The 288358-nt window shown below is 44.6% G+C and overlaps 7 protein-coding genes and 1 pseudogene across 34 annotated transcripts in view; 3 read left to right on the top strand and 5 right to left on the bottom strand.

Moving 5' to 3' along the window:
* Positions 1 to 7034, bottom strand: part of FGF23 (fibroblast growth factor 23) — a 9488-nt gene extending 2454 nt beyond the window's left edge. Inside the window, exon 1 of the mRNA XM_001926525.4 lies at positions 6654 to 7034. Within this exon, the coding sequence (XP_001926560.1) occupies positions 6654 to 6849 (196 nt within the window). The 5' untranslated portion in view covers positions 6850 to 7034. The remainder of the gene's footprint in view (positions 1 to 6653) is intronic.
* Positions 45590 to 59818, bottom strand: FGF6 (fibroblast growth factor 6). The gene is made up of 3 exons (XM_001928806.4): positions 59197 to 59818; positions 58122 to 58225; positions 45590 to 50225 (listed from the first exon to the last, which is right to left on the bottom strand). The coding sequence occupies exons 1-3, from the start codon at positions 59540 to 59542 to the stop codon at positions 50049 to 50051; spliced, it is 627 nt and encodes a 208-aa protein (XP_001928841.1). The 5' UTR covers positions 59543 to 59818; the 3' UTR covers positions 45590 to 50048.
* Positions 91442 to 138875, bottom strand: C5H12orf4 (chromosome 5 open reading frame, human C12orf4). 12 transcript variants are annotated; one of them, XR_002343791.1, is made up of 15 exons: positions 137174 to 138099; positions 134361 to 134563; positions 132612 to 132757; positions 127789 to 127970; positions 123757 to 123856; positions 123539 to 123660; positions 119433 to 119539; positions 118599 to 118796; positions 117362 to 117490; positions 113460 to 113534; positions 108899 to 109101; positions 98102 to 98159; positions 97202 to 97269; positions 95435 to 96600; positions 91442 to 94670 (listed from the first exon to the last, which is right to left on the bottom strand). XR_002343791.1 is itself a non-coding variant. In XM_013988431.2 (15 exons), exons 2-15 carry the CDS (start codon positions 137188 to 137190, stop codon positions 96508 to 96510), a joined length of 1701 nt encoding a protein of 566 aa, XP_013843885.1. In that variant the 5' UTR covers positions 137191 to 137221; positions 138035 to 138086; the 3' UTR covers positions 91442 to 96507. The 12 variants fall into 12 exon arrangements, 10 of the variants coding, with proteins under 10 accessions (XP_013843885.1, XP_020946580.1, XP_005655757.1 ...); XR_002343792.1 differs by having other exon boundaries at positions 95746 to 96600; XM_013988431.2 differs by having other exon boundaries at positions 91442 to 96600; positions 137174 to 137221; positions 138035 to 138086.
* Positions 101332 to 107859, bottom strand: LOC102166265 (annotated as a pseudogene).
* RAD51AP1 (RAD51 associated protein 1) lies at positions 138415 to 163348 on the top strand. Its single transcript, XM_001926380.4, has 9 exons — positions 138415 to 138585; positions 142684 to 142733; positions 144381 to 144522; positions 147684 to 147793; positions 149500 to 149586; positions 150083 to 150238; positions 154153 to 154314; positions 157806 to 157955; positions 162273 to 163348. The coding sequence occupies exons 1-9, from the start codon at positions 138569 to 138571 to the stop codon at positions 162410 to 162412; spliced, it is 1014 nt and encodes a 337-aa protein (XP_001926415.2). The 5' UTR covers positions 138415 to 138568; the 3' UTR covers positions 162413 to 163348.
* Positions 157821 to 220562, top strand: DYRK4 (dual specificity tyrosine phosphorylation regulated kinase 4). The gene is made up of 15 exons (XM_021092445.1): positions 157821 to 157955; positions 169073 to 169166; positions 194100 to 194180; positions 195136 to 195252; positions 195936 to 196080; positions 197639 to 197802; positions 199307 to 199443; positions 199735 to 199875; positions 201721 to 201859; positions 203434 to 203515; positions 208429 to 208601; positions 211600 to 211660; positions 215014 to 215143; positions 218104 to 218279; positions 218964 to 220562. Exons 2-15 carry the CDS (start codon positions 169080 to 169082, stop codon positions 219206 to 219208), a joined length of 1878 nt encoding a protein of 625 aa, XP_020948104.1. The 5' UTR covers positions 157821 to 157955; positions 169073 to 169079; the 3' UTR covers positions 219209 to 220562.
* AKAP3 (A-kinase anchoring protein 3) lies at positions 219594 to 246881 on the bottom strand. Of its 17 annotated transcripts, XR_002343802.1 has the most exons (7): positions 246252 to 246827; positions 245828 to 245871; positions 240738 to 240845; positions 238154 to 238249; positions 228602 to 230914; positions 222509 to 222638; positions 219594 to 221217 (listed from the first exon to the last, which is right to left on the bottom strand). XR_002343802.1 is itself a non-coding variant. In XM_021090980.1 (6 exons), the coding sequence occupies exons 4-6, from the start codon at positions 238247 to 238249 to the stop codon at positions 221062 to 221064; spliced, it is 2565 nt and encodes an 854-aa protein (XP_020946639.1). In that variant the 5' UTR covers positions 240738 to 240845; positions 245828 to 245871; positions 246342 to 246881; the 3' UTR covers positions 219594 to 221061. The 17 variants fall into 17 exon arrangements, 15 of the variants coding, with proteins under 15 accessions (XP_020946639.1, XP_020946640.1, XP_013843887.1 ...); XM_021090980.1 differs by lacking the exon at positions 222509 to 222638 and having other exon boundaries at positions 246342 to 246881; XM_021090981.1 differs by lacking the exon at positions 222509 to 222638 and having other exon boundaries at positions 246252 to 246795.
* Positions 246922 to 275547, top strand: NDUFA9 (NADH:ubiquinone oxidoreductase subunit A9). The gene is made up of 11 exons (XM_003126560.5): positions 246922 to 247057; positions 252998 to 253168; positions 253493 to 253590; positions 258170 to 258261; positions 259866 to 260007; positions 260796 to 260898; positions 265040 to 265107; positions 266378 to 266454; positions 269455 to 269550; positions 272136 to 272202; positions 275254 to 275547. The coding sequence occupies exons 1-11, from the start codon at positions 247009 to 247011 to the stop codon at positions 275422 to 275424; spliced, it is 1134 nt and encodes a 377-aa protein (XP_003126608.2). The 5' UTR covers positions 246922 to 247008; the 3' UTR covers positions 275425 to 275547.

The raw sequence follows: 288358 nt of genomic DNA, 5'->3' as shown, positions 1-288358 counted from the left end.
CCCCATCTAGCTTCCTGCTCCTCCTTCTGCCTTTAAGGAGCACCCCGAACTCCACCTGTGCCCACATGTTTCCCTCTCTGCCTGGGCTGTCTTTATGTTCCCCTTTGGCTGGCTCATGCTTCTTCATGTTTATGGTGGTGGTCATTTTCTCCCAAGCCTTCTGCTTTTGTGATTTTTAAATCTCTGCCCAGATGTCTTTCACATGGAGTGTGCTTCTCCACCCAGGTAGCTGGGCAGGAGTCAGTGATACAGCGGTCAGCACCTTTTATGTGTCAAGAACGGTGCTGGAATGGATCCTCTCCTCCCTCCCCTGCTTATCAAGGACACTTGAGGTTCAAGGCCAGGCTCAGGTGTCGCGATTTCTTTTCTTTTTTTTTTTTTTCTTTATCTTTTGAGGGCTGCACCCGCGGCATTTGGAGGTTCCCAGGCTAGGGGCAGAATTGGAGCTGTAGCCTCTGGCCTACACCACAGCCACAGCCATGCCAGATCCGAGCTGTGCCTGCAACCTGCTCCAAAGCTCATGATAGCACCAGATCCTTAACCCACTGAAGGGGGCCAGGGATTGAACCTGCATCCTCGTGGATGCTAGTCAGATTCGTTTCATTTCTGCTGAGCCATAGGAACTCCAGTCATCACAATTTCTAGGGAGACTTTCCTAATCTCTCCCTAATCAGAATGAACTATTCTTTTTTTCTCAGGCCCCTCTGCACAACTCATGTATCAGAGTGTGTGCCCCCTGCTATAATAAGTTCACAGATCTTATCAGATCACAGCTCCCTCCCCACTGCCAGAGTGGCTTGCTTGGAAGCAGAGGGTTTAGCTTTCCTTGTTAAAAAGATACATGTACCCCAGTGTTCATTGCAGCATTTTATACCATAGCCAAGACATAGAAGCAACCTAAATGTCCCATCAGCAGAGGAATGGATAAAGAAGATGTGTTATATATATATACACACAATGGAATATTACTCAGCCATAAAAAAGAATGAAATAAGGGCATTTGCGGCAACACAGGTGGACCTAGAAACTATCACATTAAGTGAAGTTAGACAGTGAGAGACAAACATCATATGATATTACTTATATATGGAATCTTAAAAAGGATACAAATGAACTTATTTACAGGACGGAAAAAGACTCATGGACTTTGAAAAACTAACGGTTACCAAACAGGATAGGTAGTGAGGAGAGAGGGGTAGACTTGGGGTTTGGGAGGGGAATGTTCTAAAATTAGGTTGTGATGATGGTGGCACAACAATAAATATAATACAATTCATTGAATTAAAGAAACAAAAGAAAAGATCTCAGGATGCAGGGAATTTCTTCCGGCTTTGTCATTGCTGTTCTCTGTCATTTTCTCACTTGGTGATGTGTCTACTCACCTCCTCCGCCCTGCCCCACACAGCCCCACACGATCTTTCAATGACCCTCTTGAAAACTAGCCCTGGACAAGGGACTGAAACCCATTCATAGGACCTGCTCCCTAAGTAATGGATAACAACTTTAAGTGTGACCACCCCCCTCGCCCCTCCCATGGGGATTTGCAATTTTAACTAGTACCAATGACTAGTTAAAGTCAGAAGTTCCTGCTTTGTAGCAACGGCACAACTGGACCCTAAAAGATGAGATATGAGTGATAATTCAGCAAGACTTCCTCCCCAAACACTGTTTATTTATCTGACATTTTCTTTTTTTTTTTTTTTTTGCCTTTTTCTAGGGCCACACCTGCAGCATATGGAGGTTCCCAGGCTAGGGGTCTAATCGGAGCTTTAGCCGCCGGCCTACACCAGAGCCACAGCAACGTGGGATCCGAGCCGCGTCTGCAACCTACACCACAGCTCACAGCAACGCTGGATCCTTTACCCACTGAGCAAGGCCAGGGATCGAACCCGCAACCTCATGATTCCTGGTCCGATTCGTTACCCACTGAGCCATGACGGGAAGTCCTATCTGACATTTTCTATTAGAATCATTTCTTTAAGTCTCAGGGCCCCTTGCCTGTGCTGCCGCATTAATTCCCCAGGCATCTTTTTTGGCCTCACAGTCCCCAAGGTGAGGGGGAGCCCAGGCAGCGGTTCAAGTCTTCTAGAAACTCAGCCTGGAGAGGGTATAAATGCCGGGGATCTGTGCCCACTAAGTGCTGGCGCCACATGGGGTGACTTATAGCCCAAATCTACCCCACTGTAGGCTCTGTACAAAGCCCTCTGGGGAGAGAACAGGCAAACTCTAGCTGAGTGCAGAGCCTGACATGGGCTGAAATCAGAATGACAGAACAACGGGCTAAGGGAAGTGCGGGTGAGAGGAAGCAGAGAAAGAGGGCTGAAGAGGTCATTTGTTTCCAAATAGTAAAATCTCCATCTCGGGGGTGGGGGGGGGAGGGGTCTACTCGTGCATCCCAGATCTAGGGTTTATCTAAGGCCTGAGAGAAATGGAAGGAGCGTGGAAGAAGTTGTTTCTAACCTGATGAATTTTCAGCCTAGTTGGGAAAAAAAAAAATCACATTTTGTAACTGGTTGCACTCTAAGTTCGCAGCACATCTTAAATTCTCAACCAACTGCTGTTTTCGTCTGTGTTACCAGTATCAGTATCGGGAGTGGCAGCATCCCAATTAACTGATGAGGAGGCAGGATAAGCAATGAGGTCCTGCCACGTAGCACAGAGAAGTAAATCTAGTCCCTTGCGATGCAACATGATGGAGGATCATGTGTGAAAACGAATATATGTATATGTATGACTGGTCACTTTGCTGAACAGCAGTAATTGACAGAAGATTGTAAATCAACTATAATAAAAAAATAAGAATTAAGTTAAATTTTTAAAAAAGTGATGAGGAGACAAAGGCAAGATTTAAACTCAGGTCAGACCCTCACATCCTCTTCCCACCACTCAGGAGCAGTCTCCAACCGAAATCACAGCGAGCCTGAGGAGACACGGTCAAGGGCCAAAGTCCCTGCTGCAGCCACAGGCCCCCAGGTCAGGGAGAGGTGCTGAGCCAGGAGCCTGGAGGCCAAGGCACTAGGATTCTGTCCCCCATTGCACCTTGCACTGACTTTGTAGCCTCAGGTAAGTCATCGCTCCAGCCTCAGAATCCTCAGCTGGGAAGAGAGCGGAGTCACAGCGGGTCCGCCTTCTTCCCAGGGCTACAGAGTTAGGATCAAGTTGGGGGGGTGGCAGGGGGGCTGCTGTAAAAGGGCCCTGAAAGTGGTGAGCAGACGGAAGCCGTGTTAGGATGGCTGGCCCGCCCTTGATGCCAAGCCTGCACTCTGGCAGTCACCAGCTGATACCTGGGTGTAGGTGGGCAGTGTGCGTGGTCTCCAGAGCCAGTGCCACCAGAAGAGAGCCTGCAGGTGCACCGGCAGCCACTGCTGTGAGGACACCCAGGCTCGAATCAAACCCACAGGAGCCGAAGCCGATGTTCAGCAGATGGAAGAGCCGATTCCCCTCCTTGTACAGATGTGCAAGGCAGGTCTGCACAGACCCAAGGGCAGATGTGGCAGAAGGAAGGCACATCTCTTGCAGCCAGGCGGGCATCAAGGACATGTCCTCCAGTGACGTGGACCCCAGAAGACGCAGGGGACCGGGACCCCCATGTCCCCTGGGTCATTTACTGCCTCTGTGACCTGCAGCCACTTATTTGAGTTCTTGGACCTCTGTTGTTTTTATACAACACATTGGTCATCTTCGGGATGTAAGGAGATAATGTTTTATCCATTGTAAACACACTTTCTAAATGCCAGTAAATTGTTACTATTACCACTTTGTGCAACCTCCACTATAAATGTAGAAAATTGTCTTTTTTTTTTTTTTCATCTCTTAGCCAGTAAACGATACATAGGAGGACAGATGTCAAGTGCTTCAAACTCCCCAAAAGAAAGATAATATCGTGAGAGACTAAAGAGCCCAAGGATAGTTCAGCTTCAAGTAAAGAAAGTAACACTGGGGAAGGTGGAAGAAGTAAAGAGATCAGGTTCTAGGGAGTGGAATTAACTGGGGGGTAATGAGCATCGCTTTGCTGCCGTTTCCACAAAGTGGGATCAAGGGGAGCAGAGGGGGGCTTGTTCATGGGAGGAAGGACACACAGACCCCGGGGAGGCTCCCAGCATCCATGCAAGTCTCAGGGCTATAGAATCTTGCAGGCAGATAATTGCACGACGGCCAAAAAACCAAAGATGGGTTGGGCACACAACTATTCCTCAAGAATTTAGAAAAGCACAATAATCAAATGAAACACATTTCACTGGAAATGTATAATTAATTAGGAGAGGGAAAAAAGCACCTCACACCTTAACGTCTATGGAAGAGCATTGCTTTGCACGCTTTACAGAGGTCATTACAAATCCTTCTCCAGCCTGTTACTTAGTTGTGCCACCTAGCTGCACACGTCAGTGTTTCTTCCTTCCTTTATAAGTGGTAACTTTTAATCTTAATGTATAAGTAATATATATATACATCTATAATATATATATAATGTGGAATTATATAATATATAATTACATATAATGTATAATTATATATTATGTAATATATAATTATATATATTCCTTTTTTAGTAACTTTTAATCTTATATATATAATTATATATTCCTTTTTGGGTAAGTTTTAATCTCAATGTACATATATTATATAATAATATATAATTATATATATTATAGCTATATAATGCTTATGATAACCGTTTTGAATAGTATAAAAGGTTATATAAACTAGAAAACGTGTCTTCCTTCCACCCATCCCCACCCAGTCCCCACCCACGTTTGTTAATTGTCAGAGACACAACGCTTTAGTGAGGGTCTATATTGGACAGAACAAAAGCACATTTCTGTGAAGAAAAGAAATCCAAAGTCAGTTCAAGTCCCTTGGCGTCCTCTCAGTCTTTTTAATTCATTCCAACTAGTGCTCTGTGCCTCCTGGGGGCTGAGGTCGGTGGATACAGGAGGGCAAGTTCCGGGAGTGGTGCCGTAAGCTCAGTCGTCTGAGCCCATCCCCCTCCTGGCACCACTCACAACCCCCACCCAGGACGTGTCTTGGGAGTCTCCTTTCATCAAAGGGATTCTATGATTCTAGATAAGTTTTACAAGCATTCTCTACTTGTCTGCAGCCTTTTCCATCTGTGGGAATCAAAATACCATAATCTACTATCCTGCATTTTAAATCACCTCTTATCTTGAAGTAAAGGGGGCCCTCCAGGAGAGGTGCAAATTTGCTTTTTCTTAAAAATCGGATAATGAGCTGAGAGACCCGAAGTGATGAAAGTCTAGAGGTGTTGGAAAGGCCAGGGCTTCTTTTGAAGTCACACGGCTTTGCATAATATCGGACACACTGGAGGTTGTGCTAAATAGCCATTGAATAAAACGAGCGATAATTTGGATAGGTCAACTGTATCCAGATTTCTTTCAGATTCTCGCCATGGGACTCAAACTTGGCTTCCAAGATGTTGACTCCCGAGTCCTACTGTCCTCCCCTGAGTTCGGGAGCCTGTTTGGTATTTGGGAGACCCTCCTCCTTCCCTTCATCTCCTGTCATCACCCGTGGAGAATTTGAAGAGGTTCTGAACTAAGCATGTGCTTCTATCTTGCTACCAGGTTTACGGACCTTTGACTCTTGGCCGAATGAATGTCTTGCATACAGCACGGCTGCGGCAGGATGACTGAATAATTTAGTACAACAACAAAGGGCAAGCCATTATTCTATAAGAAATTGGCTTTGATTAAAGCGACTATGATTACTCTCTCATTCCTTTACTCAGACCTATTTGGAATCAGTTGGCATTTTTTCTACATCCTTAGAGTAATTTTTACAAGTTCTCCTAAAACAGAAGACCTTGTCTTTTTCAATTTGTCTTGCCATCACCCCATTGTCCCTTCTGGAGATATCTGAAGCACAGCTATAACTGGCTGACTGTTGTGATCCAACTTTCCACAGACCTAATCTTTAAAGGCATTCTGGTTGTGTTCATGTTTTCAGTGAGTTCTCAGCCAGTTTCATTTGCTGCTGAGTGGACCCTTCAGCTCCACAGAGAAGACTCACTAGCTCATACGATACTGGGTACCGCTGAAGCCCCGAGTAAACCTGCGGGATGCATGAGCCCAGGGATGGCTGTGTGGATGCACTGGGGCAGGTGCATCAAACCCTCCTTCCTAGACAGTCTGTCTTTCATGCATTTTCCTGAGATCTTTTATAAGGCTGGAAGCTCGGGGTTGGAAAGAGCCCCCTGGGTTCATCCATTCCAAACCTTGGGAATCTTCTTCACAACCTCCACGGCTAACCGAGTCGTGAGCCAAAACTCAGTGTCTACGGACTGATCTGGCTTCTTTCCCTCCCAGCCTCCGTGCCTATGTTTTGGACATTTTTTAATTCTTTGGACAGGGCAACGAGAAACTGGCTGCTATCGTGCGCAGACAGATTTTAATTGAGATGGGAATTATTCTTGTTGGGAGAAACCGGTATATTAGGGAGTTTGAGGAGGTGGCAGAATTTTCTCCCAAGGTTTAAATACACAGACACACACACACACACACACTCACACGAATCCTGGACAAGAAGCCAGGAGGCTGGATTAGCCCTCTGGTCCAGCCAGAGTCTTCCCAAGTCCCTGCAAGTGGGTGCGCAGAGGAGCCCCCCTTCTTCCCAGCCCAGACGGCACCCCCACTCACTGTAGATGGTCTGTTGGGGTGAGCCATCCACGTGGCCATCCTTGTGGATCTGCAGGTGGTAGCTGTTCCTGGCCGTGGCCGTGTACAGGTGGGTCAGGCCGCCCCAGCCAGAGCTCAGCAGCGGGGAGGTGTCGGGATAGGCTCTGGCCGCACAGCACAGGGTGCAGACCCAGAGCCCGAGGCGGGCCCCCAGCATCGCCGCTCTCTGACTGGCTGGCGCGGAATTTGAAATCTGACCCTGCCTCCCCAGCTCCTTGGAGACCTTGCAGACCTATTTCTCTTCCTCACCGGTTTCTGGCCTGAGGCTCCCAGGCTGCATTCCCTCCTTTTTTCCCTCGGACTTTTAAAGGGTAGCACTGTGACATCAAACAGGAAAAACTCCGCTGTCCACATCCTCTGTGTTGTAATCAGCCCATTTGAAGAGAATACAGGGACCTTTGAGGCTCACGGAAGGCACTTCGGTTCCACACACACACACACACACACACACACACACACACACACGTTTCAAGCCAATGCTCCAAAAAGTGAATGATGTGTGGGCAAAAGTTATCTACGACTCTGGGTTGTCCGCTGACCCGCCTCACTTCCACCAGGAAATGTGAAGGCAGCCCACGGTTCTGAAAAAAATCCAGCTTCGGTCATGTAGTCGACAGACGCCTGTGTAATTAATCTCCCATCAAGTCACTCATTTTGGTTTTCTCAGTCTGTTTAATTCCAATCAAGATCTGTGCATCCAGAGCTTTCTCTGTACACAGCACTGGGTGGGTGTGGGGGGTTTTTTTTGTTTGATTTTTGTTTTTTTAATTTTTTCCCTCCTTTTTTTTTTTTGGCTTTTTAGGCCGCACCTGCGGCATATGGAGGTTCCCAGGCTAGGGGTCAAATCAGAACTACAGCTGCTGGTCTATGCCACAGCCACAGCAATGCCGGATCCAAGCCAAGACTGTGACCTACATACACCACAGCTCATGGCCACGCTGGATTCTTAACCCACTGGGTGAGGCCAGGAGTCAAACCCGCAACCTCATAGTTCCTCGTTGGATTCGTTTCCATTGCACCACAACAGATACTCCTGTTTTTTTATTTTTATGGCCAAACCTGTGGCATACGGAGGTTCCCAGGTCAGCGACAGAATCTGAGCCACAGCTGAAACATACACCACAGCTGCAGCAATGACAGATCATTTAACCTACTGCACTGGGCTGGGGATTGAACCTATGCCTCTACAGAGACCGGAGGCGCTGCAGTTGGGTTCTCAATCCACTGCACCACAGCAGGAACTCCACTAGGTGAGTGTTTCAAGGGATACTGCCATAACCCAGGACAGCATCAGGCAATGGTGTCCTCCGAGGCCTCCTCCTCTGAAGATATGGGAGACCCCCCCAAGGCACCAAAGTCGCCACCTTGGGAAGATTTCAAGATGGGAGTAAAGAAGAAAGGCCTCGAAGTCACGGCTGCTTTATGACAATCTTTGGCTTGATGGCGTGCTTCACCTAATTTGTACTGCCTAGCACCACTCAATTCAGAGACCTCATGAAAATGGGAAGTCTGCTGACTGAGCACAGAGAGCAGAGCCTGGGAAGGTAGGTCCCAGCAGCACAGCTGCAGTCCAGGGGTCCCCATAATCAGTGTCTATAGGATGCCTAGCTCCTGGGACTGGATGTGCCCTCTTACGTGGTGGGGGTGGGGGCACAGTCCTACCATGTGCCATCCCCTGGGGAGCAAGCCACTGGGACATCTTCTGGAAGGATACACATGGGAGGGGTCTGCTGTTCTTCCAACTCCCCACCTGCTGATACAGACCATGCGCAGATGGCAGGCTAGACAGCGCAGCTGGTGGAAGAGGAAAGAGATGTGATTGCTGCCTCAAGGAGCCCCCAGTGAAAGGAGGAGGCAGATATAAGTCAGGAACCACCTTGCAAGGCATCGTGGGGGGTGTGGTCACACAGAGGCAGGCACAGTGGGTGGGGGATGGGCAGGAGGTGATTGTTACCCTGCAAGTGTCCGTGTCTTTATAGTTCATTACTCATTTTCACTAGGATTTACTCCTTTGAATCTCCCTGCAACTCTGTGAGGTAAACACATAGGCATTATCAATATTTTAATTTTATACACAAAGAAACGCAGCTCTTGCAGTTTAGTCACAAAGCTGGGACCAGGTCATGTGGTTTCCTAGGCTGCTTCTCTGATATCAACCATGGTGACATCTGACACTTATTAAGAGCTTACGATGTCCTTTACTTGTAGTAACTTCTTTACTCTTCGTACTAATCCTTTAAGAGGCGCTGTTACTGCCTCTGTCTAGATGAGGAAGCTGTTGCAGACAGTCTAATGCACCCAAAGATGGGGAGCGCGTAGACGGGAGAGACCAGATTCGAATATGGGTGTCCTGAGCCCACAATGCGGGGGCTGCAGCCACAGAGTAGGAGAGAAAGGTCCCCATTGCTGCTTGTCTGGATCCAGGATGTGTCTCTAGGATACAGGGTGCTTCCTCCCACCCCCTGGGCGTAGGGAGAAGATTTAAAACAGTTCAATGCCATGTGTGAGACAGACTTCCTTAATGACACTCACAGAATTGTCCATAAAGAGAGCACCACACCTTGGCTAATCGAAGAAACAGCTTTCAGAATGATGCACAAATCCCTGAGGGGCTCCTGCCCTGGGTAACCCTGCATCTCCTCCTCTGGTTGCCAATGGCAACAAGGCAGCAGTACCACGAAGCAGGCAGCATGTGCTGAGAGCCCTCTCTGCCAGAGAGGAGGGCGTGGGGAGTCAAAGAATACAAAGCAGAGCAAACTTGTCCCCTTGGTCCCCATGATGTGACTGAGTGGAGAAAACACTGACCCATGGGAGGCTGCCTCCAGGGGAAGGAGAGACCTCAGTGGGTAGATGCTGAGGTCAAGGACAACTTGGGTGCAGAGGGAACGGAGGGAGGCTTACATGATGGATAGGGAGGGGTTTCCCAGCATCCTCGAGGTGCGGTAGGAGGCATGGCAGGTGTCTTAGGAGCAGAACAGGCTCGTGGGCTCTGGTCCTGGACTGGATGGCGGAGGAACCTCCCTGGGCGTTTCTGCTTGTCCTATTAGGAAAGAGTATTGCTGTGCCAGCTACTCCTCTTTCAAAGACTTCCCACTGAGATGGAGCCTGAATGCCTGGCAGCTGGATCTGAAGGCAGAGGGCAGCCCAGGGGAGTGGGCTGATTTCTGGGAGAAGAAGCATTGCTCACTTGGTGAGGGCCAAGGAAGGCACAAGCATCTCAGGAATAATTCTTTCCGCCCGAGGTATGGAAAAATTGAACTCAGAGGCAAGGATTTGCCTAAGAGCAGGAATGGCAGAACGTCAGCTCCTGGTCAGACTCCCTGCCAGCAGGCTCCCAACCTGGCTGCCTATTAGAAACATCATCTCTACTCCAGGACCATTCTTAGCTCCTGAATGAAGGTGTGACTCTTTGCACTTGTTTCCCAAACCTCCCTGGGACATTCAAATCCCAGAGCTGGAGGTTAGTGACTCTTTGGTTCTTATCCAGGAATAGACCTCGTGCCCCAAGCGTGCACTGAGGTAAGTACGCAGAGACCATTCCTTCTAGGATTCCAGCCTAGGATGTACATGCACCTTTCTGGGGCATCTCACTACCAAGTGCGAACTCTGTACTGTGTCCTGAGCAGCCTTTCCCTCTACCTGTGGCTGTGGCCTCTCCACAGCAGCTTCCATAGGTGAGGACAGCAGAGCCCAGAGTAAGGGGCCTCCTGTTCTTGGCACCGGGAGGGCACTCAGTTGTCGCCACCCAGGTTGGAGGATCTGGGAGCGTGTGAACTTAGGAGCCAGGTGTGAGACACTGGTACCAGATGGGAGCAGCAAGCTCAGGGATGAAGCCAGTGGCTTGTGGGTTTTGGACATCATGGTCTGTGGACCCCAGGTAGCAGCAGGTGGGGACCCCTGCTCTGGTGTCAAGAGAATCTGGACCAGGAGGACTTCCGTTCCTGTCCTGCATGTATGGTTGTAGCATCCAGGCTCTGAATATGGCCCAATCTGTTCCCACATGCTTGTTTCTCCCCCTCCTCCCCTGACTTTTTCTCAGAATCCTCTCTGAGAAGATGCTAAGGAGAATCCTCTCCCCAGCTCCTAGTCTTTCCATGTGAAGACTTTCAGCAGTTTTCAAAAAATAACGCTGTTTTGACTATTATCAGACGCTGATGGAAATTCAAGGAATCCTGGAGAAATCCCGGTGGAAGAAAGTCCAGGGGTGGAGGTGGTCTCAGGGTGGCTCACAGTGTCCTTTGCCTTGTGGGACCCTGTGTGACAGCTCCGTCTGCATAGGGAGGGCTCTGCTTGCTCTTCCCACCTCTTCATGATTCTGGCTCCATCCTCTCAGCAACAGTTTCCCTGTCATCTTGTCCATCCAGTCCCAGAGTCTAAGCCTCCAGGACGGGGAGGAGCCCCAGCCGTTCCGAAAATGTCATCCCGTGTCCTGTTCTCCTGATGGGTAAAGTGCGCTTCCTAATATCCAATCAGATTCTCTCTTCCTCTGCGGATCCACTCAACCCATGCATGGCTATGGGAAGCCTATCTTATGGCTGGTGCTTTGTAGAAAATCTTTAGGGAAACCTAAGAAGGAAAAGGGCCTGTCCTGCTCCCCTGGGCAGAAAATGGTTTGCTTCTGTCCAGCTCTTCGTGACCTGTGATGAAGATCCACACCCAGCGTCTCACCAACGCTCTGACCTGACGCTCAGCAGGTCACATCAAGAACTTCACCACCTCTTAGCCAATAAGATGGTGAGAGAACCAATACCTCCCAATCGGATCACTCACCTCCTCTTCCCTTCTTTCCCTCCAAAAGAGATGCTTTGATTTCTCCTTCCTAAGTTAAAAATTCCAACTTTGGGGGGTCATGGTAGCCTTCCTCAAATAAAGGCCCTGGGAAAGGGAGCCTGGAATCCAGGCAGAGTGTCTGGATCCTCAAGGCCTGGAAAGAAGTTCAAATCCATTATCAAATGTTTGTTGAGATGAGAGTGGCTTTCACTCCTGATGCCCCTGCCAGTGAGCCCCAAGCTTCCAGTGACCTTGTACAACTGTAAATACTGACACTGACGTGCCAGTCACGACTGTGGATGAGAACGGTAGGCGTCTGGGTGGTATTTTCTCAACTCTTTTGAAAATAAGCTTCCATTTTCAAATGTGTACCGTTAAACTTCACCACCTATTTTCATCTCACTACAGTGCTTAAAAGCTTTTTTTTTTTTTTTTTTTTTTTTGAGTAAGAATAGCAAATGTTTGAGAGCACTCAGTGAAAACAATCTACGTCTGGGTTAATGTAGAGGTTTAAAGTTTTTCAAAATTGGAAAACAGCCCTGCTGAGAGTAGGAATTCTGGAGAGTATTGGAGGGGGAACCTTCTAGACTGTGACCAAGAGGAAGCTGTCGTGACAACGTGGGCGGAGGAGAAGCAGGAGATGGAGGATCTCCTGGAACATCAGCAGCCCTCGGGAGCAAATGTCTCTGGGTGGGTGCTGCTCTGCAAGTGCATGGTCACCGCATTGTGCTCTGTCCTCTGTGGCTGGGGTCACGTGGCCACCATCTGAGACAGTGAGGGGAGCTGAGCGCTGGGAGGACACCCAGAACCAAGAGCTCAGCGCAGCGGGGTTTAGGGCTGTGAAACTCTTCCCTAGGAGACTATAACAGCGGACACACGACATGGGGACTTTGTCAAAATCCACTGAGCTCACACCCCAGAGAGTGGTCCTGAATGGAAACTCTGGACCTCGTTAATAATCACCTGTCAATATTAGTTCATCAATTGTGATGAAATCCACTACTTAATGCAAGATGCTGGTAATAGAGGAAATTGCGTGTAGGGTGGGGGAAGAGCATATATGAGAACTCTACTGTCGGCTCAATTTTTTTTTTGTTGTTAACTTATAACTGCTCTAGAAAATAAAACAGGAGTTCCTGTTGTGGCTCAGTGGGTTAGGAACCCCAACCAGTATCCGTAAGGATGTGGATTGGATCCCTGGCCTTGTTCAGTGGTTAAGAATCCGGCATTACTGTGAGCTGCGTGTAGGCTGCAGATTTAGCTTGGATCCCATGTTGCTGTAGCTGTGGTGTAGGCCAGCAGCTGCAGCTCCTAGCCTGGGAATTTCCATATGCCGCAGGTGTAGCCTTAAAAAAAAAAAAAAAGGTATATTCAGGAGTTCCCTGGTGGCCTAGCAGTTAAGGACCCAGTGTTGTCACTGCTGTGGCTTGGGTCCCTGCTGTGGTGCAAGTTAAATCTCTGGCTCGGGAACTTCCACATGCCTTGGCGGGGCAGGGGTGGGGGGCAAAATAAATAAATAAAGTACATTCAAGAGCACGAGAACAAAACTCAGCAATGGGGGAGTTCCCGTTGTGGCTCAGTGGTTAATGAACCCAACTAGTAACCATGAGGTTGTGGATTCGATCCCTGGCCTTGCTCAGTGGGTTAAGGATCTGGCGTTACTGTGGCTGTGGTGCAGGCCGGCAGCTGTAGCTCTAATTAGACCCCTAGCCTGGGAACCTCCATATGCCTCAGATGCAGCCTTAAAAAACAAAAGACGAAAAAAAAGAAAACAACTCAGCAATGGTGTTTGCCTGAACCAATGTCAAAATGTAATCACCACATGGAAGTTTCCAGGTCAGGTAAACAAAAGGTGCTGGTCCCTTGCTTACATGAGTTACCTTTTGTCCCTGTAGATAAGACACAGGCAAATCTCTCACCCGCTCCATCCTGGGTATCAGCAACCCAGTGGGGACCCATTTGTTCCTAAATCCGTGCACGCAAGCTGAGAGTCCATGTCCTTCCCCGGACCTGGGGCCTTGGAATGTGGATGAAATAATCTCTGAGGTCCCTTCCAGACAGCCCAGTGTGGGATTTTCTCTGGCGGAAGGACCCTGTCTTGTCTTCCAGCCCTGACCCCCTTTGGCTTTATCCCCTGCTGTACTTGACCTGGTGGCCTGTGAACGGTGACTGGAAGGGTTTACATTCTCTGCTGATGCCCTTGTTTCTCCCCTGCTGCCTTGCTTGTAATGTCCACACTGGACTAGGGATGAACTCAAGCAATTAGTTGAGGTGCCTTTAATCTAATATTCAATATTATGCATATATTTCTATAATTTTGGGGGGGCTGCACCTGCAGTGTGCAGAAGTTCCAGGGCCAGGGATTGAACCTGTGCCACAGCTGCGATCGGATCCCCAACAGTGACAACACTGGATCCTTAATCCACTGTACCACCAGGGAACTCCAGCTTAATATTATAGATCTCTACAATATCAATCTCAGCCCAAAGCTGTACCCAAAAGGAAATCTAAATATATACATAGAACCTTTGTTATACATCCCCAAATGAAATTCAAATGGCTTCTATAATATTACAGAATCCACGCCACTGCTGTCTCATGCCAGAACGAAGCTTCCTTTGCAGGACAAAGAGGGGTTAAACACTGTAGATGACTTCGCTGGGGACCCTGGTCAAGTGAAGGTCACAGAAGAGCTTGAGAACAGAGGACAGAGCCATCCAAGCGACTGGCCAGGAGCTGCGGCCGCGAGTCCCCTTTCCTGTACTAACTCCTCCTCCGCCCCTTTTCCGCTCACACCCTTCTTACTGGAAACTGCCTCCTGGCCTCCACCTCTACAGCGGCTCTCGGGAAAGATAAGACGCCAATGGCAACGTGTGTCCCAGGCTGTGGGAGGCCAGGCCTGCGTGTGGGATGTCACAAAGGGTTCACTTTGGGTGAAAAGAGCAGGGCAAGGCTGGTTCCACTCAGCACAGCCAGAGACATAGACCAGACTTGGGGAGGCATGGGGGACACAGCTTTGGCATAGGGAGCCTCCATGCAAAGTCTGTCAATTCTTTCCTGACCCACCAACCCATCTCACTTTGCACAAAGAGTTTATAATTCTAGGTAAGTTCCCAGAGATAGCAGGTGTACAAGACCATTGACTCTCCTGGCCCACAGTGGCTGGACCCTGTGGGGTGAGGGGTGGTCAGTGGGTACAAATATCGCTTTCCATGTGAGCCACGATGTGCAGAAGGCTGGGAAGCCCTGTTCTAAGGTCATCTCGGTCACTCCAGGCATAGTGACAACCCCAGTGACAGTGCTTTCTCAGAGCTACTCAGGGCTGTGTAGGAGGAGGAGGAGGAGGCCAGGGTGGGCTGATAACAGCAGACATTTCAAGGGCCCAAGAGGATCCGAACTGAAGTCAGGACTGGACCCCACACCCTAAGTCTCACTTCATAACAGAAACCATCTCTGGGAGCTCCTGTCTTGGCTCAGCAGTAATAAACCCAACTAGTATCCACAAAGACTCAAGTTCAATCCCTAGCCTCACTCAGTGGGTTAAGGATCCAGCGATGCTGTGAGCTGTGGTGTAGGTTGCAAATGTGGCTTGGATCCGGCATTGCTGTGACTGTGATGTAGGCTGGTGGCTACTGCTTGGATTCAGCCTCTAGCCTGGGAACTTCCATATGCCGTGGGTGCGGCCCTAAAAAAGGACCCCAAAAAGCCAAAAAAAAACCTTAAAACACCAAACCCAAAACAATCCAGACGCCATCCCTGACTTTGCAAAGAACTTTCCTGACTGAATACTCTTTACAGGACATCCTCAGGACATTCTTGTGTCATCTCCCAACAGCCCTGGGCGAGGTGGGGGAAGAATCCCATCTTACATATGAAGAAAGTGAGGCTCACTCAGTCAGGGACGGGTGCGAGGTTCTACGCCTCATCTGCGGCAGAGTTGGAAGTCAGGCCCAGGGGTTGGGGAGCTGGCTCTGAATTCAGAGCTCTGCCAACTCCACCCCTGTCCTGGGAACATCCCTGTTTCCAGGGGCTGCGTCGCCGGGATGGGAACGTGGCCTGGAGCGAGCTGCCAGCTTGGCCAGAAATCTCTTCAGGGGTCACCTTGGGAGGTGCGCCCTCTGCTGGGTGGGGAAGAGGGAACAAAGCCTGGAGCCCGGGGTTATTCTGCCTGGGCGCTTTCTCCTCCGCATTCCCCCTCTGCTCCTTTGACCAAAACCACAGGGAGGACAAGGATGCTGGTCTAGCTGGGATTCTGCCCAGGGAAGAAGCAATGGCAGCTGCGGACTGCAGAGTTGCTGTGTGTGTCTGTGTGTATGGTGTCTGTGTCTGTGGGTGAAGGAACAATGGGAGCTGTGGACTGAAGAGTTGCTCTGTGTGTGTGTCTGTGAGTGCGAGTCTGTGTGTCTGTCCCTGGGTGTGCTGTGTCTGTGTCTGGGAGTGTGTGTCTCTGCATCTGTGTCTCTGCATCTGTGTGTGTGTCTCTGTGTGTGTGTCTCTGTGTATTTGTGACTGTGTCTCTATATTTGTGTGTGTCTGTGTGTGTGTGTCTGTGAGAACGCGTGTCTGTGTGTGTGAGTGTGTGTGAGACCATGTGCCTGTGACTGTGTGCGTGAGAGCGTGTGTCTGAGTGTGTGTGTGTGACGGTGTGTGTGTGTGAGAGAGAGCGTGGGTCTGTCTGTGTGTGCCTGCGTGTGTGAGAGCGTGGGTCTGTGTGTGTGTGTGTGTCTGCGTGTGTGAGAGCGTGGGTCTGTGTGTGTGCGTGTGTGTGTGCGTGTGTGAGAGCATGTGTCTCTGTGTGTGTCTGTGTGTGTGCGCGCATGCGCACGCACACGCGAGCGCGGTCTGCCTGAGCGACTGGAGCTCGAAGGCTGCCGGTGCGAAGCCAGCCCGCCCTCGCAGGATGCCTGGGGCTTGTCACGCAGCCCACGTCGACAGCAGACATCCTGGGGCCCACTCACCTCCTCGGAGCCTGTGACCCCGGCCAGCCCACCGGGTCGGGGACGCTGCACATCCGGACGCGCCTTATCTGGGATCCCGGGACTCCGCAGCCCCCCGCCCTGCCTCCTCCCCCCACGCCCGTGGACACGTAGCCCCCGCGCACTTCTCGGAGGGCTATTTCCAGCTGAGGGCCGGGCCATTCCGCCCCAGCCTGGCGGGTCAGGCCGGCCGTGTGCGGCAGCGGACACGCTGTGGGTTCAGCAGAAGGCAGGATGCCGGGGCTTCCGGAGGCAGACCTCCCCTCAGCCTGCTGGAGGTCACGGCTGCTGAGACGTGGGGGTGGGGGGCGGGCAGGATGCTCCTGCCGCATGACTGGGAGGGGCTGGGCGTCCACGGGGAGAGGCGACACCTCGGCTGGGCGCTCTGACCCCTGTGCCCCCTCCCTCCCGCATCAATCACTCATCTGCAGTGTGGCTTGGATTGGGCAGAGCCCTGCGGTTGAAGGCAGGCCCTGGGCTTGGACGGTGCTGGCCAGACACCGAGCTCAGGCCGGCCCGTACCTTCCTGCCTGAGCCTTGGTTTCCTCGTCTGCGAAAACGGAGCTCAGAACTGCACTCGCTCTCCGGCGGGTGCGATTGCCGGTGACCTTCAGAACCGTTGACATCTCAGAGTTATTTCTGAGGCCTGGCACAGGTTAGGTGCTTAGTAATGATTCACTGAGTGAAGGGGTGAGTTCCTCATCCTGATGTGGTGGAAAGTCTCTCAACTTGGGGTTTAAGTCTTAGCTGCCCACATGGCGAGTGCTGTCCCCTAATCATGTCCCCAAGGACAGCACACCCCAGCACCCTCCACCCTCTTGTCCACCCTCTTGTCAGTGGGACCGAGTTCCTGCCCAGGCTTCTCCCCAAAGTGCGGAGACTAGGGGCAAAGGGCATGGCGCTGCTTTGAAAGCAGCTTCAGGCAGATGATTTTTTTTTTTTTTTTTTGGAGGGTATTTTTAGGGCTGCACCCGCCGGGGCACATGGAGGTTCCCAGGCAAGGGGTCGAATCAGAGCTGTAGCCGCCAGCCCACACCACAGCCACAGCCACACAGGATCCGAGCTGCGTCTGTGACCTACACCACAGCTCACGGCAACGCCTGGATCCTTAACCCACTGAGCAAGGCCAGGGATCAAACCTGCAACCTCATGCTTCCTGGAGGGATTAGTTTCTGCTGTGCCACCGTTGGGAACTCCGGGTGACAGATCTAAATTTGGCACTTTTGATTGCTTAATGCTATGAGAAATAAGGTAATCAACCTCTCTCACACGTACGGGCTCTACTCACCACTCCTTAATTTTGCTAATTATATTATTAATCTTACATTGTCAAAATTTATGCTAAAATCGTTTTGTCTTTGGTCAGGATCTAATGGTTTTAGGGCTTACCACCTGTATTTTTCCAGCTCTTTCTATTTTCCTGAATTGTTATTTGAATTCATATCTTAATATATAACATTTTATTAAAATAGCCACCCCCTCCATCCCAAGTAGAATTCCTGGTGCTGTCTTCCTAAGTTCTTTCCGGTTTGACACATTTTGTTTTTTGGCCTTTGTGCTAAATGACTTCTGGTGGTTGTAATTTGGGGTACCGTGCTGTTTTTCCTCAAGACTTTATGCATATTGCTTCAATTAAATAATGCTTTTGGAAGCCAGGAGTCAGCTGAGCTTTTATTCCTTGTAGGTGAATTGCTTTTTATGGTAGTTTTTTTTTTTTTTTTTTTTTTGTCTTTTTTTAGGGCCACACTTGAGGCACATGGAGGTTCCCAGGCTAGGGGTGGACTCGGAGCTGTAGCCACCAGCCTATGCCAGAGCCACAGAAATGTAGGATCTGAGCTGCATCTGCAACCTCCACCACAGCTCAAGGAAACACCAGATCCTTAACCCGCTGAGCAAGGCCAGGGATTGAACCCATGTCCTCATGGATGCTAGTCGGGTTTGCTAACTGCTGAGCCACGGTGGGAATTCCTATCAGTGTTTTTTTAAAATCAAAGTATAGTTTATGTACAATGTTATATAAGTTGTATGTTTAACCATTTTCATGCTTGAGTTGTATCATTTCATATCATCTTCAGGATGCATGAAGAATCCTTAGGGTTTAATAAGTTAATGGGATATATCTTGATATTGAAGCTTCAGCTTTTCATGAAACCAGTGTGTTCTTTCTGTCTGCAGATTTGCTCCTTCTTGTATTTTATCTTTAATATTTCTATTTTATTTTGTGGCTTCTCAGAGACACCACATTTATTGAGTTAGTTGTTTTCACTATCCTTCATATCATCTTTTCTCTCTAATTACCTTTTTTTTTTTTTTGGTCTTTTGTCTTTTGAGGGCCCCACCTGCGTCATATGGAGGTTCCCTGGCTAGGGGTCTAATCGGAGCCACAGCCACCGACCTACACCACAGCCACAGCAATGCCAGATCCAAGCCTCGTCTGCAACCCACACCACAGCTCACGGCAACGCTGGATCCTCGACCCACTGAGCAAGGCCAGGGATCGAACCTGCAACCTCATGGTTCCTAGTCAGATTTGTTAACCACTGCGCCATGGTGGAAACGCCTCTATTCTGTTTCTTATCTCTTATTAATTCTATAATGATCTTGTTTGCTTCTCTGTTTCCTTAGCTCTGCAATCTCTCTCCCCAACTTCCTCACCCACTTCCTTTTTTTCTTCCTCTTCTTCCTTTCTTCCTCCTCCTCCTTCTTGTCTTGTTATGTTGTTTTGTCATCTCATCTTTGAGTTCTTGTTTTTTTATTGAATTCATGTTCCTTTTAGATTATTGCATAGTGTGAAACACTTGTGAAGATTCTTTCTTTCCCTTGGCTTTTGTTTTCTTCTAAACTGGGTCAGTTGTCTTCTGTCTGCTATGATTCTTTCTTTCCGTTTACTTTGCTTTTTCTTTTCCTCCTTCTTTTCTCTTTCTTTCAACTTCTGTAGTATGTCTGCATAATTTCTATGCCCTTTGTTTTTATTACTCATACCTGAGCAACAAAGTCTGTTTGCTCTGGGTTTGGGATGAGGCTGAGGATAGCTCTGAAAAATCTATATAGGTCTTTGTTATATTAGCTATCTTCCCCTCTGAGATTTGGTTAAAGGTTTTGCACCAGGGCTATTCTAGCTTCTGGTCTTTTTTTTTTTTTAGCCCACACAAATATATATATTTTTTAAATTTGCATAATGCTGTTGTGGTGGATTAAATATGGCTCAAATTCTTTGCCATTCCTTGCATTGAGAGGCTTGGCTCTATGACTTATTCTGATCACTAGATTATGGGTGAAGTGATATTGCATACCTTCCAAGGCTTAGCCTCAAGAGGCACACAGGCTTCTGCTTTTGTATGCTTGAAACTCTCCCTCTTGGAAGCCATTCGTCTTGTACAGGGTCCGAGTGCCATGAGATAGCCATTCTGGGAGGGAATCAAAGTCTAAGCCACATGGCAAGAGGGAGAAGCCACAGTGTCAAGCATGTGAGTGAAACCTTCTTGGACCTTCTGGTCCAGCACAGCCACAAGCTAAATGCAATCAAATGCATGCCCCATCTGGCGATGCGTGGAACAGAAGAACCCCCCAGCTAACCCCTATTCACATTCTTGATTTACAGGATTGTGAGCAGTAGACAATAATTGTTGTGTAAGAATGGTTTGTTATGTAGAAATAGATAATGAAAACAACTCTATAAATAGTTTCGTGTTCAGTTTTTTTAAAAAAACCACTTGATAAATTCTGCCACTTCTTCCAATTAGTATTTTCCTTTTTCTTTCCCTTCCTCTCTTTTTCTTTCCTTCCTTTCTTTTTTGTTCTTCCTTCTTCTTTCAACTTCTGTAGTAAGTCTGCGTATTTGCCGTGTTATTTCTTTTTATTTACTCATGGCTGAGCAACTCTGCTTGTTCTGAGAGGTTCAGGGATAGGGCTGAGGGTAAATGAAAAATCTATATAGGTCTTCGCTAGATTAATTCTCAGAAAATAAATGTTTACCACTGAAAAGGAGCATTTACTGCTACAGTTGACGGAGAACCCAACTCACAAGAGCTCAAACACTGAGAGGGGTGTTTTTCTCACGTGATAAGAAAGCATTGCTGGGTATTTGCTGGTGATGGTTCAGTGGCTCAACATCGAGGCTGACATTATTGTGATTCTTCAGTGTTTATCCTTGGGTTGAAAGCTGGCTACTCCAGCTCTGGGCACCACATACGTTTTTAAGGCAGGGATAAAAGGGAAACAAGAAAGAGTAGCTTCCCAGAGCTATGGGTAGAATTCTGCTCGTGTCTCATTGGCCAGAAGTACATCATGTGGCCACCTCTGGATACGGGGAGGCTGAGCATGTATTCTACCTGGAGCTGGGCATGTTGCCTTGCCAGCCCAAGCAAAGCTGGGTGCTATAGCAAAGCAACCAACCGTGCCAGCCAGAGGCTCCCACCTGCTTGCCTGATGAGCCAGGATGTTTGGCTTTGCTTCATTTTCTCCCCTTCCTACACCAATCTATTTGTATAATAACCTTCATTTCTTCCATGATCACAAAAGAAAAAAATGCTCATTCTAGAGCCTTGGAAAATTCAGGAAAAAAATAGCAAAATCATCAGTAGACGATGACAAGTGTGAACATTTGGAATGTTTTCTTCCTGAAAATTCCCCCCACATATGTAAATGAGTGTATGCTGCTATGCACTTAGTAGGGCGCCATGCCTTTTGCTCAATATTGTATTTTCCCATACCATTAACGTTTTGCAAAATCATAATTATTTTTTATTATTTTTTGTCTTTTTTTTTTCTGAATCACCAAAGTAACCAGGCTTCTTGTAAATCATTCACGTTTATGAATATTACCGAGAGTCTCACCTCAAGAGAGAACCACTTTAGGACGTTCCCGTCCTGGTGCAGCGGAAATGAATCCGACTAGGAACCATGAGGTTACAGGTTCGATCCCTGGCTTCGCTCAGTGGGTTAAGGATCTGGCATTGCTGTGAGCTGCGGTGTAGGTCACAGACGCGGCTTGGATCCTGCATTGCTATGGCTGTGGCTGTGGCCGGCAGCAACAGCTCCAATTGGACCCCTAGCCTGGGAACCTCCATACCTCCATATGCCAAGGCTGTGGCCCTAAAAAGCCAAAAAAAAAAAAAAAAAAAAGAGAGAGAGAGAAAACCACTCTAAGCAGCCAGCAGCTTTATCAGAATTTAGTGAACTATGCCATGCTGTTGGACATTCCGGTTGTTTCCATCATTGCAGATAACCTTTTGATGAATATCCCTGGACATCGATTCTTTCACTTTCTGATTATTTCCTTTGTGTAGATTCCTAGAAGTGGAATTACTGGGTTAAAGGGTAAAAACATTGTCAAAGCGCTTCATGCATATTGCCAAATTGCTTTCTGGAAGGACTGAACCATTTATTTCTTTATTTCTTTTTTCTTTTTTTCTTTTTAGGGCCACACCTGCAGCATAGGGAAGTTCCCAGGCTAGAGGGTCAAACTGGAGCTGCAGCTGGCGGCCTACACCACAGCCACAGCAATGTGGGATCCAAGCCTTGTCCGTGACCTACAACACAGCTGACAGCAATGCTGGATCCTTAACCCACTGAATGAGACCAGGGATTGAACTCACATCCTCATGGATACTAGTTGGGTTCTTAACCAACTGAGTCACAACGGGAACTCCTGAACTGAACCATTTATACTCTGACTAGCATTTTATGAGGATGGCCCATTACTCCAAATTTGCTGAGATTTCTGAACCCCTTTGAGACCTTTTGCCAGAAAACAGTGGGGCTTAGCAGAAAGCATAGCGATTAGAGGTCTGAATAATTCTAATCGGTAGTCAGAAGTCCTGGTTTTAAGTTCTGACTCCACCTGAGCTGTGTGACCTTGGGCAAGTCAATGCACTTCTTGGTTTGGTTAAAAAATATGGCATGCTCTGTGGACATTGTTGGCTACCTGCTCAATAATTAATTGCCCTTGACTCTTTTTCAACAGATCCTGATTAGTTCAGACATGCACCCTTCCTCTGTGTGAACCTTCTGGGGATGCTGCCCCCAACCCCAGCTTCAGTAGATGGAGACTGATTAACCTAAGCAATGGTTGGTTCTCAAACGTTTTGGTCTCAGACACTTTTACAGTCTTAACAATTCTTGAGGAACTTGAAGAGTTTTGGTTTAGTGTCAATATTTGACACTAAAACTGAGGAATTAAAAAACCCTTTGAATGAAAGATAACCATCAGCCCATTCTATGTTATCCCAATTAACATAGTTTAATTACAATCACTCTTATTTTCCCAAACACCAAAAAATGTAGTAAGAAGAATAGTGGGGTTTTTTGTTTTTTTTTTTTTTGTTTTTTTGGGGGGGGGTTATTTTTATTTTTTTTGCTTTTTAGGGCCACACCCATCGCATATGGAGGTTCCCAAGCTAGGGGTCAAATTGGAATTGAGCCGCCATAGGCCTATGCCACAGCTACAGCAATGAGGGATCCAAGTCCAGTCTGCAACCTACACCACAGCTCACAGCAACGCTGGATCCTTAACCCACTGCTGGAGGCCAGGGATTGAACCTGCAACCTCATAGTTACTAGTCAGATTTGTTTCCACTGCACCACAACAGGAACTCCAGAAGGGTGTTGCTTTATATCTGTGCCCCTCTCTTTTTAGGGCCTGGCTTAATAGAAGACAGCTGGTTCCATATCCGCTTCTGCATTCCCTCTGCCGTGATATTGCCCAGCATGTTGTCTCTGTAAAAATCCATGGTAAGAGAATGAGCAGGAAAGGCAATAATGTTATGAAATAGTTTGGGCTTCCTGGACCTCCTGAAAGGATCTCAGGGCCCCCAGGGGCCCCCAAACACACTCTGGAAGCTACCACGGTGATCCTGTTGCCCTCACCAGTGGTGGGTCAGGGAATGGGCCCACAGCCTGGTCTGATGGAGGAGCCATTTTGGAGAGGTTGCCATGGAGGTAAGGGTGGGGGAGCTGCAGGGAAATTCTTCCTCCCAAAGAGGAACACAGGGAAGATGTGATTGTGCCGGCACGTGGTGTTGGGAAATACTACAACTATTTTCCTACCAGCGTGAGGATGAAGTGAGTGCATGTAGGAGGGCAGAGCCAGAGGATGGCCTGTGAGAAGACTTGGAGGAGCCCTCAGATGAGGAGTGGGTGGGTGGAGTTGGTGGGGAAACTGCCAGCCAGAATCAAGATTCCTGCTATTCCAGGATGGGAAGCAGGAGACAAAGCTACGTGGCTGTGAATTAACAGATGCAACTGTTTGCAGTAGACCCTTGGGATGGTAAGTCAGTAAGAGTCCATTGAGGGCACAGAAGTATGGGAATTGATGGAGAATTCAGGATATTGGAGTAGCGACTCTTTTTGGTAGTCTTTAGTAGAGTCTTCAAAGAAAGTGACAAGATTATGCTCCCCTGAAAGCAGAGAAGGAGACAGGAATCTTATGTCCAGGAGATACTGAGGCCCAGAAAAACCTCACTCAGCCAGGATTCTCCCCCAAACACCGTGCTTAGGCTTCTTCACTGGACTCTCTGGACAGGGTGCTGGCAAGATCAGCTCTGTGGAAGACTCCCTATATGAGGGTACGATTTGGAATCCCTCTGGGCAGATGTCTTTAAACTAGGTCCAGGGGGATAAGCAGAGCACAAAGGCCATGTATCAGAAGATTCAGAGGCTCTGTCCAGATAAAGTCTTTGGTTGATGGTTAAGAAGCCATAGAAGTGACCACAAGCAAATTGGTGGAAGCCCACTCAAAGTTTAGGAAACTTTATTTTCAGAGGAACGTTAGGGTTTCTTGGCCAAGAAAAGTATAATTTTTTTAAATCCTGAAGGCATTCTCTGCATCCCTGAGCCCATGGATTCTAAAGCCATGTATCTTCTACAGCGGCTATCTCCGAGGTGACCATGATAAATTAACTTTTTCATACCGAGCTCTCTCCAGTAGATGTCAATGAAACTGCAAATATGAATCTAAAATTTGGCTCAAATGACCCTATCTATAGAATAGAAACAGACTCATAGACATGGAGAACACACTTGTGGTTGCCAAGGGGGAGGGGGAAGGGAGTGGGATGGACTGGGAATTTGAGGTTAGTAGATGCAAACTATTACATTAGAATTAATAAGCAATGAGGTCCTGCTGTACAGCGCAGGAACTATAACAATCCCTTGTGATAGAACGTGATGGACGATAGTATGAGAAAAAGAATGCATATATAAGACTGGGTCAGAATTCCTGTCATGGCTCCACAGTTAACGACTAGCATCCATGAGGATGCAGGTTTGATCCCTGGCCTCAATCAGCGGGTTAAAGATCTGGTGTTACCGAGAGCTGGGATGTAGGTCGCAGACATGGCTTGGATCTGGCATTGCTGTGGCTGTGTAGTCCAGCAGCTACAGCTCCGATTCGACCCCTAGCCTGGGAACCTCCATATGCCATGGGTGTGGCCCTGAAAAGCAAAAAAAAAAAAAAAAAAAAAAAGAAAAAAGAAAAAAGAAAAAGACTGGGTCACTTTACAGCAGAAATTGGCATAACATTGTAAATCAACTATAATTTTTTTAAAAAGGAAAATGCAAATACCTGTCAACATACAGTAATAATAATAATAGCTGCTTTCTTTTTTTCTCTTTTTTCTGTCGGATTCGTTTCCCCTGCGCCACGACAGGAACTCCAGATAGCTGCTTTCTCTGTATCAGATATTTTACGTGCATTGTGATATTTGACCCTCCCAATAATCCTACAAAAAGTGAATTATGATTCCTGCTTTGCAGATGAGGAAACTGAAGTTTAGTTTAAGAAACTTACTGACTTCTTAAACTCACTGATTATTTCCAACTTGGAACCTAGTTCTGCAGCTGTTACCTGCTAGCACCTTTGTCCCGTATTTGCTCATGATACATTTCCAGGGATACACACGGCCCTGCAAGGGTTCTCTGGACAACGAAGTCGTCAGCTCCCAGAGAACCTGAAAGTGAGCTTGCCCAGTGAGAGGGAGGTTCAATACATAGTGATGCAAAATGCTGTTTCAGGTTTTCTTAAAAACAGAAATTATATGGAATTCCTGTTGTGGCTCAGTGGTTAACAAACCCGGCTAGGAACCATGAGGCTGTGGGTTCAATCCTTGGCCTCAATCAGTGGGTTAAGGATCTGGTGTTGCTGTGAGCTGTGGTGTAGGTTGCAGATGTGACTCGGATCCGGCGTGGCTGTGGCTGTAGTGTAGGCTGGCAGCTGCAGCTCCGATTGGACCCCTAGCCTGGGAACCTCCATATACTATGAATGTGGCCCTAAAAAGCAAAAAAAAAAAAAAAAAAAAAAAGCAAAAAAAAAAAGAAAGAAAAGAAAAAAGAAAAAAGAAAGAGAGAAAGAAAGAGAGAAAGAAAGAAATTATAATCTCCTAACAGAAAATCCATAGGTAGGGCAGTTTTCAGGCAAGTTGGCAGGAGGGATGTTTTCGTTTGGAGGAAGGCAGCCCAGAGGATTTTCTGACCCCCCTTGAACCACATCAGGTAAGTTGCTGCCCAGGCCGGCTGTTGTCACTCAGTGGCTCCAGCCGGTGTCCCTTCTGGCTGCTGGGCACATGGTCTTCATCCCAGTTTCCATCGCCTGGTTTGCTCTCCAAAACCTCTGATTAACCTGGGCCCCTCTGATCGTTCGTGGGCTGTGTCACCTCTCTGTGCTTATACGCGTAAAAGAAATTGTGACTGAGCCTATAGAAGCCCCGAAACAGATAATAGGTGAATCTGTTACAAAATAAGTCAGCATAGGTCCATTTTCAGAATTACCCTGTTACATCCGACTGGACATTCAGCCCTGTATCCTGTTTTCTCCCGCTGCTCCAAAAGGTGGTTTCTCAGAACAGAGAAGAAGGAAGGGACTTGGAGATCATCCAGCCCAACCCCTCATTTTTCGGATGAGACCAGAGAAGGGAAATGCCTTGTCTGGGTTTTCACAGCCGATTAGCATCACGGCACTGACGCCAGGACATGTTATGTCAGGAACGCCAAACAGGCCCAATAATGATAATCCATCCGCTGACGTCCCTCATTTTCCCCCCAACCCTAACCGTGTTGTCCACCTAGATTAACTTTTGGCAAGAATGAGTTCTAGAACCCTGCATAGAAATTGATAGCACTTAGGCACTTAAAATTTTCCCAAAACTTTTGCAAGTTTGGACAAGGAAGCTGACGTTTTAATATTTGAGATTTGCTATAAAAAGTCACAGTTCACCTAATGGTACTTGACTATTTTGCAGACTTGGATCATATTATATCCCTGCCCCTTTTTAGCATTCGTTTTTTTTAAGTTTTTTTTTTTTTTTTCTTTTTACACCCACACCTTCAGCATATGGAAGCTCCCTGGCCAGGGGTCGCTTTGGAGCTGCAGCTGCAGCTTATGCCACAGCCATGGCAACACCAGATCTGAGATGGATCTGTGACCTCTGCTGTAGCTCTCTGCCATGCCAGATCCTTAACTCACTGAGTGAGGCCAGGGCTGGAACCCACATCCTCACAGAAACCATGTCAGGTTCTTAACCCACTGAGCCACAACGGGAATGCCCATTTTGAAAAGTCTTTTAAAACCTAGAGCAAGATCTGGCTTGATTGCAAAGAATCGTGGAATTTTAAAGTCAGGAAGGACCTTTGGAACTAATACTATTCTCCACTATTGGCTGAGTGTCCTTCCTCACAAGCTTTACAAGAGAAACTTTAATTAGGGCATTTATAATACAATTTTTGGTACAAAAAAAATTGTTTTGGATGCAGTTCTTGCAAAGATAGCTACTACGCAATGTAACATTAGTCTGGGCTAAGTTTTCTTCTGGAGACGGTACTCTTGTTTCTCTCCGTATGTGTAGTCTTCCTGGGGAGACCGATCACGGTTAAAGGATGGGACAATACCACTCAGCCGGAAAAAAAAGACGTCCTAATGCCATTCACAGCCACATGGAGGCCACTAGAGATTCTCATGCTGAGTGAAGTGAGCCAGAAAGGGAAAGAGAAATACCATATGCCATCGCGAATAGGTTGAGTCTAAAATATGGCACAAATAAACCTATCTTTGAAACAGAAACAGACTCACAGGCATAGAGAACAGACTGGTGGTTGCCAAGGCGGGGGTGGGGGGGGAGTTCCGGGGAGGGGTGCTATGAGAGGTTGGAGGTAGCAGATGTCAGCTCTTATACACAGAGGGGAGAAATAGCAAGGTCTTACTGTACAGCACAAAACCTCTATTCAGTGTCCTATGGTAACCCATCAGGGAAAAGACTATTAAAAAAGAACGTATGTATATATATAACTGAATCACTTTGCTGTACAGTAAAAATCAATACAACATTGTAAATCAACTCCACTTCAATTTTTAAAAAAGGATGGGGGCACATTTCTCATCATTCTAATTCTATAGGTAACTGTATCTGCATCCACGGCTAACATTGGCTGAGCACACAGAAGGCGCCTATTGAATGTTTACTGAAGACACGGACTAAAGGAATAAGTGCAGCCCAATGCATGAGACTCATCTTTCTTTAGGGTAAGAAGGGTGCATACGTAAGAGGCATAAATAACATGCTAATTCCAGAAACAGCAGCAAGGATAACATTCCAGTAAAGAGTAGAAAAGACTTGCTTCCGGCTAGCATCTGCCAAAGTTGGTCCAGGAAGGAGGGCAGCAATGATGATCATTTCTCAGAAAATGTGTCCAGGCACGGATGCGCTGGCCCTGGGAAACGAAACCACGCAAAGATGCAGAGGCCAAGGGTCCCGCTGACTACCCCCTCCCTTAGCCCCAATTTCCCTTCTTCCCACCCCTGCTTGTCAGCAGTGTACCCCAGAGAATGGTTCCGGTTCCAAGAATCTTTGGAACTTGGGAAGGGCCTGAATCATTAGGACGAAAGGAAAGACAGGTTCTGTCTGGGGGCCTTGAGTGCTGTGCTGTGGATGAGCTCGGCTGGTTATAGCCTCTCCGCGTTCTTGTTAATGCCAAGAGGCAGACATGGGTCGTATGGACAAGCAGAAACTTCAGAAATCATGAGTACAGAACCTCAGGGGCCCTTTAAGAAAATCTTGGCAGGTATTTTTCGGGGGGACACCCATCAGCTGATGCGAAGAAGTTATCAATAGGAGCTCCCGTTGTGGCTCAGTGGGTTAAGAACCTGACTAGTATCCATAATGATGTTGGTGGGTTCAATCCCCGGCCTCACTGGTTAAGAATATGACGTTGCCTCAAGCTGCAATGGAGGTTGCAAATGTGGCTCGGATCCGGCATTGCCATGGATGTGGTGAAGTCCGGCAGCTGCAGCTTCAATTCAACCCCTAGCCTGGAACTTCCATGAGCCGCAGGTTCCACCCCCACCCCCCAAAAAAAGTTATCAGCAGAAATAAATGTGATGGAGGCTGCAGACAAGGAAAACCAGCAAAGAGAACTAGCTTATTCAATTTAGCGGAATCCGAGTCAATGAACCAGTCCCTTGTTGATGTTTGATTAGCATAGAATGGTTGATTTAGTTTTGATTGTGCCATAAATTTCCTTCTGGCTCGTAAGCCATCAATGTGACCATTTTCTGAGAGATTTGGTCACTCTGATTATCTAAGAGGGCAAGCAAGCATAAAAGTCATGCAACAATCTGCAATGACTACTAAGGAAGCCTCGAATGTTGAACTAACCTATTGCAGACCATACTTGGCTGCAAATCTTGCTGCTTGGGATGGAGTTTTTTGTATTGATTAAGATGGGAAAGGTTGAACTCTTCCAGTGCATTTGTACTTGAGAATTTACGACTGGGGCTAATTCTTTTCTCTCCTCCGCTTGCAGAGACCTTGAGGAAATTAGGGGTAACATTTAGCTTGAGGCTATGGAGGGGGAAGAGCGAAAGGGAAGGACAGGGCCAGCACCCCTTGAGGGCAAAGAGCAAGTCTGAGCTCATTATGATATAATTATAGGGAACACCAGGGGCAGCGCCAACACCCTGCCCTAGAGGCTCTCACGTGGGAACCAGATGTACTTCTGCCGAGATCTGAAAAGCAGTTTTGTCCCCATAAGAGTTCATTCCTCATGACCTCAAGTTAGTGACCCCCACTGGGCCTCAGGTCCATCATCTGCAAAACGAGGGGGGCAGTGAGGTTATTCATTCTCTGGCTGGGCTGACCTGTCACCTGGGGGAGCTGTAAAAGATGCCTGCCCGGGCTGCACCCCAGATGAATGATTCAGAAATGCTTCTGGGTTCAGCATGCAGGGATGAGTCAGTGGAACCTGGGCATCAGCATTCTGAAAAAGCCCCAGGAGTGATTCTCCTAAGCAGACCCCAAGGATCTCTGTGTCACACAGCGATAACTTTCCGAAGCTGGTGTTTGATCAGCGGAGATGATTGTACATGCACTGTGATGATTCTTTTCTAGTTTCTTGAGCACCTTGGAAGGAACACACGTAGAAATGTGCTCATCGTATAACTGAGGATAGACAAGAATGCTCTTTTTGAAAAATTTGGAGAGTCAATTTTTTTTCTTTTGTTGGCTGCACCTTCAGGGTCTGGAAGTTCCCGGGCTAGGGATCGAATCGGAGCTGCAGCTGCCAGCCTGCGTCACAGCCACAGCAACACCAGGCCCAAGTTGCATCTGTGACCTATGCCACAGCTTAGGGCAACACTGGATCCTTGACCCACTGAGTGAGGCCAGGGGTTGAACCTGCATCCTCACAGAGACATCAGATCCTTAGCCTGCTGAGCCACAGTGGGAACTCCTGGAAGCCTCAGTTTAAACCTGGGCCATCTAGCTATGTCAGTTCTTTTGTCCAAAGGTGATGCTCACATGAATAAGTTTTGTCTGAATTTGGAGAGTGAGTGGTATGGCAGAAAAGCATAATTGTTTTCAGAAAGGTCTGCTGACTCACAAATAAGGAACCCTCAGCAATATTTCCCCCATCCACCTACCTAACCATCCATGCGCTGTACGGTGTTGACTGAATGCCTGTTGCACAAGTCCCAGTGCCAGCTCAGTCTTCTGAGATCGTTCTGAACATTGGTGCTGGTTGGGGAGATTTTACGGAACGGAGTAAGCCAGGCTGCACGTGGCCTTTCTCCTGCTCTGATATGGTGAGTGTGGCCTCAGTGACGATCTCATGGGTCCACCTTCGGCACCCATATGGGCATTTCTGCCCCCAGGGCTTCAAAATTACACCAGCTAAAGCCAGCAACGTGCTTCCTGTGCGCCTGGCTTTGTGTTTCCCATAGGTGATCTCATTCGCTCCTCCCAAAGCTAGAAAACAGGCCCTTTTATTACTCTCAAAAGTGAAGAACTACAGCCTAGAGAGGTGATTATCTTGTCCCAGGCCATGTAGTTACAAAAGGGGAGCTGGGGAGTCCCCTGGTGGTGCAGCAGGTTAAGGACTGCATCGTCATTGCTGTGGCTCAGGTTCAATCCCTGGCCCAGGAACTTCCACATACCTTTGGTGAAACAACAACAACAAAGAAAGAAAGAAAGAGGAGCTTGGATGCCCACCTGACCCCTTTGCCTCCCGAACTATTCTTGGGCCATTTCCAGCATCCTAGAATGACTTCCTGACTCCTCTGCTCTGCTTCCATCCCAGCCCTATTCCTGTTTCAGGATCCAGGTCAAGACTCACATACGTGCTCCCTCCAGCTCTCAGACTCCCAGATGTGTCCCTCAGCATTTGATCAGATGCAGCACGGGTCGCTGTCCCTCAGTGTCACTCAAGTGTCCTTGTGGAGGCCAACTGCTCATGTCACAGGCCTGTTCCCTACATGCTTATAGACCCCTGAGGGTCTGGACTCAGCTTTCTACCCCCCTCCACTGTGAAGGCCCAGCACATGCTTTAGGGCTGGTGAAAAAGTTAATAGAGTCATACATATTTGAGGTTCCTGCTTTTGGAAAAAGAGTCTACAAGACCCCCAAATGCACCCTGGCTGTGGATTAATTTGCTGCATTGGTTGAGCACTTATGCCCTGATGAGAGCTCTCTATGCATTCTCTCGAAGCATTGCATCTTCACCAGTTTTTTCCAGAGAGTTAATTTGAGCCAAAATGGATTTGAACAGGGAAGCATCAAACCAGCAGGGGTGAGGAAGACTCCTCAGCAGTGGGTTTCAAGTGGCACCCAAGGGTACTCCCTCCCCATTAAAGATGCAGTTATTGCAGCCCTCGTTTTCTGCAAGTTGTGGTTTTTATCACTCATGAGATGGCAGTAGCTCCGAATAGACAAATGGGGAAACGGAGGCCCAGGGAAGTGAGACAAATCACTCCAGCCACACAGGCTGGAGTTCAGGCCTCCTTTGCAGAGTATAAGCCTTTTTTCTCTGGACATTGAAGGTCGACAGAAAACTGTCTCCATGCTGGGTGAGTGGAATCAGCAGACCAGGGCTTTCGACTGTGGACTTGGCTAGGTTTTCAGCCTAACTTATCTTCCTGGCGCTGGACCACAGGGGGCACCCCATCAAGGAAAGGACAAGAGACCCATCCACCCACTGGGGTTCCTTCATCTTTCAGCTCTGCTGTGGTCTTGTGTGTGCTGATGACGTGGGGGCATAGACATTCTGTGGGGAAGTTAAGAGACCGAGGATCTGGTCCCAACTTTTTGCTGTTACTGAGATACGTATGTAGCATAGGCACGTGACTTCCATCTCATTTTTCTTCTCTGCAAAAGGCTGGATCTAGATTAGACTGAGTGTAAGGTTATACTCAGTCCATACATTTAATTCTAACAGCTAATAATTATCTTTCTCTCCTCGCCTTCTTTTATGGAAAGAGATAAAGTATAAAAATGCACTATAATACAGAATGCATATGAAAAGACATCATTTTTTGGCCACACCTGCAGTATGTAGGAGTTCCTGGGCCAAGGACTGAACGTGAGCCACAGCAGTGACCTGCGCCACAGAAGTGACAATGCCAGATCCTTCATCGCTAGGCCACCGGGGAACTTAAAGACATCATTAAGCTGTGTCTCTTGGTCCTGTCTGAGCTGTATGTCTTTTATTTGTATGTCGAATCCTCAGAAAGGTTTTAACACAGCTGACATGTACTGCCGCTTCGCTATGTGCCAGGCGCTGCACTGCACTCAGCTTTTTAGGTGCGTTTACTAATTTAATTCACAGAACAGCCCTGAGAGGAAGGGCGAGTGTGAGGCCAAGGGCCATACCCATTTTGCGGCTTGAGAAACTGAGTCTGAGGCGGTTATGTGAGCTCTCCAGGATCATGGATTGGAAAGGGGTGCAGCAGCCCTTGGCGCCGGGGGCTCTGTCTCTGGAGGCTCTGCCCTTGGTCCCTGCACCCCTGCTTCTCCGCGGGCAGGGGGTGGTAGCATACTTCTCAGTGTCCTGCCTTGATGCCGGACAGTGCTGTCAGGATAGCAGAGCCAGACGACAACGGCACGGAAAAGATGCTGGTTATGGGTAAACTCCCTTGTTCGAGGAACTTCCAGAACAGGCTCCCAAGACAGCTGTGGCTCGGGTCCTGAAGACAGCTCAGAACCGAGCCCATGCTTTAGGTGTGCTCCGTCTCCAGGGCTGATGGAAGCTCACTGGCCCCGCTGATTCTTCCAGCCCAACGATTCAGTGTTCCTCTGATTCCTAGAACTCTTGGCTGAAAGAGAAAAGCTTACGATAAACCACAGCGTGGGATGCAAGGTGACAGGAACCGTGCGTTTGGCCTGATGTTTATCTTGTGGGCCAGCCAGCCCCTGGCAACCAATCGCTAGCCTTTCAGCTGCAGAATAGGGCTTTCCCCATCAGCTTCCTTCCCAATTACTCGCAACCACTGCACGGGGAGAGGAGGAAATGAGGGCACATGGGGGAAGGGATATCTCCCTGGCTGGAGGCTAGAGGGGTCTTAGAACCACTGGCCTGCTTGCCGGCTGGACTGGGAGCCAGGCGGCCCGTGTGCCCGTGGTCCAGGGCCTGGAGCTTGGAGAGTGACCCATCCTTCACTCACCTCCCTCATTGATGGTTTACTCTCCCAGCAAACAAAACAGGGCTCACTCTGCATCCTCATGACAGGGACCAGGAGCTCACGGCCAGCGGTGACGAGGCTTAAATTCACCCTGGACCAGGGCTCAGGGAGCCCCCATCTCCCAGCCTCCTATGTGGGGTCGGTCCCCCTGCCTTAAAGGGAGAGGAAAAGAAGAGCATCCTGGTCCCTGTCTCCTCCCTCCACCCCCGCCGTGATGAGCTGATGTCCTAAAGGAGCTGCAGCTCTTCTCAGCATCTTCCCACTAATGGAGACTCCAGATCACCCGTCGGGGGGGAGAGGGATCAGATGGGGAGGGGCCCTGGGGGACTTAAATGTAGCCCTGTCAACTCAGCTCAGGTCCCCAGCTATGAGAGCCCTCTGCGTTACCCCCAGGAGGAGCCATCAGGACAATACTGTTCATCCCTTGTAGCTGGAGGGCTTCCCCTGCCCCTAGTCACAGCCTGGGCAGGTAGTGGATGAACGCGGGGCTCGGGATACAGGGTGCGAATTATCATGAACAACCGTAGGACATTGTCCCTTGTCCTTACCGCAGGGAGCCTGGGCCCAGCTAAATTCAGAGCAGGGGAATTTGTTCGGACAGACCTCACAAGGAAGCCACCAGGCCAGGGAGGTGATGACGGTTCTCAGTGTACCCCAGTGATGGTGCCCAGCGGTTCCGAGGGCTCTGGCTGCTCCTTCTCTAGTGAACTGAACTAACACGGCAGTCCTCAGCCCTAGTACACAAGACAGCTCCTTCAACAACAAATGTTTTATAACACCAAAATTACGGTCTTAACGTGAAAATCGTAGTTAATATAACCTACACACGTCATTAAAAAAAAATCAACACACTGCCATAACCGTAGGAGAAGTGAAAGGAAAGCAACTTAAAATACTATTTCAGTCTCTAGATACTCAGCGCAGCTACATTAACAGATATACTGGGGTACTGAGATGTCCCTACCTACTTATCACGAGTATATTTGGATTTAAGAGCAGCAAGATGATGTTTAACTAAAAACCATGTGCTGGAGTTCCCGTTGTGGCGCAGTGGGAACTAATCTGACTTGTAACCATGAGGTGTCAGGTTTGCTCCCTGGCCTCGCTCAGTGGGTTAAGGATCCGGCGTTGCCGTGAGCTGTGGTGTAAGTCGCAGATGTGGCTCGGGTCTGGCATTGTGTGGCTGTGGTGTAGACCAGCAGTTAAAGCTCTGATTGGACCCTTAGCCTGGGAACCTCCATGTGCCTCAGATACAGGCCTAAAAAGCAAATATATATGTGTGTGTGTGTGTGTGTGTGTGTGTGTATAAATAAAATAAAAAGCTTGTGCCTTTTTGACAACTGAAGTTAGGGTTAAATACGCATATTGGTAGAAATACATATACAGAGAGAGAACTGCTGTGAACATGGCAGCTACTGACAGAGCTGAAGAGATGAATTCTGTACCAAGGGTGGCGTGGTCAGAAGACAATTTTCCAAAATGGTGCGAGCTGCTCTTGAAAAGTTCCAAACAAGGCAGAGTCCAGCCCTCCCTGGACTCACACCCTCGTCAGAGAATTCAAGGTGTATGATGAGAAAAACACGCTGTGCTTTATGTAAAGCACACTTTGATTCCGGGGCTGAGAGTCATTCGCAGGAGGTTCACTTACATGATGTTTTAAAGTGGGACGATCAGAGAAGTCCCCTGCGAGGGGGCCTTGGGACAAAGCCCTCAAAGCTTCATCAGAGCCCAGGATGAACCAGGAAAGGACTCGCATGTCACTCTCACGTTGTCAGTGATCCACACTTTACGATCCCTGCACGCCATATCCTTGGCTCTTTTAATTTTAAATCGTTTTTTTGTCTTTTTAGGGCCGCACCCACAGCGTATGGAAGTTCCCAGGCTAAGGCTTGCATTTTTTTTTTTTTTTAGAATAAATGGAGTTTATCTTATACACAAGTCCTGTTCGACCACTGAGAAAATGCTATTTACACAAAATGTCATAGATTAAAAATACATAGTAGTTGTATTTTAATACAGTATCAGGGTCCCAGGATATGAACAGGGAAGTCTGATTCCAAGTTTGCATTATAAAGTTATTTACTCTGCTACAAAGAAGGATAGTGGAGGTAAACTTTGGCAGTGTCTTTCTCAAAAGTCAGGTATTAGTGAATTTCGTATAGGTGGTTTTGCATCTGTAGAGGAAGAGACTTCTTCAGCATATGTATGGATTTCTGAGTCTTCTACTTCAGAATCCTCACCAGTTTCCTCTTCAGAATCAAATTCTTTGTGTGTGTGTGTGTGTGTGTGTGTGTGTGTGTGTGTTTTGCCATTTCTTGGGCTGCTCCCTCGGCATATGGAGGTTCCCAGGCTAGGGATCTAATCGGAGCTGTAGCCACCAGCCTACGCCAGAGCCACAGCAACTCGGGATCTGAGCTGCATCTGCAACCTACACCACAGCTCACAGCAACGCCCGATCTTTAACCCACTAAGCAAGGCCAGAGGTGGAACCTGCGTCCTCATGGATACTAGTCAGGTTTGTTACTGCTGAGCCACAATAGGAACTCCCATTTTTTTAATTTATTAAAACAATTTTAAAATTATAGTTGCTTTACAATGTTGTGCCAGTTTCTGCTGTACCGCTAAGTGACTCCGTCATATATATATTCTTTCTTATAATCTTTTCCATCATGTTTTATCCCAAGAGATCGGCTATACTGTGCTGTACAGTAGGACCTCATTGTTTATTCATTCTAAATGTAATAGTTTGCATCTACCAACCCCAACTCCCAGTCCATCCCACTCCCTCCCCCTCCCCTTAGCAACCACAAGTCCGCTCTCCATGTTTGTCAGTCTGTTTGTGTTCTGTAGTTAGGTTCCTTTGGGCCATATTTTAGATTCCACATATAAGTGATAGCATATGGTATTTGTCTTTCTCTTTGTGGCTTATTTCACTTTATATGATAATCTCTAGTTGCATCCATATTGCTGCAAATGGTATTATTTCATTCTTTTTACGGCAGAGTAGCATTCCATTGTGTATATATACCACAACTTCTTAATCCACTCATCTGTTGATGGGTATTTAGGTTGTTCCATGTCTTGGCTATTGTGAATAGTGCTGCTATTGGAGTTCCCGTCGTGGCACAGTGGTTAACGAATCTGACTAGGAACCATGAGGTTTTGGGTTCGGTCCCTGCCCTTGCTCAGTGGGTTAACTATCCGGCGTTGCTGTGAGCTGTGGTGTAGGTTGCAGATGCGGCTCGGATCCCGCGTTGCTGTGGCTCTGGCACAGGCTAGTGGTTACAGCTCCGATTCGACCCCTAGCCTGGGAACCTCCACATGCCGCGGGAGTGGCCCAAAGAAATAGCAAAAAGACCAAAAAAAAAAAAATAGTGCTGCTATGATCATAAGGGTGCATGTACCTTTTTGAATTACAATTTTCCAGATATATTCCAGGCGTGGGATTGCTAGATCATATGGTTTGCTTGTTTGTTTGTTTTCTTCTTTTTAGGGCCACATCCAAGACATATGGAGGTTCCCAGGGGAGGGGTAAAAGGAGCCGCCACTGCCGGCCTATATCACAGCCACAGCAAGGTGGGATCCAAGCTGTGTCTGCAACCTATACCAGAGATGAAAGCAATGCTGGATTCTTAACCTGCGGAGCAAGGCCAGGGATCAAACCTGCATCTTCATGGATACTAGTTGGATTCGTTAGCACTGAGCAGCAACAGAAACTCCTTTTGTTTTAAAATTTTTAAATGAAGTATATTTGATCTATAGTGTTGCATTAGTTTTTGGTGTACAGCTAAGTGATTCAGTTAGATATATATACATGTACATATATACCTATGTTTATGACTGTGTATACACACACACACATATATATTCTTTCCCATTATGGTTTATTATAGAATACTGACTATAGTTCCTTGTGCTATAGTGGGTCCTTGTTGTTTGTCTGTTTTATGTACGTGGTGTGTATGTGATAATCTCCAACTCCTAACACATCCTCTCTTGAATCTTCATACTAATTCTTCCCTGTAAGCACAGGAACCTGAAAGGACCTGCTTCCCTGGGGTTATTCTCTGTTCTATCCCTGTGTTTGTGCTGCCCTCCCCTCAATGTGTGATGACAGTATATCATGTGGTGACTTCGTGGCCGTCTCGTCTTTGTTGGAACAAAGGCTCCCCATAGCAGGAGCCCGCTCTCTCCAGTTTGCTGACCTTTGCTTCCTCGAGTACAGGAGTGTGGTTGCTTAAAGCTGGTAGGCTGTAGGAGTTCCTGTCGTGGCTCAGTGGTTAACGAATCTGACTAGGAACCATGAGATTGCGGGTTCGATCCCTGGCCTTGCTCGGTGGGTTAAGGATCCAGCGTTGCCGGGAGCTGTGGTGTAGGTTGTTGCTGTGGCTGTGGTGTAGGCCAGCGGCAACAGCTCCAATTGGACCCCTAGCCTGGGAACCTCCATATGCCACAGGAGTGGCCCAAGAAATGGCAAAAAGATCAAAAAAAAGAAAAAAAAAAAAAAAAAGCTGGTAGGCTGTAAACAAATATTTGTTTAATAAATGAATTAGTAGCTTCTGAGCTTTCCGTAAGTTGTCCTCCTCACAGAATTCTCCTCTTAAAGCAAGATCTCATCAGGCCACTTCCTAGCAAGCCCTGCAGTGGTTCCTGTCTACGGATAGTTTTTGCCCCTGGGCTTGGCATTCAAAGTGTGGCTCCAGCTTCCATTACCCCCCACACCCACCCATGCACCCCCACTCTAGGACACTGTGAACTGCTTGCCCTTAGCAGCTGTCATCTACTGAACAGTTACGTATGTCCAGTACTATGCGAGGCACTTTATGTATGTTATTCCATTTAATCTTCTCAAGGGCTCTGTGAGACGGGCCCCAGGGTTATCCCCAGTTTTCACGATCCCCATTTTTAAGGAAGAGGAAACTGAGGCTCAAAGAACTCACCTAAGATGGAGCAGCTCCTGAATGGCACATCCGAGGCCTGACCCCTCCCCCACCTGTCTGCCCCTCGAGTCCACACCCTAACTCCCACTAAACTGAAGGTACCTTGCGTCCTCGTATTCTGACTGTGACCCTTGCTCAGGCTCTTCTCCGAGCCTAGAAGATCCCTTCCTCTTTTCCATGTGTCTTTCATGCCTGCCGTCCCAGTCCCAGGGGCCTTTCCTCTGAGTATCTTTCCATCCCATTCACTCTGGTGAGTCACTTTTTCCTCTACAACTTCAAATGTGTCCTGATTTAAAGCAGCATCAGCTGGGCAGGTGTCTGTGAGCTCTTTCTAGGCAAGGGCTACAATCTGTTCATTTCTATAATTAGCACCCAAGTCCCAACTCCCCGCTTGGCATTCAGTGGATCTTAATCATGATTATTAAGGAAGTGACCACAAGGGGGCAGTACCAAAGGGTCTGAGGATGGATGGTCCTGACTTCATCTGGAAGACCCTGCAGGACAGAGGAACCAAGGTCTAAAACAAATGAAAGGTGCTCAACCAAAAGAGTAAACAATGTGAAGTGTGGCAGGAAAATTGGGTGAAAGTTACCAAAAAATGTATTTGGAAGTTTTTGAAAACTTTTGGAGTTTCTCGAAAAAATTGGGAAAACATGAGGAAATTGTTTTTTCTGCTGAGTATTCTTTGTCTTCTTTATAAAATACTTATGTCATTTCCCAAACACAATTTTATTAGCCAATCAATAATGTGGGGGGTGGGAGATGTGGGGGGGGGTCTTAGACCTTGTCCAATACAGCCCTCTGGAGAAGTACTGGGACATGGCAGAAAGGGGCTGCGGTGGACTGCTGGCTTTCAAGGGGGCAAGCGCCCCCCCACCAGAGATGCACTCACTGGGCCCTGGATGTTAGAGGCAAAAGGTCTCCAGAGACAGAGGGTCTCTGAAAAATCGAAAGCAGCTCCTAATGAGAGAGGGAGAGACAGAGACACATAGAGACAGAGAGAGATGGAGAGTTTGAGAAACTCGGTGTTAGGCACTTACTAGGCCCCCGGAGAGCGCAAAGCCAACTCACAACAGGGCTACTCAGGAAATAACAACCTCCCTCCCAGCTCACCTTCCCCTCCTCCCCGCTTTCGTCCTGCACCCAGAGTCAGAAACAATGGTGGCCAGTCAGGCAGGAAGTGCCGAGGAGAAGAGATGAGCCCAACCACCCGTTCCCGCCTCTGAGGGCCCCTGATGCTCCAATTTCTGAATTGTGCCTATGTTTTTGCAACTTGAAATGGAAACAAACAAACAAAAACCTTGAAAAAATTGCTTCTGCAACTTGCAATGACCCCCTGGCTTTGACGCAGCCGAGAGTGACCAGGAGAGTCTTGGGAGAGCCCCATGTCCTCCAGGGACATTAGCTCCAGGGAGCAACGGCAGTGGGGTCGAGAGAGGCGGAGAGAGAACCACTGTGCAGCAGCGCCCATTGGCTGTGCTGGTTCCCCACACTCGCTGGGGCTTGGTCTCACCCTTGGGAGCCCGGAAGGAACACGACAGAATCCCAACAGCCGTGGCCTCCGGGCGGTGAGATTATGAGGGCTGAGGTGATTTTTTTCATTTCCCGAGTTTTTAAAATTTTCTGCTGTGAATTGGTGATTTTTTCATTTCCTGAGTTTTCTAAATTTTTTTAACCAGGTTTCAGATGAAAATAAATAGTATTTTTTGAACACAGAGTGAAGAAGTTAAGATGAGATAGGTAAGAACACAGTATGGGTGAAGTTCCGAAGAAGAGTCACGCTGGCTGGGATGAGGCTGGGGCGGGTGGGGGCTGGTGGAAGGGAGGGGGACCCTGCCCTGAGTGTGAGAGGTGACAGAGATGACCTGAGAGAGAAGAGGAAGGGCACGTGGGGTGTCTTCACATCATCTCCCTTCTGTCCCGGTCACCTGTCGCTCAGGCTCCTCCTTCCGCCCAGAAACTCTTACCTGACTCCCAGGTGTGACTTCCTCTGAGTGTAGCCCAGCCCCCGGCTTTGGACACGTCTCACTAACCCATTGCCTTATCCCATCCCCATCCCCACCGGAACTTCTTGGGGACCAGGATGCGGCGTGAGGGGGTTAACGCTGTCCGATGCTCCTCTCACAGCCTTTCTGCCTCACCTGGGTCTCCAGTGGGAATCAATTAAGAAGTTCGGACCAAGTGAGCCTTTCTCCACTGCAGTGCCAATAGCCTTTGGGACAGACTGTTCTAGGTGGTCGTGGCTGCGCTGTGCCTCGTAGGATGTCTAGCAGCACCCCCTGGCCTCCATACCCTGGATGTTTGAGCTCCACGCACTCTGCACCCCAATTTGGTTTGGGGGGCATTGGTTTTTGGGGTTTTTTTTGCTTTTGAGGGCCTCACCCACAGCATATGGAAGTTCCCAGGCTAGGGGTTGAATCAGAGCGATAGCTGCTGGCCTACGCCACAGCCATGGCAACACCAGATCCGAACCTCATCTGTGACCTATACCACAGCTCATGGCAATACTGGATCTTTAACCCACTGAGGGAAGCCAGGGATCGAACCCGCATCCTCATGGGTACTAGTTGGATTCATTTCCCTGCACCACAGAGGGAACCCCCTGCACCCAGATTTGTGATGATCAAAAATGTCTTTGGCTACTGACACATGTCCAGGTCACCCCCAGCTGAGCCTGTGTCCTTAGAGGCGACTGTCTATTTTAGCCACTCAAAAGAACTGGGCGCCAAATGAGGGCTGGTTGTGATCAGGGCAGACCCCTTGGGGGTCTGGCTAATGGGCTGACTGATGATCGTCCCCCTGGGATGTTGTTAGGATGAGGTCATTCTGAGGTCAGATCTCACCAGTCGGCAGTGGGCACTGGGATGGACGGAGTCCCCTCTCCCATATTCGTACACTGAAGCCCTAACCCCCAGTGTGACTGTATTCGGAGATGGGGCCTTTAGGGAGGTAATTAAGGTTAAATGAGGTCACAAGGGCATGACCCTAATCCCATGGGACTCGTGTCCTTTTAAGGAGAGAAAGAGACAGCAGAGAGCTCTCTCTCTTTTTCTTTCTTTCTCTCTCTCCCCACATCTGCACAAAGAGGGTTGTGAGAACACAGTGAGAAGGACAGTCGGCCACAAGCCAGCAAGAGAGGTCTCACCAGACGCAGAGTCTGCTGGGTTTGCTCGTGGACTCCTAGCCTCTAGAGCGGTGAGAAAGTCAGTGTTCAAGCCATCAGTCTGTAGCATCCCGTGAAGACAGCCAGAGCCGACCCAGCTGGGCAGTCTGGATGACCCCAAGTAGCCTTGCCCCGTGCTGACACATGCCAGCCTATTGGATGGAGGACATCCTGGCAAAGCCAGATGGCAGGGCTCTAGGGTTCCTTGTAAGAGTAATGGTTCACAGTGGATATTTACACCTAACAGGGCAAACGGCTGGCTGAGTGACACTTCAGCCTCCCAACGGGCCAGTCAGCAGCCTTCCTTCTCTCTTTCGGGGCAGCAAAGGAGGGATGCTCAAGAAATGGAATGTTTGGAGTTCCCGTTGCGGCGCAGCAGAAACGAATCTGACTAGTACCCATGAGGATGTGGGTTCGATCCCTGGCCTTGTTCAGTGAGTTGGGGATCCAGCATTGCTGTGAACTGTGGGGTAGGTCACAGACCCAGCTCGGATCCCATGTTGCTGTGGCTGTGGTGTAGGCTGGCAGCTGTAGCTCCAATTCAACCCCTAGCCTGGGAACTTCCATATGACACAGTGTGGCCCTAAAAAGCAAAAAATAAAGAAAGAGATGGAATGTTTGGTTTTATGTATAAGTTCATTTGTATCATTTTTTTAGATTCCACATAAGAATCTGAAAAAGAACAGCTATATATGTATGTCTAACTGAATCACTTTGCTATACACCTGAAACTAAGATAGCTCTGTCAATCCACTATATACAAAACAACACAAAAAATTAAAACATTTTAAAAAAGAAGTAGAATGTTTGGGTGGTTTGATTTTTTAACTGAGCATTTAAATTCTTTGGGGGGAATGTCCAAAGTTTTGTGTTGTAAATCTTTACAAAAATATGTGTTTATTCCTCCACAAGCATCTTTGTCAGGGAGGATTTTGCAGGTCTCAGCATTTCCACCTTGAGCATCACTTCTTATGTACAGACGGCAGGAGGACACAGTACAGAGTGTGGACAGAGCCTGCACTATCCCTCGCATATTATTTTCATGTCAAAAGAAGCTCAGCATCTGTTCTCAGCCTGTCATCCTGGCTCCCCCGCTCTTTCTTTTCACACCTGGGGGAAGGAGGAGACGTGGACATGCTGGTTGAGCACATGATACTCGATGAGGTCGCAGTGTCCCCTTGCCTGTGTCAGAACCATCACACTGGCTTTGGGTCCCCAATGATATACACAGATGCCTCCTGGTTTGCCCATCGAGGGATGTGATTGGTCAGAAAGGGTAGGAAATCTCTAGATATTCACTTCTGAAGATGCCAAGGGCTCATCCTCACATTTTAGAGGAAACACGTTCAGTCTATGGAGAGGTTCTGGGGGGCCAGGACAGTGAGAAGTGACAGCCCTCTTTCCATCCACCTGTCACCGCCCTGTGCAGCCACGGTCCCCTCCAGCCTGGGACCCTCCAACCACCTCCAGACTGTTCCCTCTGCACATTCGTTTGACACAAGATGGCTCCACTCATCTTTCTAAAACCCCGTCTCAGAGAAAGACAAACATCATATGCTACCACTTATATGTGGAATCTAAAAAAAAAAAAAAAATGATATAGGGAACTTATTTACAAAGCAGAAACAGGAGTTCATGTCAAGGCACAGCAGAAACAAATTCGACCAGGAACCATGAGGTTGTGGGTTCAATCCCTGCCCTCGCTCAGTGCGTTAAAGATCGGGCAATGCCGTGAGCTGTGGTGTAGGTTGCAGACGTGGCTCGGATCTAGCATTGCTGTGGCTGTGGTGTAGGCTGGCAGCTGTAGCTCCCATTAGACTCCTAGCCTGGGAACCTCCAAATGCCGCAGGTGTGGCCCTCAAAAGACAAAAAAAAGAATTTTTTTTATTTTTTAAAAATTAATTAATTAATTAATTTTTTTTTTTTTTTAAAGCAGAAACAGACCCTCAGGCTTGGACAACAAACTGATGGTTACCAAACGGAACAGGTGAGGGGAGGGATGGACTGGGGGGTTAGGACTGGCATATGCACAGTATTGTATGTGAAATGACTGGCCAAGGAGAACCTGCTGTATATAGCACAGAGAATTCTAACCAATGTTCTTGCCCATATGGGAAAAGAATCTGAAAAGAACGGATGTGTGTACACCTATAACTGCACCACCTTGTCATACAGAAGAAATTAACACAAACTTATAAATCAACTCTACATCAATAAAATTGAAAAATAAGCCACAACGCTATCTCATCCTATTCCTTCTTAAACTCAGCAAGGAGCCCTGGTTTTTAGATGAAAATTCAAGCTCCCTTATTTAAAAAAAAAAAAAAAAAGTCAAATTCAAGAATCCAGGAGTTCCCGTCGTGGCGCAGTGGTTAACGAATCCGACTAGGAACCATGAGGTTGCGGGTTCGGTCCCTGCCCTTGCTCAGTGGGTTAACAATCCAGCGTTGCCATGAGCTGTGGTGTAGGTTGCAGACATGGCTCGGATCCCGCGTTGCTGTGGCTCTGGCGTAGGCCGGCGGCTACAGCTCTGATTCGACCCCTAGCCTGGGAACCTCCATATGCCGCGGGAGCGGCCCAAGAAATGGCAAAAAGACAAAAAAAAAAAAAAAAATTCAAGAAACCACATATTTGATGATTGCTTTGCATGAAACGCCTAGAAAAGGCAAAACTGTGGCAGCAGAAAGCAGATTAGTGGTCTCCTGAAGTAGGGAGGTGGGGATTCAGAGTCAACACACAGTCTTAAAACTAGTTTACGGCGATGGTTGCACAACTGGGTAAATTTACTTAAGAATCATTAAATTGCGTATTTGAAAAGGGTGAGTTACACCATATGCAAAACTGAAAATGATTCAAGCAGCTCAGTGTAGGCAACAGGTGCTCCATGCTGGCGCTCTTGCCAGCCTGTTTGCCCACCTCCCCTCACTCTTTGTGCCTGCGCTGCTCGCCGAGGATCAGAGACTCGAAGGGGCCACCTTCTCCCTCCTCAAGTCCCCACCTGTACCTTCAAACACCCGCTATGGCCTCCCTCTCTGCAAACATCCTTCTCCAACCCCCCTACCGCCACCTGTGCACCCCCCCAACGCACCCACCAGAAACCTGGCTGATGCCCCTCCCCACTGCTTGCTCTCTGGGATGGGTGCCGTTATCTGCAGCGATGAGGTCAGGACCTGTTCTATGCCTCTGTCATGCCCCTTATCAACGATTTGCTGCATTGTTTCTTTAGTATCTTCCTTGCTAGTATATAAGCCCACATATAATTTGCCACAGCCACACTGCAAGGCTGAGCATGGTTTTCTGGCAGAGTGGGGCTTGGGAGATGTTAACTGCATGAGTCAACACGGGAGTGAGGTGCCGAGGGCCTGGGGCAGCTCTTCTGGGAGCACAATCAGAATCCCGTGCTGCTCCATCCATGGCCATTGTAATCGCCACCCAAGGCTGGGGGTCGGGGGAGAGTCCAGGGCTGATGAAGGGTGGCAGAAGAAATTTAACTCCCTGGCCTTCTTCTTTCACCCTCTAAAAAGATTTTTTGCATCATCTATAGTCTCTCTTAGCTCAGACGTTCTATGCGGCCAGTCGCCCCACTACACCAGGGCTTTGCAATGTCAGGGTGGCCCAGAGTGTGTCACCGGGGTAGATGCTGGGGTCCACCCCAGTCTCTGGGTCCGACTGCGAGAGTGGCTTGAGGATCCACACTTTACCACACTTGCAGGTGATTTTAATTTGGGGGAGGCAGGTTCATGAGAGGCTGGGGGACCGTCTCTGCCTTGTTCCTTTCCATACACCCAAACTAGCTCAACACAGCAGAGAGGTGGGTGCTCAAGAGTTAGTTCTTGACAGGTAAATAAGTGAATGAGTGAATGTGACAGTCACAAAAGAGGGGACAACCCGCCCTGACAAGGCAGAGAGAGCAGGGCTGCTGCCACACTTCTCCCCTCGGGGCCAAACTCCCCTTTTATAAAATATGGGGGCTGGCTTAAGTGACCCCTGTAACTTCCTCCTGCCCTGATGGTCCACAGGACCAGGCAGCCATGCGTTCTGTTTCCAGTGGCCCTGCCTCCTTGAGAGGTGGAAAAGAATGGAGACGAAAATCGACCACAACCCAGAGGTTCGTTGTCGGTTTTAATAGGAGGGGTGGAGTCAGTTTAGAGGAACGTATAAAAAGACCTTTTCCTTTTTGCTGGAACAGGATATGGTTTGTGCATAGCACATACATATTTAAAAAAAATAGAAGCATCACATTTTTACAAGCACATGACTGAACGAATTCTGAGTTTTCCTACCCGCTAGGCCCCCCGCTTGAGGACAGCTCTGCGCTGGGACCCAGCCTGAGGTACTTCTTGATTTACAGGGAAACCATGGGGGCCACAGCTGTCTGGATGTTGGAATTTCACGAGTTCAGTGAGGTATACAAACACGGTTCCGGGTCGGCTCGCTGCAGTCTGGACCAGATTGCAGGATCTGTTCTGGGAAGAGGAAGCTCTGGCTCAGGGGCAGGCATGGGCTACAGGGTTTCTATCCACTCGTTCGGCCTTGACCCCAATATCCCTGCCTTTGGCGATTTCCTAGGAGGCAGCAGAATCCATGGCCGGGTTCTTGCTGGGGGTGAGGGGTGCAAATACTAGACACCCACGTCGCAGGCACAGGAGTGGCAAGTGACAGAGAACACCTCCTGGGTGGTGACGGACCCAGATGGACCTCTGGGGGAAAGCACTGGGCTAGAAAGATACAGGAGTTTTCTGGCTGTGTCCACACGAGAAGAGGCAAAAGGGGCAGGAGGGCAGAGAGGACGCCTGGTGTCTTGGGGGCCAGCGACTGCAGGTGATTTGCACCAGTGACTGTGGCCCAAAGTGGCCCAACCCTGGGAGGAAGGGGACCGACAGCTCATGGCCTTTTGTGTCTCCCTTCTCACTGGGGACTCGCATAGGAAAAGAATGTGAAAAAGCTGAGGTCCAGAACAAGAAAGGGCCGGAGCCAGCCAGGGAAGGAGGGTCCCAGCGGCCCCAGATAGGACCGGGCTGGGAGGGAATTTTAGGCTGGGGCAAATGGCCTGGGGAGAAGGAGCTGTGTCTAAAGGAGAGAGGTTTGTAGCCTGGATCAGAGGCCAGGAGAAAATCCCAGCTTGGAGTTCCTGTTGTGGCTCAGAGGTAATGCACCCGTCTAGTATCCATAACGATGAGGGTTCAATCCTTGTCCTCGCTCCATGGGTTAAGGATCCGGCGTTGCCATGAGCTGTGGTGTAGGTTGCGGATGTGGCTCGGATCTGGAATTGCAGTGTCTATGGCGTAGGCCGGCAGCTACAGCTCTGATTTGACCCCTAGCCCAGGAATTCCGAAATGCCATGGGTGTGGCCCTAAAAAGACAAAAAAAAAAAAAAAAAAAAAAGGAAAGAGAGAGAGAGAACCCTCTTTCTTAAGCCAAAGAACAGCCCTGACCTGGGGCTTGGAGTACGGTGTTGGAGGTGGAGGGTGGACATGGTGGCAGAGGGGAGGTTATGAGGATAAGGACAGGGTATTAATTACAAAATCATGTGCTGCTTCCAGGAAAGTTCAATCCCGTCTGGGCTGTGGGGTGGGATGGGGGTTAGAAGGCGGTGAATGATGAACACTGTCAACGGCAGGAGCAAGCAGGGAGTTCCCGGGCTTCCTCTGAGGTCTCTCTGTGGCCCCAGAGGGTATAGACTCTCCGTGGGCCTGGGGACCTCTCTGTTCTGGGCCAACCTCATCCCAGCTGAGAAGCCACCTTCCAGGGGTGCACATGTGCTGCTCTCCTCTTCATCGTTTGCTCTAGAAGAGGGAATAGGGCAGCCTCTGGGCTTCTGGAGCCCCACCTTTGCTCGAAAAGGTTCGGGTTGGAAGAGAGGCCAGTTAGCTACAAAACTCTATAAACCAGGATCAAAGCTCAGATTGTGGGTGAGGAAGGGAGGACTCAAGTCATTCTCAGTCCATTCTCAGCGAGAAGGTGGGGTTCACTCTTGTTCCCCTGCTTCTGCAAGCTCTTCTGCAGCCCTGTGGGTCCCACGAGGCTGAGAGCTGAGCTCAGGACTCAGATGGTGGTCAGACCGGAGAGGACTCCTTGCAGTTGCACACAGACGCGGCCTTGGGAGAGAGGGGCTTGGGGGGCGCCTTGCTGATCCCGCTCTGCTCCTGCCCGGTAAGGTGACCCACTTCTGCAGATGGGGACTGACTTTTCCTAAGCCTGTCACTCACAGGTCAAAGTGAAAGCCCTTCGGAGAATTCCTTTGAATGCGGAGGATTTTAAAGCACCAGTGAGACATCCCAGATAACCATCGGTTCAGATGGGCCCTCGTGCCTAGAAGAACAGACGCCCAGGTGCTAGAGCGCTGCCAGCCGTGGGTAACCAATGTGCTTGAGTGACTGGGTGCCAAGCCTGCCTGGTCCTGGGCATTTCAGAGCTTCTCATTCTCACTCTCAGCAAGAAAAGATGGGAGTGGACATTTGGGGGAACTTCTGGTCAGGATCTGGGCATTCTGATGAGCCTTGAGGGAGTTGCAGGAAACACCTAGCCGTCCGTGGCCTCGTGACTCTCTTAGAGCCGCCTCATACCAAGGTGGCCCAAGACCTGGGAAGAAGGGAATGGATGGATGCTCTGGAACCTGCAACTTCCTTCTTCTCTCTGGGTCCCTGTCCGTGCATCCACCCAGCCCTCCTACCCGCCCACTATGTCCCATCAGGAACTGACACGTAGCTCAGGTTCTGGGTGCATCTGCTGCTGATGTACCCTGTTTTAAAAGAGATCACTTACTCAGGACAAGACCTCCTCAAAAGCTATGAGCTGTTCCCTGCTTCCAACAGACCCACACCTGAAACATTCTGAACAGTCAAGATGGGCCGATTTTCTCCCCTCCCACTTGACCAAGGCTCCAGCTCCATCCAGTTTCTAGCCAAGGCTTGACCACATCCGCTCTCATCCTGACCTCTGACCGTCTCTTCCACTTTTGCTCGCCTTGATGGGGCCTTTCCCTCATCCCCCAGCATGTGCCTCACCTGATTTTGGCCGGGCAGAGGAGGTGGCCAGCAGGGTGGCTCTCCCGGGGATGGCCAACCTCTGTCTTCAGCTCATCTCAAATCTATATATAGATGGACGCATCTGCAGCTCGAGAGGTATGTCAGAGACGAAGGTATGTGCAGCAGATGAGGGCCTGTCTTGCAGGCGGGGGCCCCTGGGAGTTGCAGAGGGCGTCCGCTCATCCGGTAACTCGTCGGTTCACGTACGCTGAAAATATGTGCCCTCTGATACAGCTCTCTCTGGTTTCAGATTTAGGAACGTTCCAATGGTTCAGGAATCTGAAGGCTCCAGGCAGCAACATTTATAGTCACTTGGGGAACCTCTGCTTTAAGTACTCTCCGAGGACAGGAGGCAGGAAGTCATCGTACGGCTAGGAGCCGCTTGGGCTTGGCTGCTGGATTTCACGGGATTATCACTCTTCTCCTACTGTAGGGGGTCAGAGGGGGCAAACTCTGGAGATCACCGTGCTCATTCTGCTGCATCCAGCCCCCAGCGTGTGTGCAAGAAGAGGACGCCGAGAAGGAAGTGAGGGTATCAGATGAGAACTTGGGTGAGTTTCCTGGACGTGGCTGGAGAGGAATTAGCATCTGCCGTCCAAAGCCTCTCTACTTCCTTCGTGCCCTATTTTGTACCCCCTCACCCTTCGCCAAAGAGGTTGCCATTATTAGGATCCTTGTCATCTGAGGTTAAAATAAGACCCGGTTCAACGTGAGGAAAAGTCATGGGCAGGCAGCCCGGCCCCAGCTTGTTCCTGGAGCCATGCGCAGTCCTGAATCGTCCGGGCAGAGCAGCTCTCCATGGAACCCCCAGCGCCTCCCTCCACTGCCCTGGAAGCTGCTCGACTCCTCGCCTCCAGGAGGCGGTCCCTCCTCCCCCAGCTTCCCTGACCATGCATTCCAGGGTCCCCAGAGCCCTCACAGGCAGGATGCCTGGAGTGCCCCTCACTTTCTGCCTTGCAGCTAAACCTTACTCCCTGTCACCTGCCCGCTTTGCACTTAGAGGACAGCTGCTCCCCACCACCCCCCCTCCCCCATGCAACCCACACAGTCAGTGGCCACCGAATGGAAAGGGGATTGGAAAGAGGCAGAATGGGGGTACGTGTCAATCCTGCTGGTTTGACAGGTGACATTCTTGCAGGCAGATTCCTGCAGCAATGACGCCGGGAGGAAGAAACCTGATGTTCCAAATGCCTTGGCGCTGAGGATTCACCCTGAGACTATGGCTATACATCGACGCACACACGCTTCCTCCCCCTGCCTGTCCTGGGCCCAAGGTCCCCTTGCACGAGTGTCACCTGTACCTTCTTTCCTCAGGTGAGGCCAGAGCGTGGACCCACTGTTCTAGGATGCCGGCTGCCACCCCCCACTTGATTGGCTCACATGCCATGGGGTCTGGTGGCCGAAGAAACTGGCTCAGCCCTCCCCACGCAAAAGAGGAGCCCGACTCAGGAGTCATGGGGGGAGGGGAAACTGTTCAACTTGTGCAAAATTCCAACAGAAAAGACGTTGCTTGCCACCTGTGAGCCTTCCTCCAGGGTCCTTATATCCTGGGGAGGAAGTGGGTGACGGTCATGATGGGGGACACTTTGCTGCCCCGCTTCACCCGTCCATATTTGCTCAAAGCGATGTAGGTCCCTCGGTACAGGTCTGACTCGTAGGCGTTGTAGTTGTTGGGCAGGAGGGTCTCTCTGAACTTGCATTCCTCTTGGAAACTGGGCTGCAAAGAAACGGACAAAGGGCAGAGTCTCAGGGATAAATGAGGCACAGCAGGCCCCCCAGCCACACGCCCCTCCCCTTCCTGTGCAGGACGACTGATGGGAGCTCTAGACCATCCTGGCTGAGCAGAAGTGTGGAGGCTGAGAACAGAGAGGCTTCGGGATGCTCATGGCCCCCTTACCTCCCCTCCTTTGTGATGAGGAAACCCCGGCCCAGGGATGCAGGGGACCATCTGTGTCACAGGGTAGGAGGGGGGGTCTCCTGACTGTGGGTCCTGAGCACTTGCCACTAAGCACCAGGGTGAAAATTTATTCCATCCAGAGACAGGATCAGGGAGGATAAAGAAGCTGTTCCTCAAGTCCCTGGCGGGGGGAGTCTTAGTGGAGCAGGACTGAGAGCCCAGGGTGTGACCTGGGACAGCCTCTCTGCAAACCTCGTGGTGGGGGAGCAGCGGGTGGGGGGGCAGTTAGTGGAGGACGAGACCCACAGCTTCCGAAGTTCTTCCCAGCAGGTCTGTTTACCACGGTAACCCTCTCTCCACTTGGGCTCCCTCGCTCTGCCTCTCCCAGGCTATCCCGGTTTATCCCGGTTTACGCCCAAGAGTGGGTCCCTAAAGAGGCCCATTCTCAGTTCTGACTTCAAGCCCAGATGGTACCTGGTGCCCCCCAGGCACCCACAGTTTTAGAGGGAAGGGCAGGAGCAGAGATGAGGAGAAGCAGCGACGTTTATGGGGAAAAGAGCCTGGTTTCATCCCAGCCGCGCGGAGCCATGGAGACCCGGGCCTGTGCTGAGCCGCCCCCTCCAGGGCGTGCTCGGAACAGAACCACCTGTTCTGACAACGAAGGCCAGGCTTCCTGTCCCACATCAACAAGTTCCTCCCCATAAATCACCCAAGTCCTCCTTTCTTCTAAAAAGAGACGCTGTCCTACGCAAAGCCCACCCAGGTCATTGCCCCAAGGGTGGCTGGGGGGATTTCTGGGCTCCGGAGTGGGCATGGTCTATGGGAACCCAGAGGCCTGGGATCTAGTCTTTAAAGAAATGAAGAATAAAAGAGGGAGACACAGGAATTCCCGTCATGGCTCAGTGGTTAACGAATCTGACTAGGAACCATGAGGTTGCGGGTTTGATCCCTGGCCTTGCTCAGTGGGTTAAGGATCCGGCGTTACCGGGAGCTGTGGTGTAGGGTCGAAGACGTGGTTCGGATCCCGAGTTGCTGTGGCTGTGGTGTAGGCCGGCAGCTACAGCTCCGATTAGACCCCTAGCCTGGGAACCTCCTTAGGCTGCGGGAGCGGCCCTAGAAATGGCAAAAAGACAGAAAAAAAAAAAAAAAAAAAGAGAGAGAGAGAGAGAAGGAGACACAGCTGAGCCTAACACCCACCTCCTTCCTGCCGACTGAGGCCATGGGCTATAAAAACCCTCCAATGGCTGAGCGACTCTGCCAGGGGTGTCAGCTGACCTTCTCAAAAGAAGCTACTATGAGCACATGGCCTTGCAGCCGTGGGGTGAACGGGAGCCTCCTTCTCTTATGAATGGAGGGCGAGGGGCTGGCTGCTCGGCTCTGACTCCCAGGGCCCTTCTTGTGGACCAGGCCGGCAGCACTGAAAACACTCTACCATCCCAGTGGGCTCCCGGCTCGAGACAAGGACGGTGTCCTGCTGGGCAGGTGACGCCAAGTGAATGCTGCTCTAACAGGGACGGGACTGACACACATGGTGTCCCCACGCGGGTGGCTTTGGATGCAGTGAGAGCCAGGGGGCCTGTCCCTTCACCGCTGCTGAATGAATGCACCCGTTTCCCCCTCATGCCCTGGGTTATGGTTTACTTCAACTTGCTTGAGATAACTGTGAAAGCTTCCCCTGGCCATCTTGACTGGCCTCTGATCGCTGCACTGGGGGTTCTGTCCCCACAAGCTGTCGTCTCCTTTGTTATGGGTGCTCAAAAACATCTGCAGAGTGACCAAGTGAGTGTCTCTCAGGAGGGCAGTGCTTAGCTCTGTAATAGGGGGTCCACACGACGGGACACCCTAAGCCATGGAAACATAAGAACCTCCTTGGGCCCTGACTCGGAAGGTTCTCCAAGGCATATTGTCAAGTGAAGTCGCAAGATTTGGGAGTTCCCCTTGTGGCTCAGCTGCTTACAAATCTGACTAGTACCCATGAGGATGCAGGTTCAATCCCTGGCCTCACTCAGTGGGTTAAAGATCCAGCATTGCCGTTGCTGTGGCGCAGGCCTGCAGCTGAAGCTCTGATTCAACCCCTAGCCTGGGAACTTCCATATGCCATGAGTGCCACCCTAAAAAGACCAAAAAAAAAAAAAGAAGAAGAAGAAGATACGCAAGGGGCTGGCAATAGTAGCTGCTCTGGGGAAGGCCTGGTGGCTTCAAGTCAACCGTGAGAATGCGACAATTTCCATGGCATATTCTTCTGCACCTTTCCTCCCTTAAACCATGTCCATGGATCACCTACTCGTGTTAGTAGATTATTACAAATAGGAAGGGAATTCAGGACAGAAGATGGGCTAGGAAATGGAGTGAGAGAACACTGGTATCAGAAAAGGGTCCTCCCCCTGCCCCCCATCCTGTCCCAGCCCCCTCCGCCTCCTCTGCTCTAACTCATGTCCCTGGAGAGCACCCAGTCTGCCAATTTCCAGGAGAATGCACTTCTGATCTGGACCCAGCACTTTCACCACTGCAGCCTGGGTTCAATCCCTGGTCTGGGAACTGAGGTGCTACATCAAGCCCGCTGCATGCCCTAGCTAAGGGAAAAATAATAATTAAAAAAAAAAAATGAATCCAGCCTAAAACACATTTGTTTAAATGTGCATGACAGTAGTTGTATGTACACTGTGCTTTGTTCTCTGCTCATCAGATTTTGATGATTCAAACCCCCTCCCATCTTTGAAAAAATTTCTAGGAGTTCCCATCGTGGCTCAGTGGAAACGAATCTGACTAGCATCCATGAGGACGAAGGTTCGATCCCTGGTCTCGCTCAGTGGGTTAAGGATCTGGCCTTGCCATGAGCTCGGATCTGATGTTGCTGTGGCTGTGGCGTAGGTCAGCAGCTATAGCTCTGACTCGACCCCTAGCCTGGAACCTCCATATGCCTCAGGTGCAGTCCTTAAAAAGACAAAAAAAAAAAAAAAAAAAAAAAAAGATTCCCACACTACTACGTAAAAATAGAATAAGGAACTACAATACGACACAAAAGATTATACTTGATATTTTGCAATAACCTATAAAAGAAAAGAATGTGAAAAAGCATAGACAAACGTATGACTGAATCAGTGTGCCGTGCACCTGAAACTAACACGATATTATAAATCAGCTATACTTCAATCAATCAATGCTTCAAAAAAATGAAGTTTCCGACTTTGGTGTCTTTCCTCGAGCCTACCTCCTGTTCCTAGCCTTTCCCAGAATTCTGTACTAAAGTGAGAAAAGAGAGATGGATGACGTTTGCTTCAGAAGCCTCTCTGTCCCTCTCTTGCCTGTCCCTCTCCACCCCATCCTTGGTGTTCAGGTGGCCACGAGGCTGGTGGCAGGAGGCCAAGGCCCCGTCCCTGAACTCAGCCTGCTGCTGCGGGCTGATAGGATTTCCCTGCTGCCCACAAGGATGCTCAAGCTGGTATCAGGACCCCGCCCCTCGTTGCATCTCCACTGTTTGTGGCCTCCAGCTCGGAGCCTCATGGCTCAGGAATGTTGGCTCCTCAGCTCTGGTGAGAAAAGCACTCCCGCCAAGTGAACGCCGTGTTAATAAAAGCAGCTACCGTATATGATTACTTGAACAAATGAAAATCATTCCACCAGATCACATTTCCTGGGCCTGCCGGGCCCCAAGCCCCAGCGTGACAATGTCTTAAATTCCGTGTAGGTCTAATCAGACTTATGAGGACCCAAGCTCGAAAGTGTTTAGCTCTCACTGTGGAGAAGGGCAGTTTGCAGGGGGTGGGGGTGGGGGGTCCACACTCTCTGTGTGAGTTGCCTCTGGCAGAAACACCCCTTAGGGTCTAGGGGGGACCAGCCATCCATCCCAGCCTCTTTATTCAGCTGGTCCCCTGGATCAATGGAGGTGACTTCTTGTCTTTAAAGTTCTTTCTCCTAGGGCTGCTCTGGGGTGGTGTGTGCATGGGAGTTGGGGAAGAGGACTGGGGCGGGGGGAGTAGTGAGAAAAAATCAGAAAGCTCCTTTCCTCCTGCAGCCCCTGCCTGCTGTGTGGCTGCTGTGTTTTTTGTCCTCCTGGCTCTGAAGAGTCCGTATGTCCTAACCCCTGTTCCTAAGCCACTATGGCATTGGCAGGTGAGAAACGTTTGAAGATGTCTCCACCAGGCCCATCATGTCCTTAGTAGCGGGCACGTGGCACACAAAGCCGTTTGTGAGGTCATCTAGGCCCTCGCTGCAGCCAGAGCCTCTCCCTGCATTGGGGTCCCATCCCCTAGCCCTGCCTCATAGTGTAACACCAAGGGTCCCTTGGCCCATACCCTCAGAGGCCCGATCTCTGCTGGGGCAGAGGGGGAGCTAACCCAGTAAGGGAAAGACTGGGTCCTCACCTCCCTGAACCTCACGCCCCAGGTAAGAATCCTAGGCTGCTACGGATAAAACAAATGCTATGCTTTGCACGCTGCCATAGTGCTACGGATTAGCAGGATGGAGATGCTATTATAATTAGAAAACCAAAATCACTGCATCACTGAATTCCTGGTTGCTTTTTGTCACTATGTATTTTTCTCAGTCAAAGGATTCTAACGGAGCCACTATCAGATAGAGATCTTCAAACGTCTTCTTTTAAATGTTAAAAAGATGAAAAAGCTTGGAACTCACTGACCCCTGCCACAGTCCACATCGGAGAGGGCACAGGTCTGGCCTGGAGGAAATCAGAGATTTCGCCTGAAGTGAGACAATACGGTAGCTGAAGGGTGGCTGGGCTGAGCCTGGAACCCGGGTCCCAGTCTGCACACCAGATGAGCTTCTGCTGCAGGCCTGCCTACGCATAGGGCCTTACCTGCCAAGCCCTGACTCACCTGAGACCTTGGAAACCCAGGGTCCCTTCTGCAAAGTGAGGATAAAGATCAGATGGGGCTCAACAAGGCATCTGACAAAGAGTGGGTGCTCAATACGGGGCGGGGAGCTACTTATGCTGCCTAAACAGGGCAAGGCGCCCCACGACAGGCTCTCCCTGCCTCTTTCCTAGAGATGGGTCTTGTGGGAGGCTACCCTTCCTAGGTGGATTTCCTAGGCTGGTTCTTATTCTCCCACCTTGCCCCCTGTCTCCGTCCCCCTGCCCCCCCAACCCCCAGCCCTGTTCCCCTCCCCCCCAAGGAGAACCACACTTGGTGGCAGCCAAGGGAGGAGAGGCAGCTCTGGGGGCTTAAAGGGAAATAGTGTGAATGAAATCATTACCCAGCAAGAGTCTTCCTGGCTCCAGGGATCAGTTGGCAATTGTTTTTTTAGACTGTGATAACAGCCCCCGCCCCCACCCCCCGGCAGCGGAGGAGGGGGGAGCATTACAGGCTGGGTGGGGGGAGAAGAAGGGGGGGTGGTTCAGGAGCATCTGGTTCCCAGGCTTGGGGCACCACAGGCCTGCATGGCCCTGGGCTCCAGGGAGGACCATCTTCCCCCACAAGAAGATGCCTTTGGGCTGGATGCTGCTGGGGGGGGGATGGGGATGGGGTGGGGGGAAGGTGGAGAGTGGGCTGGGCTTTCCCCAGGGAAGTCTCCCTTTTTCTAACTCTGCTCCTTTATGGACCCCTGTGGACTCCCTCTAAAGCCATCTGCTCAAGAGGGAGGGGTCCAGCTGTCTCTGACATCAGGGGTCAGCCCGCTTCCTGGCGCCCCTCGAATATTCTCCCTACCTGCAGCGCCCTCTCTGTGAAATCCCTTATTCTCAGCCTCCCTGGCTTCTTTCCTGGGCAGGGGGCAGGGGGGGCGGGGGGGGGGAACCTCGGTTTTTAACTGGGAAGTAGATACATTTGCCTTCTATTTCCTTGCCTCTCAGTTGAAATTCTTTGAGGACAGGGAGAAAGAAATACCAAACAGCTTGTCAATAAAGGCAGCAGAGATAAGGGCTGGTATAATATGTGCTTCCTTCCTAAAGACTCACCTTGTACAGAGTCTCATAGCCAAGAGCCCCGATTCCTAGCTTTGCAACCAGTGGGATCTAGGCCTTAAGCAGACTGCTGAGAAGGGGCTTTTGGGGATGGGACAGCCCCCTGCCCAGAGCAAGCATTGGCCCCACTGAAGCCTCCGTGGTCCCAGCTGTCTCCTGTCCTCTCCATCACCTTTGCAGAAAGAGGTGAAAATGAGAATCCCCATCTCATGCCCTTTCACCTCCCGGCAGCCCTCAGGGCTAGTGGAACCTTTGGGCCACCAGCACGGTGGTCCCTACGTCTGCTTGCCCCTCAGAAATACCTGGGCAGCTTAAAAAATAAAGACAAACTGATGTGCAGGCCCTCTTGCCAGTCCTCCTGAAATAAGCATCTCTGAGGCAGGTCCCTGGATGTTTAGTTTAACAAGTTACTGAGGTGATGTGGACACAAGTGGTCGTCCCATAAGACTCATCTCTAGGAAAAAGGGGTGCAGAGCCTGTGGCGGGGCTCCTAAGCCTGTTTAGACAATATAAATAGCTCCCTAGTACTGGGTGCCGGCTGTTTGTCTGTCGAACGCCCTGTGGAGGCTTTCTGAGCATTAGCCCCCAGCACCCTGGGAGGTGCCTTTGATCTTCGTCCTCACTTTGCAGAAGGGACCCTGGGTCTCCAAAGTCTCAGGTGCCTCAGGGCTTGGCAGGTAAAGCCTGTAGGCCTGCAGCAGAAGCTCATCTGGTACTCAGACTGGGACCAGATGAGCTTCTGTCTGCCTGCCCTCCAGCTACTCCTCTTCAGAGGCCCGCTAATTTTAATGCACGCCTTGTCTCCATGTCAACCAACCCAGATGGAGAGATGTTGGCGCTGAAGGTCACAGGCTAAGGCCACCTGGGCACCCCACTCGGGTGTTTCACAGCCCTTGTCTGTTGGGAGAGCCTCCCTAGGACCCGGCTCTGATCCCAGACCTTCCTGTTCACTTCCTGATGCTGCCTGTCTCCCCGCAGAGGTAGAACGGCCCTCCACAGCCACCCCGTAAATAACTCTGCTATTCCTTGATGATGGCTCAGAGGTCTTCCTTTTTTAGCCTTCTTATTTCTGTCAGAAGAACTCCCAGTGTCTTCCCCTTTGTAGGGATGTTCTCCCAGCCCATATTTTACACCAAATCCTGGGCTGAGGGACCTGGGAATGAGACGGTCAGACACAGCAGAGATTTTGGTAAATGTGGAAGTTGGCAAGGTTAACCAAAGTCTCAGCACTGGCCCTCCCAGCGGTGTGTGTGATGGGGAGAAGGCAGCAGGTATGGGTGGGGGCGGGGGCTGGTACCAGCCAAGGGGGTGTAACAGGAAGGATGCTTCTGCAGCTCACAGGGGTCAGAGATCAAAGGACTTAAAACCTTGAAGTAAAACGTCCATGCCTGGGTGGAGGTGAGGCACAAAGCTTCATCTCTCCTCCTGCTGTGCTCCCCGGCCGGGGCCTCGGGAGATGGGCCAGGGGGACAGCATCTCCAGGCTGAGGGACAGCCTGCTTCCTCGGGCCTCTGCAGCTCAGGAATTGAACCTGACCACAAGATGGATGACAGCTTTATGCCAGAACTCAGGGGTTTCCCTTGGACCCGAGAGCCCTCTGGGCTACAATTCCTACAGGGCAGGTGGGATCAGGAAAAGCACCCTCCCGCGCAAAGGCCATTCACTGTGCAGCTAACAAGGTGTCAGGCCCTCAAACACAGCCCCCCATTCTAGATAAACGTTCACATCTCTGCTCAAGATTTTGCATTATTTTCTTCAGTTGCATGAGCTGCAGGCCTCAGGCCCAAGGAACTCACCGTCGTGTATAATCTTCCTTTACTGTTCATGGCAATGAAGAGGGCGCTTTTCACCCCAAAGAGACTCACCACGCCTCGCTCCACCGTGGAAATCTCCAGCAGGCCTGACAAAGAGATGGGGACCACGTTACCCAGGCTTATGCAAATCCAGGTGGGATGGCAACCTAAAGATCACCCTCCAAGGGCATCTGGGCCCATCCCCCTGCTTCTAGAAAGTCAGACCCTCCATCTTCTCCATCCCCAATCTCGCTTTAAGAGATCAGCTGCCAGACTTGGCCAGTCCTACCAAACTGCTAAAAACCCACTTCTGCAAGGCAAAGTTCTGACAGCAGCGTTAGAGATCACAGTGGCTGCTTAAGCATCTTCCTAAGGTTAGCTCTGAATCTGGCGTTTCACTGACTTCATCACACAGGGTCCTCAGAGCAGATTAAAACAAAGTGAATTCCGATTAGCTCTGTTAAAAATGTCTACTCCTCGTGTTTCAACAAGTCTCAGCCCATCCAATCTTGCAAACACTGCAGCCACAGCAAGGCCGAGGGCTTGCCTGGACCCTGCCGCCCCCTCCCCTCCCCTTAGGGAGAGACCATCTGGGCAGCAACCCATCAACCTGGAGGACAGAAGGGACCAAGGTGAAACAAAAAGAAGGATGTGCTTCAGCTGAAAATTTTGCAAATGCCTTGCCTTTCAAAGAGGGAAACTAAATAAAAAGCAGCTCGTGTCTAATTTGGTCCAAGCATCCTCACTGGGTTCTCCCCACCCTTGCTTCACGGCTCCCCGGGCTGGGGGTTCCCGGTGGTCTCACAAGGCCACAGCTGGACCCGCAAAGCTGAAGGAATTAGTGCCTCAGGGTCTCTGCGGGGTGATGGCAGAGGATGCCAGGATGCTCGGACCTCAGCACATGGAGACTGCACCGAGGCAGGGTCAAAGGGAGCCTGGAGGACATGGCCAAGCTTGCAGGCATCCGAGTGGAGAACAATTCCTCCCCGTTCACAGCAGGCCCCCAGGCCCCTCCACCCGTTAGCCCTGCCTGAGCCCCAGCCCCCTGGCTTCCCATCTGGCTGCAGCCAGCACTCACTGTAGGGGTTCTCCTCGTGGGTCCCGCTGATCCGACCGTCTGGTGGCACCTGGAGGTGGAAGCCAATGCCCACGTTGCAATAGAGTCTCCGCTGCCGCTTGAGCCCCACCAAGTAGCCACTTTCCCAGTTCACGCCGGCGATCTCTCCAGCCAGCCCAGCGCGGGACCTGGACAGCAAGGCGCCCCAGCCCCTCGAGGCCAGCAGCGTGCCGTTGGCGCGGGTGCCCGCTGGGGAGGGCGCCACCATGCCCACTAGGACGCTGAGGAAGACGAGAGCCTGCGGCGTGCCCTGCAGACGTCCTGCTCCCCGGGACATAGTGATGAAGAGCCTCTGTCCCAGGGCCATCCACCTTGCCTCTCAGGCACGTGGTCAGAATTAATGGCCCTAAAAATACCGCCCTTCTTGTTTTTCTCCCCTCGGCATGGCGGCAGGGGCTTATTTTTGGAAGGCAGTTGAAGGCTGCTGACATGAAACCAAAGCCTGCTTTGGGCACTCGGGTCTGGAGCAGAGGGACCCAGGCTGAGCCGCGGCCGGTAGGGACCATGGCTTGGGGACGCTGTCTAGCTCGCCCGCTTGCTCCGACCCGAGTTGATTATATTTGATTTGACCTATCCTTATAGTTCAGCAGCCCAGCCCGGCCCTCCACCCATCATCACCCTGACGTCAACCAGCCCAGCTCACTTATCCAGGGCTGTAACATTAACCTGCTCCTGGGCCTGGCTGCCTCCCCAGACCCCCATCACCCTCCCCACACCCCAGGGATTCTGGGAGCCACTGCCATTCCAACTATGAGGCAGGAATGAAGTGAGCAGGGCGCATCTCTGGGGGTGGGGGTGGGGGGGAGTTGGCTGGGGGCCCGGGGGAAGAGGGAGGCGAGAGGCCACCCAAGACCCAAATTGGGCACAAGTTCTTGGCCTGGCAGCGCCGGCTTCCTTATTTAGAGGGTAAAGGGTAAAGACAGGGATGGGGACGGTGATGACTGGCGCCCAGAGTCACCCCATTCATGGAAAGAGCTCTCGGTTGAGGGCAGCAGAGGCTGGGGGAACACTGAAGGGCTGTGGCAAGAAAAGACACCGATGAGGGGTGGGTATCCCAGGGCCTGGAGAATTGTGCATGGAGGGAGGGGCAGGCTTCTGCTCTCCATTTTGGCCACAGCATTCACCCAGCCAACAGGAAGAAGTTGTGTCTGGCCCTTGACATAGAACTTGGCCATTTTCCTACCAAGGAGCAAACCCTTGGCATCTGATTGTCACCATTCCCATTTTACAGATGAGGAAGCTGAGGTGCAGAGAGCTTAAGGGACTTGCCTGAGCAACCGTAGCTAGTAAGTGGCACCGCCAGAACTTACAATGTTGGCCTGAGTGCAAATCCTGTGCTTTAACCACTGCATGATTGCCTGCCATGAAAGTCAGATTTCTGTGGACTCCACTGAGCTCATTATATACCAAGAGGACATCATAGGATGATTTTAATAGCACAAAATGATTCATCCGAGCACCCACACTGGAGGCTGCAGACAGCCTGGGGAAAGCTCCCGAGGGGATGCCCACTGCTCAGGGATTTTGCTGAGACCCCACTGCATCCAAGCTCCTGCCCTGGCCTGGGTCCCAGCTCCAGTATGTGGCATCTACCTGCCTCCTGCCCACTGCCTAATTCATTGGGATGGTGCCTTGGTGAGGATTTGGTCAAACCTTGAAGGTCAGGAACTGGGATTAACATTACCCATGAATCTATATAATCTAGATACGTAACGAGGACTTACTCTACATCACAGGGAAGTCTGCTCAACACTCTGTACTAAGCTAGATGGGAAAAGAATCTGAAACAGGATGGACCTACGTATAACTGAATCGTTGTGCTGTACACCCCACACTAACACAATTCTGTGAATCAGCTCTATTTCAATAAGATTTTTAAAAATAACAATTAATAAATGCAAATACAACTGGCCCTCTGAAACAAAAACAAATGTTGCATGTCTGTTTTGCCTTAGGCATGTTCTCCCAGATCCCTGGCAGCCCAATGGTCTTCTGCCATCACCTTCAGCTGGTAAAATGTGGGGAGGGGGTGGGGGTATATGTACATCCGCTTAGAATCACCCTCACTATTAGGGCCCCCGGCTTCCCGACCATCTTTCCGCTCCCTGTCACCTCCACTGCCTCATGCCCAGCCTTGTCATCCCCATCTTTCCCACAGCAAGGGAAGACTGGCGCCTTGTGAGCACAGATCAGGTCTACTACTTTGGCCGTTGGTAGAAAATTAGTAAAAAAACAAAACAAAACAAAACAAAACCCATAATTAAAGAAAGCATCTCTTTGCAGAGTAGGAGGATCTTGAATAATCCAAAGACAAAACTTTGTTTTGTCCCAGAAAAGGATCTACACTTTGGAGTTCAGCTAGATTTCATACCTGTACGCTTCCGGGCAGGCAAGAGCAGTGGAGACGCTATTACGGTGTTCATGCTGAAATCCTGGGCTCCTGATGCTGCTGTTCTGACTTAAGGAAGAGGTGGCCCAGAGGCCAGAAATTATTGTGCAATGAGCACTTGCCTTGGATAATTGGAGAGGCACCCATGAGAAGGGGTTGAAAACTCTGTGGATTTCTTCTTGGAACCCATCCACTTTGGGATCACTTTGGAGGAGAGACTGAACCGTGACAAGGTCTGTGCTAAAAAATATATATATATATATATATATATATATATATATATATATATATATGTATAGTGGATCTCTTTAGATTCACTGCATCCCAGATTCTTTGTGCAGAGACCGTGCTTGGTGTCTTATAACACAAAGGGCTCTGGGATGGGGGATGCTTGGGTTTGGAACCCAACTCCACCACTTGTTAGCTGTGTGACCTTGGCAAAGTTTTGAACCTCTCTGAGCCTCATTTGTTCATCTGCAAAATGAGACCATTACTACATAGGGTTCTTACATATTAGTGATAACACGTGCAAAGGGCCGAGTGTAGAGCACTTGGCAGTCCTTTTTCAGACACACGCTGAAAATTAAAGGAGGACAAACCCAAAGTGAGAAGGACCAACTCTCATCTCAAGGATGGGAGACACCCGCGGGCTTCCAGTTCCTAACTGCCCGCCGCCACCAGAGCCTATACTGTGATGGGTGCTAACATCTGCACAGGCAGGCAGCTCGGATTCCTAAAATATTCTGAAAACCAGTTATAGCCTTGGTATTGTCCCCTGTTAAATATAAAACTTAAGTAATTCATTCTATTAAAAAGCCTGGGTCTTATTTTTATCGGGTGATGTGATGAGGCCCTGTTCTAAATGCGCCTCCTGGGCCTGTCTCCATAGCAACTCCACTCTGCTCATATATCCATAGATTTTTCCTGAAGGCTAATTAAGTTGACAACTGCTAGGGCTTCTTGGTTTACCAGATTTGCACTTGACCCTTCTCCTGGGGCTTAGGGACCCCTATGGATGTGAAGTGATAGAGAAAAGAGTAACAGGTGGAGGAGGCCTCTCTGTGGACCCCTCTTTCAAATAGTTGCCCAGCAGCCTTTGGGGCTGTCAATCACTCTCCCCAATGAGTCAAGAGTTGGTGGAGGTAAGCGGGTGGTGGAAAAAATGTTAATGTCCATCTCCTCCCTTGATAGGGCCCTTGGCCCTGAGGGAGGCACTACGCAGTAGATACTGGGTCAAGTTCCACCTGCAGGGCGGAACCACCTCTGTCACAGCCAGGCAGGTTGCAGTCCACACGTCCTGGTGATTATTACATAATCAACTTCAAACACCTTCGGAGCGAGCATAAGGGAAAGCACAGAAGTCTCACGTAGATTGTGAAACAGGCTGTTTACCTGTGTCTTATACACGGGATTTTGAGAGAGTAACATGTGCTTTTTTCCACGGATAATTTGGAAAACAAGATTTTTCAGGCGGAAAATGAAATAGCTGTGTTTAGCGTCTTCCTATCTTTTGTCTTGGTCTTTCTGAGCTACCTGGGCTCAGGGGCTTGCCGGCTCCCTCGCTCTTCCCCGGCCCCCGCCTCAGCCACCAGATGCCCCGCGCTCAGAGGTAGCGTTTGCTCAGGTGGCTTGATGGGTACACGAAGGGCATGCGCAGAGGGGAGGGGCTAGGACGCACCCTGCCCGAAGCTGAGCCTTTAGGGCCCGTGACACTTGTTGCAAGATTCTAGAGAAAATGTTTCCAGAACAAAGGTGTCCTGGTGGGACTTCCATGGGAGGGGCCAGGTCTTATCCTGCTGGCTGGTCTGCGGAGGAACCCGTATTTTGCACTTTCCTAGAGGAGCTCAGTTCTCCCCTGGTCTAGTTGGCTAAGCCAAGTTTCCCTACTCTTGGCCCCTGCCAGCTCGGGTGGGGCTTCACGGAGCTCGAAGTGGCCCCCAGAGTAATTTCCGGAAGTCAGGGCATTCCTCACACACGTGGAGAGCACGTGACTGCTCGTGGCGGGACCACCGCAGGGCAGTGCAGGGACCCAGCCACCAGCCACCTACCTCCTGCCAGGGTTACTCCGCCCTGCCCCCTCGGCCGAGGACCCAAACCCTCGAGGAGCCAGCCCTGCTTTCTGATCCATTTCAAAGCCAGGACCGGTAACTTCGTCCCCTCCCACAGTCAGGCTTGTCACAGGAATGTGTGACCAGTACGGCTTGTGCCTTGGGGATTTACTCTTTGGGATTTTATCTTCAAACTCTTTGCAGGGGACTAATCTTCATTCTGGGTCAAGTTCGTCAGGTTGGGTTGCCTTTTCCTCCAGGATGGAGTCTTTCTTGGGAGCCTCCTCAACAATCAGGCAAACAGACTTGCGAGGGCCAGCCCTCCCGTGCTGTAGATGTGTGTGGATCCGGCATAAGATCAGCTAGAGAGCCAGCTCCTCTTCCGCTGTCCTCCCCGGAGGGGGAGGAGGCTGGATACCCAGCTTGGTGGCCTGGTTATCCAAAGATTGGCAGAGTCTGCAAGGAGGAGCCGTGTCCTCCCCGCCACCCCAGAAGTCAGCATCTTGGGTTGAAGTGCTTCCTGATCTACGCCTTCAGTCTGAGCCCCATCCTGCTGTGTCTCCCTGCGGGACTTCCTGTCTCCCAGCCTCCTTCTCTCTGCCTTTCATCTCTCTCTGTCTCACTGGCTCTCTCCCCACCCCACCCTGTCCCCTGTCCCCCTGACCATGCTCCAGCCACATCCGCTAGCCTAGAGGGTTAGCCAGCTGCCAAGGAGGCAGCACCTCAGGGTTGGCTGCCCACCATGGCCACACATCTCAGCTGAATTAGCAAAGGGGCAGAGGAGTCAGATAACTTTCTGGAGCCTCAGAACGTAAGGGAGTTTGGCTCTGCTCAGAGTTTTGTGGTTTCTCAGATTCGCCCTCCATGATCATCATCTAATAATACCTACTGCGTGCTGAGGCGGGCATGTACCCTGCCAGCCCCTGTGCCGAGTTACGTAAAAGACTCAGCCCTCGGTGGCAGGCTCCCCAGTGTGGCACGACAGGCCCTCCATGTCCTGACCTCTGCTGGCCTCTCTGGTTCCATCCCCTGACTCTCCTTCTTTGGAAATTTTTGCTGAAAAGGCCTGTGGTTCTTGGGCATACATATTTTGTGCTGCTTCTGCCTCCATGTCTTTGCTCACACTGTCCTCCCTTTGCCTGGCAAGTTGCTTCCCATCTTTAAAGACTCAGCTTAAATGTCACCTCCGGAAGCAATCCCTGACAACGTTCCACCTGTCCCTGAGCTGGATTTGGTGACCCTGCCTCCCTTCCCCCATCCTTGCCTCATTAATGTTTTGCATGTTTTTCTATCACTTCCATTACCAGGTTGTAGTATAATCATCAGATTAGATAATCACTCTGAGAAGAAGTCTTTGAGGCAGCAGTGAAACTTTCTTCCTCTCTGTATGTTCAGAACCCAGCACAGTGGCTGTCACATAATTATGTCTATGAACTGTTTGAATAAATGGGGTTGACTTAAAGGCTTTGAAGGTAGTGGGTTTCACTAGATGAATGATTCTCAAACAAGGGCCAAGCCCTCTGTGGAGGGGCAATCGGAATTTTGGTGGGGCATGTTAATTTGAAAACCCACTGTATTTTTTTTTTTTTTTTTTTGTCTTTTTGCCATTTTCTTGGGCTGCTCCCATGGCATATGGAGGTTCCCAGGCTAGGGGTCAAATTGGAGCTGTAGCCGCTGGCCTATGCCAGAGCCACAGCAACAAGGGATCTGAGCAGCGTCTGTGACCTACACCACAGCTCACAGCAACACCTGATCCTTAACCCACTGGGCAAGGCCAGGGATCGAACCCACAACCTCATGGTTCCTAGTCGGATTCGTTAACCACTGCGCCATGACAGGAACTCCAAAACCCACTTTCAATATTATGATTTGCCTGTTGTCATACAACAATAGTTACACTGGGGACTTCTGCTTCTGTCACAGTAGAGAAACTTGCACCGACCTTGCACAGCTGGACAAATAGATGAAATGACTTCATCTATTTGAGACCGAGTAACAGGCAGCCCGGGACCATGAGCCCTGAAAGGAAAGAAACACATGAGCTGGATGATCGCTTTTTCTTTCTTTCTGGAAGCACCTTCCAGGGCACAGAGCAGGAAAGGAGCACCCAAGCAGAGCCCACAGGTCACCGCGCTGAGGATACAGAGACCGGAATTTGGGGAGGCTGAGGCCACCAGTATTTGCAGGATAGAGGACCCAAGAAGAGAAAGTAGAGAGAGAAAGAGCTCCCCAGAAATCTGTTTACATTTGTCCTTCAGTCTATTGCTATACCAAGCCCCACAATTATAGGGTGAAACTCCATGAGATGAGGAAAAGCACAGCCAGAGAGCCAAAAGTAGAACAAGTTCCAGTACTCACACGGAGATGTTTGGGCTCAGACCAGCCTGAGGGGAGAGAACTAGATTTTCTCCATAGAGAACGTTCTGTAGAGACCCCAGAAAAGTCACATCTTAGTAGGAGTGGGGATAAACAGAGCTTGGAGTAAGGCTCTGGACTCTTTCTCTAGTCTATTTTCAAGACTTCCATTCTGGCTGAGAGGTAATAACAGGAACTGGATTTACCCTCCTGCTCAAAACAACTGAGAAACTGGAAAAGATAAGTCAAACAGTTTTGCAGACGTCGGGCAACGAAGGACAGTGATTCCCAAGGAATGAGAAATTAACAAGGTGAACCCTAGGACTCCCCACGCTTACGGAGAGTTTTCAGACATCGCACAGAGAGGAGAAACCCAGGAGGAACCTGGTAGTCGCCTTGAATTGAGGAGGTGGAACTGAGTGAGGGAGACCAAGGCAAAGACAGAGCAGAGTTCCCGAGAAGAGAGCATGCAGAGGACCCAGAGATGGGCAGAGGGCAACCCCCTCAAGTGGTCAGCAGAGTGCTGGTCAGCACACCTGTGAGCTACCTGAGGCTGGAGAAAGAAGGATTAGAGAATTCAGTGCCTGGAGCTCACACAGGATGGGAGGCGGTGCCTGCTCCCACCAGATAGATGGAAAAATATAATCATGAGACATTGGTTTGAGTGCTCATAAGGGCTCACCTTAACAGTGAGAGATAATTATCCTCCGACCAAATGCTGCTCTAACACCTAACATAGTAGAGGAAAACCCCAAAAAGATCAATCTGTTTCCAAGTAACTTAAATTCCCTCTGGGAAAAGGCTGAAGAATATTCATAAAAATACAGGAACATCCAGATCCCAATAGGACAAATTTCAAATGTCTGGCATATGATTTAAAAAGAAAAAAAGCAGTTAAAGAAGCAGGGTAATATGAGTCATAACAAGGAGAAAAAATTTACAAGTAGAAACTAACCCAGATCTGACACAGATGTTAGCATTATCAAAGATATTAAAATTGTTATAATAATTTATTTTACATCTTCACAATGCTAGAGGAAAAAATAAAAATATTAAGTAGAGACACAGATGATATAAAAAAGATCCAAACTGAACTTCTAGAGATGAAAATGACAATGCCCAAGAGGAAAAATGCACTGAATTGGATCAATAACAGATTAGACATGGCAGAAAAAAAGATTAGTCAAATCAAAGACATAACAATAGGAACTATCCAAATCATGGAGAGAAAAAAAATTTAATTACAGAACATCTTTCAAGCAACCTAATATATGTGGAACTGGATTCTTTGATGAAGGGCAGGGGAAAAATATTTGAGGAAATAACAGCTGAAATTTTTCCAAATTTGAGGGAAAGGAAGTCACAGATCCAAGAAGCTCAATAAACCCCAAGCACAAGAAATACAAAGAAAATTATAAGGCAATCATAATCAAATTACTGAAAACCAGTGACAGACAGGAAATCTTAAAAGCAGCTTAAAAAAACCCCACATATTATGTACAAAGAAACAAAAGTAAGGATAGCAGATTTTTTTTGGTAGGTAGTATGGCAAATGAGAAGACAGTGGAACAACCTCTCTCAAATACTGAAATAAAACACAGCCAATCTAGAATTCTATAGTCCACAAAGTATTTTAAAGGAAAAATAACATAATTTTCAGCCAACAAAAGCTGAAAGAAGTTATAATTCGCAGACCCACACTGCAAGAAATGTTAGAGGAAGTCCTTCTGGGAGAAGAGAAATGGTACTAGATGGAAACGTGGATCCACGTAAAGGAATGAAGAGCTCTAGAAATAGTAAATAGACTGGCAAATATGCAAGATTTTTAAAACTGTTATTTCAATCTCTTTAAAAGACAGTTGATGGATTAAACACAAATAATAACAATATAGTGTAGAGTTTATAATATATGTAGAATGTACATTACATAAAATGTGTGCCCACAATAGCAGAAAGTCCAGGAGGAGAGAAAGCCTGGACAGTTCTTACTGTATGTGAAATATTGTAACATCACTTGAAGGTAGAGTGTGTGAGGTCAAAAATGTGCCCTATAAACCCTAAAGCCACCACAAAAAAGCAACAAAGAATTACAGCTAATATGCTAACAAATGAGTTAAAATGGATTCCTGAAAAATACTCAGTTAATTCAAAAGAAGGAAGAAAAAAGAGTAAAAGAGCAAAGAAAGCAAATAGCAATATGCTAGATTTAAACCTAGCTGTATCATAATCACATTAAGTGCAAACAGTTTAAGTACATCAATTAGCAGGTAGAGGCTGTCACACAGGATAAAAAAGGTGTGGCTTAAAGTATGGCTGCCTAAGAAAAACCCATCATAAATACAAAATACAAACACAAAAGGAAAGCTGGAAAATACACACAAAATACATCAAAGTAAAGCTGGAAAGTCTATATTAATGAGTCAAAATAGATTTTCTATCAAAGAATAGCAGAAACATAAGAAGGTCATTTCATAATGGAAAAGGGACGATTAATTAAGAGGGCATAGTAATCATAAATCATTGTGTACCTAACATTAGAATTTCAGGGAACATGAAGCAAAACTGATATAACTACAGAGAGAAATAGGCACATTCACAATTATAGCCAGTGATTTCAATACCCTCTCACAATAAGTCATAGAACAAGGAGTCTGAAAATAAGAGAAGACCGGAAGAGCACTACCAACCAACCTGACCGAGTTGACATGTATGAAACTTTCCACCTCCACATAGCAGAATACCCACTGTCAAGGGCATAGGGTACATTTACAAAGATAGATTATATTATGGGCCAGAAAAAAAAAAGGTCGGTAGGATCAAGTCATACAGAATGCGTTCTCTGACAAGGCTAAAATTATAAATCAACAACAGAAAATATGTGGGAAATCCCCAAATGTTCAAAAACTAAATAACACAATGCTAAACAATGCATGGGTAAAAGAAGAAATCTGAAGGGAAATTTAAAAGTGTTTTGAATGAAATGTTAATGATAGTACAATCTGTCAAAAGGTGTGGCATTCCACTAAAGGAGTATTGAGGGGAAAAGTTATAGCACTAAATGCCTATATTAGCAAAGAAGAAATAAATCAATGACATCAGCTTCGATTTCAAGAATCTAGAAAAAAGAGTACATTAAACCCAAAATAAGCAGAAGAAGGGAAATAATAGAGATCAGCAAGATTAATAACAGAAAAACAGGAAGGAAAAAAGAAAATCAATGAAACTAAAAGCTGATTTTTTAGAAGATCAATAAATTAATAACCTGTAGCAGACTCATCAGGAAAAAAAAGGGAATATGCGCATTACCAGTATCAGGAATGAGAGAGGTTATATCACTACAGATTTTACAGGTACTAAAAGGATAATAAGGGAGTATTATGAACGATGTTATGACAATAAATTTGGCAACTTCACGGAAATGGACATACTCCTTGGAAGCTTCAGGCTACCAAAGCTCACTCAAGTAGAAATAGATAATCTGAATAGCCCTATGTCTATTAAAGAAATTTATAGCTAAAAACTTTCCCAAGAAAAAGACTTCAGGCCCAGATAGCTTCACTGGTAAATTTTATTAAACATTTAAAAAAGGTATGATATCCATTCTGCCCAAATCCTTGCAGAGAACTGATGAAGAGGAAAACTTCCCAATTCATTCCATGATACCAGCATTGCCACTTACCAAAACCAGGTAAAGACGCTACAATAGGAAAAAAACCCCACTATAGACCAATATCCCTCATGAACATAAATGTAAAAATTCTTAAGGAAATTTTAGCAAATCAATTACAATAAAATATAAAAACAATAACCATCATGACAGTGTGGGATTTATCCCAATCATGCAATCTTGGAATTCAAAAATCAATTAATTATAATTCATTGATTTATTGATTCATTTAACAATGTAAGGGAGTTCCCTTAGTGGCTCAGCAGTTAACGAACTCGGCTGGAATCTATGAGGGCTGGGGTTCGATCCCTGGCCTCAATTAATGTGTTAAGGATCCAGCGTTGCCATGAGCTATGGTATAGGTCGAAGACCTGGCTCAGATCTGGCGTTGCTGTGGCTGTGACTGTGGCTGGCAGCTGTAGCTCTGATTGGACCCCTAGCCTGGGAACTTCCATGTGCCGAGGGTGAGGCCCTAAGAAGCAAAAAAAAAAAAAAAAAAAAAAAAGTAATTCATTTAACAAACTAAAAAAGATTACGATCATCTCAATATAAGCAGAAACATATTCATCAAAATCAGTATTCATTTCTGATTAAATCTCAGAAAAATCAAGGATAAATTGGAACTTCTTCAGCTTGATAGAGGGCATTGATGAAAAACCTGTGCTAACCATATACTTAATGTTGAAAGATTGAGTGCTTTCACCCTAATATTAGAAACAAGGCGAATATGTTTTCTCTCTCCCTTCCCTTCAATATTGCACTGGAAGTTCTAAACCAGTGCAATCAGGCAAGAAAAAGTAAAAGGCAACCAGATTGAAAAGGAAGAAGTAAAATTTTCCCTTAGTTGCAGACAACATTATATTGTAGGTAGAAAATCCCAAGAAGTAAAATAAAAATAAAAACAACAAAACCCATTAAAACCAATGTGTGAGTTTCATAAGACTATAGGACACAACATCAGTGTACTAGAATCAATTGTATTTCTATGTACTAGCAATGAACAGTTTGCAAATGAAACTAAGAAAATAATTCCACTCACAAAATGCCAAAAAGATACAATATTTGGGAACTGGAATTTAACTAATGACATTTAAAACTTGTATGCTGAAAATGACAAATCACTGTAAAATAAAGATCTACATAAATGGATAAACATTCCATGACCATGGATTCCAAGATTCCATATGGTTAAAATGGCAATTCTGGAGTTCCTGTTGTGGCTCAGTGGTTAATGAATCTGACTAGCATCCATGTGGACACAGGTTCGATCCCTGGCCTTGTTCAGTGGGTTAAGGATCCGGCATTGCCCTGAGCTGTGGTGTGGGTTGCAGATGCGGCTCAGAATCGACTCCTAGCCTGGGAACCTCAATGTGCTGTGGGTATGGCCCTAAAAAGAAAAAAGAAAAAAAGGCAATTCTTCCCAAATTGATAGATTCAATGTGATCTCTCAAAATCTTAATTTTCAGAAATGGACAATCCAGGAGTTCCCTTCGTGGGGCAGCGGAAACGAATCTGACTAGGAACTATGAGGTTGCAGGTTGGATCCCTGGCCTCGCTCAGTGGGTTAAGGACCTGGCATTTCTGTGAGCTGTGGTGTAGGTCACAGATGCTACTCAGATCCTGTGTTGCTCTGGCTGTGGCGTAGGCTGACAGCTGTAGCTCCAATTGGACTTCTAGCCTGGGAACCTCCACATCCCGCAGATGCCAGAGACTTTAGTAGATGAGTTATCAAAGAAGATATATGAATAGCCAAAAAGCAAATGAAAACATGCTCAAGATCAGTAGTCATTAAAGAAATGCAAATTAAAACCCAACAGGACTTTACAACAATAACAAGAGTTTGAGACTCTGGAAAAAATGGAACCCTCGTACACTGCTGGAGGGAATGTACAAAGATGCAGCCTTGAATAATAATTTGGCATATCCTCAAAGTTAAACATAAAGAGAAATTAAAATATATGTCCAGGGAAAGACTTGTATATGAGTGTTCACAGCAATATCATTCCCAGTTATATCAAAGCGGAAACCATCAAATGTCCATCAGCTAGTGAATGTATGTCTGTTCTTACCATGGAATATATTTGGCAATAAACTGTTACAACGTAGTGATACATGCTCCAAAACAGAACCTCAAAAATATTATGCTAAATGAAAGGAGCCAGACCCCCCCAAAAAAAGATCACATGTTATATGATTCTATTTACCTGAGATGTTCCTAAAAAGCAAATCTATGGACACAGAAGTAGATTAGCAGCTGCCTGGTGTTGGGAGTGGGAGAGGGGAGTTACAGCTCATGGACATGAGAGATCTTCTAGGGATGGTGCAAATGTTTTAATATTGAATAGTGGTGATGGTTGCGTGACTCTGTAAAATACTCATGCTCTTTGAGTTTTACCCTTAAAATGAACAAATTTTAATCATCTAAATAAAGCTGTTTTAAAAAAGAGGTGCTTCTCATACATGTTGATGCGATGTCTCTAAAATTTATAGGAAAAATAAAGATCCTAGAATAGCCATTTTCTTTGAAAGAGAAGAATGAAATTGGAACACTTACACCAGGCTGATTTCAAGGCTTCTTTAAAGCCACAGAAATCAAGAGGATGTGATATTGGCATGAGACAGATACATATAGATCAATGGACCTGAATAGAGTCCAGGAATAGATTCACACATATAAAAACAACTGCTTTCCTCCCTACAGTCATATCAGCTCCAAAATTCCATGACGTCTTGAAAGAGGTTGAAAGCTCAACAAAAGAGGTTTAGGCTTGACATGGGGAAGAAATTCCTAGCTGTAAATAAAGAAGAATAATTGATTCTGGAGTTAGAAGGGCAATTGGAGTTTATTCTACGCAACTTTGCATCCTATATAAGAATCCCCATGAGAGACTCTTCTATAGTTTATCAGAGAGACTTTGCTTGCAGATACTAACCTGCAGAACTAATACATTGTTGGACTATTCTAATTGTTAAAAAAAAAATCCTTGGAGTTCCCATTGTGGCTCAGCAGATTAAGAACCTGACTAGTATCCATGAGCATGCAGGTTCCATCCCTGGCCTTACTCAGTGGGTTAAGTATCTCATGTTGCTGTGAGCTATGGTGTAGGTCACAGACATGGCTCAGATCTGGCGTTGCCGTGGCTGTTGCGTAGGCTGGCAGCTGCAGCTCCAATATGACCCCTAGCCTGGGAACTTCCATATACCACACTTGTGCCCCCCCAGAAAAAAACCCTTGCAAGTATTAAGTGTGAAATCTCTATCATGGTGAATTTTATTCCTGGGTCTTGGTTATCTACTTTTGGGGTTTACTATTATGAGCAAAAGTCATTTAGGGGAATGGACCTCTCCTAAAATTCACTGTCAGGGCAGAGAGATACCCAAGTCCCTGGTGGTCAGAGAGTGCTGAGGCCATCCATAATAAAAGACTCCATCTGTGCTTACAAAGTTCCTGCTACCAGCCAGGGGCTCAGGGATTGTCCCTCATATAGCTTGGCATCAATTTTTTACATTTCTTGCAATTCTGCACTTTGACCCAAAGGCTCTGTCCTGTATTTATGCTGCCCAAGCTAATTTATAATGGGAGAGGAAATCTTGGTATACAGCTGTGTTCCCTGGATTTGATAGAAAGAGATGAAGACATCAAACAGGAGCTGGATTTAGTGAATTCTGAGATCTTGTGGTTCTAGGAGAGTTACAAGTACACTGTTCAAATTACTCAGTTCAGAATGTCACACGTGTCCAAATAGATTAGGCTTCTGCAGCAAGTAAGTTAGCTGCCTACCCAACAGATTTCCTTTCTGCTTTCACATGTTGCTGTGTAAGCATGTAGTGTGGACTGTGGCAACCATACTGTGACCATGAAGTTGTTGGGAAGCCAAGAAAACTGCAGGAGGCTGAGCAAGAGCTAGACATCGTTGAGCTGCTGAATGAAGTAGATGCAAAAGCTCCCATATCTAGACTCTCCCACGGTTTAAGAAGCTTAAGTTGGGTGCTATATTTTGCTCTCTTTCACTAGACAGATACATTCTAGGCTGTCCTACTATGCAAATCCTAGGCTGGGATAAGAAATATATCTTTTAACTCTCTTTGTCCTCAGTGGTAGGCAGCCAGCCTCTAACATGGGCTCCATTGATCCCTGCCTCCTGGTGTTTACACCCTGGGTTGGCCTCTCCCTACACGGAATCAGGGCAGGTCCCTGAGACCAACAGAATATGGTAGATATGAAGGTGTGTGATGCTGGGTCATGAAAAGATTGCAGCTTCCATCTGGGCCTGTTGGTTGGCTTACTCTGGAGGAATGCTTGGCTGCCATGTTGTGAGGACACCCAAGCAGCCTTGTGGAGAGACCCACATGGAGAAGAGCTGAGGCCTCCAGCCAACAGCCACGCCAGCTGGTCAGGTGTGTGAGTAGAGCAGGTCCTCCAGTTGTGGTCAAGTCTTCGGATGACCAGCTCTGGCTGAACTCTGACTTCACCTTGTGAGCAACCATGAGCCAGAGCACCTGGCAAGGTCACTCTAGACCTCCTGCCACCCAAAACTATGAGAGATGATCAATATTTATTTTTAAGTCATTAAGTCTTGGGATATTAACAGAAATAGATAACTATTTCTGTTATGCAGAAATAGATAGCTACAGGGAGAAAGTCTTTTTACATTATGACCCAAATTCTACTCCTCAGTACTTGGTCACCAAGTACTTGGTCATGCTTTCCTTGAAAGTACTCAAAGCTCCATTTGATTCCCTAAATCCTATAGAAGACTTGAACTGGGATTTTTCCTTCCCTTTGCACCCAACCCACATGTCCAGACACTTCAAGTGTCCCTGTTCTAAAAATAATTATTGCCCAATCTTCACCTCTTCCTTTTCTTCTCCATCCTTTCTAAGTCTGTTGCTTAGTCCTTAAAAGTACCAAGGTTTTTCAAATTAAAAACTCATTGAATCACTTGGGGCAGGAGTCGGTGAACTGCGTACATCCTGATGGCCAAATCCGACTTCCACTTGTTTCTGTAATAAAGTTCGGTTGGAACAGAATCCTGCCCATTTGTCTCCCTATTGTCTGTGCCTCCTCTTGCACTATGGAGTTGAGTAGTTGTGGTAGAAAACATATGGCACACAAAGCCTAAAATATTTACTATTTATTTGGCCCTTGACAGAAAAAGCTTGCAACCTCAGACTTCTTATATTTTACCTGTGTTGCAAAACTCCAGGGGAGAACGAGTCACAACTCTCTTCAGTGGCAGCGTTTGCCTTCACTATCTGGGGAGTCTCTTCTTCTCTGCTTCTCACCTCCTGTACTGCACACATCAGTACATCACAGCCAACGAACTCAGCTTTCCCACTCTGTTGATACTGGAATTTTCAATCCACACGTGAGGGTGTGAGATGGGGGATGGTTCCTTCTAGCTCTTCCCCTCCCCTCCCCTTTCTTCCTTCCTCCCTCCCTCCCACCCTCCCTCTCTTCCTTCCTTCCCTCCTTCTCTCCAGTAAGGATGGGTGAAATGGCAACAATATTTTAATCCATTCCTCATGAATTGAAAAAACATGCAAGGAGATGGGAAAATTTTATTCTGGAAGTACACACACACACACACACACACTCGCACCCCAAACCAGGCTGAGTAAGTTTGGCATGGAGATGTCATACCCTGACCCATAATCATAGAGCACTTCTCAGCTCTGGCCCGTCAAAGAGGAAGAGGAACAAGGGTAATTCCAGCTATTACAGGCTCCTAGGCTGACAAATGAAACGCTCTGCTGTAAATTGTATATAATCAGGGAGGAAGACTTTTATTTGTCCATGGTTAGGAATGGAACCTTTCCTTCCTCTTGTCTAGGAGGAAAGGAACAGGTTTAGGTCAGTCTGGAGGAGTTTCATGTGGCTAGGGTGACCAGAACACTCTCTGGATACTAGCAGGGCCCCTGGCCTATATTCAGGAACTGTGCATACAGAGAATCTCATGTCTCTTTTCTGATAGCAAGATTTCCCTTCATACCACACAACTTCTGTCCTTAGGATGAAGCACATTAGCTGCAAGGTGGTGGACATTTTCAGATGTTTAGACATGATGGATACAGAATAGAAGCCCCTGTGTTTATCCTGTAACATTTTCCAACTTTATCCACATAGTCTCTGGAGCTCACAATTTTGTAGGGGAGACCAAATATTTATATAATGCGGAGTTACAGAGGTCTGAACCCTTGAGAAGCAGGAGTGACCGTCACATACTGCATACGTGTTTCTGTGGCACAGAAGGCTGAACAATTACCCCTGGGTTAAACGTTTAGCAATGAACCATCGGGGGTGATTGTTGATGTCCTCCAGGGTGGTGATGGAAGCAGGTGGAGACGGGAGTGCCCTTACCTTTCCTGCTTCTACCCCAGGACTTTCCTGCATCACATCTTCTCTCAGCCCCACACTGGGTAGGATGCCAAGACAGTGGAGTGAGAGGCAGACCTACTCCCACTGGGAACATAGTCTTCTGGAGACCAGAGTTGCATACACAAAGCAATGAAAAACCAGACAAGGAAGTTCTTGTCATGGCTCAGAGGAAACGAATCTGATTAGGAACCATGAGGTTGTGGGTTCGATCCCTGGCCTCCTTTGGTGGGTTAAAGATCTGGTGTTGCCATGAGCTGTGGTGTAGGTCGCAGGTGCAGCTTGGATGCCACGTTGCTGTGGCTGTGGCTGAGGCATAGGCCTACGGCTATAGCTCCTATTTGACCCATAGCCTGGGAATATCCATATGCCACGGGTGTGACTCTAAAAAGCGAAAATAAAAAAAGAAAGAAAAAACGCCATACAGAACAGAAAACAGGGAGTTCACAAGTGGAGAAGCATAGTTTGGAAATCAGAGAATACCGAGCTTAGCTCTGAGGGAGTGGGGTAGGTGGGAGGAGAGGGCAGGGCCAGGCGGGGGGACAGCGGTGCCTTCCACCCACAGACAAAGGCATTCAATCCCTTCCGACCTGGTCCTCACCACCCCCCCCTTGTGTTTTCCCTTTGTGCCTTTTTCCCCTTTAGCATCCGATGCTATTTTTGATATTCTATTTTGAGTTTATCATCTATCTTAGTTGGTCTTTCTCACTTATATCATTTTTATCAGTTACTTTTTGCCACCACTTTTTAAACTTTCACTATGGGATCTACTTATTTCTCAATCTCTTTTCATTTCCTATCTATCCAAATATCTAACCCTCTATCTATTTCTCTATTCTATCTTCATGTGTTTTTATTTTCTTGTCCTTCCTCCTTCATATCTTTTTAAAAATGATTTTTATTTTTTCCATTATAGTTGGTTTACAGTGTTCTGTCAATTTCTACTGTACAGCGAAGTGATCTGGTCACACATACATATACATTCTTTTTCTCACATTATCCTCCATCATGTTCCATCGTGACTAGATATAGCTCCCTGTGCTATACAGCAGGTCCTTCATATCTAAATGCTGTATCTACTTGAAGTTTTTTCATCCTTACTATGCCTCCTATTTTTCTTCTTTGTTCCCTCTACTCTTTCTCCCACCCTCTTTCCACCCAATAGCTATCTTCCTTTATAGGGAGACACTCCTCCCTCTGCCCAACTATTTGTTTTCCTCTCATTCATTAAGTAACTAAGAGAGGAAGCAAACCCCTGTTATGGTCTTTTTAATATGCCCAGTAGTGTTATAACTGTTTTACTTACGTTCATTCATTTAATCCTCATAACAACGATACAGAGTAGTTGAGGCTCATCATCCCCATCTTGGGGAAACCAAGGTCAAGACTTTTACTAACACGCCCAAGCTCTACAGCTCATGGACAGCAGAGCTGAGACTCAGTCCAGACACTCAGTCTTCAGTATCTGTGCTGTTAATCACCATGAGAGGCCAGTTCTCAAGAAGGTCCACAAACCTCAATTTCTCTAATGGTGACACTGGGCTTCGTCCCACCCCACTGGGTTAACGCCATTCCCATCATCATTGAGATGCCTCGTTCCTCAGGACAGGACAAAACTCCAGGAGATTTATGCAGACTAGAATGCTTAGGAGAGAGGGCCTTCTGGTCTTTGGCCCACTTAGTTCAGTTGATATGCTCGCTGCTCAATTTTCAAAAATAAGGCTGTTATCATCTTCACCCTCCGAGTTAAATACTCAATCTTCACGGTTTCCACAAAACATTCTTCCTTGTCTCTCCAGCCTTGTTTCCCTCTGCTCCCCTCTCTCCTCCACTCCTCACCTCATTCTCTCTACCTCTGGTCATGCCACCTCCTGTACCTGAAACCCTCTTCCTTTTCATTCATAAACCTCTATCCCATACTTTCCTCAAGACCAGTTCAAGTCCCACCTCCTGAGGAACCTTCTCTGACAACATTAGCCTTCGTTAATATCTTCTACTTACCCCCCCCCTTTGATGATGTAATCCTACGTCAGCATAAACTTTAGTAGACTGTTTCCTGAGTGGGAGGACTCTTCTTTTTTATCTTTGTGACTTAGGATCCCACAGTGCCTGGCATCGAATCACCACCTTAAAAAGTGATTGAGTGAATGAATAGATGAATTTTCCTAATCTTTAAATGCTTCACATGTGCCTGTCTTTTATTTTTTCAACTGGATTTTCAGGTCCTGCAGGAAGGATCCAGATCTTTTGTTTGGGGTGGGTTTTTTTTGTTTGTTTGTTTTGTTTTGTTGTTGTTGTTGTGGTTTTTTTTTTTTTTTTTTTTTTTTTTTTTTTTACTATTTTAGGGCTGCACCCTCAGCATTGGGAGGTTTCCAGGCTAGGGGTCGAATCAGAGCTGTAGCTGCCAGCCTACACCACAGCCACAACAACACAGGATCTGAGACTTGTCTGTGACCTACACCACAGCTTACAGCAATGCCAGATCCTTAACCCACTGAGCGAGGCCAGGGATTGAACCTGCGTTCTCATGGATCCTAGTTGGTTTTGTTAACCACTGAACCATGAAGGGAATTCTGGGTCCAAATCTTTACCTGAGATTTGAGCACTGGTTCAGAACAGGATACCTGGTTGAGCCTTCAGCTACTTACTTACCTGATGGCTTAGCAAAGAAAGCTGCCCTTTCCCATTTTATTGGTGATGGGCTGAAAAGGGAGGACACTCAACAAGGGGGAGAGAGTCCCCAGGATGCCTGGTTGAATGGTGGTTGCTCCACCCTTAACCACAAATGGTTCATTGTCCACCGCCTCTGGCATCTACAATAGTCTTTGGAAAGAGATGTAGCAATTTCCCCCTCGGGGCTTATTTTTAAAATCAGTGGCTGCGAACGCTTGCCAGAAGTCAGAGAGCTCTGGGCTGCCTGGTGGATGGGATGGGTGCTGAGAGGAGACACAGCGGTTGGTCCTTAATTTCAGACCTCTCTTCCCTGGAAGAAGAGGCCAGGCCAAAGGGAAGGGATGGCTTACCCAAAACAGACCACAGCTTCCATGGAGATAAACCACCTAGCCAGGCAGTGTTTTCCTGGTTCTAAAGTCTGAAGACTGGGGCTGGGCCAGCCATAGGGCTACTGGCCTTCCATTCACTCAATGGAAAAAATTAAAGTTGTATTGAATGCTTACATTTGCCAAGTCCTCTTTTAGGCACTAGAGGTTAAAGTATGAGCTTGATATAGTTTCTGCCCTCAGATAAGTGGGAGAAGGCAGACACAAATGTGTAAATATACTAATAGGTAAATATATATATTAGTGTGGTAAGTGCAATAATGGAGATGGAGGGATAGGGGATCCAAGGATTCCTTGAAGACGTGGCATCCAGGTTGAGACCTGGCAATGAACTGATGGTAGCCAGACAAAGGAGAAAGGCATGCCAAACAGACAGCATATTATGCAGAACTCAAGAGATGGAAAAAATGCCATGTCCACCACAGATTTGCTGGTAGTTCAGTTGTCTAAAACAGGGGTCACCACAGAATGGCTCATGAGCCAAATTCAGCCAGCCACTTGTTTTTGTAATTAAAGTTTTATTTTCACCTAGTTCCACCCATTTATTTACATATTGCCTGTGGCTGCTTTTGTGCTACAACTACAGAGTTGAGTAGTTGCAGCAGAGAATGTATGGCCCTGAAAGCCTAAAATATTTACTGTGATGCTCAAGAGAGTATGCTTCCCAGGGAGAGATTGGAGAGTGGCAAGAAATGAGGCTGAAGAGGTAATCCGGAGGCAGACTATGAAAGGCCTTGTAATCAGGCCAAGACATTTGCTCTTTATTTTAAAAGCTAGGAGGAGCAACTGATGTGTCTTAAGCAGGAGTACAACATGACGATATTTGGTATTAGATATCAGATAACTGATATTTGATATTAGATAATTGGTTGGAATGAAGAGACAAGGCAAAACTGGTGTTGGGGAAATCAGGTGCAGGGATGATATATGGGTAAGAAACTATGACGGCACCAACAGGATGGAAAGAAATCGACAGATCTGAAAGAAATAAAGAAGGATTTGGTGATTGATTAGATATAAGTGGTGTGAGAGGGACGGTGCCTGAGGCAAAGCTTCTATTTGGAATTTTTCTAAGATGAGAAAGAAGCAGTTATGACCCAAGAGACCTTTGGGAAAATTTGACTTCTTTCATTTACTTGAATGCATCAGAAAATTCCTTGACCTGGGATTTATTTGTTTTTACAGTCTACTTAGACTCAATATTACCACTTTGGTGGGATGTAGAAACCTTATCCCCATAGAGGTCCCTTCACATTGTAGGCTTTTATGCAGTCCATCTACATACATTGAAAACCTCATTAGACAATATTATAATTTTTGCTGATGACTGTCAAGTATATTTTAAATAATCTCAAGAGGAAAATAGCCTATTACCTTTACTCAGACATTTACCATTTCTGCTACTATGCTTTCTTTCCTGATGTTGGTCCTGAACCTCTAATGTCTGAAGAACTTCCTTTAGCAGTACTTAAAGTAGGTCTTCTGGGAGCAAATTCTCTGTCTTTCTTCATCAGAGGATTCGTTGTTTTTTTTTTTCTTTTTCTAGGGCCGTACTTGCAGCATATGGAGGTTCCCAGGCTAGGGGTCTAATCAGAGCTGTAGCTGCTGGCCTACACCACAGCCGCAGCAACACAGAATCCGACCCGCATCTGCCACCTACACCACAGCTCATGGCAACTCCCGATCCTTAACCCACTAAGTGAGGCCAGGGATCGAACCCCCAACCTCATGGTTCTTAGTTGGATTCGTTAACCACTGTGAATTCTTTATTTCACCTTCACTGTGAATTCTTTATTTCACCTTCATTTCTGAAGATATTTTCATTGTGTATAGAATTCTGGCTTGACAGTCTTCCTCAACACTTAAAAAATACTTTCACTTCCCCCTGCTTCCATGGTTGCTAATGAGAAATCCGTTCACACTCATATTGGTGTTCCCCTGTAGGGAATACTTTGTTTTTTCAAGATTTTTCTTTGTCTTTAGTTTTCAGCAGTTTGATTATGATGTGTCTGGGTGTGGATTACACTGAATTTATCTTTTTTAGTATTTACTAAATTTCTTGATCTATAAATTCATTCACTAAATTGAGATGGTTTCAGCCATTATTTCTTCAAATATTGTTTCAGCACCACATTCTTTCTTATCTTTGGACTCTTAAGGACATCAGTGCCAGACATTTTGCTATTTTCCCTCAGTCCTCTGACACTCAGCTCATTTTTTTCCTTTTTTCTGTTGTTTAGAATGAAGAATTTCCATTGATCTATCTTCAAGTTCACTGACCCTTCTCCTTGTCATCTCTATTCTGCTTATGAGCCTATCCAGTGATTTCTTCCTTTACTTTGGAGATTTAATTTTTCAGCTCTAAAATTTCCATGTGGTTCTTCTTACTATTTTTGGGGTAAGAATTCTATTCATTTCAAGAGAGTTGTACTTATTTCATGAAACATTTTTAAGAATAGCTGTTTTGTTTGTTTGTTTTGTCATTTTTGAGTGCCTTGCAGCACATGGAGCTCCCAGGGCAAGGATCAGAGCCACAGTTGCAACCTAAGCTCAGCTGTGGCAATGCTGGGTCCCTAACCCATTGTGCCAGGCCAGGGATCGAACCTGCATCCCAGTGCCTTCCAAGACGCCGCTGATCCCATTGCACCACAGTGGGAGCCCATTTTAACATTTTTATGGTATAATCCCAATATTTATATCTCTTAGGTTGTCTTTTAGGAGTTAATGTTTTTCTTATTCTTTGTATGGTAAGTATTCTTAGGTTGTATCCAGGGCATTTTAAATATTATATTGAGAGTGTAGGTTTAGTTTAAATCCTATGGAGAATATTAATATTTTTCTCCTAACAGGCAATCAGCCCAGTTTGTTTCAGGCCACAAGTTTAAACAAACATTTGTGGGTTTGGCTTGAATGGCAGTTCCATTTTCAAAGTTTTTGCAGTGCTATTTGAATTTTTCTCACATGTATGCTGCTTGATGGACAGCTTGGAATCTTGGTGGTGATATATCTCATAGTTCAATTCTCAAAATTTTTAGCACAATGTTTAGGATCATATACATGTAGATACATCTCTGGAGTAAGCCCAGAAATTCATTAACAATTTTATGGTGTATGTTTCAATTTTCCCCTTTCTATGATTTCCCCATATCTTCCATGTTTGGTTCTCTAACCAGAAATCTGGGAATTTAGTTTCCCTACTTAGTTGTGTTCTTAAAGCAAGTATTGTTTGTTACAATTTTGGGGTTTTTTTGTTTGTTTGTTTTTTCTCAGCCTTGGAAAGCATCTTCCTCTATTCTGTCTGGCTAATCAATATTAATTTTTCAGGACTTAGCGTAAACGTCATTTTATCCTAAAAGCCTTCTTTTATTTTCATATGAATTATATTCCCTTCATTATTTTCCCATAGGCCCCAATACAGCTTATAATTACATACAGATTTATTTATTAATCTAATGTAACTTTCCTACTAGACAGGGGATGAGATCATGTGTCTTGTTCATGTTTATGTAATATTTGTATATTTAAAACAGTATGTGACACAAAACACATACTCAATGTGTATTTATTTATTTAATTTCCTTCCATTTACCCACCCACCCGGCCATGTCCTGCCTTATCACCCAAATGATACGAAGAACCTCATATTCAAATATGGCCTTGGCTCTAAAGAATCAAGTTAAATCTTATTTTTCAATAGCTTTATAATTTGTAAAGCATTCTCATATTTCCTTTTTTTGAGCCTGATTTTATAAAGTTGAGAGGGAAAAAGGTACTACTCATACTTTAGAGACAAGTAAACTGAGAGTCAAAGAGAGTAAAAGAAACATTTATCTAGGATCATATCTAGTTAGTAATGGAAATGATAGTTAGGAATGGCAGTCGGGTGAGGCAAGTGAGATGGCTAGGGAGCAAAAGTAAAGAAGCACTTACCCTCGGGGTTGTGAATGCTTGCGTATCCCTGAGAGTGAGTGCTTTCTTATATGTTTCTCTCTTCTTAGGCTTGGCTCTGCTGGTGGTTCAATTCAGATCTGTTTGACTGTAAAGTCTCCTTCAATATTTTGACAGAGATCTCTAAGCAACTGTAGTCAGCCATGCATTCAGATCTGATCTTCCACAGCGCCTTGAGGAATTCCGTTATCATAGAGGTCTGGCTTTGAGTCCAAACTTCTCTCTGCTAACCGTATTACCTTGGGCAAGTTACTTTTCCTTAGAAACAAAACACATACAATATCTATTTAATAGTATTGCTTAAAGATTAAAGTGATATAATGTAGGCATGGCAATCTGCTGGTTGCCCTTAATATTTGTTTTCTTCTTCTTCTGTAGACATATGAACACCAGTTTTTAGCTGGGAGATAGCACCCAAAAAAGTGACTCTGTTTTCCAGCTCTATTGCAGGTAGGTACGTACATGTCACTATGTTCTAGCCAATGGGGTATGAGTGGCCATGATGTGCACACAATTTCTGGATTCTGTCCTATTCCCACTTTCCCTTTCTTGCTGAATGGAATGCAGACATAGTGGCAGGATATCTTGGGCCATGAAATAAGAGCAATACCCTAGTGATTATTGAACCAAAGATAGAATCCTGGAACCCTGATACCTTTCTAGAGTAGAGCTGGCATTCTATCTTGGACTTGAATATAAAAGTTAAGTAAAATTTTATCTTGCTTTCACCAATTCACCATTGGTGAATTCTCAATTTCACCATTTGAGACTTGGTCACAGAATTTGAATTTGTATCTTAAACTTATGCAGTAGGTAAAGGAGCATAGGACTTAGAAGAGAATGTTTAATAATCGGTAAGATATTGGTATCAATCTGCATGATTCTGTTAAACCTCATTCATTATCATGGACATAGCCTGAGTTCAATGTGGGGAAGAAGTCCGTGTCATAAGTAGGTTTGGAATTCAAACTTACACTATCCATTTGTTTTGGGAAAACAAGTTTTTTTTTTTTTTTTTTTTAGGGCCACACCTGTGACATATGGAGATTCGCAGGCTAGGGGTCCAACTGGAGCTACAGCTGCTGGCCTACACCACAGCCACAGCAACGCAGGATCCAAGCCACATCTGCAACCTATACCACAGCTCGCAGCAATGCCGGATTCTTAACCCACTGAGCAAGGCCAGGGATCAAACCTGCAACCTCATCATTCCTAGTCGGATTCATTTCCGCTGTGCCATGGTGGGAACTCTGAAAACAAGTTTTTAATAAATTAACAAAGTTTGATTCTAGGCCAAGAATACCCTTGGGTAGCCTAAAAAAAAAAAAATCAAACCTTTCTGGAAGGATATACTCTTAACCCAGGTTATATAGACTTATTATAAAGATTTGATGAAGGTAACTAACAAAAAATTACAGAGCAAGCAATGATACAATACACTGTTTGAGAATATGCAGACTCCATAAACAGAAAAGATTCCCCAGAGTTTGAGATAACTGAATGGTCTTAAATGCATACATTAAGAAAAAAAAGAAAGAGCTTAAATAACTAATTGAACCTTACATCTCAAGGAACTATAAAGAGAAGAACTAAGCCCAAACTTATACTGAGAAAGAAAATTACAAAAATCAGAGTACAAATAAAATAGAGTATAAAAACAGTAGAAAAGACCAATGAAACTAAGAGCTATCTTTTAAAAGTTAAGCAGAATAGATGAACTTTTAGTTAGACTTAGCAAGAATAAGAGAGCACATACATAAAATTAGAAATGAAAGAGGAGATATTGCAACTAATATTACACAAATACAAAGAATCATAAGAGACTACTGTAAATAATTATATGCAAAAATATCAAAAAACCTAGAAGAAATGGTAAATTCCTGGAAGCATTCACTCTACCAAGACTGAATCATAAAAAAATAGAAAACTTGGATAGATCAATTACTAGTAAGGAGATTGAAGCAGTAATGAGAAATCTCCCAACAAAGAGAAGTCCAGGGCCAGAGAGCTTCACCAGTGAATTCTATCAAACATTTAAAGAAGAACTACCACCAATCCTCTTCAATGTCTTTCCACCTCCCACCCTCCCCCCCAAAAAAAGAAGAAAAGAGAACCTTTCCAAACTTGTTTTATGAGGCCAACACTACCCTGATATCAAAGGGTAGTGGAGAAAAGTATACTACAAGAAAAGAAAATTAAAGACCAATATCTTTGATGAACACAGGTGCAAAAATCCTCAACGAAGTATTAGCAAACTAAATCAGCAATACATTAAAGGGATCACACAACACAATCAAGTGGGATTTGTTCCAGGAATGCAAGGATGGTTTGACATCCACAAATCAACCAACATGATAGAAAACATTAATAAAATGAAATATAAAAAGCATGTGATCATCTCAGTAGATCCAAAAAAAAAAAAAACCTGACAAAATTCAACATTCATTCATGATAAAAGCTCTTAACAAATTGGGTATAGAGGAAACATCTCTCAACATAACACAATAAAGGCTATACATGACAAATCTACAAAGTCAATGGTGAAAAACTGAACGCTTTGCCTCTAAGATCAGGAATAAGACAAGGAGAGCTGCCTTGCCACTTTTATTCAATATAGTACTGGAAATCTTGGCCAGAGTAATTAAGCAGGAAAAAAAAATAGGCTGTCCAAATAAGAAAGGAAAAAGTAAAATTGTCTCTATTTTCAGATGACACAAATTATATATACAAAACAAAACTGTAAAGACTCTACCAAAAAAGTTAGAAATAACACATGAATTTGGTAAAGATGCAGAGTACAAAATAAATACACAAAAATCATTTGTGTTTCTATACACTAACAACAAACTATCAGAAAGAGAAATTAAGGAAATAATCCTACTACAATTACATTAAAAAAAAAAACACCTAGAAATAAATTTAACCAAGAACATGAAGGATCTCTACACTGAAAACTATAAGTTTTTTTTTTTTTTTTTTTTTTTTTGTCTTTTTGCTATTTCTTGGGCTGCTCCCTCGGCACATGGAGGTTCCCAGGCTAGGGGTCGAATCGGAGCTGTAGCCACCGGCCTACGCCAGAGCCACAGCAATGCAGGATCCGAGCCACGTCTACAACCTACACAACAGCTCACGGCAACGCCAGATCATTAACCCACTGAGCAAGGGCAGGGACCGAACCCGCAACCTCATGGTTCCTAGTCGGATTCGTTAACCACTGCGCCACGACGGGAACTCCTGAAAACTATAAGATTTGATGCAAGAAATTGAAGAAGATACAAATAAATGGAAAAATATTCTGTGCTCAAGGACTGGAAGAATAAATATTGTTAAAAGGTTCATATTCCCCCAAATAATCTACAGATTCAATGCAGTCTCTATCAAAATTCCAATACCATTTTTCACAGAAATAGAAAAAATAATCTTAAAATTTGTATGGAATCAAAATGCCTCAGAAAAGCAAAAGGAATATTGAGAAAGAACAAAACCGGAGGCATCACAGTTCTTGATTTCAAACTATTACAAAGCTATGTACTTAGAAGAGTATATTATTGGCATAAATGATGAAACAGAATAGAGAGCCCAGAAATAGATCCACATATAAATGGTAAATTAATGTATGACAAGGAGCCAAGAATATACAATGAGGAAAGGATAGTCTCTTCAGTATTACGGTGTTGGGAAAACTGGGCAGCCACAACCAAAAGAATAAACCTGGACCCCTACCTTAAACCACTCACGAAATTCAAATCAAAATGGATGAAAGAGTTGAACATAAGACTTGAAACCATAAAACTCCTAGAAGGAAACATAAGGCATAAGCTCCTTGACATTGGTCTTGGCAATGATTTATTTATTTATTTATTTTGATTTGACACCAAAAGAAAGGCAACAAAAGCAAAAATAAACAAGTGGGCCTAGACCAAAGTCAAAAGCTTCTGCATAGCAAAGGAAACCATCAACAAAATGAAAAGGTAACCTATGGAATGGGAGAAAATATTTGCAAATCATGTATCTGATAAGGGGTTAATAACTAAAATATATAAGAAACTCATACAACTCAATAACAAAAACAAAAGACCAAAGAAACAACTCAATTAAAAAATCGGCAGAGAAACTGAATAGACATGTCTATTTCCTAAGAAACATCTCTATGTCTTTTTCCTAAGAGACATACAGATGGCCAACAGGCACATGAAAAGATGCTCAACATCACTAATCATCAGGGAAATGCACATCAAAAGTGCAGTGAGCTATCACCTCATACTTATTAGGATGGCTGTTATCAAAAAGACAAGAGACAAGTGTTGGTGAGGATGTGCAGAAAAGGGAACCCTTGGGCTGTCTTGGTGGGAATGTAAAGCTGGTGCATTCACTGTGGAAAAAGCATGGAGGTTCCTCAAAAATGATTCAAATAGTTCACGACAAGGGAAATCGAAACTGCCAACAAACATATGCTGCACTACCCAACATCACCATTCAATAGAAATGCAAAACCAGATGGCACTGAGATACAATTTAATACTTATCAAAAGGGAAAAAATGAAAATTCCTGAAAGTTCTCACCTCCTTTATATGAGGACCTTGGGAAGAAGGCGTGTTCACATACTGTGCAGCAGAAGGGGATTTGGGTACAACCACTGTGGAGTTCAGTTCGGAACTATCACATTGAAAGCTATTACTCCTCCATCATCCAGCAATTCCCTTCACAGAGATAACACTCTAGAGAAACTCGAACACAGGTGCACAATGGTACATGTACACAATGTAGTTGTTGCAGCAAAGTACCTCACTCTCCATCAGGAGGGAAATAAACTGGCCTGTAAGCATATAATTCAGATTACTGAAAAATAATATACCTCAGCTAAAATTAATGAACTGGCTCTATCTGTAGCAACATCTGAATCTCAGAAGCATGACATTGGATTTAAAGAAAATGGAGTTCCCTTATGGTGCAGCAGGTTAAGGATTTGGTGTTGCTGTGGCTGTGGCATGGGTTTGATCCCTGGCCTGGAAACATCCACATGCTTTGGGTATTGCCAGAAAGAGGGGGAAAAAGGCAAGCTGCTGAATGACATACAGAAGATAATGCTTTCAGTATGACACCCTTGGCACATTTCAACATGATCCACTTTACAGCTACACTATATAGACATGGATATACACTGTACAGATATGCACTGAAACTATTAAATAAGCCCACAAGAATGAGGGACTGCAAGATCAAGACAGCGATGACTGCTGAGGAGAGACAGACCATTGGTAGCAGAAATATTCCTCATTCCCCCACCCCCCATCCGGGTCCATGCTTTTTGCTATGTGATTTTAGTAGTATTTCTCATCAAAACATCAAAAAGCCTATTGCCTCATTCCTTGAACATGTTATGGCTTTGTGACTCGCTTTAATTGGCAGAAAGTGGCAGAAGTGATGTGCACTGATTCTGAGTTGATGCTTCGAGGGGTGGTGCATGATTCCACTCTTTTCTCACCTGCTGTCACGAGAGCCAGTCTAGGCTAACCTTGGAGGGGGAGATCCTGGAAAGCCACTCCAGGTATCCCAGCTGAGGTCATCCTATTCCAACCTCCAACCAGCCAATCTCCAAATCAGCAAGGGAGACCAACCAAGGTCATCAGAGCTGCCCACCTGACCTACTGAAGCAGGTCTGAAGACTCACAAGCGAGCCCAGGAAAGACCAGGACAGCTCAGGTGACCAAGGAGTTGAACCACGCCATCACTCCTTACTGTTTCAGCCACTAAGTCTCGGGGTGTTTGTTACTCAGAAATAGCTGACCATAGGAGGGAGCACGGAATGGGGGAGGGGCAAAGGGGACAAGGGTCCAACTGTACCTTTGCTGTTTTATGTCTTAAAAAGAGAAAGACCTGGAGCAGAGCAAAATGTTGAGATTTAACAAATACAGGTAGTGGAGAAATAAGGATTTGTTATACAGGTCTAACTTTTCTGTATATTTGAAGTCTTTCACAATAAGAGGAAATGTGAACAGAAGAGTAAATGTCCAATGTGCCACACCAGACAAGGTGGCCAAGGTGATTTTTTAAAAGAACAGCAAAAGCAAAACGGACTTGCCCTAATCACCCCTCCACCCTCCTGCCAATTGTCGCACGCACACACACAGAACAAAGTGAGAGGACCAGGGATTTCTAAGTTCTCATCCTTGTCTCTCATCCCGGGATGTCTTCCCTAACCTTCCGAGCCCTGCATCCTTTGCCCGCATTGGGTCCCCTGACCTCAGTGAGTCATCTGGAAGACAGTGCCATCTGATCAGATCTCGGCAGGGGAGCCTCAGAGATGAGCCAGGGAGGCATCACAGGGCAAATTCTGCACAGCTGCATCGGGGCAGGAGGCTTTAGTTTCCTAACGACTTCACACTATTGTTATGTCCAAAATCCAGGTTCACCTGATAAAAATGCGATAGCCCTTCCTGCTCCTCTGAAATACAGGGTTAGTCACCCACCCTGTGACTTCCTGACACTCTAACCCGCCCCTTCCTTTGTATCTGAAGCTGTTGTTGCTGCTGGCACTGGTGGCATTGCGTCTGCCAGGAGGACCTGTGCTTGCTGTCATCAGGGGGGTAAGCACTCCCTGCCAGAGAGAAGCGGGGCCAGGCAGTCCGCTTTCAAGGGGCTCACTCCCTTCACAGCCCAATGCATCACTCGTGTTTCTGTTTTGCCTTCCACGGCCCTCTTTGTGCACTGTAATTTTGCACTGACTGTATACCCTGACTGTGTGTGGGCTGGTCCTCAGTTACCACAAGTTCTTGACCCAACTCAATTAGGCTGCAAGCTGCTTGAGGTCATGGCATGCTAAGTGACTCAGTGTCCCTAAGATCGAGTGAAAGGAAAGAAGGAAAAAAGGAGAAAGGTCAGGCAGGAAGGAGGAAAGGAAGGAAGGAAGGAGAATAGCAGTAAATATTTATAGAATGACTATATGCCAGGTCGTGTGCACTTTCTTATTTAATCCCTCCACTACGCAGTGAGGTGGATACTATTATTAATTTTTCCTAGCTTACAGAGGAGAAACATGCTTCCGAGGGTTAGGTAACACACCCAGTGGAACCAGCCACAGTGAGGGAAGCAGGGGGGCAGCCCCGGAAACAGATTTGTTTAACTGGGTTCCCATTGGGATGCCAGACTGTCGCGTTGAGCAGTTTGAGCACAAGTGAGCAGACAATAAGAAAGCAGGCATTCACTAAAAAGAGAGAGGACAGGAAGCAGAAGAGAGCAAAGGAGGGAGAGACCCACAGATACAGATGTCATACCCAACCTGCAACAGCATGGTTTCTGCACAATTCCTAAACATCTCCAGGAAGGCTCTGTGTGCTTTCTGCGTAATGTGTTCCGGGTTTCGCGCTCTACGTGCCAAAGACATCCACACAGGGGCTTGTCATGGGATCCTGCCTGTGGGAGAAGATGTGCCTCTGCTTGATGCTGGGTCTGTGGACCCTGAGTCAGCAAATCCTGAACCACAGCTCGGGGGGAGGCACAGGCCAGGCTCCTGCAACCTCTCCTCAAAACATGTCCATCAGCCATTCGACACAGAACCTTTCCTTAAGAGTGTTTCTGTTTTACGACACCTTTTTTTTTTTTATTTTTAAAATCACATTTTTATTTTGGAGTTATTTTAGAAAAGTTGCGAGGAAATACAGAGAGTTTATACCCGTTACCAAGATCCCCTTATTATTAGCTTCTTCCATTACCGTGGTACCTTTGTTAAAACTAAGAAACCAGCACTGGTACTTTTACTGATAACTAGACTCCCAACTTTGTCCATATGGCATCAGTGTTTATGCCAATGCCCTTTTTTGTTCCAGGGTCCCACATTATATTCAGCCTCCTCTAGTCTGTGATAGGTTTTCAGTGATGATGAGGTATTTTTGTAGAATACCTGACTATCTTCCAAACTGGGTTTAAAGACACCTTATTTATACAGGTTGTTGACAGCCAACACTAAACCCATGGCCAGCAGCACCTTACAAAGCTTATCTGATATGTGTGTTTTTCCATAAGGCACATCACAGTCTCCTTGCACTTAGGAACCCTGGACGGTACTTCAGCTCTACACTTGGGGGTCACTTAAAACAGCAAAATCACCAACAATAAGCACAAAAATGTGGGAAAATGTGGCAGGAAATAGATGGTGCAAAGGATGCTTATTTATGTTGGTGGAGCTGAAGTCTGAAGGCGGAGGGGTCCCCCTGCTCCTCTCAGTGAGGAACTTGCATCAGGCGACTCCGTTTTCCACTGCTCTACTTGTGTGTAAATGACGCCCAAAGTGGGACCAAAGATCCCCATTTCATCCTGAGGGTTGGTGACAACATCCACACAACCTGGAGCTGATGAGACATGGCTTTTATAAATGCTTTTATTGCTTTTGGAGTTACAAATACATTTTAACAAGTAGAGGAATTTGCAAAATACAGAGTCCAGAATCAAGGATGATTCACTCCACACAGCATCAAGTTCAGCCAATTCCTAGACGTGGATATATCCAGAACCTTGCCTTCCTCTGGGAAAGTAGGAAAAGAACAGAGATCTGGAGTGGCTCATCCTAATGGTAGCTGTGTGTGGAACAGGACATCACGTTTGTCCAGCAGGGACTTCAGGAGGCTAGCCATCCACCCCCTGCCTTTAGCTGGGATTTTTTAGAGACTGTCAGTATCTCACATCACAGGGAAGTCTACCAGGTCTTCTGACTTTAATCAAACAGCTCAAGTCCATTGGCTTCAGAGTCTTCTCGAGGCTGAATCTCACTCAGCTCTGTGCCTCGGTGTATGGAAGAAACTCACCAAACACTTGTGCTCTGAACAGGACTCAGGTCCATCTGTCCTTTCCTTTGCTCTCCCTTTGTGATGTACTCTTGTGTTAATATTTGTCTAAACTTGCAGTTTCCAACTTGAGGTTCCTTGGGTCCCTCGGTCCTTAGAGGTGTCTTAAATATGTCCCTGAGCTCTTTAGAAAAATATTCCCCAAAATACATTTCACTAGGATGAGACCTCACAGGTTAACATAAAATGGCAAGGTTTGGCTTTTGATTTTGTGAACTTGCCTGGAATTACACAGTGATAACTCCATGCCATATTGAGTCGCCTGCTACACCACCCATCCCTCAACTCCATAGACATATCCTTGATAAACGAAAAATGGGTAGCTGCTCAAATTGTTTGCTAAGGAAGTTTTCAGAACATGCCAGAGAAATACGGGGAAGATAATGGACAGGGTCTTTGCTGGTTAAAGGATAGGAAATCATTAATCTAAAATACACGAAAGTTTTTGTAAACAGATGTTGTAAAATAGTTTCTATTATTTCAAAATAATATTAAGAATTTTTACACTGCTGTGACTTCTTTTGAGCAAAGCAGCCCACTACATCTCAAAGGGAAAACTAGCAGAAACAATCACCTTCGCCTGGAAACTGAAAATGGGGCCAGAGAAGCCTCTCTTTAAGTTTTGTTTTCACCACACCTCTGCTGATTCTCCCAAGGGACACTGGAAAGGGAATCTTTCCGCGAATTCATCTTTCCTTTGCAGAACATTTTCTTCTTGGGAGAATTAGCCCAGATCCAGCTAAGTGACACAGACAGTGTGCACTGCGCCGGCAAGAGATCTGCCAGCGCCTAGGCAACCTAAGTTGTGTTTCCCCTGAAATTCCTTTTCATGCATTTCTTCCATTCCGGTCGCACTATCATGCTGAGGAACAGCTGGTGCCGCCCTTCCCCATGCGTAGGGAGGTTACGGCCTTGCTGGGTTTGGTGTTTTGAGAACAGGAGGGGAGGAAAGGGCAGTAGGGACTGGAGCCCTCAGGCTCAATGCCCTGTCCAAAGTGTGTTTTTAAAGGCTTGAGGAGGAGTTCCCATCATGGCTCAGTGGAATCAAATCTGACTTGCATCCATGAGGATGCAGGTTTGATTCCTGTCCTCCTTCAGGGGGTTAAGGATCCAGTGGTGCCACAAGCTGTGGTGTAAGTCACAGACGAGGCTTGGATCCAGTGTTGCTGTGGCTGTGATGTAGGCCGGCGGCTGTAGCTCTGATTAGATCCCTAACCTGGGAACCTCCATATGCTGCGCATGTGGCCCTAAAAAGACAAAAACAAAAAAAAACAACAACAACAAAAAAACAGGCTTGAGGACCTTCTCACCTGTCTTAGGAATAACTGTTTGTACAGCTAGAGAACCCGATGCTCCCTGGGACCTTCTTCATCAAGGCCTGTGCTCTGGCCCCGGGTCCTGCAGGCCCCCCACCCAGGGGCTCTTGCAGTCAGCTTCTCTCACCTTCCTGGCTGTGGACCCCTGCCTCCCTTGAATCTACTGCTGCTCCTATCTGGACCTTACACGGAGAATGATCCTTCCACTCTCAGCCTGCCAAGCTGTCTTCTCCACATCCCCATGGACTGTCTGAAACCATTCCCACCAAAGAAGCCTTCTAGAACACTTGGAAAATAAATACAGAATTACAGACCTCCTCATCTACTGCTTCACTAAAATCCCTACCATGTAGTATTTTAAATTATATATCTGTTACCAGCTCAGTACCTGGTGTGTCTTCATATCATCATAAGGTTGATTTTTCCAACCTTACCACTTCTGTGTATCTCATAATACAGCACCACATGAAAAATGGATACTTAATACTTATTTTCATTTCACAGGCCAAATGGTGCCTTTAAATTATGCTGGTGTGAAAGCCACCCCTTCATACTTAATCTAATAGAACAGCCTTGAGGTGACGAAGGGCTGGGCAGCAGCACTCACCTACCTGGCTGCTGTCAATATACCTCCTCCTACACCCTGAGCCCTGCCCACACCCTTCAAGCTGTTGGCTCTACACTTAGTTACAGGAAGTCTGTGGAAAGGTTCTCCTCTTTTCATTTTGCTGCTGCTGCTGTTTTTTGGCCTCGCCCAGAGCATGCAGAAGTTCCCGGGCCAGGGATGGAACCTGCACCACAGCAGTGACCAGAGCCATACAAGGCCGGATTCTTGACTCACTGAGCTTCCAGGGAAGGCCTCCCCTCTTTTTGAATGCCTTTTATTTGTTAAAATTTTTTTTAATTTTCAAATTTTTCATTTATGGCAGTACAGTTGGTGTGCAATGTTGTTTCAGTTTCTGGTGTACAGCAAAGTGATTCTCATGTCTATTTTCTTCTTTTTCAATTTTTTTCCATTATATTCTATTACAAGATATTGAATACAGTTTCCCGTGATATAAAGGACAGTGTGTCTTTATTTTATATAGTAGTTTGTATCTGCCAGTCCCAAACTCCTAGTTGATTGAACAGGCATACATTGAATGCCTTTTATTGATCCCACTACACCCACCTCCAACTCAACCTGTCAGACTACCAATCCCAACATCCTGACACTGTTCTAGCACACCCCAGTTTTCTGTCTACCTTGCTTTGTGTTAGAATCAGCCTCTATGGTAGCATTCGTGCCTGGAAGCCAATTTCTTGTTCCAAGAGCAGGCACCTACCTTCTTCTTGGTGGGATCACCAGGTTCCTTGGAGAAGGATTTACAAAGCATTAGTAAGAGACACGGTCTGGGGTAGGTGTTCCCTTAGGGTCATTACTGGACAGTCCTTTCCTTGAGTAGAAAATAAAGACACATTCTGTGTTATGAGAAAGCATTTTGTGCATCAAAAGAGTTTCCATAAATTTTTACTTTTAGGCATATGAATAGAGTGCTTTCTATTTCTTCGAATCAACATATACTTATCTGAATTGAACTTATTTACAAAACAGAAAACAGACTCAGAGACACAGAAAACAAAACAGTGGTTACCAAAGGGGAAAACGGGTGGGGAAGGGATAAATTAGGAGTTTGGGTTAGCAGATATAAATTACTACATATAAAATAAATAGACCACAAAGTCCTACTGTATAGCACAGGGAACCATATTTTATATATATATATGCACATAATTTTTTTTTCCCCTTTGGTCTTTTTAGGGCCGTATCCGCGGCATATGGAGGTTTCTAGGCTAGGGGTCAAATTGGGGCTGTAGCTGCCGGCCTACGCCAGAGCCACAGCAATGCCAGATTCTTAACCTGTTAAGTGAAGCCAGGGGTCATACCTGCATCCTCATGGATACTAGTCAGATTCATTTCTGCTGAGCCACTATGGGAACTCCTTCAGTATCTTACAATAAACCATAATGGAAGAGAGTACAAAAAGGAAAGCGTGTGTGTGTGTGTGTGTGTGTGTGTGTCTGTCTGAAACACTTTGCTGTACACCAGAAACATTGTAAATTCACTATACTTCATGTATTTACAACCAACTATATATATATATATATATATATATATATATATAGTTTATGTATAGATAGAAAGATATAAAAGATCTACCATCTTATGATGACATCAGAGGTTCTCCACTTCACTCAGCTGGCCAATCACAACTTCCACGCAACTTGGATTTGATGAAATCACTGCTTCTATAAATGCCTTTATGTGATGTAGTCCCTACTCAGAGTAACTATGTTCTAGATGGGATAGATAAGTGAGATGTGCATAAGTATCTAAGGAAGTCGTTCTAAGGAAAGACAATGGAAAAAGTGGAGAAACGGCAGAGACAGAAATGGGGATGTAGTTATCAGCAAAGTAATGCAGGAAGCAGAATGTGGGAAGCAGGGCAGAGAAATGAGAAGGATACTTACTGTCTGATGGTCACCATGTGGATGAGAATGAAAATACCACCATGTGCTGGTTTAGACCAACTTCCACCAGGCCTGCGTACAGGCACACTGGTTTCCCAGCCCACGAAACAGTATTAACAGGTAAGGGCAAGGTCACAAAGGGAAGATGAGACGGGGGCAAAGAATCCAGTCTTTTTCTGATTCTTAACTTCTAAAACCTAGAAAGAGTACATTAAAAACAAGTTTCTGAAATGGAATTTAAAAAGAGGAATCACGTTTGTCTCATGTATTTGTGTTTCTATGAAAAGATTATCACGAGAAATCCATACTTGCCACGTATATTTCATTGTCTTTTAATTTTTGCTTGGCAAATAAGGTAGAGGGAAGATTATATTTGTATGTTAATTAAGCCTTGTCCCGGATGTGATCCAAACCTTTTGGGCAAGTCAAATATCTCCATGAAAATGTAGTGAAAGATCTACATCTAGTGTCCATGTGTGATATACACCTAGTTTTAACTCACTAATATTCACAGATAGGACACAACCGTAGGAAAAAAAGACTTTTTTCCCCCATAAAGAAGCTTTAAGACTAAATGTATAAAGTAAGGGCTGATTAGCATGGATTTTTGGACTGTTTAACAGACATTTGTCATGATTGGATTTGTGGATTGGATTGCAGGTCCTCCTTCTGGGCATCTTTTGCTTGACAGAATCCCAGCATGGCTCAGATTCCTGGAGTATTAAACAATCCTCTTCTGCCAGCAGGTTGGTCTACGAGGGTCTAGTGCTTAGAGGTCAGGGTCAGTGTTGACGATACGCGGAAGATCTGGGGAAGCATGTTACTAAGTTGATAAAACATTTCTTCAGAAATGCTCTGTAAGAGGTTAAAAAAAAAAAGTTTGCCTTTGTTAAATCATCACTGATTCCAAAGTTTTTTAAAAGTATTTTAAACTAGGGAAGAAATGCAAGTAGTTCTAGATAGGTGAACATTATCTGTCAGAAGTGATTTAACTGCATGGCTATGGGCAGGGGCTGTTTCCCTGGGTCCAGCCTCTGAGAACCTATGCTGTTTGAATCAATCAGTCTGATCACTGGAAGAACCTCTAGGTAATGCTAGTGTAATCAGTGATGAAAGTCTCATTAATTTTACTAAATGCCACATTGAACACAGAATCATTCTCTGCTCATGTTCTTCTTTATGACGTCTTCAGAATCTAGATAACATAAATGTGGGGGAAACAAAGGAAAGATGAGTTTAGCTTTAGGGTTAAATAAAAGATCCTGCAGTGGTAGCTGCTGACTTCTTTAACAACCAACTAAGGCCTCTATGGCATCCAAACACTTATCCCCTTGAAAAATAGAAAGTTGCCGACACTGTTATGTTACACTGGGCTTAGGGCAGTGTGCTAGCCATGTCTATGAGGAAAATTAACAACAGGGACTAAACTGGGGTGACAGTGATGCAGATAACACACCTGTGGTACCAGAAATTGCACTGTCCTAGAAATTCCTCCATCCCATGAGGCCATTTCCATCATGAAACCTAAAACAGAACAACAGACTTTGCTGAATCATGAGTTCTGGTCTTCAAACCTTCCAGTCCTTTACTAAAAATAGACTGAATTTTCATTGTGGGGCAAGACGTCTTGGCTTTTTATGGAGCCACTTGCCTGTAGGAGAGGGTAGGCCTGAAAGCCTGATAAACTTCTGCAGTCATCAATTCTCCATGCCAGAGAGGTTTAATAGTCTGTCAACATACTTCTAATAACATTTTCTCAAGTCTTCTTTAGCTTCCACACAATGAAGCCAAAACAGGTTATTAAAGATTAATAAAACAGGTTGTTCTATTTTTTTTCTTGGAAAGAAAACAGGGAGTTCCTTTCGTGGCTCAGTGCTTAACGAACCGGACTAGGATCCATGAGGATGTGGGTTCGATCCCTGACCTCGTTCAGTGAGTTGAGGATCCGGTGTGAGCTGTAGTGTAGGTCGCAGACATGGCTTGGATCCTGGCTTGGTGTGGCTGTGGTGTAGGCTGGCAGCTGTAGCTCCGATTCGACCCCTAGCCTGGGAACTTCCATATGCTGCGGGTGCAACTCTAAAAAGCAAATAAAAAAAAACTAAAATAAAAATAAAACATTAAAAAAAAAGTAATAGAGATCAAGCTATATAAATGTTCTAATACCCTTGCATTTCAAGAGGGTTGGAGATTTTACTTTGTGATTGAAAAAAGATAAGTAAAAAAGCCCATCATGAAATATTTGCATGTTTAACTATTTAACTGAGGCACTAGATGACAGGAGTAACTCTCACACTTTTTCTCCTGGCTTGTCTTACTTTCAGTATTTGGGTCCTTGTTAAATATAAGTTGTGCTCACCTTTGACACACTTAAACACAAGTTCTGCTCTCCTTAAGCACCACGGTATAGTCATTTCCTAAAAGCAGAAACAAAATCATGTTTTTAACAGAACTTTGTAAAAAAAAAAAATACACACACACACACACACACACACGGCCAGATCTTAATTTATTTATAGTGTGGACTATTGGCTAATTCCTGCTGGATTTCCTCTGGTTTTTAGGCATAATTACTTCTTCCAGCTGTTAGACTGTACCTGTGGGATGTAAACTAACTGAATTAACCTAGTAAATATAATTTTTAAAATGAACATATCCTTAATATGTTCTACATAATTAACTCTAAAGACAAATATTAAGTCACATAATCTACTACTCTCGATATGTCAGCATGAATAATTCTATTAAATTATATAATATTTGAATAAGCAATGCAATGTTTTTATCGTATAACATATTATTACAAAAGTAAAAGAAATCAACAAACACCCTGTCCCAGTCACCTAACAAACCCGAGGGAGTTCTTTTCTCCATGTTTCTTTCTAACCTCTGACCAAGTGAGCAGAGGAGGGCCACTGGCAGACTCTAACCAAGACATCCACCATTTCCCATTGCCGTGATCAGTGATTATCCCATTGTTAATTCTACTTCATTTCACTATTATTAAATTGCTTTCCCATGCTGCAAATCTTCGTAGTTATAACAATAAAATGTGTTTATTATTTATTACAGCGATGCTTAACCTCTTGGAGTCTTAGGACCTTTCTGCCCTCTGAAAAGTCACTGATGATTCTACCGAGCTTTTGTTTATGTGGATTATATCTTTGATATTTATTGTATTAGAAATTAAAACTGAGAAAAATATTAAAACTTCATTGAAAAACGATAAAATCCCTACAGTTAATGTAATATATATTTTTTCAAATGTGAAGTTACTCTGTTTTCCAAAACAAAAAAATTTTCGTGAGCAGAGTGGCAATGTTGTACATATCTACAAATCTCATCAGTGCCTGGCTTCACGGAGGCCCTCTGGACTTTCACATCTGCCTCTGCATCAACAGGCTGTGTGATCACCCAGCCTTGGGAAAACTCAATGGCACTCAGGCAAGAATGACAATGGAAAAGAAACATGACGTTTCAGTATTTTCACAAAAACATCAGTCTTGCTGACCCCTAGAAGGGGCTAGGATTCTGGGGCTATCTTCAGAACACAATTTGTAAACTGCTGTTTTACTGAGTTCATGTGTCATAATTTATTTAAATGGCCCCCAATAGCTAGATTTCCACTTTTTCTTTTTGTTAATAACACTGCCGTGAATGCATTTATTTATATGATGTCTATGTCTATATATCTTGGTTTTTAATTTTCATTTTTTTTAAATAATTTTTTTTATTTTCCCACTGTACAGCAAGGGGGTCAGGTTATCCTTACATGTATACATTACAATTACTTTTTTTCCCCCACCCTTTCTTCTGTTGCAACATGAGTATCTAGACAAAGTTCTCAATGCTGTTCAGCAGGATCTCCTTGTAAATCTATTCTAAATTGTGTCTGATAAGCCCAAGCTCCCAATCCCTCCCACTCCCATCAGGCAGCCACAAGTCTCTTCTCCAAGTCCATGATTTTCTTTTCTGAGGAGATGTTCATTTGTGCTGGATATTAGATTCCAGTTATAAGTGATATCATATAGTATTTGTCTTTGTCTTTCTGGCTCATTTCACTCAGTATGAGATTCTCTAGTTCCATCCATGTTGCTGCAAATGGCATTATGTCATTCTTTTTTATGGCTGAGTAGTATTCCATTGTATATATATACCACCTCTTCCGAATCCAATCATCTGTTGATGGACATTTGGGTTGTTTCCATGTCCTGGCTATTGTGAATAGTGCTGCAATGAACATGCAGGTGCATGTGTCTCTTTTAAGTAGAGCTTTGTCTGGATAGATGCCCAAGAGTGGGACTGCAGGGTCATATGGAAGTTCTATGTATAGATTTCTAAGGTATCTCCAAACTGTTCTCCATAGTGGCTGTACCAGTTTACATTCCCACCAACAGTGCAGGAGGGTTCCCGTTTCTCCACAGCCCCTCCAGCACTTGTTATCTGTGGATTTATTAATGATGGCCATTCTGACTGGTGTGAGGTGGTATCTCATGGTAGTTTTGATTTGCATTTCTCTTATAATCAGCGATGTTGAGCATTTTTTCATGTGTTTGTTGGCCATCTGTATATAATTTTCATTTTTTAACTTAATTTTTATTTTCTATTAGAGTATAGTTGATTTACAATATATCTTTTTTTTTGAATAATTTCTTGGGATACTTATTCTGATAGATAGGTGAATTCAAATTCACATTCTTCTGTAAGAGGTAATATCAACATACACTAGCCATCTGCAATGTCTGTACCATCCAATTTCACCGTATGTTCACCAGCATTTGGACACTTGAATATTACTTAACATTTGTACTAAATTAAATAACCCTGATGGCTTTTAAAAAACAGGCTCTGTTTTTTGGAACAGTTTTAGGCTGACAGAAAAATTCTGAAAATGGTGCAGAGAATGGTCATATACTCCCTTCCATGCTCAGGTTCCCTGTTCACATCTTACATCAGAACAGCACGAAAAGTGGGGCTGTCCATGCACCCATCAAGAATCAAGGGAAGAGACCTCAGGTTCCCCTGGTAACATCTCACATCAGTACAGCATGCCCACCTCTCTCGGGGACTGGGTGTCACTGAGTTACCCGTCTCCACCTGCCTCTGTGACCTCAGGCCTGGTTACTGACACCTTCTCAGCTGGCTTCCTGGACTCCAGTATTTCCCCTTTGAACTGACTTGATTCATTTTTTTCAAGTAGCTTTCTGACCACATTATGCTCCTGCATAGTAACCTGCCATTGCTTCCTACTGTCCCGTGATTATAGCTAAGACTTTCTTTAGTGCTTAAGGCTACTTATATTAGGACCAAGACAACAGCAGCTTCTAAGACTTTTAAATTTAAAAACGGTTTCACTGGAGTTCCCGTTGTGATGCAGCAGAAATGAATCCAACTAGGAACCATGAGGCTGTGCGTTCGATCCCTGGCCTCGCTCAGTGGGTTAAGAATCCGGTGTTGCCATGAGCTGTGCCGTAGGTTGCAGAGGCAGCTTGGATCTGGCGCGTTGCTCTGGCTGTGGTGTAGGCCAGCAGCTGCAGCTCCGATTCAACCTCTAGCCTGGGAACCTTCATATGTCACAGGTGTGGCCCTAAAAAGCAAAAAAAAAAAAAAAAAAAAAAAAAAAAAAGTTTCACTCAAGCCCACCCTTCTACCTTTGTCTGAACATGATCTGCAGGGCCTGTTCCCTTCCACTTTTCCTCAAGCCATTTCTTCTGCCTAGAATGCCTTCCCCCTCTTTCATCAACTGAAACCTCTTCACTCCCTAGCCGGCATCGCCTTCAGAAAGTACCTCCTATTTCCCAGCTATGGATGGGGTCTCCTACTCTGAACCCCTGGAGCCCTTTGCTTTTGTCTCTTTTGTAGCGGGTGGCAGTGGAAGAGGGATAGGTAGGGAGATGGGGACCTAGGCTTTCTTTCCTTTATTAGGGTGTGCACCCTTCTCAAGGCGTGACCTGCTCTCTATTCACCGTTACTACCTTCACGATGCCTCTGTAACACGGAGCACACAGACGCTAACGTACAGGTTGAGTGACTCATTTTTTAGCCACATGAATTTAAAAAGAAAGTGGCTTTGGTGAGACACTACTTTTAATGTCTAAGATACTGTTAAGATTGATAAGTAAAAGGGATCCAGTTGCTGAAAGGGCTAAAAAGGAAAAAAAATCTTCTTTTCTGAAGTTCCGGAAGCTTATAAAAGTGACTAGAAGAATTTTCTGGTGTTTGAATTATCTTTATAATACTTCTTAGCTTCAAATTTCAGGAAGAGTATTTCCTTGTAATCACAAGAGAGCCATGGTGCCTTACAGGAATTCACACACACACAGAGTGACAAGTTTTTGTCTTTTAGTGTTTGTGCCTAGTTAAAAAAAATGTACAGAGAAAGAAAGGTGACTAAGAAATATCTAGCTGAAGCTGAGAGGGAATGCGGGTGGCTCTGAAAACTACAATAATAATGTCTTATGTTTACATGGAACTTTATATATCATTTTTAGCTCACAAAAAAACCTTTATAAATTGAAAAAGACACTGAGAAAGGTACAGTGAACCACTCAAGGTCATATGACAGAGATTTGAATTTTCATTTTCTTAACAGTGTCTTTTGAAGAGAAAAGGTTTTAAATTGCAGTAAAGCACAATTTATTGTTTTCTATGGTTTTTGTGTGCGTGTCTTAATCCCTGCTTAATCTGCTATCAAGACTTTTATGTTTTCTTCTGGAGGTTTTTTCCTAGTATTAGTAGCTCTTTTGGCTTTGGTTTATGATCCATTTTAAGTTAAATTTTATGTATGATTAAAGTAAAGGTCAAGGTAATTTTTTTTTCCTATATAAATATCCAATTCTTCCAGCACTACTGGTAGGAAACAGTACCCTTTCTGCCAATGAACTGCCTTGGCATCTTTGCTATATATCAAATGACCATAGATGGATGCATGGTTTTATTTCCGAATTCTCTCGTCTGTTCCTTTGATCCACAGTCCATTCTTTTTATCACTTAATCAAATAATTTTAATCAAGTTAACAGTAAACAGTGAAAGTGCAATTACAGAAAAAGCCTCTTATTTTACATGTTTAAGTTATTTTTCATTCTCTTTACCTGTAAGGTGTTGAAGGTGGGTCCCACTCCTGAATCTTCTTTGCAATGGTGGAATAAGATACATATTGCTGTGGAGTGCCACTCACACTGAATTTATGGTTTGTCCAAATAAATTTATGAGCAGTAGGTGGTCTGGTTGTTGGAGGATCATCAATCATACAGTGAAGCCAGCGATGCCAGCGATGCCATTCAGGGGGCACCATGCTTCCATCTACATCCCAGAACGTGTTTTTGCCATTCATCTCAGTAGTATGTATAACCCATGGTGATGGCCAAAAAACTGCTTGCTGTCTTCATGGTATTTGTTTCCATATTTGTCTTCCCCTACTCGCGTACCAACTCTCACCTCATCTGCCCTGAAGAGAACCTATAGCGAGCCGCGGAGCCCGCCGGGGCCGCTGACCTGCTGCAGCCCGCGCTTCAGGACCAGTGCCAACCCCACAGTCCATTCTTTGGCTAACGTTGCACTGTAGTGGTTATTAGAGCTTGGTAAGCTTGTAAATCTTGAAATCAACTTTGTTCCCCAACTTTATTCTTTTTCTTGTTTTGACTGTTTCAGGTCTTGTGTACTGAATACAAATTTTAGAATTAGCTCACCGATAGCTCTAAAATTGTCTTACAGGGATTTAAATCTACAGATCAGTTTGAGGAGAGCTGATAACAGTACCAAGTCTTCAACCCACAAACACACTCTTTATGTATTTAGGTCTTTTCGCTTTTCTTTCAGTAACTAGAAACTGAGTTTTGTAGTTGTTAAGATTATTTTTAACATTTTAAGCTTGTCTTCAAGTCCTTGAAACACAGTAACCAACTAATTTATGCAATTTATGGTCTGTGTCTCACATTTCCAGCCAGCGCCTCAAAAGTCTCTGTGTATGTTTATTGTATTTGCTGGTTTTCATGCATGGTGTTTCATGTACTTACCTTTCACTTGAGTCAAATATTTAATGAAGGATAATATAAACCCTAAAATATAACTGAGTATTTGCACCACCTCAAAATGTTACTCTAAAACATACCATTTCTTTTTTGAAATGCCATGGGAATAATCAGAATTAAGAAACCATTACTATTTTTTTTTTTTTTTTTGCTATTTCTTTGGGCCGCTCCCGCGGCATATGGAGGTTCCCAGGCTAGGGGTTGAATCGGAGCTGTAGCCACCGGCCTACACCAGAGCCACAGCAACTTGGGATCTGAGCCGCGTCTGCAACCTACACCACAGCTCACGGCAACGCCGGATCGTTAACCCACTGAGCAAGGGCAGGGACCGAACCCGCAACCTCATGGTTCCTAGTCGGATTCGTTAACCACTGCGCCATGACGGGAACTCTGAAACCATTACTATTTATACTATTATAAGACAGCACTTGTTTTTATATATTAAAAAGCATTGTCTGACAGGAGCTTATCATCTGTAATTTTCTGACATCTACGATTGGCCTTTGAATGATCCCAGGCCAAGGTCAGGCCTCAGCACTAGTCACAGGACAACAAAGCGCAGTGTGTACCGAGGTTCTGAGGGCCAGCCTTCAACACCAGCAGAGGGTACCGAGGCTCATAATGGCAGTGATGAAAGACGGAAGCACGCGCTAGAAGTGGGATGGTTCTAATGGTCTGAGCAAAGCAGATGGAAAAAGCAATCAAGCACTGTCATTGTCCCCCTGCTCCAAAGATCGTCCCCTTAATCCCTCAATAACGAGCTTTCTTGCTTTTGGCAGATGTGTGGCTAACAGCACGGTCTAGAGCAAATATCTCTGAGCCGAATTAAGAACTTCACGCTCTTCATAATGATGTGAATTAAAGCGAAGTTTCATGGGTGCTACGCAGAGAACACACCAAAATACCAAATCCTGGCGGGATCCCAGGGCATCTGTGAAGTGATAGACAATTTAATTTTCAGATAATATGAACCCTCACATTCTATTTACTTTCACTTGTGCTGCTTAGCAGCATATGGAGCTGAAAGGAAACTCCAGCAAGTTGCAGGCACCTGCACAAATATACCTGTGAGAACACACTGTGAAAGAAGTCTATCGAAGAAGCTGAACGGATCACGTGAAACACTTCACACTTTGGAGATGAGGCAGGAAACTAGGCCCTATGGCTACACTTTAGAAAATAAATGGGCACTGCATACCCAGAGTAAACTCTCAACCTGTGAAACTGAAAGGGAGACGTCACCTCTGATTATAAATGCAGATGATACTTTGTACCTAAAGTTAGTGGCCATTCTTTGAGCACCCAACCAGAACCTTCTGATTAGGGTAAGGCTGACAATGGCAGAGGTGATTAAGATTTAGTCAGTATATACATTTAGGTCTTCACTGTGTATCTCAGAAGTTATATATAAGAATTATTTTATGAATTTACGTACCCCTGGGCAATGCAAGACTTTTTTCTTTTTTTTTTTTTTGCTTTTTAGGGTAGCACCTGCGGCATATGGAGTCTAGGGGTCTAATTGGAGCTACAGCTGCAGGCCTACGCAACAGCCACAGAAACACAGGATCCGAGCCGCGTCTGCAACCTACACCACAGCTCAACGGCAATGCCAGATCCTTAACTCACTGAGCGTGACCAGGGATCGAGCCCACATCTTCATGGTTCCTAGTCAGATTCATTTCTGCTGCACCACGATGGAAACTCATATGCAAAACTATTTACGACTCTCACGCATATGCCTTGGAGGTGCCTGAGATTCTTGTATTAATCAGTTTCATAACCATCATCGGAAGGTGAGAAACAACACTCTGGCTTTCTCCTTCTTTCCATTCAACAGTCGCTATGGGAAACTTTTTGGCTCTTTCTACCCAAGCCAAACGAGCCTGACACCTAAAAATTCCATCCCTGGGTATATGCCTAACAGAAATGCCTAGACATAGGTACTAGAATGTTCACAGCAACATTCATCGTAATAGTCAAAACCTGGAAACTACCCAAATGTCCACAAACAGGAGAATGGCTAAATAACTGTGGTCTAGTCATGCAGTGGAATGCTATAGAACAGTAAGAATGAATAATAACGGATAAGTTTCACAAACATAATACTGAGTGAAAGAAGCCAGACCCAGTAGTGTGTACAACAGGATCCCACATACATCAATTACAAAAACACACCTGACTAATCTATGCTTTTCAAAGTGAAAACAGTGGTGACCCCTGTGGAGGGAATGTGGTTTAAGCGCCTGGAAGGGAGCATGAGGGCAGAGTCTGGGGTGCAGGCTGGGAACATTCTGCTCCACGATCTGTGTGTTGGTTATGTTGGTGTCTGGTTGGCGAAAATGTGGGCTGTGTATTTATATGTGTGCTTTTCTTTGTGTGTTAGATGCTGATAAAACGTTAACAACATCTGCTCCAACCACAACAATTACAACTAAAATCCTTAAGTCCCAAACGATTCACCAAGTTAATGGCACAAATACAAGGAAGCCAGGAACTCAGGATTTGTGACCTCCAACTTCATTCCACGTCTGTCAGGTTAGACTGACCCCAGGATGACAGTATCTTCAGAGGGCAAAGATCTACAGAGAGAAAACTCTAACAGGGTTAAGATGGAGATAAACGAGATAAAACTGCTAACAGCAAGATGTCTTCCTTCTTGCTGATGAAAGATTATTTTTTCCTTTCCTTTTTTTTTTTGTAAAAAAAAAACTGCAATTCATTTCCATAGCTGTTTTTATCGACCAGGACATGGACTGTTTCTGACATCATCATCGTCACCTTGCACTGCAATGTGGTAACTGAGTGTCTGGCCAGCCTGTGTGTTACAGGAAGAAAACAAGAGCTGAAATGGCTTTGGGACCCTTAGGCAAAAGCTAAGACAGACACCGCCTCTATATCCTGTGCAGTGTTGTCCGAGTTTGTAGAATAAACTTCTTGACCTGAATGGATGTTTAAATACAACCAATGGGAGGATCATGGCTCAATATACTTTCGTGAATTAAAATGGATACTCTGGAAACAAACTTAATGTGCTGCAGCTGGCTGTCCCGATTTAAAACATGGAACTTTTGTGACACCGTGGGAGAGGGCACGCTAGTAGTATCAGATGTCTGGAAGTAAATCTGAACTTAGTGACTTTTGGAAACACTGTTTTTGAGGTTGTTTCCCACCTACATATAACCATTTTTATAAACTGGTTAACCAGGAGTCCAGCTGCAGGAACGTTTGGATGTTTCCTTGTGGCTGGAATTCATCACAAACTTTCTCTCTCTCTTTTTTTTTTTTTTTTTTGTCTTTTCTAGGGCCTCACCCTCGGCATATGGATGTTCCAAGGCTAGGGGTCTAATCGGAGCTGTAGCCACCGGCCTTTGCCAGAGCCACAGCAACTCTGGATCCGAGCTGCATCTGCGACCTACACCACAGCTCAAGGAAATGCCAGATCCTTAACCCACTGAGCAAGGCCAGGGATTGAACCCACAACTTCATGGTTCCTGGTCGGATGCGTTAACCGAGCCACAATGAGAACTCCACTTTTTTTTTTTTGTCTCATCACAAACTTTCTTTGTTGCTCCCCAAAGACTCTTACAGATGGACTAGTTAGTGATGATAACAATGGCTAAGAATTCCTGATGGGACTCAAACTTTATAAAGCTATGATGGAAAGAAAAATGTTTATCAATCTCTCCTAATGCCATATTAGGTATGACTGAGACTACAGACATGGATGGAATGAGAAATTAAAAAGTTTGATGCAGCTCTCATCTGATGGTGCCAGAATTCTTTTAATCAAAATAATGGTGTGTCTGGTAAAAAGATGAATGGATTGTAAGTGGGAAATCATTTAAAATCACCTTGTCTTAATGTGGAATTGATTTTGTGTGTGTGTTCATACAGGGTATTAAACTTAAAATGAGGCCTCTTAGGCTGAGTCTCAGCAGGGACTTACTCCCTCTAAAAAGTACAACATAAAATCTTTTACACTGCACATTACGATGTAGCATTTACACATCTCTGTAATTTTTGCAAATAACTTTTAATAATCAGTGATCAAACTTCCTTACACAATCTGTACTTGCCATCAGCCATCTTGTTTTTTAAAAAAATGCTACTCCAGCAGTTCCTATTGTGGGTCAGCGGGTTAAGAACCTGACTAGTATCCATGAAGATACAGGTTTGATCCCTGGCCTCGCTCAGTGGGTTAAGGATCTGGCGTTGCCATGAGCTGTGGTGTAGGTTGCAGACACAGCTAGGATTTCCCACTGGTATGGCCGTGGTATAGGCTGGCAGTTACAGCTCCGATTTGACCCCTATCCTGGGAACTTCCATATGCCACACCTGTGGCCCTAAAAAGAAAAAAAGAAAAAAAAAATGCCACTCTAACCAAGTGGGTACCAACTGCCTACCATGGTCCCTCATCTCCAGGTTGGCCACTGGCTCTCCCAGGACTTGCCTGCTCCCATTTGTTTCGAGGCTGCTTTGTTCCTCCAGTCTATCGGAAGTTGATATTTAGTCTTTGTATTATTTCTTCACCATATCCCTTCTAACCAGTTTTTATGGGGATGAGAGAAGAAAGCAAGGAAGGAAGCAAACAATCACGGAAAGAGATTTTTTTTCAATTAAAAATGTGAAGTACAGTACATAATAGAATGAATGAATCATTAGCCACACTGTAACTGCAGAGGTCAATACCTATATTAGTCTAAGCACATGGCTTATCCAAAACTAAGGATACATTTGATTTTCTAGTTTACCCAACTATTGGATAATGCTATATAACTCTCTGAACATAAACAGTTAGGGATTATTCGCTGTTTTATATCACATGTCACTCATCTCTATAAATCAGATAGGAGATGCAAAAGTCCACTGGTTAAAAAAAAGTGCTTTTAAAATGTAAAGTGGGTTATTGGGGGAGGGACTGGGATGAATGTGTATATGTATGGGTGACTGGTCACTTTGCTGTAGAGGAGAAAACGGACAGAACACTATAAAGCAGCTATGATGGAAAAATTAAAAATCATTTAAAAATAAAAACAAGAAATAAAATGTAAAGTCGGTTATTATTTTTAGACAATAGTGAGGGTCAGCTTTTTCAGAAAATGTCGGTATTCTTCTCTCTGCTTACCTCTGACATGTCATGCACCAGCAGGAGAGGAATACTTATGGTTGTGATGTCATGGGTACAGCAAACCTTGAGTATGTTTCGGAGTCCCATGATGGCAGGGTCGCGAGCAGTGATGTTCCCTGATTTCACATTGTCATCCACACAAAGATGGAAAGCAACATGTATTTCTGAGAGGTTCGAATGCCGAGTGATGTAAAATTCTCCTGCGAACAGCAAACACAACCATGACTTTGAGATGCATAAACTGCATTCATCAGTGGGCTTTATAAACAGCTGTAACGGGCAGTTGATGTGTTGAAGCAGCAGGGGTGTACAGGTACCTATGCTGAGCTCAGGGAGCTCTTTATTTCTTGGAAGGAAGGTAATAGCCAAAGGTACCTGAGGTTCATGAACTGGTAAGAAGAGCCCACCAAGCAGTAAGTACTCACCATCAGTAATTTGATGTAAATGCTCAAAACGTAATACTTACACTTAACATGCAAAACAGGCTGCTTGATTACCTGTCTTCCTTACACCCCACATCTGCTCCTCTCCAGCTCCGTTTAGGGGCCCAGTCTCCCCCAAGTTAGGCGCGCAGGACACAAACAGAAGTTGCCCTGATGACTTCCTTTCTCTCAACGCCTCTTTCCCAATCCCCAAGCCAATTCACCACCGGCTATTTTCAGCACATCTCTAACACATATCTCAATGAGCTCAAACCTCAGCACTCCATTTTTATTGCTAAAATGGTTTACGCTACCATTGTATCACCTAGGTTTTTGAAACAACCTCTTCATTAATCTCTTTCCTCCTTATTCTTGCCCATCTACAAACCGCTTCCACATCTGAAGCTAAAATGACTGAAATATAAATCAGATGATGGCACTCTCCCACCGAGCATGGTCCAGCAGGCTCATAGGACCCCCAGAAAAAAATCCAAACTCCATCCTCGTCTCCCCCTCGCCTCCTGCCCCAGCCACACAGGTGTTTGTCAAGGTCATCAAACACACCGAGCTTGTTCCTGACCCAGGGCCGCTTCCAGAGAGGTTTCTTCCCACGATTCTTGCATGGCTGACTACTTGTCACCAATTGCCTCGCAGAGTAAAGGTCACCTCCTCAGAGCGAAGGTCGCCTCCTCAGAGAAGTCTTCCTTGACTGACCCATCTGACTATGTAAGACTCCCTCACCCCTCATTACTCGCTCACGCTGTTCTGTTTTATTTTCTCCTCAGTACTGAAATTCCTTTGTTATTTGTTCATGAGGTTATTTTAAAGAGACCACTGTTTGCCCTCTGTCGCTGTAGGAATTGTCTCTCTTGTTTAATATTCTATCTCTAGCACCTGGAGCAACAGGACCTGGTATACAGAAGGTACTCAGTAAATGTCTGTTAGGTGTATGGTAAACAAATTTTTGGACTGAATGCTTGGTGCAGGGTTGATCAAACCTTAAAGCCCAGGCTTTCTACAATCACTCCATTTTTTTGCAGCCACACTAGCCCTCAGCTTTTATATTCTGCAGTTTCTATCCATATAAATAAATAAAATAAGAAACGTATAAAAATAAGTCTTTACAAACACATCTACCTTGCTGGAAATTCTGTGTCCTTCTAGGAAACTGCTCTTCTAAGTACTCTTTCATCACTAACCCACGTCCTCGCAAATTCTGCCCGCCCTTGCTTCAAAGTCATTATCTTAGGATTTTACATGTATTTACTCATAAACATACAGTATAGTTAAAATACTTAATATACGTTGGCAGAATGTTTAACCATTTCCAGTTACTACTGTACACAAGTGGTGCCCATGGAAGCCACTGACAGGCCCCAAGGCAAAGGTCATTTTTTTTCTTTTAATTTAAAAGTACTAGATAAGCAGTAAAAGAAATTAAACAAAGGCCAGTGACAGAAACAAATATATATATTTAACATATTTACATAATATATTTACATATATTACATATAGAGACTATTTGCCCAGTGTAAATAAACTAGACAAAAGAGAAGTAAAAAGAAAACTGGCGAGGAGCAGCATGGGCTGCAATTTCCCTGGCAGGCAATAAAAGACGCAGACTGCTCATCAGAAACTCAGGAGATCCAGTGAAGTGTCTCACCTCTTGAACTCCTACTGATAATTCAGATGCTGGGAGTCACGGCATTAAACATGGGCTACAGTCCAGCAGTGAGGCCCAGGACTTAGTGGACAAGTCAGGTGCTCCTAATCCCCAAACTGGCACTGCTTTCTTTGACCTCAGATGACTTGTCCTGGGCCTCGTTTTACCCGTTAGTAAAATGGGGGTCATGGAGCTGGCAGCAGTAATCAAAATAACATCCTATAGTTGAGAAAGGACCAGACTGGGTGTTAAGAAGATCTGGTCTCTAGCATTCACTGGCTAGGTGACCTTGGGCAAATCAATTCTCCTTACAGATCTGCTATACTACGTGACTCAAGTGGAAAAATAATACCTGACTGCTTTCCTCACAAAGTTGTTGTGAGAATTAATGACAGATCCTTAGATAATGATAAAGCAAATGCAATGGTTAAAAGGTACATAAATAAAACGTTTTCTCTGCAACTTCGAAATCCAAAAGCAGCTGCGATTGGCTCTTTTTCATCTCCTGTGCACCTCCTGGCTGGGCAGGCATCCTTTAACCCAGGGGAAATTCAGACGCTATCAGCATAGCTAAGTGAACAGTTACTACTTCTTTACTGATACAGACCCATGACATGTTCTCCTGTCTTGGTGGGAATAACGAGATACTATCCTATAGGCGTCTTCCAAAAGGGAGCAAGGAAGAAAATAAATATAGCAGTAGAGAGTGAAGTTTAAAATACTCAGACATTGGTACCTCCGGAATAGATAAGACTGGTACACTTTAGGAAAGCCACAAAATAGAGATGATTTAAATTATGGATCTATGAAGAGAAATACAATAAATCCTGTCTCAATGAAGGTATTTTTGGATGGAGAGGAGGAGAGCTTCCTGTTCCACAAAGTGGAGGAAACAGCATGTGGTGACGCAATCCCGCCTCTAACATGACCCAGTAAGGTGGGAGGAAATTCGGAAGCTGATGCCCACAGGCTAGTTGGCTGGGGCTGACGAGATGTGTCCCAGAGATGGGTATGCTATTTGCTTAGATGAAAGGGAATGTGATCCACGTGGAGAAAAATCTGGGGAAGGAAATGTGAGGACACAACCTTGGTTATTTATGAAAGTGCAAATTTTACCATTTAGTTTTAAAGACTTTACATTTGTAGAGTCAACAAATAGGACTTCCCTGTTGTGCCCTGTCCCACAAATACACTAAGGATCATCAGAATGCATTCAGTCTGGAAGAAGACCAAGAGACTGAGTTTCCTGGTGATAAAGAATATATCCAAGAATATGGAGTTCCCATCGTGGCGCAGTGGTTAATGAACTCGACTAGGAACCATGAGGTTGCAGGTTCGATCCCTGGCCTTGCTCAGTGGGTTAAGGATCTGGTGTTGCCGTGAGCTGTAGTGTAGGTTGCAGACGAGGTTCAGATCCCATGTTGCTGTGGCTCTGGCGTAGGCCTGTGGCTACAGCTCCGATTCAACCCCTGGCCTGGGAACCTCCATATGCCATGGGAGCGGCCCTAGAAAAGACAATATATATATATATATATATATATATATATATATATATCTCCAAGAATAATAAAGGATATTAAATGGAAAGCAGGAAAATTTATGGGGAAATGGAAATAAGAAAGACTTTTTTTGGAGTTCCCGTTGTGGCACAGTGGAAACGAATCCAACTAGGAACGAATCCGACTAGAAACCATGAGGTTGCAGGTTTGATCCCTGGCCTTGCTCAGTGGGTTAGGGATCAGGCATTGCTGTGAGCTGTGGTGTAGGTCGCAGACACAGCTCGGATCTGGAGTTGCTGTGGCTATGGTGTAGGCCGGAGGCAATAGCTCTGATAAGACCCTAGCCTGGAAACCTCCATATGCCGCGGGTGTGGCCCTAAAAAAGAGAAAGAAAGACTTCTCCCCATGTTTTAGCCACATCCACAGCATATAGAAGTTGTTGGGCCAGAGACTGATTGAATGTGAGCCACAGCTGCGACCAACACCACAGCTGTGGCAATGCTGGATCCTTAACCCACTGCCCTGGGCTGGGGATCGAACCCGTGCCTCTGCAGTGACCTGAGCTGCTGCAGTGGGATTCTTAACCCACTGTGCCACAACAGGTCCTCTGAAATATAAAATATTCTAAATCAAAGGATCCATGTGTTCCACTGTTTACATTTCTATGTACTATTATTTATGTATCAGAGTAAAAATTATGTCTTGGTTCATTTAAGAAACTAAGAAACCACATATAAAAGAGGAAATTTGAAAGAGCAAATAATGATAAAACTTATACAGCTGCTCAAGCAACTTCTCTTGTATGGATCTAGGAAAACTCAGGGTTTAATTGCAGAACCTAGTGACAGCATATTTATGTTCTACAGTGACACATGGACAAACTTTTATAATGCACACCATAAAAACTTATGTTTCAAATCTATGATTTCAATGTATGTGACTGTAAGAAAACTGCGATTTAAAGCAATACTTACCAGGTAAAATATTTAAGTAGTTTCTCTCTGCATTCTTCGACTTATCGTCACTTCCTCCATTTCGGTTTCCAGACTCTATTTATAAGATAATGCAACATAAAATAACACAATAACATGAAAACATATCACCACTATTGTTCCCCAAACAACCACAACAACAGCAAGAATTTACTAAGGATCTCTAGGTGCTGGGTAGTCCCATCTATGCTTTGCATGGATGGTCTCATTTCATTCATACAAAACCCACAACCTTATGAGGTACCAGTTCTCTCTTCATTTTACATATAAGAAGAGAGGCTTTGATCAGTTAATTCCCTTAACAAAGGATGCACAGTAAGTGCTGGAATCAGGTCTTGACCCCGTATACTCAGATTCCAAACCTGTGGTCTTTACCACATTAGACTTGCAATACCCTATTTTTCATCTGGGAGGTTCGGGCACTAAGTTAACTACGTATAAAATAACTTCATTAGACAGTTGTGGTGTGGCTATCTTTATTTTTAGAATCTGAGTCACTGTTGTTGATATAACTTGTTCAGGACTACAAGCAAGTGGTAGTAGCACCAGAATCACTTGATATTGGGCCCATTCCTGAAATTTGTTACTTCTTTTCTGACACTACATACACTTTCTTTCAAAAAAAATGTGAGATTCTGTTTCAAATGGAACATTTTATTTCAGATATTCAATAGTAATTTTCTTTTTAGAAGGCAGGATATTTCTTTGAAGGATAAATGTAGGTAAAATAAGATATATCACAATTGACGATACATTATTCTGATTGAACACAAACTATTTTACACATGTATGTGTGTCTACATATATATTTTTGGTTGCACCCATAACATATTTAAGTTCCTAGACCAGGGATCAAATCCAAGGTGCAGCTGCAATATGTGTGTGTGTGTGTTTGCGTATGAAATGGCCTTCAGCATCTGAAAATTACATGAAAACAGAATTTCAAATGAGTAAACTAAAAATACTGAGGGAGTATTACAGTTTCAGAAAAGTTCTGAACAAAAATAACTTAATATTTTAACCCACTGACTACTCTGAGTAACTGATTTATAACACAGTACCTTGTAAATGCATACATATATTTTATAAATGGAGAGAGAGACAAAGAGAAGGTTCTGTGTTGCCAGAATCCATATTTAGTGTAATAGTAATTCTCATACAGAGCCACAAAACTGATAGGCTTTGAATAAATGTCTGCTCTCAGCACAGAAAACAAAAAACCATATATAAGGAATCTAATTTTGCTCAAAGAGATCTGAACAAAGAGAATCCCTACTAAGTAAATACAAAGAACAGTTCATAGACCGTTCTCCTTTCCATGTTTCAGTGGTAATACTAAGAAGATGTCTACTTATTAAAAAGGCATATAAAACATGTATAAGAATTAAATCACTTTTGGCCTACCATGAGCTACAGAAATATAAAGATGCTAATATAATACACACAGTAAGAAAAACAATGGAATGTCTTGGAATAAATAGCACCTGTGTATCAGGATGTAAGCGTGTAGAACAAATACGTGGGCATGCTCAGAAAAAGAAAAGATGGAGAAAGCAGTTCCGCAAAACTCTTCCAGAACAACACACGGGTTCCGTTAAGAAAGGAGTCTTTTAGAAACCTACTTGTTTCACTGACTCACTTAAACCACAAAATAGTTGCTTGAACAAGAACAAAATACTACCAAGAACAAGAACAAAATACTACCAAAATACTACCAACACACACTGCCTTAACCGTACGTGGTTTGGAAACTTCCTGTCCCTGCACACTTTCTACCTCTCACAAATAAACTTGGCATCCTCCTCCTTCCCCCACGCCTGTCATAAACTCAATCCTCATGCTTTTAGTCACTACTAAGAATAATAGTGGGATGCTTCTGATCACACTGACGCTAGTTTGGATGAGATGGAGGAAGAAGATGGCTGAAGAGTAAAAGGACGTGCGGGAATTTTAAGACAGGTCCTCTGTTGGGATATGCTTCCAGGTGGACTTCCGAAAACTCAGCCTGGCTCTGGTATACCCCACATATCGCCACAGCAAAGCCACGGTTACCTAGGGGGGATATACAAACTGGCTGGGCCGCTATGGAGAGTGATGGCTAACACTACCAAAATTATAAATGTAAGCCTAACTTCCTTTAACTCAGGACTTTCTCTTTAGGAATTTATTCTATAGACATGCTCACTCACGCGTGAATATATATGTGTAAGGTTATTCCTGCATTATTGCTTATAACAGCAAAACTGTAAGAGATTAAATGTCTATCAATAGGAAGCTGATCACTAATGGGATTTCCGGCAGCAGTAAAAGCTAGCAGGATGCTCCTTCTGCAATGAGATGAAGGTATGTCCAAGATGAATTAGCAGGGAAGAAAGAGTATAGAGAAGTGTACAGAGAAAGCTGCCACTTATGTGAAAGGGAAAATAAGCAAATACAAACACAGTGCTCACACACACACACACCATAACCATAACCATATGTTGGGAAGGGCAGGTGAGATGGCACTGGCTGCCTCTGGGAGGGGGACTGGATGGCTGGTGCACAGAGTAATGACGGCTTTCACTGCACTGTATGCTCTTCCGTACAGTTCAAATTGTACTCAAGATTGGTTTTACCTATGATTAAAATATAAATCAAACATTTACTTCAAGTCTACTGAACAAACATGGCAACTGGAGGGACTGCTAATCAAGGTAAGGCTAGAGAGCTGCACTCCAGCATCCCCCAGAGAAAGGCAGGCACGCCACAAGTCACATGGAGTGGTGGGTGGGTGGCGGGGGGGCACGAAACACCAAGCAAAGATTCAGCAGTACTCTGCTTACTACAGAACACTGGACGTGTGAGCCAGAAGTGCCATGCAGCTTTCTTGTAAACACTGCAGTTGCAAAACAAACAAAAGAGACACCTCAAGTACCACAAACAGGTTTAAAAGTCTGACCAGTAACCATTTAAAAACTTGCCGTATTTTATTTCCTAGGCCAGACATCAAGTTTTTATAAGAAATAGTAAAATACTGAGTATGCATTCAAGCCATATAGGAGCACGTTGTAATTTTATGCCTGTGACATAATATGCAATGTCAGACAAACAAGAAAAACACACTGTATATATTTTTTGAACGAATACTACCCTTATATTTGGCTCCTAACTAAACAAACCTATGGCACCAATTTAATTTTTAAAGAGATTACTTTTTTAAAGTTTCATTTTTCAATGAAAGATATCAGAATTACTGTGCAATTTGAGTCAGAGTGTTTGCTTTCGTTTTTCCCCTAAGTTTCCACGGGTATAAAAACAAGTCTTCTGAAGATGTCATGAACTTTTTCTATAGCTTTAAAGTCCTTTTCCAGTAAATTTCCTAGAGGATGTTTAGATTGTGGGTAAATATAGAAAAAGTAAGACATAGTTCTAAACATAGTAATTTTTTAAAAGAACAACAAGGAACAATTCTTGCAATTGACTTCATGCTACCTAAGTAGATCAAAGATGGAACATATAAAAAGTGTATATTTTAGGCTATCTGCCCTATGATTTCAATGTCCTTTGTAGTAATAATTATATTCATTTTAGAGATATAGAACTTAGATCAAAACATCACCAACTTTCCACTGAGTGCCCACTTCAAGTATAACTATAGAACTGAATTTTAAAAACAGTTTTTCTAAGGATCTTGAACAAACTCATACCAAAAAAAAAAAAAAAAAAAAAGAAATTAAGAACAGAATTCCAGCTTCTAAAGATTTTGAATTTTGTCCTTAATTTCTCTCTTTCCCATCTTCCCACCAATACAACTTTTTATATTTCAGATGACCCATATGCTAGGATGGTACAGATGGAGAGAATATACCAAAAGTGAAATCTTTAAAAATCTGAGTCTCACTGACCGTGTGATTCTTTCAACTTGCTCCTGCGCTGAGTTCTGGCATAAAGGACCACCTGCTGGACAACCTCCAGCTGCTCTTCAATTCGGGGAAAATGAAAGTCAGTGCATTCTTGGCAAACTGTGGCAAAATCTAAGGGACCAACAGAGTTATAAATTTCTAAAGGTGAAATACCAAATATTTAGCATTTACTTCCAATAAGACATAGTAGAAATGGAATAGAGCATTCATAAGGACAACTTCCCATACTTGTCCTCTCAATAATTGTGTCTTATTAAGTTGGGGGGACGACAATTTTGTTTTGGTCAGAAAATTAATCTTGGAGTTCCCATCAAGGCTCAGCAGTAACGAACCCAACAATACTCCATGAGGAGGTGGGTTCAATCCCTGGGCTCGCTCAGTGGGTTAAGGATCTGGCATTGTCCTGAGCTGCAGTGTAGGTCGCAGATGCAGCTCAGATCCTGTGTTGCTGTGGCTGTGGTATAGGCTGGCAGCTGCAGCTCTAATTCAACTGCTAGCCTGGGAACTTCCATATGCTGTGGGTGCAGCCCTAAAAAGACGAAGAAAGAAACTTAATCTCCCAATTATCCAAAAGAGTAAACAATTAATAGGCAAGGAAATTTTTAATATAATTCCAAACCTTCTTTAAATAAGAGATACTTTGATCATAATCCAGTCTCCTAAAAGTGCTACAAAATATAAAGTTCTTATATTTATGATAGAAAATAAAGGCCATCTAAGCCTCTTTTAAAGTTATACATTAAATACACTTTAGTATTAAATTTTTTTAAAATAATCATAAAAAATGAATTGTACTAAGAAGGAAGGTAGAATTTTAGGAAATAGGTTATTTTTAAGAAATAGATTATTTTTAAAAAACAAAGAAAAAAGGGAAAAATGGATGACCTAAAATTCAATGAGTCAGGATCTGCTTCTAAACTGAAAAACGCATTTATAACTTGATTATTCTTTTTGTTATACCTTGAAACAAGGATCTGTAAGAGTATTATCTACAATATGGTAGAATTTTAAGAAAAATTAAACATCTCGAAGCACCCTATGCATGCTAAAGTAGGACACAAATCAAAAATGGCTATGGCTGGGTATGTATGCTGTTTGGTCTACTTGCATACTGGGGTAACTAAAGCGCTTCTGAAGTTTTTCCATAATTCCTTTCTTTCTAGAATGGCATTAAATGGAGAGGTTTAATTGAATAAACATGCATCATGTTAACTCTCACCTCTTTTAATACCACTATATGAATTGATTCGATTATCAACCAGCAACACCAGGCCGCAGAGGGACGTGGAATAAAGTGACAGTGCTGTCTGGAGTCGGTGGAGCTTCACGCCACTTCGGTGGTTCCTCCTGTGCTTACAGAAATCCAGCATATCTGCTCTCAGCAGCCTCAGATTATGCATGGTCTTCAACTGGGCACCTAGGGGGCAGGCAACAGTCCCAGAAAGATACTTAGACAGCTGCAAAAAGCCAGGAGAACCGGATGCAAATCTCAATGGCAAGAATCCAGAGAAATCTGTGCTACAAAGAACTTAAAATGGGCGTTAACAGTTTTCTATTTTAATACTTATTAATATTTCATCTCTTTGTGAAAAATAACATGAATAAAAACAGAAAACTTATAGCCAACAAACTATAGGCTTTCTTGAAGCAGAACATAATTTTTAATAAAAAGAACCTGGGTTTACTCTACTCATATGCTACAGATTTTTCTCTTACAACATTAAAAAAAGTTGCACAGGGAGTTAAAAAATGTGGCGCAGTGGTTAACGAATACGACTAGGAACCATGAGGTTGCGGGTTCGGTCCCTGCCATTGCTCAGTGGGTTAACGATCCGGCGTTGCCGTGAGCTGTGGTTTAGGTTGCAGACGCGGCTCGGGATCCCGTGTTGCTGTGGCTCTGGCGTAGGCCGGTGGCTACAGCTCCGATTCGACCCCTAGCCTGGGAACCTCCATATGCCTCGGGAGTGGCCCAAGAAATAGCTAAAAAAAGAAAAAAAAAAAAAAAGTTGCACAGGTTACAATAAATTATGACTGCAAAAAGCAATACACTCACCTAAGTGAATGGTAAAACTTTCTTCCAACTTTCTCTGTTCCTCATAAATCCTTCCATTTGCTTCAGCAGATTCTCTGAACTGACTTGGTTGAACTTTAATTTCCTCACTGAAATTGAAAAAAATTACTGATATGCTTTTTTTAATGTCTGTCAATAACGTTTCTTAAAGGAAAGAATGCTTTATAGTCAAATAAGAGGAAACTAACAGCTGAAAGGAGCACTTAATTTATTCCTAAGCTTATCCTTAATCCGCGGGGATAAGTAGGATCATAGCACTCACAGGTTCTAAAATCCCCACTTATTCATCCATTTCTTTGGCTATTTCTTTCAGTAAGTAATGGATATTAATTTTTTTTAGTTATTACGATATCAATTCATGTCATCATTTAGTATTTCTTAGTAGCCTAAGAGAATGATTAAATGAAGTGACTAATATTACTTTAAAATGACATATTTTAAAAAATATACCTGAAGTTCCTGTCATGGCTCAGTGGAAATAAACCTGACTAGTACCCATGAAGACAGGTTCAATCCCTGGCCTCACTCAGTGGGTTAAGGATCTGGCGTTGCCCTGAGCTGTGGTGTAGGTTGCAGATATGGCTCGGATCTGGCATTGCTGTGGCTGCGGTGTAGGCCCGCAGCTACAGCTCCATTTTGACCTCTAGTCTGGGAACCTCTATATGTTGCAGGTGGTGTGGCCCTAAAAAGACCAAAGGAAAAAAAAGGATATATATATATATATCCTATGTCAAACTTAGTACTGGTGAAAAAATTAGAAAATCAACAAAGTGATTGGAATGAAAATGAAAAAGTCAAAGGAATAATAAAGAAAGGTGAAGTTGATTTCGACAGTCATATTTGCTCCCTTTTGTACCGTTTCCTATTTTTTCACTGCCTACATTCTCCCATTAAAGGGCTTCTCTCCTTGCTCCATTCTGCCCCTGTATTTCCTGAGAAGGTTTCCATGGAAGCCCCAGAACTGTATGACTGTCTAATCCAATTTCATGGTATGCTGAAGATAAGTCTGTAATAATCATCCATTCCCCTGACTACATTTTGGGGGTAAATCCAAACAGTCTCATTAGAGTTACTGATTGACTTCATTAGTAAATACGGCAAATTTAAACCTAAAAATTCATTTAAATACATATTAATAAAATGCTTTCATCTTAGGATACAGAAAGCTACTAGAGAATGTTGTTCCCATTCTAATAACAAGAAAAAAACAAAACCTATAAGATCACTTTTCTGGAGCTCATCAGAGATTTGTGGTAACAAGGTAACCAAGAAACTAAATTCTAAAGTGTGACATGCCCCTCCCAGGAGAGACAGGCCACACAGACGGTTTTCAGATTTGGCAAAGCAGGGTAGAAATAAGTTGCAGTAACGTAAGAGGGTAAGAAGAAATCAACTAAAATTTTAACAAATTCCTCTTTTTTTTGCTTTTTTTTAGGCCTGCACATGCGGCATATGGAAGGTCCTAGGCTAGGGGTCGAATCAGACCTGTAGCTGCCAACCTATGCCACAGCCACAGCGATGCCAGATCCAAGCCACATCTGCATCCTGCTCCACAGCTCATGGCAATGCCGGATACTTAACCCACTGAGCGAGGCCAGGGATCAAACCTGCTTCCTCACAGATACTAGTTGGGTTCGTTACCACTGAGCCACATCATGAACTCCAAATTTTAACAAATTCCTAAGCGTGGGCTAGCATGTAAATTTAGAAGGGCCATGAACTCCAGGGAAAGACTCCAGTGAAGTCTTTCTCACTGGCCTCCACCAAGGTGCTTAAGAAAACACTGGGGGCAGGGCAGGAGAAGAGAAGAGCCCACTCAGTGCCACAAGTAGAAATGCTAAGGATGCCCAAAGCCCGCCACTCGGATCTGCAGGGCTTGCATAAGACTGAAGCTGGACAAAGACCACAGAGACCTGTCTCCCACCTCCACCTATGAATCTGGCACCAGGTAACAAACATTGTAAATTGCTGGGGTGGGGGTGGGGAAGGAGGCGGAGCAAACCATGCACAGGGGCCTCCAGCTGCAATGCAGGGCTGCAAAGACAGCTGAGGGTGGAGCAGAAAGACAGAGAACAATCTGGATCCTAAAGCCCCACTCTAAACACAAAGTGGCAGCAGCATAGTGCTGCAGAAAATGAAGCCTGTGGTATACTGAAGAACAGAAGCCAAACAGCTCAGCTGCTGCTTAGATCTGCATGACCTTCACATTAACAGCCTGTTTGTTTCTGGGTATAGGCACTACCTACCTCGGTCTCTTCTCTAACATACAAAATAGGCAGCATTCAGTTTAAAGAGAGAGAGAGTACAAACACACACCAGCAAGCAAGACCCCCAAAAGCAAGCAAAAAGAAAAAAGAAAAAAATAAATAAATAACCTACTGTCAAGAGATAAAGCAATCGACAGAAACAGACTTAGAGATGACCCAGATATTGGGACTAAAAGAAAGGGACTTTCAAATGACTATGATTAACATGCTAAAAGATCTAGTGTAAAACAACACACAAGGACAGGACAGATAAGGAATTCGAGCAAAGAGAGAAAGCAGTAGAAATAAAACATGGTATCAGATTGATAACAGAGACATCAATTCCTTTGCCAGGCTTGTCAGCAGACCACCAACACATTTTATGATACCACCATTACCCTGAGACCAAAACTAAATGAAGATGTAAGAAAAAATAAGGCTACAGACCAACATACATATATAGTGGGTATATTTGTTTCTTATTTTATGTGGATATATTTTACCCATATTTACATGTAATATATAAGAAATCATGCCTTAGTATGTAGAAGTTTGAACTATAAAACTTCTAGGAGAAAATCTTTGTGATCCTGGATTAGGCAATGATATCTTAGATAAGACAAGCTGTTTAAAAACTGGTAAAGTGCACTTGAGATGAAAAACTTTGTTCTTCTAAAGACACTATTAATAGGAAAATGAAGAGACAAACCACAAGAGAAAATATTTGTAAAACACCTATCTGATGATGGACTTGTATCCAGAATATATGTGTTCATCACTATTTTCATTTGAATGAGCAGTACAGTCAAATATGTTAATGTCCAGGATGTGTTTCTAATTACAAAAAAATTGTTTAAATATTCCTAAAGTGTTGTCTTGGGGAAAATAACAACACAAATGAAAGATTACAGTAAAAGGTGATATAGACAGTATCAGATAAATAGTTGAGTGATAATCCATCTGTCTCTTTGTACATCTATCCCATAAATATTTATTTATGTATCTGTGTCAAGATGTAGACACTTGGCAAAGATCTGGGTATACAACAGTAGAAAAAAATCAATACGGTTTTTGTCTTCAAGGCAGGAAGAATGGGGGAGACCAACATACAAATAACACACTAATTCTAAATGTTTCTAGCAGACACAAGAAAGTGCTGGAAATAGGACTATCATACTGTGCTAAATATATTTCCATTTGAATATACTTTAGCATTTAAAAGAAGAAAGAAAAATTCAAAGATACGAGTACACAGCCAGGAAGTAACAGGTACTGTCAAGCTCTGGGGCAATATATGAAACACAATGTATATAGGCCATAGGTACTACACGAATTATGAAGTACGCAAAGTTCTCTATACTATTTTTATACCTCATTCATCTATTACTGCATGTATCATTCTGTACGGTATTGATTTATTTACAGGTCCATCTCTCTAGAATATAAGCTCCACATGGGAAGTTATCGTTTTGGTTTTTCTTAGAGAGTGTTTGCCATTTAAGATGCAGTCAACCAATGTTTACTGTTCTGAAAGGAAACCAACTTAAAGAAACAAGAGATAGTACTTGGTACCTAGGTATACATACCCACAAGATTTATAAGGCCAAGTTCTGGGGGGAAGTCATCACTGTACACCAACCAATTACCCCACTCTCCCCACCACCAAAAAATCCACATAAAGTCTATACAAGGAAAGGTGTTAGAAGAAGTATATATACGATTACCTTGAATTTTCACTGGTAACATCAAAATGTCTACAACTAAAAGGTCCAATTTTACAATAAATACAAACTATTACTGACAATGACCCTTCATCTGATAAGAACTATATCTGATTAATACCTGAGGGAGCTGTTATTGGGGTTTTTTAGGTCCTGATGAAGTTTTATCACCCATTCCTGATACTCTTGCTTTTGAATGGCAGTGGATTGTTTTAGTTCATTGGACCATTTATTTTCTAAGTCCTAAAAAGAGAGAGTACATCCTTTAGGTTAAATTTTTTTTTTACAGAAATAAGTAAGTAAAAAAACATAATCTAAAAGTCATTGTATTTCACTTACTTGCTGGGACTCGAAATGTTGAGCTGCCAATGAATTTACATCTTGATCTGTCAGTGATTTTCCCAACTCCTGCATCACTTTTTCCATTTCAATACCTTGTCTAAAACATAAATAGGCGATCAGTTATATTCATTAAATTTTAGGGTATACAACCACTTTGGATTCATTAACAACCTCTACAAAGTGAAAAGAAAATTTTTATCTTATAGGAGTATGTCCAGGTATGGCAACTATAATATCTGGAAAGCACTTTAAAGCCTTGGAAATGGAGATGTGGAAACTATGATAATGTTATATAATACCAATGACGTCATCTGTGCTGCTAAATGTGAATCCAAATTTAGTGCATAAATGAAAGCATTCAAAATCTAGCTGCTCTTTCAATTTCCATGGCTAAGAGTTAAAAGTCCAGACCCCTTTCATCTGCAGATTTTTCACTAAGAAGACTCTGCAATTCCAGATTAAACACAATTCCTATTTATCTGATCATGAGTTAAAGTGACTTCAACTTTTGAAAGGTACTTTATATTATAACCAGAAGCTGCCAGTTAGGTCCTAAGAATCAAACTGGTATTAACTCACAAAGTTCCCTTTATAGAGGAATGTGAACTACATTCTGAAGATATGTTTTAGTCTTATCTTCATTTATCCATATAATGTGCAGAAATTAAAAATGGTTTTCAGAGTTCTCTAATGGCTCAGCAGTTAAGGATCCAGTGTTGTCACTACTGTGGCTCAGGTTGCTGCTGTGGCACAGGTTCTATCCCTGGCCCAGGAACTTCCAAATGACTCAGACACAGCCAAAAAAAAAAAAAAAAAAAGTTTTCCCTACAGGAAACACTAATCAATATAACGGTTATTTATGGGGGAAATGATAGCGACTTCTGGATGGGCAGAGGGGAGCCTTCTGCAGGGCTAGAATCATCTATTTCTTGATCTGGGTGATGACGACATGCTTACTTTATGAAAATTTATTGAGCTGCATATCTATAGTTTATTGTTTTTTTTGTATTACATTATATTCTAATAAACAAGATCATTAAAAATTATCTTCTGGAGTTCCAGCTGTGGTGCAGTGGAAATGAACCCAACCAGGAACCATGAGGTTGTGGGTTCGATCCCTGGCTTCGCTCAGTGGGTTAAGGATCCAGCGTTGCCATGAGCTGTGGTGTATGTTGCAGACGAGGCTCGGATCCCACGTTGCTGTGGCTCTGGCGTAGGCTGGAGGCTACAGCTTGACTGGACTCCTAGCCTGGGAACCTCCATATGCTGCAGGTGAGGCCCTAAAAAGACAAAAAAAAAAAATTATCTTCTAATACAAACATATTTTTAAAAGTTTGTTCTAAAACTTATTTAAAACAAACTTGGAAAGACTGGAACACAGGCATGAACTACAAGGATATTACTATCATTCTAGCCAGTTTAAGTAAACTGCTCTTAAAAGAGAATTTATACTAATTTATAACTGATTAAGATATTATATGTATATGATAAATGAAACTCATTCACATGCTATACATTTATGTATTTCTATGTATACTTCCTAGTATTAAACATTCAGTACTATTTATTCCCCACTTAATTCTAATGAAAGTGATCCCATTAACTTTCTAATAACTACTAGAGATCAGGTGAGATTATGGTGCCAATAGGCTTTTTATTTACTTAACACAGAAACAGCTGCTAAGCATTTATAAATACAAACTTTGATACAAATATATTAATTTTACATGACACATGTTCCCTCTAGTGGATAAAAACTATCATTGCCATTTTGAAGTTTCAAAGAAATAGCCTGAATCTGGTTTGCTAAAAGAAGCAAATTTCCAGTGAGGGGGGAAGACGAGCAGATAACAATTCCACAAATAAAATTTCATTAACATATTACACCCTAAATGTGTTAGAAATATAAATAGCTAATGATACAGTTAGTTGTACAATATATATTTTCTATGATTCAGACCAAAGGAAATTTTATTTTTTTCTTTTTTGGCAGCCTCATGGCATATGGAGCTTCTGGGCCAGGGGTCAGATCTAAGCCACAGTTGCGACCTAAGCCACAGCTGTGGCAACACTGAATCCTTAATCCACTGTGCCAGGCTGGGGATCGAACCTGTGTCCCAGTGCTCCCAAGACTCCACCGATCCCATTGCGACACAGTGAAAACCCCAAGAAAGTTTATTTTAGATGAAACACCATTTACGGCTCAGTATGTCTGGCATAACAATTCTGATAACCTAGATATCGTCTTGAAGACACTTAGGAAAAAAGGTCATTGTAATTACATGATGTTGTACTGAGAAAAATTCTTTTAAAGATGTAAAATAGAATTAAAATAAGAGAGAAATGAGAAAATGCACCCCCTCTGCTCATAAATTAACTAAATGAATTAAGCACCAAAATTCTGGATGAACTTCCAATGAATTCCAACTTACCATTAATTACACTGTTGACCTTTGCAATAAATCTTACCTACCTTTTTTAGGGTAGTACATAGCTTATTTTTATTTTTTAAGCTAATAGTTTAGACGTGCAAAAAATGAACTATAGAACTGTTCTTAAAATAAATGTATTCAAATATTGTTTGTATGTTTAGAGGGGGAAAAAAAGCAAAGCCCCATGAAGAAGTCCAGCCAAAGGACACTTCAAAGACTAACATAAATCAAAACAAACCCCTGCTAAAAATCTTCCCCAAGATAGAAAAAAAAATGTATAAAGTATGAGTAAATACAGATTGTTAATTAGTTAATTCAGCTTCCCAAAAGCTGAAGAGTCATATGGAATGAGAATCTGCTTTCAATTTTGAAAAAAAGAAAGGACAATTATAGAATATTGATGGTCAGAACTGAAACTTTCTGGGAGGTGTAGGCAGCAGGCAGCAAAGTGGGCCACAGTTCAGAGCAGCTCAGCAGCTGAATGAAAGTAGGATGGATGGCTACTGACATGCACCTCAGATAGCTAAGCTGGGAATTTTTTTCAGTATATCTAAATAGGCAGAATGAGCCTAGTCCCAGAAAACCTGAGATCCAAGAACAGATTCAGAAAGAGATGAAGATTATATTATTTGAAGCCCTGGTAGGAAAAAAATAAATGAAGCAAATGAAGTTCAAAAAAAGGCAATTAATTAGTATAAGGTAATATACATGTATTAAAAAATCTGTATTTAATATGCAGTCATATTTAAAATATGTATATAATATTACTAGCTACATAATAAAGAACTAGAAGAAAATCAACTTATTTTGCCTCAGTTTCCTCATCTGTAAAATGGGGATAATACTAGCAGGATTGTGGTAAGGATCAGTGAGGCAGGACATCCATTATGGACTGCATGCTTGTGTCCCTCCAGAACTCATATGTTGAAACCCTAACCCTCAATGTAATGGTATCTGGAGCTGGGGCCTTTGGGAGGTCATGAGCCTTACGTGAGCTCAGGAGGTTGGAGCTCCTGATGGGATTAGTGGCCAGAAGAAGAGATGCTACAGCTCTCTGTCTCTGAGAGACCTGCCAGGAGCCTACGCTAAGGGAAGGCAGTATGAGCAATGTCATGCAGGCACTGTCTACAAGCTGAGTGGTGGGCCCTCACCAGACACTGTGTCTGCTGACACCTTGATCTTGGACTCCTCAGCCTCCAGACTATGAGAAATCAATTTCTGTTGTTTAAGCCACCCAGTCTATTGCACTTTTTTTATAGCAGCCTGAACTAAGACAGCATCAAGCACTCTGCACAGTGCCCAGGACAAAGCAAACCCTCAACAGAGGTAAGCGACTCCTCTTGTGGAACTAAGAATAGATGAAGCCAGCATAATTTGTTTAGGTAAATCACTTGAGAAGTTCTAGAAACCTATGAGGACCTCACGTTCCCAGTTGAAATGACAGATTTAAACACACAAGAAAATTAATTTCTAGTGTAAAGATTCTTTTCTATTTTATTCTTCAATTTTATAAAAAAGAGAGAACACGCTGATCTGCAACCTATCGTGATTTGACTACGTAACATTTAACTATGATAACGCAAGAACTTTGAAATACCTCTCTCGCAATTTTTTCAGCTCCACATCTCTTTCGCCAATCAGTTCTGAGATACTAACAAAGTAATTGTGTTCCAAATTGAGGAGGGTTTCAGAGGCGGGAGAATGGATTAGGTCGTGGTACACATCTGCAAAATCTTCATCCCAGCTGGGCTCTTCTGGCCTCGCGTGCTCTAATGTGGTCTATGAGATGAGACATAGAGATTCTTAGATCCCAATGCGGTACTCTTAGTTAACACACCAGCAGGAAGTACGTATATTATAATTCCATTCCTGTGCAAGGACACGAAGCGCCTCTATGTACATACATTATAAGGTTACAGAGAGTTATGTGAGTGTACAAAAAAATAGGGGATGATGTAAACTACGTTGTTAAAGTGGGTTACCTAGAGGCTGGGATATGAGGGGGGTGTTAATGTGTAGCAAGGATTAGGAAGTGTCCACAAATAAACACACAAACCAATAAAACCAGGGTGGTAAGTAAGCTCAGGTCCCATTTCTGTAGAACATATTCACACTTGAAGAGATGACCAACAAAATGCTATTTGGGGCTATTCAGCAGAGTGTGATTTCTGATGCCTTTCACTTTATATTCTAATGTACTGCATAACAGAATATCTTGCATATATTAATTATATAATCAGAAAAAAAGCCTTTCATTATTAAAAATATATTGCTAAGAAAAGGTCTTTAGGCTACGTATTTACAGAATGACGTTATTTACGCAATAACAGTGACACTGAAAACCCAATTCGTGTATAGGAATTTATATCAAGATGTACGTGTGCAACTTTCTTCCTTTGAACTTTGCAAGTACCTTTTTCTTTATAAAAATATAAGCATGTTTTTAAGTATATGAAAACAGTAGCTGTCAAAATGGTAACAGGGCTGAATGAATAAACCTTGATTAAACAAGAAAAAGAGAACCATGCGGAGAGGCGGACTAGAGATTCCCTGAGCACACACACAAATACACTGAGGGGGACAGATGCCTGTCCCCATCACGTGTGCTGTGCCAATACACCAGACACACACAGTGCTCTACCCGGGAGGAAACTGACATGCTGAGAAGGCCTCTGCCAAAGGTTATACAATTTACTGGCAAAAGTGGAAATAACACTGGAATTCCTGTTGTGGCGCAGTGGAAACGAATCCAACTTGGAACCATGAGGTTGCGGATTCGATCCCTGGCCTTGCTCAGTGGGTTAAGGATCCAGTATTGCCATGAGCTGTGGTGTAGGATGCAGATGTGACTCGGATGCCGCACTGCTGTGGCTGGGGCGTAGCCGGCAGCTATAGCTCCAATTCAACTCCTAGCCTGGGAACCTCCATATGCTGAGGGTGCAGCCCAAAAAAGCAAAAACAAAAACAAGCTACTGGAGTTCCAGAATCCTGGCACTGCTACAAGGCTGATCTCTACGTAACAAGAGGTGCTATGTCTCAACTAAATTTGCATAGGCTAAGAACAAGTACTTGCTCAAGTAATGCTTATTGATTAATTCACTATATATCTGCACTCTGGTGATTAAATAATACAAGTTTATTATTCTGTCATATTGGTATTATTGCTATTATTACTATTGTTATGCTCATGAATTTGGAGAATAATCAAATTCCTATTTTTAAAATGTCTAAGACACAAAAGAGTAAGTAAATCCATAAAGTCAGTAAATATGGTCAATATTTGTTATGGTAAGATTAACAAACAAGCCTTTCTGGAGCTAATACTTGGGAAGTTTTCTCTTTGGTCACCCAACCTCTGGGATGAGGAGGTTCTGCCCAAGAGGAGGGACTGTCTTCTTCAGGAGCATTGCCTGGACCACTGTCTTCCCCGACCTCTCTACACCCTCCCATAGTATTTACCCGGATCCTAACACTGCCTGCGCGGCGCAACAATGGTCTGGGCATCTGTCCCTTCCTATTAGACTGTAAACTCCAGGAAGGCAAAGGCTTACCCTCAGCTGAATACCCAGCCCATTTCAGAGGTACAAAAAATATTGGGTGAATTAATTAAGTAGAATTATTCTTTAAACACATCGTAACAGCTTTATTCCTTTTATCAGCAGAAAGATGATATTAAATTGTAACTATCACAAACATTTTTTTAAACTTTTTTTTTAAGTCTGCACCCGTGGCACATGGAAGTTCCCAGGCTAGGGGTCAAATCAGAGCTGCAGCTGCTGGCCTACGCCACAGCCACAGCAAGGCGGGATCCTAGCCGCTTCTGCAACTTACACCACAGCTCACGGCAAGAGAAGATCCCTGACCCACTGAATGAGGCCAGAGCTCGAACCCACATCTTCATGGATATTAGACAGATTCGTTTCCACTACACCACAATGGGAACTGCTCACAAACATTTTTTTAAACTCAGTTTTTGACATTTAAAATAATATATGTAAATAGATGGACTACTACTCAGCCATAAAAAAAGAACAAAATAATGTCATTTGCAGCAGCATGGATGCAACTAGAGATTCTCATGCTAAGTGAAGTAAGTTAGAAAGAGAAAGACAAATACCATACAATATCACTTGTGTGTGGAATCTAAAATATGACACAAATGAACCTATCTACAAAAGAGAAACAGACTCCAAACAGAGAGCAGACTTGTGGCTGCCAAGAGGGAGGGGGAGGGAGTCGGATGGACGGGGAGTTTGGAGTCAGTAGATGCAAACTTTTACATTTAGAATGGATAAGCAATAAGGTCCTACATATAGCACAGGGAACTATATCCAATCTTTGGAACAGAACATGTAGGAAGATAATATGAGAAAGGGAACATATATATACATGTATGACCGGGTCACTTTGCTATACAGCAGAAATCGGCACAACATTATAAATAAACTATACTCTAATAAAACATTTTTAAAAATAATATGTGTAAATAGAATCATTTTGTAAATAAGCTAGGAAACCTTACTGGATATGGAGTAAACTGCTTTGAATAACAAATATGACCACATAAGATTGATTTCTTTCAAATTCCTAGATTGAATTTACTTAAAGCGGCATGTAATTCACTCATTACAGCTTGCAATTACTGAATCTGTTTACATAGTTCTGTATCTTGCTTCCTAACTAAAATGTCAACTTCATTTTGTGCCTGCCACATTTGATACCCAATATCTCATACAGTACCTGGCATACAGGAGACTCTCAACATTGCGTATCTCCTCAATTCTGATGTACATTTTTTCACATGACAGCTTTCAGAAATGAGGATGCACTGTATACTTGATGGTATGTTGGCATTCTACCACAGTTTAATTGGGATGGTGTTCTTTCTTAGCATGAAAAAACCTGGTGTGTTATAATTAATGGCCTCTTATACTTTATGAAATGAAGTATATTCTTTAAAAGGAAAAATGAGGACAATTTTAATTACATAACAACAGTGAAGTGAGGTGAGAGGGCAAGAGTTTAAAATGAACTACAGGGAGTTCCTGTTATGGCACAGTGGAAACAATCTGAGGTTGCAAGTTTGATCCCTGGTCTCGCTCAGTGGGTTAAGGATCCGGTGTTGCCGTGAGCTGTTGCTTAGGTCACAGATGCAGCTCGGATCCCGAGTTGCTGTGGCTCTGGTGTAGGCTGGTGGCTACAGCTCCAATTTGATCCCAGCCTGGGAACCTCCATATGCCTTGGGTGTGGCCCTAAAAAGACAAAAAGATAAATCCATAAATAAAATAAAATGAACTACTACTGCTAGCTTACAGTTGCCAGATAAAATACAGGACACTCAGTTAAACTAGAATTTCAGATAAACAAGGAGTAATTTTTTAGTGTATGTTCCATGGAATATGTGAGATATACAAAAAATTATTCCTTGTTTATCTAAAATTCCAATTTAAATGGGTGTCATGTATTTTTAATCACTAAATCTGGCAATCCTATCCTGAGCAGAGATATAAAAGTAGCCTCTCATTTTACAAGAGTATTACATAAAGGGAGTTCCCTTTGGGGCTCAGTGGTAATGAACTGACTAGTATCCATGAGGATGCAGGTTTAATCCCTGGCCTTGCTCAGTGGGTTAAGGATCTGGCATTGCCAAAAGCTGCGGTGTAGGCTGCAAACACGGCTCAGATCCTGAGTCGCTACGGCTGTGGTGTAGGCCAACAGCTGCAGCTCTAATTCAACCCCTAGCCTGGGAACCTCCATATGTCGCAGGTGTGCCCCCCCACAAAAAAAAGAGTATTACATAAAGTATTGTGTCCTATGTGCTCACCCTGATAATTGGGAGCACACAAGCATTGGTATATACCACATACAATGGAATACATTTTTGCGCATAAAGAAAAAGGGGTTCTACTACTGTTTCAGTATTACCTTAGCAATTATAAAATCTTCAATCATTATATTTCAAAAAACAAACAAACAAACAAACACACTCACAGAAAAAGAGATTAGATTTGTGGTTATCAGCAGCTAGGGAAGGGGGGGAGGGGAAACTTGATGAAGGCTGTGAAAAGATACAAACTTTCAGGTATAACAAGTACTGGGTACATCATGTACAACATAATAAATATAATTCACACTGCTGTAAGGTATACAGTAAAGTCATTAGGAGAGTAAATCCTAAGCATTCTCAGTACAAGAAAAAAAATGTTTTCCTACTTCGTCAGTATTTTATCTCTATGAGATGATGGATGATCATTAAACTTGTGATAATCACTTCTTGATGTATGTTAATCAAATTACTGTGCTATATACCTTAAACTTACACAATGCTACATGTCAACCGCATCTCAATAAAACTGGGAGAAAAAGAATCCTCATCAAAATCCAGAATAGCCCTAAAATTTACAATCTGATCTATCTCACCTCCGTATAAGCTTTGGCCCATGTACTTGCCAGCTGATGTAAATCCACTTCCCCAGACTTCACGGCTTCCAGAGCTGCTTCAGCATCTCGGTCATAATCTCTGAGGGATTCTTCTTCTATAAACTGGCTCAGAGCTTCTTTTAAGTCTGTCACAGGGACAATGAATACCATTATCAGCAGACATAAATAGGGAACATTCCATCTACTAAGCATACCAATGTGAGCCTTCATTTTACCAAGTTTATACCCTTAATAGAATGTCTAGCTAAATTAAAATATGCCTGGAGGATCATCTAACTAAACTCACAATTACTTTTCTTTACAATTATAGGTCAAAATTCTTAACTCCCACATACAGCCCTAAGACTAATTAAAAATATTAATTTCTTAGGCCTGATTCATTTGAAACCGAGTAAGGAAAAGCACAAAAAGATCTACAGATTTAGAAGGTCTGAAGGTTTCCATACTTAAATGAGTTTTCTATATAACTCTACGGGGTATATATTGTGACATTCTTTCAATGTGAAAGAGAAATTGAGTAATTAGCATGATCTACAACCCCAATTTTAAAAACACTATGTAAAGAGCCCTGGTAGAGAAACCAGGCTATCTGTGCTCTGGTCTTGGCCCTGTCATTACATCTGTAACTTTACACCAGAGGGTCTCAATCTTTGGTTCCCTGGAGGGCTTACTGAAATCGATGGTTGCCTGCCACCCCCAGTTTCTGGCTCAGTAAGAATTGGGTGGAGCCCAAGAATTCACATGTCTAACAAGTTCCCAAGTGACACTGTAACTGCTGATCAGGGAACAATTTTTGAGAACCACTCCTTTCAGCAAATAACTTAATCTTTTAATGTACAGTTCCCTTATTTGTACAACGAGATTGTGCTAGGAAATTTCTAGGCCAATCTTCTATGATCCAACCTAGTTCCAATTTAAAAATTTTCCCTCATCTGAAGACAGAACATAGACCTTTTAAAATGGCTTAATACAGGAGTTCCCGTCGTGGCGCAGTGGTTAACGAATCCGACTAGGAACCATGAGGTTGCGGGTTCGGTCCCTGCCCTTGCTCAGTGGGTTAACGATCTGGCGTTGCCGTGAGCTGTGGTGTAGGTTGTAGACGCGGCTCGGATCCCGCGTTGCTGTGGCTCTGGTGTAGGCCGGTGGCTACAGCTCCGATTCAGCCCCTAGCCTGGGAACCTCCATATGCCGCAGGAGCGGCCGAAGAAATAGCAACAACAACAACAACAAAAGACAAAAAAAAAATAAATAAATAAAATAAAATAAAATAAAATAAAATAAAATGGCTTAATACAGATGACTTTATGGAATTCATTTAGGTAAGCAAAGATTATTGAAAGATTAATACTCTCTCTTCCAGGACAGCTCAGGGAATTGAGGACCAGATCATTAAAAGGGCAATACATTTAGCACCTAACAAGTGGTAGCTGAAATGTCTTGTAAATCCATCTAACTACATTAAGAGGTTACAAGTTCTAATCCGGACTCTGTATTTTTCATCATGTTTAATTTTAATTTAATTTTTATACTAAAATGCCTAACAAACAACTACAAGGAATCTAGGAAAAAACACTCACTACAACAAAGGTCTGGGGAACCTCTTCTTCTTGAAAACTTTGGGGTTGTTTCCAATACATTTTAGGTTTATGCGTTCTAATATGAAACTTCTAATAACCAACTCCATAGGAAAATAATAAAGTGATATTTAAAAAAAAAATCAATCCTCACCTTTTTCTATAAAGCACGGTAAGTTGTGCAGCAGCATCAAACGTCCATGTAAATGACCGGCATTCTCTTGAACAGGAAATCTGAGGGGTACCCTCAGTTCAAAGCCCTGACTTCCCACTCTGAATTTATACACAAATTCCCTCTCTCTGTTGCAGAATCTTTCTCTGTTTTTCTTCATCTTCTTTTTCAGGACTTCTATAGAACTAACCAAAAAACTCAGTAGGTTATAAGGCCACCAAAAAACCCACAATGTTTCACTGTTGCTCTATCAATTCTAAGAAAATGTTCCCCCACTCAGAAACTTCGTTTGTGTGACTCTGAGGCAATTATTCTAGTTTATCCCTGCATTTTCACCTTTGTGAAAAAAACAAAGTGCTTCTTCTTCTTCTTTTTTTTTTTTTTTGTGTCTTTTTGCCATTTCTTGGGCCGCTCCTGCGGCATATGGAGGTTCCCAGGCTAGGGGTCGAATCGGAGCTGTAGCCACTGGCCTATGCCAGAGCCACAGCAACGCGGGATCCGAGCCGCGTCTGCAACCTACACCACAGCTCACGGCAACGCCAGATCCCCAACCCACTGAGCAAGGGCAGGGATCAGGGCAGGGATCGAACCCGCAACCTCATGGTTCCTAGTTGGATTCGTTAACCACTGTGCCAGACGGGAACTCCTCTTCTTTTTTTTTTTTTTTTTTTTTTTTTTGTCTTTTTGCCATTTCTTGGGCCGCTCCCATGGCATATGGAGGTTCCCAGGCTAGGGGTCGAATCGGAGCTGTAGCTGCCAGCCTACACCAGAGCCACAGCAACGCGGGATCCGACCTGCGTCTGTGACCTACACCACAGCTCACGGCAACGCCGGATCGTTAACCCACTGAGCAAGGGCAGGGATCGACCCTGCAACCTCATGGTTCCTAGTCAGATTCGTTAACCACTGCGCCACGACGGGAACTCCCTCTTCTTTTTTTTTTTAATGAAGTTTCTTTTAAACTCTATTTAAGGAGTCTTTTGTGGCAAAGGATCCAGCATTGTCACTGCAGCGTCTTGGGTCACCACTCCTGGCCTAGAAAGTTCCACATGCTGAGGGTGCAGTCAAAAATAAATAAACTTAATTTAGGAAAAAATTATGCCCATAAAGTACTCAGCTTTCCCAGGCAGAGTTCTCAAGAATAGGTAAGGAACATGGAAAGAGTAGAGGACTCTTAGGAAGAGACGCATGGTGGCCGGATATAGTTCGTGCAATAGTTGGTAAATGCCAAGTCAACGAAACAGACTGAGGACCAACAAGTTATCTTGAAGATCTTAGATGCTGTGGGTAGGAGATCTTATTGAGAGTGGAGGGAAGGGAGATGGTGCTGGAAAGATTTCCCTATGGGAAGAAGATACACAGAAACAGGGCAGCCCACAAGGCAAACTGGAAAACTATTTGGAAAGAAGGAAATTTGGTCAAAGAGAATACATCAATTGAAGATTTATATATTAATTTCCTAACTGGACTCTTGTCTCTAATCATTTCCCGCATCAAATCAGTTCTAACGCTATTCTCTACACTGTAGTCATAGAAATCTGTGTGTGTTCATAATATAATTTTATTTTTTAATTATTTCCCCAATACAATTTTTTCCTACTGTACAGCATGGTGACCCAGTTACACACACATGTACACATTCTATTTTCTCACATTATCATGCTCCATGATAAGTGACTAGACATAGTTCCCAGCGCTACAGAGCGGGATCTCATTGCTAATCCATTCCAAAGGTAATAGCTTGCATCTATTAACCCTAAACTCCCAATCCACCCCGCTCCCTCCCCCCAACCTCCTGGCAACCACAAGTCTATTCTCCAAGTCCATGATTTTCTTTTCTGTGGAAAGGTTCATTTGTGCCGTATATTAGATTACATATATAAGTGATATCATACAGTACTTGTCTTTCTCTTTCTGACTTACTTCACAGAACTAGAACAAACAATCCCAAAATTTATATGGAACCACAAAAGACCCAGAATCACCAAAGCAATTCTGAGGAACAAAAACCAAGCAGGAAGCATAAATCTCCCAAACTTCAGGCAACATTACAAAGCCACAGTCATCAAGGCAGTGTGGTACTGGTATCAAAACAGACATACAAACCAGTGGAACAGAATAGAGAACCCAGAAAGAAACCCAGACACCTATGGTCAGTTAATCTTTGACAAAGGAGGCAAGAACATTAAATGGGAAAAAGACAGTCTATTCAGCAAGCATTGCTGGGAAACCTGGACAGCTGCATGTAAAGCAATGAAACTAGAACACACCCTCACGGCTTGCACAAAAATAAACTCAAAATGGCTGAAAGACTTAAATATAAGACAAGACACCATCAAACTCCTGGAAGATAACATAGGCAAAACATTCTCTGACATCAACCTTATGAATATTTTCTCAGGTTAGTTTCCCAAAGCAACAGAAATAAAAGCAAAAATAAACCAATGGGGGAGTTCCCGTGGTGGCGCAGTGGTTAACGAATCTGACTGGGAACCATGAGGTTGCAGGTTCGATCCCTGCCCTTGCTCAGTGGGTTAACAATCTGGCGTTGCCGTGAGCTGTGGTGTAGGTCGCAAACGCGTTTCGGATCCTGTGCTGCTGTGGCTCTGGCGTAGGCCCCTAGCCTGGGAACCTTCATATGTTGCAGGAGCGGCCCAAGAAATGGCAAAAAGACAAAATAAATAAATAAAATAAACCAATGGGACCTAATCAAACTGACAAGCTTTTGCACAGCAAAGGAAACCAAAAAGAAAACAAAAAGACAATTTATATAGTAATCTTTTAAAAATGCCTACCAGAACATGTTGCTCATCTGCTTTAAATCCGTCTATGACTCTCCATTGCTGTTAGGATACAATTCAAACTCCTTAACGTAGTTTACTCTGCCTCTGCTTATACTCCAGACTCTTCTTTCAGCACCTGCACCTCCTCTTCGCAACACAAATTCAGACTTTACTTTTCAACCTATACTGAAAATTTTTCAATACCGAACCTCTCTTGCCACTCCCTACCTTTCAGAACGCTTTTCCTATGCCTAGGGCACTCTTACTGCTCTTTTTCCCATGCCACGTCTCAGCATGGATAGGCCCCAGAAAGCCTTTTAACTTGTAGGACCGTCATTAGGCTTAACCAAATAATAAATACGAAGCATCTGACAAACATAAGATGACAAATAACTAGAAGCTAGTAAAAGTAATAAATAATAATAGAAAGAAGCTGTAAGAATATATCAGAGAAAAAACCCGAGCTGCTAACTGAATACACATGATGCAGGCAAAGGAACATCTTGCACGGAATTGAAGACTACGGAAATAACGGGTTTATAGTCTAATCTTGTTTAGGGTCAATATTTTCAGTAAACAAAAACCATTAATTATGGTTTCAACTGGTGCAACCTTTAGGCTTACTATGTTTCAACAAATTAATACTTTAGTTCCCTCTCCCCGATTTGTTATTATTAACAGAGCTGAAATCAAATGTGAGAAGGGCCGGACCAAACTCACTCCGCCAATTGAGTGGAGGTTCTGAGGTTTAAATAAGCCAGGAAAGGGAGGGCAGACTGTCTCGGCGAGAAGCCCCAGCCGAGGGAGGGGAACAGCCCCCCTGTTAAAGGGTTTCGGTTTTAAGTGCCTTCCTCGCTCCCGCCGCGGGCTCACCTCTCCCAGTCCTACAGGCCCCAGCGGTCCTCTCACTTCTCGCTGTCAATGAGCCTTGGCGCAGAATTGGTCAGCTGACTACAGCCTGATTTTTCACAGCTGGAAGATCCGTTTCAGCAGATTCGTTTAATCTTTTCCTCTTTCCTGGCATCCCATGGAAAATTTATGGCTCTATATGTCCTGTCGTTCCATACTGCCCTTAATGTAATAATTTAAAAAGTGTAGGAAGGTGTATTTCTACTGTTATTTTACACTTGAGGGACGACGCTGAAGCCACTGTTGTGACGAAAGTGCAGTGGCGAAACAAGAACTCGACTCTGGTGAACCGGATGCGGAAAGGCGGTGCCTCGGGAGGGCGTGAACTAACGCGCGCTTTTCAGAGCGCATGCGCGGCAACCGGGATGGCCGGTGAGGATTGGAGGGCTGACGGCCGGGCGGAGCGCTGTGGATTTGGTTTTAGGCGGGAATTGGAACTGCAGCGGCAGATGCCAGCAGGAGTCTAAGAAGTGCATATTTCCTACCTTGGAGGAGACCATGGTGCGGCCTGCGAGGTGAGTAGTTCGTGGTATCCGGGCGGGATGGGGTGGAAGGGCGGGAGGTCGCTGCAGGCCGCGTCTGCTGCACAGGATGGAGGAGTAGGCCAGAGGACCAGGATAGCGATGGCGGGGCGGGGTGGACAGTCACTGGGAGACGCGCCAGCCCCCAGTGAGAGCCTCCCACTCCTCTGAAGGGCCCTATCATCCTGGCTGTTTCCGTCTCTTGCCTCCCTCGGCAGTTACTGCCCTTTCTTTTATCCATCTCGTTCAAATAAGACCTGCTTACATTGCTCTGCGTTTCACCGAGCTCCTGCTTATGTGTTACTTCATTTATTCATCTCTATACTTCTTTGATATAGAAAGTTTAGGTCTCCCCATTTTATCATTTTTACGCTAGGCATAAAAGCCAGGTTACCTGAGTCACAGAGCTAGTAAGTCAGTTGGCGCCGGCTCCTCTGCGTTTTCCATTAAATGTACTCTTTGAAACTGTTCCTCTCCTTAACCACAGTCGAGTGCCATGGCGACTTAGGGTCGGCTATTCATTTAGTAGTTTTGGATGTATTTACTTCTGTACTGTGCTAGGTGCTGGAGGTTGCATTCTAGTCAAGGGATGAGTTTAGGGGACTGAAAATAAACATCACAACGTGAGACAGAGTGAGAAGGAAGAAAGCCCTACTTCAATTAGTTAAAATTCTGTTGAAATGTGGCTAATTTATAATGTTTTGTTTCTGATGTACAGCAAAATGATTCAGTTATATATATGTATATGATATGTATCTCATATATTTGTTTTTATGTTCTTTACTATAGTTTATTATGGAATGTTGAATATAGTTCCCTGTGCAGTAGGACCTTGTTGTTTATCCATTCTATATATAATAGTTTGCATCTGTTAATCCCTAACTCCTTATTTATCTCTTCCCCACCTCCTTTCCCCTTTGGTAACAATAAACTTGTTTTCTATGTCTGAGTCTGCTTCTGTCTTGTAAATACATTCATTTGTGTCATATTTTAGATTTCACATATAAGTGATAGGACAAATATGTCTTTCTCTTTCTGATCTGCTTCATTCAATATGACAATCTCCAGGTCCATCCATGTTGCTGAAAATAACATTTCATATTTTTTATGGCTGAGTACTATTCCATTGTGTGTATATACCACATCTTCTTCAATCATTTGTTTTTTTTTTGTTTTTTGTTTTTTTGTCTTTTTGTCTTTTTTGTTGTTGTTGTTGTTGTTGCTATTTCTTGGGCCGCTCCCGTGGCATATGGAGGTTCCCAGGCTAGGGGTCCAATCGGAGCTGTAGCCACCAGCCTACGCCAGAGCCACAGCAACGCAGGATCCGAGCCGCGTCTGCAACCTGCACCACAGCTCACGGCAACGCCAGATCATTAACCCACTGAGCAAGGGCAGGGACCGAACCCGCAACCTCATGGTTCCTAGTCGTATTTGTTAACCACTGTGCCACTACGGGAACTCCTTCAATCATTTGTTGATGGACATTTAGGTTGCTTCCATGTCTTGGCTATTGTAAATAGTGCTGTTATGAATATTGGGATGCATGTATCTTTTAGAATTAGTTTTTTTCCAAAGATAGGCCCAGGACTAGGGTTGTAGGATCATACAGTAGTTCTGTATTTAGTTTTGTGAGGAACCTCCATGCTATTTTCCATAATGGCTGCACCAACTTACAATTTGCATTCCCACCAAGAGTGTAGGAAGGTTCCCTTTTCTCCAGACCCTCTTCAGCATTTATTATTTGTAGACTTTATTGTGTGTGTGTGTCTTTTTGCCATTTCTTGGGCTGCTCCTGCGGCATATAGAGATTCCCAGGCTAGGGGTCGAATCGGAGCTGTAGCCGCCGGCCTACGCCAGAGCCACAGCAACGCGGGATCCGAGCCACGTCTGCGACCTACACCACAGCTCACGGCAACGCCGGGTCGTTAACCCACTGAGCAAGGGCAGGGACCGAACCCTCAACCTCATGGTTCCTAGTCGGATTCCTTAACCACTGAGCCACGACGGGAACTCCATGACCCCTACTTTAAATAGGGTAGTTAGGGAGTTCCCTAGTTCCCTGATGGCCTAGCAGTTAAGGATTTTGTGTTGTCACTGCTGTGGCTTGGATTTGATCCCTGGCCAGGGAATTTCTGCATGCTGTGGACACATCCAAAAGCAGACGGTGGTGGAGGAGTTAGGACAGGCCCTTCCCAGGAGACAATGCAGCAGCTGAGATATGGGTGATAAGAAGGAACTCTGCAGTCAAAGTCCAGGGCAGTCCAGGCAGAGGGAATAAGAGCCAAGGCCCTGAGTTTGACCATGTTCGAGGGACTGAAAGAAGATCCCTAAGGCTATGGCATTAGCCAGCAACAGGGACAGTTATAGGGGGTTAGATCAGAGAAACAGACAGGGTCCAGAGTAGGTAGGGCCCTGAAGGCTTTAGAAAGGAGGTTGGATTTTATTCTAAGCACAGTGGGAGGTCAGTGGAAGGGAGAGAAATCTAATTTGGGTTTTACATAGTGCACTGGCTGCTGGTAGAGAGTGAGTGGAGGAGGGGATGACCAGAAGGGGCACAGGGAAACCAGCTAGGAGGTGGTTTATCGTTAGGTAGTGGCTGGAGTACGGTGTTATCAGTGGATGTGGAATGGGACAGGCGAATTTGGGATAGATTTTGGAGATATTGCTGACAACTTGGGATGAAGTAGATGTGGAGGGAAGGAAAAAGGAGAATCAGGGATGAGTCCCCAATATCTTTAGGCTGAGCTACTGAGTGGATGATCTTTGTTATTAACTGGGGTGGGGAGGACCAGGAAAAGGTTCAGAGCATATGGCAGATCAAGATTTCCATTTTGAACATGAGTTTAAAATGGGTTCCAAATGTCCAAGTAGCAAAGACATCCTCCCTTTGCCTGGAACAGTGGTTTTCAAAGAATGATCTGCAGACCCCTAGGGGTCTCTGAGACCCTCTCAGGAGGTCCATGGAATCAAAACTATTTTCATGATAATATTAAGACATTGTATGCTTTTCTTAACCATTCTGCCATTTGCACTGCACTGGAGGTAGAAATGCTGGGGCCTTAACACGAATCAAGGCAGTGGCACCAAACTATACAAGTAGTCATCTTTTGGTGTTTTTTTTTTTTGTTTGTTTGTTTTGTTTTGTTATTGTTTGTTTGTTTTTTTAATACTGCTATGTGCTCAGAGTAAAAACAAGAAAATGCCACTTTCACTTAAGAGAGTCCTTGGTGAAACAGAATTATTATACTCATTGTAGCCCAACCGCATACTCTTTTTTTAAAGTAGGTTTGATTTTATCTTACTATTATTCAATCCCAGTATCTCTAAGGAGGTTTCCATATTTTATTCAGCTCTCAAATTCCTGCTCCAAAGAGTGGGAGAGTAACCAGAGTAGGCTTGGTTTTAATACCCTGCGTGAGGAAATGAGGATGCATAAAGTGTGAGCCCTGAGCCACTTTTTCCATAGAACATCATTTTCACTTGAAAGTCCCAACTGACTGACAAGCTGGGTTATACGCACTTAGGTGTTTGGCAGAAGATAAAAGTGAAAACTAGAGTAGAGTTCAGTTCAGTGACTAGAGGCAATGACTTCATTTTACTCACTTTGACTATCTATCTCTTTCTTCCAGTGACCTGTAACGCAGCATGTAGATTCATTTCAGGTAGCTAGTACAAAGTCAGTCACGTGTTTTAAATGTCTCTGGTGTAATGAACATTATTTAATATTATGGGAGATCAAATAAAGCGGTTTTTAGTGTCAAGAAACTTAAAATGTCATGAAGAAGACGGAATGCATGTATAAAAGGAAAGAATACACACACCAGGAACGTTGACATACCCAAGAGCAGTTAAACAGTCTGTAAACTTTAACTGTTAATTATATTGATTATTTTTACTTTGTGTCTTATCTGAATTACTTTTTCCCCTTATCAAGGGAAAATACTTGCTGTAAAATACAAATCATGTTTTTAATTTATATATTCTTAAGGGAATCCAAACACGTTTTTATTTACTCAAGACTGTTAACAGCCTTAAGGAGTTGAGGTGAGAAATTGACATTTGTGTAAACGAAAATTTCTGTCTTGGTCACAGGCATAAGAAGCCAGTCAATTACTCCCAGTTTGAGAACTCTGACAGTGATGGTAAGTAGAGCTTCTTATTTCTGCTTTAAAGATTTAGAAATTTATTTCCTCACAAATTATAGGGTGTGTGTGTGTAGCCAAAATAGTGAACATATTACCCAATTATATGGGAGATAGGTCTGGAAAAAATAATTTTCTAAGCATTTAGGATAATTATGCTGATAATTACACTGACAAGAAATATTGGCCTACGTCATAAACAAGCAGGCCAGGTGGAGTGGCTTTGTAGATCTGAACTACGCTAGGTCCATGTTTTTCAGTGGGGTTCATGTCCTCTTATCCCTTACCCTGAGAAGAACACACAGTTTTTGAGACACAAATGTGTGATAGAATATAATGTGAAATTCTCATTAATTTGCAATAAACCAAGACCTTGAAGAAAGCTTAGGCTTAAGCTTTACCCTGTTATGTGATATATTTACTTGTCTCTGCTATTAAGAGAACCTTGTTCAAAAAGTTTTGAGAAACATCATGTTAGATTACATTATATTTCGAAGTAAGTTTTGGGTTTCTTTCTTAAGACCATGGGAGTTTTCTGTGAGTCAGATATTTAGAAATTCCTTGGTTTGAAGGAATCTGTTTTTCGCCTTAAGTGTGTGTAAGACTTTGGAGAAAAGACCATAGAATGTAACTTCTAGCCTTTCAGTATTATTGTCAGTCTGTCACTAAATATTTATAAATTGCTGCTTGTGTCCTGGAGACTATATGGCATGGAGGTAGGGGCAAGTCACAAGCCACTATAGTCCTATGTGGGGAAGCATAAAAGAGACAACACATGTTAATAAATGCCAAAGTTTGTGATTCCGACTACGGGTACCTGGGAGGTACACATACATGTGTCAGGTATGAGTTTGAAAGCTAGAGCAACAGTTTTATGTTGTCAACAGAAGAACTACATCAGTCCTAAGGATTGGTAGGACAGAATAACCTGTGAGAACAGAATGGACCTGAGAAGAGCATCCCTTTGCCAGAAATTAAAGTTACTGTGGTAAGGTCAGAGAAGGGGCCTTAAGGTAATGGAAGGAAAACATATTGCCATTGTGAAAGTCCTAAGAAGGAGCTGCTTTCTCTTCCTCCAAGTTCTGATACTTGTTATTTTTCCTAGCTTGGTTAATGTATTAGGAATAAATAATGGGCCTTAGAAAGAAGATATTTGACTTGAGTTATGAAATTTTCCTAAAAATCATTTTCTTCCAGTTTGTCAATATGATAAAATTATAAAAGGAATTTTATTAATTTTTCTAATGGTTTTAAAATATTTTAATCATTTTTTTTCTTTACCAGTTATATATACCAGCTCAGTTGCCTTTGTAGTTTTTCAAGGAATTAGTTTTTATTTTTTATTTTTTATTATTACTCAATGAATTTATTACATTTGTAGTTGTACAATGAAAGGAATTAGTTTTTAATAGATGGATATTTTAAAAAATAAAGAGCACTAAAACAAAGTTGATAAGCCTGAGTGAGAATAAAGACAAATAAAATACTACCAGTTACTTTTTAAATTGTTTAAAGTAAACAATTTGTTTATCTTTAAAATTCGAACACACACGGTAATGAATCCCAACTACCAAGAAAGTAATTTTATTTGCTTCTTCCTTAGGAAAAGCAATTTCATATGTTCTTTTATTTTTAATTCACACATAGATGATTTTGTTCCTGCAACCGCACCGTTAAGTAAGAAATCCAGAACAACACAAAAGGAGTTAAAACTAGAAAAACCAGAACCAAAACTGAAGAACCTCCAGGAAAAAGACATCCCACTACAAGAGAAAACCCCTAAAAAAAGGTGAGAGGTAAGAAATACAGTAAATATACAACATTAGTTTTGTTAGCTTGAAAGAGAGATATACTTCAAACTCTTAGTCTAAATTAGAAATTTGAGCAGCATCCTAGGTCTTATTTTGTTTAGTGCATGTTGGAAGGAGAACCAGGATATACCATTAATCCCCTTCTGACTTTCTTGGAGTTCCTGTTGTGGCTTAGTGGGCTAAGAACCCAAATGGTATCCATGAGAATGCAGGTGTGATTCTTGGCCTCATTCAGTGGGTTAAGCATCTGGCATTGCTGTGAGCTGTGGTGTAGGTCACAGACGTGGCTTGGATCTGGCACCACTGTGGTATAGGCCTGCAGCTGCAGCTCCAGTTCAACCCCTAGACCGGGAACTTCCACATGTCACAAGTGTGGCCCTAAAAAGACTTTCTAAACTTCAAGTTCACAAATGTATAGGAAATACCCATTTAAGTATTAAGACAATCATAATCACCAAGTTTAGAAGGTATAACTTGCTCTTACAAGACCTGGCACCTGCCTCTGAAGTCCTCAGGTCTTAGAAGACTATTTTGTTAAAAATTACATTTGTAAGGACAGTTTTATAAAATTTAAAACCATATATCTATATGAGGTGATGGCTATTCACTAAACTTGTGGTGATCATTTCCTGGTGTATGTAAGTCAAATCAGCTGTATCGTACACCTTAAACCGTAGTGCTGTATGTCAATTCTATCCTGGTGAAACTAGAAGGAAGAGAATTTAAACTATTTTTCTATAGATAAAAAAATTTTTCTCTCTGGGGTTCCCATGTGGCTCAGCGGATTAAGTATCTGGCATGGTCACTGCTGTGGTGAGGGTTCGATCCCAGGCCCAGGAACTTCCGCAAGCCATAGGTATGGCTAAAATTAAAAATACATGTATGTTTTCTCTTTATCTTATTGAGCTCTGTCCAGCAGTGAAAAGGACCTGTAGTTCTGGACTAATGCTGGAGTTCCATTAGTTAGAACCAAAGAGAGGGGTAAATGAGGGAAGGAAGTGCCGAGAGGCCTCAGATCTGCAGTGTGGGAAGGAGCTGGGCAGAGGAGGGATACTGACAGACATAGGACATGTGATCCTTTACTGCTACCCATGTGAGGGAAGGTGACAGAGAAACTCACGCCATGGCATTCTCTTCACTTTTTTATTTGTTTTTGAGCATCTTGTACTACATTTAAAATATAGTTAAAAACAAAACAAAAACAAAAAGTACCCAATGGATGGGAGAAAATATTTGCAAATCATATAACCAATAAGGGACTTGTATCCAGAATATATAGAGAACTCTTACAACCCAAGAGTAAAAAGGCTAATGACCCAATTTAAAAGTGGGCAAGGGAGTTCCCGTCGTGGCGCAGTGGTTAACGAATCCGACTAGGAACCATGAGGTTGCGGGTTCGATCCCTGCCCTTGCTCAGTGGGTTAACGATCCGGCGTTGCCGTGAGCTGTGGTGTAGGTTGCAGACGCGGCTCGGATCCCGCGTTGCTGTGGCTCTGGTGTAGGCCGGTGGCTACAGCTCCGATTCAGCCCCTAGCCTGGGAACCTCCATATGCCGCGGGAGCGGCCCAAGAAATAGCAACAATAACAACAACAACAACAACAAAAAAGACAAAAGACAAAAAAATAAATAAATAAAAAAGTGGGCAAAAGACTTGAGTAGACATTTCTCTGGAGGAGACATACAATGGCCAGTAAGCACATGCAAAGGTACTCAACATCCTTAGCCGTAGGCAAAAAAACAAATCAAACCCACAAAGGGTATGTCATCCCCACAGGGATGGCTATATGCAAAAAGACAGGCAGTTGCAAGTGTTGAGGAGGATGTGGAGAAACTGAAAGCCTCACACATTGCTGCTGGGAATGTAAAAATGGTGTGGCCACACTGGATAACAAAGTGGCAGGCAGTTCCTCAAAATGTTAAACAGAGTTATTATAGGACCCAGCCTGTATATATACCCAAGAGAGATAAAAATCTGCCCACCCAAAAACCTGTACCTGAGTATTCATAGGAGCATTAGTCATAATATCCAAAAAATGGAAATAGCCCAAATGTCTATCACCTGATGAATGGATAAGTAAAATGTGGTCTATCCATATGGTGGAATATCATTCCTCAAGAGAAACAAATGGGTAAACCTTGAAAACATCGCGGTGAGCCAAAGATGCAGGCACAAGAGGCCACGTGTTACATGAATTCGTTAGTGTGAAGTGTCTGGAATAGACAAGTCCATGGGAGCAGAAGATAGACTAGTGGCTGACAGATGCTGGGGAGGGAAATGGGGACTGCTAATGGGTGTGAGGTTTCTTTCTTGGGTGATAAAAATGTTCTGAAATTAGAGTGGTGATGGTTTCACAACTCTGAACATACATAAACTGCTGAATTGTATGCTTTAAAAGAGTGGATTTTATGCTATGTGACATACCTCAACAAACCTGTTATTTTAAAAAATAGTAAATGCTTCAAGGTGCATTTCAGTGTTTCCTCCTTTATGTCATCTTTTTCTCACCTGTGTTTGCTTTCTTTCCCTCTTACACACCACAGCACTTTTGACCACCTCGGATAGGAGACATGATGGTCTGTTTATGTGGGATAATTATTAGCATCACTTATTTCCTTTACCTCCTCAACTGCAGGCTCTTTGAGGGCACTTTTAATATCCTGTCTAGTGCAGTGCCTCCCACAGATTACTTGCTGAAATATTTGTCAAAATCCAGATGGAACAGAACAGATGTAAAAAAAAAAAAGTAATTTCAATTTAACATAAGAGCGGTAATAGCTGTCTAAAGAGGGTGGACGGGGTCAAGGAAGATTTCCAAGTGAGTGATGTTTGAACCAAGTCTATTCTCTGTTGGATAAGTGCTTCCCACCTGGATGGAACTGGTGGGGATCAGAGACATCACAACAAAAAGGACAGTCAGCACATGCTCTCCTGCTTTGAATCTGTTCTGCTGGGTCCAACATGATACTGTTTTATTTCAGGAGGCTTCACATTAAAGGGCACCTATGATCGTGATTATTATTTAAGAACATCTTTCTGATGTTGGAAACTGAGATGGTCATTGAGGAAAATCTCAAGTTTTGCAGTTTAGTTGAGATTGAGAGTTTAAAAACTCAGTATTATTTGTGCGTCTTTTTTAGGATGGCTTTAGATGACAAGCTATACCAGAGAGACTTAGAAGTCGCACTGGCTTTATCAGTGAAGGAACTTCCAACTGTCACCATTGATGCGGAGGACTGTCAAGATAAAAGTAACTTTATTTTCTGTATATTTATCTTTAAAACCTTCTTACTGCTTTTGAAATAATTTTTTTGGATGAAATTACATCCAAAGAATATACTGTTAATACTTGGGACTGTAAAAGGAGCAATCTACAGAGGGTATTGCTTGTTTACTCAGCTGCATGAATCTCATCCACAGGTAAATACGTCTTTGTCTGACACTCCGAGTCCACTTGAGGACACGGATGGTGACCCTATGTGTCCAAAGTACATCTTTGTATACAGTGAAAACTTCTTGATTGCATAAATTGATCTATACCTCGTAACAATCACCTCCTTTCTCTCCGAATTGAAATTAGTTAAACATGCTCTAATGATGGTAATACCTATTATTTACAAGGGTTAAGGGTACTAATTTGGTTGAGCAAGCTCAATAGACGTGATAGATTTATGACTTCTGGCTTTCTCTATGGATTTTTCTCCTTCAATGTTTTTGGCAGCTAGGCAGCAGATGGCAATATTGACATTCTGGAGAGACAGAAATCATTCCTGGGAAAGACAGTGAAATTGCTAAAAATGCCTTTTGGATTAAATTGCTTTGGCCTAACTTCTTTTATGTTGTAGGATATTTTCAGCCCATTAGCTTATTTAGGGGTATAAATGTTTAAGTCACTCTGGCCTCTTGGTCATAAATAAATGAGATAGTGTTGATTAGTGGCCCTTTTAGTAATCAAGAATCAAAGAAACTTAAAAAGATAATTGTCCTATAACTAAAATGAAGAGGAGTTCCTGACGTGGCTCAGTGGTTAACGAATCTGACGAGGAACTATGAGGTTGTAGGTTCAATCCCTGGCCTCGCTCAGTGGGTTCAGGATCCAGCGTTGCTGTGGCTGTGGTGTAGGCCGGCGGCTATAGCGCCAATTAGACCCCTAGCCTGGGAACCTCCATATGCCACAAGTGTGGCCCTAGAAAAGACAAAAATAAAAAATAAATAAAATGGAGAAAATGAGGGAGTTTCCTATGGCTCAATGGGATAGAAATCCAGTATTGGTCACTGCAGTGACTTAGATCACTGCTGTGAAACAGGTTTGATCCCTGAACTGGGAACTTCCACATGCTGCCACATGCCAAATAAGTAAAATTAAGAAAATGAAAGTCTCTTCCTATAAAACTTTGTGGCATGTATAGTAGGGTTTCCCTGGAACTACCCCTTCTAGAGTAATGTGCCCCGTAGCCCTAGGATTTGTAGTCCCAATCATCATGACTTAAAGTCCTCTTAAAACACTCCCGATCACTTTAAAGTTATAATAATGATTCAGAAGTCTTTATGTTAGTGAAAGCATGGATCTGCCTACCTAGAAATGACAGTTAATATTTATGAACTGTTACCTGTATGCCAGGCACTACGATAAGCAGTTTCCACATTCGATCAACATTTAATCCCCGCAGAGTTTTCATCTCCACATTATAGATGAGAAGATTGAATCTTATGGAACATAGGCATCTTTCTCCTGGTCGTAGAGGTAAAGTGGTTGAGCCTGAATTTGAACTAATTAAGTCTGTGTGACTTCAACTATATGTTTGTTAGCCTTTCCAAGTAAGAGCTTGGTGCTGGTTTGGTACTGGTACTGGTCTGTAGCTAAATGCTATTAGGTTTGAGCACTTACCTTCCTGTTTCTAGACATTGCTTGACTAAGGTGCGTCTGCACGTCCTTTTTTTCTTCCTTGCATTTAGGCACTGATGAACATGGCAGTGGAAACGCAGAAACGACAGTTAAGTCTCCTCATATCTCCAACTGCAGCGTAGCCAGTGATTATTTAGGTGAGTTTTTTGTATTAATAATATTTATTTTTTCCATCTTTTTCTAGCTTTTACTTACATTCTTGAAACTGTAACTAGAACCAAGGTCTTTAAATTGTGAAGGTTCTTGTCACCTCTTCTCCTTCGTCTCTTTCTGTTTCAGTTTTCCCCTCTTTCACTGCAGACCCAGCTTCTTCCCTGGTGAAGGGTCGTGACTGCCCTTGGATTCTAGTTGACGGCACTTGAACACTGAAGAAAGGGCCTACATCTTCCCAGCTCCAGTTTGAAAATTCTTGGGAAAGACTCTGTCAGTTTGGGTCTTGGACTTAGGCTTAACTCACACTGGTGCCAGGAGACTAATGAATTATTGGCCTGGATTGGGCTGTGTGATCTATTGCTAGAAGCACAGGAAGGACGAAGTGGGGCAGATACAAGCAGCAGGTGCAATAGAAGTCCACTCCACAGTTCTTTCATGGTACCTGGCACAAAAAGTTTTGTTGACTTGTGTGTCCTGCAGATCTGGATAAGATCACCGAGGAAGGTGATTCTCGAGGTGCTCGAGGGAGGAGAAAGGCAGCATCCCAAGCCACGGTCCAGCAGAGGAAGATCCTCCTGGACGGCCGTGACGGCAACGGTGACGGCGACAGTGACTCCGAACCAGACTTTGCAACAGGTGAGTTATGTCCTAACTCTGCATTAACCCCATGGAGAGTCAGTAAAAAGACCATTGATGTATGCAAAACACTGCTAAACGTTTGGTGTGCACAGACTGTGTGCACACTCAGGACTGTTAAATTCAGCTGTGGCATTTGGGGGAAGCTGTATCTGGAGGTGACCTTTAAGCCATGCCTTGAAAAATGAGTAGCATTGGGGTGAAATAGCACTTCTGACGGATAGAAGGGTATAAACAACAGAATGGACAAGCGCACGTACAAGAACTCGGTGATGCTGGGGATTCCTCAAAAAATTAAAAATAGAACTACCTGATGATCCGGCAGTTCCACTCCTGGGTATTTATCCAAAGAAAATAGAAACTGATTGGAAAAGATATGTGCACGCCCTATGTTCATTGCAGCATTGTTCACAATAACCAAGGTATGGAAGCAACCTGAGGGCCTGGCAGCAGATGGATGGATAAAGAAGATGTGGTGCATATGTATGTATTTAATGCACACACACACACCCAGTGGAATACTACTCAGCCAAAGAGAAGAATGAATTCTTGCCACTTGCAACAGTGTGGATGGACCTGGAGGGCATTTTATTAAGTGAAGTAAGTCAGACAGAGAAAGACAAATACTGTGTGATTTCACTTAGATGTGATTTCACTTAGGTGTGGAATCTAAAAATAAAGCAAATCAAACAGAACAGATACAGTCATAAATACAGAGAACAAACATGGTTGCCAGAGAGGAAAGAAATAGTTGAGGGAGTTGAGATGGACAAACCTCTAACTGCAAAATAAATGAGTTCATGACATGAAATGTGCAGTGTGGGGAATACAGTCAGTAATTGCATAACACCCTTGTAAAGTGACATCCTGTAACTGACTTAACTGTGGTGGTCATTTTGAAACGTATAGAATTAGCGAATCACTATGTTGTGGACCAGGAACTAACATGGTGTTTCAGGTCAATTCTACTTTACAAACAAACTCACAGAAAAAGAGATCAGACTTGTGGTTACCAGAAGCAGATGTTGGAGGAGGAACTGGATGAAGGCAGTCAGGAGGACCAGGCTTACAGTTATGAGATAAACAAGTACTGGGGTGTAACATACATGATGAGTAAATTAACACTGTGCTATGTTATACATGAAAGTAAGTAAGAGAGCAAATCCTAGAGTTCTCATCACAAGGAACATTTTATTTTCTATTTCTTTGATTTTGTACCTGTATGAAATGGTCAATGTTCACTAAACCCATTGTGGTCATCATTTCGTGATGCATGTAAGTCACATCGTTATGCTGAACACCTTAAACTTACATAGTTCTGCATGTCAGTTATATCTCAATAAAACTGGAAGAAAAAAAAAAAAAAGATGTGGAAACACATGCACACATACAAGGTATCCAGTGAGGCTTGCAGGGAAGGGAGAATGTGGTAGAGGCTGCAGAGGCCCCCTGGCGCAGGTTTGTGCAGGGTCCCTGACCCATCCTAAGAGGTGTAGAATTTTTTTCCATAAGTAATGGAAATTCACGAATCATTTTGAGGTCGGAATGATGTGAAACCTGTATTTTTTTGTGATAGTTTTCAGATTCATTCAGAGATTAGGGCAAATGGGAAGCATAGTGACCTTGACAGCATCATGGTATACAAACTAAAATTAAAATGAATAAATCCATAAATTTATGCCATCAGATGCTATCTTTTTAACATGCAGTTGACCAACAATAACCTGTTTGTTCATCTCCATTCAAGAAATAGTTGGGTACCTGTTATGGGCACTGTATTTTAGACACTTAATGATATTATTATAGCATTGGACAAAGTTCCTGCCCTTATGGAGCTCAAACTCCGGCAAGGGGACACAGACAATAAACAAATACCTAAGGTGTCAATTTATGGTTTATGTAGTAGTAGATACTTAAAAATTCATAGATTCTGAGACATAGCCCTTAGCTGCTTGTGTATCACTTGTGGACTAAAATGACTGTTGTTTCTCCAGCTCTTTGAGAGTTGGTTTGGTTTTTCCCGGCTTCATTATTATGGTTTCTGCCAAACTGCTTGTACAGTTGTGCTTCCTGCAAATGTCGTGTGCTCCAGCCCTGAGGAGCAGTATCTCAGCTCTTCCGGGAGCTGCTCATCAGTGAGGAGGTGAGAACTGCTGTCCAGCCAGGGCTGTGGATTCACAAACTAAGCTTTAGGCACAGGATTTTTTCCTTGCTTCTCCAAATTTCTGACTCCTCCTCTGTCCTTCACCCCAAGAATGCAAAAGTCTACGCTGTCTTGCAGATATGTAAACCTCCTTCAGATGCTCCAGCCAAGCCTGCTTTACCTTCAGTTCAAGGACAAACATTCTTTTTATACTCCATATACTTCAAGGAGTGAGACAGCTCATTTTCATCCACCCTAAGCCAAGAATGACTCTCTCCCATCGACTCAGAGCTGGGGGACAAGAGGGGTGGATATTGCTCTGTACTAAAAGTGACTAATATGGACCGGGTAGAAGATGATACCCAGAAACATTTGTTAATATTGCTAGATAGGATGATGACATTGTTGTGTTTTTTGAAGGTCCGTGTTTTTCAGAGATGCTTTGTGAAGTATGTAGGAGTGTAATGCCACAGTGCCTTGGGTTTATTTTTATAGACATGAGAAGAAAGGGGAAAAGAGAAGACAGATGAGATGCAGCAAAATATTGCTGATTGTTGAATCTGGGTGTTAGTTTTATTGTCACCTGTTGTGAGTGTTTAAAATTTTTCATATATATTTTTTTTGTTTTTTACATAGACTATGTTATTCCATAGATAGCTGGGTAGGTACTGTCAGTGGGTGGTGAGCATGACAGTGGTTATCTCAAAGTGAGGAGGTTAGAGAGTGGGCCTCCTTCTTAATATTTTGTAGCACAGTCTACATTTCCTACAGTAAGCATGAACTGCGTTTGGTTTTTTGTTTGTTTATTTTTTGGCCATACTTACAGCAAGTGCAAGTTCCCAGGCCTGGGCGCAAACGTGCGCCACAGAAGTGACAACACTGCATCTGTAACCACTAGGCCTCCAGGGAGCTCCATGAACTGCATTCGTAATATAAAAAAGTGGAAAAAAAAATTGTTATGAATATAGGGCTAATCCTTATTTACACTTAATTGTCAGAGTTTATTATTTATAAGACATGGCCTTCTTATCCCCCTACTCACCAAAAAATAGAAGAATTATTGCTTGACTATTGGTTGTTCTGCACGTTCTCTTCTAAAGCAGCTGTAGCTACGTAATACATTTTATCACCGGCTAATATCACCTCCTGCAGCCCAGAAAAGAGTGTGTGGGAGAGCCGGGGTGTGTCCCAGATGAAATCATCGTCAGTTAAGACTGCTGGGGTGCCGTTTGTCTCTTCTCAGTTCCCAGTGGATCTCTGTTCTGCAGTGCTGAAGTTTGTGCGATTAAGGGAAGGTATACGGTGAAATTACCATCAAAGTTAACGTTTTGTAAGAGCAGCTAATATTATCCAGCTATTTTTCTCAGAAGTTACTGAGTTAAACTGATAAATTCGGAATCCTTATGATTACTGATGGGAGGTTAATGACAACAGTGAGAGCAAGCAATTCTCTTCTGCTCGCTGCATGCACATGTTATCCTTTGCCTGTATTAACTCGCTCAGTCTGCACACCAACCCTGTGATGTAGGTCTTAGGGTTCTCCCCATTTTATACATGAGAAATTGAAGCCCTGTGAAGTCAGTGACTTTTCTGACACCACACGACATGTAAGTAGAGAGGCTGAGACCCAAAACTAGGCCACTGTGTGTGGTTTCGCCCCTGGAGATGGCACAGCACAGAGGGCACCGGAGTCTGGGGCAGAAGCCAAAGTGGAGGCACTAGAAGCTTCACGTTTCAGAACCGAGATGAGGTTTGTAATCTTCTATTTCAGGTGACGATTCTGAGGATGATTCTGATTTTTGTGAGAGTGAGGATGATGAAGCCCTCACTGTGAGAAAAAGCAAAGTTAAAGAAATCAAAAAGCAAAAAGTGAAGGTGAAATCTCCAGTTGAAAAGAAAGAGAAGAAACCTAAATCTAGACGTGCTGCTGTGGGTAAGCGCAGCCCTGAATAGAGCAAGTGTGTTGGGTTTACTTAGTGGGTTTCTCTCCGTGGCCTGTGTTCTCTTAACATCTTGCCGGTGTTCGTTCCCATGAAAATCCGTGGAAGAGAGCAGGTGGGGTCAGAGCCGGTGGGTACAAGCCTCCACCTTCCCTGTCACGGGTCTCTCAGTCTTTGAGTTGAGAACCTTTCAATCACGTGTTTGAGGCTTTTTGGTTTCTTCAAAATGAATTCATTTAGAAACCAGTTTTAAAATAAAACTTTGGAACTTGTGATGACTTAAATATGGAATACTTGTGTGAAAGAAGTTTGGATATTTTTGAGTTCGTAATAGATAACAGATTACTGTGAAATATAACTTCCTTTACCCTGATTTACTTTACATACTGACAGACATTTATGTCTTCATTGTTAAATATATGTGCTATTTGAAACTAAAATTTCCATTATTCAGACCCCATTTATTAATTGTGGGCATTGTTCTCACCTGAAATAGCCCAGGGCTGAGTACTGGTGCTGAGTACTTACTAAGAAATAAGAAGTATTGATTGAGTCATGCTCCTCCTGCCACTATATTCTGAATTAGTGAGGTTTTATTTTGTTTTTTGCTTCTTTTGGGGCTGCACATGCGGCACATGGAGGTTCCCAGGTTAAGGGTCAAATTGGACAGCTGCCGACCTATGCCACAACCACGGCAACTCGGGATTCAAGCTGTGTCTGTGACCTACACCACAGCTCACGGCAATGCTGGATCCTTAACCCACTGAGCGAGGCCAGGGATCGAACCTGAGTCCTCAAGGATCCTAGCGTTCATTGACCACTGAGCCACGAAGGGAACTCCTGATTAGTGAGGTTTTAATTGATTTTTTTAATTGGCAAATTCATCGTTTCCAGAAATAAGATTTTAAATGCCGGGTTTTTAGAGATAAAGCTGTGTATGAGTTCCCATTGCTGCTGTAAAAAGTTATTACAAACTCAGTGGCTTAAATCAACACAAATTTATTATTTCACAGTTCTGTAGGTCACAGATTCAAAATGCCTCTCACTGGGCTAAAATCAAGCATTGGCAGAACTGTGTTCCTTTGTGGAGGCTTGAGGGGAGAATCCCCTTTCTAGCCTTGAGGCTGCCTGCTTGCCTTGACTGGTGGCCCACTTCCCTCTTCAAAGCCATCACATCACTCTTGTTCTCTGCTTCTCACTTTCACTTACAAGGACCCGTGTGAGTACACTGGGCCCTTCGCACAATTCAGGTTACTTCCCCATCTCGAGTCTCCCCCCCGCCTTTTTTCTTTGTCTTTTTGCCATTTCTTGGGCCGCTCCCACGGCATATGGAGGTTCCCAGGCTAGGGGTCGAATCGGAGCTGCAGCCGTCAGCCTACGCCACAGCCACAGCAACTCAGGATCCGAGCCTCGTCTGCACCCTACACCACAGCTCACTGCAACACCGGATCCCCAATCCACTGAGCAAGGCCAGGGATCGAACCTACAACCTCATGGTTCCTAGTCGGATATGTCAACCACTGAGCCACGACGGGAACTCCTCGAGTCTCTTAATGTAATCCCACTTAAGTCCCTTTGCTGTATAAGATAACATGTGCACACGTTCTGGGGAGTTAGGAGATAAATATCTTTAAGGAGCCGCCTATATAGACTGATAGGAGAAGGTCATTGACGATATGAAAAAACCTAACATGAATATATTTTATGTTTTCTTTAGATTTTTGTTTATGCCTTCTCACCAAGACACTCTAAAAGCTAAAAATAAATTCGCTTTCCAAGTTGCCATTTACCACTTAAATATTTCTTTATCCTGGAGCAAGTTGCTTCACAAGAAAGTTTACCATGTGATATTAGAAGTAAAATTTAACAGCCAAATAATGAAATTAAGAATTCGGAAAGATGGATTATATTTCTAGTCCCAGTAATAACATATTGAGTAACCTTTGAGTGTCTTCAATCTGGTACATGTTATAATTTTTTCCTTGATAGAGGAAATTTCAAGAGCTGTGGTGTCCATTATGGTGGCCACCAGCCACAAGTAACTTTATCACATTTAAGTTAATTAAAAATAAAATTTAAAAGCCAGTTCCTTGGTTTTACTAGCCACGTTTCAGGTGCTCACTAACTATATGTGGCAGGTGGCCTCCACATTGGACAGCACGAAATACAGAGTCTTCCCATCATTGCAGAAAAGCCTGTTGGACGGATGGTGCTGATCAGGGGGTGTAGTTACTAACATTAAGACGGGTATACAGGAGTTCCAGTCGTGGCGCAGTGGTTAACAAATCCGACTAGGAACCATGAGGTTGCGTGTTCGATCCCTGGCATTGCTCAGTGGGTTAAGGATCCGGCATTGCCGTGAGCTGTGGTGTTGGTTGCAGACGAGGCTCAGATCTCAAGTTGCTGTGGCTGTGGCGTAGGCCGGCGGCTACAGCTCCAATTAGACCCCTAGCCTGGTAACCTCCAAATGCCGCAGGAGCAGCCCTAGAAAAGACAAAAAGACAAAAAAAAAAAAGACGGGTATGCAGTGAAAATTCACATGCCTATGGATAATGCCCTTAGGTATAATAGGCCTTCAGGTAAATAAGATGCTCCTTAGGTATCTCAAAGCAAGCATTAACTAAAAGTGATTTTTTTTCCTACCTCCCTACCTCCCTCCATCAAAAACAAGCAAAAAACCAGAAAACTCAAACCTACTCCCATTCTGTGTTCATTCTCTGGGTAGATGGCGCCATCAAGCAGTGTTCCAGCGGCAGGAACTTGCAAGTCCTGGTTATTTCCTCCCCTCCAGCACTGCCCTCCCCTCTGATTACTAAGAGATGTCCAATCTGCTGGTTTTCCTTCCTCTTAGCGCAGGCCCTTTCCTCTTCTCACCGGGATAGCCATAAAGCCATCCAGGTGGTGTGCTTTACCCCACCATCGGCAAGATGCTTCTACGCATACAGCTCCTGAGCCCACGTCTAAAGTCTCATCTCTCTTACCACATTGCACTGTACACTTCACTTCTGTGCCCTTTCTACTACTAGAGTCTAGTGACTGGACCATGAGTTCCTTGGGAGCAGGATACTCTAACCTAGAGTGAGACACTATTGTGTAACAGTTACAAGTGTGGACTCAGAGTCAGACCTGGTTTCCAGTCCCGGCTTGGACACTTCCTAGCTATTAACTACAGGCAGATTATTTAACCTCTGTGTTTCCTTAACTGACAGTAGAGATGGTAATTTCTGTATCGTGGTTGCTCTAAGGTTAAAGGTAATGTTTATGATGTGCTTAGCATACTTCCTAGCATAGAAGTGCTCATAAAAAAGGGCTGTTCTTAGGTTCTCAATAAATGTTTGATGATTAATGATAATTATAATTGATTTTTCACATTTATGATACTTTTTTGTTTGTATAAGATTCTGTCATTTTATAATTTTCACACAACATCCTAAACTTTATCTTTCCTCTCTAACACTTTTTCTATGTGTATTTTTCAAATAAGTGACTTCAGTACACTCTGCTCCATCTGCCGTCAAGTCAGAATCTCAGCCCTTGCCAAAAAAGGTTTCTGTTTCTTCAGAGGCCACTGAGAAGCCATTACAAATATGCAGTCCTTCGGCTGAAAGCAGGAGACCTAAGTGGGTCCCACCAGGTACGGTGTATTTATTGATTGCTCAAGGGCAGGGGCTTCAAAAACTGGTAGGATTTTTTTTCCTAGTTGTAAATGTCACATATGAGCATTTCCTCATATTATTATGTAGTCTTCAAACCAAGGTTCTTAGTTGCTGTATTCATTCATCACTTATTATTCCCTCATATTTGAACATCCAGGTTATTTTTTCGTTGTTATAAATAAAGTTACAGTAAGCACAAACATCCTTATTTTTATTTTATTTATTTATTTTTGTTGTCTTTTTAGTGCTGTACCCACAGCATATGGAGGTTCCCAGGCTAGGGGTCTAATCGCAGCCACAGCTACCAGCCTACACCAGAGCCACAGCAACGCTGGATCTGAGCTGCATCTGCAACCTACACCACAGATCATGGCAATGCTGGATCCTTAACCCACTGGGCGAGGCCAGGGATCAAACTCGCAACCTCATGGTTCCTAGTTGGATTTGTTTCCGTTTCGCCATGACAGGAACTCCAACGTCCTTATTTTAGACCTCTGTGGGCACATCCCTTATTTTCCTACGATAAATTCCTAGAAGTAGAATTATAGTGAATGAGTACCAGTGTTTACGGCTCCTGTTATAGGAGTTCCCATTGTAGCTCAGCAGGTTAAGGACCCAACATTGTCTCTGTGAGGGTGTCAGTTAAGGATCCGGAATTGCTGCAAGCTGTGGTGAAGGTCACAGATGCAGCTCCATGGATCCCACGTTGCCATGGCTGTGGTGTAGGCCTCAGCTGCAGCTCTGATTCAACCCCAGGAATTTCCATACGCCATAGGTGTGGCCCTAAAAAGAAGAGGATGAGTCCTGTTATATATTTTTGTCAAGAAATCTCTTTGCCCAAGACCCACTGACTTCCAAAGTCTGACAGAATCCTTGGGAATCCCTGCATGTGGCAAACTTGACCTTCAGCTCTTACACATTTGGCTTCTCTCTGTTTTCTTTTGCTCCACAGCCAGGTCTCGCTAATCCTTCTCCCGTCTTGCCTTCCCTAAAACCCTACCCCAGGCCTGCTCCTTGCATCCCCTGCTAACTAGTCCTTGACCATTTCCCCTTGTCCAGCCACATGAACCCTCTGCAGTGGAATCGATGCACTTTCTGTGCCTTTGGCACTATGCGTTCTTCCTCCCTCTGGGGTGTCTTTCTTCACTCGTCACGGTCTCACAAGTTTACTTCTCGTCTTTTCCATGACTCTTCTTGATTGGTACGCAGCAGTCACTCCCCTGATGAGAACCAGGTATTCCTGGACAGACTCAGGCCTGCGACTGGATAATTACTTAATTTCTCTGAGACTCCATTTCATCGTCTGAAATCTCAGGCACTATATAATCTTAAAGTCTTTTCTGTTTAAAAATTCTAAGACTTTAGGGAGGACTTCAAGTTCTTTGGAGGAGAAAGGAGGACGATTAGTTATTGAGATAATGATGCTGTATCATTTAAAGGATAATCCTTAGTGTACTTCTTTTGAGAATAATTAGTGATTCCTCAGCAAAAGAAATGTAAAAGAATTAGTATAATGACTATAGAAATTGCAAGGTAGCGTAATCAAAAGGCTAAAAAGGAAATAATGGAGTGATGGATAAAGAGTCAGTGTCATAAAACACGAAGTGCTTATGGATTCACTGTGGGGAAGGGCAGCCCAGGTGACATCAGTGAGTGGAGGGGGCCTGGGACCAAGCTTGCAGAGTGGGCCTTGCTGCCCTTGAGAGCTGTCACCCTCTGGAAGGGAGCAGCCAGGACTCTGCCCACCCTCCCATCCCCACCCCCAGACATTCACATGCAGGGTTATGGGCCTGAGTTTTTTAAGAGAAGCCAGAAATCTAATTTTTAATGTGAAAACTCCCAGTTTTTAAAAGTCGACTTTTTAAAATACCATGTGTACCAAACGGTATCTCTAAGAGTGGGATTTGACCCTCAGGTTGCCAGCTAGTCTGCTGTCTTACACGACTGAGAAGACTAGCAAGATTCCAATGAGAAAAAAAAGATTCCAATGGGAAAATGAACATAAACATACTGCTTCCCCCAAGAGGTGCAACTAGAAATGAATATGAAAAGAATTGCAATCTCACTGCTAATTAAGGAAATGTGAATTAAAATAAGATACTAGGAAATTATAAACCTATATCAACCAGTACACTCTGGGTTGTAAGGTAGCAGGTATAATTTTTCCTATAAATTTATAATCCCTTTACAGGACATCTTAACAGGAGCCATAAAAATAAATCTGTCTTTTGACTTAGGAACTACTGTTGGGAATTTATTATTTAAAAGAATTCAGAAAAAGTAAAAGTAGTAAGTGGTTAGATTTTTTTTTTTAAGAGGCATTTATAGAAAAATAGAAACTAGAATCAACCAAAAGTCTGTTGTAGGAATTTGATCAATATATGGCATGTACATGCAATTAAGAATGATAAATCAGGGGTGCCCACTGTGGTAAAATGGAATTGGCAGCATCTCTGCAGTGATGCAAGTTTGACCCCCAGCCTGGCATAGTCAGCTAAGGCTCTGGTGTTGCCGCAGCTGCAGTTCAGATCTGATCTCTGGCATGGAAACTCCATGTGCCACAGGGTGGCCAAAAAAGGGGGGGGGGGAATTAGACAGTAATACACAAACATCGTATGCTATCGGTTATATGTGGAATCCGAAAAAAGGATACAGTGAACTTTGCAGAACAGAAACTGACTCACAGACTTTGAAAAACTTATGGGTACCAAAGGAGACAGGTCGTTGGGGGAGGGACAGGCTGGGGGTTTGGAATGGAATTGTAAAATTGGGTTGTGATGATGGTTGTACAACTACAAATATAATAAAATTCACCGAGTTAAAAAAAATAAAGAATGAGGGTTTCCTGTCATGGCTCAGTGGTTAGTGAACCCGACTAGCATCCATGAGGACTCGGGTTCAATCCCTGGCCTCACTCAGTGGGTTAAGGATCCAGTGTTGCTGTGAGCCGTGGTGTAGGTCGCAGACATGGCTCAGATCCATGTAGTGTGGCTCTGGTGTAGGCCGGCAGCTAGAGCTCCAATTAGACACTTGGCCTGGGAATCTCCGTATGCCGCAGGTGTGGCCCTAGAAAGACAAAAAGACAAAAAAAAAAAAAAAAAAAGAATGTTAAATCAGATGACTAGAAACACAGAAAGTTTATAAAAACCTTTGATTGAAAAAAGTACACAAAGTTATACTATTATGGCTACAATCATGATCAACTATGAACATATATATGTGGATAAATTCTGAAATTTAATACTTGATGGAAATAATTGCTACATTAGTGATAGCATATAATGAAACTAGTATAAATAAATTAAAAAAAGTATTTGTCACATTTAAAGTTATTTAACATTTGAAAAAATAGATTCCTTAAGGAGTACTTATAAAAATTGCAGCATTTTTGGAGTTCCTGTCATGGCTTAGTGGTTAACGAATCCAACTAGGAACCATGAGGTTGGGGGTTTGATCCCTGGCCTTGCTCAGTGGGTTAAGGATTTGGTGTTGCCGTGAGCTGTGGTATAGGTCACAGACTGCTCGGATCCTGCATTGCTGTGGGCTGGTGTAGGCCGGCGGCTACAGCTCCGATTAGACCCCTAGCCTGGGAATCTCCATATGCCGTGGGTGTGGCCCTAGAAAAGGCAAAAAGACCAAAAAAAAAAAAAAAAAGTGGCAGCATTTTTTAAAATTCCTTAAGTTTGTCTACCACTTTAGAACTTATAGTTACATTGGAATTCCTGTTGTGACGCAGTAGAAACGAATCTGACTAGGAAACATGAGGTTGAGGGTTCGATCCCTGGCCTCAGTCAGTGTGGGTTAAGGATCTAACGTTGCCATGAGCTGTGGTGTAGGTCGCAGATGCCGCTCGGATCCTGCGTTGCTGTGACTGTGGCATAGGCCGGCAGCTGTAGCTCCGCTTCGACCCCTAGCCTGGGAACCTCCATGTGCCACAGGTGTAGCCCTAAAAAGAAAAAAAGAAATCATGGTTACATTGATTTTTTTTTTTTTTTTTTTTTTTTACTCCCTTACAACCCAGTGTTCTTTGCTCCCAACCTTCCTGTTTAGCTTTCAGGTTGAAAGTTTTAATGTCATTGCCGTGGCCTCCGGGGATGTTTAAAAATATGCAACACTATATTTTTTCTGCTCTTTAGTACTTCCCATTCTTTTGATGTAACATATGTATAACTTGATAGAAACTGCATGGCAGGATAATATCTGTAGTACTTGGTTTTGCCTCTTCTGTTTTATAAACTGATCTTTGTTAAGAGATTTCCAACATGATCAACAGCCAATGATGTGTCTTCTTGCAGCAGCATCGGGAAGTGGCAGCAGCAGCCGCCCGCTGGCAGGAGTGGCTGTGAAGTCTCCAAGTCAGAGCCTCCGCCTTGGCTTGTCCAGATTAGCACGAGTTAAACCTTTGCATCCCAGCGCCGCTAGTAGTTGTGTGTAGCAGCAAGGCAATGTTTGATTAAGAGGATCTTTGTTTTATAAGCCTGTTTATATTTGAGGAGGGTATTGTAATATAAAAGAATCCTTTGTCGTATAAATTATCTCTACCCATTTTGTGATTACATTCTCTGAAAAGCTGTTTCAGATTCACTTATGAAGTTTGCTGTTTCCTTCTGAAGAGCCTTATCTCTCCTTTCTGTGTATATAAGTCATTGTCGTACGTGGCTGTCAGTTTGACATGGAGGATGTCCACATCACACGCTGCTCTTTTCTCGTGACACGGTGCTTTTTCCTGACTTTGTCTAGTTTATAGCACCTGAACTTTGTTCCGAGTTTATCCCATTTCTCCCAGGAGACATTTCTGAAATCTTAGAAGTTACTTAAGCTACATTGTTAGTTTCATTGTAATGATGTTTCGTATTTTAGCCAAATCTTTGTATATTAAGAATTCAGAATTATTTTCCACTTTCAAACACTTCCCGTACTAGTGTGTGTCTCCTACTTAAAAGTAGATGACTATTGTATAGCAAATAGAATTTTGTGATGTTTTATGAAGCCTGCATTGTCAAAACCTTTAATAAAAGTGAGAAAGTTTTGATATGCTCTTTTCCTTGACACCTATGCATCTATCTGTCTCTAATTGTCTACATTTCATGATAAAATGAGTGCTCTGCCAAAAAAAAAAAAAAGACTTGCCTTTTTGTTGTAAACGCCAAGGGGAAGAGCCGTTTCTTAATCACTTTATGTTGGGCCTGTGCTTTAGAGAGTGGCTGTTAAGTACTCGGTCATCCCTGTTGTGTTAGATAATACAGCTCTTCGGGAAGCTTGGATCTGTGCTCTCTGTGAATAAAAAGAGTGATAGATATTTTATATTTATGGTGAGAATTTCAACCAGCTTCTGGTCACTTTTTAATAAAAAATTTTTGAATCATGTTAACCATGGAAGCATCTATGTTAATATGAAAATAAGTTAGAATTATGATTCAAGTGAGCATTTGCCTATTGCTGTTGTATTTTCTTTCTTCCTTCCTTCCCTCCTCTTTCTTTTCTTTCTTCCTTTCCTTTCCTTCCTTTCTTTCCTGGCACCCACAGCATGCAGAAGTTCCTGGACCAGGTATTGAACCTGTGCCACAGCAGTGACAATGCTGGATTCTTACCTGCTCGGCTACCAGGGAACTCCAGTATATTTGTTTCTTATCTGGTATATATTTGACACTGTCACATACCTTCTCACCCACCCCACCCTCTCTTGGAAGCATGTTTTCTACATGGTATTGAGCTTCTCCATATTTTACAGTTTAACCATAAACATTCAGTGTCTACCCTGTATTAGTACTAATATCATTGATTAGTTTTCTGGACCAGCCTGATGAACCTGTTTTCTTCATGTTATTCATATTAAATGGTTTCTATTGGAAATTGCCTTAAAGTTATGTCAAAACAGGGCTTGGAGAAATGCAGTGATCTTTCTGTTCAGATCCAGGGTCCATTTTCTCACCTTATCTTCTGGACCCTAATCACCATGCCCGGCTTCATACATTGTATTTCCTGGGCTCATGACCAGATTCTCTTGTAATTTTCTCCCCACTTCCCTGCCTATTCTTTGTTGTTTTGCACCATGCTAATCTTTTGTGTCACCTACACTCACTTCTCTGTGTGATTCCATCCTTTTTCCTGTGCCTGTTTTTTTAAAACTTGGGTGACTTTAAGTTCCAGTGGTCACCAGCGACTCCAGCCAAGTCAGGATCTTTAGCCCAAACCTGCTCTTGATAGAAGACCTGTTGCCAGATCCCTTGATAATTTGATGTAAATCATCACTGAATCAATAACATCTCCCCCTACCCCAAACATTTTCCTTCCTATATTTTGTTTGTAAATAGCGGCGGCACTGTCAATCAACTCAGGAGCCAAAGGCACATTCACCCTTCGCATCTGATCACCAAGCTCTAGTCTGTTTCTCAAAACTGTTCGCTCTCTCCATGTGCTGTCCTTAGTCTGACACATCATCGCTACTTCTAACGGGTGTTCTTGCCTTGATTAGTAACCTACTCTGGCCCATCCTTCCTGCCATTATTGCTAGAGGGAGTTTCCTAAAATAAAATCTGAGCAGAATACCTCTCTGCTTAAAGCCTACACACACTCCTTAGCCTGTCTAGTTCACAAGCTATTTTGAATGCGCTGCGCTGGCCGCTGCCCTCTTCCTCAACTTTGCACCATGCTGCCCACATGTGCCTTTGACCCCTGCCACACCATGCTGGGTGCTGACATCACAGCTCTGGGTTTTCAGATGGTTTTTATTTGCCTTCTTGACATTGCTAATTCCTTCAAGTCCTTGAATACTCAAATTCAATTCCGCTCTTGCAAAAGTTTTATTTGAGTGTCTTGTTCCCTCCATGGACCACACTGTGTGTTCCTCCAGGTGACACTACTGCCATTTAACTATTAACTCCTTAGTTTTCCTTTCTTTGAAACCTCGTGCAGGGAGTTCCCGTGGTGACTCAGCAGTGACGAATCTGACTAGCATCCATGAGGACTCAGGTTCGATCCCTGGCCTCGCTCAGTGGGTTAAGGATCTGGTGTTGCCATGAGCTGCAGTGTAGTTTGCAGAAGAGGCTCGGATCTGGCGTTGCTGTGGCTGTGGTGTAGACCAGCGGCTACAGCTCTGGTTACATAAATAATAAATAAATTTTAAAAACCTGGTGCAGAGTAAGTGCTCAGAAAGTGTTCATCTGGCAAATCATATCCAGAACTTTCGCTATGTGCTTCTAATGAGCATAAACTTTTTTGAAGAGTGGAGGGTAGAGTCTGTTCACTCAGCTCTAATCTCTCTATCCTCGAGGTTTCCATCAACTCTTTTTTTTTTTTTTTTTTTTTTTCTTTTTAGGGCCGCACTTGTGGCATATGGTGGTTCCCAGGCTAGGGGTCAAATCCAAGCTGTAGCTGTGGGCCTAGGTGACCAGCCACAGCAACGCCAGATCCAAGCCGGGTCTGCCACCTACATCACAGCTCGTGGTAATGCCTGATCCTTAATGCACTGAGGAAGGCCGGGCAGGGATCGACCACTGCTGAGCCATGACAGGAACCGAGGGTTCCTTCAATTCTTGTTCCAAACTTGAGAGAACAAGAGAATGGGAGCAGGAGGAAAACAAGTGTCTTCCAGCTGATGTGAAAGGTGATTTGAGACCCGACCACGGCCCAGGCCTTTCAATTCCGCAGTCACAAAAAGGGCGGAAACAGTTTCTATAGTGACGGGAGGAGGGTGTGGTCCACCCCGCGGTTACTGGTGGGAGCCCGCAGTGCCCGCAGTCTGCGCAGGCCCGATGCAGCTCCTCCCACCTCCCACCCCCACCGCCACCAAGTAAGGGGGGCCGGGGCATTGGCGGGGGTGGAAGGTTGGGCGACAAGAGGGAGGTGACAGAATGCAGAAAAGGCCTGTGGTGGGAGGAAGGATGGGCGGGTGTGAGTGCCCAGAGAGGGAAAATGCCATGAAACGCTCTGAGCAGCTGCATCTTCACGGCCCAGCATCGGTATACTTTTCCATTAAGATAATGTTGTATTTGCTGGCTTAGACTGAGTGCAGGATGGGGAGAGGTGGATTTTAGGGATCTCGTAAGATTACCCGAACACTGTTTCCAGCCCTGCCCCTGACAACCTGGGGGACAAAGCTTTCTTCTTCCATTCTTTATCTTCTCTGCGCATTTTGTCCTCTTGGTCGTCAGAAGTGAGCCCACGACCTCACGCCTCAGGTCCAGGAGGATCCCGCTGATACGAGCCTATTCCGAGCAGCCTACCTTCCTGCTGTACGTCCCGACCACACTGGCCTCTCGGATGGTACTTGCCCCTTGAGGGTAATTCCCAGTGTTAGGGGATGATCGGTGCAAAGGTTGAGTTTTTTTTTTTGTTTTTTTTGTTTGTTTGTTTGTTTTTGTTTTTTAAGACTTGTTAATTTGTAGTGTTCGTTGTTAGAAATGTCCGTCAGCTGATATAGGGCTTAGGTAAGTTGTGACCCCTTTGACTTGCTTTAAATGACTGATGGGCCGCAATCTTAATTCAAGCTTCACTCTTTAGGCTTAAATGGAGACTTGGCAAAGGTGTGAAGCCATTTAAATAGAAAGTTCATACTATGAAAGGATAATGTGGAGTTCCCATTGTGGCTCAGTGATAATGAACCCAACTAGTATCCATGAAGATGCGGGTTCCATCCCTGGCCCTGCTCAGTAGGTTAAGGTCTGGTGCTGCCACAAGCTGCAGCATAGGACACAGATGCCGCTCGGATCCTGAATTGCTGTGACGTTGCCCGGCAGCTGCAGCTCTGATTCGATCCCTAGCCTGGGAGCTTCCATATACCACAGGCGTGGCCGTAAAAAAGAAAAAAAATAAATAAAAAAGGACACTGTAAGTGTCCTTTGTGGCCAGTCTTGCTTGAGGCATTTAATCGCCTCCATGTGGGTAGATAAAATCTAGGAGTTCCAATGAATTGTCTAAACATGGTCTCTGCTGAGTTGGTTCTGTGACTTAAGTCTGTTATTTCCCTTTTGTTTTGGTCAAAGAGGATAATGATAAACCTGAAGGGAGTCTACTGTGCCAGCCCCTTTCCAACTGCTCTTGTTGTCAGTACCTGGGCTGTGCATGCATCTCAGCAAGTGGAGCACCGGTGCTGGGAGTCAGTGGTGTCAGCCAACCCCAACCCATCATGAATAGGTTGTAACAGCTCGAAAGAGCACATGCTGGTCTAGGCTGCATTACTAGAAAATCAGTGACCAGATGAGGGAGGGAAGCAAAGTTCTGGCTGCCTAACATAGCATCACTTAGAACATAATCTAGACTTTAGAAACTAGAAAACTAGAGCCACTTTGAGGTCATAAAAAACTGGAAAATAGAGAGGGACAACCAAGCTCTCTCTGTCTGGTCCAGATGCCCCGTCATAAGAGGGAGGAGGGCTTGGACATGAGCAAGTGCTGGGGAAGCAAAAAGCCACAGTTGTGAGTGTTCCAGAACTCCTGAGTGGAAGAGAGTGAGTGCCTTCTTTGTTGCTCTGCAAAGGATACACGTATCAGTGGAGGATGTTGCTTAGTATCATTTCCTCCAACCAACACTGAGGAAGCCCTAGCCACCTAAAAATGGACAGCTGGGGAGTTCCCGTCGTGGTGCAGCGGAAGCGAATCAGACTGGGAACCATGAGGTTGCAGGTTTGATCCCTGGCCTCACTCAGTGGGTTAAGGATCCGGTGTTGCCATGAGCTGCGGTATGGGCGGCAGATGCGGCTCAGATCTGGCATGGCTGTGGCTGTGGTGTAGGCCAGCAGCTGTAGCTCCAATTTGACCCCTAGCCTGGGAACCTCCATATGATGTAGGTGCGGCCCTAAAAAGCAAAATAAATAAATAAAAGTAATTAACAGCCGGGAGTGAAATGAGTTGCCTGGAAAAACAGTGAGTTCTGTCCCAGAAATATTCAAGCAGAGATGACTGATTGCTTGGGGTTCTCTGGACAGGGTGTGTGTGTATGTGTATTAAAATGATCATTCCCACTTTCCCAGTCCCAGTCCTCCGAGGTAACTGCTTTTTACAGTTTATTTTCCATAGATCCTTCTGTATGCTGTATAAAGACATGTGGACATCTTGCTTTTTTCTTAAATATGGACTCACTTTATGCATATTGTTCTACTGTTTTTACTCAATACTTTATGGGCACCATATCGTCTACCTCATGCTTTTAAAATGACTGCATTGTGTGCCATGATACATCCCTGCCATTTTTTTAACTTCTCATGATACATCAACAAATTCAAATTCGTCAACACTAGGCTGCAGTAACGGTTGGTGGGACTTGTCTCCAATCCTCTGAATAATTGGTCGGTTATGATGCTGTCACCCTTTCTTATCATGTCCCCAGGAACCTGCGGATGAAGGGATTTGCAGAAGCTGTGATAATATCTGCTTCTGTTCCCTCTCTGCTCTGTGTATTCCCAACTCCCTCTGCTCTTGCCAGGGTGAAGGGCTGAAAGGGGGCTTCCGAGGGGCAGAGCGGAGTCACAGACGAGGTCTGCTGATGTGACAGGAGAGTGACAGTGGCGGGAGAGCCCTCAAGACTCTCCCTTCCACTTCCTAAAGTCACCACTTTTATGGATGCTATAAACTTAATGAGTTAGTTTTTCACCTTGGTGTGAGTTAATTACCCAGGGAGTTAATTACCCTGAATGAAAGAGATGCAAAAATGGCCAAACGAGATCCAGAAAGTGTTTCTACCAGTTGTCCCCGTTCCTTTTTCTATTGGCTTTAAGCTCCCAAGTGCCCACTGATAGATCCATATTTTAGGGGAGAAGGTTCTTATGGCAAGAGAGTGGTTTACTGTGTAGTCAGCAGGGCAAGTGGGGCTTTTTCTAAGCATCCTAAGCTGCTAACCTCCTCAGTAGCTCATGGTCCTCCCTTGGCCCCGTCTCTCTCTGCCCTGAACGTATGCGGGATGGTGCCCAGGCGTCCCCTCTCCTGACCCCATCGGCCACCAGAAGGGAGACAGAACTAGTGGCGCCTCGGCCGTGCTTTTAGCCCCGCTGCTGTTTCTTTTCCAAGCCTGCCCTGCGTTCTTCCCATCCCAAGGGGTGGGGACCATTGCTTTTATTTTACTCCTAATGCCACTTTATGTTTTCCTCTTGTTCCTGCAGGACTGCGATGGATGCAAAGAAGCCGAGGAAATGCAGTTTGACATCCTTCCCGATTTTGAAAGCGAGAAAGAAACAAAATCTCACCGCTGTGAAGGTAAGGATCCTTGAATTTCCTTTGGGGAGGAGAGGTTTCATCATGAAGTCTTGGGGACCTGAGACCCGGGACCCAGGGGGATTACTGTGTCCCAAGTGTCTTTGATGATGGGGGGTTGGGGGCAGAGCTAGGTCTGGGTGGGCTTGGAGGGAAAACCAGCCGGAGAGCCAGGGTGTGGTTTCTTGAACTTGAGGACTTCGGGGTCTCACTCTAACAGGTGACTTGTAAATGAGGAGTCCTGGGCAAGCGTCTCTTGCGCAGTATCTTTTATTCTGCTTTCTATATCTGGGTCCCTACCGTAAGTGTCCTGGAGTGGTTTCGATAATGTCCCCAAGAACATGTCCAGGACAGGTCCGCTTCCTTGTTTTTAATGCAGACGTGGTGTGTTTCTTTTTTACTCTGCCTCAAAAACTAACAAAACCCTGGGGGCACTGAAGGTAATATTGTAACGTGGCAACTTTGGGATTACTGTCTCTAAGATCAAGGTCTAAATCAGGTGTAGTTTTCAGTCTCGTGCCTTCAGTTCAAATTTCGTAACTTACCCAAAAGAGCATATTGTCTGGGATCGTTGTTCTGAAATATTTGCAACAAATGTTTGCTCAGAGCATTCAGGTTTGTCTTTCTGCATCCTGCCTGCATTGCCGATCAGAGTCCAGCAGCCTACCCAAAACCTGGTGAAAAATCTCCTCCCCAGGAGTTCCTGTCATGGCTCAGCGGAAACGAATCTGACTAGCATCCACGAAGACGCAGGGTCGATCCCTGGCCTTGATCAGTGGGTTAAGGATTTGGCGTTGCCTTGAGCTGTGGTGTAGGTCGAAGATGCAGCTTGGATCCTGTGTTGCTGTGGCTGTGGTGTAGGCCAGAGGCTGCAGCTCTGATTCTGCCCCTAGCCTGGGAACCTCCATATGCCTCTGGCGTGGCCCTAAAAAGATAAAAAAAGAAATCTCCTCCCCAGAGGTCACGCCCTACCTCCTTATTATTTTTAGGTCCACCTCCTCCAAGCAGTGTTCCTGATTTAACCCTGACATTCTCCCCCTCAAGATTGTAACTCATAAAATTATACCCTAATGCAAATCCCATTGTTTCGCATCCCTACTCCTGCTATTACCACGTACAACAATAAACGCTTTGCAACTTAAAGGTACAAAAATTTATGAATACCTAAGACATTTCCTTTGGTAAAACAAAAATTAGTATAAAGTATTTGAAATAGTAAATATAAAGCAAAACATAATATAATAAACATAACATTCTGTTCAAATTTTAAAATATTATGCAACCAGAATGGTCTTGGTCATGATTTTACTTCGGCAAAATCACCCCAAGTTGTGCAAATGACACTTTCTTTTTTAGCTGCTTGAGCTCACCTTTATTGAGTGTTTAGATGACTATCAAAAGAACCTTGCAGTGCTATTATTATAGGTGGAGAAATTGAGATTCAAGTGAAACTAACTAGCCCATGGCCATAAACCTTTGAGTATCCCATATCCTTTTTTTTTTTCCTGAGTATTCCATATTCGTAAGCAGTCTATTCCATGCCTCTTTGCTGCATAATGTCAACTCTGTTAAATGCTGCCCTATAAAGTTCCTTAACCCCTTTAATTTATTTAAATTAATTTTAAGGAAAAATATTCTGCTGCAGTTACTATCAAAAATAAAATTAAAAAATTGGAGTTCCCACTGTGGTGTAGCCAGTTAAGGATCTGGCATTGTCTCTGCTGTGGCTGCAGTCGCTGCTGAGGCATGGGTTCAATCCCCAGCCCAGCACTGTGGGTTAAGGATTCAGCATTGCCACAGCTGTGGTGTAGGTCGAAGTTGCAGCTCAGATTTGATCCCTGGCCCTGAAACTTCCATATGTCATGGGTACAGTCAAAAAAATAATAAATCATATTCAAGACATTCATTTATGTTGAAATGTATAATAACTGCCCACACATTGACAGTACCATTTAAAAATACTATTTATTAAACTTTTAACTATTGTCTTTACATCAGTGATTATTCTGATGGGCTCTAAATAAATGTCTTTTCACCTTCTGTTCATTTTCCCCAATGGAGTTTTCATCTAGTTGAATCTATTCTATTCAACTTAGGGAAATGCAAACAAATCAATACCTGTCCTTAGCACATGAACTCTTGGGTCTCAGTGCATAGTTATGATGTGTTTTTTTTTTGGCTGCACCTGTGGCATGTGTAAGATCCCAAGCCAGGAATCGAACCTGTGCTACAGCAGGGACCTAAGCTGTTGCGATGACAATGCTGGATCCTTAACCTACTGGGCAGGAACTCCCATAGTTATGATATTAATTGGAGGATGAAAAGAAAGAACTAGAATCTCTTTGCTAAAAAAAAAAAAAAAAACTCAGTGAAGATGAGAGAGTTGTGTCTCAGCCTATCCATTGCCCCAAGCAAGTGCTGAAAAAAAATTGCATGCTTAATAATAATTTATATTTATTTTATGATATATATTATACATTTACAGTTTATAGTAATAATTAAATATTTAAGTATTTTAAGTGTAGATCATGACAGTGTTTCAGCTAAGGGAGTTTTTAAAATGTGTTTTGTTTTTTTTTTTTTTGCTTTTTTTGGGAAGAGGGGGCCCACAGCTGTGGCATATGGAAGTTTCCAGGTTAGGGGTCAAATCAGAGCTGCACCTACTAGCCTAAACCACAGCCACAGCAACACTAGATCTGAACTGCGTCTTTGACCTATACCACAGCTCATGGCAAAGCTGAATCCTTAACCCACTGAGTGAGGCCAGGGATCGAACCCGCATCCTCATGGATACTAGTCAGGTTCTTAACCCACTGAGCAACAGCAGAAACTCCCGATTCTTTTTAAAATGTCCCCATTCATTTGGTGAAAATACGGTAAAATAGTAAATAGCTGTCTACCACTGAGTGATCTCTGCAGAGGGTCCTATATCTTTGGTGCCATCTTTTCAGCTTAGCTGGCGGGGGTCACAGAAGGCTTACAGGGCCTCCTGATGACACGGGATCCCTTGACCCTTTAGGAAGATGCTCTCGGGTTAGAGTTTATTCTGAGTGCTGGCAGGGGGATCACACAGCCAGTCAGTTGGGATGTTTGGTGCTTCCACAATTCTGTTCAGAGAAAAAGGACTTGCAGCCACTTCCCAGACTGGAGGAGCAAGCAGAAGTCCAGGGTCTTGGGTGAGGCTCTCCCAGGAGAGGAACCTGGGAGAGGCCTGCACAAGGGAGCTCTGCTAACTTTGGATGTTTCTTTATAATTTTCCTGACAATTAATGAGTAGGTGACCACAAAGTACCCCTGCAAGCCTGCTAAAGACACATTCTCTATTTTGAGCACTGGGAGAAAAGGGGCTTGTAATTTCTCTTCCATCCTTTAAATCATTCAGCTGGCGAATAGACAGGTCTTCCCTCACCACCCTTTCTAATGATATATCTGTTCATTTACGCCTAGAAAGGTCGTTGTCCGGGATGACAGCACTGGCCACACAGGCTATGGAGCCCTTGGCATGGGCTAGTCCAAATGGGGGGTGTGCTTGTACATGAAAAATATACACCAGATTTAACAAACTTCATGTGAGAAAACGAACATGAAATACTTCATTGGGAGTTCCTGTTGTGGAGCAGCAGAGATGAATCTCACCAAGGAACCATGAGGTTGAGGGTTCGATCCCTGGCCTCGCTCAGTGGGTTAAGGATCCAGTGTTGTCGTGAGCTGTGGGGTAGGTTGCAGACGAGGCTCGGATCCCGCGTTGCTGTGGCTCTGGTGTAGGCCGGCGGCTTCAGCTCTGATTCAACCTCTAGCTTGGTCGAATACAGGTTGCACTCCATATGCCTCGGGTGCAACCCTAAGAAGACAAAAGACAGAAAGAAAATTACTAAGTTATTAATTAATGTGCTATAAAATCCACCCAATTATAAAAAATCATCAGTGAGGTATTTCTTCTTTTTTTCTTTTTTTACCCTCATGGATGCTAGTCGGGGTTCATTAACTACTGAGCCACGACAGGAACTCCAACGTGGTAATACTGTAAAAATATCTCATATTGATAACATGTTAAAAGAGTATCCTAGGAGTTCCCGTCGTGGCTCAGTGGTTAACGAATCCGACTAGGAACCATGAGGTTGCAGGTTTGATCCCTGGCCTTGCTCAGTGGGTTCAGGATCCGGCGTTGCCATGAGCTGTGGTGTAGGTCGCAGATGCAGCTCGGATCCTGCGTTGCTGTGGCTCTGGCGTAGGCTGGCAGCTACAGCTCGGATTCGACCCCTAGCCTGGGAACCTCCATATGCCGCAGGAGAGGCCCAAGAAAATGGCAAAAAGACAAAAAAAAAAAATTAAAATAAGAATAAATTAAAAAAAAATAAAGGAGTATCCTAAATATATTGTGTTGGATGAGTTCTATTATTAAAATTAATTTTGCTTTTTTAACTTTTTAAATATGGCTACCGGAAAATTTAAACTTTCACACGTGGCTTGCGTTGTATTTCTAATGGATGGTGCTGTTCTTGGCTGGAAGCTCCATAACAGCAAAGATATCCTTGGTCTGGTTCAGGGCTGAATCCCCAGAACCTTGAGCTGTGCCTGGCACAGATTAGCACTTGATGGGTGCTCATCAAAAGAAATCGAGAAAGTATTTACTCACTTGTTCCTTCCACAAATATGTATTGAGCGCCTGCTCATCTTGAGCATCGTTCTAGGTGCTGGGGATGCAGCAGAGAACAAAACAGACAAAAAACAAAAACAAAACTTTTCACGCGGCTTGAAATCGGGATTCTTTGTAGAAAGGCCAGATGGTGCTGTCAGGTGGAGAGACCCGTAATGACCAGCTTGCATCCTCCTCACTGGTAAAGAGTTGAGTGTGATCTAGATCAGGGGTTCTCAGCCTTGGCTGTGTATTTAAATCTGGGTGGGGGGGGGGGGATTTTAAAGACGAATGAATTTAAAGTTTTTTTCTATCACTTGGGGACTAAGGTCCATTTAAATGCCTGCTAAGGGACCCTTGTAGATCAAGTCTCTGTTTACTGGTTGTGACACTGGAATAGTAAATCCTACATCCCCCGATTACAGTGAAATTAAGTGAGGTAGGAGAACATGAGCTTGCTAGCTGGCAGATTTTAAGAGCCCAATAAATACTGGCTGCTTTTTACCTTCTTTCCTTCTCTCCATTTACCAGAAAGGGGACAGGCTTATGGATGAGTCTCCCCCACTAGAGGAGGGCATCTGAGGGCCATGTGTCCAGTCTCATTTCTTTATCTCATTAGTGCTCCCCAGGCGAAACGTAAAATCAGAACACTTGGTATTGCAAAAGAGTTGACTCCACAGTCAGTTGTAACTGTAGAGAGGACAAGAAGCAGAAACTCCAGTTGCCAGTTTGGTCTAGTTTTGGTGTTTACGCTATTATTTATGGAATGAATTCAGCTTTTAAATGTAAATGGAAAGCTAAGGGGACTTCCCATTCCTGACACAGTGGAAACGAATCCATCTAGTATCTATGAGGTCTCGGGTTCGATCCCTGGCCTCGCTCAGTGGGTTAAGGACCCAGCGTTGCAATGAGCTGTGGTGCAGGTTGCAGACGAGGCTTGAATCCTGTGTTGCTGTGGCTCTGGCGTAGGCTGGCAGCTACAGCTAAGATTCAACCCCTAGCCTGGAAACCCCCATATGCCTGCCACGGGAGCGGCCCTAAAAAGAAAAATGCATAAATACATTTAATTAAAAAAAATAAATGGAAAGCTCTGGCTAGAAGAGCTTATAATGATCAGAGAATTAAACATTAAAATATTTTGAATAGAACCACAAGGAGCCAGTCTAGAATGAGTGGCTCAATGACAAATAGGCATGTGATACCATCTAATATCTATGTTTGGGCAGATTTGGGGTTCTAAAGGAGGGCGCTTACATGCTTTTTACCATCCTCTCCTAGGCCCCCACGCTTCCTCCCAAGATCTACGTAGTAAGTACCAGTTCCTTTGTTCTGCATTTCTCATTCCCATCAGTGCTTTGGAGACAGAGGAGGACAAAGACTTGAGTTTACCATCAACTGCTGTGATGAGGATGAGGGGCAAGCAGGCATGGGGGCATGGCTCTGGGTACCACAATTAACCAGAGTGAATAGATAACTCCTGTTGACAGCTTCCTCAGACCATGAGAAGTAGAGCTTCTTTGTTTGACATTGGAGGTGGGATGAGGGGATGTTAGAAATGCAGCTCCAGGAGTTCCCATTGTGGCTCAGTGTAAACGAACCTCACTAATATCCATGAGAAAGCATGTTCGATCTCTGGCCCCGCTCAGTGGGTTAAGGATCCCATGCTGCCATAAACTGTGGTGTAGGTCACAGACACAGCTTGGATCCTGCATCGATGTGGCTGTAGTGTAGGCTGGCAGCTACAGCTCCGATTTGACCCCTAGCCTGGGAACTTCCATATGCCGTGGGTTCAGCCCTAAAAAGAAAAAAGAAAGAAAGAAATAGAAATAATATATATATATATATTTACAAATATGAACTATTCAAAATGCTCACTAATCCTCTGCCTGTTGTATATGCTGCCAATACTTTCTCCTAGTCATTGATCTGCCTGTCTTCTATGTCCTTTATTTTTTAGAGCAGTTTTAGCTTCACAGAAAAAGATGAGCAGAAAATAGGGTTCCCACATGGCCCTTCACCCGCCACAATTTCTCCTATTATTAACCTCCTGCATCAGTGTACGATTTTTACAATTGGTGGACCTATATTGATATGTTATGATTAAGCCCGCAGTTTCCATTAGGGCTCACTCTTTGTGTTGCACAGTTTTTTGGTTTTGACATGTGTGTAATGTACCCACAATTACAGCATCACCCAGAGTAGTTTCACTGACCTAAAAATGCTCTGTATTCCACCTATTCATCCTCTTCCCTCTGCCCCTAAACCCTTGGTAAATATTCCTTTTTTTTTTTTTTTTTTTTTTTTTTTTTTTTGCTTTTTAGGGCCGCAGCTGCGGCATATGGAGGGTCCCAGGCTAGGGGTTGAATTGGAGCTACAGCTGCCAGCCTACACCCACAGCCATAGAAATGCAGGATCTGAGCCATGTCTGTGACCTACACCACAGATCACAGCAACACCAGATCCTTAACCCACTGAGCAAGGCCAGGGATCGAACCTGAAACCTCATGGTTCCTAGTCAGATTCATTTCTGCTGTGCCACAATGGGAACTCCAAATTTTAAATTCCGATTGTATGCTGCTGGCATATAGGTAAGCAATTAACTTTTGTATAGTAAAGTTGTATGCTTGAACTTGCTATGACCTTGGCTTGTCTTTATACTCTATTTGTCTTTAAATGAACTGAAGTACTTAATTAAACGTAGGTAAATTTATAGTATGCACTTTTTATCTAAAGAAATCATTCCATACCCCAAAACCATAAAAATAGAACTATGTCTTCTAACATTTTTATAATTTTCTCTTTCATCAGTTCTGTAAAATTCTCTGAGGCTTTTTGTCTTTGTGTCTGCCATATTCTATCTCTCTTTTTAAAACTCTAATTAGATGTATGTTAGACCTCACACTATCCTCCATGTAGCTAATCTCTGAACCTATTTTTCTTTTTTCTTTTCTTTTTTTTTTTTGGTCTATTGTGTTTTTTAGGGCCGCGCCCGCGGCATGTGGAGGTTCCCAGGCCAGGGATCGAATCGGAGCTGTACCCACTGGCCTACACCAGACCCACAGCAACATGGGATCCAAGCGGCGTCTGCGACCTACACCACAGCTCATGGCAACGCCAGATCCTTAACCCACTGAGCAAGGCCAGGGTTCGAACCCACAACCTTATGATTCCTTGTCGGATTCATTAGCCACTGAGCCATGACGGGAACTCCTGAACATATTTTTCATCTCTTTATCTCTATTCAAACCTATGTCTTCCAAGTCACTCGTTCTTTCTTTGGCTATGTACAATTTTTCATTAAGCCCATTCACTGAGCTTTAAGTTTCAATTTTTATACATTTTTATTTTGGAAAGTTCTAATTCGTTCATTTTTAAATCTGGTTATTTGTGTGATATCTTACATTTTACTTATATTTTGTATTCTCTTTTATTTATGTGGGCATATTATGCATTATTATTTTGTAATTTGACCTGATAATTCCAGTATTTGGCTTTTTTGAGGGGGTAGAAATCTGATTGCATATCTATAGTTTCTGCCAGTTCTCACAGTCACTTGTTTCCTCATATATTTTATAACTTTTTCTTCAAACCCTGAGATTACCATCTTGTTTATAGAAAAGGAAACTGAGTCTAAAGCAGGTAGATGTCTTGCTAAGGTCCCACAATGAGCAAGCCGCAGAGCAAAATTCTACTTAAAGTTTGTCTGATTCCAAAGCCTGGCATGGCTAAGCAGTTAACGAACCCAGCTAGTATCCATGAGGTCACGGGTTTGATCCCTGGCCTTTCTCAGTGGGTTAAGGATCTGGTGATGCCATGAGCTGTGGTGTAGGTCACAGATGTGGCTCGGATTCCATGTTGCTGTGGCTGTGGTGTAGGCTGGCAGCTGCAGCTCTGATTCAACCCCTAGCCTGGGAATCTCCATATGCCATGGGTGTGGCCCCAAAAAAGGCCAAAAAAAAGTCCTTCATACTTCTGTGAAGCCCTGAAGACCCTTGACTGATTAGCTTTTCCATAAATGATTCCACAAATGTTAACTGAGAGCAGAATTGGAGCCAAGAGTTATTCTTGGTGTTGGGATACAAAAATGGACAACAATCATTTCCTTCCTACCCCGTCTGCACAGTGTAGTTGGGGTGTAAACACATAAATAGACAAGGGACCAGAAGGCATGACATGTGTACTCACTAAGGCAGAAACAAAGTTTTCTGGGAACCTAGGGCAAGTTTTCTTGAGCCATTGGCTAGTGCCCAGAGGCAATATCATGCTCTGTTGATGTGCCATTCAAGTACAGCCCCATCAAGGGATCATTACAGGGCTCATCGTTCACCTTGGTTTTTCAAAGCGAGTGACACCCCCGGAGTTAGGTGAGGAGACTGCAGAGCAGGTTGAGAGTGGGCATTTCAGGTGGAAGGAACATGTAAAACCAAACAAATCAGAATCAAAGGGAATAGAGCCTCAGAAATCATCAGCTCTTAACCCTCCTACATGATGTATCAATCCACTTTATATTAGCATGAGTGTCCAGTATATAAAATAAATGCCTGCTTTCTGAATGTTTCTGTCTATTGTCAGCTATATCCGGGTGCCATCAGAATAAAAGCATGATCTTATTTTTATTTAGAGACCTTGGGAGGGGACGTTCTTTATAATCCCTCCCGTAGTTTCATGGCAGAACAGAGACGAGCTCAGAGGAGATCAGCTGATCAGGAAAAAGGCACCAGGGAGCAGAGACTCTTGGGCTCAGGTCTGCTGTTGTTGTGTGATCCTGAACCAGTCACTCAGATAATCCCCTTAGCCTCCTCCTCCATCTGTAAAATGAGGGTTTTGACTACAGAATCCCTACAGTGGCTTCCAACACCAGGAGTTCCAAGCTTGGGTCCAGAAGTCCAGAAAGTGAAGTGTCCCCCTCCCCGCTGGGCTGTGCAGTGAGTGCATTGAAAACCGTTCCAAGCACCTGAACTGTCAGGCATGTACTCTTGCCCTTCTCTCAGGACATAAGGGTGGCCAGGGTCTCCTTCCTCCACCTCCACCAGGGCATAGCCGGGCAGGCAGGACCCAGGGAGGATGCCACATCCGTGGGAGAAAGCCCTGGTGATCCAAGGGTCTGGCCACGTTTGCTCTGCTCATGGGTCTCCAGAGTCCAGCTGCTGTGTGTGTCCGCTCCCCTCTGCCTGGGCATCCTGGGTGTGTGCACACATGCACGCACACAATGTGTGCATGTGAACTCACACACACACACACACACACACGTGCATACAGGGTCTCTAAGCACAGATCTCGCTGTGATTTGCCAGAGGTGCTCTGCTGGGCGGAAGCCTGGAACTTGTGCTCTGCAGAGAATCCCCAAGGACCTTTCCTCTCTCTCCTCATCACACCTTCTGCCTGCATCGGTGCCTTTGTTTTGAGCTCTGGGTTGTTCTGGCCTCTGTGAAGGGATCGTGGAACCTGCAGGGAGGGACTGCAATTTGATATCACAGAACTTGAGCTTCACCTGCCCGACCAACCTGGACAGGCTTGTGGGGAGATCTGTGTATATCGGGGAGGAGGAAGAAGCAAGGAGGAGCCAGCTAAGAAAACAGAGAAGTAGCCTGTGAGGTATGGCCCAGGCGGCAGCATCTGATGGGGGTGCGCTTTTCTGAAAAGGCTGGTGGCCTCAGGGCAGAGGACCAGGCTGAGAGCCAGCCACTTTCTCTCTGAACTGTACAGACAGGACATCCCAGGTTGTGTCCAAGGTAACTGGTAAGGTGGTGTCTCGGGTTCTGCTCTAACCACCCCGCAGAGGGACCAAGCCTGTTACCCTTTGGCTGGCAGAGTGAGGGGGCAAGAAGGCTGCTCCCTGAGATCTCTGGGTAAACTGTGTGTGTCAGGGAGGGGGGCAGGCGTGGTGAGAATGCAGGATGGGTAGGGAGAGGCAGAATTCACCAGGGAGAGGATGCTGCTGCAGGACAAAGGAATGTCACCTTTCTGGGTACCTCTTTCCTCCACTCCCACCAAGAAGTCATACCTCTGCGTGATTCATGACGGGAGGTAGGCTCCTGCCTTGGAGGGTTCTGAAGTCCTTCTCTCCTAAAGTGAACCATCTCCTTCATCTCTTTCCCCAGCGCCACAAAGTAGAGATTCATTTATTTGGGACACAGTGCTTCCTTTCCTAAGGATACCCTGTGAATCGTTATTGCTTTTGAGAGGGCATGTGGACAGGGGTTCTGTAGTGTGAATTGGCTGGTGAGGGGGTTTCATTCCTAGGGGCAGTGCCAGGAGCAGGGAGCACTGGTCCCTGGCGGGAATAACAGCCTCCTGGAGTGGGCAAGTGGCTGTGCTGGGGAAGGTGGGCTGCACCCACGAGGGGGATGCTTAAGTCCGAGCTGGACTGTCTGCAGGGCAGCTCAAACCTTTGAGGACAAGTATGAGGATTCCTGCTCCCTCAGTCTCTCCCTTCCTCCTTCCCATCCTTCCCTCCTTCCTTCCTTTAGCAAATATTTAAGCACCTACTATGTGTGACTTACCATGTCAGGCTTGGGGATCTTTTATTAGTCTCATAATCCAGCAGAAGGAGGTGGATGTAGAACCTTCGAGTTCCTGTGCTAGGAGCAAGTACAAAGCACCAGGTGGCAGGAGGGTTACAAATGCAAGAGGAGATGGTTGCAGAGGGTTAAAGTGGTGCCTTGGCTGGGGCTCGAATGTGGGTAAATTCACAAGGTGGATGACAGGGGCTTGGGGAGGAGGGAATGGTGAGACGGACCATCCCAAGCAGAAAAAGAGCAGGCAAGAGAAGTTTTGAGATGTGAAGTAGCGTAGTATTTGAAAACCACAAGGCGTTCACAATTGCTGGAACTAAAAGCATAGGGCCAGGGCTACGGCAGGGAGGAGGCTGGGAGGATTGTGGGTGCCAGGACCTCTGTGCCCTGGAAATTCCTGAGGAGGTTTAAGCTATATAGCCACAAGATAAGATGGTCAGGTTTAATTTCTGATGTCACTTGGGCAGTAGAGGATGGATTAGGGGCGGGGGGAACTGCTTAGAAGACCATCGCGAGAGGTGCCTGAACTAAGGATGCAGTGGGCGGAGTCTTAAAGGGGTATCTTCCTCCTCAGACAATTACGCTGCTCGAGGTAAGAAACCTTAAGTGCCAGTTTGCAAATTTGTAAGACCGTTCTCACATTCCCTACTGCAAGTGAGAGTCGTGCTTGCTGCAGTCAGCTTGTACTGATAATCAAGATTTGCATACAGGAGTTCCCGTCGTGGTTCAGCAGAAATGAATCTGACTAGCATCCATGAGGACACAGGTTCAAACCCTGGCCTCACTCAGTGGGTTAAGCATTTGGTGTTGCTGTGAGCTGAGGTATAGGTTGCAGCCTCGGCCGGGATCTGGCATTGCTATGGCTGTGGCATAGGCCAGTGGTTGCAGCTCCAATTCAACCCCTAGCCTGCAACTCTCTGTATGCTGAGGGTGCGGCCCTAAAAAGACAAAAAAAAAAAAAAAAAAAAAAGGTTTGCATACAGAGGCAGCCTTCATTGGAAGGCGCCTACAGCTACTGCGGCAAGGGTATCATCTTTAAGAATCATCTTAAAGCAGAACCGGTCCCCAGCCCAAGACTCTCGGAAAATCCAAGACTGCCTCTGAGGGTGGTGCGAGCCCAGTCCAGGCTCTTATCATGATGGTGTGGAAAGTGACACACAGGCTGGGCACTGTGGTGACCCCTAGGTCAACCAGCCAGAGGGACCACTGCCGAGAGCTGGCATTCTATGGAATAGTTTGGTACCTTTGCACCTATTCTGTATGAATGCAGGGGAAATGAGTGGGGGGTGGTGGGACAGCTGGGTGTCAACTTTCCCCCTTCCTCCTAATCAGCTTTTAAACTGGACTCTACCTCTGTTTGAAGAAGGTGAGCTGGCTTTTGGAAGTTGCCTTTTTTTTTTTTTTTTTTGCAAGGAAAATGAAAAAAATATGAGCCTTAGAAAGCTCTTCCCAGGGAAAATGAATCAGCCAGCTCAGAAGACAGAGGGACAAGAGAGCCAGAGAGGGGCCCAGAGTCAGGACTTGAGGCTCGAGGCCTCTGGTCCCCCAGCCTTTTCTTGGTGCAAGTTGGTGCAGTGCTGGGCTCGGGGTCCGTGACCCAGAGACAGCGAGCATAGCCAGAGATGTCATGGGTCACTGTTTTGACTAGTTTTTAGCTGTAACTATATTTCCTAATCATTAACTCTTGAGTCAGCCTTTTGAGACTGAGGGGAGGCCTGGGAGGCAAAAGGAAAGGCCTTTAACTTCAAAACACAAAGATTTAGGGTCTGGTACAGGGTTTCACCCCATCACTTGGCACTGAACCACTTAGAATTTTGTCATTATATATATTTTTTATTCTTTTTTTTAATGGCTGCACCCATGGCATGTGGGAGTTCCTGGGCCAGGGACTAAATCTGAGGCACAGCTGTGACCCTACGGCAAAACCAGATCCTTTAACCCACTGTGCCAGCTGGGATCAAACCCATGCTTCTGCAGTGATCTGAGCCACTGCAGTCAGATTCTTAACCCACTGCACCATAGCAGGAACTCCCTGTACTTTTAATTCTTAATAATAGTGTTTTTTTTTAATTGAATGGAAGATTCTTTAAATTCTTTAGCGCCTTACAATATTTGAAAGTTTCACATGATTTCATATAACCCCATAATAACCCTCCCCCTCCTCTCTCCCCCACTGGTAACCACTAGTTCTCTATATCTGTCAGTCTGCTTCTTTTTTTGTTTTATTCACTAGTTTGTTGTATTTTTTAGATTCCACCTGTAAGTGATATCATACAGTATTTCTCTGACTTGTTTTATTTAGCATAATGCCTCTTCAAGTCTATATGCATTGCTACAAATGGCAAAATTTCATTCTTTTTCATGGCTGAGTAGTATTCTGTGTGTATGTGTTTTACAGTTTCTTTATTCATTCGTCTGTTGATAGGCACACAGGTTGCTTCCCTGTCTTGGCAATTGTAAACAATGCTGCTGTGAACATGGGGGTATAAGTATCCTTTTGAATTCATGTTTTTGGTTTTGGGGGGATAGATACCCAGGAGTGGAATTGCTGGGTCACATGCTAACTCTATTTTTAGTTTTTTGAGAAACCTCCAAACTGTTTTCCACAGTAGCTGTACCAATTTTCCAATAATAGAATTTTTAAATTATAAAAGCAGCAAATGTTGACACAAAAAGTTTGGGAAATAAGAAGCTTCACAGTTGAGTTCTGATTGTTGAGCAGGCCTCTGAGAGCTGTGATGACACAAAAGGAGGTCATGAAATTTTCCTGGTGGCTTCTTTAGATGCCTTTTTATCTCCCAGCCTTTCCAGAGGCTTTCTCCAGCCACTGTCCAGGACCCAGGTCTCAGACAGAACAGGGATCAGCACCAATGCCATGTACCACTTGAATAAAATTTGGGTTTTTTGGTTTTTTTTGTTTTTGTTTTTTTTTTGCTTTTTAGGGCCACACTTATGGCATATGGAGTTTCCCAGGTAAAGGGTCATATCAGAGCTACAGCTGCTGGCCTACACCACACCCACAGCAACGCAGGATCCTTAACCCACTGAGCGAGGCCAGGGTTCGAACCTGCAACCTCATGTTTCCTAGTGGGATTCGTTTCCACTGCACCATGACAGGAACTCCTGAATAGAATGTTTTTACACTGAGGATTCCAAATCTGGATACAGAGCTCAGGACTAAAGAGATTCCTGTTGTACTGGCTCAGTGAGGTCAGTGAGGGGGCCACAGACCAATGCTGGGAAGCTCGCAGTCTTCAAGGAAGAATTCTGTTTTGTGGCCGTGGATACTGGCAAACATACACTCTTCTTCATGCCTCCTGGGGACGCTGCTGTAGAAGGGAGGGTTGTCAAGGGCATTGGGTGCCTCTGGAGGAAGCTGCTGGAGACAAACAAGTGAGTTCATAAGCTTGTGATGCTTTGGTACCTGTGAGTGGAGTGCAGGTGTGCAGGGGCTGTCAAGCCTGGGGCAGCTGGACCCCCAGGCTGGCGGCATCTGTCTGTGAACTGCCTCCTCTCTCTCTTGGCTTATCTTACAAATATAATTTTTTTTTTTTGTCTTTTGTCTTTTGCCTTTTTAGGGCCACACCTGCCGCATATGGAGGTTCCCAGGTTAGGGGTCTAATCAGAGTTATAGCTGCCAGCCTACGTCGCAGACAGAGCAACGCCAGATCTGAGCTGCACCTGTGGCCTATCTCACAGCTCATGGCAATGCTGGATCCTTAACCTACTGAGTGAGGCCAGGGATCGAACCTGCAACCTCATGGTTCCTAGTTGGATTCGTTTCTGCTGCGCCACAACAGGAACTCCTTTTTTTTTTTTTTTAACTAATATAATTTTTAATGTACTATGTGATGTGACAGAAGCTGGGAAGCCCTGTTCTATACAACAGCCCTCAGTCTTGGTTCCACGGGAGGATGGTTTCCTCCAAGACACACTCCCAGGAGGTACTCGAATGACTCTTACAGACAGACTGGAGTTCGGATGGTGCCTCTGCCCACCCCTCAAATCCATGAACATTTCTTTTCTTTTTTTCTTTTTTTTATCTTTTTAGGGCTGCAGTTGCAGCATATGGAAGTTCCCAGGCTAGGGGTCAACTTGGAGCTGTAAACTACACCAGGGCTTACGGCAACCTGGATCCCTGACCCACTGAGCGAGGCCAGGGATAGAACCTGCATCCTCATGGATGCTAGTTGAATTTGTTACTACTGAGTCGAGATGGGAACTCCCTCCTTTCTGTCTGTCTCTCTATCTTTCTTTCCTTCTTTCTTTCCTTCTTTCTCCCTTTCTCCCTTCCTTCCTTCCTTCCTTCCTTCCTTCCTTCCTTTCTTTCTTTCTTTCTTTCTTTCTTTCTTTCTTTCTTTCTTTCTTTCTTTCTTTCTTTTCTTTCTTTCTTTCTTTCGCTTTTTCAGGCTGCACCCAGGACATATGGAAGTTCCCAGGCTAGAGGTCAAATTGGAACTGCAGGAGTTCCCATCGTGGTGCAGTGGTTAACGAATCCAACTAGGAACCATGAGGTTGCGGGTTCGGTCCCTGGCCTTGCTCAGTGGGTTAAGGATCCAGCGTTGCCGTGAGCTGTAGTGTAGGTTGCAGACGCGGCTCGGATCCCATGTTGCTGTGGCTCTGGTGGAGGCCGGAGGCTACAGCTCCAGTTCGACCCCTTGCCTGGGAACCTCCATATGCCACGGGAGTGGCCCAAGAAATAGCAAAAAGACAAACAAACAAACAAACAAACAAACAAATTGGAACTGCAGCTGCTGGCCTGTACCACAGCCACAGCAACACCGGATCCTTAACCCACTGAGCAGGGCCAGGGATGGAACCCACATCTTCATGGTTACTAGTCAGGTTCATTACCACTAAGACACGACGGGAACTCCTGATGCATTATTAATGAAATTCTGTACTTTAGGCAGATTGCCTTATTTTTCCCTAATTCCTTTGGACTGTTCTAGGATCCCACCCACGCTATCACATTCCGTTTCGTCCTGTCTCCTTAAGCTCCTGTTGGCTGTGACAGTTTCTCAGACGTTCCTTGTTTTTCATGATCTTGACAGTTTTGAGGACTACTGGTCAGGATGCTTTTCTATTGTCATTTGTCTGTTTCCTCCTGATAAGACTGGGGTTATAGGTTTGGGGAGGAAGACTGCTGAAGTAAAGTGCCGTTTTCATCACATCATGTCAACGATGACATGATTTATGACTGTTGATGTTGCTCTAGATGACCTGGCTGAGGCGTGTCTCTCACCCTCCTCTGTGATGTTGCTCCTTTTCCCTCTTTCACGCCGAACTTTTAGGACACCACTCACTATGCACGGTCCATGCTTAAGGAACTATCCTCTTGGGTGGGGTCTCTGTAATTGATGAGGAATTCTTCTTTGCTCCCCTGTGTATTTCTTTATTAAAACATTTATTCACATCAGTTTGGACTCACGGATCTTTATTTTTATACTTTGAGTTATAATCCAGTACTACTTTATTTTGTTGCTCAAATTGTCCAGCTTTGGACACAAGGAGCTCTTTCAATTTGCTCCTGTGCCCCATTTGACTTACTCTAATTACTCTGGGGTCAGGTTTTTTTTTTTTCTGAACACTTAACTCACTTTCTGTCACCAGAAGATGCTGCAGGCTCAGGCTCATCTTGTACATTTCCTGCCCCAGTCCTAGAATCAACTATTTTTTCAAGGAGCCTTGATTCCTCTTATTGGAGAATGGTATTAGAAACCAAGGTCTGAGGGTGAGATGTGCTTGTTTCTACTGAGGTGTTATTTCTGTTAGGAGGTCTCAGTGGATAAGCAGAGAAATGTGTGTGTGTGTGTGTGTGTGTGTGTGTGTGCACGTGTGCATGTGCATGTGTGTTGGTGTGTGTGTGTGTGTGTTGCATGCATGCATGCACTAGCCCTTGTATACCCACATATCTAGAACTATTCTCTGTGTAGCCATCTATATCTATATTAAGTTAAACAAGAGTTCTTACGGATGTTTCCAATTCCAGTCCGTCATCACATGGTGGTAGTGTTGATGTTGGCTCTGATTATCTATAAATTTGCAGTCCAACAGTGAGATACCCAGTTTCTGCCATCACCATCCATTTAGTCAATTGTTTGCTTCCAGGATATATGTATGGCAGTGTCAGAATTATTAATGTCTCAGAAGTTTTGCTTTGTTCTGTTTTATCTTGTCTCAGATTAAACGCCCTCAGTTCTTTTAACCTTTTAAGCTCCACACCATCTTGTTCATCCTCCATCAATTCTGAGTCCATGTTTTTCCTATTTTATTTTATTTTTTTTGATAGTTAGATTTTTATTTTCTTTTTCTTTTTTTTTTTATTTTCCCACTGTACAGCAAGGGGATCAAGTTATCCTTACATGTATACATTACAATTACATTTTTTTCCCCACCCTTTGTTCTGTTGCAACATGAGTGTCTGGACATAGTTCTCAATGCTATTCAGCAGGATCTCCTTGTAAATCTGTTCTAAGTTGTGTCTGATAAGCCCAAGCTCCTGATCCTTCCCACTCCCTCCCCCTCCCATCAGGCAACCACAAGTCTCTTCTCCAAGTCCATGATTTTCTTTTCTGAGGAGATATTCATTTGTGCTGGATATTAGATTCCAGTTATAAGTGATATCATATGGTATTTGTCTTTGTCTTTCTGGCTCAATTTCGCTCAGTATGAGATTCTCTAGTTCCATCCATGTTGCTGCAAATGGCATTATGTTGTTCTTTTTGATGGCTGAGTAGTATTCCATTGTGTATATATACCACGTCTTCCGGATCCAATCATCTGTTGATGGACATTTGGGTTGTTTCCATGTCCTGGCTATTGTGAATAGTGCTGCAATGAACATGCGGGTGCGTGTGTCTCAGAGTTTTATCCAGATATATGCCCAAGAGTGGGATTGCAGGGTCATATGGAAGTTCTATGTATAGATTTCTAAGGTATCTCCAAACTGTTCTCCATAGTGGCTGTACCAGTTTACATTCCCACCAGCAGTGCAGGAGGGTTCCCTTTTCTCCACACCCCCTCCAGCACTTGTTATTTGTGGATTTATTAATGATGGCCATTCTGACTGGTGTGAGATGATATCTCATGGTAGTTTTGATTTGCATTTCTCTTATAATCAACGATGTTGAGCATTTTTTCATGTGTTTGCTGGCCATCTGTATATCTTCTTTGGAGAAATGTCTATTCAGGTCTTTTGCCCATTTTTCCATTGCTTGATTGGCTTTTTTGCTGTTGAGTTGTATAAGTTGTTTATATATTCTAGAGATTAAGCCCTTGTCGGTTGCATCATTTGAAACTATTTTCCCCCATTCTGTAAGTTGTCTTTTTGTTTTCTTTTGGGTTTCCTTTGCTGTGCAAAAGCTTTTCAGTTTGATTAGGTCTCATGCTCTAATTTCTATTGCTTTGGGAGACTGACCTGAGAAAATATTGTCAGAGAGTGTTTTGCCTATGTTTTCTTCTAGGAGTTTGACGGTGTCCTGTCGTATATTTAAGTCTTTCAGCCATTTTGAGTTTATTTTTGTGCATGGTGTGAGGGTGTGTTCTAGTTTCATTGCTTTGCATGCAGCTGTCCAGGTTTCCCAGCAATGGTTGCTGAATAGACTTTCTTTTTCCCATTTAATGTTCTTGCCTCCTTTGTCAAAGATTAATTGACCATAGGTGTCAGGGTTTATTTCTGGGTTCTCTATTCTGTTCCATTGGTCTGTCTGTCTGTTTTGATACCAGTACCACACTGTTTTGATGACTGTGGCTTTGTAGTATTTCTTGAAGTCTGGGAGAGTTATGCCTCCTGCTTGGTTTTTGTTTCTCAGAATTGCTTTGGCAATTCTGGGTCTTTTGTGGTTCCATATAAATGTTTGGATTGTTTGTTCTAGTTCTGTGAACAATGTCATGGGGAATTTGATAGGGATTGCATTGAATCTGTAGATTGCTTTGGGTAGTATGGCCATTTTTACAATATTGATTTTTCCAATCCAGGAGCATGGAATATCTTTCCATTTCTTTACATCTTCTTTGATTTCTTTGATTAAAGTTTTATAGTTCTCGGCATATAGGTCCTTTACCTCTTTGGTCAGGTGTATTCTGAGGTATTTGATTTTTTGAGGTGCAATTTTAAAAGGTATCGTATTTTTGTGTTCCTTTTCTAATATTTCATTGCTGGTATACAGAAATGCAACTGACTTCTGAATGTTAATCTTATATCCTGCTACTTTGCTGAATTTATTAATCAGTTCAAGTAGTTTTTGGATTGAGTCCTTCGGGTTTTCTATGTATAGTATCATGTCATCTACATACAGTGACAGTTTTATCTCTTCTCTTCCTATATGGATGCCTTTTATTTCTTTTGTTTGTCTAATTGCTGTGGCTAGGACTTCCAAAACGATGTTGAAGAGCAGTGGTGAGAGTGGGCATCCCTGTCTTGTTCCAGATTTGAGTGAGAAGGCTTTCAGTTTTTCCCCATTGAGTATTATATTTTCTGTGGGTTTATCATAAATGGCTTTGATTATATTCAGGAATGTTCCCTCTATACCCACTTTGGCGAGGGTCTTGATCATGAATGGATGTTGGACTTTGTCAAATGCTTTTTCTGCGTCTATTGAGATGATCATAGGATTTTTGACTTTTCTTTTGTTAATGTGGTGTATGATGTTGATTGATTTGCGTATGTTGAACCATTCTTGTGAACCTGGGATGAACCCTACCTGGTCATGGTGTATAATTTTTTTGATATGTTGTTGGATTTGGTTGGCTAAGATTTTGTTGAGAATTTTTGCATCTATATTCATCAATGATATTGGCCGATAGTTTTCTTTTTTGGTGGTATATCTGTCTGGTTTTGGAATTAGGGTGATGGTGGCATCATAGAATGTCTTTGGGAGTATTCCTTCTTCTTCAACCTTTTGAAAGAGTTTAAGGAGGATGGGCACCAATTCCTCTTTATATGTTTGATAGAATTCGCCTGTGAAGCCATCTGGTCCTGGACTTTTATTTGTAGGGAGTGTTTTTATGACATTTTCAATTTCATTTCTAGTGATCGGTCTGTTCAGTTGGTCTGTTTCTTCTTGATTCAGTTTTGGCAGGCTGTAAGATTCTAGAAAATTGTCCATTTCTTCCAGATTGTCCAACTTGTTGCCATATAGTTGTTCATAGTATTCTCTTATGGTTTTTTGTATTTCTGCTGTATCTGTTGTGATTTCTCCTTTTTCACTTATAATTTTGGTTATTTGGGTTCTTTCTCTCCTCTTTTTAGTAAGTCTGGCCAGGGGTTTGTCAATTTTGTTTACCTTTTCAAAGAACCAGCTCTTGGTTTTATTAATTTTCTCTATTGTTTTTTGAATCTCTATTTTATTGATTTCTTCTTTGATCTTTATAATTTCCTTCCTTCTGCTGACTTTAGGACTTTTTTGTTCTTCTTTTTCTAATTCATTTAGGTGGAGGGTTAAGTTGTCAATTTGGGATCTTTCTTCTTTTTTGAGAAAGGCCTGTATTGCTATAAATTTCCCTCTGAGCACTGCTTTCGCAGCATCCCATAGATTTTGAGAGGTTGTGTCTTCATTATCATTTGTTTCAAGGTATTTTTTTATTTCCTTCTTTATTTCCTCATTGACCCATTGGTTTTTTAGTAGCATGTTGTTGAGTCTCCATGTAGTAGGTTTTTTCTCTTTCCTTTTTCCATGGTTGATTTCTAATTTCATAGCATTGTGGTCAGAGAAGATACTTGAGATAATTTCTATGCTCCTAAATTTATTGAGGTTAGCTTTGTGTCCCAATATGTGGTCGATTCTTCAGAATGTTCCATGAGCATTTGAGAAGAATGTGTATTCTGCTTTTTTTGGATGTAGTGTCCTGAAGATATCAATTAAGTCTAACTTTTCTATTGTTTCCTTTAGGATCTCTGTTGCTTTATTGGTTTTCTGTCTAGAGGATCTGTCCATTGATGTGAGTGGGGTATTAAAGTCTCCTACTATGATTGTATTCCCATCAATTTCTCCCTTTATGTCTGTTAATATTTGTTGTATGTATCTGGGTGCTCCTGCATTTGGGGCATATATGTTGACGATAGTAACATCCTCTCCTTGGATAGATCCCTTAATCATTAGGTAGTGTCCTTCTTTGTCTTTCTTTATGTCTTTTGTTTTAAAGTTTATTTTGTCTGATATGAGTGTTGCAACTCCCGCTTTTCTGTCATGTCTATTGGCGTGAAATATTTTTCCCCACCCTTTCACTTGCAATCTATATGTATCCTTTGTCCTAAGGTGAGTTTCTTGTAGGCAGCATATTGAAGGTTTTTGCCTTTTTATCCGCTCAGCCACTCTGTGTCTTTTGATTGGAGCATTCAGTCCATTGACATTTAAGGTGATAATTGATAGATGATTATTTATTGCCATTTTGAACCTCGTGTTCCAGTTGATTCTATGGTTCTCCATTCTTCCTTTCTGTTTTTTGGTTGGATGGTCTCCTGTTATTACCTGCTTGAGTGTTTTGTTTTGTTTTTTTCATTTTTTGCGAATGCAATATTTGGTTTTGGCTTGTGGTTGCCCGGTTTTTTTAAGTATGCTAACCCCTTCCTATAATTGCGTTTTTTAGCCTGATGGTCCTGTAGTTTCAAATGCTTCATTACTATATTAAAATTAAGAAGAGAAAGATACAAACAAAAAGGGTCTACTTATTTCCTAACATCCCTTGCCCACATTTTATGATTTTGATGACTCTTTTTTTTTTTCCTTTTTAATTTTATTTTGTTTGAAGCATGTTCATGATTAAATCTGTGTGCTGGCTTATTTGAGTGACTGCTCTCTGATTGCGGTTTCCTCAGTCCTAGTTCTTCCTCTTTTTTTTTTTTCTTTTTTCTTCCCTTTCCTTCCTTTCTTTTTGGTTTAGAGAAGCCCTTTCAGTATTTCTTTTAGCCTGGGTTTTGTGTTGCTGTATTCTTTTAGTTTTTGTTTGTTGGAAAAAATTTTTATTTCTCCTTCTATTTTAAATGATATTCTTGCTGGATAGAGTATTCTAGGTTGCATATTTTTTCCTTTTAGCACTTTAAATATCTCTTGCCATTCCCTCCTGGCCTGTAGTGTTTCTGTAGAGAAATAATTGATAGCTGATAACCTTATGGGGGTTCCCTTGTAGGTAACATTCTGCTTTTCTCTTGCTGCCTTTAGGATCCTCTCTTTATCACTAACTTTTGCCATTTTTATTATATATGTGTCTTGGTGTGGGTCTATTTGGGTTCAATTTGTTTGGGGCCCTCTGTGCTTCCTGTATCTTGAATGATTTTCCTATTTTACAAGAAATGCCCGAGGATCATTCTTTCCATTTTATAAAGAGGGGCGTGAACTCTGGCAAACACTTCCTGTGCACATATTCAAGACACTGGTTTAAGTGCTTTACACATATTAACTCTAATCCTCTCCACAACCCCATGAGGTGGGTACTGTTATGAATCTCCATATTACATGAGGAAAGATTCATAGCTTGCTCGAGGACAGGAGCTTAGATCAAAACCCAGCTGACTTCAGAGTGCATATCCAGGAGCATTATTTTATGCCACGTTGCTGCTAGCAGAGTCGTTCTGAAAGACTGCTTTGCACATGTAACTTCCATCCTTACAAACTGTCACTGGTTCACTGTCAACCTTAACATAGCGACCGAGTATCTTAACTTGGCAGTCAGTGCCTTCCACAATCCACAGTCGACCCTCAGCTTCAGCTTAACCCGCGTGAGCAGTGAAGGCCCCCAGAGCACGCCCAAATACGGCTGTATCGTCTAATGAGCATGTTCTCTCCCTTCGCTCCCAGGGGAGGCCCTCGCCAAGCCACACCCCTTCCAAGAGCCCCTCCCCCCCCCTCCCCGACATCCTCCTGGGCTGACCACTCCCAGCCATCGCTTCCTTCTGTGTGGTCACTCGCTGTCCATGCCTTTTGTTTGGTGTTCAGTCTGGGTTGGGTTTTGTAATGTACTTTTGTATTTGTCTCCCCAACTCATCATCAATGCCAGCTTGTCACTGTTGAAGATGGTTATAGGTTTTAATCTCCGCAAACTTATCTGATGAGAAGTTGGGACTCCGAGACTGGCAACTGCAGTACTTGCTCAGATATCGTCATTGTCCACCCAATAGACCACGAAATCCTGCATCTAGTACATCTAGTACATGTTAGCCAGTCTAGTTAGTTTTGTGTGAGTTCATGATCCATGTTCTATGCTGCCCCATTCTCCCTTAGACCACGTGCCTATTCTAGGAGATCAGGATGGACTGTTCTAGGAGTTCCCATTGTGGCTCAGCAGGTTAAGAATCTGACTAGTGTCCATGAGGATGCAGTTTTGATCCCTGGCCTTTCTCAGTGGGTTAAGGCTCCGGCATTGCCTCAAGCTGCGGTGTAGGTCACAGATGCTCCTCAGATCCAGCGTTGCTGTGATGGTGGCTTAGGCCGGCAGCTGCAGCTCTGATTCAACTCCTAGCCTGGGAACTTCCATATGCCACAAGTATGGCCCTAAAAATAAAAAATAAAAAAATTTAAAAAGATGGACTGTTCTAAATAGTCCCCATCATTACAGGTCTGTGGAAGGTTTGGCTGAGTGATCTTAAGTTGAAGTATTATGCCCAGTTACTATTTCAGTGTGGCCAGCATGCCAAGTTTTACAGGAGTGGGTCTGGCACTGGCTGTGTCTCAGCTTTGGAAAATTGTCGTTCAGTTCCCTAGGAGAGAGCTGGAAGCAGACCTCCTGGACTCTGCTTCAAAGAACAGAACTAGATTCAAGCCGTAGCTTATTATTGCTGGACTTTAGTTATTTCAGTGCAATCTTCATGATATTTTCCATATCTATGGAGTATTCACACTTTGTTTTTTAAAAAACCTAAATTTTAGTCTCAACCCTCAAATTACAGCTTTAATGTACATTATAATTTTTTAAATGTGCTAGCTATAGTTTTTTTAAATGGATATTAAAATAAATGCATAACCGTTAGATAACTGTTATCTGTGATCTATGCACCGTTATGTCACATGTCTCCATTGTGTGCTTGCCACCCTTGGCGGGGAGACACAGCTCTGCCCTTTGGTCTTTTCCTCATCACCTCTTTCTAGAGGTGAAGTCCCCTCTGATCAGGTCACTGGTGTCCAGGCTGGACTCCGATATTCTAGTGGGTTCCAGTAAGGTACTTCTTCTTCTTTTTTTTTTTTTTTTTTTTGTCTTTTTAGGGCCACACCTGAGGCACACGGAGGTTCCCAGGCTAGGGGTTGAATCGGAGCTACCAGCCGACACCACAGCCACAGCAACGCTGCATCCTTAACCCACCGAGCGAGGCCAGGGATCGAATCTGCGTCCTCATGGATACTAGTCAGATTTGTTTCCACTGAGTCAAGACAGGAACTCCACTAAGGTACTTCAAAGCCACTCTGAGGGTGGAAAGAGTTTCTAGGCAAGACTCTGGGCATTTTCTTCTCTTTAGAAAGAGCAGCTCAGTTTTATGTCTTCCCATGTCCAGGTCACTTAGTTAACATTTTAGGTGAAGAAAGGGTTCTACAAATTTTTTTGTATCAAGTGTGAAAACCACAGGACAGGTCAATCCAAGATAAACCCTCTAGAAAGATGAATTGTTTGGATGTTCATTTGTTCTTTTGTACATCCATTCAGTACTTTGAGGCTCTCTTAGCATCCTAGCTTTGGGGTTGGGAGAGCTCTCTTCATGTGTATCCTCTTTTTATTGTCATGAAGAAAAAGAAACATCAGGCCCTAGAGTGAAACCATGTCAAGTATTGTTCCAATTCTCTTGCAATCGATCCAGGTTGAGAGTAAGCCCTTGCTTCAAATCCAGAAGCCACCTTCCAAGATCAAGAACTTCAGAAGGACCCGATTCTTGAACAAGGTAGGAAGTGATGCTTACTGTCTTTCCCTAGAAGAGAATAAGGAAGGTGGGTGGCTGGAGTTGCTTTTTTTGGTTTTTGTTGTTGTTGTTGTTTTGCTTTTAGGGCCACACCCGCGGCATATGGAAGTTCCCAGGCTAGGGGTCGAATCGGAGCTATAGCTGCCTGCCTACGCCACAGCCACAGCAACTCAGGATCCGAGCCTCATCCGCAACCTAAACCACAGCTTATGGCAATGCCATATAACCCACTAAGTGAGGCCAGGGATCAAACCCACATCTTCATGGATCCTAGTTGGCTGAGCCACAAAGGGAACTCCCCGGAGTCGCTTTTAACAGGCATTTTTGGTCAACTCAGCATAACACGATGAGCCTGCTCTACCCACATCACCATACCCCATCTCTGCACAACTTTAAATGTTCCTGTTCACTGATAGCCAGAGTACCTCTCTCCTAATCAATTGATTGATGCGGAGGGGCTGGGATCCAAGGCAGCAGGTCAAGTCAATAACGTGGAGACAGTGAGGGCTCACGCCACACCAGGGAAGCTTTGCTTTGTGGAGAAGGAAGGGCTTCTCCGGTCAGGGTGGTAAGACATTGGAATGATGTAACAATGGCTAACACTTCTGGAATATTCTACAGAGCTTACCTTGTTGACCTCACAAAAGGTAGGTCCCATTTTTGCCCCCATGGGAGAGCTGAGACACTTGAAGCTCAGCGAGAGCGTCAAGGTGACTGTCCAACATCTACAGCCAGCAAGTGGTGGAGCAGGGATTCGAACCCAGAGCCTGTCTGCTTGACCACTCTGCTTTTCTCTCCAAGAACTTCAGAAATAGATTGAGGCCTGGGTTTGGCTCAGGCTTGTCCTTGCTCTGGGGAGGAGGCTGGGAGCACTGTGAGTCTGGAGACACTTTCTTGCCTCAGGTGTCTGCAACGCACCCAGTTTCTTCTCCTGCAGAACACAAACACCTGCTTTACGTCTCTGCCCTCCGTGGACACCCAGGGAAAGAAGAACATGGTGAGCTTCCCGCACATCAGCAGTCAGATCCCGCTAAAGCCACCCCTGCTGTCCCAGGTGAGTACAGGGCAGCGGGCGTGGCCCCGGGCAGGCAGGGGACAGACCTGCTTCCAGTCCAGAGCCAGGTTCCGAAAGGTCAAGGTGGTGGGAAAGCACTTGGGGAGCTGAAGGGTTGGGCGTCTGTCCCGTTCTCCCTCTTTACAATGAACGTGACTGTGTGAAGAGAAGTCGTTGACCTTCTCTATGACGCAGACTCTTTAAAGGCTTGTCCCGAGGACTCCCTGAGAAAAGGAAAGAAGAAGTGTTGGGTGTAGAGATGGTAGAAGCAGCCACATCCCCTCCTTTTCTTGTGTAAGGACCACACAAAATAATGCAAGAAGGTGCCAAGAGAAAGGGCTGTTAGACACACCTAAGTTCAAGTATGTGTGCCCTTGGGCAGGTCACTCCGTCTCCTTAGGAACTGGCCTTCTGCAGAGCAGCAGGAAAGACCTGTTCCCACCCTTCCTGAAAAGACGTCACCGGGGTGGTCAAGTGCAGACTGTAATGCACATGGGTCTCCTAGAGCGCAACGTGAGTCAGAGTGAAATGTTGGGAAAACCTGCTGTCTCACAGTTAACCATTTCACCCTGGAGAGGAAGAATTGTCTGGCGAGACGGGGCTGTCCTGGGTCAGATAAATGGTCAAGGGCACCCAGAAGGGGCCCACACAGTCCTTGATTGCAAGTCTTTTTCCCTGAACAGGAGAATCAAACTCACAGACAGGTACCGTCCTCTGAGCTCAAGGCTTCAGAAACGCCCTTCCCTCCGAGCATTAAAACCCAAGATCCGAAGCCAGAGGAGAAGCCGCCAAAGAAGCACATGCACAAGGTGCCTCTGACGGCGGCAGGTGTGCCTTTGGGGCGGCAGTGGGGCGTGGCGGGGTGGCTCTGTGGTCCAGGCATCTGCCGAGAAGTCTAAGCTGCCAGGTGTTGGGGTAGTCAGTCAAAACAATGAACCCAAGAGGCAAGTTCAGTCAAGTTCAAGGGCAGATGTACCAGCACTGGCAGAGGGAACTGCCTCATGGTCAGGGGAGACTGAACTTGGCTCCCTGCTGATGTTTTATGGAGGAAGGGGAGGAGGAGAGCTGGGACTGGAGGGGTGGTGAGTCCTGAGTCAGAGTGGGGGGGAGTCTTGAAGGCTCCTACCCCACCCCCTTGGTAAGGAGGTCTTGGCAGAAACACCTGAGGGGGCCCTGAGTGGAGGCTCCTGGGATACGAGAACAGCCAGTGCAGGGGAGCCTACGTCCTTGACCACAGCTCCTCAGAGACCCCCCTGCACTGGCTGTGCACCAAGGGTGCAGTGCAGAGGTAGCTGCCCTGGAGGCTGCCAGGTAAAACCTTGGTCCTCACCTGTGGGCGGGCCTGGAAGATTACACAGGTTTGGGCCAGGAGCCCATGCAAGGTGCAGGGATTCACACCCATCAGGGCTCATGGGAAGGGAACCCAAGTCCTCTGAGCATCCACCACGGGCCACACGAGCAGATGCTCAGAGCGCTTCTCCCACAACCTTGAACTTGGTTATCCCTGCTCCTCTTAAACCACCTCCGGAACTGCCCTTGAGGAGGTCAAGTCAGTTCTGAGCTAGTTCTGCCTTTAGAGAGCCAGTATCTGGCTCTCTCAGGCTGTGGCCCTGTCTTCCGGGCAAAGTACCTGCCTCAGTCAGCTTCCACGTGGTGACTCCCCTTCACACATACAGGCATGCAGGTCCTGCCCTCTTTACAGCCTCTTTTTCTCCCAGCAGTTCCTTCTCCGACTCTGGCAGTTTATCAAATAACATGATAACGCCCCTGCTACCCTCATCCCAGTTTGTGTCTTCTCAGCACTCACCATCTCCAAGATTGACCCCCCTGCCCCTGCACCCCAGACCAGACAGCCGCCCCCGATGCAATACGGGCTGGTGTAAAGCAGAGAAGAGCTAACACACATCCCTTCCCCATCTCAGACCCACTGGCTCAGTGCAGATTTGAGCGGAAATACCTCCCAGGTCTTAAAATGCATGTATGCTACCTGCCTGGCCCCGGACAGCATCCTAGTTTGCACACCCTCTCAGCATAGACCTTCGTACAGCCCAATACCATGTGAACTTGGGTGACGGCTGCCTTAACTACACACGGCTGTTGATGCTGCATTGACTCCTGGATCTTCCACCCCCTAGTTCTTTGGGGACTAAATTCTCACTTCCTTTCCTGTGTGTTTCCTCCTGGTTGGTTGAAATCTGTACCACACCTTGACATGCCTCCTCGTTCCCTTTGGCCCCTGTGAGATGCAGGATGCTGGGTCCTTAGCGGGCCACCCTGTAGAGGAAGGTACTCCTCCCCCCAGCTCGTGAACAGGAAGGGATGCTGTTGTCTGGCATATCCCCGGGTTGCTGCCTCTTACCTGACATCTGTGGTGTTTTTCACACAGAGGCCCTAAAGTTTTTTAAGAACCAGCTGTCTTCTTATGAGAAAAGTGAAATCCTGGGCTACACAGAGCTGTGGTTCCTGGGGCTGGAAGCTGAGAAGCTCCACATGGCTCCAGAGAAGTTCAGCAAGTCAAGTTTTGATGATGAGCACGGCTCCTACATGAAGGTGATGAGGGAGGAGGTCACAGCGACTGCTGGGCTTTGGGCCTGAGGGACAAGAGAGAGTCTGGAAAGGAAAAAAGTGTGGGGTATTTTGTAGCATCCGGAGCTGATGTGTCTGGAACTCTAGGCACCCCGAAGGCTTCTGCTAGATGCTAAACCAAAAAAAACACCACTATAAACATGGGGAGAAAAACATGCAGTTAAAAGACGAAGGGAGCTCCCTGGTGGCTCAGCAGGTTAAGGATCCAGCCTTGTCACTGCTGTGGCATAGGTTCGATCCCTGGCCTGGGAACTTCCGAATGCTGTGGGCATGGCCAAAAAAAAAAAAAAAAAAAAAAAAAAAAAAAAAAATCACAAAGTACTCTGCTCAGAGGATACTGATTTTTCCCTGAGAGTATTTGGGGCAGCAGGCTGGCATCCAGGTGAATTCCCCCACAGGCTGTTCTTCTGCACAGCCCTGGACCCATTGGAAAGTCCAGACTGATATAAGATGAAATCCTCGCAATAAACTCTTTTTTGGATTCCTCCAATAAAAGCTCCTGGATGACCTTTTTCTGTTTTATCATACATGTCATTTCCCCCACAGGGACTGGTTCATATTCATCATCTTGACGGCTCCTGTGTGAACAGATCCCCACCACACAGTCACAAACCCTGGACCCAGACACTCACACTTAACCTTCACCTTGGCTGCATTCATGAATCTAACACCAGGAATCAGATTCTCGGAGTGGGGAAACCTTAGAGGTTATCTTGTCCAGAACCTTCGGTCACAGGCTCTGCCACTCAGCGCGCTAAGTGGCTTGTCTGAAAACCCCCAGATAAAGTCCTTCTGATTGAACAGCTCCTGTTGCCTTGACTAGATACCTGTTCCTTAATTTCTAGTGCCTTCGGCGTGTGGAAATTTCCAGGCCAGGATCAAACCTGTGCCATAGCGGCGGCCTGAGCCGCTGTGCCAGAGAGAACTCTGTATTTCTCTACTTAGTTGAAAAATGTCCAAGTTCTGAACTGCTAACTCCAAGATGGAATTAAGTCTGAATAAGTCACGAGGGGAACCAGATCTGGCCAGGAAGTGGCCCAGTAGACACAGAACTGTCTTTGATTGATGGAGACACAGCAGGGATCAGAGAGAATTTCCCCCAAACAGACAAGCTGCCCAACTGCTTTCAAGAATCATGAAATGTCCCAACTGGACAGGACTTTCGGGGTCACTTTGTTCAAGGTTCCTGCACATGCAGAAAACTAGAGATGGTGGCAGGACAGGGATCAGAACCCAAGTTTCCCCAGCACTTTCCAGGGTTCTTTGCACTGCCTGACACTACAGACTTTCCCTGGTGCCACCCTGATGGCCAAGGATCCGGGCAGCGGCCCCACTGCAGTAGCAATGAGATGAGGGTGGTGGTGGCACAGTGCCCAGTGGAGTTCTCCGCAGGTGCCAGCCATGAGCTGGGAATGGGTGGCCCCAGAGGCTATGGCTCTGCTCCTCACCCCTGGCCTGGCTTCTGCAGGTCCTGCATGACCACATTGCCTACCGCTACGAGGTTCTGGAGATGATCGGGAAAGGGTCCTTCGGACAGGTGGCCAAGTGCTTGGATCATAAAAACAATGAGTTGGTGGCCTTGAAAATCATCAGGAACAAGAAGAGGTGTGGCTTGGCAGCTGGCACAGGCTGTAGAGGAGGGACCACGTGGCCGGCCCCTTCATGATGCCAGGGCTTCCTGGCTCTGCCTCTCTCTCTGACTTTCCTCTTCTTTCCATTGTCCCCTCTCTCTCTGTCTGAGACCAGGATGGAGGCAGAGAGGAGGCAAGAGTATTGAGCACCTTCTGCCTTGTTGGGGTCTTAGGGAGGGGCTGAGAAAGTGGGCCACCTGCTGCAACCTGACATGACACCGTGTCTTCTGTCCCCACCCTCCCCACCCCTCCCCAAACTTTTCAGATTTCACCACCAGGCGCTGGTGGAGCTGAAGATCCTGGAAGCTCTCAGAAGGAAGGACAAAGACAACACCTACAACGTGGTGCACATGAAGGACTTCTTCTACTTCCGCAATCACCTCTGCATCACCTTTGAACTCCTGGGGTCAGCTGCTTTTTCTTTGTAATTCATTTTCTTTTGAAAAGATGCTTAAGTGACAGAAGAGACACTTGGAAGTCAGACCACTAGATTTGTCTGGATGTGGACATTTCATGACCAGAGTGGACACACTGGCCACTCAGTCATCTAGAAAACCCAAGAGCTGGACCCAAAGCTGCCCATCTCACCCCATCCCTCGGTCACACTGGTCCCCTGCCAGTGTATCAAGATGTGCTGTCTAGGTGCTGGGCTCGATGACATAGCCAAGTCAAGGCCTCTGCCCTCAAAAGTTAAACTGAAATATGTAGGAAAGGATGCACCTTGGCTGCCATGTCCTCACACACTGGCTTTATGACCCTGTGGAGCAGAGGCTGGAACCCAAGGGAGCAGAGGGTTGGCTGCTCAGAAAGGGGAAAGGGGAGTTCTCATCATGGCTCAGCGGAAATGAATCTGACTAGCAACCATGAGGACGCAGGTTCGATCCCTGGCCTCGCTCAGTGGGTTAAACTCAGTGTTGCCCTGAGCTGTGGTTTAGGTCGCAGATATGGCTCAGATCTGGCATTGCTGTGGCTGTGGCATAGGCCGGTGGCTATAGCTCCGATTCGACTCCTAGCCTGGGAACCTCCATATGCTGCAGGTGTGGGCCTAAAAAGGCACACACACACAAAGTGGCAGAGGGGAAGGTCTTTGATTTTGAGCAGCCAAGGACAGGAGCAGATACTTTTGGTAAGAGAGCAGAACCTGACTTAAATAGACAGGCAACTTTGGGTGGGATATTAGAGCTGAAAGAGCGTGCTAATGGGAAGGGCGTGCTCATTTGATTCCTTTTCTCTCTGGGAAGACCATCTGATGCCATTTAAATAAGACCAGGAACCCAGAGTGCATTGAGCAAAGGGGGATCATCAGAGCCCAGCCCTAGAGGCCCAGTGTTGCTGGCATCACTGTTCTGGTGGCTTGGTACACCCCAGACACCATCACTGATGGGAAATTCCAGAACAGCTAAACTGAATCAAAGGGAAAGTCAACACTCTCCTCACCATCTCTGATGATGACAAAATGCGGTTCATGTTCCAATTTGCAGAGCTGAATTATCTTCCTGTGGCATCAGGGACCACCCAGACTGCCTTTGTTGGCTACTAATTGCAATGCAAGTTAGGATTAGGATGCACTGTTTTTTGGTTTTGTTTTTTTGTTTTGTTTTGTTTTTTTGGTTTTTTTTGGTCTTTTCTAGGGCTGCACCCACAGCATATGGAGGTTCCCCAGCCAGGGGTTGAATCAGAGCTGCAGGCGCTGACCTACACCACAGCCACAGCAACGCTAGATCTGAGCCACATCTGTGACCTACACCACAGCTCTTGGCAAGACCGAATCCTTAACCCACTGAGCGAGGCCAGGGTTGGAACCAGTTTCATGACTGCTGAGCCACAACAGCAACTCCAACACACACCCATTCTTTTTCAGATTCTCTTCCGTATAAATTATCACAGAATATTGAGTAGACCCTGTGCTCTTCAGCAGGTCCCTGTTAACCATCCATTCCATATACAATATCGTGCCTATGCCAGTCCCAAAGGTCCACACTTTTAACACACACGTGTTTGTGTTAAGTGATTGAAGAACTTTGCCACCGCATAAGAAAGGTACATCTGAGAGACCAGCACAGTAGCGCTGTGCCCTGACCCACCATCAATCAATGGGAAAGTTGAGTTTATAGGACGTGAAAGCCCCGCCTCCTGGTCTGAGCCTTGCCTCCTGCCCCAGGGAAACCAGGTGGAGTGGGATTGTTCACAGGTTCAAAGTCGGCTCCATACTGTTCACGCCAATACCCATCCCGTCCTCTCTCTTTCCCAGCATCAACTTGTATGAGCTGATGAAGACCAACAGTTTCCAAGGCTTCAGTTTGTCCATAATTCGCCGCTTCACCCTCTCTGTTTTGAAGTGTTTGCAGATGCTTTATGTAGAGAAAATCATTCACTGTGACCTCAAGCCCGTGAGTACGACCTCTGTCCTGCCAGGGGAGCTGGGTCTCACCCTCAGAAACGGTTTGCCCCGCTCCGTTCCCCAGGGGTCACTGGCCAGCTCTTCCAGATGGAAGCCAAGCATCATGTTTGCAAGTTGCGTAAACCCAGTGGGACGCAGGGAGGACGAAGGCACGGGAGAGAGAGGTGGTGGCACGGAGGCAGACGGGAACCAGAGGACTGAGGGCTTAGGGCGTGTGGAGACGTGTGGTTTTGGGGCGTAGGGGGCTGACTCAGACCAAGGAACCTCACTAGATACTTGGTAGCCAACCTATGAGCTAAGGGATTTCCTTGAACAATAGAGGAAATATTGGAATATGGGATAAATACGTGCTCACTAGGGAAGTGTACACACAACCGGGAGAGTTTCGTGAGCATGAATTCAAGAATCAGGGAGTCATTCTTAGGGACTTCATGGGTATGTCAATGACCTGGGATGGCCTGACGCTTCCACCCCCACTGTAGAGCTATTTCTGCCAATAAGAGGGAATGGCCAGCCCCATTTAGGGAAGGAGCCTTTCCACTGGGCTAGAGATGCGCTAGAAATTCCTACTTTTTAAAGGCTTTTGCTGCTCATCATCTTCTGGCTAATACCAATATTCTTTAGAAAAGGTACCGTGGACTGGTCGGTCCTTTGTTAGTTTGTGGTGCCAGCAGCTTCAGACCGGGCTTGGAATGCCATATGGAGAATGTTAAGGGACTCTGGAAGCAGTCAAATCACTGGATATTCCTGGCCGTCCATCTGCTGCTGAGATCCTTGGAACTATGCTTAGGACTTACTCTTCCAGCCCCAGGTGGTCCCCTCCCACGCTCTGAGAGGAGAGCCCTAGAGAGTTCTGCCTTGTCAGCCAGGACCCTTCCCGAACCCCTGCCTTCACATTTCCCCCAAGGCAGTATTAGAATCACAGTGCCAATCAAATCGTTGGTTTTTCTTTTGGGGGGGAGGGGGTGTCTTTTACTATCATAGCAGAATATTAGTGAGGCACTTACTAGAAACATCAAAGTCAGTCAGTGATATTTCTAATGCCTCATGCAACCAGGGTGTAGAACCAGGTGCCAGGGATATAAAAAATAACCTCAGGGAGTTCCCGTGGTGGCAATGGGATTGGTGGCATTTCTGCAGTGCCAGGACACAGGTTGCATCCCCAACCCTGGCACAGTGGGTTAGATCTGGCTTTGCCGTAGCCGCGGCTCAGATCTGATCCCTGGCCTGAGAACTCCCTATGCCTTGGGGCAGCCAAGAATGCTGAAGAAAGAAAGAAAGAAACTCAGTCTTCAGGAGGTGCAGTCTACATGGGAATGGAAGCAACATACATGCAAAGACATACTGCCAAGCAGCACATGCTGAGTCCAGACAAGAGGCACGGCCCACAGTGGCATGGGAAGGCAGAGGATGGAGAACGGGGGGCTTTGGAGATGTGGGAGGGTCCACCTGGAGGTGGTTGCATTTAGACTAGGACCGGGTCCTGGGGGATGGGCGGCGATTAGGTATATAGGGTGTCTGGGGCAACAGGATTAAAATTTGATGTGTCTCTCTTCTCTCTAGGAGAATATAGTGTTATACCAAAAGGGCCAAGTCACTGTTAAAGTCATTGACTTCGGATCAAGCTGTTATGAACACCAGAAAGGTAGGGCCATTCTAGTCCCTTGGATTGAATTTCTCTATTGCGATTTCTTTCCTTTACTGAAATGAATGGTTCACACCCAAGGTCACCTGGGGTCTAGTCCGGGCTCAGCCATAGCAATTGCTGATATGATTTGGAACAAGCTGTTTCATGTCTCTGAAACAGAGGTTGGCTCAAGTACCATAAGGCTCCTTTGCTGCTCTCATACCCTAGGGATTTGGAGTTATCCAAGAATATTGGGCCCCGAAACTAACAGGGAGTTCCCGTTGGGGCTCAGCAGAAGCGAATCTGACTAGTATGCATAAGGATGCAGGTTTGATCTCTGCCCTCACTCAATGGGTTACGGATCCCGTATTGCTGTGAGCTGTGGTATAGGCTGCAAATGTGGCTCGGATCCTGTGTTGCTGTGGCTGTGGTGTAGGCTGGTAGCTGCAGCTCTGATTCGACCCCCAGCCTGGGAACTTCCATATGCCGCAGGTGCGGCCCTAAAAAGACAAAAAAACGAAACAAAACAAAACCCTAACTAGATGTGCATCTAAGTCACCCGAGGCCCCTGAAAAATCATCGCTTCCGCGGCCTGACCCCAGAGATACCAGATCAGAATTTCTGGCGGAGGACCCAGGAGTCTACACTTTAGAAAACACAGGCATTCTAAAGTTGGGCATTCACAGCCCTAGGTTCTCCAGACTTTGTATTTTTCTCAAGCTAGAATCCAGAAAGCAGTCCTGGTATTTGTACAGCCGTCACTGAACTTGATGTAAGAGCCTTTTCTTTTGGCTTTTACGAAGTTTAATGTTGAGAACACAAACATTTGTTGAGTATCTGCTATGTGTCGGTCACTGTCTTGGATACTAGACAAAAAAAAATGAGCATTTCCTCTCCTCAGATTGCTTACAGCCTGATGGAGGAGACAGGAAGGTAAAAAGATAACGTGACAGATGCAAGGACAAGAGAGATTTACAGGCTGTGCTATGGGCGCAGGAAAGAGGGGCTTTGGGGCCAGCTTTCACGTGGCAGTGTGTCAAAGGAAGCTCCCTGGGACTGAAGAGAATACCAGACTACTAGGTGGATAGTCCCATATATTTTCCAGAACCACTCTGGAAGACTTATCTTTTTGTATATGAATGCCATAAGAAATTCCAGCTAGAAAACAGTATTTCTCCCACAAAGAACTCATATGCTTTCTCTCCTCAGAGACAAAAGCTCTATAACCTATTAACATTTATCTTGGCTGCCAGGGGCTCAGAACTGAATTTTTAATGATCTCATCCTTGCATGTCCCCCTTTTATATTTTCTGACTTCCTTTGATCTTTATATTAACCATTGAGACTGTGGAGGGTATGAATACTCAACTTGAACTGCCTGAATTCAATTCCCAGCTCTGCCACGTATAGCTGAGTGACCTTGGGGATTTATTTCATCTCTGTAGGCCTCAGTTTCCCCGTTTTATTTTATTTTTATTTTTATTTTTATTTATTTTGCTTTTTAGGGCCGCACCCGGAGCATATGGAGGTTCCCAGGCTAGGGGTCTAATCGGAGCTGTAGCCGCCAGCCTCTGCCACAGCAACAGCAACACAGGATCTGAGCCTCGTCTGTGACCTACACCACACAGCTCAGGGCAACGCCAGATCCTTAGCCCACTGAGCGAGGCCAGGGATCGAACCCACAACCTCATGGTTCCTAGTCGGATTCGTTTCCTCTGAGCCACGATGGGAACTCCTTCAGTTTCCTCATTTTAAAATAGGGACAGTAGTGGAGTTTCCATGTGGTTCAGTGGGTTAAGGATCCAGTGTTGTCACAGCAGGGTCTCTGCTTACTGCTGTGGTGTGGGTTTGATACCTGGCCCAGGAACTTCCGAATGCTGCAAGTGTGGCCAAAACCAAAATAAAATAAAATAAAATAAAATAAAATGGGGATGATGATAACTCCTGACTCACAGGGTTGTTGTAAGGATTGAGAGAGTTAATCAGGGAGTTCCCGTTGTAGCTCAGTGGGTTATGAACCTGACTAATATCCATGAGGATGCAGGTTTGATCCCTGGCCTTTCTCAGTGGGTTAAGGATCCAGCGTTGCTGTGAGCTGTGGTGTAGGCCAGGAGCTGCAGCTCCAGTTTAACCCCTAGCCTGCAACCTTCCATATGCCCCAAAAAGCAAACAAAACAAAACAAAAAAAGGAAAGAAAGGGTTAATCAGTATCAAGCACTTGGACTGGTGCCTGGCATATGGTACATGTCATGTGCATAAATCCATTAAATCCACTTTAATGGAAATTAAAGTGGAAACTATTCTCATATTCGTTTATTTGACCTTTGATATAATTTAGTTTCAAGTGTACAACATAATGATTTGATATCTGCATGCATTTATGGAATGATCGCCATGATAGGTTTAATTACCATCCGTCCCCATACAAAGTTATTGCTTTATATTGTATGTTACATCTCCGTGGCTTATTTACTTTAGAACTCTTCAAACCCAAGGTCATAGCTCTCGATCCCCTTCACCCACGTCACTCATCCCCACCTCCACCCCTTCCCTCTGGTGAACACCAGGTGGTTCTCTGTCTCTGTGAATCTGTTTCTGTTTTGTTTTCTTTGTTCATTTTTTTTTTTAATTCCATATATAAGTGAAATCATACTGTACTTATCTTTTTCTGTTAAATCCATTTTTAAAAACTAGGAGTTCCCACTGTGGTACAGTGGATGAAGAACCCACCTACAGTGGCTGGGGTCCCCGTGGAGGCAAAGGTTTGATCCTCAGCCCAGCGCAGTGGGTTAAAGGATCCAGCATTGCGACAGCTGTGGTGTAGGTGGCAGCTGCAATTTGGATTCAGTCCCTGGCCCAGAAACTTCCATATGCCATAGGTGCAACCATAAAAAAATTTTTTAATTAAAGAAATTAAAAAAAACCACTATCCTATATGTTTGTACTTCAATTGCAAAATGCCTTAAGCCCATTTTTGGAAGCAGAAAGGGTATAAAAGTCATTTTTATTAAATCTTTGTTTTAGATCACAAAATTATTACATCCTTGGAGTTCCTGTTGTGGCTCAGCAGAAATGAATCTGACTAGCATCCATGAGGATGCAGGTTCAATCCCTGGCCTTGCTCAGCAGGTTAAGGATCTGGTGTTGCTGTGAGCTGTGGTGTAGGTTGCAGATGCGGCTTGGATCCCAAGTTGCTGTGGCTGTGGTGTAGGCCAGTGGCCACAACTCCAATTCGACCCCTAGCCTGGGAACCTCCATATGCTGTGGATGTGGCCCAAAAAAGACAAAAAAAAAAAATTGCTACAACCTTACTGTAACCCATTCAAACACCAAAGAAGTGACTACAGAATCCCTGCTCTGCCCCCATCTAGGTAACCAATTAGCAGTGTAGAGAAATAACTATAATGCCCCATTTCTCCAACTTTCATCTCATCTGTAAAATCTAGGCTGCCTACAATACTGTCTTCTGTACCTCCACGTCTGCCAAGGTTTTGCTGAGCTTTTCTTTCTATCCTTTACATTATGCAGCACATGCACATGATATATGAATATACATTTTACCTTATTTTATTTTATTTTTTTAGGGCCATGCCCTCGGCATGCAGAAGTTCCCAGGGCAGGGATTGAACCTGAGTCCTAACAGTGACAACGCCAAATCCTTCACTGCCATGCTACCAGGGGACTCCTACTTTTTAAAATTATGCATTTTGCATGCTTCTTTTTCAATTTTTTTTTTTTTTTTTTTTGTCTTTTGTCTTTTTTGCTGTTGTTGTTATTGTTGCTATTTCTTGGGCCGCTCCCGCGGCATATGGAGGTTCCCAGGCTAGGGGTCGAATCGGAGCTGTAGCCACCGGCCTATGCCAGAGCCACAGCAACTCAGAATCCGAGCCGCGTCTGCAACCTACACCACAGCTCACGGCAACGCCGGATCGTTAACCCACTGAGCAAGGGCAGGGATCGAACCCGCAACCTCATGGTTCCTAGTCGGATTCGTTAACCACTGCGCCACGACGGGAACTCTATTCTTTTTCAATTTTGATATACTGCTTCCCTTGCCAAATCACAATACTTTCAGATGTCTACTCCCAAATTTAATTGTACAATCTGAAAACTTGGCTTTATTATTAGTCTTATGCTTCCTTCTGATAAATCGTGTTGGACAAATTTACTTTCCTAGAACAATGCTTACTTTAGAGTTTTTTTTTTTTTTTTTTTTTTTTTTTTTTTGGCCATGCCCAAGGCATGTGGAAGTTCTCAGATCAGGGACAGAACCCACACAACAGTGGCGGCCTGAGCCACTACAGTGATAACACTGGATCCTTAACCCGCCACACCATAAGGCGACTCCACTTCCGAGTTCTTTATCAATAACATGAGGATAAAAGGGGGAGGGGGAGGGAGTGAGATGGGCTGGGAGTTTGGGGTTAGTAGATGCAAACTGTTGCATTTGGAGGGGATAAGCAATGAGATCCTGCTGTATAGCACAGGGAACTCTAGTCACTTGTGATGGAACATGATGAAGAATAATATATCTATTACCTATCTGTATATATATAGATAATATATCTATAACTATATCTAGTCACTTGTGATGGAACATGATGGAGGATAATGTGAGAAAAATAATATGACTGGGTCACTTTGCTGAACAGCGGAAATTGACAGAACATTGTAAATCAATTCGAATAGAAAAAATAAAAATCTTAAAAAAAAATAACATGAGGATAACGATCCCTCCATAATAATCAGGTCGCCCTGAGGCTATGAAGAGGTTGGATACAGATGGTGACTCCTAAGTGCTGGTCCCAAAGCCCAGCGGGTGAAGTCCGGGGGCGTCTTAGTTGTTGTCCACCCTCCCGAGAAGCCTCAGGGGAACAGCGTGCTCTGGAGAGGAGGCTTCTACCCAAGGCTTCTCCTCCTTTCCCCTGCAGTCTACACCTACATCCAAAGCCGGTTCTACAGATCCCCGGAGGTGATCCTGGGCCACCCCTACAACATGGCCATTGACATGTGGAGCCTGGGCTGCATCATGGCCGAGCTGTACACGGGCTACCCCCTGTTCGCGGGGGAGAACGAGGTGGAGCAGCTGGCCTGCATCATGGAGGTGAGGGGGGCAGGCTGCGCGCCAGACGCCGAGCTCAGCATCCGCAACCTCCGCCGTCAGCTGCCGGGCCCGTGGACTCGCTGCAGGACAGTGGCCTGTGTCCTTTTTTTGGGGGGGGGGGGTTGGAGATTTTGAAATGATGTACACTTTTGAGTTGACATCTCACATTTTTATCATAAATGTAAGTAGTTGCAAAGGATGTGATTTCCAGCAAATTGACATTTTTATGAACAAAAAATGAACAGTGACATTTTCAGTAGTGAATAGTGACATTTTCAATAGTGAATAGTGACATTTTTCAAACACAACTCTGTACCCATCTTTTGGATACATTCAAAAGAATCTCAAAACCAGAGTGACACAACACCCATTGAGATCTATATGCTGTTCCGTCATTAGTTACCCTCTTAACTTTCTGGAAAGACTACCTCCCAGTGAAAACATTTTACCAAGACTCTCGTATGATTATTATGCCTACTATTCTTTTTTTTTTTTTTTGTCTTTTGTCTTTTCAGGGCCACACCCAAGGCACATGGTGTTTCCCAGGCTAGGGGTTGAACCGGAGCTACAGCTGCTGGCCTGCACCACAGCCACAGCAACTCCAGATCTGAGCCGTGTCTGCGACCTACACCACAGCTCACAGCAATGCCAGATCCTTAACCCACTGATCAAGGCCAGGGATTGAACCCGCAACCTCATGGTTCCTAGTCAGATTAGTTTCCACTTCACCACCACGGAAACTCCAACTATTCTTTTACTTAAAGCCATCTTGCTTTGAAGCTAAAGTAGACAAAAGAGAAGACAATCCTAAAAATTGGAAATTTCATATGTTAGCATTTTCCCAGTGAAGAAGGATATTTTGACTGTGATGCTGAACGTCTTTTCATGTGTTTCTGGCCATCGGTATGTTGTCTGTTTAGAGCTTCTGCCCATTTTTTGATGGGGTTGTTTGTTTTTTTGGTATGGAGCTGCAGAAGGTGTTTATAAATTTTGGAGATTAATCACTTGTCAGTCACTTCACTCGCAAATATTCTCCCATTCTGTGTGTTGTCTTTGTTTTGTTTAGGGTTTCCTTTGCTGTGAAGAAACTTGTAACTTTATTTAAGTCCCATTTGTTTATTTTTGTTTTTATCGTCACTACTCCAGGAAGTGGATCTGAGAAGATATTGCTGTGGTTTATGTCGGAGAGTGTTTGACCTATGTTTTCCTCTAAGAATTTTATAGTGTCTTGTCTTATATCTAGGTCTTTAATCCATTTTATTTTTGTGTATGGTGTTAGGAAGCGTTCTAATTTCATTCTTTTTACATGTGGCTGTCCAGTTTGCCCAGCACCACTTGTTGAAGGGACCGTCTTTTCTCCATTGTATATTCTTGTCTGATTTGTCATAGATTAGTTGACTGTAGATGCGTGGGTTTAATTCTGGGCTTTCTGTCCTGTTCCACTGATCTATATTTCTGTTAAAGATATTTTGACTGTGAATAAGGATATAGCTAATCTCTCCCTCCTTCCTTCCCTCTCTCTCTCTCTACCTATCCATCATCCCAAATTTCTACTTTCTAGATTGCCTTAAAGTCAAAGATGATTGGAGAGATACATACATCCTTGAGAATTATTAAATATATAGAGATTCACCTCATGGTTGAAATTGATAATAAAGTATTAAAATAACTTAGGTAATAGTAGCTATAAAGGATAGCTGTGGTGGGATAAACACTGACCCGGGGGTCCGTCAGCCTGGAGGCTTATCCTGATTCTTCTCTTTGGCCAGTCACTCCCCTGCCCTGAATCTCTGTAAAATGAGGGGCCCAGAGTCCATGGCTTCTAAGGCTGATGGTGGACCATTTAATGAAGCAGCCCCGGACCACTGCTGCTTCCAGTGCTGAGGAGAATGGGGCTGTGGGATTTGGGGAACAGTTCCTACTGCCCCAGAGCTGATTCAGCTTCCTCCTGACCTCAGTCAATGAGGCAGAGGAGCAGGAGGGAAGGGTCACATAGGGACGTGGCTGGGAGCCCAGCTGCAAGGACGGCCCTGGGCTGAGGCGAACACCTGTCCTTCCCCTCTCTCTGTGCAGCTTATAGGTTACAATGGGGAAAGTGCCACAGTTTTCTTCTAGAAGGTATATTGTCATTTTGTGGTTTGATGCCCATCTGGTGATTTCCATCTCCCCCTGCTCTCCTTCCTTCCCATCCCCCCCCCAGCTGGGATATGTCACCCCTTAATTATGGGTGGTCAGCAGGTACACGGGTTTATTCATCCTGCCGGTGAGATTTGCCTGCCATCAAGAGTGGCTGCCTAGTTGGTGCAGATGCCTGTTTAGAACAGTGTGGGAGGAGTTCCTGTTGTGCCTCAGGGAGTTAAGAATCCGACTAGTATCCATGAGGATGTGAGTTTGTTCCCTGGCCTCGCTCAGTGGGTCAAGGATCTGGTGTTGCCGTGAACTTTGGTGTAGGTCACAGACACGGCTCAGATCCCGAGTTGCTGTGGCTGTGGTATAGACCGGCAGCTAAGAAGAAAAAAAAAAAAAAGAAAAAAAAAAGGAGTTCCCGTCGTGGCGCAGTGGTTAACGAATCCGACTAGGAACTATGAGGCTGTGGGTTCGATCCCTGCCCTTGCTCAGTGGGTTAACGATCCGGCGTTGCCGTGAGCTGTGGTGTAGGTTGCAGACGCGGCTCGGATCCCGCGTTGCTGTGGCTCTGGTGTAGGCCGGTGGCTACAGCTCCGATTGGACCCCTAGCCTGGGAATCTCCATATGCCGCGGGAGCGGCCCAAGAAATAGCAAAAAAAAAAAAGAGCAGTGTGGGCGATATGGATGCTCAGGATACTGAAAAGGCCGTGGAATAAGGGTCAAGGCCCAGGGCCTGCTCTGCCACTGGCTTGAGAGCACCACTTAACATCCCGGGTCTTTATCTCTGGAGGCAGCGTTTGGCCAAAGTGCCACCCCACCCTAGCAGTCCTGGCTCCAGGAGAGTGAACCCACTGCTTTGTCCTTGTTGCAGGTGCTAGGCCTGCCGCCAACCCGCTTCATCCAGACGGCCTCCAGGAGACAGACGTTCTTTGGTGAGTCCTAGGTCTGACCGACCGTCTTGTTCCCACTGTGGCTGATTAGATTTCACAGCCCTTTAAGACACCTTTCTAGGCTAAACCCCATTTGATGCTCTTCCACTTGGCCCCACCCCAAAAGACAGGCTGTGCTTAGGAGTTGCTTTCAGAAAAGTGACAGGATGCTGAGAAGTGGTACCCAGTGCATGCCGGAGGTGGGTTGGGGGAGTCATGCAGGGATGAGGTCTTGGCAGTGAAAATGTGCAGGATCCTGAGAATGATCAGGTGCCTGCTCAGAAGATCTGTCAGCAGCTCTTAAAACCCCAAAAGATTACAATTCCACCCTCTTCTATAAACTCTGTCTCCCCAAGCAGCTTGTCTGTCTGTTCACACTATGCACTGTGCAGGGAAATCAAAGATCAGAAGTTACTTTGCAAGAATAGTGGGAAATTCTATTGCTACATTCTCTCATTAGTGGAGCCTTATTTTTTCCCTGCCAAAATTCTCATGATGCCCCAGTCCCTTTACTACTCCAGGTTCATTGCTACTTTGGTTTAGAATAGATAAGCAAGGGCCCTCAGGACAGCGTTGCTGTGGGTGGGCTGTGGCTTGCCGATTATGTTTAGGAATCTGCCTCCTTGCTAGAACGAAGCCCTCTCCACGGTCCCCATGCAAGCTCACCCCCACCATCACAATTCCCAGGCTCTGGATTTTATGATCCCCTGCCTTTCCAGCCGAGTGGTGCGGTCCAGGATGCACAGGTGGATCAACAAGGTCCCACAGAGGCAGGCTTCCAGGCCACTATACAGCCGAAGATGGAGTTAGTCCCAGATCTAAAATCCCTCTAAAGAACCATAGGAAGATAAGGTAGCCCATGTAGAAAAATCCACTCTGGCCCTCCGGAAGTGACCTTTTAACCTCAAATATTCTTTTCCCATTCAGCCTAGATTTCGAAGGATTTGGGGAAAGGCAAGTAGGAACATTGGGGTTCCCTCCTGCTAGACAAAGACATTGTGGGATGAGTCACATCTTGAAAAGAGATGTGTACTTCAGGGATCAAAAGGAAGGGCATACAGGGCACTTTGGTAAGTGGGTACCAAAGACATCCATATGTCCATTTCATAGAGGGCCTGTCTTTTATCACCAGCACTGGGCTGCAGAATAGTGATGAGGTTTCGGTAAGAAAGGACTTTACTGGAACCAGCAGACTGTTTAGTGTTTCCCAAACTTCATCTGATTATAAGAATCACTTGGAAAAAAAAAAAAAAAAAGAATCACTTGGGGAGTTCCCGTCATGGCTCAGTGGTTAATGAATCCGACTAGGAACCATGAGGTTGCGGGTTCAATCCCTGGTCTCCCTCAGCAGGTTAAGGATCTGGCGTTACCATGAGCTGTGGTGTAGGTCGCAGACGCGGCTTGGATCCCACGTTGCTGTGGCCGTGGTGTAGGCTGGCAGCTATAGCTCCCATTAGACCCCTAGCCTGGGAACCTCCATATGCTGCAGGAGTGGCCCTAGAAAAGGCAAAAAAAAAAAAAAAAAAAAAAAAAAAAAAAAAATCGCTTGGGGAGTTCCCACTGTGGCTAAGCAGGTTAAGGACCTGATGTTGTCTCTATGAGAATGCAGGTTTGATCCCTGGCCTCTTTCAGTGGGTTAAGGATCCCGTGTTGCTACGAGTTGTGGCATAGGTTGAAAATGCTGCTTAGATCTATTGTTGCACCTCTGATTGGACCCCAGCCCGGAATTTCCATATGCTGCAAATGCGGCTGTAAGAAAAAAAAAAAAAAAAAGAAGAATTTGGGTTCTTGGCAAAAATGCTAATTCCCATAATTCTCTTGTATAATCTATGATAGAGTAGGTTTGGGGTGGAACCCAGGAGTCTGTTTTTTACAACAGCGCCTTGTAATTCTTATGAGGAGGTGAGTTTGGGAAACATGATGTCCACTTCGGTTCTTGGCTGTCCCTTCTCCAGGTCTGGACTGCCAACAGACCCTCCGCCCCAGCCATTCCTAGTTAATACCCTTCATTAGCAGCAAAGGGATGTTGCTTCGGGGGCTGTGAGATATGTAAGTGCCCTGGGCGCTAGAAGGAAAAATGAGGTATTGGGGTGGATCAGAGAGCTGGGGAAAGGATGACTGTAGGAGCTATGTTATTTGTAAGCCATGAGCCTGATTCTTCTTGGGTCATTTGTGAAAGACAATACAGGATAAACTGGGCTCACTGGTACCACAATCAGAAAGCAAGTGGGCATTTGTATGCGTTCATAGGACTTATTTCCTATGCGGTAACCCTCAGCCCATTTTTATCTTATAAACAGACGGATACCTGTGTATGGATATACACACATACACACATTCATGGGCTCTTCCAGGAATTCAGTAAGAAGTGTTCTGTTGGATGCCCCGCAAATTGCATTGATTGCAACAATAATTAGAAGCATTCATTATGTACCTTCTAGAATATCCATTATATGAAATTTGGTTTTTGTGAGATTTCTACTGTGTGAATGTATAAATTGTTTGTGTATATATACCCATCGACCCACTTCCATGCAGATTTACAAGGTGCGAGCATAAGTAGTCAGCTTTCTGAACACGTTCACCAGGACCTAGAGGCCCAAATGAGTGGCCCTGCCTTCATAGCATTGCACTAAGCATTCTTGGGCCACCTTTGGAGCTGTCTGGAGGGCTTCTTTTCAGCAATGACTGATCATTTATTTGGTGAGGGCTTTCATCAGTGGAAATGGCTGAAGAAAGTCAGTCCAAGCTGTGTCTTAAGCAACCAACCAAGTTTGATCTTTCCAATCATGGCCAAAATGTTTATGTGACTTAAAGTTGCATGAGATTAATTTTCTTGTGTTGCATGTACCTGAGCTCTGAAACCAAGTTTTTCTCCCAAAATGACTTTCTTGTTATTCCCTATGGGTGTCCCAAATGCTCAGGTTTTGGGGTTAATGAGGAAGGAACAAAGGGCATAGATAACCCAAGAATGGACAGTATGTTTTTATCACTTCAGATTTATTTTTATCATCATCATCATCATGATAATTATCATTATTATTTTCAATTAGTTACTGTTAAACCATTGAAAACTGTTTATTGACTCAGGCAGGAGGCAGTGGGAAGGAGGCTCAAAACATACCAAATAGGAGGGAAAGTTGTTTGTAAAAGCAAATTATGTTCATTGGATAATTTGCACATGGTTATTTCAAACTGATGGAGGTTGTGAGTGTGTTTGGGGGAGGAGAGAGGGGACAGCGCGTGTGAATGCTGCAGAGTCCCCTCTGAGAAGCATTGTGGTTGAATGAACAGCTGTGATGTGACCGATGCCTCTTGACACCTGGAACTAAACCCAGAATGTTGTATCTCTAAAGATTCCAAAGGTTTTCCTAAAAATATAACCAACAACAGGGGGAAAAAAAGATACCCGGATTCCAAGGATCTCACGATGGTGCTGAAAACCTACGACACCAGCTTCCTGGACTTTCTCAGAAGGTGTTTGGTGTGAGTTTGCCAGGGTGTCTTTGCCTCTGGGTTTCCTCTTAAATACTTTACTTTCCCACATGTTTGCTGGTGAAAGGCTGGGACCGGGCTGGGGGGCAGTTATAAAACATAATCAACATGGACCATAGAGCTTTAGATTCTACAAGATGCTTTCCCACCTGTTGCCTAAATTCTTTTGTGTTAAGGAGTTGGGGGAAGGGTTATCTAATTTGGCGGGGGGTGGGGGGAAGGCTGCACCTGGGGCATGTAGAAGTTCCCACGCCAGGGATCGAACTCACGTCACAGCGGTGACAAACACCGGGCCCTTAACTGCTAGAGAATTCCGGGGAAGGGTGATCTAGAACCATTTATTATGTACAGCTTCTTAGAATCTGTACGCATACTTTGAATCTTAGAAATTAGATTCTGTATTTCAGTCAAGTCATAGTTTAAAAAAATAACAGCCCATAAAGCACCTCGAACAGCACCTGGTATTAGAAAGAAAGATATTTAGAAAATACTAGCTGTTATCCCTATTTTAAAGAGGTTATGCAAGTCTGTCTCCACTGAGTGGCATATAGATTAGTCACGTGACATTGGGCAAGTCAGTGTCTTTCTCTGGCCTCAGTTTTTTCTGTAGAGCAGGTTTTTTCCCAAGTTTCCTTCCAGCCATATCAGTTCCATCGTTTGTTAGTTTTGTTTTTTGGGGTTTTTTTTTTTTTTTTTTTTTTTTTTGTCTTTTGTCTTCTTAGGGCCAAACCGGCAGTACATGGTGGTCCCCAGGCTAGGGGTCTAATCGGAGCTGTAGCCACCGGCCTACGCCACAGCCATAGCAATGCCAGATCCAAGCTGTGTCTGCAACCTATACCACAGCTCATGGCAATGCTGGATCCTTAACCCACTGAGTGAGGCCAGGGATCAACCTGCAACCTCATGGTTCCTAGTCAGATTTGTTTCTGCTTCGCCATGATGGGAACTCCTGTTTGTTAGTGTTTTTGGAAGACCATATTTTTATGTTCTCTCATTTCTTCCAGTGGGATGGAGTGTTTTACAAAATTCTACTCTTCTGGCTTTTGTGCATCTGGAATTTAGGTACTAGCTCAGAATAGAAACCATCAGGGAACTTTTCCCCGTCGGGGTGGGGAGATCATGCTACCCATCTGAAAAATGGAGCTGGAGAAGGATCCTGTACCCCCTGGTGACCCGCCACCCACCCCAGCCTCTTGCCTAGGCCACAGAATGAATGGACATTAACTAGGGAGAGGAATATTACTGAGACGGTGGTGAGTTATACAGAAACAGCTTAGACCATCCTTTCTGGTGCAAAGGGCTGGTTGGCCACACCTTGCAAAAGGCAGTCAAGCTAATGGGGCATGTTGCTTTCTCAATCTGTATTTGGCTAATTAGCAAATCTTTGGAATAAGAGACTGAAAGTTTGGGGTCAGATTTAATGGAGGTAAATGTAAATTTCTATGTCTAGATATTTTAGGCTAACTCTCGGAGCTCAGGAGAGGAAGTTGTAGCTTAACAGCAGTTCATTTGACAAAGAACTAGGAACTTGAGTTGTTTAGACCTCAATGAATCTAGAATATTAGACTCTGCCATCTTGCTGCAGTTAGGATCTATTCCCAGGACACCAGTCGCTAACAGCTGAGATTTCCTACCTAGGAAGGGATTGATCATACCATGTGATTAATGATTAGTAGTCATGTAAAAATGTCTGCAAATAGTTAAGGAGTTGTAACATAAAAGATGGATTAGTTATCTTGTTCTGCATGATGCCAGTGGATAGAATTTGGACTGGGTCAAACTTACGAGGGTAAAAGTTCCTAAGTGAATTTCGGCTTAATAAAAATGAAGAACTTTTAAAGAATTGGAGTTTTTCAAAACTGGAATAGCTGGTTCTGAGTTAGTGCCTTGTCATTAAAATTACTCAAGAATGGCAAGGCGATTCCGTGATGGGTGTTCAGTCAGATGTGTTTTGTTAGTGCACTAGAAGTTTGGCTGGATTATAACATGGTCCCCGTATGATCTTAATATTCTAGCATTCTATAATAATGTTCTTTGTGATATAGTTGGAGATCCAAATTCATAGTTTGGGAATTGATATTAAGCATCTGTTTGACAGTCTTAGTTTACTAAACCCTAAATCCCACTGGTTTAGATTTTCTATAATATTTCTTGTAAGGGAATTTCTAGAAACTCTGGAAGTCTTGGGCTCCAAGATTTTCCTTACATTTTCCAAAAAGATCATTTTCAGTTGCCTCCAGGTACTTCTATTTATTTCTTTATTTAGTCTTCTTAGGGTTGCACCCAAGGCATATGAAAGTTCCCAGGCTAGAGGTTGAATCAGAGCTGTGGCTGCCAGCCTAGGCCATAGCCACAGCAACGCGGGACCTGAGCAATGTCTGCAACCTACACCATAGCTCATGGCAACCCTGGATCCTTAACCCACTGGGTGAGGCCAGGGATCGAACCTGTGTCCTCATGGTTACTAGTCAGATTCGTTTCATCTGAGCCATGATGGGAACTCTCCAGGTACTTTTAAATTGTATGTCATCATCTCTGCTTTATATCTTTGAGTTACAGCTCAAATGGGTTCTTGGAAAATGAACCACTTTTTCTTTTTGTCTTTTTAGGACCGCACCTGCGGCACATGGAGGTTCCCAGGCTAGGGGTTAAATCAGAACTGCAGCTGCCGGCCTACACCACAGCCACAGCAACGCAGGATCCGAGCAGCATCTGTGACTTGCACCACAGCTCATGGCAATGCTGGATCTTTAACCCACTGAGCGAGGCCAGGTATCGAACCCTCGTCCTCATGACACTAGTCAGGTTTGTCAACTGTTGAGCTACGACGGGAACTCCTGAACCACTTTTCTGATATCTTACTTAGGTTCTTTATTGGGGTCTTTGAAAATACTTCATTATTTAAAAGGGAAATAAAACCCTAACCAGTGCTGGGCTTTGTTGGTGTGTAGCTGGGAGCCTTCTCTTCGCATGACCCCTGACCAGGCCCTCAAGCATGCTTGGATTCACGAGCCGCCAAACCTCAAAGTACGGCCCAGGCTCCAGACCTTGAGGAAAACCAGTCTCTGTTTCCCCTCGGAGTCCAAGAAGGACAAAGTTCAAGGGCAACATCGCTTGGGCAAAAAAGGTATAGCCCCTCAAAGAGCCAGTCCCAGCTCCATAATCTCGGGATCAGGCATCCCTGGAGGACTGCGCGGCAGTTTCTCCGAGCCCAGCCGTGGTTAGTTCTGCTCCACCACGACTGGCCAGCCATTGCGTAATGGGGGGGTTTTCCTCTTTCAGGAAACTTGGTTCGAGCTGGGTTCTCCTCTCGTTTGCCCCCTCATCATTAGGACTTTCCGTTCCCCTCCTATTTTCAATTCCCTTCTCCTTTCCTTTCAATGTGTCCTCCTCTGCGTGCCCTATAATTACCTTTTGAATTTTTATCAGATTATGGGATTATGCAAGTATCTTTTATAGGCACTGGAGACTCCCGGTTATATACTTGGTTACCAGAGTCAGGTTGCTGGGATTAAATTCTGGCCCTACCATTTACCAGATGTGGGCCCTGGAGCTATTATATTTAACCTCTCTGTGCCTCAGTTTCTCCATTTCTGAGGATAATAGCATCTATTCTCCCTGGTTGCAGGAGGATCAAAGGAATTCGTGAATGTAAAGTGTGTGTAGAATAATCCCTGGCCCACAGAATGTGCTTTATAAATGCATTGTTTTTTATCATTTCAACCAGGGTTTCCCCAAAGTGATCTGTAGCCTAATGGACAGATTGTAATTCACATGTGAACACTTGTTCCTGCTGTCTTCTCTTTGGTAGATATGATCCTCAAAGGAGACACTAAAGATAAAATAAAAGATAATACCACTAAACGGGATCAGAATCCAGGTAATCAGCGGGGCTCTCTCCAGCCCACAGCAGAAGTGATCCAGCTGCCCCATCTAGCAGAAGCTTCCAGAAAGTCAGAGGCAGTTTTGGGGCCGGCAGAGTCCAAGACATCCACGGGACAACAAAACAAAAACTCCTCCCCCAAGAACACAAACATTTTACCACCTATTGTATGACCTGAGTGGAGGGTGTGTCCTGTTCCTTTCCACCAGTGATTTGTATTAGAGACAGTACTTATATTGTACAATATTTAAGATTGTTGCTTTTTAATCATAAAGGTTTGCTTAAAAACAAAACAAAACAAAACAAAAACTCTATCCACATGGCCAGTTGGCTTGATTGGTACTGGGAGGGACTGGAGAGGGAGTCCTTGCACCCACACTCCCTCCTTATGCCCCCCACCAAATGAAACAATGGGTGCCTGTGGGGGTGGGGCGGGAAGAGCATGAAGTACTGAGTGTTAGAGTGCCACGCATACAACTCTAAGTTACAAAAACAGTGTTCTTGCCCAAGACAGTTGACCTATGTTAGGATTCTCGTTTGAAAATGACAGAAGCCAAGTTCAAACTGAACAACTGAAGGGCGTTTATTGGATAATGTGACTGGCAAATCAGGAGGGGCAGGTGTCGGTACAGAAGGATCTGGGAATTCAAACAAGACCAAGGGGCTCAGGCTCCCCCTCCCCCTATTAGTCTGGCTTCTCTCTCTGGTTATCTTCATTCCAAAGACAGACTCTGCCCCGAGGGTAAGATGACCACGACCATCCAGAATCATTCACTACCATCTGATGACTGCATCAGAAGGTGCAGTCTTCCTGCTTAAAGGAAATCTCAGAAATGACTGGACTTGAGCCCATCACTATGTTTGAGATATTGGGACCCTCTGATTGGCCAGCCTGGGTCATATGCCCACAGGGTGGGGCAGTGGTGGTGGCACCAAGACTGATGCTTCCTTGGAACCATGTGGAATAGGGGGCGGTGGGTTTCCCAAAGGAAGACGAGCTGATTACAACAGGTGTCCACTCATCGGTACCTGCCCTCCTCGTCCTTACCTACCTGAACTCACAGTCTGTGTACGGTTGTAATTATAGTTCAAACAGGTTTACAAGAACGCCATAACATCAAAAACAACATGGACTATATCTGTGGCTTCATGGTTTTCATTGGATCACTGTGTAATATCCCATGAAGGGGGCACAAGGTAGCTGAAGCTATGGGTTTAGATGACATCGCCCAGGGAAGAGGCCAGAGTGAGACCAGCACAAGGTCAGGAGAAAGTCCTAGGAAAGAGAATGTAAGGGCTTGACACCACTGAGTAGAGCCTCTAAGAGATGTGGAAAATAGGAAAACTAAAAACCAGAAGGAGAAAGTTCCCAAAAGGAGGCTAGAGAATATAAAATTCCACAGAAAGGTCAGGATAAGAACAGAAAATGCTTCTGAGGTGGGGGATACTGACATTAAATCAGAGCAGGTGACACAACTGGCCATAGAACTCAGGTCCTTTGGACCTTTTCTTGCCACCATATTCAACCGTAGATAAAGCTGAGGTGAACAGTCAGGACAAGAAGCCATCTAGATCCTGATTAGAAGGATTTAGATTGGATATTGAACAATATTTTCTGATTTGTATCATAAGGGGCTGATAAAATATGGCTAATTTTCAGGGAACAAAGATCTGAGGGGAACAGACCAAATGGCCTCTCAGGCCAGCACTATTTTTCTTCTATCCATCAGATTCTTTTTTCATTCCTGACACTGCTTCAACTTATTGACCATTTGGGCCAAGGAAACCAGATACCTGGAGCCCTTTCATTGTAATTTTTTTTCTTTTATTTTATGTCCTTGCTCGCTCGCATGGACAGGAAAATCTGCAAAAGCCAATGACCAGCATAAGATGACCTGTCTTGAATGTGAGTGGTATGAGGATGATGTGAGGGCTCTGGGAGGCTGCGCAGAGGGGAGCTGCGGAAGCCAGAAAGAAGCAGGGGGCCGGGCTTGCACAGCAGCGGGGGGAGCTCGGCGGGCTCCTGTCACAGGTTCACCATCAGCCAGTCCAGCAGCTGCAGCCGTGTGACGTTGCCCACCGCCTCATCCAGCTGTCGCTCCTTCTCATAGCGCAGCACCGACTGCAGGACCTCGCCCACGCTGCGCCCCTTGTCCACGGCGGCCGCCGAGAGCTGCAGTAGCTGAGGGAGGGAAAGAGAGTGGTGCTGGCCGGCAGAGCCTCCCACCCGCCCTGCCAGAGGGGAGAGTCCCTGCCTCGGAAGAAGACTTCCATGACCGTGAGCTCGCCGCCTGCCTGGCCAAAGAAAGCTGGTGACATCGCCCTTAAGTAACATCCCCTTGTCCCTGATAGGGCACATGTGATCTCCCACTAAGACTAAAATCTTCCTGCGTCCATGAGTGTTCCAGCAATGGTCTTCCATCAATAGTGTTCTTGCCATCTAAGAATTAAGTTCACTGTAATATCATCAAAGTCTCCACCATTGTCCAGGACCAACAAGGGCAGGATAGAAAGTGGCCAGGGACAAATGTGGGTGCTGCTTCCCCTGCCCTATGGGCCAGAGAACCCTAGGATGGTAAAGCAGGAAAGCAACTCAAAGAACCATTCTGCCCACAGGAAAACGCTGGCCTGGAGGGGTGAGGACTGTAACACAGCGCTAGACCTTATCAGAGGCAAGGTTCACACCCGGGTCTGAACCCTATGTTTAATTCTCTTTCCAAGCATCAACTGAGAGAAACTAGCCAAGGCCACTATTATGATGTGAATGCAGTGCATTGCCATTCATCTGGAATCCTCATGGCAACAAACTAACCCAATTCCTATCTTGTGTATTCTGCACCTGACTCTATAGACAGTCAAAGGGCAAACTGACAGGCCAATTATCAGGAGCTTTTTCAGGGTTAATTCTATGCAGAGACTTAAGTTCATACATTTTTTTTTTCTTTTTGTCTTTTTAGGGCCACACCTGCAGCATATGGAGGTTCCTAGGCTAGGGGTCCAGTTGGAGCTGTAGCTGCTGGTCTACACCACAGCCACAGCAACTTGGGATCCGAGCCATGTCTGCGACCTACATCCCCACAGCTCACGGCAACACCAGATCCTTAACTCACTGAGCAAGGCCAGGGATTGAACCCATGTCATCATGAATACTAATCGGGTTTGTTAACCACTGAGCCGAAATGGGAACTCCTCAGATATTCTTGAAACAAATGGAAAGGCAAAGTCTCAGCAAAGAGCAGATATCAGGAAGACCCAAATGGAAGTTTTAGAACAAAACGATAATTCAAAGTCCAAAGGGAAAACTTATTGGATGGACTAACAGAATGGAGATGAGGAAACCCGATAATTTGAAGACAGGGCAATAGAAATCAACCCACTAAACAACGTAAGAGAATGATTAAACCACTTTCAGAAAGATTGACAAAATTAACAGAGCTCAGGGGCCTGGGACAATCCCAAGAGGCTTTATTTACCTTTATGTCTCCAGAATCCCAGAAGGAAAGGAGAAAAAGGCTGGTTCAGAAACAACTTGAAGAAATAATAGATGAAAGATTCCCCAATTTGCCAAAAGACAGATGGACAAATTCAAGAAGCTCAGTGAACCTGAAATAAAATGAACCCAAAGAAAGTTCATAATCAAATGAACCCGTCTGAGACCTGTCATAATCAAATTGCTGAAAACTAAAGGAAAAGAAAAAAAAATCTAAAAGCTGGAGAAAAATATTACATTATTTATAAGAGAATAACAATTCAAATGACTGCAGATTTCTCATCAGAAACCACAGAGGATGGAGGAGGTGAAACAACATTTTTCTCTTTTTTTTAGTTGCACCCTCAACTGTGGAAGTTCCAGGGCCAAGGACTGAACCCATGCCACAGCAGCAACTTGAGGCAGAGCAGTGAAAATGCTGGATCCTTAACCTGCCATGCCACCAGGGAACCTCAAAACAACATTTTTAAGCATTAAAAGAAAGTAGCTGTCAAACCATAATTCTATGCCCAGAAAATATACTTTAGGAATAAAGGACAAATGAAGAAAGACTCAGATTAAATTAAAAGAACTCGGGAGTTCCCGTCGTGGCGCAGTGGTTAACGAATCCGACTAGGAACCATGAGGTTGCGGGTTCAGTCCCTGCCCTTGCTCAGTGGGTTAACGATCCGGCGTTGCCGTGAGCTGTGGTGTAGGTTGCAGACGCGGCACGGATCCTGCGTTGCTGTGGCTCTGGCGTAGGCCGGTGGCTACAGCTCCGATTCAACCCCTGGCCTGGGAACCTCCATATGCCGAGGGAGCGGCCCAAGAAATAGCAACAACAACAACAACAGCAGCAAAAAGACAAAAAAGACAAAAGACAAAAAAAAAAAAAAAAAATTAAAAAAAAAATAAAAGAACTCAATGCCCGGTTCTTCAGACAAAAGATAAATGGTATTGGAAGGAAACTGGGAACATCAGGAATGAACAAAGAACAACAGAAACAGTAAAAATCTCAGTATAAACTCTAAATGATTTGCCTCAGTACTGCGGAATATGTTTTTACGGAGTTCCCATTGTGGCACAGTGGAAAGGAATCTGACTAGGAACCATGAGGTTTCAGGTTTGATCTCTGGCCTCACTCAGTGGGTTAAGGATCTGGCATTGCCATGAGCTGGGTGTAGGTCGCAGACACGGCTTGGCTCCTGTGTTGCTGTGGCTGTGGTTGTGGCTGGCATCTATAGTTCCCTAGCCTGGGAACCTCCATGTGCCACGAATTCGGCCCTAAAAAGCAAAAAAAAAAAAAAAAAAAAGGTGGGGGGGGTGGTTGAAACTATAATTTAGAAGATAAAGGAGGAAATCTTCATGACCTTGGCTACTAGGTCAGGGTTTCTCAGTCCAGGACTATCGACCTTCTGGACAGATAACCCTTTGCTGGGGGCCGTCCTGTGCACTGCAGGGTGTTCAGCAGCATCCCTGTTCTCTCCCCAGTAGACTCTAGTAGCACCCCCTTCCTAGTTGTGACAGCAAAATGTGTCTCCGGACATTGGCCAATTGTCCCTTGGGGGCAAAACTGCCTCCAGTTGAGAACCACGGGGTTAGGCAAAGATTTATTAGATATGACATCAAAATTACAAGCAATAAAAGCAGAAAGTGATAAATTAGACGTCCTCATTAAAAACTTTTGCTCTGTGAAACACTCCATTAAGTAAAAGGACAAGCTAGAGACTGAGAGAAAATATTTATAAATCATATATATCTGATAAAGGACTTGTATCCAGAAGACATAAAGAATTGTTGTAATTTTATAAAAACCCAGGCAAAATATAGGCAAAGGATTTACAGAGACAACTTGCCAAAGGATATACATGAATGGCTAGTGAGCACATAAAAAGATATTCAACATCTTCAGTCAATTTAATGTGTGTATGTCAAATTAAATCCACAGTCAGAAACCATTTTAACAGCGATCTTTTTTTTCAAAAAGAATGATACTGATGAGAATGTAGACACTGACACCGATGTCAATTGCCAGGAGGGATGTAGAATGGTACAGCCATTTTGGAAAACAGTTTGTTTCTTAAGAAACTATTTACCAAAAGATGCAGCAATTACACTCCTTGTTACTCAAAAGAAATGAAAATGTATGTCCACACACAGACTAACTTGTATGAATGCTCTCAGCAGCCCTATGCATAACAGCAAAAAAGTGGAAACACCCAAATGTCCATCAGCTGGTGAATGGATAGGAAAACATGTCTAATGAAATACTGTTCACCAATATAAAGAATGAACTGCTGATGCACGGGAAAACCTCGAAAACCTTATGTTACATGTTTTACAGCACTGTTTTATAGGATGTCAGAGAGGCACACTTGTGGTGCTCAGAAGCAGGCTGATGGCTGCCTGTGGCTGATGGTGAAACCGACAAATGTAGCTTAGCAAATCCTGAGACAGAGGAATAAAGAGTCGCTAGTCCTATTAGACATCAAAACACAGAATTACAGTGATTAAAACAACATGCTATTAAAAAAATATACTATTAAAATAGGATTAAAGTAGTAAGAACAGATGAATGATTCAATGGATAGAACAGAAAACTCAGGAAAGAAAAAAAGGCAGAGGAAGCTATCTGGAAAAAAATAAGAGATCATTTCCCTACATCATATCTTACGTAAAAATGAATTCAAAATGGATCAATGTCTAAAACATCTTTTTAGAAATCATCTAACAGCACTAGAAGAAAACATGAGGAGGTTCTGTTAATATCTTGTAGTGGAGAATGTTTTCCAAAATATGACACAAAATCCAGGAAAAATAGAAGGTAAAATGTCACACTTGACTACACAAACATTTTAAAAATTGTGTAGGGAAAAAAATGAAACAACACAAAACATCAATCAAAAGACAGATAATAAAAATTTGAACTTAATATCAGAGGCTAATTTCCTTGTAAAATAAAACTCACAGATCAAGAAGAAAAAGATCAAGAAGAAAAAGACCAACAACTCAACAGAAAAATGGACAGCAGTTACAATTTGTCCATGAAAAAGGATATTCAAATGGCTCTTAAACATCTGAAAAGATATTCACCCTCACGTCTAATATAAAAGTGCAAAGTAAAGCAACACTTGGCAAAGATCAAAAGTTTGGCGTGGACTGTTGGTTAAACTGTGGGAAAGAGGCACTCCCATGAGTAGGTGTGCAAACTGGTGCAAGCTCTATGAAAGGCATTCAGGGAATATATATCAAATCTACAAGAACATATACAGATACACTTGAATCTGTGCACGCAGAGTTGCTTATGGTTGCAAAATATTGGTAAAAGAAATGTCCATCCATAGGAGAGTGGTTTTTAAATTCAGAACCTTCATACAATAAATAAGCAGCCATTAAAAAGACTCTATATGTTGTAGAAGAGAATATATATAATACCATTTATGACTTTAAAAAGATGTATATATGAGTTTCTACTTGTTTCTGTATGTGTATTTCTAGAAAGATAAACAATAAATTGATCAGAATGGTTTTCTCCAGGGAGGGCAATAGGATGGGAGATAAAGATGAGAAAAAGTCCTTAATTTTCACTATGCATCTTTTTTGTGCCTTTGGATTTTGAACTGTGCACATATGACCTATTAAAAAATGGAGACAAACGTGTTTATTAAAGGAAGTGGGCTCATGTGCAACCCAGTGTTGCCAGGATCAATCACAACATCAGCAAGAAAATATTTGCATACATTAATTCTTTTCCCAAAAAAATTTCAACTCATTTTAGGTAGTTTCTTTGATGTATCTTCATCCCAATTACTCTTAAAAATATTCCGATGTTTGGAAGTTCCCGTTCTGGCACAGCAGGTTATGAACAAAACTGGCATTCATGAGGATGGAGGTTTGATCCTGGCCTCACTCAGCGAGTTAAGGATCTGGGGTTGTGGTGGGCTGCGGCGTAGGTCGCAGATGTGGCTCAGATCCCACGTTGTCGTGGCTGTGGCATAGGCCAGCAGCTACAGCTCTGACTTGAACCCTAGCCTGAGAACCTCCATATTCTGCAGGTGTGGCCATAAAAAAAGTTATATATATATATATATAAAATGTGTGTATATATATAATGTGTGTGTATATATATATATAATGTATGTGTGTATATATATATTATGTATGTGTGTGTATATATATGTATACACACACACACACTCTGATGCTCCATGCAAATCTACTGATTAGTTTGGGTGTGCTGACCCCCTTCCCTTCCACTCTTTGTTTAAGAAAACAGATGAGGAGTTCCTGTCGTGGCTCAACAGTAACGAACCCGACTAGCATCCATGAGGATGTGGGTTCAATCCCTGGCCTTGCTTGATGGGTTAAGGATGTGATGTTGCCATGAGCCTTGGTGTAGGTTGAAGACATGACTGGGATATGATATTGCTGTGGCTGTGGTGTAGGCCGGTAGATGCAGCTCCGACTTGACCCCTAGCCTGGGAACTTTCATGTACTGCAGGTGGTGCAGCCTTAAAAGAAAGAAAGAAAGGAAGGAAGGAAGGAAAGAAAGAAAAGACGAGTCTTTACTTTGGGCTAAGACTCTGTGTGTGTGTGTGTGTGTGTGTGTGTGTGTGTGTGTAGTATTACGTAAGTGATGTGTGATGTGTTGACTTAAAAGACAGCATCGGAACAAAGCCTTTTTCACACACTGTACACATAAAAGCTATGCTTCTTTTTAGATTTTCTCATTGGTCTAAAGCTTTTGTGAATATAGTCCCCTCTGTGGACTGCTATGTGCCAAAATAGTCGTCTGCTTTACAGACTGGAAAAACTGTCAAGAGACAGAACTTGGCAAGGACTCGGGGATAAATCTAGGATTGGAAGCCCAGGTTCTATCCTCTGTGCCAAACTGGAACATGCATACAAATCACCTGGGGATTTTGCTAAAGTGAAGATTCTGATTCAGCAGGTCAGGAGTGGAGCCTGAGACGCTGCATTCGTAACGAGCACCCAGATGATGCTAATGTCGTTGGTCCCCAGGCCGCCAGCGTAGCAAGTCTCCCGATCACATAGTTCCTCCCCTGGGCTGTGTGTGGCCTCATGTGGATGCAGTACAGGCCTGTGTCTCAGACATCAGCTAAACCACGTAACCTAGTTACCAGGGTTAGTAATACCACTTACTAAACAGAGAGAGCCTCTTCCTCCACATCCTCTGGTTTCTAAGAGGATGGATACTTTTTATAAATAATCCCAGACTCTTGAGCCACTCCTTCCCACTTAATTAGTAAATGCCATTTTTCCACTTTTCTCAAGTGAGACGAAATAATCAAAACCCCGAAGTGTGTGTGTGTGTGTGTGTGTGTGTGTGTGTGTGTTGTGGGGATGGTCTTAATTCCCCCACAGTAGCATGAAGCAGCAACTACAGAAACAGAAGTTCCCCGGACCCCAAATTTCCCTTCAGTGAGCAGTGCCAAGGCCTAAATTGGGAGAAGAAAAGGAGTCAGAGGCACACTTACCTTTACCAGTAATAAAAGTAGTAAGTTGATTTGCCTGCCTTAGTTTTTAGTCTTACTTCTCAACTGATTCAGAACTTAGGGTGAGGGGAAGAGGGGTATTATTTACCGGATTTCCCTTCAAATTCCCAACACCTCCTAGATCACCAGCTAAGAGAGGAATGACAGGCTTGAAAAGATCATAAATCTAGACACTTCTCCCCCCACGCCCCTCCCCTGCACATCTCCAGGATGTTTCCCAGCTGCTGCTCCTCATTCTTTGGGCCAAGCTGTCCCATCCAGAATTCAGCCTGAGCTCAGGCCTTCATCTGATTCTTTCACCATGTCTCTTGGAAGTTCCTTACCTGTACATCCTCATCAATATGCGTATGCGGAAAAAAGAAACTTATTTATCTGTCTCCCCTTGGATATGCCTCTTATTAGGCTAAATCTAATTTTAATGACCCATTATCTCTGCTACGAGGCAGGAGCTTCAAATCCTTACTGTCCCCATTCTACCCTCCTTGTGGCTGTCCTTCCATCAGAAAGAGAAGAAGAACTTGAAACCCTCATTAACCCCTAAATCAGCCTTTCCACCCTTCCCCCCGACTCTGCCTCCTTACCTTCTCCTGGATTCCTTCATCGTCACCAGCAAAGTACAAAATAGGGACATTGAGCTCTGAGGCGGCTACCCACTGAAGTACGGCTTGCAGTTGCTTGTTCTGAACCGTATCGGTGAGGTTGTGGTTGCTGACAATCACCTTGGGTGCCGTGCACCCTTCCAGGGGCTGTCCTGACATGCCTCTCAGTTCGTTGTGGATGGCTTGATAGGCGTTCTGCAGCAACGTCTCTGCTGTCCCTGTGCCCTTGGTTGGTAAACACTCATACAGATTCTCTGGGAAGGCGGACACAGGCCTGCTGGCATCCCCAGACTTGTCATCCCCCAGTTCTCCCAAGGGAGAGTCACAGGACTTGGCAATAATGAGACACAGCTTCATCACCGAGTCCATCAGATGCTCCACCATCTGCCCGTTCATGTGGCCGTCTAGTTGGTTAGCAACCATCTTGGTCAGCCCAGCAAAAGTACCCCCTGCCTCATCCCCTTCACTGAATTTGATGGGAGAAGGGGTTACAGGTCTTTCACACTGGGGGCTATCTTCCTCCTTAGTTGGCTTGGGATCAGAGCTACGGTTACTCTTGAAAATGGTCTCCCTGAGTAAGTTCCGGATAAAGTTGAAGAAAACGCTCATTAGATCCTTCTTTTCTGCTTCTTCTTGGTCACCCCCCACATGAGGTGGCTTCAGGCTGGACTCATCGGAAACTGCAGGGGACTTGTTGGCCTGTAAGTTGGTGCTGGCAGCAGCTTCAAGGAAGCTCTGTGCATCCATGCTTCCTCCCTGGGCCAGGTGGTACTGAATCAGAAGCAAGGCAGATACGATCAGGTCCTTGGCCCAGGAGTCTGAATCACACATAAAATTCTCAGGTTTCTCTAAGTGTTGCAGAGGGGGGCTGAGGTTGCACGGATCGAAAGGAAATCCCAGGAGAATGTCTGGCGCAGGTTTATACTGTTTGTTGGGAGCTGCGAATGGTAAACACTGGAAAGCTGGAGATTTTCCTTCTTTCTGCTGACTTTTATGCCACAGGGTCAGCCCCTCTTTGATGATGTGCTCGCCCAGAGTTTCGGCACAGCTCTTCTCCGTCTCTGGTTTGGGTGAATGAGAGCATATTTTTTCCCTCAATTTCCCTTCGGATTTCATCGAGGCAAAGTTGATGTTTCGGTTTTTAGGGTCACCCATCTCTTTCACGGAGACCAGCGAATACCTCTCGGATTTGTCCTTGGCTCTGCTGCCAGTGTCAGGGGGTTTCTTGGCGAATACCACCGTGTAGAGCTTACCCAGCATGGCGTCCATGATATCCGTGGCTTTCTGGCTTCCGTGAGAGAAGAGACTTCTTTTCACGGCCGAGACAAAGTCCGTGTCCGTCATGAGGGTCCCCGTGACATTGTGGAGGTTCTTCATGAAGGAGTCGATGAGGTCCGAGACCACCTCTTTGGCGTGCCTGATCAGGACCTTCTTTAGCAGGATGGTGGCAATGGTCGTGTCCTTCACCTGGATCTTCAGCGTCTTCATGATGGAGACCATCATATCAGACACCACGCTGTTGGCGTAGGTCATGATGCCTTGGCTGACACAGGTGGTGAAGTCATCGGGCCTCTCCTGCCCCCTGAACATCTTTCTCTCCGCAGGTAAGGACCTTCCACCCTCCGTGGCGTCGCCTGCATTACGAGATTCGAACACTTCCTTATAGAAGAAAGACTTCTTAGAAGCGGGTCTGTCGTCTGGGCCCCTGCTTCCCTTGGTGCTCTCCTTGATCTTCAAAGTGCTTTTGTACTTCAAATTTGGGGCGTTCTGTGAGGATCCTGAGGCTCTGTCCCCGGAGCCGGGAGTCTTATCCGAAGTGGCATTATTGGAACATGTAGAGACGGTCTCGTTGACCAGCTCTGAGGCCACCTTGCTCAGGCTTTTGTTGGGTGCGGGTTCCTCCCCCAGGTACACTGACTGGTGGACACACTTCTTCTCGAAGCCGTCAATCCTCTCATTGATCTCCTTGCGGGCCATGGCTATGACGAGGTTGGTGAGGCGGTTGGCGTAGAAGGACACTTCGTCCACTGAGCTCCCGTTACCCACTTGGGCACTGGGCCCCTGGGAAGGGTTCTCTCTGTGAGTCATCTCAAAATGCAATCTCCCTGGATTGCCCTTGGCGGTGGTGTTGTAATAGTCCACACAGAAACCTTTATGGGGGTCTGTCCAGTTGACCATTTCCCCGCCAAACGATGATTCTCCGGGCTTGAACCTAACGTCCTGAAACCCTGCTGTGCTTTTTTCCAGGTCTCTGCGGAGCCAGCTGAGCACTCTGATAGGGTCGGTGGAAGCTTCCTTAAAAATAGACAAGGATTCATCCGACTATAACAAAGTAAAGATACAGGATATTCAGGACAGCCTCAAATATCAACTACAAAAGTGGTCACCTCTCTCGTCTTAACTGTGCCATCAGCCCAATAAAAGTAATCAACATTTACTGAGTGCTTACTGTGTATCAGGCACTGCTCCAGATATTTTAAGACTATTGCGGCATTTAGTATTGTTCTGTTACGTCATGTAATAGTCTGGTAGTAAACTGAAATGCTAGCTCAATTCTTCTTTCTCCCCCTTTTTGAGGGCCATACCTGCGGCATATGGAGGTTCCCAGGCTAGGGGTCAAATCAGAACTGCAGCTGCTGGCCTACACTACAGGGGATCTGAGCCGCGTCTGCAACCTACGCCACAGCTCACAGCAATGCCAGATCCCTAACCCACTGAGTGAGGCCAGGGATTGAACCCTCATCCTCGTGAATACTATAGCTGGTTCTTAACTGGCTGAGCCACGATGAGAACTCTCTCATTATCTACTTTTTACTGAAGAGGAAACTGAGCTGATTACGTTAATTACTTATTTGAGGTTGCACAGTTAATCATGGATGGAGGAAGAATTGCAACCCAGGCAGGCTGACCTCAAAGCCCATGCTCTGGGCCACTGCACTATATTGCCTGTAACAACATATATCCTTTTTTCTTTGGCTGCGCCCCCAGCATGCACAAGTTCCCAGGACAAGGATCAAATGCATACCAAGTACCAGCTACCCAAGATGCTGTAGTGACAAGGCCAGTTCCTTAGCCCACTGCACCACAAGGAAACCCCAACAACTTATACCCTTAAGATCTGACCATTATCAGCTACAGAGTTAGCATTTGAGCTGAATCAGGTTTTTCATGTATCAATATTAATGGCTATTTTCTATGGGTTATCTGTTTTACTTAGATCTATTTATAAGTACAGTTTTTTAAAAATTAGAAAATTCAAGGACAACTGTGCAGAATTAATCACTTTGCCGGGCCCCACAAGCACAATCTTTTTGTTTTCTTTTTTGTTTTGTTTTGCTTTTCAGGGCCACACCTGCTGCATATGGAAGTTCCCAGGCTAGGGGTCGAATCAGAGCTGCAAACTGGCAGCCTATACCACAGCCTAGTAACGGGGGGACCCGAGCCACATCTGCAACCTACACCATAGCTCACAGCAACACAGGATACTCAACCCACTGAGCAAGGCCAGGGATCGAACAAGCATCCTCATGGATACTAGCTGGGTTCATCACTGCAACTACCATAAGCACAGCCTTGATACGCTAAATGGCTGCCGGTGGACATGACTTAGTAAACAATTTGATGTGTAATTAGAGTTAATATCTATGGACAATTAGTTTTGAGGGAATGCAGATTCTCTCATGGACACTTCTTGTGAAAAACACAGGCACATATTTATGTTTGCTGACTACAATCTATAATCTTCACTTGAACACAGGCTAAAATAAGATAGTGTGAAAGTGTCCTATTTGCCATCAAATGTAAAGGATCGTTGTGGTTATGCCTCTCTGGGGATGACCACAAGAACTGCCCATCTGTAAAAAAATAATTTGGCATTTTAATTACCAAGTGCCATAGAGTTGCTGGCTACGACTTTGTTAAATACTTTTATGTCTTCTAAGCATGGTGCTTAGTGCTCTACGCACATTATTTTAGTTTCTCACACATACTCTATATGGTTGGTATCTTCTTCCAGTTTCACAGGTGGGAAAACTGCAAAGTTAAATATTGACTAGCATCTCACAGCTACTGCAGGATGGGGGCTGGTGTTTAAATCCAGTTCAGACTAAAACTGGCGCTCTCCACCCCTGCAGTACCCTGCTGTTTGAGTGACTTGGGAAGAAAAGAAAAGTGGTTGGAACTCTACAGGCTGGTTTAAGTTGCTAATGGACCATAGGGATTGGTTCAAAGTGCACCTAAATGGTTCTCCTAATTTGAATAAGAGCGACTCTGAGGAAGTTTTGGGTTCTAGCAGAAAACGATGCCTCATCTATAGCACACCCTTCCACATTTCCTGATTCTGATTCTCTGGGAGTTATTTGCTAACTCTGTGGATGACTGGTGGCAATGCAGTGTCATTCTTGTCTATGCAAATGTGAATTCTGACCAGGGGAGTTTTGACTGACTGCCTCTCCCACTGTGGAAGAGGCCAGTCAGTCTTGCCTCCATTTGCACATTCCCTTCAATGTTCCTGATCTACAGATCTTCTTTCTTTGAGTCTCTCTGGAACCGCACCAGCTTCTTGTTAGTGAATTAAAACTTTAACTTGAGTTTATTTTTATTTACATATGACCATCATCATTTCACTCTTCTCTGAAAATGATCTTTTAACAGTTTAGGAAGTCTTTGTCAAGATGTCCAACAGATTTGCCCCCAGAGGTAAATGGCATCGTGAGTGCAGTTACCAAGTATGTTTTTTTTGGCCCCCAGAGGTGAATCTAAAGGGCAATAGAGCTTTGAAGACATTCTGTTTTTCTGGTTTGATTTTCCTCTCTACTAATTTTGCTTTTGCTTTTTGTTTTGGTTCTTCCATAGCCAATAATCATTGATGGCATCAATGACTGAGAATTTGGTTTTATTGTCTCACAATTTGGTAATTTCTTTCCTGGATTAATGGTTTACAGAGATGTACTTCTGATCAGAGACAACAGAAAATATATTTTGCTAGTATTTTTTGCCCATCTTAAGCTCAAATCAATTTGGAATCTTGTGCCCAGTTGGAAGAAGGGTCCTTTAATCTCTGGACAAGTGAGTTTGGTGTTTCTGTGTTTACTTTTGACACATGACCAAGAGTTTATTATTATTTCCTTCATTGAGATACAACTGACATATAACATTATATTAGCTTCAGGTGTACAACATAATTATTTGATATTTGTACCATTGCAAAACGATCACCACAAGAAGTCAAACGTCCAGTATTATGACACATAGTTCAAGATTTTTTTTATTGTGATAGGAACTGTTTTTTTGGCTGCATGTGCATCAGCTTGATGTGGGATCTTAGTTCCCAGACAAGGGATTGAACTCCGGGCCATAGTGATGAAAGCACCTTGAATCCTGACCACTAGGCCTTCAGGGAACTCCACAAAGAGAACTTTTTAAATCTACTCTCTTGGGAGTTCCCTCGTGGCTCAGCAGGCTAAGGATCTGGCGTCATCACTGCTGTGGCTCTGGTTAAAGCTGTGGTGTGTGCTTCATCCCCGGCCCCAGAACTTCTGCATGTCATGGGTGAGGCCAAAGAAAAATCTATTCTCTGGGGTGTAGGCCAGCAGCTGTAGCTCCGATTTCAACCCCTAGCCTGGAAACTTCCATATGCCATGGGTGTGGCCCTAAAAGAAAAAAAATCTATTCTCTTTGTGACTTTCAAATATACAATATAGTTTATCAACTATGTCACCATGCTGTACAGTACCTCCCTGTAGCTTCTCAGGAGGAGAGCAAATTCGTTGGCCTTTAAAGGCCAATCTGAGATGCCTCACGAATTTCCAGTAACACAAATTTAAGTTACTGCACTTATATAGATAATTAGACCAAATCTGATGAGACTGGCCTTATTTTGTGGTCAAAAGTTATCTTGAGATTTTTTTTAATAAAAATTGAGGTAAATGTAGGGAAAACACTTGTGCTTCAATAGAAAACTATGCGTTGTCTATAGTCCGTAGTCTACAGACAAAGCACTACATACAGCCTTCTATATAATCTGATTTTGATTCTCTGCGGGTTATTTTACAACTCTGTAAGCTGCAGATAACTGATATCAATGCAAAATAATTCTACAGGTCCAGAGACATATAAATCTGACCGGTGGAGGTTCAACCGTGGAAGAGGCCAGTTTTGCCTCGATTTGCACATTCATTTAAATATCCCCAAATTAAAGTATAGCTCTTTAGAAACTCTCCTTTGAACTAGTTGCAATACCTTTCATCAGTTTCCTTATCAATTTTTTGTCTTTTTAGGGCTGCACCTGCAGCATATGGAAGTTCCCAGGCTAGGGGTCAAATGTAGCCGCCTGCCTATGCCAGAGTCATAGCAACAGGAGATCTGAGCTGCATCTGCAACCTACACCACAGCTCAGAGCAATGCCGGATGCTTAACCCACTGATCGAGGCCAGGGACCGAACCCGCAACCTCATGGTTCCTAGTCGGATTCGTTAACCATTGCGCCACGACGGGAACTCCTAAAATCTTTAACATGTACTCATTTTCGTATCTAGTTGGGAGTTTTGACTTTACCCCTTTTTGAATATTACTCCTTAATGTTACCTACTTTTCCGGTCAGGCACACTATCTGCAAATAGGCATGTTTCCATAACTGGGCTGTAACATGTTACAGGAAAGTCTTATATAAGATTTAATGCAGATGCTGGGGATTTTCTTTTATCCTTTTCAGTTCTTTTCACAGAACATTAAGGAAAATAAACCTTACAGCATAGCATAGTGCGTCATAGAGTCTAAGGAGTTGTGTTTGCTTGGTGTATTTTAGTCTTTCAACTGTCCTTTTATGTTTTTAAACTAAAATGTGTGTTACCTATGTGCATTATTCTACTCGATCCAGAAGAATTTTGCAAAAGTTGCTGATGAAGCCAAAGTGACTGGCAGAGACACTAATCCTGTTTCTTTTTTATGGATGGAGTCAACAATCAAACACCATCCCCTCCAAACCTTTTGCCCTCTTGCATCCTTTAACTTTCTTTCCTTATGTACTAGTATCCTGAGGAGTAGGGAGGGGGGATACCCAATTATTTCTGAGTCTTTCTTAATTAAGAAGAGGGAAAGCACACCTCTCGTGGCTCATGGGAAACAAATCCGACTAGTATCTATCCATGAGGATACGGGTTCAATCCCTGGGCTCGCTTAGTGGCTTATAGATCCAGTGTTGCCATGAGCTGTGGTGAAGGTCACAGATGCAGCTCAGATCTGGCATTGCTGTGGCTGTGGCGTAGGCCGGCAGCTGTGGCTCCCATTTGACACCTAGCTTGGGAACTTCCATGTGCCACAAGTAGGGCCCTAAAAAAAAAAAAAAAAAAAAAAAAAAAAAAAAAAAAAAAAAAAAACAGGGAAAATCTGCATAGTCCCTGAAGGAAAGTATAAAGAGGATTAAGGAGTTTAATGCTCTCTCCTCAGCCATCCTCCACTTCAGTAGCTTAGTGTTAAGTCAACACATGTGCTGCCTGTCCGACTCTTCTTCACCTCTAGCTCAATTAAATATAAACTTTCCCCTGACCATCTTCCATTTTGAAACCATCTCTTCTTTAAATACCCACAGCAATTACTGTCCAGAAAACCCACTTGGCAAATATCATCAACTTGTTTTTTCCTTTTTCAGCCACGACCATAGCATATGGAGTTCCAGAGCCAGGGACTGAATCTGAGTTGCAGCTGTGACCTATGCCACACTTAAGCCAGACCCTTAACCTTCTGCCCCACAGCAGGAACTCCTCAGGAGCATCTTATAATTAGTGTCTACTAGTTATTTAGAGCTTTTAAATTGAATTTATATTTTCACATGTGTATTTTTTATTTTCCCAAATGAATGGTAAGGTCTATGAGGGCAGAAATTGTTTTTTCCTTTTTTTGCATCCTCCAGAGTGCTTCTCACTTACTAAAAAATCAAGGAATTTTTATTTAATTAGATTTAATATCAAAGCTCATTCATCTTTTGTTTTTCTAAATGAAACAGCAGAGGTAAATAAAAGATCTGGTAGAAACAGTTTCAGGTAGCATTTATTCTATAGTAATTGGATATTTAGTATCTACATGTTAATGTCATATGTAGATTTGTTAATATTTTCTCTCTTAGGCTATATACAGACAGACCAAACAGATTTTGGACAAAGAGAAAATGGGTCATGTACATTACACGCAAGTAGATGCTTGATAAATGGTAATACTAAGGAACAGGGTGACAATGGTGACTCCCTTAGATTGTGAGGTCCTTAAAAGGAAGAGAGTTCTAATTTCTTTTCCTGTCGCTGACCCTGAGTCTCAGCAAGGTGTCTGTGCTGGTTATCCATCACTGTCTCTCAACTCCAAGTCCACCCTTTTTTGTCTTGCTTTATGACTCTGGAATTGGACCCCTGAGACAACTCTCCTTTGGCAGCTGGCTTTGTTGACAGAAGGGCACCACGTGGTCATAGCAGAAGGGAGGGGTTTCCCTTCTGGCCACCTGCACCCTCTGGCAGGTGTCTCCTGCACTACAGGGACGCATGCTGCTGTCCTGTTGCAGCCCAAGCTGTCCTGTTGCAGCCCACGCTCTCCAAGGAGATCTGAAGTAGCCTTGGTTGAGGGAGAGGAAGCTTTTGTGAGGCCTCGGTTTCTTGCTTGTTCACTCTCTCAGCCCAGGGGTAGTTGTAGTAGCTGCTTTCTGCATCTGCTGCTTCTGGAACCCTTAGAGTCCTCTTTCATAGCATGTAGTAGTTAACGTGGTTAGATACCTCTACTGAATAGTTTTTAAATATTAAATTACTGGTGTGGTTTCCATCTTCTGACTGGACCCTGACCTACAGTGCCTGATTCTAAATAAGCATTTAATAAATGTTTGTTGATGAAGGCAGAATGACAATGTCCCCTTTTTTCTCTTTAGGGCTAAACCTGTGACATATGTAAGTGCCTGGGCTAGGGGTCAAATCGGAGCTGCAGCTGCCAGCCTACACCACAGCTAACAGCAACACTGCATCCGAGCCACATCTGTGACCTACACCATAGCTTGCCACAATGCTGGATCCTTAACCCACTGAGAGAGGCCAGGGATGGAACTCACATCCTCATGGATACTAGTTTGATTCTCAACCTGCTGAGCCACAACGGGAACTCCCCCACAAAAATGACAATATCACGTGGATGAGTTTATAATCCTGAAAATTATGAGGCATCCGACATTTCAGGAAAAAAAAATCTTTTATGGACTTTGGGGATATTTCTGTTTGAATCTGTTTCTGTTTGAAAATTAAAGCTTTACAACTGTAATACATAGTTTTTTTTTTTCATGAACATTTCTCTTACTAATCTCATACTATAGGATTTTTTTTCCCCAAAAAAACCACAGATGGATTTGTTGTTGTTATTCTAAAGGAGTTCATTCCCCCCCCACCCCTGAAAATTTCATCTTCAAGATAAGAGGTGGATGGTTGGTGGTGGTGGAGAGAATAAAGCTACTCTCAATGGCGCTCTACACATTCCTAACTCAGCAGTTACAAGGAGGCTGACCCTTACCATTTTCCAGTCCTGGGCTTGGCTATCTCCAGGGGAATAGACATCAACTTTGCATACTCCATTTTGGCTTTGTAACCAGTCAACCCTATCCGACATCTGGAAGTAGAAAAAATGAGAAGGGCTAATTATATCTTCAAATGGGCTAGTTATATAGAAGAAAGGAGAAATAAAGTGAAAGTCTGAGATGTGGAAAACAGGGGAAATGCTTTCCACAGAGATCTGTCCCAAGAGCTACTTGAGGCTCACTCTGCTCTGGATGTTGCCATCCCCAGCTCTCAACTGCAGGGAGATTTCCTAAGCATATGCATCCCTAAGGGAAGAGGCCAGGGGTCACTGTATTCTAGAGGTGCTTAATACAGACCTACTCATGAATGAACATAAGCAGTTTTGACCTGCTCTCTGTATCCTGGCTTGACAGCCCTTCCACATCCTGGATTTTCAGTACAAGCTAAAAGCCCAATGTGATCAAAATAGAATTCATTTACCTCTCCCTCTCTGGTCTTGCCTCACCAATTTTTTGAAGTAACATATGCTTCATTTATAATTAATGTCTTGAGCACTAGGTTATCTGTATCAACAGAAAATCTAGTATCTCCTCTTTAAGAATAATCCCTCTTCCAATTAGCCAAGGGTCCTGAGGGAATTCCCAGTCTCCATGGTTTAGGCAGCCTTCTGAATGCCAGAAGAGAGATGTCACATGTACCACCCAAAGGGTCTTGGAGGCAGTGATGTTCTTGCCCAGGTTGTTTTTTTTCATAACCTTCCGGACTCGTTGCCCTATTCCCTAATCTCTGTAATGGCACCACCGTCTACCTGGTCTTCCAGAAGCAGATATTCATTGGACATGTCTTCTTTCACTCAAGCCATCTTCTAGCTACCGCTTCTCTCTTCTCTCATTTGTGGTCACTTTTCTTGAAAGAATTGCTTACACTTGCAGCTTTCACTGCCTCATCTCATAAGTGAGCATCATGGCTCCTAATCCATACACTCCTTGGCCTTTGGCCTTGGTCTTATCCACTTCCTCTATCACTGTATCTTATTCCAAGATGGTTCTTGGAAACATGGCTAATTATCATATTTTGCCCTCTTTTTCCTTGACAGAATTATATCACTAGGCTTCCACACTGAAGTTTCCCTTCTTTTATTATAAATGTTGCTTAGGTCTATACTTCTCAATAAGCAAGGTGGAATAAGACGGCCAATCCCCCCCACCCCATGTCCCCTAAACTCTTTGTCGAACAGATACATACACACATATATGTAAAATACATACACATATACATATATCCTGATTCCAACAAATATACTGCTTTAAAATTCTGTTATATGTTATAATAAAGTACCAAAGTTTATCCTAATTTTTTAATAGTGAAATTGTGTTATATAAAGAATGGCTTGAAATAAGTGGAGCATTATTAGGGATTGAATACCTGGTTAACTGGAAATATTTGCTTTAAAGGATTTTAGGCTTTGGTGGAGATAGACAAACATCTTCCCCCCAAATAAAACAAAGACAAATCAAGCACCGATTACACATAATTTAAACTTATTCATCAGTCTTATTATTTTTGTTATATATAACATTATGGGTAATTATTAAAAAGAAAATAAAAGAGCTACCTTTTCTTTGCTCCCAAAGGATTTGTACCTGTTTTCATACCCCAATCACTAACTCAAATTACTAAGCTACGAAAACAGCTTCTTTCACTCCTCCTAACACTGTAATACAATAGATCCCTTGGGTAAGCTATGGGTTTTTCACCATGATTACACCTTAGAATCACCCTGCTTAAAAATACGGAGTCTGGGAGACCTCGCCCCCCTCTGCCAAGAATCCTATTTCAAAGCTTTTAGAGTGTGGAAACATTGGCATTGAATTTCTTAAAAGCTCTCTGGGCAATTCCATTGTACATCTAGAACTGAGAATCCCCAAGCCTGGGCTTATAGGTGAGATCCTCTCTGAGAAAGACTTGCCAGCTCCAGAAAGATAATTATTTATTCTTTTCTTTAAAAATTTTTTCTGAAATCTCCTAACCTTTTTTTGGTATCTTATTTTAATTTTTTTTTAAACCCTAACAAGGAAGCTGCTAATGTCTATGAAGTTAAACCCTATATTGTCTCTCAGCAGCTCACAGTTTTTCTTTTCTTTTTTTCTTTTTTTGGCTGCCCTGCAGCATATGGAGCACCTAGGCCAGGGATCAGATCTAAGCCACAGTTGCGACCTAAGCCATAGCTGTGGCAATGCCAGGTCCTTAACCCACTGTGCCAGGCCTGAGTCCCAGCACTGCCAAGACATGGCCAATCCCATTGTACTACAGCAAGAACTCCAGCAACTCACTATTTTATATAAATATTCTTATGCTTGAATCACTACTGCGACTAAAGGGCTAGATGGCACTATTACTTGGCCAGAGGATGAGAAGCCTCTTAATCTGTAGTTTACATTTCATCTTAATGAATTACCTCTAATGGAAAATGACAAAATCAGTACGTTCTACTGACTGACTTAGGTTATCTACCACAATAAAAAAAGCAAGGATGAGAGAGAAGTACAAAAAACGAAGGAAGTTGTGTGATCACTTACTCTTACTCAGGACAGGTTCTGAGATATGAGGAAAGCTCTGGAGTAATGTGTTACTGTCGTCACTATTCCTAAATTTATCCACCCCTCCTGCCATGTAATATAAGGAATCTGCAATGGAAAGACACAAATAAAAACAACTAATTTTACACACAAGCTCTACTGCTTTTATTACCAAGTGGTGATTTTGACCTATTCTTTATTTTTCACGTGTGATACGTTAAGAGATGAGCACAAAATGACATTCACATTTAAAGTCCAGATCTCATCCTTGGTGCAGTCTGATGGTTCCAAGATGACGACAAAGGTTTCATCCTCTGTTGTTATTTTCCACTTTCAAAAAATTAGTAGATGACTTATTTAACAACGAGGACCCAGAGACTTTAAGCCTAATTTCAAACTAGGCTTGAAGAGGAAGTCAAAAGATAAGTAGCTAGAATGGAGAATAAGTGCCCTGAGTTCGTGGATCTTAAAACACATTGCAAGTGTTCCTTTGAGGACTCAAGAGAAACATACATTCTCATGTTATAAAAGGAATTCATAATTGATGTCAAGACCAGCTTCCAGATCAATTTCCTTCCTTACACTACCTCTACTAAGACACGGAAGACATTAGGGCATTGGACACTCATCTTGGACTCTCCTCCCAGCCTCTCAAAGATGTCTCTCTAAACCCCACCCTTAAAAACAAACAAATAAACAAACCAAAAAAAAAAAAAAAAACACACCTCACTTTGTAGGAGTTCCCATCGAGGCGCAGCAGAAAAGAATCTGATTAGTATCCATGAGGACACAGCTTCAATCCCTGGCCTCACCCAGTGGGTTAAGGATCTGGTGTTGCCGTGAGTTGTGGTGTAGGTAACAGATGTGGATCGGATTCCACATTGCTGTAGCTGTGGCATAGGCCCACAGCTGCAGCTCCAAGCCAACCCCTAGCCTGGGAACCTGCATATGCCACGGGTGTGGCCGTAAAGAAAAAAACAAAACAAACAAACAAAAAAACCCACCCTTACTTCATGCCCAGGTCAAAGTTTACGCCATTTATGAAATGTCTCAATACCTAATTGAATGTGACTGCTCCCTCATCAGAGTTTCCATCCTATTTTGTTTTGACCTTTCCATCCTAATTAGCATTTTAATTATACAAATATATTTCATTACCTTTATTGGATGGCTTGTGAAGGCAGATGCATTTTTTTTTTCTTTTTTTAGGGCCACACCTGTGGCATATGTTAGTTCTCAGGCTAGGGGTTGAAGCAGAGCTGCAGCTGCTGGCCTACACCACAGCCATAGCAACACAGGATCCTAGCCACATCTTCGACCTACACCACAGCTCATGGCAACGCCAGATCCTTAACCCACTGACTGAGGCCAGGGATTGAACCTGCATCCTCATGGATCCTAGTTGGGATCGTTAACCGCTGAGCCACAAAGGGAACTCCCAGCAGATGCATTTTTGTATTCATCTTAGTGTCCTTTACAGTAGATACTATCTTAAAGTGGGTACTTAGTAATTGCCTGCTGAAAGAGTGAATATATGAATACTGCCTATTTCTAATTCCAGATAGCTTTATTTTTCTTCTTAGATTGGAGAATGAGAAAAGTAACAACACCACCACAAAAAACCCCAACTTGCTCAAGCCTGCGAGGGCCATAAATCATACACTCAGGCTTTCGTGAACTTGCCTCCTTAGGGGATATGTTCACCCCAGAGCTACAGATGCTGGCCTATGCCACAGCCACAGCCAAGCAGGGTCCAAGCCACATCTGCAACCCCAGCTCACGGCCACACTGGATCCTTAATTCACTGAGCAAGACCAGGGATTGAACCTGTGTCCTCAAGGAAATTAGTCAGGTTTGTTACCACTGAGCCAAGACAGGAACTCCTGGAAGGTGTAACTTCTTATCCAATGATTAACAGACCTTCCTATCCCGATGATACAAATAAATTAAGATCTCAAAACAACTCCTGTACTGCTTTCACACTAGTCATGTAGCTTCAGCAAACACTTCTGCTTATATATAGCTTAACGTTTTGTTCTATTTTATCTTCTGCATGTTTGTCTGTATCCAGGAAGTTTGTTTTAGACTTAAGTTCCCTAAATTGCCCTGGATAATAGTATATGTAAAGAGGTATTTAAATACCTTTTGATATTCAGACTCCTAAATTTGTACAAATGTTTCATAATGAAGTGGAAAAGAGGGAAGGAAAATCTAGAGATTAATGGAGCCAATGAATGGATTCATCCATTTCTTAACTTCAAGGTTGGTGAATAACATCCTGGAGCTAGCGTGGAAAACAAACAAACAAAAAAAAAAGGATGCTCCGTATACAACGTGAAGATAAATGGAGCTTAGAAACCAATTTCCAGATTAGGAAATTGAGGCCCAGAAATGGCATATGAAACCAGTGGATACATTCCGTTGAAATATTACAGCTTTGCAGGTTAACATTCTACAAGCTACAGGTTGTTTTTTTTTTTTTTTTGGTGGTCAAGAGAAGACTGACTTATGCCAGCCAGGGAGGGTGTAAACGACCATACCTAAGCCCCTATAAACAACACAGGGGCTTAGGTATGGTGGTTGTACCCCAGACCTCAGCTCCTTCTCAAGACATGTTTCCTGTCTTCATCACAAGCAAGAGCTCCTGTTTACTCAAGGTTCCCAAACTCACAGAAAAACTCAAATTACATGCAGCATAAATGAAGCTTTTGCAGGGTTGATACATATCTGACCAAGTTTTGAACTTTATTTGACCAGTTTTCAAAGGAAAAATATATTCTTTTATATCCATTCTCTTTGTCTCTCACTCCCTTTCTCTAAGTGCCTGGCATACAGAAGACAATAAATTTGGTTGTTGGTGAAATGGGTTTGCTGTTATTTTGTTTAAATACGGATTAGAAGTGTGCCTGTTGTGTTTTTTTCTCAGTGGCACCATTCATTCATTAAGCTTTCCTGTGGATCTCCCATATTTTCACTCTTAGTAATAACTTCTTCCTCTAGTGCACCATAGATTTTCTTCACATAGTATATACAAATCCTGCCTTTCCCCAGTTCTCCGTTATCAAGCCAAGAATTGAGAAATAACAGTGAGATGGTGAAAGTGGTTGAGAATTGGGACTTGGAGCTGTACCAGTCTGATTTTGTTATGACAGCACTGGAAAAACAAACTTTTGGACTAGCCACATATGAAGAGGAAAAGTCAGCAGGTAGTGAAACTTCCAGTCTCATCATCGAATTGGAGAGCAGAGAGTAAGACCCTCCCATTTCCCTAAAAGTATGGTCAAGGGGGTCTGGTCAATCTGCAACAAAATTAAAACTTCGACAGCAAAGATAAAGTTTTAGCTGCAGAGGGAGAGGCTATTTCCAGAAGGATCTGATGTGAAATTAAAACTGGGCAAAGAGGGAGGCTCAGTTGAATAATAAAAGCTACCCATCACTTGTGACTGAATTCTCCCTTTTAACAGCAGAGGATCAGAAAATGGGCTGTCTCATCAGTCCAGTGGGATTTCCTACCTCCGTAGCACTGGAATCGTGAACCACAGAAGATTCCAGAATATACTTTTCAAGTCAATGAAGATGCTGGGATGTTTGTGCTCAGCTCAAGATCTTGTTTCCTCCCCCAGCCTTCCATGCACCTCCCCCTTGTTGGGACTGGAGAGTGACATCAGAATCACAACCGGTGATATCACTGTCTCTATAGCAACAGTGGGGAGGCTCAAAGGACAAGGGGAGGAGTGATGATACACTCCAAACCTCTGATGCTCAGTATGGAAGGACTGGGCTTGCATTCTCTGGATTAATTTTCCCATTTGGATGTCTAATTTTGGTAGGGAATATGGGAGGGGGAAATTACGTCAATGGAGTCCTCTTAAAACAACAAAGTATTATGTGTTAACAAAACCAGATGGGTGCAGAGAGTAAGAAATCCAAGAACTGAGTCTACTAAGTTTTTTATGCAAAGCTCAAGGGATCGCCCATTTTGGGTGATCCAGCCTGGACTCTTTCTAATTTAGGCATCTTACCTTTCATAAAAATACAAATTTTGAGATGTTTTACTTAAACTGACCATCTCTGTGTTATAATAAATCTCAGAGTAGCCCTAATCCATGCTTTGCAATTCTCGACCTAAGGAACAGTACTGGGAAATGGAGCGGAGACCCAGAGGCATTGGGTTGGCAAATTCTAGGCTTGAGAATTTACTAGTAATGCAATCTCTTTGCATTGTCACCTTAGGTACTCTTAATGACTCTCTGAACAAGGTTATGAGACAAAGATTAAAATCACTAATGAATTCAAATGTGACTAGTTTATTATAAGCATCCTTCAAATGGTTTTTTATATTCCATTTCAGTTTCTTCATGTTTAAAATAAAGAAGCTGGGTTTATTGATCTCTTAAGGTCCCTTTTAGTCCTAACATCTTGTGATTTTGATAATTCAGTGGTATGTGAATATAACTGCATGAACACACGTACAACACTTCGCAGCTGACAAAGCGCCTTCACATTCATGTCATCTGATCCTTACCCAGCTCACAACTAATACCTGGTAGACTAGGACTGGGATCAAACATTCTGAGTACCTCTTTCAATGCTATCATGCCACCTTGAAACTAATATTAACAGGAGGTGCTGTCTGACTTGAAGATAAAACCTAACATAACTGGCAATATTATACAGGTTTTAGAATGCTGCTGATGGAAGTTCCCTTGTGGCGCACTGGATTAAGGATCCAACATAGGTTCAATCCCTGGCATGGGAACTTACACGTGCCATGGGTGCAGCCAAAGGAGAAAAAAAAAAAGTTGCCGATGATAATGGGATTTGTCAATTTATCATAACCAGGAAAGTGAGTTTTTATTTACGTTGACTCCAGAATCAAATATTAGCAAAATGTGAGCACTCAGTGAACAAAAGATGAGGCCAAAAAATAGGAAAGTGCAACATTAGTAAAACTCTCTGATACAATTTCTTCAAGAGTTTTTTTCTTCTTCCAATTCACTTTGGTAGATGACACTTCAGTAAACGGTGGGGGTGGGGCAGAGTGAGAACAATCAATCTTAGAAGTCTAGTAACAGGCCACTTCTACTCACTGCAGGCGTACTGTCCATCCCCAGCAACGTACACTTCCTTCTTCCTGAAAAAACAAAACACTAAAGAAATGATCGAGTCTAAAAAGATTCCCCCAAACTAATTTGTTTTTCTGATAAACCCAAGATAGATGTCTCAGGACAGGCTGCAGGTCGCTGTTCCTACTCAGGGGATCTTGAGGGTTGCCCTGAAGGAAGTATTTTAAAATGCGAGTATTTATCTTATCTTTCTGGGGTTTCCACAAGCTCTAGATACTTTCTGGAACAATGCAGGGTCTCAAAGGGACCCACAATTAAAGAAAAATTATAAACCATTGCGCTAGAGAAAGCCGTCTTTAGTTTCTTCCTAGAAAAATGTGCAGGTGTATATCTGACCACTAAATTTCACATGACATTTAAGGAGGTTCACGGACTTCCCAAAGCCCACCTCTGAGTACTCCAAGTTTAAGAATCTCTGGATTCACGTCAGGTGGTGAGATAAGGGCTTTGATAAGCCAGAGTTAATTAAAGGACATACGGAATGACATAAGACATCGGTCTCCGAGGTCTCCCACAAGCAGAAACTTGAGCTGGTGAGCACGCCAGGAAGCAGGAACAGCAAAAGCAAAGGCTTCCAGGACAGAACCTGCTCGGCGAGTTCGACGAACGCATCCTTTCTCACATCCAGTCCCTGTCCTCACTTTTTATCTCCGCGTCCCTGCCCTTAGCCTTAGCTTTCTCCTTAAAGAAGCTTCCAGAGCGCAGGGGCCACGCCTTCTCCATCCCTGCCTCACTGGAGCCGCCGCATCCGACAATCTCAGGAAACAATGGCCTGAGAGTCCGGGGAGGTGAACCCCTCCAGCGCGATGCTGCCATCTTGGCTCTCAGCCAGTCACTGGTTCACCCTGAACTTCAGGTTTCTTGACAATAAGAAGTTATCTTTACAATCCGCTCTGTAGCTGGGATTTCGACACCGGGACTCTTCTCTTCCTACTTCCTCTCTTCCCCGTCTCCTTCCGGTTGTCCCAGCCCCTTTCGCTAGCCCTCCGACTTTCCTCCGGGCCTCTCTCCTACCCTTCTCCAACCTCTGACCCGCCCCTTCCGTTCCCAATTGGCGCCTGCGCAGACGGCCGAGAAAAATGACTTTTGACTCAGCTTAGTATCCGTAGTCGGCTGAGAGCCGGCGGGGTGGATTGTGGGAGAAGATGGCGGCGGCCGTTCACCCCCGGGTTGTCCGGGCCGTGCCAATGTCACGTAAGTGTCACAGGGAACAGCGGCCCGCATAGGCATTCCGAGGGGCAGATCTAAAGTTTTAGGAGCGGCGCCTTGCTGCAGCGGTCGCGCTGACTCTCTGGGCACCCTGGCTTTTCTAGATCCGGAGCTACCTCTGTCCAGTTTCTCCTTTCCTCTCCTCTCTCCCTGGTTCACATATTAAATTGTGCCCTTGGGAAGGCTCTTCGCTGAGAGAACGTGAAGAACGCGAAAGGAAGGAGAACAAGTGGGGGTCTTGTGTAAAAGATCGAGAGACTCAGATTTTTGATAGGGTTGTAAGGGCTTGGGGCAATAAGTATTGGGGGCGCGGGGAAGGAACCTGAAAAGGACGGGAAAAGGGATAGTGGAGAAAAGGTTCTTCATGGATTGACTTTATGATCTTGTGCAATCCCCTCTTTGGTCTCAACTTCAGATTCTGCGTATCACCCTAAAGATGATAACACCATAAAGTCGGGGATTTCTGAGGAGATTCAATGAAGTAGTATTTATAAAAGCACTTTTCTAATTCAAAAGCATCTCTACAGATGTACAGAGTGCTTTGTGGAGGCGTTGGGGCCTGGGGGTGTAAGAGATGCACGGAAAGAGAAAAACCAGGAGATTGGTGGGAAAGAAACAGAAAAAGAATATAAAGGAATATTTTAGGATTTGTCTAAGTGTAGTTTATTTTTCCTAATATTCTGATTTAATCTGCTATGGTTCTCAAATTGAAAACAGTTAATCCTTACATTCTTTAAGAGAGGCTATAAAAAGTAGTTCCCCTTGTGGCTAAACTTAGGGAACTCGACTAGTATCCATGAGGAAGTGGGTTCGATCCCTGTCCCTGATCAGTGGGTTATGAGTTAAGGATCCAACACTGCTGTGAGCTGTGGTGTAGGTTGCAGACTTGGTTTGGATCCCGCAGTTGCTGTGGCGGTGGTATAGGCTGGCAGCTGCAGCTAGCCAGGAAATGTCCATATGCTGTGAAATTTCCATATGCTACAGTTGTGGCCCTAAAAAGGAGGAAAAGAGAGAGAGAGGCTATAAACGCAAAGAAATTGGAAATGCAGTTAGACTTCATCATCCTTCTTTCACCCTCCTTCACAAACATGCCCCCCCACCTCCAAAAATTGCATTTTTCTGTGGTGTATTTTATTTATTATAGAGTATCATTTGCTTTCAAAATCAGGTGCATGTCAGAATCATTCTCAAAGCTTTGTAACAAATATAAATGGGGGCTCATTGAGGAGCTATAGAATCAGAATTTTTGAGGCTGACTTCCTGCACCTTAAATTTTAAAAAGCTCCACAGGTAGTTCTAATGTTCAGGCTGAGGTGAAAGGGATATCTGGAGAATTCTGTGCTGTTTTCCATCTTGGGCAGAGCTCCTCTGTGCACCTGGGAAGGTGATTGGTGCACATCCTTTATAAGGGACGGTTTTGTAGTCCTGACTTCTTTGCAAAGACATTTGCTGGTTCTTGTTAAACTCTTGCATTGACATCACATAATGTAGGTTGTGAATGGTGCTAACTGCTATTTATCGAAGACCTACATCTGCTAATCACAGTTCTAGATGTTTTCATAAGTTTTTTTTTTTTTTTTTTTTTTTTTAATGGATACTGTAGCTTGTGCTCTTTACTCCTCTGCTTTATTGTCTCTGGTAAAGTAAACTTTGGAGTAAACTCTGAAGAGGCAAGTCTTGTGTGTAACATAATCAGAACACTACAGAACAGAACTGTGTGAAACATATGTAGTGAAATGTGGAGAGACTATCAATTACCATAGGAAATCGGAAAAGGGAAAGTTAGATCCTTTCAAGTACAGAGGGACAATCAGAAGACCTGTGGAGAATTGCAGCAGTTCCACTGATTTTTTTTAGCGTTGCTATCTTCTGGAAAGTCCTAGAGGCTGAACGTTTTCCTGGCACTTGGGGATGAGAATGGAGGCAGGAAGTACGTAGGAGGCAGCGATATGGCTGCCTAAAGGTCTGGAATAGTAGGAAAGGAGGTTGAATATGTTAAATGAGATCAAATAATGGAGGCGTTTGAAAACCACTCAGAGTTTAGACCAGTGGTCTTCCAAGTGGGATTTGCAAGAGGAACTGACCGTATATAAAAATACAATAAATATCAGGAGTTCCCATCGTGGCTCAGTGGTTAACGAATCTGACTAGGAATCATGAGGTTTGGGATTTGATCCCTGGCCTTGTCCAGTGGGTTAAGGATCCAACGTTGCCGTGAGCTGTGGTATAGGTTGCAGACGAGGCTCGCATCCCGCATTGCTCTGGCATAGGCCGGCAGCTACAGCTCTGATTAGATCCCTAGCCTGGGAACCTCCATATGCCGAGCTTGTGGCCCTAGAGAAAGGCAAAAAGACCAAAAAAAAAAAAAAAAAAAAAAAAAAAAAAAATGCAATACCAGAACTTAAAGAGGGGAAAAAAAAGAGTTTTCTTTAACGGTAATAGTAGCTAACACATCATTCAAACTATATACCAAACACTGTTCTAAGTGCTTTAATGTGTGTTGCATAATGTGTATAACGTATTGGTACTACATACAACATGTGTGATATACACATAAATACTTTATTTTTTATTATTATTATTTTTTTATGGCCGCTCTTGGGACATGTGGAGGTTTCCAGGCTAGGGGTTGAGTCAGAGCTACAGCTGCCAGCCTACGCCAGAGCCACAGCAACGCCAGATCCAAGCCACATCTGTGAGCTACACCACAGCTCACGGCCATGCCAGATCCTTAACCCACTGAGCAAGGCCAGGGATCAAACCTGCATCTTCATCAATGCTAGTCAGGTTTGTTTCCACTGAGCCTCAACAGGAACTCCACATAAATACTTAAAAGCAGTGTGCAAGCAAATATATTTGGAGACTACTGGTTTAGATATTATAGTAGGAAACCAAAGTAGGTTTTTGAGCAGAGAAATAAAATGAATAAAGAATATTTCTAATGGTGTTCATAATAAAGGGAAGAAAATGGAGAGGCTGGAGCCAAAGAAGGTAGTTAACATATTTATTGAGGACCTACAATGTGCAGGGCACCATGACATACTTACCCCTTTATTATTATTATTATTGTTATTGTTATTATTTGCTTTTTAGGGCTGCATCTGTGGCATATGGAAGTTCCCAGGCTAGGGATCGAATCAGAGCTACAGCTGCTGGCCTGTGCCAGAGCCACAGCAATGCAGGATCTGAGCCACATCTGCAGCCTACACCACAGCTCATGGCAAGGCCAGGGATTAAACCCACATCCTCATGGATACTAGTCGAATTCATTTCCACTGAGCCACAACGGGAACTTCCCCATTTATCATTAATTTTCATATCAGCCCCTAAAATGTAAGCTCCATGAGGCCAGGGACTCTGTCTTTTGTACTGTGCCAGTCACAATTTCTAGAATAGTGATTGAAAAAAACAAATAACCACATGAGATTAGTGTGCCATTACCTACCTTCTGAGGAATTTCAGGTTATAACAAATGAAAGCAGCTGTTACTCACAGAGTGCTAAATGCATACGGGGTGACATGCTAAATGCTTCCCACACATTTCCTCTAACCCTGGTATTAGTCCTTAAAGGTGTTCTTACTTTGACTCCAGTAATTCTTCTCATTTTATTTGCTTTGTCCTTTATCCTATGCCCTGACTTCCTTACTCATCTTTCTCATCTTTCCCTTTCATACATTCTCAACTCCCCAGCCCTTATCCCTTTGTCATAAGAAAAAAATCAATGCTGAATAAACCAAGCTTTGCACATATTTCCTGCCTGCCCCTGCACAGTGGAGAGCCAAACTGAGGAATTCTCCACACCAACTGACTGTCCTTATTTTAAATTCATGAATACAAGTCTCAAGCAGATTTTCAGCACATTTTTCTAGGAAATCTGCTTTCTCTTTCTCTGATTATTCAGCATTACCAGTCTCCTAAAACGTCTAACATGTGCTTCTGTCTCATTCTTACCTTGAACTCAAAGGAATCAGATGGGAACAGTCTTTTTCCCACAGTAAAAATCTAATAGCTGAGCTGGGATAATTCTCTGCTTTCTTTCCTTTTACAGTGGCTGAGCTTCTGGTCTGACCTAAGGCCAGTTCCCTCACTTGGTCCTTGATGCCATCCTCCCTAACCACTTCCTTCCCTTTCCTGAGTCAGTAACATTTCTCTCTACTGGGTTGTTTCCATCAGCATATCATATGATATAGCATCATGTATATGTATATGTGTGTGTGTGTGTGTGTGTGTGTGTGTGTAAATAAAGCCCTTTCTTGTGTTCCTGTTCCTCTAGGTCCTTTTTTCTTTGTCCTTTTACATCATATCCCCTGAGAATTTTCGATACTCCCCGTAGGACCTCCCTGCCTCACTCCAGTAAAATTGCTCTTGTTCAGGCCATTTACAGCCAGCATCTTCTAAATCCTGGGGTCCTCTGTCCTCCACTTCCCTTTTCAGCAGCATTTGATGGAGTTCACTATTTTCTCCATCTGTCACTTTCTTCATTTGGCTCCAGTTTTTGTCCCTTCATTTGTTTTTTTCTCTCACTTCACTGGGTCACGTTTCAGTCACCTTTACTGGCTCTTGGGGTTAGTCACATAACCTCTCTAAGCCTTGGTTTCCTCATCTGTAAAGTGGCAATAAAGGTAGCATTACAGAAAATAATACCTACCAGGCACAAAGAATGATGCCAGGTGCCTTTGTAAGTTTAGATGTTTATTTATACAGTATTCTTGTTATTATGTGTCTGGTCTCTGATGTTTGTTTTTAATCTCTGTGGCTTTAGTAACTATTGGGTAAGCTAGGCTTTTTCTCCAATTCCATACTTTTGGATAGAGAAAATCAGTAGTTTCTAGGCAGACTGCCACTGTAAAATCTTCCTTAGAAGACAGACACAGATTTACTTTCTTAGTTACTTACTTATCTACTTACCTACTTTTGATGATTTTCAGTAGTTTTGTATTATGTCTCAAATGCACTCTTTAAAAAAAAAATTTCTTACCTTTGCCTCCAACCCATCAACTCTCTTTTTCATTCATCATCAGTTTCAGAGTCTGTTCCATGTAAGTCTTTTGCTGTTCCCTGCACTGGTCTTATTTATTCCCACCCCTGCATTTTTTGGTGTATTGCATGTTTCATGTGGAAATCAATCTTTTCTGCTATATTTCAAACCTTTCTCAAGCACTTTATTTAAGGATCCTTCCCTGGAGTTTTCTTGTGGCATGGGTTAAAGATCCAGTATTGTCACTGTGGCAGCTTGGGCCCTGGCCTGGAAATTTCCATGTGCCAGTGGCACAGCCAAAAAAAAAAAAGAAGAATCCTTCCTCAGAATTCTTCTTTGTGCTCCTTTACTTTGCATTCTCTCTGTTCCTTTCATATAGAGGTTTATACTCTTGTAATTTGCAACTGTTGATTATTTTTCTTAACCATGATTTATCTTTCTGGGTAAATTATATTCTATAGGGAGAGGAGTTTACTTTCTAATTTTTATACATTTCTTTATGTCCAATGGATTCTTTTTGTAGTAATTGGCATTTATTATTGCTTTTGGCACTAAAAGTATAACTTTTTCTTTTTTTGCTTTTTTTCGGGCCCCACTTTGGCACATGGAAGTTCCCAGGCTAGGGGTCTAATCGAAGCTACAGCTGCCAGCCTACGCCACAGCCATGTGGGATCTGAGCCACCTCTGTGACCCACACCACAGCTCACGGCAATGCCAGATCCCCAACCCACTAAGCGTGGTCAGGGATTGAACCTACATCCTCATGAACCCTAGTAGGGTTCACTAACCCTAAGCCTTGAAGGGAGCTCCCATTAAAGTATAACTTTTAATCTAAACTGTAACCTCAGTAAATGAAAATATGGATGGCAGAATAAATACTGGCATTTCTAGGAGAAGAAGCTATTTGTATTCATGGTCCTTTTATGTATGTGGGGCTGTCTTTCAGGTTCTTGTCTTGCTGCAGTAGCCACATCAGTGTCTTATGGCCCTCCCCAGCGCCAGCTTCATCACGCGCTCATCCCTCATGGGAAAGGTGGGCGTTCCTCAGTCAGTGGGATTGTGGCCACTGTGTTTGGAGCAACAGGATTCCTGGGCCGCTATGTTGTCAACCACCTTGGTAAGTAAAGTTCCTTGAGTTCAACATATTCCAGCAGAAGCCGTGAGCTCAGTGCTTTTCAATGTAATAGTGTTGCGAATTACTTCTGTCTTGGATTTATGTAATTTTAGTCTTCCCTACATTATGAGAATGCCCATGCTTCCTATATAGGATATTAATACAGGAATAGGGGACTCTGAAAATCCATGACATCTCTGGCATGGCAAAATATGTTTTTTTTGACCATAGTATTGATTCAAATATCATACTAAATTAGGTATTTACAGAATCACTGTTGTATAACATAACCTTGTTATGTCAGCGTTTGATCCGTTCTTTTTTTAGGTCGCATGGGGTCACAGGTGATCGTACCCTACCGGTGTGAGCCATATGATACCATGCATCTCCGGCCCATGGGTGACCTGGGCCAGATTATCTTTATGGTAAGAGCCTCTGATGCTTGGAGTTGACAAGTGTAAGTTACTAAGATCATTTTTAGGAGAGAGAGGCGGTATGAAAAAGCAGCAGTTTCATTCCAGAGTGGACCAAGGACATCCTGCATTCATAGGCTGCTCTAATAAACTCTAGTCCAACAAACCGTTTCTGTAAAAGGCCTGATAGGAAATATTTTAGGGGGATGTAAGGATCCAGCATTATTACTGCAGCAGCTCAAGTCACTGCTGTGGTGCAGGTTTGATGCCTGGCCCAGGAACTTCCATATGCCACAGGTACAGCCAAAAAAAAAAAGAATGGAACGATTTTAGGCTTTGCAGATCATAGGCTCTTTGTCGTGATTACACAGCTGTGCCCTTAGAGCCTGAAAGCAGCCTTGGATAATATATAAACAAGTGAGAGTGGCTGTGTTCCAATAAAACTTTATTTGCAAAGTTAGACTGCAGGCTGAATGTAGACTATGGCTCATAGTTTACCAATCCTTGCTCTAAATCTTGTGGCTCTTGAGCACTTGAAAGGTGGCTGGTCTGTTTGAGGTGTGCTATAAGTGTGAAATATATACCAGATTTCAAAGACTCAGTTCAAAGAAGATAATCTTTAATATATTGTTAATAATTTTTAACGTTTTTGACATGTTGAAATAGTGTTTTGGAAATATTGCGCTAAATACAGTGCATTATTAAAATGAATTTCACCTGTTTCTTTTATTCTTTTAAATGTGGCTAAGAGAACATTCAAAATTGCCTGTGTGCCTCATGTTGTATTTCTCTTGGACATTGCTGCTGTAGACAGAGACCGTCACAAATAGGACAGCTTATAACTTGGTTGGCTTGGCATAGACCCGACTTAGAATCGTTCTTCCTGAGCATTCAGTGTTGTTACTTCATCTGCAGGTTCTTCCTTTAGGCCAGTGGTTGTCAGTGGGGTGAGGCGGAGGGGGTGGCGGGGAGAGCCTCCAAGGGAGTGGTAAAAAATGTGTGGGCCCTTTTGGTTGTCATGGGGACCGGAGTCCATACTAGTTTATTAGGTAGGAGTCAGGGATGCTAAGAGTTCTACAGTGTTGGGGACGGTCCTTTTCCACAAAGAACTGTGCTGCCCCATTGCCTGCAGTTTCCTACAGAAAAACACTTGGGCCAGCTCTTCTTGTAGCTAACTTTTCTTACTTTCATCATCCTGCATGGGCCTGACCTCTTCCATGGACACACTTTCTTTTTTCAAAAAATGTTTGTGGGAGTTCCCATCGTGGCGCAGCAGAAATGAATCCGACTAGGAACCATGAGGCTGTGGGTTTGATCCCTGGCCTCACTCAGTGGGTTAACAATTTGGCATTGCCATGAGCTGTGGTATGGGCCTCAGACACAGCTAGGATCTGGAGTTGCTATGGCTGTGGCGTAGGCTATCAGCTATAGCTCTGATCGACCCCTAGCCTGGGAACTTCCATATGCCACGGGTATGGCCCTAAAAAAAAAAAAAAAAGTTTATGAAACATCCTTAGTATCTCTGTTATATTCACATGGGTTATTTGTGATCTCTTTACATTTTGACTTATTTTTAAATGGCGTTTTCATTTTCTTCTTTACTAAAATTTCACAAGCTAAGTATAATATTTATATTGGAAATTTCTTGTTTTTAAAAGTGATTAAAATAAATTTTCCTGAATTTATTCTCAAATAATTGGCTTGGTATTACAGTTAGAGGACCTTAACTTTTTCCTAGTTGTTTGTGACTGAAGGTTATCAGTCACCTTATCAGTCCTTGAAATTCAAGTATTTCTCAAGTGATGGGTGAAAACTTCTACGACTTGCAAATGTGGAGTCACTGGAATTAAGCCCTATGATGTGCATTTCCTGCTTCTGCAGGTGTTTACTGAGTGTCTGCTATGTGCCTGGCATCGAGCTAAGTTCTGAGCATGTCTTGAGGAACAAGACCACAGGGAGCTCACAGTTTTAATAGGGCCTTCAGACACTCAATGCATAACTTTGAAAATGGTCATGCTTCTGAAAAGGGGAAGCACAGAGAAGGTCTAATGGGGGAGGGCTGGCCTCACTATATTATTGCTGTTTATTTTTGAGAAGGATGGGCCACACTGGATTAGGAGCTGATTTCCCCACTTTAGTCTCTGTTTGGAACTGCTGTCTGGCTGCTTAGTTTACCAGCCTGCTTGTGCCCCTGGGTCCTATTCCTGGGAATTTGGTTTCCTCCTCTCCAGGCATCACTTTTTTTTCTTTCTTCTTTTTAGGGTCACCCTGTGGCACATGGATGTTCCCAGGCTAGGTGCCAAATTGGAGCTGCAGCTGCAGCTGCCAGCCTATACCATAGCCACAGCAACGCCAGATCCAGACCACATCTGTGACCTGTGCTGCAGCTTGCGGCAACACTGGATACTTAACCCACTGAGCAAGGCCAGGGATCAAACCCGCATATTCATGGATACTAGTCAGGTTCTTAACCCACTGAGCAAGGCCAGGGATCAAACCCGCATATTCATGGATACTAGTCAGGTTCTTAACCCACTGAACCACAATGAGAACTCCCTCTGAAAAAGCCTTTGTAAGCTTTTTATATGTAGAGCTGTTGTAGATTTTCACCCAGTGCTCACAGCAACCCCTTGGGGTAGGTTGTATTCTCAGGTTTTACCTGGAGCTTGGAGGGAGTGTCTGTACACAGTCAGTCAGTGGCAAAGTGGAGGCTGCCTTCCTGTCTGACTCCACAGCTACGATTCTCTCCTGCCTCTCGTACTGTGCTCCGTGCCATCATTCATAACCAGTTCTGCCTGTCCAGGGTTTCCTCTTTTTTGGTTCTTGAATCTGATTCCCACAGTCTTTCCTTTTTTCAATTGCTCGGGTTTTTGTCTTGTTTTGTTTTGTTTGCTTTTTAGGGCCACACCCATGGTATATGGAGCTTCTCAGGCTAGGGGTCGAATTGGAACTATAGCTGCCGGCCTATACCACAGCCACAGCAACTGGGGGATCCAAGCCACATCTGCGACCTACACCTCAACTCACGGCAATGGCAGATCCTTAACCCACTGAGTGAGGCCAGGGATCGAACTCACAACCTCACGGTTACTAGTCAGATTCATTAACCACTGAGCCACGATGGGAACTCCTGCTCTGGTATTTTGATGTGCATGTGTGCTCCCTCCCTCCCTCTCTCTCTCTTCCCCCACTTCTTTCTCCTTTCCCTTCTCCCCTCCTTTCTCGCGCTCCCTCCCACCCCACTCACTTCTGTCCAGCTCACTTGCAGATGCACACTAAGAAATTCATACTATTTATTATCTTCCTTTGAAATTCATTAAACATTCATTTTCATTTTAACACAGAAAATGCTCTACCTTTGGGCCTGGGGTTTTTGGCCCTGGTCGCTATTTTGGAAAAGAATCTGACCAAAGTCCTAAATGACAGCTCAGAAGTGTAGTTCTCCACTGAAACACTGGCTTACTCTGAACCTGCAGGTCACTTCTCCTTGAGTGTTGTTTTCATATCTTTAAGGTAGAAGTTACTAGATCTGGGATCATAAAGAGTAAAGAGTTAAAAAGAAAAAGGAAAATGATTGTAAATGTTTCCAGTTTAATATTAGCCCTTAAGAGACACTCCTCCTTATCTTTAGTTTAACTGGTTGCTGCTAAAAAGGGAACATCAGAAGTTTCCTGGTGGCTTAGCGGGCATCATCACTGCTGTGGCTTGGGTCTCTGCTGTGGCACAAGTTTCAATCCATGGGTGCGGCCAAAAAAAAGAAAGAAAAGGAATGTCAGTTCACCTCCTGAATGATCCTTGGTTCTTTAGCTGTATTTCATTCAGGAAGGGAGACTTGATCATTAGATTTCTTTTCTTTTTTCTTTCTTTCTTTCTTTCTTTCTTTCTTTCTTTCTTTCTTTCTTTCTTTCTTTCTTTCTTTCTTTCCTTCCTTCCTTCCTTCCTTCCTTCCTTCCTTCCTTCCTTCCTTCCTTCCTTCCTTCCTTCCTTCTTTCCTTCCTTCCTTCCTTCCTTCCTTCCTTCTTTCTTTCCTTTCTCTCCTTTTTTTTAGGGCCACACTTGGTGGCATATGGAGCTTCCCAGGCTAGGGGTCCATTGGCCTACGCCACACCACAGCAATGCCAGATCTGAGCTGAGTCTGCAACCAATACCACAGCTTATGGCAACACCGGATCCTTAACCCACTGAGCAAGGCTAGGGATCGAACCACGTCCTCATGGATACTAATCAGATTCGTTTCTGATGAGCCACAGTGGGAACTCTGATTATCAGATTTCTTTATAAACTTGTGGGGACACTTGAGAGGACAAAAATTGCTAAAATTTATAGTGTCTTTTCTAGTTCTGTCATCTGATAACCTGAATGAAACATGCTTTGGCCTCTTCTGCTACCTTCAGAAGATCCAGAGACTCGGCAGGGAGGTTGAGACCCCAGAATCATTTCTGTTGTGGTCCCTGGAGTTGGTATAAAATGGCACCATCTTGTGCCGACAGCAGATGGCCCGTTTCAAATCTGGTCAGTGGGGGGCAGTAGAAGTATCTCGTGCCAGGGTGTCTTCCTGACGTTTTCACGTGACCAGCTACTGCTGTTATAGGAATGGAACGGGAAAGACAAGGACTCTATCCGGAAGGTGGTGGAACACAGCAATGTGGTCATCAACCTTGTTGGGCGAGAATGGGAGACCAAGTAAGTCTTTGGCCCTCGTTTCTTCTTTGCAGAGCTATCTTAGAGGTCAGTGGATGTTTATTGGGCACCTGATATGCCAGGGATTGTGACTGTGTCATTTTCAATTGGCCCATCAATGAGTGTTGATTGAATAACAGTTTTCACACCCAGTGACCATCCTCCCCACTCCTCTCCCCATTAGCCAACCCCTCCCCGCCCCACCATCCCAGCCAGGGATTTAGTGGGTGGTAAGTCTAATAGGAGCAGGCAGTGTGATGTGCTGTCCATCGAAGCCAGTATGGATCATGCCAGTGTGGTGGGTGTCATCACCCTGACGAGATTGCCATTGTGGGTGCTGCGCTTGGATCTGTCCAGCTTGGATGGGGTTAGATGGGGTGGGGTTTGCCTGTTCCACTGACCAACTAAGCTGAGCGTTGGTTTTTCTCACCTGGACAGGGTTCTAGATCTTTTCTCTACATTGTTAATCAAAGAGGCCGTGTGTTCTGGTTTGAATAGCTCTTTTCAGCCCTGATGTGGGTTATTTAATCAACAAGTAATGTTTTAATCCTGTGGTCCCACAGCACTGTGTTCACATCTCTTAGCATTTAGGAAAGTTTGACTTCGAGTTATTGAGATGTTTCTGCCTCATCGCATATTTTTGTTTTTATTTTTTATTTTTATTATTTTGCTTTTTAGGGGCTACACCTCTGGCATGTGGAAGTTCCCAGGCAAGGGAAGAATCGGAGCTGCAGCTGCTGGCCTACAACGAAGCTATAACAACGCCAGCTCTGAGTCATGTCTGTGACCTACGCCACAGCTCACGGCAATGCTGGATCCTAACCCACTGAGTGAGGCGAGGGATTGAACCCGAGTCCTCATGAATGGTAGTTGGGTTCATAACCACTGAGCCGCAAAGGGAACTCCTATCACATATTTTTAAGTTCTTTGATGACCTGGAGGGTCGTATTCAACTTTATGTCCTCGTGATGATTAACTCAGTGCTTTGTACAGAGCAAGCATTTAGTTCATGTTTTTGGATTAAATGGGCGACTGATGTATTTTGTAGTCTTCTTTTTTTTCCTCTGAAGGAAACAAAGGGCCAGGGGTAGGGAGTGACTCCCCTTCCAGCGCCTAGCACCTCCCCTTCTCCCCACCCACCCAACCAGTGCAGCCAGATGTTTTTAAAGAGCCTTAACTTTGGGATTCCTTGGGGGCAGAGAACAGTATGCATGCCGATTTATGACTTACAGTAAGCCTTAAATTATATACAGTGATGACAGGAAGCAAGCCTGTAACATTTTTATAAAATAATCATTTTGGGAGTTCCCATTGGTGCAGCAGAAACGAATCTGCCTAGTATCCATGAGGATGTGGGTTCGATCCCTGGCCTCGCTTAATGGGTTGGGAGTCCAGTGTTGCCTTGAGCTGTGGTGTAGGTTGCAGACACGGCTCGGATCCCGTGCTGCTGTGGCTGCAATGTAGGCCAGCAGCTGCAGCTCCAATTTGATCCCTTAGCCTGGGAACCTCCATATGCCGTGGTGCATAGTATGAAAACCAGCTTATCACAGAAAGCTTTGAAATCCCCAGTCAGGTGTTCTTCACTGGTCCCTATATTTTTCTTTCAGAAATTTTGATTTTGAGGATGTTTTCGTAAAGATTCCCCATGCAATTGCTCAAGTGTCCAAGGAAGCCGGAGTTGAAAAACTTATTCACATTTCTCACCTGAATGCTGATATTAAAAGCCCCTCTAGGTATCTGAGAAGTAAGGTGAGTAACAAGCTGACCTGGGAAGTGGTTCACGGAGCTAGTTTCTTGGCCCCTTGGAAACATGAGCGAAGTGAGAAAGGCTTCTCATTGACGTACCCAGAACTCCCGGTGACGGCCGACTCTCCATTTCCGGAGTGTAATTGGTGTGTAATTGTAATTGTGTTCTGACATTGTGGTCGAGTGCCTTCTGCCCACAGGAACTATGCAAAAGGGCCTCCAGGATGGAAGGGCCATATTATTACCTGCCCTCAAGTGCATAACGTTTCTTGGCACGAAATAGAATTACAACGCTAAAGGGCCATCTCTCTCTCTAACCCCTTCGTCGTCATGGTCTTAGGCCACTCTTGGAGGGTGATTAAAGGCTGGGGGGTGACAAGGTAAGTATTTGCGGGGAAAAATGGCCACTCACATTGTGTCTAGGCTTCTGGTGCTCCCAGAAACCCCACTGTGGTCCAGATTGTGCCTCGAGACTGACCTGCCTGGTTTGGAATCAGTCTGTAACCTGAAATGTCTTTATCATCAGGGACTCAGAAGGGATCGCAGTGCTTGGGACTGCCTTTAGCCTTTGGTTTCTGCCGTAATGAGCCTGCTTTGGGCCAAAACTGATAAGGACCGTAGAGTTCCTGGGCACGGACTCCAATTTTTTGATTCACTGCATCCTTTTTTTTCTCCTCCCTCCTTTTTCTGTCATACCCACAGCGTATGGACGTTCCCGGGCCAGGGGTTGAATCCAAGCTGCAGCTGCTTCATTCACTCACCTCCGAACCCTGTTGTGTTGGTTTGTTTAGGCCGTTGGGGAGAAAGAGGTGAGAGCTGCCTTTCCAGAAGCCACTATCATAAAGCCATCGGACATCTTTGGAAGAGAGGACAGATTCCTCAATTATTTTGCAAGTAGGTCCCTCTTGCTTAGCAATAGAGGGGAAGCTGGTTCACCAGTTGGAAAGTTGGGACAGGTTGGGATGTGCTTCGCCTTGACAGACTCAGGTTGTCATGTTTTCCTCCAGTTGCCTTTTTCTCCCCAAAGGTTCTGTTTCCCCAGTCCCTAGAGTCCCCCTTGTCACCTTTGTCACCCTACACCCAAAGAAGCAGCTTTGGCGCCCAGAAAGAGCATGGACCTGGGAGTCAGGGACCTGACTGCCGCTTGGGCCCTGGGACTAAGCAGCCCCAGGACGCTGGCGGGTCTGGGGACAGAGCAGCTTCCTCATCTGTTAACTGAGGCTGGGGGAGTCTCCCTCCGCTCAGGAGTGCTGCGCTAATTGCAGAGGGTAGCTTCTGTTACAGCAGCAGCTGGCCCCGGGCCAGCCTTCAATGTCGGCTTCATCTCTCCTTGTCACACGAAGCCCCTGTTTCTTTCGTGATGTCTCACTTCCAGTCTGGTTGCCAAGTCACCCGGGTGTTGATTTTGAAAGGCAAAGAGGTAGCATCATATGTTGTCAGACACATTTGGTAGATCTTCCTTGTTGATGGCAATTTCTGCGGAAAGGGATGCGAGATTAGTAAGCAGTAATTTGGGCCATCGCCAAACTGGAGATAGTTCAGTTGGTATGTAAATTGCTTTCATAGGTCAGGAGTGTTTTATGCTTATACCCAGAGTTTTGAATTGTTTGGATTTTACTAATTAGACTTGTCTTGGCAAAGAAATTCAGTCTCCTTGATTGGGTGATGAGATTTTGAGATTTTAGGGGTGAGAAAATGATTTCCTTGTACTTTTGCAAGAGGGGAAAAGAGAATATATTTTAAAAGTCTGTTATGGAATTCTTTTGTGGGACAGCGGGTTAAGGATCTGGCATTGTCACTGCAGAGGCTTGAGTCCCTGCTGAGGCACAGGTTTGACCCCTGGCCTGGGAACTTCTAGATGCCATGGACGTGGCCAAAAAAATAAAAAGATACAAAGTCTGTTATAAGAACCCAGCTTCCATTTCTGATTGTACTGAATTGCCAGGTTCCTCTCAATTTATTCTCTTATGTCTTGGAAGAGATTCTGACCTTCCTCTAGGACGTCCCGGGAAGGTTAGTGAGTTACTGCCTTAGCAGAAGCTCCCTGTTTCTTCTCATTGCTCTTTGTACTGCTCCTCCGTGTACAGCCAGTACCCGACTTAGGATAGTTCAGCTTAGGATTTTTGACTTTTCCGTGTACAGCCAGTACCCGACTTAGGATAGTTCAGCTTAGGATTTTTGACTTTTCCGTGTACAGCCAGTACCCGACTTAGGATAGCTCAGCTTAGGATTTTTGACTTTTCCGTGGTGTGAAAGAGAGATGAATTCAGTAGAAAGTGTACTTCAAATTTTGGATTTGATCTTTTCCCCGGCTAGTAGCAGTTGCCACAGCTCCCAGTCAGCCCCATGATCATGAGGGTAAACCAGCAGTACGCTTGTGCCATCCTGAACCCAGACAGCCGTTCTGTTTTTCACTTTCAGTACAGTATTCAAAACATTACATGAGGTGGTCAGCACATTATTATAAGATAGGCTTTGTGTTAGATGATTTTTGTCCAACTGTAGGCTGATGTAAGGGCTCTGAGCATTTTTAAGGTAGACGAGGCTAAGCTATAGAGTTTGGTAGCTGAGGTATATATTAGATGCACTTTCTCTCTCTCTCTCTCTCTTTTTTTTTTTTTTTTTTTTTTTGTCTTTTTTTAGGGCTGTACCTTTGGCACATGGAAGTTCTCAGGCTAGGGGGTCGAATTGGAGCAGTAGCCGCTGGCCTACGCCATAGCCACAGCAACGCCAGATCCAAGCCACATCTGTGACCTACACCACAGCTCATGGCAATGCCAGATCCCTGACTCACTGAGCGAGGCCAGGGATCAAACCCATATCCTCATGGATACCAATCAGATTGGTTTCTGCTGAGCCACAGTGGGAACTCCTAGATGCACTTTCAACTTACTCTATTTTCAACTTATGATGGGGTTTATTGGGGTGTAATCCCATCATAAGTCAAAGAAGATCTATATGTCCTTTGCTTGTATGTGTGTGTTTGTGTGTGTTTTGAGAGATGCTTTTTAAAATTGACTTATTTAGGCTCTTTATTAAGGATTTGTATCCTTAGTTGTATTTGCTGCATTGTTTTTTGATGACTTATTTACTTTGAATTTTTAATTTTAGTTAATAAACTTTATTTTTTTAGAGCAGCTTTCGGTCGATAGAAAAATTGAGTGGAAAGCACAGAGTTCCCACATATCCTATCACCCCCTCATTTTCCCTCCATAACGGATTTCTCTATTATTTGTTAGAATTGATGAGCCAATATTGATAGGTTTTTACTTAACTGACAGCCATCCTGTACATTAGGGTTCATTTCTCATGGTACACAGTCTGTGGATTTTGACAGGTAATTAGAATAGGGATAGTGACGTAATTAGAATATCATGCAGGAGAGTCACTGCCCTAAAAATGCCCTGTGCACCACCTCTTTGTCCTTCCCTTCCCGCCCACCTGTCCCCCACGCCAGCACCTGGCAACCCCTGATCTTTACACTGCCTCCACAGATTTGCCTTTTCTAGAATACCATACAGCTGGAATCATGCAGACTAGCTTTTTTCATCTAATAATATTCATATTACTTTTCCTCCAAATCTTCTCCCAGCTTGAGAGCTCATTTCTTTTTGAAGCTGAATAACATTCCACTGTACCAGTGAATGGATCACTGTGCGTTTATCCAGTTTAGATTTTTTTTATCATGTGTTTTCCCCCCATGGCCCGTGTCCTTTCATATTCTGTATTCATTACTACCTTTTTAAAAATTGTGGTAAAATATACATAATAGAACATTCCCCATCTGCTGTGGACCGAATTGAATCCTACATTGATTTCTTAAAGCCCTAACCCCAGTGTGGCTGTGTTTGGATACAGGGCTTTTAGGAGGTCATTGAGGATGAGGGAGGTCATGGAGTGGGGCCCTAACCCAAAGGATTGGTGGCCTTACAGGGAGAGGACGAGGGAGAGCTTTCTTGCTCGCCCTGTGTGCATGCACTGGGGGAGGCCCTGTGAGAACATAGCCGGCTGCCTATAAGCCCGGAAGAGAGCTCTCACCAGGAACCAAATCAGCACCCTGATTGTGGACTTTCCTGCCTCCAGAGCTGTGAGAAAAGAAATTTCTCTGGTTTAAATAAGCCACTCAGGAGTTCCCATTGTGGCTCAGCAGAAACAAATCTGACTAGTATCCATGAGGACGCAGGTTTGATCCCTGGCCTTGCTCAGTGGGTTAAGGACCTGGCATTGCCCTGAGCTGTGGTGTAGGTCACAGACGCCGCTGTGATCTGGCATTGCTGTGGCTGTGGTGTAGGCCGGCAGCTGCAGCTCCAATTTGACCGCTAGCCTGGGAACCTCCATGTGCTGCAGGTGCAGCCTTAAAAAAAGACCAAAACAAAACAAAAACCCAAAAGAATTAAATAAGCCTCTCAGTCTGTAGTATTTTGTTAGAGCAGCCCAAGCAGACTAAGAAACCGTGTTAACCATTTCTAAGCATATGGCTCGGTGCTGTTTTGTATTTGCATGTTGTACTGCGACCAACCTCCAGAACTCTTCTTCCCGAAGAAGCTCTGTATCCACTAAACAACTTCTCATTCCCTCCTCCCTCCAGCCCCTGGCAGCTACCTCTCTGCTTTCCGTCTATGAATTTGACCGCTCTAGGTGCCTCGTATAAGTACCATCACACAGTATTTGTCTTTTTGTGACTGGCTTATTTCACTTAGTATAATATCATCAGACCAGAAGGATCTGTTGTTCCTTCTTAGAATGGGGTGCAGGTGGCGCCCAATCTTGGGAGTGGCCATGCGCTTAGCATTGCGGAGTGGAGGACAAGCCACTTGGCTGCTCTCCCTTGTTCTTTGTGTCCTTAAGTATTTGGCCCCTTTATTTCCATGTTTGTTCTGTGAGAAACAAATGCCCCTTGTAAGATCATTAGCTTCCTTAGAGTCGGCTGCATTTATTTCATAACTTCCACTATGCAAAATGGTCATGCTCACCTGGAGCACCTGGAGATGGTGGCTGCTTAGGCCTTCTAAGAATGTTCTCTTCCTTCTGCCAGGTATGCGCTGGTTTGGTGGTGTCCCTCTTATTTCCTTGGGCAAGGAGACAGTGAAACAACCAGTATATGTAAGTATCTGGATGAAGGAGCTTTAGTCGAATTGACACTCAGGGGATCAGTTTTCTGGTTTCAGCCCAGTCCTGTAATTCTGTCATTTTTGTCTTTGTCAGCTTGCTTCAACTGGTTACCTCTCTGTTTTCTTAAGAGATCCATGTATTCTCTGTGTCTTCACTTGTTCACTCCTTTAAGAAAAGTGTATTGAGCCCTGACTGTGCTAGGCACACCAAGTCACTGGGTATGGCAATGCCAGTGACAGATGCAAATTGCCATCTTGTTGGTCTCGGTCAGAGGCAGGTCAGCAAAGCAGTGGTCGTGCAGTGCCATAAGCGTCATGACAGGGAGAGGGGTTTATGTAAATAAATACGTAGAGGACACCTACTCCAGACTTGAGGGTCGGGGACGGGAAATGACATCCATGGTGAGACCCTAGAGACGACTCCCAGTGAGTCAGATGCGGGAGGCTGGGGGCAGTGCCCCATGCAGCAGGGGTGGTGTGTACAGGGGCCCAGGGGGCAGAGGTGTTGGATTCCATGTGGTGTTGAACCAGGGTACTGTTGATAATTTTGGGGCCAGAAAATGCTTTGTTGTAGGGCCTCTTTTGGAATATTTAGCCGCACTCCTGGCCTCCAGCCACCAGATGGCAGCAGCACCCCCCTCAAGTTGTGACAAAACCCTCTCCAGGCATTTGCCTAATGTCCCTTGGGTACCAAAATCACCCCCAGCAAAAATTGTGGGGACTAACATTATATAGGATTATTATTTTAAAAAGTCAAAATGGTAAATATTGGAGTTCCCTGGTGGCCTAATGGTTAGGACTCAGCACTTTTACCACTGTGGCCTGGGTTCAATCCCCGGTCTGGGAACTAAGATCCCACATCAAGCCGCTGCACGCTGCAGCCAAAAGACAAAAAAAAAAAAAAAAAAAGGTAGAATATTGGTAATTCCATGGTTTGTGATAACGCAGTGACAGAGTGAGGAGGAGTAGGGAATGGGGTTGGCGAGGATGGGAAAGGCCTTGGTGCCATCTGAAGATAAACACGTTCTGACCAGAGACATTGTTTCGGTGACCCTTCCACCGTGGAGCTTAAGCTCCTGAGAAGTGGGTTCTTTGAGGAGGTTTCTGAAAACAGACAGTGACGTTAGTGTAACTGTCATTTTTTTGTTGTGATTGATGTGGGCTGCTTCCCTGCCCTCCTCCCTGTCTCCCTTTCTCTCCCCCATCTCTCTCCGTTTCTCTCCGCCAATAGTTGCTTACACGTATGTTATAATTTCTTATAGATTGTGGATGTATCCAAAGGAATTATTAATGCAATTAAGGATCCAGATGCCAAAGGGAAAACGTTTGCCTTTGTTGGGTAGGTGGCTCGAGTTTGACTTATAATTGTGCTGCCTGTTAAAGTGAAAGAATCTTAGTGATTTACAACAACAGTAATTTCTAACAGGTTTAGTTTTTGCATTTTTTTCAATGTCTTTCTTTGATGGTATTTATTCCAGAAACCTTACTCTCTCAGCCTTGAGGCCAGTATGTCTCAAAGAGCTGACCAAAGGCCATCATTACCAGCAGCTCCTGAATGCTCATGTTGTCAGAATTTGAGGGAACCTAGGAATCTGCTTGAGTAAACGAGTCTTCTGTCACCAAAGTCTGGGAACCCTAGATGACTATATATCCATGGTCTGGTGATCCCCAAGGATGGTTTTATACAACTCCACTGAAGGCTTTTTTTTTTGTCTTTTTAGGGCCACACTCGCAGCATATGGTGGTTCCCAGGCTAGGGGTCCAATCAGAGCTGTAGCCACAGGCCTACGCCACAGCCACAGCAACTTGGGGTCTGAGCTGCATCTGTGACCTACCCTGCAACTCACATCAATGCCGGATCCTTAACCCACTGAGCAAGACCAGGGACCAAACTGGTGTCCTCATGGATGCTAGTTGGGTTTGTTAACCGCTGAGCCATGACAGGAACTCCAATCTCTGAGTCTTTGGATTAATGCCACACAGAGTGCTTCAGAACAGCTGAAGTGCGGGTCTGTGACACTGTCAGTTTCCGCACGGTGCCAGTATTGCCTGTTGTCATGAAGGCTGCAGCTCTTCTCTGGCCTAGCACATCTCGTAAGCAGCCACCCTTACACGGCCTTCTGGGACTTGAAGGAAGCTGTTTGAGGACTTTGTCAGCTTATATTTTCCCCCAGCTGACATTTTCGAGAATTTTTTGTGGGGTTTTTTATGTTTTTGTTGGTTTGTTTTTTTTGGGGGGGGGGATAAAATGTCCGAATGACAAGCTTCTCACTGAATTACCTATTCAGTCCTCAACTGTCACCAGCTTTCTGTGGCAAAGAGATTAGGAAATGGGTGAAGAGATATTAAAGTGTTATAAGCAACAGCGATTGTTAAAGCTAGGTTATAATGGTACAGAATTATTCAGCTCAGTAGAACTGAACAAAAGTCTAGAAAAAGTCTCAAATATTTGTAAGAACAGAGTGTGATAAGGGTGACATTTCAAAATATAAGGAAGGGTTAATTCAGTAAATGATGATACATCTTTTTTTTTTTTTTTTTTTTTTTTTGGTCTTTTTGCCATTTCTTTGGGCCGCTCCCACGGCATATGGAGGTTACCAGGCTAGGGGTCGAATCGGAGCTGCAGCCGTCAGCCTACGCCACAGCCACAGCAACTCAGGATCCGAGCCTCGTCTGCAACCTACACCACAGCTCACTGCAACACCGGATCCCCAATCCACTGAGCAAGGGCAGGGACCGAACCTGCAACCTCACGGTTCCTAGTCGGATTCGTTAACCACTGCGCCACGACGGGAACTCCTGATGATACATCTTTATCCTATATCAGTACAAAAATACTTTGCAGGATGACTGATTTTATGGATTAAAAAAAAAACAACAACTCAAAAGCATTAGGAAAAATATCTGGAGATAAGTAACACTAGTGACTTAGAGGGACTTTTTAAATAGAAAACCAAACCGTGGTGTTCTCATTATGGCTCAGTGGAAACGAATCTGACTAGCATCCATGATCTAGTGTGAACTGGTAGGTTCGATTCCTGGCCTCACTCAGTGGCTTAGGGATCCAGCGTTGCCTTGAGCTGTGGTGTGGGTCACAAACACGGCTCAGATCCCGTGTTGCTGTGGCTGTGGCATAGGCCAGCAGTTATAGCTGTGATTCGTTCCCTAGCCTGGGAACCCCCATATGCCATGGGTGCAGCCCTAAAAAGACCAAAAAAAAAAAAAAAACAAAAACAAAAAACCAAACTGTGAAATAAATCAGTAGTTTTAGTTAAATGGTTAAACTTTTGTATGCTGCAAAATACTTAATAAAAGGCAAAATACAAACAATAAAAGATATTTCCAACCATATCATTAAAATATAAAAATTTTTACAATCACTCTTATAGAAAGGGACTCCAGGAAGAGAGAAAAGAAAGAAATGTAAATGGCCAAAAATACATGAAGAAAAAATAAATCTCTAGTTACTAAAGTAATGCTAATGAAAACGTTGGGGTTCCTTTTTTACCTGATAGGTTGGCAAAATTTTGTTTGCTTATGTTTTTATGACTAAACTCATTTTTGGTGAGGAGGTTATAGCATTTGCTAAAAGTGGATATAACCTGTTTGGAAGTATTTTATAAAAGCCTTAAAATTTTTAAATATACTTCGAGCTAGTTCTATTTCTAGAACATATTATAAATACATAACTATGGGTAAATGTAAATATTTACAACAGGAATGTTCATTAAAACATTATTCTATAAAAGAAAAATATTTTTAGTAACCTAAATTGGTTAAATAACTATGACTACTTTTAGTACAATGTGGGCAGCCACATTGCTCTAGAATATTTAGTGACACAGAAAGATGACTGGGATTTAACATGAAATGAAAAAGACATTACAGGAGTTCCCACTGTGGCTCAGTGGGTTAACAACCGAACTGGTGTTCGTGAGGATACAGGTTCAGTCCCTGGCCTTGCTCAATGGGTTAAGGATCCGGCATTGCCACAAGCTGTGGTGTAGGTTGCAGATGTGGGTCCGATCCCGTGTTGCTGTGGCTGTGGTGTAGGCTGGCTGCTACAGCTCTGATTTGACCCCTAGCCTGGGAACTTCCACATGCTGCAGGTTCAGCCCTAAAAAAAAAGATGTTACAGAATAGGATGACCTGTGTAATTTTCTAATTATAAAGCAAAAACTGTAAGGGGATGGGACTGGGTGAGTTTTCTTTGTGCTAGTCTGGTTTTACTATAGTTCACACGTGTTTCCTTTTTCATAAGAATGTTGTTTGGTTAAATTAGGAGTGAAAGTTTGTGAGAAGCAAATAATCTGAAGACCCGTGCATTTTCTGTTTGTAGGCCCAATCGGTACCTTCTCTTTGACCTGGTGCAGTATATCTTTGCCGTGGCCTACAGACCCTTCCTCCCTTACCCTTTGCCACATTTTGCCTATCGGTAAGTAAAATGCTGCCTTCTGTGCCTTCTAAAAAAAAGGCTGGAGTTCCCTGGTGGCTCAGCTGGTTAAGGAGCAGGTATTGTCACTGCTGTGGCGAGGACTTGATCCCTGGCCTGGGACTTCTGCATACCATGGGTGCAACCAAAAAAAAAAAAAAAGAGAGAAAGCTAATAACTTCTTTTGTAATGCCCTCACCCAGGGGTTCTAGGGAGTGTGTCCGTCGTGGTGAAGTCCCAGAATCTCTCACTAGGAGGGGCTCCTGGGGTCTTGACACTAGTGTGGGAAAGAACCAGAGGAGTCCACGAAAGGGTGCGGTGGATTCGTGTGGGTGAGGAAAAGGCTGTGCTTGGAGGGTTGCCCCTGCAGGTCTTCAGGTTTTCCAGTCAGGAGCCACTGTGTTTAATTGGCAGTGTCTTGTTGGCAGATGGTATAAAGGAGCATTAGGTCCCCCTGATTCATCCCACTCGCCCAGGAGTGGGAGAGGGACCCTCCCTCGTTAAGCCAGTCTGATCGGCCCTGGCTGCAGTGGCCTTGTCTGCTTGCCCTGCTTCTGGCTTCGCTTCTTCCTTCCGTAGGTTTAGCTCTTGGAATGAGCTAAAGGTTTGGTCACTAAGGTTTGGTCAGGGAGGCTGTCCCATCCAGTTTGCCAGAGGTTAACTTCTGGATTAACACGGCAGCCCACGTCTCCGTTCGTCTGGTCATTCAGTCCTTCAACAAATATTTATTGACGGCTGACTCTGTCTTAGGCAATGTACTGGGCACTCAGGATGTTATAGCAAACCCTTCAAAAGCTGATCTAACAGGTGTCAGAAAAATAGACAAATAGACAACTCACGTGCAGAGTGATGATGATACTTACCAAACATGTCCCATCTTTCAGACTGCCTACTATGTCTCATTTAATACTTCCAGTGGGTGAGGGGGCATAGGTGGAGGAGAAGGGCCAGGGAGAAGGGCTGAGGAATGCCTGCACTTAAAGGCCCGGCAGGGCAGGGGACGTTTGTCAAAGGCTGAGACAGAGTAATCAGACGTTAACTGGAAAATGGAGAGAGTCAGGCCACCTGGATACCAAAGGGAGGGGGGCTTTGAGGAGAGGAGCGCTGCTGTCGTGTGCACATCCCTCTGAGTCGCCAGCACCTAGAACAGTGCTTGGCCTGCAGTAGCCCTCTGCGACCAAAAGGCCTCCACCGTGAGGTCATTTGTGGCAGCGGAGGGAGCGTCACCCACTTTGCAGGGAGCAACTCATGGTTGTGTGTCCACCAAGGATTACCCTGGATTGGTGTCTGGAGGCTTGCTAAGTTCCTGGAGAAATTCTGACCAACCTCCAGCTTCCTTTTTCATTTTTGGCAGCACCCGTTCAGGTTGTTAAAGAGCTGTGGAAGGAACCCTGTGTTCAGGGCCTTTTTACATACAGGCTCTTTAAGGCGTGTCGGATAAAAGTAGAGCTGGTCTGGCCATGGTGGTGGTCGCTGCTCAGAGCTCGTGTTCCAACCCCCCCACCCCCCACCTCCCACCGCACTGCCCCCTCCAGGCCTCTTTGGGGACCCCGAGGCATTCCTGGATTGCCTCCCTGTCCTGAGGTCACAAAAGATGGGAACTCAGATGGCATATAAGGAAAGTCTCAGCTTCAGTAGTGAAGAGGAGAGGCAGGTGGCCCTTCTGTCCAGGTTTTCTCTGGGTTTCCTGATTCGAACTGTAGATCTGAGGCATTTCCTTACCTTTGGAGTTTCTGGTTCCGTTTAGACCCTGCTTTGAAGGGTCACACTTTCCGCCTTGCACACCGCTTGACTTGCCCTCTGTCCTTGACTTGCAGAAGCACACTTCAGCATCTGGTTTTAACTTGGATTGAATTTGATGGACGTCACCGAATGGTGGCTCTCTTTGTTGTGTCTTGTGGTGGGGTGGCTGCACTTTGTTCGTTTTCCCGACTCTCTGTCCCTTTGGCCGGGGCCGAGGAGAGCCGGCAGTGAGGCGGTCAGGCAGCTGGCTTGAAAGGAGAGGTGGCCTCACAGGCAGCAGGACCAGAGCGTTCAATGGTATCCTCAAAGCTGCCTGAGTTCCTGCCTCTCCAGCCAGCTCTTCGTTGTTCTTTTTGTTTGTTGGTTTTCCTTTTATGGCCTCTCCCATGGCATATGAAAGTTCCCAGGCCAGGGATCAAATCCAAGACAGAGCTGCGGCAGTGCCAAACCCTTAACCCATGGCACACGGCGAGAACTCCTTTCTTGGTTCTTTTATTGTTTTTTTTTTTTTAATGACTTCCCTGTTTTTATTTTTTTATTATTTATTTGCTTTTTAGGGCCGCACTCGTGGCACATGGAGGTTCCCAGGCCAGGGGTCCAATCGGAGCAAGGGCTGCCAGCCTACACCACAGCCACAGCAACACCAGACCTACACCACAGCTCACAGCAAAGCCGGATCCTTTACCCACTGAGAGAGGCCGGGGATCAAACCCGAAACTTCATGGTTCCTAGTCGGATTCATTTCCACTGCGCCATGACGGGAACTCCCTTTTATTGTTCTTACATTGAACACTGAGCAGAGACGCTCATCACGCATGCCGTGCCGTGTCTGTTCCTCTTTCCAGATGGGTAGGTCGACTCTTTGAAGTGAGTCCGTTCGAGCCCTGGACCACGAGGGATAAGGTGGAACGGGTGAGTATGATAAGGTTGGCACCTGCCCGGGGGAGACAGTAAGTGAGCATCGCGTTTGCTCAGGGGTCACCTGCGTTGTTTCCAGGCGCTTGTCTGTGGTCCCTCCACGGACCAGCCCTTCTGCATGTGCGTGAAATGCACCCATGCCCAGCGTCTCTGGGCTCCTACCTCTGACATCTTCACTTTTTCTTTCTCTGCTGGGTCATCTTCATCCACACGCGGACCTGCCTTACTAGCTCTGTGTCTGTGTAAAGGCGGAAGGCCCCCCCCCGCCCCATTTGTCTGTCCCTGTGTGTCCAGCTTCTCAGAAGAGCTGTCCACCTGTCAATGGTTTCTTACCTCCTTCTTGCTTTAACTCCTTTCCAGCTTTTTTTTTTTTTTTTGTCTTTGCCTTTTCTAGGGCTGCTTCCTGTGGCATATGGAGGTTCCCAGACTAGGGGTCGAATTGGAGGTGTAGCTGCTGGCCTACGCCACAGCCACAGCAACGCCAGGATCTGAGCTGCATCTGTGACTTACACCACAGCTCACGGCAATGCCGGATCCTTATCCCACTGAGTGAGTCCAGGGATCGAACCCACAACCTCATGGTTCCTAGTCGGATTCTTTAACCACTGTGCCATGACGGGAACTCCCTCCTTTCCAGCTTTTATTTCCAAATACTGCTCTTGTCAAGGTCACCTTTGACCTCTGTGTCGCCAAGTCTGCAGGTCAGCGCTCTGACAACCCCCCCCCCTCGCTTACTCTATCTATGAGCTGCCCTGGGTTGGAGGCACCCCCTTCTCCTCTTGAAACCCTGATCTCCATCTGTTCTTTGACGGCGTCCATGTTCTGCTTCTGCTCAGTTGGTCTCCCTTCCTGGTTCACCTTCTGTGCCTGGCCTCTGATGTGGGGACTGAGGGCTCTGTGCTCTGCCATTTCCTGTCCTTGCTCCTCTAAATGACCCTCACCTAGTCCTGGGCTCCAGCTGCTGTCTGTAAGTGCTCGGCCGTTGTTTTAGCTCCAGCCCTGAATTGCCAACCTGCCCGCCCGGCTGCAGGCCCTCTCTTAGCTGTGGACGGTCCTCTGTGCCAGGGCTTGTCCAGCAGTAGATTTGCAGACCCGATGTTCCCCTCGCCTCGCTCATCTCAGGTAACAGCATCACTATTGCTCAAGCCAAAGATCCAGGACTCCTCCCTGATTTCTTCCTTTCCTTCCACCCTAGATGTCTGTCCCCTGCTATCTGCAGTGATGGAAATGTTGTGTAACCCACGGTGTTCAAAAAGTAGCCACTAGCTCCCCCCGCCACGAAAAAGGAGTTCCCATTGTGGCTCAATAGTAACGAACCCAACTAACCTCCATGAGGATGTGGGTTCACTCCCTGGCCCCGCTCAGTGGGTTAAGGATCTGGCGTTGCCATGAGCTATGGTGTAGGTCGCAGACGCTGCTCAGATCCGGCGTTGCTGTGGCTGTGGTGTAGGCCGGCAGCTATAGCTCCGATTCAACCCCTAGCCTGGGAGCTTCCATATGCCACAAGTGCAGCCCTAAAAAGCAAAAAAGCAAAAAAAAAAAAAAAAAAAAAAAAAGTAGCCACTAGCAACATGTGACTCTTAAACACTTGAACTGTGGCAAGTGGTGCAACTGCAGAGATAAGATTTGAACTTTGTTGAATTTTAGTTCAACCTAAATTAAAGTCACCGCTCTGGCTCATGGCTACAAGCCCATCAGCAAGTATAATACTACTTGGTTGCCCCAAGAGGGCAACACCCAAAACACACACCAGATCTCACCTCCCTCTCCTGCCTTTTATTCAACTTTTTATCATGAAAATGTTAATAACAGTATTGACAGTGTTCCGCCTCCAGAAAGGTAGAGGAAATACTCATTGTCTCCAGTCCACCCATGTTCCGTTCCTCCAGGCGGTAGTGCCTTCCTTCTTGTTCCCCTGATGGGCTCCGGCCGGCCTGCACCCCCTCCAGCGCTGCTCCTCGGAGCCCCGGCCCTGCCCATCTTGCTGTCACCGTGCTGGTCTTCCTCACTGATCGATGGCCCACTTCGTGTAGAAGTGTTTCTAGGGAGGGTACAAAATAAAATAAACACACGGGGCCGTTCCTGCCTTTGCAAACCTCTTGGCCTTTTATCAATAAGAAGCGGCCAGATTGTCCTCTGAATGTTACCCCCAAGCTCGAGTGTAGAGAAGACAGCACTTAGCCCTGGGGAACGATGTAAACAGGAGGCTGTCTTCCTCCCCTCTGGCCATGTCTGCAAAGCCGGGACCTTTGTCAGGATGTCCTTTGTGTTCAGGAAGATGGGCTCGGAGAGCAGGTGTCAGGACGCCTCGGCCCATCTGACTGGTGTGCATCTTCCATCTGTCCTCACAGCTGCGTTGGGCAGGTGGGTTTGGTCTGGAGTCGGCTTGCCAGCTATCTGGCTGAAGGATGGCAGATGTGCCAGGCGGGAGGGCAAGGGTCGATACTGCTGTGTGTGTAGACTGATCCTCCTCCTCCTCGCTCCCGGGTGGGCCAGGGTCTCTAGAATCTTAGGGCTCATCCTACTTCTCTCCAAACAAGGCGGTTTCGGATTTTTAGATGGAGAGTGAGCGGTAGTCAGGAGGTTAAATATGGCTGGAGTGCAAAGGTTAATGGATTGCCTGTAATGATCTGGATTTGGCATAAAACCCGAGGCGGAAAGCTGTGCTCGGAGAACAGGAACAGGGGAGCCTTGGGGACAGGCTGGCTCTGCCTCAGCCCCTGTTGTGTCCTGAGCCTCACGGGTGTGAGGACTTGTCTGCTCCAGCCCACACTGACTCCTGTTTAAACCTCACCTCGCCCGTGTTCTGGGCTCGTGGATAGACCTTGACTGACACGTGGGGACCTTGTCTTCCCTCCTCACACCCTTTGCCATGCTCTGCTTCTGGTGGCTCCCAGGCATCCAACCCTGCCACGTATCCTTGGAAACCAGTCAAGGCTCAGTAGCGGGACTTGGGCCAGCTTGCGTGTTGAAGTGTTTGTGAAGACAGCACGCCGTGTCCTGGGCAGGTTTTCAGTACTTTCTCTGCCTCTTGTTTGTTCAAAGGTTCACATGTCAGACATGACACTGCCTCACCTGCCCGGCTTGGAAGACCTTGGCATTCAGGCCACACCCCTGGAGCTCAAGGCCATCGAGGTGCTGCGGCGTCACCGCACATACCGCTGGCTGACTTCAGAGATGGAAGATGTGAAACCAGCCAAGACAGTTAATATTTAGAGGCCCCTGAGCTGCCTGTGGTTTTGGTGTCATTTGGGTCACCTGGCTAGTGACCAAGCCACCTATGTTAGAGCATTCTGTACATATTGAGAAGAGCCCTCTATTAAAACATCGGAGCTGAAATTCTGTGACAACATTTTCTTTCTAGATTTATATAATGATAAATTCAGCCATCTAAAATTTGAGCATAGGGAGTTCCCATTGTGGCTCGGCAGGTTAAGAACCCAACTAGTATCCATGAGGATGTGGGTTTGATTCCTGGCCTCAGTGGGTTAAGGATCCGGCGTTGCCGTGAGCTGTGGTGTAGGTCGCAGACGTGGCTCGGATCTGGCGTTGCTGTGGCTGTGGTATAGACCGGCAGCTATATCTCCGTTTTGACCCCAAGCCTGGGAACTTTCATATGCCTCGGGTGTGGCCCTAGAAAGACAAAAAAAACAAACAATAAAAAAAAAAAAAAAAAAAGAAGAATCAATCATACTGGGTTTGTGAATGTCTGTGTGTGTTCAAGATTTGTTTTGTCTTTTTTGGCTACACCCGAGACAAATGGAAGTCTCCCGGTCAGGAATGGAATCACAGCCATAGCTGTGACGTACGCTACACCTGTGACAACACCAGATCCTTAACCCGCTGCACCAGAGCAGGAACTCCCAAGATATTAATGTATTAAATAGAAACATTTAACTGAGTTCCTGTTGTGGTACAGTGGAAAGGAATTCGACTAGTATCCATGAGGATGCAGGTTTGATCCTTAGCCTCGCTCGGTGGGTTAAGGATCTGGCATTGCCCTGAGCTGTGGTATAGGTTGCAGACGCAGCTCAGATCCTGCGTTGTTGTAGCTGTGGGACCCCTAGGCTGGGAACTTCCAAATGCCGCGGGTACAGCTGTAAAAAGAAAAATATAATGCTGTATATGAACAAGGAATTCAAGGAGGGTGCTACCGAATAATATAACACGTGCTCCAGTAATGTGCGAGCACAGCGGCATTGAAGACAAGCAGCGAGGGCTTGTGTCCGTGGGGGCGGTCACAGGCACACAAGTTGGCCTGAGGTGGGGGAGAGGGTGGGGCCTTCCTGGCCACATGAAACCTGAGGGCATTGTTGCCCTTCTTGACATCTGCTTCTGAATCAGTGAGCAGCTTCTTGCAAAGTTCAGAACAAATCAAAATACAATCCTCCCTAGATTTATATAGTAATTGCATTCTTACAAAACTGAGCATATATTAACCCTTGCCAGAAATTCTTGCTATCTGTAAAACTGTTCAATTTTAAGTTTAGCCGACTATGGATGGGTTCTCAAGTCACATGAGATGTGTTTCAGGTCTTCATTTGTGTGTTCTAACTTCCTGTGCTGTGTTTATCAGTCCTGGTCCCCCTGACCCCACTAAATGCCCATAGTCCCTCTCAATTGTTGTGCCCTCAGGGACTTCCCGGGTACCCTCCCGGGGCTGTGCCACTCCTGCTGAGAACAGTTACTGTGTAACAGGATTGGCAGCGTCTCTGCAGCACCGGGACGTGGGTTCAATACTCGGCAGGGCACAGCGGGTTAAAGGATCTGATATTGCTGCAGCTGAGGCATGGCTCACATCTGTGGCTAGGATCTGATCCCTGGCTCGGGAACTTCCATATGCTGCAGGGCAGCCAAAATTGGGGAAAAAAGGAAGAAAGAAAACAATTTCTGTGATCTCTGCCATGGAGATCGTTGAAAGTATGCTGTGGCAGTTCCCATTGTGGCTCAGCAAATTAAGAACCTGACGTAGTCTCTGTGAGGACGCACGTTTGATCCCTGGCCTGGCTCAGTGGATTAAAGGATCCGGCGTTGCCACTACCTGCAGCGAAGGTCACAGATGCAGCTGGGATCTGGCGTTGCTGTGGCTGTGGCATAGGCCAGCAGCTGTAGCTCTGATCTGACCCCTAGCACGGGAGCCTCCGTATGCCTCGGTGCGGCCTTAAAAAGAAAAAAAGAAGTGGAGTTCCTATCGTGGCACAGCGGAAACGAATCGGACTAGGAACCATGAGGTCGAGGATTCAATCCCTGGCCTCGCTCAGTGGGTTAAGGATCCAGCGTTGCCATGAGCTGTGGTGTAGGTCGAAGACATGGCTTGGATATGGCATTGCTGTGGTTCTGGCATGGGCTGGCAGCAAGAGCTCTGATTAGACCCGTGGCCTGGGAACCTCCATATGATGCAGGTGCGGCCCTAAAAAGTCAAAAGACAAAAAAAAAAAAAAAAAAAAAAAAAAAAAACACCAAAACCCTGACTAGCATCCATGAAGACGAGGGTTTGATCCCTGGCCTCTGTCAGTGGGTCGGGATCCAGCGTTGCCATGAGCTGTGGTGTAGGTTGCAGATGTGGCTCAGATCCCACATTTCTTTGGCTGTGGTGTAGGCCGGTGGCTACAGCTCCGATTTGACCCCTAGCCTGGGAACCTCCATATGCCACAGGTGTGGCCTTAAAAAGACAGAAAGAAGAGGGAAGGGGAGGGGAGGATGCTGCTCATGTCTTGGGGGCTGGTTTTAGGCTAGGTGACCATGGTTTAAGTATCTGAAACACCATTTGAGCAGAGGTGGAACCCCACCACCTGCCCCCGCCACCTCCCCGCCACCTCCCCGCCACCACACATTCTTCTTCAGCTTTCCTGTCGAGTGGGCTCAGGGCACACCGCGGTCCAGCCGTCCACTTGCCATCTGATTCTCTCCCCATAGCACACTCAGTAGAGGACACCCTTGAGGTTCACAGTGCCAAAGGCCACTGTGGTATCTGTCTCCAGGTACCAACTGTAGCTGGTACATCACAGCCTGGACCTACTGTTCATGGTTCGCCACACATCAGCACAGTAACTGAACTTTCAGGGAGTGGCTGTTTGGGGTTTCACTTCTAGGTCAACCAACCCTAAATGCAGCTGCTTTCTTCCCCATCACTTATCTCTTTCCTTTCAGAAGCTCCAGCTTTTCTGTCTTCTAAGGAAAACTCAGCGTTTTCACTTTTCTCAACTCCTTCCCAGGAAGATCCCCTTAGATCTGCCATCTCCGTCCAGGTCACCTGTCCACACAGGACACTTCCCACCCATTGTCTCCTCAGCTCAAAGAATTCTGTCAGAAGCCCCACCTCTGACGTTCCCTGTGGCCCAGCGGGTTAAGGATCTGGCGTTGTCACTGCTGTAGCTCGATCCTTGGCCTGGGATCTTCCATGTACTGTGGGTTTGGCCAAAAAAAAAAAATTCCACCTTTGAGAAATTTCACCCATTCAACTGGTAACATAGAAGTTGAAGGAGGAGTTCCCGTCATGGCGCAGTGGTTAATGAATCCGACTAGGAACCATGAGGTTGCGGGTTTGGTCCCCGCCCTTGCTCAGTGGGTTAAGGATCCGGCGTTGCCGTGAGCTGTGGTGTAGGTTGCAGACGTGGCTCGGATCCTGCGTTGCTGTGGCTCTGGTGTAGGCCAATGGCTACAGCTCCGATTAGACCCCTAGCCGGGGAACCTCCATATGCTGCGGGAGCGGCCCAAAGAAATAGCAAAAAAAAAAAAAAGAAGTTGAAGGAAGATGCAGCCCTGGGGTCAGGGAGCCTGGATTCAGCCTTGGCTCAAATACTCCCTAGCTGTATGAACTTGAGAGCTGTGTAAGCTTTTTGGGTCGTTATAGGTTGTGGTGAGGATTCTGTGTGATTGTGTAGGTAAAGCACACAGCATGATCCTGACATTGAATGAACAGTAAATATTAGCTGCTGCTCTTCTCTTTTTTTTTTTTTTTTTGCTTTTTAGGGCCACACCCATAGCACATGAAAATCCCCAGGCTAGGGGTTGAATCAGAACTACAGCTGCTGGCCTATACCACAGCCACGGCAACTCGGGATCTGAGCTGCATCTGCAACCTACACCACAGCTCATGGCAATGCCAGATCCTTAACTCGCCAAGCAGGGCCAGCGATCGAACCCTCATCTTCATGGATACTACGCCACAGCCACAGCAATACCACATCCTCATGGATACTAGTCAGATTCATTTCCACTGGGTCACAGTGGGAACTCCAGCTGCTGCTATCCTTATCATGAGTGACCTATTCTGGCCATTTTTGCATCAAGTGATGGGGGGGGGGTAATGAGGAAGAAAACTCAATGAATTTATCTTTTAGTGGCAAGAAACAGGTAGATAAACTTATTGTGAGATTTTTTTAGCTTCCCAGAGGGCCGTTTATCAGTACAGAAATGTTCAAATTATGCAATTTACTAAGCAATAAATGAAATTAATTTTAAGCTTTTAAATTCAACCCACTATTATAATTATTTGTAAATCAAGTGAATTTAGCTATTAGTTTTAAGGGTTTCTTATAACTTTTTTTTTCCCTTTTCTTTTTAGGGCCACAGGAAACATATGGAAGTTCCCAGACTAGGGGTTGAAACAGAGCTGCAGCTGCCGGCTTACATCATAGCCATAGCAACACCAGATGCTCATGGATACTAGTCGGGCTCTTAACCCACTGAGCCAAAGTGGGAACTACGTGGATTTTCATAGTTATTTTAAACTCGTTTTTACATGTAACGAATTTGTTCTTAAGTTCTGCAACTGTCAGGCTAATATACAAACATTTCCCACACATTTGAACAATTCTAGTAAAATTAATAATTATATAGGAGTTCCCGTCATGGCTCAGAGGAAATGAATCTCATGGATTAGTATCCATGAGGATTCAGCTTTGATCACTGGCCTTGCTCAGTGGGTTAAGGACCCAGCGTTGCTGTGAGCTATGGTGTAGGTCACAGACGCAGCTTGGATCTGGCGTTGCTGTGGCTGTGGTATAGGCCAGTGGCTACAGCTCTGATTTGATCCCAGCTCTGATTTGATCCCTAGCCTGGGAACCTCCATATGCTGTGGGCGTGGCCCTAAAAAGACAAAGTAAAAAATTATATAGATATTAATCTTAAAGTCTGGCAATCATGATACTATTTACAAACTTAGCAAATTTCTCATCCCTTTCAACTTAAAGTTAAGTCTGAATTGGAGTTCCCGTCATGTCGCAGCAAAAATGAATCCGACTAGGAACCATGAGGTTGCGGGTTCGATCCCTGGCCTTGCTCAGTGGGTTAAGGATCCGGCGTTGCCGTGAGCTGTGGTGTGGGTCGCAGACGGGGCTCGGATCCCACGTTGCTGTGGCTCTGGTGTAGGCCGGCGGCTGCAGCTCCAATTAGACCCTTAGCCTGGGAGCCTCCATGTGCCGAAGGAATAGCCCTAGAAAGTCAAAAAGACAATAATAATAATAATAATAATAATAATAATAATAATAATAATAATGTTAGGTCTGAATTAATGAAGTTCACATTTGAAATTAGGATCATAAGATGAATCTGCCAGACTCCAAAAGGCTAAATTCTTTAAAATTACAAATACTGATTTCTTTAAAATTCAGCACGAGCTGAATGCCCATCTGTAGGGGCTTTTCTCACAGGGACTTTAAATCCTGTTCTCCAAGGGGTGCACGTTAGCCCATGTGCTCTGCATCCAAGTTGCCTGTGACTTGACCATCCAAGCTGACTTTAGCCACTCCACTTAGCACGACCCTGGCATTTGTAATTTCCCTACATTTATCATTATGCCTCCAATTCAACAAGTCTATTTAACCCTGTGATCCCACTCTAAGTTCCTACTCCAAATTCTAATTTCCTGTCTTCCTGGACCCTCCTGTATGTCACCCTTGGCTTTGCTTGGCTCTCAGCACTCGAACTTGAACCCAAGGACAAATGTAAATTCTAGAGTGGAAGCATGCCTAGACTGTGTGTGAAGGGCCCTGAGATCCTTGAAGAGGAAAACGCCACCAAAAATAGATTTCTAAAGCTATCTTGATTATGATCTTAGAAAAAAAAAAGCTGTCTTGAGGTTAACCAGGTGATGGGTGGGGTTGTGTGTGTGTGGCTGTGTATGTGTGAGTGTGGGTGGGTGAGGAGGGAGCAGTCACTGGGCATGACGGGAACAGCCTGAGCCATCAGATCACTGGGGCAGGAAAGCAGGTGGTTAAGCTGAGCAGCACAACAGGCTGTTGAGGGAGGGGAGGCCAGCGTGGTTGAGCCTTTTCCCTTAGAGGTGATGCAGTGGTTCAGCTGGTATGCTCTATCCAGACCTCCACTACCCTGCGGCTGTGACATTTGGACAAATTCCCAACCTCTCTTTCTCAGCCTTGGTTTCATTGTCTGTAAGATAGTGATAATGGGAGTGCCCATTGTGGCTCAGGGGAAACGAATCCAACTAGTACCCATGAGGATGCAGGTTCGATCCCTGGCCTCACTCAGGGGGTTAAGGATATGGCATTGCTGTGAGCTGCTGTGCAGATCGCAGATGCGACTCAGATCCCATGTGGCTGTGGCTGTGGTGTAGGCTGGCAGCTCCAGCTCCGAGTCGATCCCTGGCCTGGGAACCTCCATATCCCACAGGAAAAATGGAGGTGATGATAGTAATACCTACAGACACCTGCACTGGAGGATTGTGCTGAGGAATTAAATGAGATAAAACACCTAAAATGCTGAGCCCGGCCCACAGCACTAAGTAAATATAAGCTCTTACCATTCAAGTTGCTGTGTAGTGGCTGGCTGAGTCATACATCCATTTCCTGACTCAGGAAGTAATTGTCTCCTTTCCTGAGGGAGGGAGTGATCCCTATTTTAGAAAGGAAGGGAACAGAGGCTTAGAGAAGGTAACTTGCCCCTTTAGTAAGTGGCTGAGTTGGCTCTGTCCTGATGCTGTGTTCCAGGAAGGAATTAAGGACACACAGCAGAGAGACAGCTCAGACTCACATTCTTCTGGAAGGTCCTGGGGTGAACGGGAGGTGGAGGGAATGGAAGACGTAGTTGAGATGGGCCTGACGCCTACTCAGCACGCGATAAATGTTTGTTGAATGAATGAATGGGGTAGGAAGATTCTTTCCTTATTCTTCGGTAAAAAAAAAAAAAAAAAACTCCGTCAAACTCCAGATTGTTCTGGTCTTATTCAGGTAATAACCTTTTCCATTTTGTAATAAAATCTCATGTTAACAGGCTCCGTCTGGTCCTTAGAATCGCCCATGTCATGTAATCATTAAAATTCTAGCCTGGTCAGCTAAGTCTCTTCTCCACCACCAGCTGGGGTTCAGAGGGATGGTGTGAGATGATGTGGCTGGTGCTTTTCTCAGCCTTCACTAATCTTCATCCTGATTGCCCTCTCTCTGGGACTGGGCCAAGTATGGGGAGGGGCTGGGGGAAGGGGGTGCAGTCTTATGGGGGGAAGCTCTGTCCGGACTTCAGACGTCTGGGCCTTCTTGGCAGCAGATTTTTTTTTTTTTTTTTTAAGTAGCCGAACCTGCCCTTTTGAAAGGAAGACCCTTTCGAGAGTGGGCTGGGAGAATTTTCAAAGAAGCTTCATAACCCACTATCTTCTCCAAATATATATATATATATACACACACACACACACACACACACACACATATATATATTGCTTTTTAGGGCCGCATCTGCGTCACATGGAAGTTCCCAGGCTAGGGGTCAAATCAGAGCTTCAGCTGCCAGCCTGTGCCACAACCACAGCAAAACTGAATCTGAGCCACATCTGCGACCTACACCACAGCTCACAGCAACGCCAGATCCTTAACCCACCGAGCGAGGCCAGGGATTGAACCCGCATCCTCATGGATACGAGTCAGATTCCTTTCCGCTGAGCCACGATGGGAACTCCTCCATTTTATAATGGCAGAAACTGAGTGAAAACAAGAGAAATGACACATCTATAGGATCTGGGTGGACAAACACTTCTGGGGCCAGGCAGATAGGACAATGAGAAATGGAAATGTAGGGGGAAATTCGTACTTGCATGAAAAACGAGGTGTTGTCTGGAGTCTAGACTGGATGAGAACATACTGGTCCAGGTGATCTGATTCTCTGATTCTAGGGAGCTGCTTTACCAAGTTGTTAGAATAATTCTTGTCTATAGACATGTAAATTCTGCCCACAGAGGTTCAGCTGACCTGCTTCCCCCAGTTTTGTCTCCAGTGGCACAATTATTTCCATATTCCCGAGCTTTGGATTCTCCTTTAAACTGGTTGTAACACCTTCCACTCTCCCCATGAATGAATTAAACACAATCTTTAATGTGTTCATTGTTACCTCTGCGTGAGATTGTGGTGCCCTTGCTTCACAATTTTTCTTTAACACAAAGCAAAAGGACGATGGAGACCGGGGCAGCCTCCCCCCCACACACTCTCCAGATATTATTTCCAGATGAGGATGTTGGTCAGTGTTGCCAGATCTCCGGTTTTTCTTTTTCTTTTTTTTTGCTTTTTAGGGCCGCACCCATGGCGACGCTGGATCCTTAACCCACTGAGCAAGGCCTGGGGAGGCGGCTACAGCTCTGATTCAACCCCTAGCCTGGGAATCTCCACATGCCATGGGTGCAGCCCTAGAAAAGAAAAAAAAAAAAAAAAAAATCTCAGGACCTATCATATTAGCAAATAATAACTATTATTATTGCGATTATTATTATTCAGAGTTTGCAAAGATCAGTGATCTGGGTAAAGCTCTATACTCCTGGGAGGATGGGGTGGGGGTATGTAAAATGAAAGGAAGAGCAATTTGGGAATTTGCACGAAAGAAACACGGCAAGGAAGCTACCTTAGGAAAGTAATCTTGAATTTAGACAAAGAATTATATTTGTCTTCAAAGATGTCTATAGTTGCATTGTTTATAGTTGCAAAAAATCGGAAATTACTGCCAACCCTCAAGACATGGATGAATGACTGTAATAAAATTCCATTCTATTCCATTATATTATTCAAAATAATGTTTTTGAGGAGTACTAAATGGAAAGATATGCAAATACATCATGAAATGGAAAAAAGCAAGTTAAGGAGTTCCTGTCGTGGCTCAGTGGTTAAGGAATCCGACTAGGAACCATGAGGTTGCAGGTCGATCCCTGGCCTTGGTCAGTGGGTTAAGGATCCGGCATTGCTGTGAGCTGTGGTGTAGACAGGTAGCTGCAGCTCTGATTCGACCCCTAGCCTGGGAACCTCCATATGCCGAGGGAAGCAGCCCTAAAAGGACGAAAGGACAAAAAAAGAAAAGAAAAAAGCAAGTTAAAACTTCACATGATCCCACTTTCATTGTTAAAAATGTTTTAAAAAGTGGCAGGAAGTAATCAAAATGCGATCCCCAGTTCTCCACAGGTGTTGGGATTACAGATGTTTTAAGTATTTGTTTGATTTTGCTTCTATTTTATAAGCTTTGTGTCATGAGCATGTTGGATTTTTACAACAATAATGCTAATAAATACTTGTACATAAATGAAATTATAAAAAGCAGTAATAGCTGTTTTTAAACCTCCATTGCCAGAGTATGATGGTATTAAATCACTGCTGCCAGTGTGGGATGACACCTAAATTGAGAAGGGAAGGACCAGTCTGAAGAAGAAGGACAAGGCTCATCATTCAGCTGAAATTGTAAACAAGTTTTTTTGTTTGTTTGTTTTGTTTTTGGTTTTTTTTGGCCACCCCTGTGGCATATGGACGTTCCTGGGCCAGGGATTGAATCTGAGCTGCAGCTGCAACCTACATCACAGCTGTGGCAACACTGGATGCTTAACCCATGGTGCTGGGCTGGGGATCAAACCAGTGCCACTACAGAGACACACCAGATCATTAACCCAGTGGCCATAGTGGGAACACTTTTTTGCTGGTAGATACTTATATTTGTACATTTTCTAAGTCGACTAAAAAAATCCACAACCTGAAAGTCTAGAGTTAGATTTTATTGGGGGTGAAATTAGGACTTAAGCCCAGGAGACATCATCTCAGGCAGCCCGGAGACACCACTCCAAGGTGGTGAGGGTGGAGCTAAGAGATATAGGAGTTTTTGCAACAAAGGACAGGGAGCAGGAGCAAAAGAGGCCTGGGGTCACTGAAATCATTCCTTTGATATGCACGTCCTCTATTGCAACCTACAGTATTAACGGCCTGAACCTAGCTAGAACCCAGATTGGGACTTGAACCCACGTGCTGGGACTCAAACCCAGCCTGAACCCAGGTTGGGACTTAAACCCACGGTTTTAAATTAGAATCACGCACCCTGTGTCTGGACTCACTGAGGTTCAGTTCTTCATGTCTCTGTGCAGAAACAATTCAGCGAGAGACAAAGTGATAGACAAGAAACAGATTTATTAAGATAGGATGCTTGTGAGAGATGCAAGCGGGCAGGCAGGGAAGCTCTGCCCCAGGATCGGGTGGGCTACAGTGTTATCATCCAAGGGGAGTGGAGGTTGGAAAAGCCCGCCTCTTCCTTTCTGGGAGTGGCAGCTCCTCCTTGGGATCCGGTAAGGTGTGTATTCAAATCAGCAGAAGGGAGGTCTTCAAACTCCAGCCCTTGGTCTGAATCTGAATGCAGGCTCCGTCCCACCTATCAACCTGAGGCAATTCTGGCACTTCCACTTGTCCAGCAAGCCTGCCTTGTTCTGATGGCTTTTGTGAGCAATGCATTAACTTACAGTGACCCCCCGAAGCCCCCTAGGTTTCCCTCTCTGTCTATGATCCTTTACTGGGGCTTCTACAACCACCTGTGCCTACTCCATCCCTGTCACTATCAGGGCCAGTATCCTGAGTTTTCACAGCCTGCAGGACCCTTGGAGGTGACTGCATTTACAGATGACTGTGACATTCTGTATCCTTAACTGCAAATACCACCCAAGGAGGAAAAGGGGGAACATGAGGATGTGATAAAGGGGAGGGGGAGGTGCATGCAGCACACATTTTGCAAAAGTTTGTTGCTGGGGTCTGAAGGCTACGACCAGTCACAAGGAGCAGACATCACCATGAAGGATTTTAGTGTTTTTCTAGTTATGAGGAGATTCAAGAACTGGGCACATAAAATCTTCTAAAAATATCTGACTCTCTGATGGTCTGTTCTTCCAGTTTCCCCAGAGCACAGAAATGCCTCACTCCTGATATTTGCCCTGAGTGTTTCGGGTCGGCAGCCGCAGTGGCTCATAATTTAATCCATGTCGAGGCTGATGACAAGTGCCAAACTTCAGGTCACATTATGACGAAGCTCTAAATCAAACGTTGCTCAGCGAAGTTCCCGTGTGTACAGTGGGTTGAAGACCTGGTGTTGTCACAGCAGTGGCTTGGGTCGCTGCTGTGGTGCAAGTTCAGTCCCTGCCTAGGAACTTCCATGCACTGCAGGCTCAGCCAAAAAAAAAAAAAAAAAAAAAAAAAAAAGAGAAGAAAAAAAATTTTCCTCAGGAAATCATCGAGTATTTATGCCCGATGAGTAAGAGTAAGTAAAGATTCTTTAAATAAGGAAATAAAGCACATATGGTTGTAGAGCTAAGCAGAAGCTTCTGGAAATAGTTCTCTTCACAAGGTTTTCAGAAAGACCATCTCCAGGAAGTTCCCATTGTGGCTCAGTAGAATCGAATCTGACAAGTATCCATGAGGATGTGGGTTCGAACCCTGGCCTTGCTCAGTGGGTGGGGGGATCTGGTGTTGCCATGAGCTGTGGTGTAGGTCAAAGACACAGCTCAGGTCCTGTGTTGCTGTGGCTGTGGTGGAGGCCGTCGGCTGCAGCTCCGATTTGACCCCTAGCCCAGGAACTTCCATATTCCTTGGGTTTGGCCCAAAAAGCAAAAGAAAAAAAGAAAGACCATCTCCAAACATATTATTGGTTTTCGTTTTTTTTTTGGAGGGGGGGAAATAGCCTACCACCTCCTTCAATTGAAATCTTCCTTTACTGGCAGCTTATATGTGAAACAGATAAAAGCAAGGTAGTCCATGGAGGCAGGAAAATAGTGAGGGGGATAACGGGTCTAGGGTTCTACTAGGCTGCTGTCCACCTTCTGCCCTTACAGTCAGTCCCAAATGCCTCTGTATGGGGTCGTTAGTGTCTCAGAGGATAGTTGGAAAAACCCCTTAAAACCAGAGAGTTAAAAAGGCACACTTCCTGGAAAGGTAGCACCAGCCTGATGCATGGACAGGAGACTGTTCTGAGGGTGAACTGCCCAGATGAAGGAAGCGGGGGCAGGAGGGCTTCATCTCCAGCTGTGGAGCATAGGGGAGGGGCTCGGGGAGGAGCACACTTTCCCAGGACCCACCTCAGCCCCGAAGCACAGGGCCTTTCCAAGAGCCGCTCTGCCAATTTGAATGCATCAGCTAGATTTAGAATCAAGCCAGGATGCCAATCACACACACACACACACACACACACACACACACAACTAAAATATGTATGCAATAAGCCGTCTCCTACCTTGGTTCATTTCGCCTTCCTGAAAAGGTGTAAGAAAATTTATATATTGTGGCTCCAGAAGGGTGGAGGGGGAGTCTATTCCCAAAGAGCTAGAACTCTGGCAAAATCCCTCATTAAGTTTTGGCAAACACTTTCCTTCCTCTCCCCTGCCCACCCCTCCGCAAAGAATAATCCCATAGTGATAACATTCAAGATGGCTGAGAGATGGAGTTCCTGTTGTGGCCTACCGGTTTAAGAACTAGACTAGGATGCAGGTTCAATTCCTGGCCTGGCTCAGTGGGTGAAGGATCCAACTTTGCCCTGAGCTGCGGCATAGGTCATAGTTGTGGCTTGGATCTGGGGTGGCTGTGGCTGTGGTGTCGGCTGGCAGCTGCAGCTCTGATTCAACCCCTAGCCCGGGAACTTCCATATGCCATGGGTGCAGCCCTAAAAAGAAAAAAAAGAAAAATAGCTGAGAGCAGTTCCCACTGTGATGCAGTGGGTTAAGGATCCAGCATTACTGTAGCTGTGGCAGAGGTCACAGCTGTGGCTCAGATTCCATCCCTGGCTTGGGAACTTCCACATGCCTCAAGTGCTCCCCCCTCCCCCAAAAAAAGGCTGAGAGAAGTCACAGCAATAGTGACACCTGCTCCGGGAGCCTCCCACAGCCCAAGCTACTTTCCACCCATCATGAAATAGCATTACTGAA

The sequence above is a fragment of the Sus scrofa genome, chromosome 5 (assembly GCF_000003025.6).
Source record: "Sus scrofa isolate TJ Tabasco breed Duroc chromosome 5, Sscrofa11.1, whole genome shotgun sequence".
Taxonomy (NCBI): Eukaryota; Metazoa; Chordata; class Mammalia; order Artiodactyla; family Suidae; genus Sus; species Sus scrofa.
The sequence above is the reverse complement of the archived record's forward strand: the minus strand, read 5'-3'. Positions and strand labels throughout refer to the sequence as shown.

Excerpts from the sequence above, each read along its gene's own strand:
- AKAP3 (XM_021090977.1), bottom strand. Across the intron at positions 238,250-245,827 it reads GGATGGACAGTACGCCTGCA|ATGTCGGATAGGGTTGACTG; the intron begins GTGAGTAGAAGT and ends TTCTACTTCCAG. Across the intron at positions 230,942-238,153 it reads AAGCCCAGGACTGGAAAATG|TCGGATGAATCCTTGTCTAT; the intron begins GTAAGGGTCAGC and ends ACTTTGTTATAG.
- C5H12orf4 (NM_001243412.1), bottom strand. Across the intron at positions 132,758-134,360 it reads ACCGTGCTTTATAGAAAAAG|ACTTAAAAGAAGCTCTGAGC; the intron begins GTGAGGATTGAT and ends TCCCTGTGACAG. Across the intron at positions 118,797-119,432 it reads AAGTTTTACCATTCACTTAG|GTGCCCAGTTGAAGACCATG; the intron begins GTGAGTGTATTG and ends CCTGCCCCCTAG.
- RAD51AP1 (XM_001926380.4), top strand. Across the intron at positions 147,794-149,499 it reads GGAGGACTGTCAAGATAAAA|GCACTGATGAACATGGCAGT; the intron begins GTAACTTTATTT and ends CCTTGCATTTAG. Across the intron at positions 150,239-154,152 it reads CGAACCAGACTTTGCAACAG|GTGACGATTCTGAGGATGAT; the intron begins GTGAGTTATGTC and ends CTTCTATTTCAG.
- FGF6 (XM_001928806.4), bottom strand. The coding sequence starts at position 59,542 with ATGGCCCTGGGACAGAGGCTCTTCATCACTATGTCCCGGGGAGCAGGA. Across the intron at positions 58,226-59,196 it reads CCACGAGGAGAACCCCTACA|GCCTGCTGGAGATTTCCACG; the intron begins GTGAGTGCTGGC and ends TCTCTTTGTCAG. Across the intron at positions 50,226-58,121 it reads AAGGAAGATTATACACGACG|CCCAGTTTCCAAGAGGAATG; the intron begins GTGAGTTCCTTG and ends GTTTCTTTGCAG.
- DYRK4 (XM_021092445.1), top strand. The coding sequence starts at position 169,080 with ATGGATGCAAAGAAGCCGAGGAAATGCAGTTTGACATCCTTCCCGATT. Across the intron at positions 199,876-201,720 it reads ATCACCTTTGAACTCCTGGG|CATCAACTTGTATGAGCTGA; the intron begins GTCAGCTGCTTT and ends TCTCTTTCCCAG. Across the intron at positions 211,661-215,013 it reads CAGGAGACAGACGTTCTTTG|ATTCCAAAGGTTTTCCTAAA; the intron begins GTGAGTCCTAGG and ends GTATCTCTAAAG.
- NDUFA9 (XM_003126560.5), top strand. The coding sequence starts at position 247,009 with ATGGCGGCGGCCGTTCACCCCCGGGTTGTCCGGGCCGTGCCAATGTCA. Across the intron at positions 260,899-265,039 it reads ATTCCTCAATTATTTTGCAA|GTATGCGCTGGTTTGGTGGT; the intron begins GTAGGTCCCTCT and ends TCCTTCTGCCAG. Across the intron at positions 265,108-266,377 it reads CAGTGAAACAACCAGTATAT|ATTGTGGATGTATCCAAAGG; the intron begins GTAAGTATCTGG and ends AATTTCTTATAG.